General features: G+C 41.0%; 35 protein-coding genes, 2 long non-coding RNA genes and 1 other non-coding gene across 59 annotated transcripts; 12 read left to right on the top strand and 26 right to left on the bottom strand.

Moving 5' to 3' along the window:
• Positions 1 to 9,923: 9,923 nt before the first annotated feature.
• Positions 9,924 to 10,978, bottom strand: LOC115734251 (NDR1/HIN1-like protein 12). The gene has a single exon (XM_030664922.2). It carries the CDS (start codon positions 10,747 to 10,749, stop codon positions 10,063 to 10,065), a length of 687 nt encoding a protein of 228 aa, XP_030520782.2. The 5' UTR covers positions 10,750 to 10,978; the 3' UTR covers positions 9,924 to 10,062.
• A 1,014-nt stretch (positions 10,979 to 11,992) lies between these two features.
• Positions 11,993 to 18,581, bottom strand: LOC115734250 (serine/threonine-protein kinase Nek5). 2 transcript variants are annotated; one of them, XM_030664921.2, is made up of 14 exons: positions 17,745 to 18,581; positions 17,550 to 17,616; positions 17,385 to 17,450; positions 17,230 to 17,276; positions 17,086 to 17,131; positions 16,908 to 16,988; positions 16,772 to 16,814; positions 16,615 to 16,664; positions 16,331 to 16,412; positions 16,193 to 16,242; positions 15,505 to 15,578; positions 14,508 to 14,559; positions 13,801 to 14,433; positions 11,993 to 13,725 (listed from the first exon to the last, which is right to left on the bottom strand). In XM_030664921.2, exons 1-14 carry the CDS (start codon positions 17,846 to 17,848, stop codon positions 12,220 to 12,222), a joined length of 2,901 nt encoding a protein of 966 aa, XP_030520781.2. In that variant the 5' UTR covers positions 17,849 to 18,581; the 3' UTR covers positions 11,993 to 12,219. The 2 variants fall into 2 exon arrangements, with proteins under 2 accessions (XP_030520781.2, XP_048136341.1); XM_048280384.1 differs by lacking the exons at positions 17,385 to 17,450; positions 17,550 to 17,616; positions 17,745 to 18,581 and adding an exon at positions 17,365 to 17,383.
• An 8,333-nt stretch (positions 18,582 to 26,914) lies between these two features.
• LOC115734563 (NAC domain-containing protein 60-like) lies at positions 26,915 to 29,594 on the bottom strand. The gene is made up of 4 exons (XM_030665420.2): positions 29,153 to 29,594; positions 28,306 to 28,559; positions 27,914 to 28,135; positions 26,915 to 27,692 (listed from the first exon to the last, which is right to left on the bottom strand). The coding sequence occupies exons 1-4, from the start codon at positions 29,358 to 29,360 to the stop codon at positions 27,240 to 27,242; spliced, it is 1,137 nt and encodes a 378-aa protein (XP_030521280.1). The 5' UTR covers positions 29,361 to 29,594; the 3' UTR covers positions 26,915 to 27,239.
• Positions 29,595 to 33,798: 4,204 nt separating this feature from the next.
• On the bottom strand, positions 33,799 to 34,681 carry LOC115734421 (photosystem I subunit O). The gene is made up of 4 exons (XM_030665197.2): positions 34,525 to 34,681; positions 34,353 to 34,425; positions 34,066 to 34,245; positions 33,799 to 33,931 (listed from the first exon to the last, which is right to left on the bottom strand). The coding sequence occupies exons 1-4, from the start codon at positions 34,607 to 34,609 to the stop codon at positions 33,841 to 33,843; spliced, it is 429 nt and encodes a 142-aa protein (XP_030521057.1). The 5' UTR covers positions 34,610 to 34,681; the 3' UTR covers positions 33,799 to 33,840.
• Positions 34,682 to 35,580: 899 nt separating this feature from the next.
• Positions 35,581 to 37,451, bottom strand: LOC115734561 (small RNA-binding protein 11, chloroplastic-like). Its single transcript, XM_030665417.2, has 4 exons — positions 37,258 to 37,451; positions 36,143 to 36,211; positions 35,960 to 36,066; positions 35,581 to 35,885 (listed from the first exon to the last, which is right to left on the bottom strand). Exons 1-4 carry the CDS (start codon positions 37,376 to 37,378, stop codon positions 35,796 to 35,798), a joined length of 387 nt encoding a protein of 128 aa, XP_030521277.1. The 5' UTR covers positions 37,379 to 37,451; the 3' UTR covers positions 35,581 to 35,795.
• A 1,042-nt stretch (positions 37,452 to 38,493) lies between these two features.
• Positions 38,494 to 44,087, bottom strand: LOC115734428 (mRNA-decapping enzyme-like protein). The gene is made up of 8 exons (XM_030665207.2): positions 43,739 to 44,087; positions 43,531 to 43,571; positions 43,244 to 43,293; positions 42,092 to 42,236; positions 41,939 to 41,995; positions 41,003 to 41,129; positions 39,251 to 39,724; positions 38,494 to 38,716 (listed from the first exon to the last, which is right to left on the bottom strand). Exons 1-8 carry the CDS (start codon positions 43,895 to 43,897, stop codon positions 38,660 to 38,662), a joined length of 1,110 nt encoding a protein of 369 aa, XP_030521067.1. The 5' UTR covers positions 43,898 to 44,087; the 3' UTR covers positions 38,494 to 38,659.
• An 884-nt stretch (positions 44,088 to 44,971) lies between these two features.
• Positions 44,972 to 51,344, bottom strand: LOC115734495. 5 transcript variants are annotated; one of them, XR_007198896.1, is made up of 6 exons: positions 51,048 to 51,342; positions 49,559 to 49,939; positions 47,977 to 48,111; positions 45,864 to 45,947; positions 45,542 to 45,791; positions 44,972 to 45,408 (listed from the first exon to the last, which is right to left on the bottom strand). XR_007198896.1 is itself a non-coding variant. In XM_048281185.1 (6 exons), the coding sequence occupies exons 1-5, from the start codon at positions 51,084 to 51,086 to the stop codon at positions 45,675 to 45,677; spliced, it is 756 nt and encodes a 251-aa protein (XP_048137142.1). In that variant the 5' UTR covers positions 51,087 to 51,344; the 3' UTR covers positions 44,972 to 45,408; positions 45,637 to 45,674. The 5 variants fall into 5 exon arrangements, 4 of the variants coding, with proteins under 4 accessions (XP_048137142.1, XP_048137143.1, XP_030521177.1 ...); XM_048281185.1 differs by having other exon boundaries at positions 45,637 to 45,791; positions 51,048 to 51,344; XM_048281186.1 differs by having other exon boundaries at positions 45,651 to 45,791; positions 51,048 to 51,344.
• A 673-nt stretch (positions 51,345 to 52,017) lies between these two features.
• LOC115734380 (OVARIAN TUMOR DOMAIN-containing deubiquitinating enzyme 6) lies at positions 52,018 to 59,118 on the bottom strand. Of its 4 annotated transcripts, XM_048280342.1 has the most exons (10): positions 58,944 to 59,118; positions 58,597 to 58,610; positions 57,620 to 58,491; positions 57,057 to 57,218; positions 56,057 to 56,134; positions 54,198 to 54,276; positions 53,963 to 54,108; positions 53,344 to 53,409; positions 53,084 to 53,258; positions 52,018 to 52,467 (listed from the first exon to the last, which is right to left on the bottom strand). In XM_048280342.1, exons 3-10 carry the CDS (start codon positions 58,289 to 58,291, stop codon positions 52,253 to 52,255), a joined length of 1,593 nt encoding a protein of 530 aa, XP_048136299.1. In that variant the 5' UTR covers positions 58,292 to 58,491; positions 58,597 to 58,610; positions 58,944 to 59,118; the 3' UTR covers positions 52,018 to 52,252. The 4 variants fall into 4 exon arrangements, with proteins under 4 accessions (XP_048136299.1, XP_048136297.1, XP_048136300.1 ...); XM_048280340.1 differs by having other exon boundaries at positions 57,620 to 58,610; XM_048280343.1 differs by having other exon boundaries at positions 52,018 to 52,458; positions 57,620 to 58,610; positions 58,944 to 59,117.
• A 2,260-nt stretch (positions 59,119 to 61,378) lies between these two features.
• On the bottom strand, positions 61,379 to 63,245 carry LOC115734458 (casparian strip membrane protein 3-like). Its single transcript, XM_030665255.2, has 3 exons — positions 62,170 to 63,245; positions 61,826 to 61,949; positions 61,379 to 61,725 (listed from the first exon to the last, which is right to left on the bottom strand). The coding sequence occupies exons 1-3, from the start codon at positions 62,439 to 62,441 to the stop codon at positions 61,510 to 61,512; spliced, it is 612 nt and encodes a 203-aa protein (XP_030521115.1). The 5' UTR covers positions 62,442 to 63,245; the 3' UTR covers positions 61,379 to 61,509.
• On the top strand, positions 61,719 to 62,104 carry LOC125315627. Its single transcript, XR_007198887.1, has 2 exons — positions 61,719 to 61,912; positions 62,032 to 62,104. It is a non-coding gene; the product is annotated as an uncharacterized LOC125315627 (long non-coding RNA).
• Positions 63,246 to 63,386: 141 nt separating the features above from the next.
• LOC115734506 (mitochondrial fission protein ELM1) lies at positions 63,387 to 67,885 on the bottom strand. 2 transcript variants are annotated; one of them, XM_030665332.2, is made up of 10 exons: positions 67,449 to 67,885; positions 67,063 to 67,301; positions 65,722 to 65,818; positions 65,395 to 65,544; positions 65,201 to 65,327; positions 64,380 to 64,492; positions 64,241 to 64,304; positions 64,051 to 64,144; positions 63,816 to 63,924; positions 63,387 to 63,696 (listed from the first exon to the last, which is right to left on the bottom strand). In XM_030665332.2, exons 1-10 carry the CDS (start codon positions 67,629 to 67,631, stop codon positions 63,595 to 63,597), a joined length of 1,278 nt encoding a protein of 425 aa, XP_030521192.1. In that variant the 5' UTR covers positions 67,632 to 67,885; the 3' UTR covers positions 63,387 to 63,594. The 2 variants fall into 2 exon arrangements, with proteins under 2 accessions (XP_030521192.1, XP_048137100.1); XM_048281143.1 differs by having other exon boundaries at positions 65,395 to 65,463.
• Positions 67,886 to 70,362: 2,477 nt separating this feature from the next.
• Positions 70,363 to 70,435, bottom strand: TRNAK-CUU. The gene has a single exon. It is a non-coding gene; the product is annotated as a tRNA-Lys (tRNA).
• A 930-nt stretch (positions 70,436 to 71,365) lies between these two features.
• On the top strand, positions 71,366 to 73,930 carry LOC125315541 (extensin-like). The gene has a single exon (XM_048280740.1). It carries the CDS (start codon positions 71,366 to 71,368, stop codon positions 73,928 to 73,930), a length of 2,565 nt encoding a protein of 854 aa, XP_048136697.1.
• A 303-nt stretch (positions 73,931 to 74,233) lies between these two features.
• Positions 74,234 to 76,078, bottom strand: LOC115734497 (capsanthin/capsorubin synthase, chromoplastic-like). Its single transcript, XM_030665321.2, has one exon. The coding sequence runs from the start codon at positions 75,926 to 75,928 to the stop codon at positions 74,435 to 74,437; it is 1,494 nt and encodes a 497-aa protein (XP_030521181.1). The 5' UTR covers positions 75,929 to 76,078; the 3' UTR covers positions 74,234 to 74,434.
• A 1,431-nt stretch (positions 76,079 to 77,509) lies between these two features.
• Positions 77,510 to 82,171, bottom strand: LOC115734502 (vesicle-associated membrane protein 714). Its single transcript, XM_030665326.2, has 4 exons — positions 81,813 to 82,171; positions 80,224 to 80,414; positions 79,666 to 79,829; positions 77,510 to 77,973 (listed from the first exon to the last, which is right to left on the bottom strand). The coding sequence occupies exons 1-4, from the start codon at positions 82,027 to 82,029 to the stop codon at positions 77,883 to 77,885; spliced, it is 663 nt and encodes a 220-aa protein (XP_030521186.1). The 5' UTR covers positions 82,030 to 82,171; the 3' UTR covers positions 77,510 to 77,882.
• Positions 82,172 to 84,283: 2,112 nt separating this feature from the next.
• Positions 84,284 to 103,842, bottom strand: LOC115734503 (NAC domain-containing protein 90-like). 3 transcript variants are annotated; one of them, XM_030665329.2, is made up of 4 exons: positions 103,808 to 103,842; positions 85,491 to 85,664; positions 85,071 to 85,363; positions 84,284 to 84,746 (listed from the first exon to the last, which is right to left on the bottom strand). In XM_030665329.2, the coding sequence occupies exons 2-4, from the start codon at positions 85,642 to 85,644 to the stop codon at positions 84,534 to 84,536; spliced, it is 660 nt and encodes a 219-aa protein (XP_030521189.1). In that variant the 5' UTR covers positions 85,645 to 85,664; positions 103,808 to 103,842; the 3' UTR covers positions 84,284 to 84,533. The 3 variants fall into 3 exon arrangements, with proteins under 3 accessions (XP_030521189.1, XP_048136927.1, XP_048136926.1); XM_048280970.1 differs by having other exon boundaries at positions 84,284 to 84,747; positions 85,065 to 85,363; positions 85,491 to 85,657; positions 103,789 to 103,826; XM_048280969.1 differs by having other exon boundaries at positions 85,491 to 85,657; positions 103,789 to 103,826.
• On the bottom strand, positions 89,842 to 91,614 carry LOC115734504. Its single transcript, XM_030665330.2, has 2 exons — positions 91,389 to 91,614; positions 89,842 to 90,436 (listed from the first exon to the last, which is right to left on the bottom strand). The coding sequence occupies exons 1-2, from the start codon at positions 91,525 to 91,527 to the stop codon at positions 89,997 to 89,999; spliced, it is 579 nt and encodes a 192-aa protein (XP_030521190.1). The 5' UTR covers positions 91,528 to 91,614; the 3' UTR covers positions 89,842 to 89,996.
• Positions 97,737 to 98,492, bottom strand: LOC115734501. The gene has a single exon (XM_030665324.2). The coding sequence runs from the start codon at positions 98,490 to 98,492 to the stop codon at positions 97,737 to 97,739; it is 756 nt and encodes a 251-aa protein (XP_030521184.2).
• Positions 98,990 to 101,757, bottom strand: LOC115734329 (peroxidase 60). The gene is given in 8 exon segments (XM_048280739.1): positions 98,990 to 99,028; positions 99,030 to 99,400; positions 99,530 to 99,563; positions 100,363 to 100,418; positions 100,421 to 100,471; positions 100,474 to 100,541; positions 100,669 to 100,829; positions 101,740 to 101,757. Coding segments are annotated over 8 exon segments (798 nt in total).
• An 18-nt stretch (positions 103,843 to 103,860) lies between the features above and the next one.
• Positions 103,861 to 108,995, top strand: LOC115734499 (rho GTPase-activating protein 1). Its single transcript, XM_030665322.2, has 5 exons — positions 103,861 to 104,442; positions 105,008 to 105,128; positions 105,305 to 105,424; positions 106,250 to 106,480; positions 106,846 to 108,995. The coding sequence occupies exons 1-5, from the start codon at positions 104,087 to 104,089 to the stop codon at positions 107,320 to 107,322; spliced, it is 1,305 nt and encodes a 434-aa protein (XP_030521182.1). The 5' UTR covers positions 103,861 to 104,086; the 3' UTR covers positions 107,323 to 108,995.
• Positions 108,996 to 109,069: 74 nt separating this feature from the next.
• LOC115734500 lies at positions 109,070 to 110,440 on the top strand. Its single transcript, XM_030665323.2, has one exon. The coding sequence runs from the start codon at positions 109,204 to 109,206 to the stop codon at positions 110,140 to 110,142; it is 939 nt and encodes a 312-aa protein (XP_030521183.2). The 5' UTR covers positions 109,070 to 109,203; the 3' UTR covers positions 110,143 to 110,440.
• A 2,601-nt stretch (positions 110,441 to 113,041) lies between these two features.
• On the top strand, positions 113,042 to 114,234 carry LOC125315601. The gene is made up of 2 exons (XR_007198810.1): positions 113,042 to 113,371; positions 113,486 to 114,234. It is a non-coding gene; the product is annotated as an uncharacterized LOC125315601 (long non-coding RNA).
• Positions 114,070 to 117,071, bottom strand: LOC115734333 (uncharacterized protein At2g27730, mitochondrial). The gene is made up of 4 exons (XM_030665068.2): positions 116,906 to 117,071; positions 116,246 to 116,367; positions 115,196 to 115,234; positions 114,070 to 114,544 (listed from the first exon to the last, which is right to left on the bottom strand). The coding sequence occupies exons 2-4, from the start codon at positions 116,345 to 116,347 to the stop codon at positions 114,341 to 114,343; spliced, it is 345 nt and encodes a 114-aa protein (XP_030520928.1). The 5' UTR covers positions 116,348 to 116,367; positions 116,906 to 117,071; the 3' UTR covers positions 114,070 to 114,340.
• A 1,214-nt stretch (positions 117,072 to 118,285) lies between these two features.
• Positions 118,286 to 128,337, bottom strand: LOC115734332 (protein transport protein Sec24-like At3g07100). 2 transcript variants are annotated; one of them, XM_030665067.2, is made up of 14 exons: positions 127,935 to 128,337; positions 127,773 to 127,835; positions 125,849 to 125,902; positions 125,575 to 125,747; positions 125,287 to 125,473; positions 123,779 to 123,924; positions 123,528 to 123,682; positions 123,131 to 123,212; positions 122,930 to 123,045; positions 121,932 to 122,030; positions 121,003 to 121,126; positions 119,958 to 120,235; positions 119,108 to 119,322; positions 118,286 to 119,019 (listed from the first exon to the last, which is right to left on the bottom strand). In XM_030665067.2, exons 1-14 carry the CDS (start codon positions 128,260 to 128,262, stop codon positions 118,808 to 118,810), a joined length of 2,232 nt encoding a protein of 743 aa, XP_030520927.1. In that variant the 5' UTR covers positions 128,263 to 128,337; the 3' UTR covers positions 118,286 to 118,807. The 2 variants fall into 2 exon arrangements, with proteins under 2 accessions (XP_030520927.1, XP_048136464.1); XM_048280507.1 differs by having other exon boundaries at positions 121,932 to 122,035; positions 122,935 to 123,045.
• Positions 128,338 to 130,586: 2,249 nt separating this feature from the next.
• LOC115734544 (heterogeneous nuclear ribonucleoprotein Q) lies at positions 130,587 to 138,682 on the top strand. Of its 2 annotated transcripts, XM_030665396.2 has the most exons (10): positions 130,587 to 130,746; positions 132,282 to 132,297; positions 132,888 to 133,401; positions 133,529 to 133,645; positions 133,857 to 133,997; positions 134,154 to 134,327; positions 135,452 to 135,659; positions 135,743 to 135,918; positions 137,184 to 137,269; positions 138,352 to 138,682. In XM_030665396.2, the coding sequence occupies exons 3-10, from the start codon at positions 132,922 to 132,924 to the stop codon at positions 138,503 to 138,505; spliced, it is 1,536 nt and encodes a 511-aa protein (XP_030521256.1). In that variant the 5' UTR covers positions 130,587 to 130,746; positions 132,282 to 132,297; positions 132,888 to 132,921; the 3' UTR covers positions 138,506 to 138,682. The 2 variants fall into 2 exon arrangements, with proteins under 2 accessions (XP_030521256.1, XP_030521257.1); XM_030665397.2 differs by lacking the exon at positions 132,282 to 132,297.
• Positions 138,683 to 140,655: 1,973 nt separating this feature from the next.
• Positions 140,656 to 144,026, bottom strand: LOC115734543 (H/ACA ribonucleoprotein complex non-core subunit NAF1-like). The gene is made up of 3 exons (XM_030665394.2): positions 142,933 to 144,026; positions 142,340 to 142,417; positions 140,656 to 142,155 (listed from the first exon to the last, which is right to left on the bottom strand). Exons 1-3 carry the CDS (start codon positions 143,836 to 143,838, stop codon positions 140,980 to 140,982), a joined length of 2,160 nt encoding a protein of 719 aa, XP_030521254.1. The 5' UTR covers positions 143,839 to 144,026; the 3' UTR covers positions 140,656 to 140,979.
• A 3,165-nt stretch (positions 144,027 to 147,191) lies between these two features.
• Positions 147,192 to 149,387, bottom strand: LOC115734546 (ferredoxin, root R-B1-like). Of its 2 annotated transcripts, none has more exons than XM_048279847.1 (2): positions 149,256 to 149,387; positions 147,192 to 147,846 (listed from the first exon to the last, which is right to left on the bottom strand). In XM_048279847.1, exon 2 carries the CDS (start codon positions 147,838 to 147,840, stop codon positions 147,391 to 147,393), a length of 450 nt encoding a protein of 149 aa, XP_048135804.1. In that variant the 5' UTR covers positions 147,841 to 147,846; positions 149,256 to 149,387; the 3' UTR covers positions 147,192 to 147,390. The 2 variants fall into 2 exon arrangements, with proteins under 2 accessions (XP_048135804.1, XP_030521260.1); XM_030665400.2 differs by having other exon boundaries at positions 147,192 to 147,849; positions 149,259 to 149,385.
• Positions 149,388 to 150,950: 1,563 nt separating this feature from the next.
• LOC115734545 (60S ribosomal protein L10a) lies at positions 150,951 to 153,682 on the bottom strand. The gene is made up of 6 exons (XM_030665399.2): positions 153,614 to 153,682; positions 153,313 to 153,359; positions 152,383 to 152,602; positions 151,899 to 152,064; positions 151,359 to 151,564; positions 150,951 to 151,176 (listed from the first exon to the last, which is right to left on the bottom strand). Exons 2-6 carry the CDS (start codon positions 153,315 to 153,317, stop codon positions 151,123 to 151,125), a joined length of 651 nt encoding a protein of 216 aa, XP_030521259.1. The 5' UTR covers positions 153,318 to 153,359; positions 153,614 to 153,682; the 3' UTR covers positions 150,951 to 151,122.
• Positions 153,683 to 155,947: 2,265 nt separating this feature from the next.
• On the bottom strand, positions 155,948 to 156,785 carry LOC115734442 (protein BIC2-like). Its single transcript, XM_048280842.1, has 2 exons — positions 156,168 to 156,785; positions 155,948 to 156,133 (listed from the first exon to the last, which is right to left on the bottom strand). Exon 1 carries the CDS (start codon positions 156,733 to 156,735, stop codon positions 156,184 to 156,186), a length of 552 nt encoding a protein of 183 aa, XP_048136799.1. The 5' UTR covers positions 156,736 to 156,785; the 3' UTR covers positions 155,948 to 156,133; positions 156,168 to 156,183.
• Positions 156,786 to 158,313: 1,528 nt separating this feature from the next.
• LOC115734432 (transmembrane 9 superfamily member 5-like) lies at positions 158,314 to 162,823 on the bottom strand. Its single transcript, XM_048281117.1, has 6 exons — positions 162,587 to 162,823; positions 162,019 to 162,059; positions 161,101 to 161,689; positions 160,878 to 161,009; positions 159,417 to 159,932; positions 158,314 to 158,859 (listed from the first exon to the last, which is right to left on the bottom strand). The coding sequence occupies exons 1-6, from the start codon at positions 162,745 to 162,747 to the stop codon at positions 158,643 to 158,645; spliced, it is 1,656 nt and encodes a 551-aa protein (XP_048137074.1). The 5' UTR covers positions 162,748 to 162,823; the 3' UTR covers positions 158,314 to 158,642.
• Positions 162,824 to 163,641: 818 nt separating this feature from the next.
• LOC115734516 (F-box/LRR-repeat protein At1g67190-like) lies at positions 163,642 to 165,505 on the top strand. The gene has a single exon (XM_030665346.2). It carries the CDS (start codon positions 164,089 to 164,091, stop codon positions 165,349 to 165,351), a length of 1,263 nt encoding a protein of 420 aa, XP_030521206.1. The 5' UTR covers positions 163,642 to 164,088; the 3' UTR covers positions 165,352 to 165,505.
• A 4,027-nt stretch (positions 165,506 to 169,532) lies between these two features.
• On the top strand, positions 169,533 to 179,021 carry LOC115734392 (transcription factor TGA9-like). The gene is made up of 14 exons (XM_048281353.1): positions 169,533 to 169,705; positions 169,780 to 169,891; positions 170,178 to 170,351; positions 170,477 to 170,545; positions 174,717 to 174,742; positions 175,119 to 175,198; positions 175,466 to 175,714; positions 176,588 to 176,635; positions 176,776 to 176,835; positions 176,946 to 177,072; positions 177,171 to 177,442; positions 177,881 to 178,102; positions 178,547 to 178,689; positions 178,859 to 179,021. Exons 3-14 carry the CDS (start codon positions 170,233 to 170,235, stop codon positions 178,947 to 178,949), a joined length of 1,506 nt encoding a protein of 501 aa, XP_048137310.1. The 5' UTR covers positions 169,533 to 169,705; positions 169,780 to 169,891; positions 170,178 to 170,232; the 3' UTR covers positions 178,950 to 179,021.
• A 4,194-nt stretch (positions 179,022 to 183,215) lies between these two features.
• On the top strand, positions 183,216 to 185,547 carry LOC115734124. 3 transcript variants are annotated; one of them, XM_030664711.2, is made up of 5 exons: positions 183,216 to 183,397; positions 183,515 to 183,771; positions 184,131 to 184,342; positions 184,416 to 184,677; positions 184,897 to 185,547. In XM_030664711.2, exons 2-5 carry the CDS (start codon positions 183,523 to 183,525, stop codon positions 185,227 to 185,229), a joined length of 1,056 nt encoding a protein of 351 aa, XP_030520571.2. In that variant the 5' UTR covers positions 183,216 to 183,397; positions 183,515 to 183,522; the 3' UTR covers positions 185,230 to 185,547. The 3 variants fall into 3 exon arrangements, with proteins under 3 accessions (XP_030520571.2, XP_048137379.1, XP_048137378.1); XM_048281422.1 differs by having other exon boundaries at positions 183,507 to 183,771; positions 184,137 to 184,342; XM_048281421.1 differs by having other exon boundaries at positions 183,507 to 183,771.
• Positions 185,548 to 193,666: 8,119 nt separating this feature from the next.
• Positions 193,667 to 196,666, top strand: LOC115734330 (ABSCISIC ACID-INSENSITIVE 5-like protein 1). 2 transcript variants are annotated; one of them, XM_048281537.1, is made up of 6 exons: positions 193,667 to 193,827; positions 194,447 to 194,573; positions 195,027 to 195,989; positions 196,087 to 196,158; positions 196,239 to 196,268; positions 196,388 to 196,666. In XM_048281537.1, exons 3-6 carry the CDS (start codon positions 195,102 to 195,104, stop codon positions 196,475 to 196,477), a joined length of 1,080 nt encoding a protein of 359 aa, XP_048137494.1. In that variant the 5' UTR covers positions 193,667 to 193,827; positions 194,447 to 194,573; positions 195,027 to 195,101; the 3' UTR covers positions 196,478 to 196,666. The 2 variants fall into 2 exon arrangements, with proteins under 2 accessions (XP_048137494.1, XP_048137493.1); XM_048281536.1 differs by lacking the exon at positions 194,447 to 194,573.
• Positions 196,667 to 201,809: 5,143 nt separating this feature from the next.
• LOC115734293 (anthocyanidin 5,3-O-glucosyltransferase-like) lies at positions 201,810 to 203,604 on the top strand. The gene is made up of 2 exons (XM_030665014.2): positions 201,810 to 202,789; positions 202,933 to 203,604. The coding sequence occupies exons 1-2, from the start codon at positions 201,922 to 201,924 to the stop codon at positions 203,484 to 203,486; spliced, it is 1,422 nt and encodes a 473-aa protein (XP_030520874.2). The 5' UTR covers positions 201,810 to 201,921; the 3' UTR covers positions 203,487 to 203,604.
• A 174-nt stretch (positions 203,605 to 203,778) lies between these two features.
• LOC115734294 lies at positions 203,779 to 207,530 on the bottom strand. Of its 2 annotated transcripts, none has more exons than XM_030665017.2 (5): positions 207,245 to 207,530; positions 206,092 to 206,345; positions 205,254 to 205,465; positions 204,893 to 205,160; positions 203,779 to 204,428 (listed from the first exon to the last, which is right to left on the bottom strand). In XM_030665017.2, exons 2-5 carry the CDS (start codon positions 206,341 to 206,343, stop codon positions 204,138 to 204,140), a joined length of 1,023 nt encoding a protein of 340 aa, XP_030520877.2. In that variant the 5' UTR covers positions 206,344 to 206,345; positions 207,245 to 207,530; the 3' UTR covers positions 203,779 to 204,137. The 2 variants fall into 2 exon arrangements, with proteins under 2 accessions (XP_030520877.2, XP_030520876.2); XM_030665016.2 differs by having other exon boundaries at positions 207,225 to 207,526.
• A 3,473-nt stretch (positions 207,531 to 211,003) lies between these two features.
• On the top strand, positions 211,004 to 213,093 carry LOC115734295 (CEN-like protein 2). Its single transcript, XM_030665019.2, has 4 exons — positions 211,004 to 211,295; positions 211,403 to 211,464; positions 212,118 to 212,158; positions 212,626 to 213,093. Exons 1-4 carry the CDS (start codon positions 211,095 to 211,097, stop codon positions 212,841 to 212,843), a joined length of 522 nt encoding a protein of 173 aa, XP_030520879.1. The 5' UTR covers positions 211,004 to 211,094; the 3' UTR covers positions 212,844 to 213,093.
• Positions 213,094 to 229,840: 16,747 nt separating this feature from the next.
• Positions 229,841 to 237,080, bottom strand: LOC115734287 (probable sodium/metabolite cotransporter BASS4, chloroplastic). 4 transcript variants are annotated; one of them, XM_048280963.1, is made up of 16 exons: positions 236,850 to 237,080; positions 236,355 to 236,759; positions 235,997 to 236,317; positions 235,332 to 235,437; positions 235,019 to 235,126; positions 234,879 to 234,946; positions 234,297 to 234,375; positions 234,152 to 234,210; positions 233,925 to 233,993; positions 233,160 to 233,273; positions 231,992 to 232,013; positions 231,534 to 231,601; positions 231,073 to 231,158; positions 230,855 to 230,984; positions 230,381 to 230,482; positions 229,841 to 230,283 (listed from the first exon to the last, which is right to left on the bottom strand). In XM_048280963.1, exons 2-16 carry the CDS (start codon positions 236,454 to 236,456, stop codon positions 230,209 to 230,211), a joined length of 1,509 nt encoding a protein of 502 aa, XP_048136920.1. In that variant the 5' UTR covers positions 236,457 to 236,759; positions 236,850 to 237,080; the 3' UTR covers positions 229,841 to 230,208. The 4 variants fall into 4 exon arrangements, with proteins under 4 accessions (XP_048136920.1, XP_048136919.1, XP_048136918.1 ...); XM_048280962.1 differs by having other exon boundaries at positions 236,862 to 237,080; XM_048280961.1 differs by having other exon boundaries at positions 235,997 to 236,312; positions 236,350 to 237,080.
• Positions 237,081 to 243,793: the final 6,713 nt, after the last annotated feature.

Here is a 243,793-nt window from a genome sequence, read left to right as displayed (position 1 = left end):
TCAAGCTCCATAACTCCAACTCTCCTAACTTCCGCGAGATCGTGCGCGAGCCAAACCGGCACGTCCCTTCGGGGTGCATCCACGTTCACCTCCAGTGGGAGCGGATGCTCCTGGGGCACGCGGAAGGTGTGAAGATCCACGTCGGCCAGGTAGGCGCCCTTGTAATATACCGATACTGCGGCGCTGTCGTAGGCGAAATAACTGCCGGTCGGATACTTGTACACCAGCGAGAAATTGACGTGCCAAGTCCCGTTCAACTGAAGGGACGACGGCGAGACGCCGAAGAAAGACAGGGTCAGGCCGGACACAAAAAGTCGCGGGTATTGCTCAGCCTTCGAAAGGAGATATATTACGTAGACGCTGGCGGCGACGCCTGCTGCCAAGAACGACACCAATAACCATTCACACCATCCCCCACCGCTCTGCTCGAGTGGTGAGATGGCCCGGGGAGAGTCGGACAGATTTGAAGCCAGACTACCGTGGTTACCACAGCTCGGGGTAGGGGGGCGGTCTATGAGCACGAGCGGTGCTTCTGGGGCGGGCTGCGGCGGGTTTGCCGGGAAGCCGTAGACCAAGCAGGGATTGTCAGGGTCGGATGGAGCGGGCTTTATGGAAGTAGAGGACCTTCGCTCGAGCGACATGGTAGAGAAAATCAGAAATGGGTGCGTGGGCTGATGGAGTTTTGAAGAAATGGCGAGCTAGGAATTTTTGACTTGGATTAGAGTCTTGATACAGATTTAGTTACTTAAAGAGAAGGAAATAACAGCAAACTCGAATATCCCGCGATGTTAGAAAGATTCAAGTCTGAACATTGAACATGTAAATCAGATCTTATCCTCAGCCCGGTCAAGGCAGGTGCAACAAAACAACGACAATGAAGGGTGGGGCAAAACAAGATTTGAAGATAAACATGGAACCCTCGTTTTTTTTCCCTTTTTTTTAGTTGTTAGTCACACTGAATAATATGAGGTGGGATGTAGGAAAATGAATTAACCTTATTTAATAGTCATATTCATAATTCCTTTATTGCCAGTTGGTAAAATTGAGGACTGAAATGGTTTTCATAATTTAATATTGAATCTTTTAAGGATCGTATTTTTTTCGTATCTATTTGGAGCAAAAGCTCGTCGATCGATGGTATATAAACACAAGTGTCACTTGCTATTTGTTTTTTTAGTTGTGTTTGTATGCAAATGATATTCATAACTTTTGATCTACCAATCAAACGTATGATTGGAGGAACTTCCCTTCGACCAAATATGAACGAGTACATAGCCAATTCCCTAATTCCTAGAACGTTGAACTTTACTCAACCCTTTTCGGAACTTAAATAGACATGAATGTTAGCCTTTGGGATACGTGACTAATTAAGCAAAAGTTCGAGTTTTTCCCCTTTGAAATTCTTCAAGAGACATCACTCATAATAATGCTGGCTGATAAGACTTACTCAAGGCCAAGAGAACAGGGGCTCATGAGGGCAAGTAACTGGTCGTAACAGTTACCTTAGTACATTAGTCTATTCATCTTTTCTGCATCCTTACGTTCCCGCATCTTTCATTCTCGTACTTTAATCGTAGTTTCGGATACTTTGTCATCGATTAAATTCCGACAAAGTATTTTGTGCCTCGTCGTCAATTAAATTCCGACGAAATATATCTATTCCTTGTGATCCATTGAGCATACTTTTCGGAATCACCACAGAACCCGTCTCTTTTAATAATGAAAATAGAGCAAACGAAGTGAAAATAGAACAAACGAAGTTTGGTGGAAGATATTTCGTCGACAACCATTTTTGGCAAATCAGTTACATAATAATACCAATTGCTAATTCCTTTTAGCAATCTAACACAAAGAAAGAACAAACTCATGACCAAAGCTAACAATCTAACTCAATGCTCAAATCCTTACAAAGTTACGAGAGGCCTCCGTCAACCTCTGCCTGCTCAGCTACCTCCCAGCTCTGAACTTCACCTTCACCTTCACCTTCAAAGCTTCCCCTTCCCTAAGCACCTTCCTTTTCTTCTTGTCGTTCACCTTCTCCATGTCCAACTTGAACCTGACCCCTGAACTCCGGTAGCCATGTATCCGTACGCAGTCCGTCGGCTTCATGACCCTCCTAAGGAGTGGGATCCTTCTGTAGGAAATGAGCAGGCCAAAATGGTCGATGAAAAGAGTACTATCTTCTTGTTCGGGGTTTGTAACGACGAGTTCGAGATTGTATATGGGGGCGAACTGGGACCGTGGCGAGAGATTTGACTCTGAATACAGGAGGGCAGGGATGGGGCACGAGCCAGATGATGAGGCAACAGGACGCTGGCCAAGATGAATAGCAGCAGGACAAGTGAGGCGTTCAGGAGGAGAACTACTTGATGTATAGAACTGGCGGCGGTGGTGTGCGGGTGTATCGGACGGAAGTTGCAGAGGCATTTGAGTATCCCATGATCGACGAGACGCTTCGGCCGATGGCAAGAGCACGTTCCATGTCCATGTGGATTTTGTAGTAAGGCTACGCAAGGATGACCAGTAGAGCATGGTCATATGTAGAACGTGGCCAATCAATCAAAAAGTTAAGTTTAGGATCATAAGGTAATTTTTCTGTCTATTAATGAAATCTCGGGAAAGCGTGAAATTCATGTATTACCTGCCTGTGTCGGACCTTGTTCATAAACAATGGCACCGTGTGAGACTCTAGCCAACGAGCCCAGCTTCTTCGGCCATCACGCTTCCTAGAAAATCTTGACCTCAAATCTCACCAAGATAAGTACTGCCATTAGGTAATTTTTGTAAGCTAATTTTTGTAAGCGATACAAGCGACCATCTTAAAGAAAATATTTTCTAAAACATTCATTTTTCATGAAATAAACGTAGCCCTAAAAAAGATATTCGAAGAAAAACATGGGTCCTACAGCCACGGCTTTTTTTCAATTTGGTGGGTCAGAGTTCTATATTCATATTTCTCAATCTTTAGTAATACCGTGAAATGCGATATATGAAAATGTGTTAACTTTATTTAATAGTCGTATTTATGGTTTTCCTAATTGTTAGTAACACCAAGAATCAAATTATTTTTCGTAATCTAAGGCCCATATTTTCCTCCTTCTCTGGTCGAAGGACAAGTCATCTGATTGATGATGGCTTAGAACAATAGGCATCAACCACATCAATTTTCTGATATGTTTGTACGTGCCTTACTATTGACAACTTGCGATCCATCGATCCAAGTAGTGATTGGAGGAAATTTCCTCCGGCCACGGATGAAGGAAATTATAGTCGATTTCCTAACACAATATTTTTATAAAAAACTTTGAACTTTACCTTTTGGGATTTGTGGCTTCTATCAATACTAAGTTTTTAGCTCTCTCAAATTCTTAAAGAGGAAAATTCTAAATAAGGTCATGAAATGACTTCATTCTTTGAAAGTAGGGCCTGAAGTGGATCTTGTTTCAAATAATGGGCTCAAATTGCCTCAAATTGCTTCAAAATGGCCTCGCCTTCCACCTCCTATCGAATCTAATGCTTCGGGGGAGATGGGCAAAGGAGTGAAGCTCCATACCACCTGACAGTCGCCACGATCCAGACTTTGTAGTATGCTGAGAAAACGGCACTATCGAGCGGAAGATGTGCTTCAGCAGCAACAGATACTCCGGTACTCTTGATTCGGAAGCAATGTCATATTGTGAGCAAAAAACCCAAACACCGAGGAGATTGCGGCTAACACTAGGAGCCCAATTGCGCCAAGCATCAAACAATCCATCCACGGAAATAATGTCCACCTCCGCCAAGACCTTCTAACACCTTCTACACCACTAGGTCGGCTGGAAACCCAACAGACAGTGGTCATTGTCGAGATGGACGGTGCTTCCGGGGCAGATTTAGGCAAAGGCGCCAGGTGGCGAGGAAGGTACTATTATCATGAGGTCATGAAAAAGTTTCGAGGTGTTTTAATTGTAACATGACATTGTCCATCCAATTCGTTATTGAGCAAGGGTTATGGACTTTTTTTTTTTAATCCTCACTTGTAGACATATTTGCAGAAATAATTGGCTTGAGGGCATGGATCTTTACGTGATAGTATTGGAAAAATTGGAAACACCAAGCAAAGATCACATAGCTTAGCTAAAAGATCATCACAGCCTCAACTAATCTACGAATCAAGAATAATTTTTAACTCATTCACAACCTACAAGATGTAGGTTAACTTAGAACACCGACTTGATGCTTGTTCATCCCTGAACTAATTAAAGGAAAACATTCAACTTCATCCCCCAACTTGTCGAGAGCTATAAAAAGAGAAAATACGGTGAAATCTAGCCATCGAGAGAAACTTTTTCTCATCGATTTCTTCTAAGCGATTAACGGGCATCTTAAATGACGGTCGCCAATGAACTTAGCTTCTTCTGTGGTCGAAAACCCTAACCTCAAACCCCTGCAGACATAAGTGGCATGCTCTGTGCCAAATTTAGCGACAAACTGAACCTCGAACTCCACAACTCCAAGTCTCCTGACTTCCGCGAGATCGCTCACGAGCCAACCGGCAACGTCAGTTCGGGATGCATCTGCATTCGCCTCCAGAGGAATCGGATGCTTCGGAATGCGGAAGGCGTGAAGATACGTCCCCGCCAGGTACGTGCCTTTGTAATACACCGAGACCGCCGCGCTATCGCATGAGAAGGGGCTGCCGGTTGGGTCCTCCTTGTATCGCAGCAAGAAATCGATGTGCCAAGTCCCGTTCAATTGACGAGACGACGGCAAGAAATGGAAGGAAGAGAGGGACATGCCGGACACGAAAACTCGTGGCGTTGAGTCAGCAGTCCCAGTGGCAATAAAAAGAAGAGAAAATATGCCAAGAATGCAGCAAAGAACAACGCAATTGGCCATACACAACATGTGCCCTCCTGCTGCTCGAGTGACGATCCTGGCCCAGGCATCGTCAGGCGTTTCAAAACCGGACTGCTGCGGTTGCCACTGCTCGGGGAGCGGTCTTTGAGCTCGGACGGTGCTTCTGGGGCGGGCTGTGGTGGCGGCACCAGGAAGCCGTATGCCACGCCGGCAGGGTCTGGGCCGGATGTAGAGGATGTTTGCTCGAGTACCCTGGTAGAAAGAATCAGAAGGGTGCGTGGGCTGGTAGGGTTTAAGTAATGGGGAGCAAGGAGTTCGAATTGGATTAGGGTTTTGACCCGATTTACTTACTTAAAAGCAAATAACATAATAGATCAATATTATCGTAAGAATTAGCAGATCTGAAGTTCTGGTGTTAATATGTAAATCTAATCTTATCTTCAATCGCGTCAATACATATGCAATAAAACAATGACATGAATGCCAAAAAAAAAAAAAAAAAGAATTGAAGATAAACATGGGACCCTTATTTTTATTTTTACTTTTTGTGAGTTAGAATACGATATTCATATTTTCCTCCATCTCTGGTTGGAGGAAAAGTCGTCCGGTCAAGGGTTTAAAAACCTAGGCATCACCAAGAATTATTTTTAGTTAAGTTTGTATGTGAATGATACTCATAGCTTGCGATCGGCCGATCAAAGGTATGATCGAAGGAAATTCCCTTCGAGGACAATGTAGCTAATACCATATTCCCTAGAACTTTGAACTTTACTCGGCCCTTTTCGGAATTTAAATAGACACAAATTTTAGCCTTTGGGATATGTGACTTCAAATTCTTAAAGAGACATCATAGGTAATGTGACGTATTAACAAACAAGCTCTAGATGTTGGGATTAATTGCACACTTTCCCGAAATCTTTCCCCCTCGAAAGTCCAGACCTGGAGACATAGGTGAGATTCATGTCCCTAAGCACCTTCCTTTTCTTCCTGTCATTCAGCTTCTCCATGTCCAACTCGAACTCGACCACCGTGCTCCCGTAGCCCAGACGTAGTCCGTTGGCTCCACGACCATCCTAAGGAGTGGGATCCCTCTCTAGGAAACGAGCAGGCCAAAATGGTCGATGAAGAATACTATCTCCACGGTGAAAGAGTCGACTCCAGCCGGCAATCTGACTTCGAAAGCATAGTTATACAGCAAGCAAAATATGCGGACAAGGCGGCAATTGCAGCCAATACTAGTAGCACGGTTGTACCGAGCACGAAGCCTTCCCATTGGAAAAAATATCCACCTCCACCAAGACCACCTTGTGCCTTCCGTGCCCCTAGGTTGACCAATCACCCAATTGGTGGTCGTCAACGGCGGTCATGGTCGAAATGGCGGTGCTTCTGAGGCCGATTTAGGTAGAGGTTCCGGTGGCAGTACATACCACGATGCAAAAATGTATTGATGCACTAGAATTATTGACGAAATTATTATCATGAGGTCACGATTTTTTTTTCTTTTTCGAATTGTGGCGTGATACTAGAGGGGTCAAAAGTTTTAACCACTTTGGCCGCCGGCCTGTGCTCTCCCTTCGAACAATGGAGATTGCAGCTAAAGCTAGGAGCACAATTGTGCCGAGCACTAAGTATAGTCATCCACGGAAATAATGTCCGCCTCCGCCAAGATCTTCTAACAACTTTCGTGTCACTAGCTTGGCCGGAAGCCCAACAGACGGTGTCGTCGTCGAGATGGCGGTGCTTCAATAGGCGGAGGCGCTGGGGTAGCAACCGTATGTACTTTTTTTTTTTTTTAATCTTCCCTTATAGACATATTTGTATGAACAATCGGCTTGATTGCATGGATCTTCTCGCATTACTATTGGAAAGAATTGAAAACATCAAGCAAAAATCACATGTCTCAGCTTCAACTAGTCTACGAATCAAGAATAGTTCTGACTAAATCAGAGAAAAATAATGAACTTCATCCCCCAACCTATTGAAAGCTAGAAAAAACAAAGAAAATAGAATGAAATCTAGCCATCAAGAGAAACTTCTTTCTCATCGATTTCTTCTAAGCGATTAACAGGCATCTTACGCGACCATCCCCAATGAGCTTAGCTTCTTCGCTCGTCGAAAACCCGAGCCTCAAACCCTTGCACAAATAAGTATCACGGTACATGTCCGCTTTAGCGACGAACTGAACATCAAAATCCACGAATCCAAGTCTCCTGCCTTCCGCGAGCTCGCTCGCGATCCAACTGGGAACATCGGTTCGGGATGCGTCGAGGTTCACCTCCAGCAGAATCGGCTTTCGAGATACGCTCAAAGCGTGAAGATAAGTCCCTGCTAGGTACGCGTCTTTGTAATACACAGAGACCGCGGCGCCACCCCATGAGTAAGGGCCGTTGGCCGGGTTCTTGTATCGCAGCAAGAAATCAATGTGCCAAGTCCCGTTCAATTGACGAGACGTCGAAGGAAGAGAAAGACATGCCGGAAACGAAAACTCGCGGGTTTAAGTCGTTATTACAAACCGCGATCACCAAGTAGACCAAAACTCCCAAGATTGCAGCCCCGATGAACGGGAATGAGCATGCCTTACACGTACGCTTAACCCGCTCACTTGATGATCCTAGCCTGGGCATCGTCAGGCGTTTCCAAACCGGACAGCAGTGGCTGTTGCCGCCGCTCGGGAGCGGCCATTGAGCACGGGTGGTGCTTCGTGGGCGGGCTGCGGCGGGGGCACCGGGAAGCCGTAGAGCAAGCCGGCAGGGTCAGGGTTGGATGGAGACATTGGAGAGGATGTTTGCTTGAGTAACTCGGTAGAAAGAATCGGACGGATGCGTGGGCGGATAGAGTTAAGTAATGGGGAGCAAGGAATTTCGAATTGGATTAGAGTTTTGATACGATTTACTTATTACTTAAAAGGAAATAATATATTACATAAATATAACCGTAAAGATTCTATTATTACCGTGTAAATCAAATCTTTTGCTCAAACGCGTCAATTTAGGCGCAACAAAACAATGACAACGTATGGAAAACAAAAAAAAAAAAATTAGAAAATTTGAATACCTAGTGATCTCAGAAAGACTCTAGCATTGACATATAAATCAAATCTTGTTCTGGATAGCAACAAAACAATGGCAACGAATGGAAGAAAAAAATAATAATTTGAAGATACGCATGGGATCTTCAAATTTTTCTCCACTTCTGATTGGAGGAAAAGTCGTCCGATTGGCCTTGGAGTCGCTAAGCAAAGACGACGCCGGACGATGAAGACTCCGGCCGCCCGGTACTCTCACTTCGAAAGCATAATTATACGGCGAGCGGGACTGCGCACACCGCGGCGATTGAAGCCGCTACTAGAAGCACGATTGCACCTACCTCTTCACGGAAAAAAAAAATTCCTCCACCTCCGCCAAGACCACCTTGCGCCTTCCATCCATGCCACTAGGTTGACTGAAAACGCAGTGGTGGTCATGTCGACGGCGGCCATCGTCGAGATGGCGGTGTGCTTCCAGGGCAGATTTATTAGGAAGAGGTAGAAACGTATTGATGGACCAGAATGATTGTGCTATTATCATAAGGTCACGAAGATTTCTTTTCGGATTGTGGCATGATACTATGGAGAAACCGCAAACATCTCAGCAGAAAGATTATCGCAGCTTCAAGGTAATCTACGAATCAAGAATAGCTCGACACGTTCACAGATCTATCCAAGATGCAGGTTACGTTAGAACTTCGACTTGGTTTTAACTTATTGAAAATGATTTTAAAAGAAAACAAGAACGAGATCTATGCGTCAACAAATTTCTCTGCTTCTCGTCGATTTTCTCCAACTCCGGGGCATCTTCTGTCGCTGCCGCTGATGAGCTTAGCTTCTCCCGCCGTCGAAAATCCTAACCTCAAACCCCCGCACAGTTAAGTGCGACGTCCTTCGCCATGTTCAGCGACAAACTGAACCTCCAGCTCCACGACCCCAAGCCTCCTCGCTTCCGTGAGATTGCGCGTGGGCCAATCTGGCACGTCCCTCCGGGATGCATCGACGTTCACCTCCTGTAGAATCGGATGCTCCGGAGTCGTGAGGAAGGCGTGAAGATCCATCCACGCCAGGTACGCGCCTTTGTAGTACACCGAGGCCGCGGCCCCGCCGCAAGAGAAGTAGTAGCCGGCCGGGGCCTTGTATAGCAGTGAGAACTCGACGCGCCAAGTCCCGTTCAGCTGGAGAGACGACGGTGACACACCGAAGGAAGAGAGGGACACATTGGCCGCGAAAACTCGCGGAAATCTTTCGGCGGTCGAATCTAGAATCATCACTGAGAAAAGAAATCCGAGTATCGCCAGCAATCCTACGACTAACAACACGTGACAGCATAGTTCACAGCCGCACCGTAATTTAAACATGGGACCTTGTGATCTTCGATCAAAAGCATGATGATTGGAGCGAAATCCCCTATAACCCCGGACAAAGGAAAATGTAGCAGATTCCCTAGTACAATTTTTTTCCCAAGAGACATTGAATTTTACCCAACCCTTTTTGGAAATTGATTCCGACACGTCATGTTAGCAAATTTGTCCGTGAGATCATCGGAAGGACTAAATTGCACTAAATATAAAAAGTTCAGGACTTGATTGCATAGATTTAAACATTTAAGACTTGATTATATATATAAATGAGGCAAATGTTTAAGACTGTCAGCGCAATCCTTCCAAAAAATTTCCGCCTCCAAAGTCTAGACCAAGACCTCAAACCAACGTGATTAAAAAATGAGAAAAATTGCCAAGAAAGACATAAACTTATTGCATTTGTGTCAATTCATTCTTAAATTTTTTGATTTAGCCGAATCATTCATAAACCTCTTGATAATTTATCAATTGAGTCCTATCAAACGAAAATCGAGGACGTGGACGTGGACGTCGATTTTCCTACGTGGCACGGTCGATACTAATATGGACTGAATTGACATAAGTGCAATAGGTTTAGAATTTTTTTTTTTTTTTGGTAATTCTCCTTAAAAAAAAGAGAAGACATAGGTGAGCTCCATAGTAACAGATACTTATAAATTTATAATGAAGTCACATATTACAATTTTCTGTAGTTTCGTTTCTTAAGAGTCTGCTCCTTCCTATTAACGATCTGACACAAAGAAAGAACAAGCTGACGAAAGCTATAATCAGGCCATGAACTATACCACTTGCCATAATGGGCCTTTAGAGAAGAAATCAGAGGAACGCCTAATGTTAATCAACGGAGCAGATTCTCCCTCCATCATGGAGCTTCCCTGTTTCTTTGGCAGGCAAAAACTCGACGCTCAAATCCTTACAGGAGGCCTCCACCAACCTCTGCCTGCTCAGCCACCTCCCAGCTCTGAACGTCACCCTCATACTCGCCTTCACCTGAAAGCTCACCACCCCTCTGCTCCAATCCCCTTTGATGTCCCTAAGCACCTTCCTCTTCTTCTTGTCGCTCAGCTTCTCCATGCCCAACTCGAACTTGACCTCCGAACTCCGGTTGCCTAGTATCTGTATGTAGTTTGGCGGATCCACGACGCTCCTGAGGAGTGGGATGCCCCTGTAGGAAATGAGCAAGCCAAATTGGTCGATGGAGAAGACTATCTTCTTGTTCGGGTTCGTTACCACAAGCTCGATATCGAATCTGGGGGTGAACTGAGGGCTCGAGATGTTGAAGCCGGACACGGCGAGAGAGTTGACTCTGGATGAAGGAGGGTGGGGATGGAGCATGAGCCAGGCGATGAAGCACGCGGCGCTGGCCAAGACGAATAGCAGGATTAGCGAGGTGATCAGGCAGCGAACCACTTGATTGGCCACAGATTTGGTAGGACGATGACAGGAACGACGCATAGAACGAGATACTGACAGCCCGTGGGTGTGATGGATTGAAGTTGCAGAGGCGTTTGGGTGGTCCATGGTTGAGGAGATGCAATTTTTGGATGATTTCCAAACTCAAGAGGGGTCCTATTATAGAGAGTTTTCACAGAGAGAGAGAGAGAGAGAGAGAGAGAGGTAAACGAGAGGAAATTCCATTTCATATGGACTTTGGAGGAGGGGAAACGCGTTTGCATTGTTTGGAGTCGTGTGAAAGGAGAGGAACGTGATTTGAAGATATTGGGGCCTATGAGTTTGGAGTTAATCTCTGATTGAAAAGAGTGAAGCATCCTGACAACTTCCAAGAAATTCTCGACCGAGTTCGTGTTTCTGTTGTTTTACAGAATTCCCCCTCTTTTAATTTGTTGTTTTTCCGGGTGGTGAAAGTGTTCGACGCTTAGAAAACAAACTGCTATTTTGATTTTCGGTCCTGGTTAGTTCAAGCTTAAAGGAAGAAAGCATTGCATCATGTGGTCACAGACTGCGCGAGCATGGTCAATAGAGCACGGTCATAATCATATGTAAGCTTCCACCGGACTTCTCCTCTGTTCCATCCCAGCCTTCGCTCCCCACAAAAGGACCACCGTAAGTCTCTCTCTCTATCCGCACAAATGTTTCGCATGAATTACCCAACAAGAAAGACAAACAACATATGTAAAATCAACTTGAATCCATTGCACTATGACGTTTGCCTAATTTAGTGCATATCTTAGAATCCAATGACTACCGTACCTCAAAACTGGACTAATTCTTGCTAATATTATGGCCAACTTTTAGAAGTTCTGTCCACTGAAAACAATTGTAACAGCTATAAGACATATATGCCTTAGAGACTAGAGATACTCAGAACTGAAGTGGGAAGTCAGTGAACGCTACCCACATGTGTATCCGTGATGTCGCAAATTACAACCAGAACATAGATTTAACTCATTATGGGCCAATCACGAGCTTTCTAAGCAGGGCTGGAATACAAAACAAAACGAAAACAAGGAGGAAATGCTAGTTTACTTGATGACCTAGAGTAGAGTTTGCATCATCTCCTGCCCTAGCTCTCATACTGACAGAGCCAAAAAAAAAATAGCTACAAAGAGCACAATGGTAATGAAACAGATTCTTGGCCACTACGAAATCATTCTCAGCTAAATGGATCTTGAAGATATTAGTTCCTAATGCTTATTTTTTTCTCAATATATTATTCACAGTGCTATTATTTGCTAATGAAAGTAAACAGACTGCTTTAACAGCTCGGAATTACGTGATTTAACTCACAAAGCACGCCCAAGTATCAGGCTGGAATTCAATCTTTCTCATCTCTATTGGTCACTATGTACAAAAAGGTAATGCATCTAAGAACTGAATCGTAAAGGATGAATAAGAAAAAGGAAATAGATAAGGAGTGGTTTCTCAAATATTCAAGGGCTCTTGAATGTACAATTGCACAACAAAAATCAATGAATCACTAGGCCAACACCCATAATTACGATAGGAGCCTGCTTGCCACAATTTGATGCTTCACAAAGTTCGTCCGCCGTCCTCAATCTTCATGCCTTTTAGACTCTTGGCTAGCCATATAGCTGTTTCCCTTGGGGAAACTTTATCTTTCCCGAAAGGCTTCAACACAACTGCAAGCTCTTCTAATCTATTGTGCTGCAGCAATTCCGCAGACAATTCAAGGAGCCCTTCTAGCGCCTCAGCCCTCTGCCTGAAGGACTTAACATCCAATGTCTCCTTAGCCGGTAGTTCCTCTTCGTTCCCAATGGAGTTGGGTTTTGCTGGTGGCAATGAATCGGCTTTTGGCACAGAATCAGATACCAATCCGGCCGAAACAGTGTTTGCAACATCAATTTCTTTAACAGCAGAATGATCGGAGTCATTTGACAGATGTGACACGGCTTCGGAGCCACTAGAAGTTCTTATAGTCATGGGAGTAGCCATGTTTCTCATTTCCATGTCCTCACTGACAACATTTATCAGCTTCCCCACATTTACATTTTGGACACCCATCTCCACAGTTTCCACAACAGGCTGCTCACTGCCAACTCTGAAACTACTGTGCCTTATAACATGAATGACATCATCGTAAGCTGAATGAAGATGAGGGGCACCTGACTTTTCTATTGTTGGATGGTGCAGAATCATCCCTTTATCAGGCTGCATGTTCCTTTGGCTAGATGATGTAGGAGATGTACTAGAAGTAGTAGTTTCGGCTAGCGACGACAGAAGCTCTCGTACCATATATTTCTCATCACCACTGGAAGGAGATGTAGGAGTCGACTGGGAGACTTTATTGGGTGTGATACTAGGCCTGCATAGAGGGCCATCGCCTTTGCGAACAAATATTTCTTCACAACCAATTTGGGGAAAATTTGAATTCACTTTGTCACTACCAGCAATCATTTTATGAAGTTCAGCACCAGTTTCGGAGATTTTCCTAGAATCTGTTAGAGAACTAGAGTCGTGTCTGCAGCTTCCAGCGGCCTCCTCATCATAATTCTCACAATGTACATGAGATGCAGGTGCACTTGCGAGAGATATCGTGCTTTCAGTGTATGCATCTCTGTTATTGACAGGCTGTGACTGCTGTACATGTTCCGCCATGACAAAAGAAGAAGTCGTAGCATCATCACAAACCTCAAATCCTTGAATGGAGAAAGAAGAAGATTCAGAATTGCTACTAGCAGTTTGCATCCCTCTGGAAGCTTCTACCTTTGGAAGCTCTCCTTTGGTCTGCCTACTCAGATGGGAAACAACACCATTGTGAACTTGAGTAACCTTTTCAGGCTCATGCATCGGCTCCCTTGAACCTAACTTCACCGAATTGGCCACGGTGTTAGGAGTATTGACCCCCATTTGCCTGGCTTGCCCAGGAAATGAGGATCTTCTGACCTGATTTGAGGGAGGCGTATTCTGCCTGGCTCTTGCCATAATAGGATCATCAGTAGCCTGTCTTATGGCACCGGAAGGAGGGGCCACGTCATGCCTCGGTTTTGTCTTAGGTAAAAAATCAACTACAGGTAACTGGAATACATCACAAAGCATTAGCAACACTCTCAATCAATATAAGAAAACTAACAGCCATAGTAATCCTAATACCTGATGCTTCAGCGAAAGTGTTCTTTCAACCTTCTTCTGCAGCTCATTGTCTGCCTTTGCAGGTGTTGCAGCTGAAGCGTCTGTATTATGCTTGATAGCAGGAACAGGACTGGGTTTAGGAATCTTTGGCGATAATTCTCTATTATTTCTTTGGTTAGATGTAGATCCAGCCTTTATTCGGCTGCCTCTCGCTGGAGAACTGTTTTCTCGCACTTTCCCTTCTTTTAAAGCCATCATGATACTCTTAATAGTTCTCGGCTGCTTCAGTTCGGCACCTGATACCTGCACTTCATGTGAGGGTTTTGCTATCTCTTGCTCTTCCTTCTTGGTAATGGGTCCATTTTGTGCTTCGTTTGATAGGGACCGCTCAAAGCAATCTTCAACATCAAATGAAGCCAAATCAGTATCAGTGGCTCTGTTATTGCAGTTGAGAACATCGGATAAATTTTTCTCACTCGAAAGCAAGCTGTCTTTATCACTGCAAGAGCTGTTACTATTTTGGCTCTCAGCCATACTTCTCCGAGAACTGGGAGTTTTTGTGGGCTTTTCTGAGATATATGTGGTTGGAGTTAAGGATGGACGATACTGGTCAACATAAGGTTGCAAATAAGGATGCTTCAGGACCTCGGATGCCTGGAAAAGAAAAATTGAATGTTAGCATCAAGACTTGCTGGCTTGGAATTTGTGAAGTTGACAGAAAACATTACACTTGGTCGATGCTCGGGATTCTTTCTCAGCATTCCCTTGATAAGCGTTTTTCTGCATCACAATGCTAAGCAGATTATAGTAGGCCATGCACTATTCTTTTATCAGACATCAAGTATAAGAAAAATATGACTTCCTCAAGATCTCAGGCACAACTTATCAAGTGAAGGTAGTAAAGGGGCAACCGGGGGGAAGGGGGAGGGGAGAAGGAGAATGGCAAATGGAAGAGAGTGGATCTTTTCTTCTTTTTTTCTTTTCCTTTTCTTAGCTTTTATTGTTTTCCCCTTTTCTTTTTCTTGGCGAGAAAGAAAAATTACACGGGGTGGTGTCTCTGGGAAAGGGGAGGGCAACCCCATGAAAAGAAGCCTGTTTTAAAAGAAATAAGTACTTGATGTTTAACAAACTTGGGAAACTACCAGGCCAGGGGCCACCACTACTCTGCCAATGGTCACTACATAGAAGGTAGGATGCTGGAGAGAAAAGTAGGTTTTTTGGGAATGGTAATCATACTGGGGCAGACCAAGAAGCATCTCACAAGTGGATCATGATGCCACTAGCATCCTAATATATTAATATGAAGCCCTGAGTATCTGATGCAAATGTATCTGCTTTTCCATGTGCCATCAATTTCATCATGGCACGGGACATGAGGTGTAAGGAATTTACGGCCATGAAATTGAATAGAATAAATTGCCAAGAACTATCCCCGTGGATGATTACCTTTATCTCTGACATATCACTGTTTAATACAAGAAAGAAACAAGAAACTGAGAGTTTAAGACTCCTGATCAGGCAAGTAACGCACACTTTTAGAGTACCTTGCCTCTATTCTGCAAATATACAAACTCACACTTAAAGAAACTTAAATATTTCCTCAAAGGCATAAGATTAGGTAACATTCAGTCGAGCAACTAAGATACAAATGTCTAGCATTACAAAAAAGTACCAAAGAGTGAAGAACATGATGCTAGTGGGCAACTAAAGCTCATTAACACTTACAAAGATGGGGAATAGCATGAAGGCAAGGGACCAATAGAGGAACGGTTTATCTTGCTAATTAGACCAGCCATATCCTGAGACCAATCATATAAGGCAAGAGTTAGATATCCACATCTGCCCACTATTGAGTTGGCACATAGGAATGTACAGAAGAGCAGAACAAATCAGAAAAGCTTTGATAAAGCAAAACTATCAAACTTCTTCTAAATTGTAATTCAGTACCAAATTGCCCCTCATAATAAAAGCCGTCATGCCTAGTTAAAAGAAATATTATAAATCAAAATGGCAAGTCTAATTATCAATGTAACTAAGACAGGAGGCTATGTGGTTCTTCTTCTTCTTCTTCTTTATTTTTTGGGGGAACTGCTACAATATGAACTGAATCGAGACAATGTTTGCCACACTAATGAAAAAAGTGCAATGTCTGTCTAATAAAGAGAAGAAATGACAATAAGCACCAGCTATCCAGCTGGGGGATTACAAACAAACCATGCCTTCCCACCAACCCGGGGGGATAAATTAAATCCATACATACATGTGCAGTCACACTCGGATGGAAATAAGGCAATCCAGAATATGCAAATCACACTCACACGGAAAGAACAAAACTCAAACCAAAGAGAGATCTCACTGCGCCTGTCCAATCAGTTGAAGATATGTTCTTAGTAAAAGTACACAGAAGTCTTACAAAAGCCTTAAATGCAGGTCGATAAGCAGCCATCTCATACATGCAACAGCCTGATCAAAATGAGTAAAATCAGAAACATATTTGAAAAAAAAAAAAAAAACTGATACACCAAGACGTATGCAGAAAGTACGGATGTACCTAGAGACCATATGTCCGACTTGAAGCCATAAGGTATATCTGCAAGTAGTTCTGGGCACATGTAATTGGGAGTTCCCACAACCTACAGAGCATGACAGCCATTGTATTAATGTTCTGTTAAATATCAATAAACTTGGGCTAAAGGTTGGATGAATGCAGCACTAGAAAATCTTTGCGCATGTATGCTTAAACATGCTGAGTCTGAGATGATTGGGACGATTTCATCCGATTCTTTCTTGCTTGCCTAAACCAGCTCGTATCATTTTGTTGAGAAAAAAACTCACCGATGAAGCCAAGTCATCTGCCTTCAGGGTTTTAGCAAGCCCAAAGTCCCCTAGATTTAACCCAGGCATGTACAAACAAAATAAGATAGCAATTTAAGAGACTTGGAACCACTAGTAGTTAAAACCCCACTAAGTATCACAGCAAGTATGAACTTACCTAGGCGAACATCCTGATCTTTGGTAAGAAAGATGTTCGAACACTGCAATGAATGTAAAATGACTTCAATATTTCAAAAACTGGGCATGACAGTAAAAAGTTGCTTGTTCACTTAAATTACTTCATAGCTACTCACTTTTAGATCCCGATGGAGCACATAATTTGAGTGCAAGTACTCAACCGCGAGCAATAATTGGGCAAACCACTTGCACAGTTTCTGCAAAATATAGATTCCATGGTGAACATGATTCATTTGATCAACCTCCCGATCTGACAAGATCAATTAAGCGGACAAGTGAAAATGTAGACAATACCTCCTCCGGAAAATATACACCATTGGACTTTTTCATCAACTCAGCCCTGTGAAAGTAAACAAGAAAGACATTTTGATGAGACAAGATTATTCCCCATCCGGAAACTAAAAGACACTGGGATTCTTCCAAATCCATCAAACTCACATGTCTCCGCCTTCACAGTAACCAGTGACGATGCAAACATAGCAACCCTGCATTTCATTTACATGGCTTCTATTTCAGGAAGGAATCTAAACAAAAGATGTATTATCAGTGGACAAAGAAACTTGGCACATGTACAATTTAAGTGGGTCTCTCACTTTCTCGACCCATGCTTCCTTGAACTCCACTATGTAAGGATGCTGGATACGCGCAATTAAAGCCATCTACGAGACAAAAGAAATGCCGATTTCGTGAATAACTCCAAAGCGAGGATGGATGACAGGAATAATCAACTGATAATAGAATCGAAGGGATAGAGATACCTCTTGATGAGCAGATCTCCTGCATCGCTCTGTTTGCCGCGCGAGCCTTATCTTCTTCAACACATATCTGTCAATGCGAATTCGACCAGATATTAGCTCGACATACGAGATAAACCACACATTTATGACATCAAATGCACACGAATGAGCGACCAATCACGCGGATGAAATTTCGTGAGCACTATAGATACGCACTTCTTCTTCTCGGCCTTGTGAAGGACGAGAATAGCAGCACCAAAAGCGCCGCGACCGATCTGCTCCATGATCTCATACTGATCCATCCGAGACTCCGTCGCCATCGGCTCACCGACAACCTAACGACCTTCAGATCAATGGCTGACGCGACCACGCTCCGAACGAATCAATCCGCTTGAATCCTCCTCACACCATTGCGGCCCCAACACCGAAACGGCGCACCACTCTCCGGATCTGAGGGTATGTGTCGCCAGCATTAGCAGATGAGCTCATAGCTCGGGATTTCCCAATCTGCAGAAACACACGACTGCTCGCAGCCTCGCGAAGCGAGTCATCCACCGAGAATGGGCGGTCCCTCTCCAATGGCCGACGCGTCGAGATGCGGAGTCCAATCGCCTCTGCCTCTTCCTCTTCCTCTTCTCCCCCCCTCGACTCCTCCGCGGCTCGGCTGAATCGGATGAATCAATGCGGCTCGTGCTGGCGCCAAAAGCGAGAGAAAATCGCCTCCGAAGGCGGGCCTCGCTCTCTCTCTCTCTCTCTCTTCTAGCTCTTCACTGGACACACTCTCCCACTTGAAGCAAAAGGCAATACAATAATGCGCAAACTCTTGCTCTCTTCTCGGGAACTGCTGGGGCTGTGCCGACACTCGAGAGCTTCGAATTCCACCGGCCTGAGAAGCTCGAGAGGTGAAACGCACAAATGGAGGAAGAAGAAGGTGCACCAGAGGAAGAACACTAGTTCATCGGTAATTATGCAGGCACAGGGAGACGGCAAAGAAAAAAAAAGAAAGAAAAGAGGGTGGTTGAGCTATGAGTTCACTCCGAAAGCGACTCTCTTTTGCCAAATTAGAAGCGGAATATATTATAATATAGGAAATGGACAGATTTAAATCCGGATTTCGTACAAAGTATTAGGCCGATAGTCGTTTTGAACCGAGACGTTGGGGCCTAACCAGACCCGTCACGTCAGACGGGCGAGTCGAATTGGTTGAGCTACGAGTTCCTCCGGTCGCCCGGTGCTAAGGTACGCCGTCCAACGTCGGCCTTTTTTTTTTCCAGGGGCAAATGACGCAAATAGTGAACATAGTCTCTAGACCATAAATTTTTGTTAAATGTGATCCTTCAAATTTAATTCAATCTATAATATCATCCATAAACTTTAAATATGTTAAGTTCGTTCAACGTCATCCCCAAACTTTTAATTTGTTCAATATGATATTTTACTTTCTAGACATGTTCATTTTAGTCACTAGACTGTACGGAAATGTTTAATGCGGGACAACGTAGAACGTGTAAGGGGACTAACCTGACCATGTGCAAGTCCAAGGACTGTAATGTACGGATTAATAGTTGAGGGACAATATTTTACAATGGACTAAAGTTCGGGGACTGCATTGAACATATTTAAAATTCGTGGATTATATTGCATATGAGGACAGCTCACGGATCATTTGTATCATTATACATTTTTTAAGGCGTAAATTGTTATATTGTTTAACACCTCGGACCGCATCAAATGAAATGTAAGTCAAAATCTCAAGGAGCAACTCGAATGCGAAATCTTCTTGTGTTAAAAAAATATGGCAAATCGAATTATCTCGTGCCGTAACCCCTTAAAGGCGCGAATAAGTGCAATGCTGCTCTCATTTGCATGCGCATGCCCATACGCTCTGTTGTTGTAATATCTTTGGTCAAAAGTTAACGGCAATGTCTTCGGTTCTTGTGGGTTTGACGTGCCGATCAAAATACTCCGCACGAACTCTTTTGCGATCGCTACATGTCGCTGAGTGGGGGGTATTCAATAATTATCTTTTGAAGAAGTTTAAACCGCATCGAAATGAGCTAACAATACCCCATCGAGCGTATTTTTCCGATAGTCCTCTTCTCATCGTGCGTAAATCAAATGTTACATGTACGGCATGAAATCATGAACGGAATTGCGTGAAACATACATCCGGTTAGCAAAACACATAACAAAATGAGATCCAGATTATCACGATTTGAATTTGCGACTTGAAATTCTACCATCATGTTAAGTAAAATACCTGTTTCATGATTCAAATTATTAGACAAATGTTGCATCGACCTTAGTGCTTGGATCTTGCTTGATTCTCCGGCTCCAGTTGACAACCTTTTGTCTCTCCCATCGCTTGCACAGCATCAAATTGCCTCTCACCAACGGTGGTAACATGCGCACATGCATTCTTTCCTTCCACACAAAACGACGCCGCATATGGGGAGACGTTTCTATAATCGTTGCACGACCTCGAGGCTTGCGGGCCCCCTCCTCCACTTCTCCACGTGGGCTCCGCTTCTTGGATTTCACGTGGCTTTTCTATTACACTGGCATCTTTTCCCTAGTCAATCGAAAGACCGTCCGGCTTCTTTTATCTTGTCAATCTAGTTGGATTTGACTAAAACCCTTAAACTGCTTCGTCTAAATTCTGAAATGTAAACTTCAAGAGTATTTTCTAAAATAAAGAAAAAAATATTTTTTTCTCAATTTAAGGATGTGATGGTGGATAAGATGAATTTCACATCATCTTCGGATGACTATCGCCGAATATAATCATATAGTAGTGTTCCATGGTTGGAGCGAATCATCGGAGTTTCGACTCATGCATCGTCGACCTGTGCTTCGCACGGTGTCTTTAAACCGACTTGTCGGCGACGTACCCCTGGTTCAAAGACACCGTGCGAAACACGGATCGACGATGCAGGAGCCGAAGCTCCAAAAATTCACATTAGGGGTGGAACGCGACTATACGACCCTACCAATAATGTCCGGCTTCTTTTATCTTATCAATCCAGTTAAAGCTAGAGCGAAATTCGAGTTTGGATGCGTACCTTCTCATGTCCATCGAAGCAGAGGAAAATCATCGTCTTTATCGGAAACTTTCCCGGAACGTGAAAACTTAAAAAAGAAAGAAGAAAAAAACTAATTAAGCTGAAAAACTCTGGAATGATGATTGGGTGGGGGAGGGGAGTCTAGATTATGGAAAGTGGGAATTAAAAAGGCAATGGTTTGGTGAAGAACAGGTGATGGTTGGAAGTTTGGTAGAACATGGAGGGCCGAAAAAAAAGGGTAAAAAGCAGCTTTCCGTCTCTCATTTGTTTAATTCAATCACGGTCATTGCTTGCTACTAATGTGATTGTCGTGGTAGCGAAAGATTTTATTTGTATCCCGCGAGATCATCGGTTTGATTCACGCTGCGAACAATTCTCTAAGTTTTTCGTGTTGTGTTGCCAAGATATGGAATATTTTGTATGGTAGGATCACGACGATGGGCTTGTCAACTAGGGGTGAGCACGTTCCCGATCTAATTTGGGAACCGGCAATAACCGATCCGATCCCTATTTCCTCTTAAAGAACCATATCAGCTGGATCGCTCGGATCGGACCGATACGTCTTAGTTTCCCTTCTTTTCGGGGGCCTACTCGATGGACTTCCTTGTGTTGAAGCAGTTTTCCAAGTGTAACACTAGCTGAGAGGAATAAGAATGAGGATATAAGTTTGAAAGTCACTAAAGGCCTGTTTGGTAACAATTCTGTTTTCGAGAACAAATTTTTAACAAAAATGATTTTTTCTAATTTTTGTTCTGGAGAACAAATAAATAGATTTTTTTTCTAACATCTTGTTTATGTTTCAAATATGTTTGTTGGCCATTGATCCGTTATCAAGAAGAGAAAAATTAACCGAGTTACTAAACAGATTTATGTTATTTTTCCCTTACAGGGAACAAAATAATAGGAATCAGAGAAATAAGAGTGTTACCAAATAAACCCTAAACTAAGGGTGAGCAAAAATAACAGACAGGACAGGCCGGTTTGGTCTGTTTCCTAAGAGCGCCAGTCCAGTTTCCAGCTCCTAGGTTGGGATCACCCAAACTATACCAACAATTTTTTGTAGTTTTAATTTTATTTCTTGAAAATCTTTTTTTTTTTTTTTGTCTAATTTCTTGAAAATATTTGAAAAAACTATTTAAACTCTTAAATTATTAGGGGGACTTCTACACATTTAAAACATGGATATGTATTTCAAGCACATACGAAAGTTTCTTTGGATCACCCGGGAATCGGATTAGAAACCAATCACCCCTAAACCCGCCGGAAGAATGGAACTACCATCCCCAACGGAGTCCCCCCTATTTTAGAGAATAACACTCTAAGCTGGTGAAGAGGCAAGACGAAGAACATTATCATAAAAGAAAAAAAAAAATCTACACAGTCTTTCCTAGTTGGTCCGATTATTGAATGGATAAAGTCAGTTCCAGATCTAGGAATAGATAATCCAAAGGACCGGCCTTGTCCAGTTCACTTTTCAATTTTAGTGTGGGAACCGATCACTCCTACTGTCACTTAAATTCTCATATGGCGAATAGTGCAGAGTAGCTATATCAAAATCTACTAAGGTTTGCAAGATTTTGCATTCGAGGGTTAATCAATTAGGGATGGGAGAAAATCAAAAGATTATTTTCTCTTAACTTTCCCGTGAGTTCCACTCAAACAGCAAATTCAACAGTCTTAAGTAAACCACGAGAAGGCAAAGCGAAGGATCGGCTTCGAGATTGTGTTTTCGAGTGATGGGCCAGCGCGAATTTGGGAAAAAACATAAAAAAGGTTCGCCGGTGGATTAAAGGGGAAGAGATGCTTAACATAATCATGTGATTAACAGTACTTAAGACGCTTTCCACAACTGCTGGGCGCCACGTGTCTTTCCCTGATTTCGATGCCGAAATTTCAAATCGAAGGGCAGTCCTCCAAACAGAGGCCGTAAATAATTGCTAGGAGTTGGGGGGGCCCACCCTTTGCCCCCCTCGTATTTTAACGTTCTGTTTATTTTATAAAAAAATAAATAATTTAAATGGGGTTCGAATCCCTATCCGTCCGCGAAGTTTATATTACTTATGAAAGTAAAAAAAAAGATTAAAAAATATTTTAATTATCCGTAAAAGATATTTATACATAAATTATTATTACCTATTGATGATAAATTTTTCATTAATTAATTATTTTAAATAATACAAATAATTATTTTTAAGAAAATATTTTTTGAATTATTTATTTTTCGAGAAACAAATAAACTCTAAGATACGATGAAATAAATTAAGTGAAGAGGTCCGAGTTAAGCACTTTTTTCTTTCCTCGTGCAATTTCTTTTTGTCATTTTTCACTTCTTCTTTTCTTTTCTTTTTTTCCTTTTTTCAAATTAAGTTTTTTTTTTGGTGGAATTTTCAATTGAGCTATAAGCCGTCATTTTCTTGTGTTTTTTTTTTCCCAATCGAAAGTCGATATTAGAAGAGTCGAGCACGGCTTTGGCGTTTAGGCACTCTGCGCACTGCAAAGATCGCCTTAGGAATTTTATTTTGCGAATACCGTGTAAACATTTGCAAAAAAAAAAAAGAAGAAGAAAAGTTTATTTACCTGTACGTGCGATTCATGTTCTTTTATACTCGATAAAATTATTTATGCTTTTCTTTTCCACCTATTTATTTTGTACGAGAAGAAAACCGTGCACGCAAGTCACGACGTAAAAATCAGGATACCCTTTGGCGGGCGGCCTCCAACGAAATTAATGCGCATTGGAGTTGGACTCGTGCGGTGGTCCGTCCTTGTACCTTAGCCTATTTCTTACATCAAACTCATTAAATGCGGACAACTTAGCACTTTCTCAACCGACAGTCAACCTAAAAAGAACGCAAAAGATGTAATTTAATTTATGAATTTAATAAAGTAATATTTATATATGATATATATTTTTAATTTCCCTACATATTAAAATTTTGAAATGGTCTTTTTCCCCATTTAAAAGAAAAAAAAAAACCCTTCTTATTCAAGCAGGCTCCGCCACATTGCAATAGAAATACCGGTTACTTAAAAATTATTAAAGTTTTTCCGAATAAAGTATTGGCTCGAGGGAGGGGAGGAAGTTCATTCATCATCCTTGCGATCTTGGATCAAATCGCGGTGTTGATTCTCGATGCGGCCGATCTCGCTCCTCCGGGTACATGGCCTCGTGGAAGTCCCGCCGTACTTTGGTCACGCGGGGTACAGATAATTAACTAATCCCCAAAAAAAAAAAAAATCCACGTGACAACTAGTGCTACTTAAGAAGAGGATGGTCAAATTGGAGAAGCTTGATGCAGGCCGATTAAGAAAATAATGTCGTTATCTGACAATTTTAATGACGATCGAGCTGTCTACACATGGTGTAGTCCATGCCCATTCATTAATGTGCAATAATCCGTGGCACGGGGAGTATATTCTATTCTATGTTCGTATATTTCCATGCCAAAAAAAAAAAAAAAAGCACAAAAAAAGAAAAAAGAAGAAGAAAAACCATAATTGGGAAGTGGGTGTACACATGGCTAAACAATTGCGGACCATTAAGGAACGGGTCCTACCCGCTTAGCTGTCGGGTGTTGCTCTCCCGCTCTCGGGTAATAAGGAGTTATGGGCAGTGCCGTGCCAACATCGGAGGGTGAATATCTTACGCGTAGATTTGTTGGAAGTAATACAAGCCTTAATCAAAATTGAACCATGGAGAAACCCAATCGAGATTTTTAGGCCGTGTTTAGTCATCAAGATATAAGCCAGGATATGATAAATTCTGTGTTTGGCAGCTGTCCATGATAGGATAACAGTGAATATAAGGGATATAGCCAGGATAAAAAAATCCCAAGGGAGGAGATGAAATAGATCAAGATATAATTTCTCAAGAGAGCGGATATGAGAAGAATTAGATTTTTTTCATAATCACCGACTCTCTTTTGCGTTGGGTCGCATGTCCACTACACCGGGCCGCCTCTCTATTGGGAGGGAGGGAGGTTCTCTTTGGCGGCAGCAACCGTCAAGTGGAGCTGGCTCTTCGGTGATATTAGGATGGGTCTCAAGCCGTAGAGTTGGGCATCTCCACGGTATTGTTCTTTAATCGATTGTTTGACGTGATATGAGATCATGTTCATCATTCTTTAACCGCTTGGATCTTTCCAATATTTGAAAGTGCTCTCGACATGTTATGAAAAACTCGAGATTGATCATCGACTTTCAAAAGGAATTTCGACATTCGAAAGGGCTCTTTTGAACGACTTGTGTGAGTGCATCTTCAACTTGCGAAAAGAGACCAAATAATTAAATTGTTCAAGACCTATTTACTCACTCGACAACACAACGAGTAAGGCTAGCGGGTTATTCTCAAAGGATTTGGCTCCAAATCAAGACCTCAAATTCCACGAGATCTGCTCGATCGATGTTGTGCATGAATTCAAATGACACAAACCTCTGCTCAATAATAACCCACTCGTTCGTGAATAATTTATAAATCATATTGATATTTTAGCGAAACAGAGTCAATTTCGACTGCGCCTTGCCTCTGCTTATCCGACTTCAAATTCGTAGTTTCTCAAACAATATACAGGATATGACAAAATTATTGGATTTCTTATTTTATCCTATTTGGTCCTATCCTGACTAGAAATCTGGACAATCAAACGCAACCTTATATTATATGAACATCCGGGACCAATTTACGCTCCAATAGAACAGTGATAAGGAATTTTCATTGTGATTTGGATACATTTGTTAGAGATATATTTAGCAGATTCTGTACACTTCTCTTGATGGTCCTGATTGATTCTAATTGATAATTTCGCTCCTTTTGATGTCATCTGGCCAAACCTACCAAAGCCATCGATTCAGAGATGGGTTTCAATGCACCATGTGCCGTGTTCACCTAGGGTACGAGACCCCGTTCGCATCAATATTTAGTCCAATCCATCGTCTTCATCTTTATGGTGCATTTTTCCTTTTGTCTTTGACGAGTGACAAAGACCAGAAGCCGTGACCGGTTTTGGTGGCTTCTCTAAATAGTTATATAAGGGTCTCGCATTCGCTGAAAAAAAATATTTGTTCTAAACCATAATTGTTGTGCGCTGCCTAAAGATCCGAGATTGGTGAACCCATTACCGCAATCCCGCTAGAGTCGAGAAATCTTTGATTGGGCAATACACCAATGACTGAATATCCGAGATTGGTGAACCTGGATTGTAACCACGCCACGGCCGAGAAATCTCTTCACACGAAGTATGATGCAGTTGGATCACACCAGCACGAGCCGTTCGGTGATTCGCTCCCGCCGTGAATCGAACTCGTGATGTCGTGGAAGACAAGTCGCTCTTTTTTAGTGCTTATACGCAGAATACTCGTGTCTTCTTTCTGCATATGCCTCTGCCGGTTTTGGTTAGTTCGAACTAACATCCCGCCCGAGCATCCTCTACCTCCTGTTATTATGTATCTCATAATGTCATATAAGCTGCGTTTGGTTTAACTTTTGGGGAAACGCAAAGGCCTTTAACTTAAAGGACTTTGGGGGAACGCAAACATGATAAACCGTAATTGAAAAGTGACTTGGAAAGCAACTTTAAGAGACATAATGATTGGTAAACATATATTAGAGACGTGTTAACAAATTTAGAGGCAATCTTATTTTGATGGAAATCCGCCTGATACCCAAGCAGTACACGATGGATCACCCCTTGAAGGCTTCAACTTCAACGTGGCTAATGGGCCGGGCTGGGCTCGGGTCGAAGTATAACTTCAAGGGGCAGTTCAAGGTAGCCCGCTTACTTATGGGCTCGACATGGTCGACGTTGACTTTGGGCAGGAAGGAAAGTCAGCGCTGACCTTTGCATAAGCAAGCAAAGCCGCAGGCCTGGAGTTATCAGGTTGCGGACATATCTTTAATGTCAATGCGAATGAAGAAGAGAGGATGAGAATATGGGGCAACTTGCGCAAGACTCGGTGATAACATGCGCTCATCAATGACGTTTTCCAGAACTTGTACCATTTCTTTGGACGGGAGAAAAAAGACTTCCGGTGATCATCCTCGCACGCCTCGCTAAGCAGTGGAAGCAATATGGTGTTGATGAAGTTGGAGCTCATAATGGAACAGAAGATGGAGAGGAAAGACGGGTCGAGTGCGAAGAGGAGGAGGGCGGTGGTACAGCGAAGCTGCTAAAAACACGGAACTAATTTAGCACCATCAGTCGTTTAATGTTCTTGCTCTGTTGACTTCTGTTCGAATCTGAATCTGTCACCTGCAGATAATCAAACATTAAATTGGCTCGATCAATTTTCATCGTCGGTGATGGCCCTGGAAATTGCTGGGGAAATCGTCGATTTCCCGGACAAAAAGATCACTCTGTTTCAGAGTGGATCAGGGTTGGCATCTTTTAAAGAGAATTTTTTGAATTGAATGCGACGGTGTGGAATTTTTGCGCTACGGCAGAACAGTGTTGTGTCACGGTCTTTTAACATGAACCTTTGGCAAATTTAATGCAAAGGGTTGTTCCTGAAAAACTGCTTATATCATTCTCGAATGTCATAGGATCAGCGAATCCTGGTATAATCTTTCTTTCTTGGATTCTACCTCTGTGTCTCTCTAGGAAAAAACCAAAAGAGAATAAGGCCTGTTTCTACAAGAGCCAGCGACCAAAGTTCAGGAAGAATGTACAATCATCCTGACTCTACGGAAACCGCCAAGCAGATAAACAAAACCAAACAATAAGCTCAGGCCGATCAGGACACCGTACACGAGCCACCGACCCATGATCACACTGGTTCTTCTCTCCGAGGGCTCTGAGCTTCCTGCTTGGGGTTCCGCCTTCTCTGCAGAGTAATCACTGGCCTTCATCTCCAGCACTTTCGTACTGGAGCTCTCTAGTTTTTCCCTCCTCAGTCTGATTCTGCGATTCGCGGTGCCCTGGAGAGGAGGGATCGGGTACATGAGATCTTGCACTAGCTTTTCCGAATCTTGACACATTGGCACCGGCTCTAGATTGATTGGAACAGTGGGGAGAATGTTGCAAGTTGCAGAAACAGAAGACTCGTCTAATTTGACAATGTCATCTTTCAGTATATCTGCGTAAAAGTCTTCGTTGCCATGTGAATTCTGAATGGTATAAATGGGGAAATAGATTTTAGTTAGTACAATATTAGCTGACTATCAGGAGACCAGTTCCACCTGAAATTGCTACAACAATTTGGAAATATACTCACGACTAAAAACGGGCGTAGATGAGGGAGGAGGCGCTATTGGTGAATAAAGTAAACCACTGAGTCCACAGCAAAGTTCGGTATTACAGAATATTAACTTCTTGAAACGAAATGCACCTTTTGATGGGAGGAATTGGAGCCAGAATCAATTTCCTTGACTGAGTGTGAAATGTGACTGCCGGAGCACTTCCTCGCGTAACCTTCAGCCAATTTGTCTCCTTCAAAGACATCCGTCCGGTTAACATCAGACGTTTGCACTAGGTCGGCAGAACCTAAATCAGAGGCACTGTTCATATGGAACTTATTGCTTCTTCGCAGGCGGCAGATAACTAGAGAATCCTGCTGATTTTGAACATTTTAGTCGTTTTTTAAGGTATTGGAATCTTTTTAAGTAGAAGACAATTACGCTCTACAAAATGTACACACATTTTGATGTTGGTAACATCACAGACACTCATAGAGGGCCAGGTCGATGCATTAGATGAAGGCTCAAAATCAAATGCTATTACCTGGGACTTTGCATTCGTCGAGTACTCATGCATGATCCACTCCATCCTTTTCCCTTTTGGCGCCCGGCCCAGGTGGAAGACAAGGGTTCTCTTTGTACCGATCACGACAGAGCTGGACTTCACATTGCGCTCTTTCCCTGTGGCTTTCCAGTATCCATGTTCGGTCGCTCTCTTACTTTGGGACCCCTTAGGATACTTCCTGCCGCGAACAGAGAAGAAGAACCACTCGCTCTCCGAGGGGATGATTGATTTGGTTGATCATAAAGCAACCAACTTTAATGAAGCAAGCCTAATATGAAGGGAGAAAAGGGTACAAGTTTGCACAACAGAGCAGCGAAACCATTAGCTCAGTTAAGTTACAAAGGACCGAAATTCCCCTACAGATCAGCTCCAGAGAACTATGTTATGAATCCGATTCGGCAAATTGCGTGTGATACATGCATCCGACGTTAGAAATCAATCGAACTCCTATATCTTCTTAATCCAACCCTTATTCGACGAAACTCATAGATGCCGTCCGAAGAGTTTCCAGCTCAAAATAGTTACCAGACAGTCAACTTTCAACGCAGGAACCAGTCATGCTGTCAAGAAACACAGAACGCAAACCGCATCCTCTGCCCATCAAATTCTAAGTTCAGTAGGCAAAACCCTCTTGTCCAATAGTTTTACACATAGGACGAGGCTTACGTTAGATGCAACTTCTTCCAAAAACAGAACCATGTCCATCTACCAAGAACAGGAATCACATGCATTCCAAACTCCTTTTTCCCCTAACGCGAACTACAAAACACGCACAGGCAACAAGAACACGGAATTAGAACACAGATAAAGGGAGGGAAAGACCAACCGGGCAGGTCCCAGGGCTCATGGGCAGAGATGTCGACCTCGGGAATGAGTTGTTCGACGCTCTTGTCGAGGCCCTCGAGCTTCTTCATCAAGTAGTAAGATATGAGTTCGGCGTCGGACGGCGAGAACTTGAACCCTGGGTATTTCGACGCCGCCTCGGCCATCGATATGATCCGCCCCTCTGCTCCGTTGCTGCACACGCCTTCCATCTTCTCCCACGTTAAGCTCGAACAGGGTCGGTTGATTTCGTGGGTTTAATTGTCGAGAATGAACAGAGCAGAGAGGTTTCATTTGCAGTTCACCGCCTTTACCAGATAGAGGAGCTCTTTGGGAAGTGAAAGGTGCACCCTTTTTGCCACCAGCTTGGCGGAGTTGAGGCGGCGGGTGGCGGAACGCGACCGTCATGCGATGGCCATCCCACGTGAGACTGACTCCCTACGCACGTGAGAGTTCCTCCCTCGGCACGTCCCATCACAATCCACTTACGACCGTTTGTTGCATTGCTACCAATTTATTTCTTTAGTATTGATACCAATTTAGTCATTAAATTTTTTAATTAGACTAATTTAATACTGAACTTTTTCACATAGGTACCAATTGAATCCATCCAGCTAAGTTAGCCTAAAAATTGCTCACGTTGTGGCAAGCCGTCCTACATAGACATGTCTATATGGAACCGTGGACTCAGAACCGGCCCGTTGACCGGGCCCACGATTCCAATCCGAACCGGAATCGGCCCTCAAGGGTCGGTTCCGGTTTCTAAATTTTCGGAACCGACCCGGAACCGCCGGTTTCGGGTCGGTTCCAACCTGGCTTTTAAAAAAAAAAAAAAAAAGGAGGAGGCTTGGGGGAAAAGAGTTATTGATCCTAGGAACCGGCGGTTCCAAATTGAAACCGGCGGTTCCACCTTTTTTAGAAACCGAAATCGGCCACGTCTAGTCCTACATATCAAAATCGTAGGACGTTTAGCGCCGAAGTTGATATTTTAATATTTTTTTACATTTTTTTCATGGCTTGTGCCGATACCGGCACAGGTCATGGTTGGCGAGGGTAAGCGTCAACGAGACCGCCCTCACCAAATCTAGTGAGGCTGATTGATGCCTTCGCCTTGCCGGGGCTCGGTGAGGCCAACCCTCTCCTAGGTGACACTTGGCAAGGCCGCCTTGGCCTGGGCAAGGGTCGACGATAGCACTCGATGGTCGGCGCCAATCGTGACATGTAGAATGGGATAAAATGGTCTAAAAAGTCATAAACCTATTGTACTTTTACCAATTCGATTCTAAACATTTTTATTTAGTCAATTTAGTCCTAAATCTTTTTCATTTTACCAGTTGAATTTATCCAGCTAATTTTGGCTAGAAATCGCCATTGTGGACGCACGTTGTTCTACATAGTATGACCAACGCTAACATGGACAATCTCTAATAATATGTTAATATTTATTATGATTTTTTAAATTTTTAATTATTTTTTCTTTTTCCTTCCACCGGCCTCGGGCGAGGGGCGCCGAATCCTGGGCTAGCGAGGGTTGCCCATGCGCACCCAAGTGAGGGCAACCTTGCCAGATTCCAGCTAGGGCCACCCATGCCCACCCGGACGAGGCGGCCCTTGCTTGAGGCTGGCTACATCAACTAGCCATCAACGAGACCTAGTGGAGGGAAAAGGAAAAAACAAGATAAGGACAAAAAAGCAAAAAAGTGAAAAGGAAGACATAAGTAAAGGAAAAAAGGAGATAAGATTAAAAAAAATTGAGATAAAATATTAAAATATTATTAAAAATTATCCATGTAAGATGTCCGACGTCCACGTCGGCGATTTTTGATTAAAATTGACCGAATGAACTCAATTGGCAGAAAGTGAAAATGTTGGGGTTGCGTTTGGTGGATCGGATAAGATAATTTTATCTTATCGAGTGTTTGGAGTTGTGTGAAATTCGGATATGATCGGATATAGCTCGGATATAGTCTAGATAAAAAAATCCCACTTACGGGGTGAGATAGATCCGGATAGGATATGTGAAATATAAAAAATTAACACAAAAAAATCACGTTTATTTCCTCACAATGACTCTTCCTCTCTTTTCCTCGCACTATCGTCGTCAACTCCAATGGCCACTACTCCTCCCATCGGCAATGACCTGTTTCCCGATTTCGGTCACCATAAAAGCGGCGCCGGAGCTCGCCGGCCCTACCCTTCCTTACGTGGCTTAATTCCGTGAACGGTCTATAAAATTGAACTACATTTGAGTGGTGAGGCCCGTAAATTGGTCGTGAGTTGCTGGAGATTGAAGAACAATTGAAGTTTGTCTATCAAGCTGTTGACACCTAAATTTTGGTCATCCTTTTTAGTCATTAACCTTTGCATAAAAATTAGGGATTAACTTTAGCCCTTACAAAAAAAATAATTAAATCATCTTGCATATAATTTGCACTTAGTTCATTTTATTTTATTTTTATAGCACGCATGTAGTTGCATTCGATCGACGATGAATGAGATAAAATATATTGGACTAAGTGGGCGGAGAAAGAGGAAGTGGGCAAAGAAGTTGTTACACAAGGGGATTTGATCGGACTTGTCGGTTTGCAAATAGATCATGCGGAACCAGAATTGATATTTTTTTAAAAAAAGATCTGGAAGTTGGAACGAAAATATTTGAGCGGATCTATTCAGTTAGGTCAGAATATTTTGAAACCGAAAACATACAATCGTCATCTTGGCTTTTCTTTTAGGGTTCCCTATGCCTATAAATAGGATACCTTGGCACACGTTAAGGGGGGAGGAGCTTCGTTGAAAAAGGGGGACGAATGCAGAAAAGTTGAGGGCCCTTCACAGAGTTATAGTGCAGAAGCTTTGTTCAGAAAAGAAAAGTTGAGGGAGAGGCTTCGTCCATTGAAAAAGAGATTAGAGAGTGCAGAGAGAGGGAGCCTTCGGAGTCCTCGTGAGACAAAAGAGACGAAAAAGAAAAGGGCTAGAGAAAAAGAAGAAAAAGAAGAGAGAATAGGTCTGGTTTCACTCCCAAGCACTCAAGTCCAACGCATCCGTCCTGCAACGTTGGCCATACTCCAGATTGCCACGACGCCCACGGTCTGATCCGGAGCCATTATCATCCTTGAGGTTTGGTGATAGCATCCAGATTGTGCAATCGCATGATAACCTTTGTTAGTGACTTAGGTTAAAATCAATTAATGTTGCCCGACAAAAATTTTTCATGAAATAAAATGGTACCGAAAGGGCGTTAGAGTAATCTAGCGTAATCAAGTCCCCGGACTTAGAATCTCCGGTTCGTAAAAGTAATTTAGTTCTCCCGCTAATTTACTTAGGTTTCTAATCGACCTACCAAAAATGATTAGTGGCGACTCCAATTCAAATATCTTTGCATGTTAAGTTGCGATTTGGTATGCGATTTGGTATGGACTTGGGAGAGTCCGAGTTAGGTTAGTTGAATAATTAACCTAATAATCCATTAGCCTAGAAACCTGATTTTTAGGTCACGACACAAGCTTCGGGCGCGATGACGTTGGTTGCTATTGGCGATTGTAGGAGTTGCTTGTTGTGATTGCCAGAAGGTCGCCAGTGTTGGGCATTGGGTGGGGGCGCAAGATCACTGACGAGCTACCGGATTGCGATTGAGCAAGGTTGGGGATGCTCTCACCCATGCTGGACTACTTCACTAGGAATCTGTGATTTCGCTGCAGTTCGCTTGGTGGTGACTGTTGTAGCGGCAAGATGGTTCTGGATACTACTTATCGTCCATAGGTGCTGGAGAAGATTGTAGTCGTCTATTTCAAGGTGTCGACTCGCCTGGGAATTCGCTGAGTGACTAGGCTTAATCCGATCTGCGTGCCATCTCGGCGGAAGCTGTTGAGGCGGCCCTCAAAGTGGTATCACACTCCTCGATGGGGATGGGTTTGCCGTAGAAGAGGAAGGCGTAGAGGGCGGAACTGACAAATAACTCGAACTCGGGGGAATGTCCGGACAACCAAACGCATATGGTGAATCGATAAAATTAAAAAGGTTTAGGACTGAATCGACAAAAATGTCAATGGGTTTAAAACTTTTTGGATAATTTTTCCGGTAGTCAGTAATTCTAACCTAAGTTGGCCGCATAGACTCAACTAGTACCAAATGATTAAAAGTTTTAGAATTGAATTGATATTTATAATTTTTTTGGGTGCCTTTCCCCCTTTTAAAGATTAATGCCGATTTCTGCAGCTAAACAGCTAAAACACATGAGCTTGAAATGCGTCTACTCCTCCCGAATTGTACGCGCTTTATAATATGCTTTGCAGTTATTTCGGGCTCGATTCGTGCAACCGATTGGTCACATCATCCAATGAATCTAATTCATCTTTACGTCTACACATTCCCACTTGGAGGGCTCTCTTTTATCTCGTGCTGGGTTTGAACTGCAATGTCCGTTCATTGAGTTCGAGGTTAAGAGCAGAGCCGAACACAGCTGAAGGAAGGGGAACCCGGACGACCGGCCGCCAGCCAGAGGCGGTTCTGTCATCGGCAAGATGAAAAGGGCATGCTTTGAATATAGCTCGGAGCTAATCAAGTACGAGCAGCAGTCGTTCATCAGATAAGAAAGGGTACATTGAGTTCCGTTGTTGGGCGAAGTAAGAAGAGGACGGATTTGCTGGGGAATTTCTGGGTAATTTACAAGAAGATTACACATGACAGATGGCTTCAGAAGTAGTCCTCGGTCCTCCCCTTGAAGCCGATTTGACCGAACGTGAGGCACAAGAACAGACCCAGGTGCCATGTGACCAGCCACAACCTGTTCAACCATCAGATGAGTTTTTATCCGTCAAATGGTCCGAGTTTGGGGGATTTTAACTGATCAATCGAACAGTCGAAGCTTCGGCATTCATATGCAACGAACAGGATTTCTGTGTGTAATGATCAACTCACCAGAATGGGGAAGTGAGCGGGGGACCTGTGGGGAAGTGCGCGAGCTCGGCCCCGATGCTTTCGAAGAAGAGCCCAGTCAGGCTTTTGCCGTTGATCAGCGGGACACTGGAGGGCGCGAGCCACCCGATCAGCCCGAAACCGATCACGCTGTAGTCGGCGCGCAACCAGTCTCTCTGGAAGCTTCACAAAAACATTCATATCCAACATCGAAATCAACCAAACCCGATCACATCGACACGACCCGGGAAACAACAGATCCAGAGCTGAGTAGACATTGAAGCACTTACCACGTGAACCTTCCTCCTGAGGCACGAACCAGCTTCAATGGGTTCCTCGCAGTCACCGGAGATCTCACAAAGTCTGCGACAACCAATGATTCACGGATCGGACGAATCATCGGGAGAAAAATGAGCAGGGAATGCTAAGAAGCGAGGCGCATTTCGGGATTATCAGGTGTACCTGAGACAAGGGAGGCCTTCCTAGGCGAAGGCAAGGACGAGGAGCCGAGGCCGATAATGCTTGATGTAGCCATGCTTGCTGCCATTTTAGATCTTCTGGTTCGGGATGAGGGGCACAAAAGTGGGTGGTGGATACGGGGGATTAGGGTTTTGTCGAGGAACGCGATACAGATTTTTTGTGGAAGATGGATTGCATGGATAGCGCCGTTGATCAATGGGAACGTGCCACGTCGGACTTGCATGGATAATGGTGGGGACGTCAAAAGATATCCAGAGAGAGAGAGATAGAGAGCAAGAAATCGGCATGGGCCATATGGCTTGTAAATGGGCCACTTCGAAAGAGCCCAAGCCACCTTTTCTAAGCCCAAACGTGCATATCGACCAAAATAGCCCACATGCATTAACTACAGGGGGGAAATTTAACAGACAAAATAAAGAAATAAACAAGGAAAGAACACTATCAATTTGTCGATTTATCTGAATTACATTGATTAACCAAATACCAAAGTCCTCACTTCCTTTTTATTAGTGATAAAACGTCTGAGCATAAAGTCCAAAGATGTCAGTACCTACATTTAACTCGGAGCAAAATCCACATGACAGCAGATACGGAAAAGCTCCAATTCCCAGATTAAGCAATCCTCAAACCTTAATTCATAGTTCCGAGTTGCCGCATGAAATCAATGGGGCAATCAATACCAGGGTCCAGTTCTCAGGCCGGACCGGCACTCTAATTTTATAATTTCTAAGCTCGAGTCGAGCACTGTATTGCTTCCACAGCCATTCACATCTGCAATTAGTCTGTCTGCCACAGCAATCTTCGTTTCTAACTCCTTTTTGGGCTCCCTTTTCCCTTGACTCTTAGGAGACTCGATCAAAACCTCTACACGAATTTTTCTTGTTGATCCTATCAGTGCCATTACATCTTGACGTAATCAGATACATTACAGGTAACGAGCCATGAACAAACACAGAGGTTTTCAGACTTTTGAGCACTGATATTACCGGCACTATTGTTCTTCAACATCAAAAAGCTCTCGATGTGACAACACAAATATGACGAACAAAATCACGTGCCGTAAGCAAATGACATGCTTGTGAAGCAACAGGAAGTACATTTGCAAGCCACATTCAAATGAAAAAAGGTCAGGCAAAATAGTGAACAGTATAAGACCAAGTAACACTGAGTACATTGACTAAATGATGCCTCGGTTCTCTAACTACATTGGACATATTCACAGAGGAAGAATGGAGTCAATCATTAATGGAAGGTTAAGGAGGTGCCCTGGCTTTTGGAACGGAATCAGCAACCTTTCTTCGTGTCCTCGCCATGTCCACAAACACTACACGCCCATCTAGCAACTAGAAGCAAAGAGAGGGTCATAACTTAAAAGGTCTAGAGTGCGTAAAGTACCAAGAGATGGTATGATTCACACCTTCCCATTCATGTCAATCAAGGCTTTCCGGGCATCCTCCTCCACAGCAAAGGTCACATATCCATAACCTTTCGATCTATTTTTCACTCTATCCATGATTATTTTAGCTGGAAAGAAACGTGGCTCCATGGTAAGAGATAATAATGCTTCTTGAAGCTCCAAAGGGGAAATATTGAAGCTTACCTTCTTCAACTTGACCGAACTTTGAAAATGCTTCTACTAGCCTGTCTTGAGTGGTGGCAAAAGCTATACCTGCTCAAGAGCAATATTTTATGATAAGTTTTGCCCTGTCATATGATCATTATTAGAAAATGTCATATGATCATTATGAGAAAAGGCAGAGTTTTTGCAAAAACTGAAAACTTAGTGAGATCAACACCGATAAAAATTTCCCCTAGAAGCAACTCTGATGATACTAAAGCTGAAGATTCAGACCTTTACCACCAATCATTAGTTCAGGAAATGAACATCACAATCTTACTTGAAAAACACTTTCTTGATTTCTCCCTAAAGAGTTACGATGTCTCCAAAAACAAATATTTAAATCTGGGATTTGCTTGGCATCTCAGTCGACAAATTTTTGTTTCTAAGCTCTTACCAAGGTTTGATGGTAGCTGAAATCATGCTAGTACCAGGACTGGCATCCCTAGCCGTGTTAAACAGGATGAATGGCTGTATTCATCAGTGAAATGATAATGTGGAGTCCAAAGAGTTAGATCCAATACACAACAAGCCACTAAATTTCAGGGGAAAAAAAAAAGAGAGACTTTCAATCAAAACATGGAGTTGCAGATCAATCAATGGTTTAACCGTCACTTTCAGTCAACTAACATTATCTAGCTTAGCCTCAGAGTCGCTCTAGTCTTTAGCTGAGTCCAGTCCACCATGAATAGCCGCAAACCAGCAACAGAAAGAACAAATTCCAGTTCCTAAGGCCATAAACTGGTGAAAGAAACAACTAAATTTCGGGAAAAAAAGGAATAGACTTTCAATCAAAACAAGGAGCCCCAAATTGAGCAAAATCACAACAGGGTAAAAAATTCCCGAATACTAGAGCGCTAGCGAGGAGAAAAAAAAATCCCAAATACCAGAGTCCGCCCAACAAATCTTTGAAGGCACGATTAACCGAAGCACACTGTCGGAGGTCAGGCCGACTCCGACAAAAGCGCCCTGATTGCCATCAGGTTACTCGGAGCTGTGCCTTGTCGGAAGGCTCGTATGCGTACAGCCAAGCACACGCAAGCAAAGTACCAAGAGAAGGAAAAGGCAGAAAAGAAGTGGGGGTTTTGATTCGGTACCTTTGACGAAGAGCGTGGAAGCGAGTCCTCGATGGAAGATTAGACGAGCTGGGGAAACGACAGGATTAGGCGATGATACGAGCTTGAAGAACATATTCGAAATTCTTCTAGTAGCCGCCATGGAAGGAGAGAGAGAGAGAGAGAGAGAGGTGCAGCTGAGCTCCTTCGAGGTTACTAGTCTTGAGTCTCTTGACTGCCTGAAATGAAGAAGCGGCAGAAAAAACTGGAGGACGACGTCGTTCCGAGTTCATTTGATTCTTAAATAAACATGTCTGATTTTTTTTTTCCTGCTATATTTAATTTAACTATAAATAAATCACCCTATAAAATTGGATGGCATGAAATGAGATGTTTTCGTCATAAACAACGGACGTTGGTCGAAATACTCCAAAATCAATTTAAATCGCAGAAAATGTGACATTGCCTAAAAGAAATTTTCACGCAAAATTCAAGAGAATAATAATCCATTTTTCATTATTTGTAAAGTAATCTCGAATCGAAAAGGAAATTTCTTTTTAAATATCTGGATATACTCGAGAATTCCTTGTAACTAGCAAGATAATTCACGGTCAATGAATGGTGCCGTTATATTCGAATCTATTTCAGGTGCATCAAGGCATCCTCTGAACAACTTATCAAACCTTCAGAAAGAGACGGGCATGCAGAAATAACATCTCTCAATGGACAGGGGTGGATCGATTCGGGATGGCCGGCTCCAAACCAGGAATTTGGAAATCAATAGCTTTGGCGGATGGTTTATATTTAATCTCCTCTATCCCCCGTGTGCAAACCTACTTGGTTGCTGAGATTTCTGAACTCCCAAGCAAGTGAATTCTTTCTCGACAAGGTCCGCCTGCGTCTCTTTTTGCTGCTTACAGGCATTTCAAATGGAAACAGGCATCGTCTTCATCGAGGCACCGACAACCACAGACGAATGATCCTCTCTAGTTAGCTTGCTTTCTTAGCACAGGTTGACTAGAAAGCTTCGCGAATCGTTTGCGTCAATGTACATCTTTCTCACAGCAGTTTTTGCCAAATGAAGGACCAATGCCGAGAATATTACATGGTTCAATGGGCTACCTCTGCTAAGAATCTACATTGAATTCGAACATCAGAATGAGGGACATGGCCATGATTCAATGGGTTAGGTCTACTTGCTTTTTTTTTATATTTCCATTCTCTAGAATAGAGCCATGAACTCGGCCGAATATATTCCCAGATGATTAACGAAGACCATAACAAAAGTTACATACCTTACTAAAAGGTAATCGGACATTGGAGCAAAATGCTATACAAATGGAATCATACACACGGATTTGACTGTTCAAGATGAGAAAGGAAAATGCACAACCACCAAAACCCCAACAAAGAAGAGAAGTCAGGTCCCCCACCATCTTGCTGCTCATGAATTGTGTGCGTTTAGCAATGCTCGACATACCATGTCGATGAACTGATTGTCCTGCAAGAGCAACAAGGTTATTTGCAGTGTAGGCGGATTCTTATAAGCGATTGACAGAAATAGTTACGATGTCTTTGATAGAAAGCTAGAGCAGCTAGCACCAACAGATCTTATCGATTCAAACTCCAGAAAAATCTAGTTATGGCTCACAATGTGCAGAGCAGAAATCACGTAGTTACTACAGCATGATCAGAAAACAATTCACGGACAGTTTTGATTCAGACTTAGCATATCTTTATCAAGCATAGACTTTGTAAGGAACCAAGTAATGACCAGGAGAACCATAAGACACCTTTATAGAACAAAGCACCCCGTCTCCGTCCCTTAGAAATTTAGGAATGAAAGGAGAATCTCTGATCGTAAATCCAAAGTTCATTCTCTCAGTAAAAGCTGGATGAGTTATGATCATGACGACAGCCTTTTCAGTTACGTATTATCCTTAAACAAGTTGGAACATCAGTCACTTTACTTTATTGAATTTAACTGGTAAAACTTCCTGTAAAAGACAACAAAAGGCACTACAGGCAAACTAACCTGAACAAGCACCGATAGTGCATCTCTGACTTTGTCTCTGTTCATGACAGGTGCATAGTTGGCAGTGGGAACAGGTGTAGGCGTAAGAGATGGAGGGGGGGTTGGTGGCGGAAACGGCTGAAGAATTGGAGCACCATATGGACGTTGTAAATTCACAGGTGGATGAAGTGGAGGAGCAGTAGGCATTGACGAAGAGACAGGCGGTACAATTGCTGTGGAGGAGGACGGCGGAGGGATAAAAAATGAAGGCTTCACTAGATTAGTTGCACGATTTTTGTTGCTACCAGGATCATTAGTATCAAGCAAAGACCCTAGCGGGGTAGGTGCTGCCAAAGGAGGAGATGGCATTTGCAAGGTCGATACAGCCGGTGAGGAAGCTGAGGCAGGACAGGGAGGTGGAGCCATTGCCGAAGAAGATGGAAAAGGCTGTCCGCCAACCGCTACAGTTGTAGCACCGCCAATATTTAAAGCTGACTGCATGCCAAAGCAAAACATTAGAGGCCACAACGAAGCACGAAGTACAATTTGGCATAACATGTAGAATATGGCTCAAGAGATCTCGTGTCCTAAGCAAGATATACTGATGCTGCACAGAACTCCCATCATTCTCAAAGATGGTGAGCTAAAATGAACTTCCACCACCATAAATGCCTGGGCAATGGGGAGGAGTTCTGTAGACTCTTAACAACTTCCAACACAAACTATGCTTCACTTTCCCCGTCTTCATTACCACTTGTCATTTTTTTTTCATATTTAAACGGTAGAACCCCATTCATACTGCACCACCATTAAGAAAGATCATCTTGTGAGGATGCCAGCTGAGAGCAACAGCTCATTGTACATGAAATGATTTTTTACACCCTTTGAAATTATACGTCAACAGATGATTCGTGATTCCTGAATGACAAAGGTTTCTGCAGATATAGGGGAAACAAAGAGGGAGAAGGGACAGCAGAACATCAGTACCAAAAACACTACAAAGGCATCACTTTAAAATAACACAAATGATCCAGCTGTCGAGGAATTATAAAAATAGGAAATTAGAACCTTTCCACTCTTGATGACACAAATGCTTGCATTTTACGTAGTAGAAAGCTTGAAATGGGCAACTATTTCTCTACAAAACATGGAACCTACACATCAGAACAAACGAAGCAAGAGGAGCTAAATCGAACTTCTTATACACAATTGGCCTTAAGACCCTGCAAAAAGCAGGCCACAATCTGTCGGTGACATTTCTAAACATCCAGTTGAGTAGTTTTTTAATATAATTCGAGAGTCCTCTGCTATTTTAAAAGTCTGCTGCTATAAAAGGGGAACAAAAAAAGAGCAAAATCAGTTTAAGCAGCGCTTGTCTATCTAAACTCCATTGCTTCATTGTACTAGACAAACTTCAAAAGCACACCAGTGCAGTAACTCCTCCAACCATTGTAGAAGGACTTCACTTTTCCCCATGGAAAAGGAAAAGGAAGGTTGTCAAGGAGGACTTCTTTTTCCCCCATGGAAAAGGAAAAGGAAGGTCGTCTCATAGCACTGCCAGAACCCACATTAATCAGTATGCCTCCTGCACAAAAATATGTGCATAATGCAGGTGCAGGACATGTTACAATGCATGCTATTTTATTCGCCTGAAAAGTATGCAACACGTCACTTGTTTCTTCCGACATGCCTTTTCATCCTGCTGATGCACATTCTCCTTTGTCTCATCAAATAAATATACTTATAGAAAATCGACTCTCTATGAGTACGTACACTGAAGAAGTTCACAAACGCTGGATCATCGTGGACATCGTTTACATTGGGCGCTGTAGAGGATGAGGGCTCCAAAGGACCGTCCATCACCGCCATAGTTGGGACAGCTTCTAGTTCCTCAAACTCACTGCAGAAAGCATGAAAAATATCTGTTCTTCAGTAGCAAAGAACTACAAAATAAAACTTTGAATGAACACCATTAATTAGTTTTGGGAAAAAGACTTTATAGGAAGTCAAACAATGAAACTCAATGCAAAAGCATTTCATTTCTCGACCAGTGTTCTTTTTTCCACTTTTATCTGAACTAGAACTGAAAAATGAGTTGGAAAAGGCATTACAGTCGTTTACTGAGCAAACAGAAGATTGTCTGTTATCAATTTCCTCACTGAAAAGCACTGGTAATGCTTGAAAACTTTGGCACTTGTATGTTGAGTGCCACTACGTTGCCAAACTGATAACTTTAATATGTTATCAGTCCAAGAGAGGGTATATTATAAAAGCCAACTTTTAGGTGAAACTTGCAACAGACTACTTTAGCGGCAAAAAGAAAAAATTAAAAATTCACAGTCAAGACCGCAACGTGCCTTATCCACAACGGAGGTGAAAACCTCTCAAGCAAATAATTGCAATCACCATAGTCATAGCAGGGTATCACAAACAGGACTACAAACTCCATCATTTAAGTGCTTCTCTTTGAAACTCTAATAGTGTATGTTGCACTTCAACTGCTGAACATATTGCAGTCCAGGTACGCATAGATCATCGAGGAGAAGAAAACAAGACAAGTTTCAAGAAATCACAGGCCCAAGGCCAAGGTGAAAATAAGCAGCTCTACTGGTAAAAACAGCAGGAAAAACATCTGAGGTGAAATACTGATTCTATTCCTTCATGAACAATTTGCACATCTTGCACTAACAAAAAAAAACCACTTAGTACCTTTTAGTTGCCGGCACCTTTGACTTTTGAGGAACCTTGGAGTATGCATTAAGTATCCTAAAATGCAAAAAGCAGAAATTACTCTTACAAAAGAATCGAAGCACAAATAATCATATAATATATGTGGAACCTGGATTCCAATTGTCCTAATACCTGTTAAAAAGACTTGCCACCTCCTCACATTCCCGTGCATTGTAAAACCAAATACCATTTACTTCCTGAGCAGCATTCCGGTATAATAAATATGGGACCTGGACTTCAAACTCAAAATCTTCCAAGAGGTTCTCTACCAGATTATCTGCATAAAACATAGCTCTCTTAAAAATGCAGACTGTGATAAATATTGAGCTGTCCAATCACCTACAAATCGAAGCAGTAAGATTCTGATAGTAATGCTGCAAATAATTTGATCGACGACCATCTAATAGACTTTAAAAATTACAATAGCTTACTATACAGCACTTCTCAGTTAGTAAATAAGATATGGAGAAACAAAGTGTACACCAGAGCTTGTAGTTGAAGTTAGCGAACCAACAAAATTGGGTGAAGTCGTACTAAATTTCAGTTCCCGAAGTACTCAAAACAATAAAAAATGGTTCCCTTCTCAACTCAACTATTAGAAAGGCACAGGTGCAGTTACTGCGCTTTTCCATCTTCATTAAGGCGAGCACTTGTACCGTTTGCAATCATATTTGGGAAGTATGTCTCTGGGTTCAGACCTGAGTAAGCTTGGGAAGATCAAAATATATTAGACTACGCACAGGTACTGATGCTCATCTCAATTGGGCATTGTGTTGTATCTGAATTCTTAATTTATGTGGACAGCCAAAAAATTGTCTCCAAATTCACATTGGGTAGAACTTCCCCAGGTCGTGTGGGCCAAAAAGGAGGATGATATATGTGGAAATCTAGATGTAAACAGTTGATTCTTAATATAAAAACAAACCAAACCTTGAATATCTAATGCCCAACATAACAGCAAAAGTACGGATCAGAGCAGACTGAAAAAAAAAGAAAAAAAAAAAGAGGGATTACTTCGAAAGCTTCACTCTACACTTTAGCGGAACATAAAATTATCCTAATAGCCCTCAGCACGAATTCCCTAGACATGAAACCCTTAGTTCCCACATTTTGCATGGAACAAGCTATGAGTATATAAACCGCAGAGAATATTCCAACAGAACTATCGTCAACTGAAACCGGCATAAATTTTCTTTCTTATCCGCTGCACAAAAAGACTGACTAGATATGAAACAGAATTTTCCGAAATAAACCAGCAAATGAGCAATAATAAAGTCCACCAACCAGTGTTCCGGCGATTCATCACGATGAACTGAAACCGAGGCTGAGTGTTCCTGAAACAAAAATTTTAGAAGCGAATGATCAAGCTGCCAAAACCGCCAGTCAAGCATACTCAAACACAAAATCTGAAGTTGAGTCCAGATAACAGTCCACAACGACACCCTCACCTTGGAATATCAATTCCACGATAAATCCGACAAAGAACATGACAAAAAAAACAAAACAAGAAACTCACTAGCTACCACACCACTAATACCCCAGGCATGCCCGTAAATCAGGTCAGCACTTACCTCTTGACAACAAACAGAGACCCTTCCACATCCTTCCGACTCTGCAAAACAAGTGGAGAAACATGTTCATTACCTACACGAGATTACAGCTAAAGAAACCCAAAATGATCGAATCCCGGTGACTCCTCAGCATCTTCAATAGCTCAAACGCGTCCACAGGCACAGAAACCGGAACAAAACAACGAAGGGAAAAACAGGGAGAGAGTACCCATTGGCTGGAATCGATGTTGAATTCATAGAAGGTGACGTGAGCGGCGGTGATAAGAATCTCCTCCACAAAAGGATCGAGCCGCTGGAGGACGGTGAGGTTGAGGAGCTTCGTGCTGTGGTGATCCAGATTCGGCATCAGCTTCCCGCTCTGCGACATTGGGCTTAGCCTTCTCTTTTCCCCCTTGCAATCGACTGCTGAAGCTTTGCTGTTCCTATGGAATTCGTTGGATTGGAACCTAAAAACCCTAGATTTTCTGCTTTCGATATTTTGTAGAAGCCTCTCAGAGTTGTTTTCTTCTGGAGAGAGAGAGAGAGAGAGAGAGAGAGTGGCAAGATATAGCTACGTCGATGGAAGGAAGGAGGAAAGAGGAGGAGGACGGTCTCGCATTTCGGGCGGATCATTCGGGCGGGTCGGGCTCGTCGAGAGATATTAGCTTGCACTTTTGCAAAGACCCGCCGCCCGCTGGTGGTTAACGCTTTTTCATTTCTTCTTTTTGCCTTTTTAGGATCCGTTTGTTCCTTGCAAAATAGTCGATTTAAAAAAACATTTTCAAAAAAAATATTTGTTATATCTGTTGCAATAATTAATCGACAATTTACAACAATTTATGCCTCAACACTTTCATGAACGATGAAACACTTTTTGTCCAAGCGACACAAACGATTATTTTTAGGAAAATATTTTTCAAATCATAAATTTTTCGTGAAACAAGCGGACTCTTAATGATTGAAATTTGAAAGTCAGGGTAAGCCTCACCAATTATCTTGATTCTTGATGCTGTCACACAAGTGTTCGATATGAATCATAGCAACTATTATGGGAATGTTTATCCCCCAAAAGCCTGCCATTTGGATTTTGGTTAATGCATAATCTTCTTTTGAAAAAGTTCATTCTAAGTCGATTTGAAACCGGATGGTTCTATCTTTGGGACTTGAAACTAAACTTAACAATTCGTGTCATATCATATCGTGTCTAAACGGGACAAATATTTCAATGGTTATGTAATACTTTCAAATATTATAAAAATGGAAAAACTCAGCGAATTTCCTATGCTGATTATCTAGAATAGGGATCACAAAAAGACTTTATCCATCCTCAAATTGATCACTTTTAGGATCATTTTGCTTCTCAGTTGCAGAAGATATCCCTGCTTTTGTTAATTTATATAGTTTAACAAAATTAGTTTGACATAAATCGTTGTTAATATTTTTCTAAATAATAAGAACGATCAAAATAAAAATCTCTTTCAATGATTTATATACCATGAAACGAAAAATATATAACGTCCATTCCGCATGAAGATCATCACGTGATTCCGGAACATGGAGAAGTAGAAAATACAGATATATCTTTGGCCATCTATTCCAATCAACCATTTAGCAATGTTAAGGATCTCACTCAATGCTGCGAAACCGATAGGTAATGCACTGTCTGATAATCTTCGGATGTCCCTCGACTTCTGTTTAGTTTTCTTCGATCTCATGTTGTCGGATCACTGTGCATGTTCATCACATCTGTACTTTCTTTCGTTCTATCCCGTTGATTCATGACCCGGCCTCTGCTTTCCAGAGAGCCGTCGAAAGGCAGAACAAGAAGATCGGTGCTGCTGGAAACTGCATACTACTCCTGTGCATCAAAGAGGGTCCATGCCCGGGACTGATACAACACTGGAAGAAATTGTTACATGTTCTAATAGACGGCGACAAAAATGCCGGTGTCTCAATGATATTGAAACTGCAGACTATAAATTTAAGAAAATTCGACAGACATTACAACCACAGTATGAAAGCAATGGCTAACATTATGGTACAGTTTGAATGTTGGGGAGCGTCGCAATCTCTAATTTAGAAGTCTAGGCGCAAGTTGAAATGCAAAGGCCAGATATACAAGCGAACCATTTAGTGCTCACGCTGTGGTGGGGCAGATGTTCCATTTATCTTCCCTTTTGAAAGTGCGCTAGAGCTGCCATTGTAGCTGCTGGAAATACTCGTCTATCGCGTTCAAAATCCTCCCTAAGTTTCGAGACTTGGGTTTCCAGTCGCACAAATTCCTGCAAGCAACTCAGAACTATGAGGGGATAGAAGCCGAGTTCGAGTCCATAAGCAGATTTGAGGAGAATTACCTCTCTGGTAACTGTTTTATGTCTCTCTTCTTGAAGCCTTGAGCATTCTTCCTTCAGCTTAGTATTTTCTTCCATTAAGCGAGCCTAAAAGACATGCCGAACATTACTTCTCCAGATAAAATACCATCATCCATTGGACAACATTCAACAACACCATAATCCCACATCATCAAGAGATTCTACGACCTGACAAATAAGTAGACACTCGCCCCGAAGCCTAAAATCTTTTTGAGAGTTTGGCCCACTTTAACTGACCCAAGTTGTTTGAAATGGATAACTACGTAATTACATGTGCACTCACTTTACCACAATTCTACTTAAAACAAGTCCTAAGTTTTCTCCCACCCAAGTTACATTTCAGAGGTAAAGATCTCCTAATGAGTGTTCATCAATACAGGGAGGGAGGCTTTTAAGTTTTGCATTGTGCGAGTCTCAAGGACATTAGCTCAAAGAAGGAAGAGTATAATCAGCACGTTATCCATCTAATCTCCTCCGGTTTCCATTTTTGTCTAGGGAACATCCATCCATCCATATGATCTCATCTTGTTCAAATAATTTGTAAATACTCTACATTCTTCAAGAGAGAGAGAGATAGAGAAAATACTCAAAGTTTACATCTTTACTTAATGACTTAATGGAACAGTAATGGACCTATATATAAAGCATTAGAGGCACTGACCACCAACTAACTACCGACTAATATCCATAAATATACTTCAACCCTCTCCCTCAAGCTAGAGCATCCAGTTTGCATATGACAGGTGCAACTTTCTTTCAAAGTCTGACCAAAACACTGTGTAAGCCGAACCTTCCACTAGACAAGGGATATGGATAATCCGAAACCAGATTCAAAACAATGACAATTGTGTACGCTACCGGACCTTACATGATAAATTGAATGTAATCCACATCATCACTGAAATTGACAAGCACTAAAGAAACACATGATCCAAAATTTGATACCTCCTTTTCAAGCAACCTTGATAAAACCCTATGGAAACTCAATTTGAATTGTGGCAAACTACACTGCAGGCCCTACGAGAAGGCATGCTCGACTCTGGCGCTCACAATTGCCTGGACGCTCTCAATTGAAAGAGACTCCCACAACGAATAATGTCAAATGTAGGAGTTGTCGAGTGTGGACCAAAATTGGGAAGTTTTTGAAGAGGAGATGTTGTAGATTGGAGCATTAACGGCTTTGTAGCAAGCTCTTTTTTTTCTTTTCTTCTTTTGGAATAGAAAAGAACAAAAGAAAAGGAAAAGAAAAATGAAGACTAAAAAAAGACAAAAGCTAACAAGGATGCTAGCTTGATTTTGACGGAAGAAGCATAATTAATGACCATGATCGAAAAAGATAGATGACAGAATGAAGCTAGAGAATAGAAAGGTTCGACTTGTGGTAGACTTCACCAGCACAAGGATGTCAGCGACAAGACAGACAAGGCCGCAGCAAACGACAACTCTTGTCCTGACAACCAAAGAGAGACCAGCTTCTCAATGAGATATTGTTGCTCTTAGAGAGAACATGAGCATATATGAGACCATGACAAGCAGACGATGATGATGCAGCTCTTAAAGACTATTAATTGTGGTTGCTCTCGAGGATAAAGATTGGTGGTCGAAAAACAGACTTGACAGTGGTGGGCTTAGTGTCAGAGTAGAAATGATTATGACAGAAACGAATCTTTTCCTTTTAAGACTGACCACAAGAAAAAAGATAAACCTTGGCTCTAATACCATGTGACTATTGAAGGATCTTCAAGAGAGGAAGGGAGAGAGAAAAGGCTACATCTTTACTCAATAACTTAACGAAAGAGTACATAAGATAGCTTTATACATAGAACAAGACAGACACTAACATGACCCTAATTTCCTTATTCATGACCTCCTACTAACAACTAGCTAATATCCATAGATACACTTCAACATAATTGACGATGATAATGATCCAGAAGAGGTTATTCCTTTGCCCTGCTCTTGTCTAGTAAGATTTGCGTTTGTAACTCTTCCATAGGTATTCCATACATCGATAATGAAAAGCGATGAAGAATCATGTTGAAGAGCGTGCACGTCACTCTGTGAGGCTTAGGATAGTGGGAAGTGAAAATATTACCGTTTCAGATGCCATAGTTACTATTAGTTGCTCAAGGTTTGTCTTTTGGGCTGCCAAATCATCTCTTTCATGTAGAAGCTTTGTATTCTCTTCCTTCAGTTGCACTAGTTCTGATGCAAAATTTTCGGCAACTTCCTGAAGAGAGCAAACAATGACTAAATTATACTACACCTGTAGCAAAAGCTTTCAGGCTATTACTTGAAGTTCATCTGTGTACACAACGAAATATGTGCAAAAACAATTTTCAGTAAAGAACATTAAAGAACGACTATGTGGCCCGCGACACTAAGCTAGACCAAATTCTTGGTGATCTCACCATATCGTGCCTAGGAAACAGCCCAACCTCTGGTCAGCACATCCGATACATAGAGCACGTATCATTCCTAGTATGGGCTTATTCTTGGGTGGCCTAACAAAATGCAATTGACTTTGCCCTGGGCTATTAATATTGAATTGACCTCAGAGTTTATACACGACCCTCAGGCTTTATATATATATCTATCTCTTCAACAACACAATAATGGAAAGCATATACTGCAACAAAAGAACGTATAGAAAAACTGGTAAACATAAATTTAGGCATGTTATAAACCTCTATCAAGAGGTAAATTTGCAGAAAGTAAAACAGAGTGTACTTATAGAGTCTAGGGATGTGCACGGCGTGGGGTGGGGATCATGTTCCCCTGGCATTAACCCGCCACGCCACTTCCCCATGCCTTGTGAGGGGCAACACGGTTTTGCCTTTCGGGGAACTGCAAATCACACTTGATGCAACATTTTTTACTAAAAAAAGAACTCAATAGCCTTTTTTTGTTAATAAAGTCAAACAAACTCCAACCTTCATGACATCGACATGGGACAATGTGAAGATGAAAACACCAAAAGCAATTGTCCCATTAGCTTACCTAGAGAACTTCTTAAATAATTGTCCCATAAGTTGATTTTATATAGTCAAACAAACTCCAACCTTCATGAAGTTGACATGGGACAATTCGAAGATGAAAACATAAAAAAAAATTGTCCCATTAACTACCAAGAGAACTTTCCAAATTTGTATCTCTTACAAAAGTAAGTCCATATTTTCATAAGAAGAAAAAGTTATTCTTAGGTTTCTTTTTCATATTGTTATTGCAAATACAGAAATAATATAAACATAAATATATTTATCTATAATATATAAACTGGTCCGGTTTGAGGGGTGGAGCATTTTTTTGCGTGGAAAATTCGTGCAGCTCAGGTAATTCCCCACAGGGCAGGCAATCCCCCCCACCCTTCCCCCCGCGCACCTTGTGCCTCCTCCCTAATAGAGTTATTAGCATGCACAGCATCTGTGCTTATAGAAACGCTAAACATAAGTTATTGTAAGCACGCCCTTAAGGCCCATGTCCTGTAAGCATAGTTCTGAACTTGATCACATATGCAGCACTACAACATCCTACTTTAATCTCAGTAGACACAAGACAAGATTGCTTCTTGAATGACGGCTCGTATTGCCAAACGCAAAGCAGCAGGAACAAAACTTCTACACATTTAATATACGCCGAACAATGTCCAATGCGATGCAGCAATAAAAAAGATTTACCTGTTCAGAGAAATTCCTCGTACTATCCTCTGTGTTAACTCTCAAAGGTGTTATATTGTTGTCGTCATCTAAATCATCTTTTGGATAACTAGTAAGATTTTGCATCTCGCTTAGAGCCGGCTTGTATTTGGGACATCCCCCCTCGAATATATGGCGATTTAGATGGGTTGTACCAGACTTGCTCGAACACACATATAGATTACCACAATAATTGCACCTGCATTCCTCTCGCTCACCTGGCCTCTTTTCAAGCTTGCTGAAGTGTTGCCACACTCTCGACCTTACTCTCCCTCCTTCTCTTTTTCTCTTTTCGCCTGTAGATATTTCAAAAGGGCTAGCATCTACAGGGACTATTATTATTTCCTTAGTAGTCTCCACTGTCTGCACAAAGATTTATCGACATAATTACAAGCACACGACTAAATAGGAATGTGGCATGTGGCATGTGGCAGGTAAACAGCAGCATAAGAATGAAAAATTATGCCCTTTCAAACTAGTGGCTGTTATGGTACATCACGCTATACATATGATGCTTTACCTGTCCTTTCTGATTCCATGAAATGAAGCTACCCCACGCTTCAAGTCACAGTGCAGCACGCCCTCGTGAATCACCTCAAAGATACAAATTTTCACAATTGTCCAAAATTCACAATTGCACTACAACATATTAGGATGCCTAGACATGGTTTCAAGTTTGCTCTACCGCAAGCAAGTTAAAGAAGTCAGTTCAAATCACGTTTTGGGTCTGAATGATATACGAGAAATTTTTTCCAGTGGCTGGAAGATGCATTTGATGATCTACCTTTTTCTAAGTTTCCAGCTATCTCTAACAACTTTACCCTATTATATTCTTGATGAGTGATAAAGCATGCCAGCAAAACAAAATGCACTAATCTTTTCAACCACAAAACCCAATATAATCTCACCCACAAAGGTGTACCAAGCCAAAAACGACACGCGCATAAGTCATTGCTTGGCTTTTTACCAGTGTAGGAATAATTGCACCGATTTTGATTTATGTAGACTAAGGTAATCTCACACATACAAGCATATATGGCTGATGCTACCGCGTTTCATTGAACTGCGCCCGAAGCAATACACCAAGGATATACTAAAGAACAAGAGAAAAACTAAAAAGCTGAAGAAGAGTTTCCACAGAAATTATTGAGTTCCACATTTTGGTTTTGGATCTCAGAGACATACTTCCACAACAGAGAAAGTGACAGGTTGGAAAAACAAGTTCTTATCTTTTTGTTTCTTTGTGTGTGTGTGTGTGTGTGTGTGTGGAGGGATAAAAATACATCAATTTAAGGGAGATGATGCCCAAAACAACCTAAACATATGCTGCTGTCGGGTTTCGACTTGTTCCCCGTAAAAAGATACGAACATTACTCAGAAGACCAAATGGGACTCTGATGAGCATTGGAAAAAATCTAAAGAAACCAAAATCTTCAACTGCGGCAATGGAAGATAGAAGAAATCAACAAACCTCAAGTGATGGAGCCAATAGATCCAACGAGGAACTCATGAATTGCAACCAATCGCGTCCCCGGCTCACGATTTTTTAAATCCGGAGGACAATCGGGATCCCCGAAGTCCCGTCGAACAGTCGAACTCATAGCCCGAAGGCGAATCTTCGAGCGGTTCTCGGGCCGCGCGCTGCTCCGATTCAGCCAGTCTCCTCAATATTTCCGGGCCGGGCGGGCCGAAGAAGGCCCGAGTTCGTCGGAACTGAGAGTCGGGCTTGGAGCTCTTCCGGCTCTCCCATTCGCGGTTGTCGTCTTCGGAGAGTTGGTTAGTAGGGCTTCGGGGCTGGTCCAATTTAACACGGGAGAGGGGGGTTTTTTTTGGTTTTTTCTCTTTTAGAAGGAAATTTTCATTTCATTTAGAAGATAAGTACGTAACTTCTATATAAAATTAATTACGAAACGCTACAATTCAGCGCGAATTTGAAAAATAGATTAACTTGATATAACCTACAATAACTCCCTCTTTCTACAAGAAAAGATTTGGCATAGCATCATATTCATAGCACAATCGGCGGCCGATCGCTGAAACTCGTATTATCATCGGTGATGAGCACACGTCAAAATCTTCATTACTACAATTTTACCCAAAAGCCATGCGCGCTCAAATTTAGCACCCCGCACTATTACCGTACAGAGATAACAACCCAATAGATTGAAAGGGCATAAATAATGTCATTTGAGCACTACTCAGAACATGCAAGTAAAAAGAGTCCAACTTCATGTGCCAGTCAGTCATTGCAAACAGATGGCGCCTCGCCAAGAGTTGCGACGCTTGCACAAGTCTCCGTCGAACCATTCACTTCGCCAAGTTTTGCCCACTTACGTCGGCATTAGCCACGAGGTGGATTGAGGTTTCCATGATAGGGGTACAGCCCAAGTATTTCATAGGAACCATGATCATGCCAAAAAAAAAAAAAAAAAGAGTGACTAACCCGAATATCATTTTTGAATAATTCTTATTTTCAAATGCTTCAGCAGTAACGAGAGCAAAATGCTCGGAATCGAAGTCTGCATTCGACGAAGAGAACATTTATTTAAGAAACTAAGATAAACTAAGACAAAGTGTCGGCAGGTTTCTGCTCAATAAGAACAAAAGCTTTTCCGCACCAATCGGAGCACGAACCTAAGCAATGATGAACCTTATGGATACTCCCAGCATTCCAGCTCATTCCGTTGCCTTGCCTTTGCGCCTACTGCTACTAGTCTCCAAGAGATAGCATACCATGGAGTCCACATCATCGCCGAATATACTGTACGCCTTGATCACCTGGAGATAACTGAATCCCATGGACAGCACGACCTGCATACTGCTGCTCAGAACATTATCCTGTGAACCATGTTCTCTTCCACTCCCCATCCTCATCTCACTACCTGATGTTGCTGTTCCCAAATGCATATCAGTAAGTTTGTACATGTCGAACTTATAAAAGAATTTGTGGCAGCAGACAAATATTGAACACATCCTCCATGTAAGGCTATGCCAATAAGTTCACTTCAAATGGAGACGTTAAAAAAAGCTTTTTGACTCGGACTTGTTTTAAGGGACACAAATTGTTATGGAATTTTCTTGGAAACAAGCGTCTTTTTTAGGTGATTCGACATTTCCAATGGGTTACTTTCATCTGTTCCAAAGATTTAATGAGCTCACGAAAGAACAATTGCTATAAGATGTGGCTAAAATGTTGAACAGAAATCGACAGACACCATTAGCTACTGATATAAACATCAAAGTGCAATCTCCCAATTAAACTTTTCTCTTTCCTTCAACTAACTCGGGATTGACAGACAACATTAATCATTGATGGCAACATCAAAATGCAGTCTCCAAATTATACTTTTCTTTTCCTTCAACCAACTCAGGATTCCTTTTGTTTTAGACACACTTCCAAAAGGTACTTGCCAATGACCGCTGGAATGTATTGTTAGTCATCCAACTGAGCAAATGAAAAATACCTTGTCCCACAGAGATAAAAAGAGAGAAAGACGGAATTCTTACTTCCCCCAGAAGATGATGGTTCCGCACTAGAAGTAGAAGAGTCTCGAATACCAGGTTGTTTCCTGAGTTTGTCACTTGCGAGATACTCAGCCCGAGAAGCTTCCATAACCATGCGCTCGATTTCCTTCTCAGTCAACTCGAGGTCAGACCAAAAGCGACCCTCTGCCAACAGAGCCTGCCAGTAGACATAATTAGGGAAACGCATGATATCATGAACTATAATCTCACACATCACCCTACGAAGAGACCACGAAACTAACATTATCAATCTGTTGATCTTGCTGGGCTTTGATGGCTGCCTTTACTTGATCTTTGTCGACATTTGTCTGCAAAGAATTCCCAAGTAAGATAGGGACAAAAGTGTTCCAATATCAACATGAGATTCAGAAACAACCAACTGCTACTGTGAACAGAAGGAAAATTTTGCGTTTTACCACCTTCAAGGAAGTCAGAAAAACCCAATGGAACTTCTGATCACAGCATGGTTCCACTCACTATGCAATGTGCTTAATAATTGCAGAACTACTGAAATACGGTCTAGTTAACTATTAGATAGATTGGCACCAGCAACAACCACAGCTGAGGGACGTCAGAGAGTTGAAAATCCAACTGCTTCTCGACGACATAAAGACTTCAGTCCAATGCATCAGCTAAATGCAAATGGAGGAAAACTATAACTATTCATCTATTCACTTCATTAGGCGATTAGAAAGCTATTTCCATTGTGAGAAAACGAATAATCAGAACAATAATCAAGCGTTTCTCGTAAAGAGGAGATTTCAAGACATCAAAGCGAACCAGTGGATTAGGATCAATGCAAAAGATACCAGGTCTACTCTAGCATAGTTTGTGAGCAAAACAAATAAACATGACACACACCCCGCGAAAAGAGCTGAACCCAAGTCCTGCACCAATTGCCAAACGACGTGGATCCACCAGAGAATTATAATGATTCCCATGATGGTAGCTAAGCCGTATGGGTGGCGTGTCGGTATTGTAGCTTCCCTGGAAAATATTGATAGGCTCTGCATTAAGAAGTACCAGTTAAAAGAACAAGCCTTTAAGTACAAAATTATGCGTCAAATCAAAGCCAGTAGCTGTACAAGAGCAGCACCTGTGCTGTAGGAATATATATGTATCGGTCGGTTATAAATCTCACATAATGCTTGGATCTCCACATTGTTCCCATATACCTAACAGTGAAAAGAGCATTTAAGAAAAACAGATGAGTCTCCATGTTCAAGTCAAAAAGAAGGCAAAAGTAGACGCACAACATAATAATCACGATCGATATGAACAAGTAATTCAGTAATAGCCAAACAAAAGGTTGACCAAATATGTGAACAGAAACAGTAAAAAAAAAAGCAATTAATTATGAGAGGAAGATAGTCAAATACAAAGTTCATTTTAAGCATATGATTAAGGCACACGAATTCAATGAATGGCACAGAAAATGCCACCAAAACTTCCACTGATGACTATTACTTTAAATCTTCCATCGAGCTCGTAAAAAATCCAAATTGTTTGGAGATCAACCTACGAGATTTGGCAACTACTTATACACTTCTAGCATATTGTCTGGCCAACTGCATCATATGACATAACACTAGGATTGGCAATTCAAACCACTGTGTCAAATTGCATTTTCAACTCTTGTCAATCAGGGTAAGCATTTAAGCACCTCAGCTATTAAGAGTTAAGCATATCATATCATTTCATATTCAGGTCTTCTGCATTTCAATTGTAACATTCGTTATTGACATTTTTAATTAGCTAACGGTGCAGCTGCACATTCAATCTGTCAAACTGGTCGAACAGTGAAACCGCCACTTGAATACACAGTTTTACTTGTACCAGGTCGCTTATAATTGCTTTCGTGTCCAACAAATCGACCTAAAACTTCAACAATCTCATGTTTGATCCCATCCCAAGGAGAACAGTTCAATAGTATTGTGAGCTGGTAGATGAGAATTGTCATACATGGCCCGTTCCATCACAACTTATCTAACCACAAGTTGCCGCGGTACCTATGGAGCTAATCCACACTAAGTTCCCATTTTTGAGTTAATGGTGTTAAAAGCCTATAACCAACAAAAGTGAATAATTTCTACACTTACGTCTCTTACAAGAAGCGTGGCCCACTACTGCCACATATTCTTAAGCACAAAACCCTTTGTTAAAGAAAAGTTTAAGCTGCATAAACAAAGCCGAATTGGACTAAAAAATGGGGGGTAAACCAAATGCTGCCCAATATGGTAGCATTAGATGTCAACTTTGCTGGAAATAAACAACATGATGACTCGAATACATCTCCTAATCAATAAAACATGCTCGACTGGTGCAACAACGCACTAGAAAAATAGTTGCTTTTCAAAATCAATATGCTTCAGAAAAAATTTCACAAGGATGAGCATCTTTCGCATTTAAATTCAAAGAAAGTCGAGGGAAAGCTGGTTGGGGCCTAATTCACGATGAATTAGCATAAGGTTGTCTAAGGTGGTTTCCAAACATGCAACGACAACCTTTACTTCTCCGCGAGAAGATGGAGCTCTAAGATAGAGACGCATGTTGATGCAGATTAAGATACAAACACACCTAAAAGGATGAGGAATAAGACTAAGGAAATTTATTTAAAATCTGGAGCTTACCAAAATTTTACACATAAGTCAGAGCACCACATATAGACAACACCACTTGATGTGAAAAAGCTTACTTGTCACTGTCATATTCACATTAAGTCTCCCAACCCTACACTTGCACCTACTGACCTGTCTCCAGATTTTAGCTCACACAAACATTACATTCCTTGGATTATGTGGCAGTAAAAATCCTTTAGAACATGGTCCCCGTGGCCAGGAAAGTAGAGTCAGTGAATTGTCCTAAATTTACATCCTAGAAGCACAGCCATGTCCAACACTACTCAATCTGGCTAATCAAAAAGAAAAGTACGATGGTCACTGAAAATTCACATACCTTGTCTCTTCTCTTTCTTCGGCAGTATTGGGTGAAATTTTCAGTGACAAACTGAGAGAAGTGATCTCTTTCCCGCTCCTAAAGAAGGACCAAAAAGGCAAGCAGAGACAAGTATTATGATAAAGCATAAGGTTCACTAATTGCTGAAAGCAGAAGCGTGACATATATACACAACATGAGAATCTAAAAATGTAACAGAAGATCAAATAAAAGGAAGAGCCTAAACCAAGGGAAATGAAATAACACACGAAAGAACAAAAACAGGGATGGTGTCAGGTTGGTTCATGCATAAATCCCTACCACTCATCCGTAAGATGTTGGTAGACAAATAGTCCAAGACAATAGCAACAATATTCGCAGTCCAACATAATTAACAAATTAAAAAAGAAAATAAATAGCAGTTGCGAAAAAGAACTGACACACTTTCTAGCACTTATCAGCCTCTTGAAGATGCGCAATGAACTCACCTCGAACCATATCAATAAGAAAATCACATGTCATCACATGTTAGATAACAATGGCTATGATGATAAGAAATATTTTTCTTCTATTCATGATTAGTTTCAAGAGATTCCTTTTTCAGCTTCTTTTGCACTGAAAGATAGATGCCTTCATCCTTTATCGCTTGAAACACCAAATTCATTTCATTACTTTCTTTTCCCTTCATTCCCTGTTCAATTTAGACTATTTTGTTGCACCATCACGCCCAAAACAAAATACTGGGGAACAAATTACTACAATTGTACCTGATTAAGCATCCATCAATAACTACATGACGAAATTATCTACCAGGAAAGAAAGACATGAGGAACATGATATCTTGTTGAAAGACTGTCTGTATCGGACGACTACAATAATCTCATACTCCTATTCATTGAAGTGGATAATGACCAACTGACAATTAACCATCTAAGATGGCATGTGACCACAGCACACTATACTCCCTCAGTATAGGAAAACATTTTAAACAAGACCAGAGCATGTAAGGAGATAAACATACCATATAGTCTATACACATTTGCCTGACAAGATCATGCTCATCAGAGTCCCCATAAACTTGATCCGCAACAGCACGAAAGAGACAATTCCCATCCTCCAACATTCTTTTGACTTCCAAACCCTTTATCCTCCTAATTTCAATCTCGAACTGACGTTCTCTTTCCTAATAAAAATTTAAAGTACCAGCAAATCAGATAAATAGTTTCATACATCAAATAGCTTCCATTATAAAATAAAGCCCAATGCTCAAGCCCCAAAAAAACCTATGAAGGCCTTATTATATAAGTTACATGTGTTATGTACTTCAATTAGGTGGCCAAAAACAAGGGACAAATTCAAGAAGCATTAAATAAGTTACACGTGTTATGTACTTCAATTAGGTGGCCAAAAACAAGGGACAAATTCAAGAAGCATCATCAGCCCAAAAACATTAACGTAGAACAACAGCTACATAGACGCAAAGAAAAGGTTATTCTGGTACTAAAGACAACGAGGATAAGTTTGAATGCTCGAAACCTCTTGAAAGGTCATAACATGCATTCCCTTAAGAACAAAAATACTCACCAAATCATCATAAGATACGAAGCATGGTCCTTGCTCATCCGCACTGTTATAACCCTCATTTTCACAGTGAGATCTTGGAGAAGAAGGCCGTGACCCAGTAGGTGAAGTTCGAGCTGAAACAACAGGCCAGGCAACTGATCTTCTGGAAGAACCAAGCCGTGCAGAATTTGAGCTTCCCAGCGGCGCTCTCCTTAAGTTTGAGTTTGCAACCAATGGCCTTGGTGGGGCTGGAGGAGGTGGCGGATGCAGACTCCCGACAGCACTTTGCATGTTGCTTGTGCCCTCATTCTCTATTAGATCAACAGGCTTCGGCCCGCCTAATCCTTTCAACACTTCCTCTGAACTAGGAGGGTCATCACTAACCAAAGGCTCACCATCAAGAGTCTCATTACCCGAGTTCTCATCTTGATCACCATGATATCCTTCCAAATGCTCATCGCTTTTCACTGTCGTATTGTCACCACCACAATAACATTCTGACAGCTCATCCACAATCACTTGTTCTAATACTTCCTCTTCACTTTCCTCATCTTTTGCAGCAGAAGCAGCTGGAGAAGTAGCAGAGGGCTGCGGCTCTGTTCTAGCTGAGGAAGAAGGCCCAGGCAAGGAAGAAGAACGGCTTGGATTCGATGAGGAACCACCCGAGCCTCTCTGAACCAAGATCCGAGTCATCTTGCAGATGTTTTATCGTTAATTTCGCCAGCCGAAAAAAAACCTTCTTGCCCCCACTGAACTCGCTCTCTTTAGAGAGCCAACACCATATTGAGAGGTTTGTCACGTGCTCTGGCCTTAGGCGTGGTCACGCCAATACCCCGGCTGAAGGATTTCTTCCAGCCTAACAGCGTCTTCTTCTCTGCCGCGCAAATCAGTCTCTGCATTCCCCTATCAATTCTCATGAGACCGTGACCTCCCAATTCGTTAAAAGGAAACACTCTCTCTAAGTAACTGAACAATCCCCAAAAGCCCAAAGAACTGACCTTGAAAGCCGAAGCTGCAATTCCAATGACCGATTCAACACATGAGCAATACAGAAAAAGAACAGAAAAAGACCATCTACATCCAAGATTATCCCCCGATCACCATATGCTTCTTAGCAAAAGATGGACGATCGAGTACGTCAATTTCAAGGACGCCCAGAAAATGAAAAAAAAAAGAAACAAGAAAAAAGAAGAAGAAGAACAGAAAGAAAATCCTAAGCGCACGCCAAACCTAGAGACCTTGAAGCGGAAGGAAGAAGAACCCTAATCTCCACGCGGACCCAATCGTCGCGGCCGAGAGATCACAATATAAACCCTAGAGTTGACTCGAGGGAAAGTAGACTCACCTCCGCGAGTGGAAATCTGGTAGCTAGCGGAGAGATTACTGGAGCCGATAAAATGAAGAAGAAGGAGGAGGAGGAGGAGGAGGAGAAGACGGATTAGAGAGAAATGGCTGGTGACTTGGAAGAGAAGGATGAAGAAGAAAGACTGCTCAGAGCGAGTCTCTCTCTTCTTTTTTAACTTTTGTCTTCTTCTTTTTTTTCCCTTCTTGGAGATCAAAGAAGAGTGCAGAGAGAGAAAGTGAACGGGGGAGAGAGAGAATGGGAGGCTGCCTTTTAATGGTGGCGAGGGCGAGGGCGAGGGTCGTGTGACGTGGAAAGTTCTGACGCCGGCGACGTCACCCGCCGAGTTGATTCCGCACGTGCAGGAGCCGTCCCAAAAGTTCAACGCGTGCGCGACTCGTTGGTTTAAAAATTGAGAAAATCCTAAATAAAGAAATGAAGTGTTATTATTATTTTTGAAGTAAGAATCTGAAGTGCCCGTCACTTCAAATGAGTCAATCTCAAATGACAATTTCTAATAAGGCCTCCCTCCTCAACCAGCTAAATATTCTCCGACCAAAAAAAAAAAAAAAACCAGCTAAATATTCCGACCGATCAAGAGCATTTTCATCGAAGGCAAGTTTCATTTTTATTTTTTATTTCTTTTTGCGATTATTGAAGGCTGGTGAACCCTCATGGCCATTGGGTAAGGGCATAGCAATCCTCGCCGGGTGCGAGCAAGGGTCGTGGCCCTTGCCTAGGCCCTCATCGCCCACGCCCGGGCAAGATGACCCACGCTCAAATCCGATGAGGGTCGGCCTCACTTGTGGTTTAGAGGGCAGCCTCACCTAGGGCGAGGGTCACCTCACTCAAGCGAGGTTGTCCAATGAGTGGCCCTCGCTCAACCCTTTCCAGGCATCGCTGGTGAACGGCCATAAAACAAAAAGGAAAAAATTAAAAAATTATAGGACGAAAATGCCCTTGTCGGTCGGAAGGTTGGGCCCTTATTTTAGAATTTTATGGCCACTTCAAGCTTTTCTTTGAAAAAAAAAAAAGCATTTCATGTTCTTATTTAAAATGTTTCCTTTAAAATTCTAAAAAAAATAGAAAATATGATCATTTTCCAGTATTTACAATCAATTTCATTAAATCCAATAATCTATCAATGGATCTAATCAAAGATTTTACCATTAATTCCGTCCAATTTAGCAGTATGATTGCTCGTCAAGACTAGACGATGGTTGACGGTCGCTTGCAAGGCCTCGGCTAGGATCTTTTATCATTTATCTTGCAAAGTGTAACAAGACTTTGGAGAATTCCTTTGCACTTTAAGGCTTCACTCGCTTTGCGAAAAATGAATGATTTGAAAAATATTTTACAAAAAAGATCGTTTGTATCACTTAAAAAAATGAATGAATGAATGAACGAACGAAAAATATCTTCATCATTTACGAAAATATTTATACATGAATTATTGTCGACAATGAAAACATCCTTGGAAAACGCCAATGACGGTTGCCTTATTGGCTCATTATTTTAAATGATACAAATAATCTTTTTTAGAAAAATATTTTTCAAATCGTTTATTTTCACGAATCTAACAGAGCTTAAGAATTAGATGGCGGGGTCTTTGTTCAGCTCCCTCCTAATGAAGTTTCCAAGACGAGAACGATGCGCCCCTATCAAAGCATTCAATTAGCTTCTCTTTGCTAGCACAAAGGGACGCGATTGGCGGCGAGAATCATGACCACTCGCGAGGCCAATACCGGCGAGGGTCGACAGCCCTCGCGAGCAGGGTGGGGAGGCGGCGGTCCCCTTTCCAAGTTTAAACACCTCCTCCCTTCTCGTCTTTGTTCAAGTTCTCATTTTCTTTTTCTTTTTTCCCTTTTTAAGTTTTTGGTTGTGTCTGTTTCTAGTGTTTTTATTATTATGTTGTTTATCCCCTATATTATTACGGGACAGAATTTCGTATGAATTGTCTTGAGTGATCTTTGCTTTTTCAGACAAAAGCTCGTTTGGCTTTTGTTTTCATTCCTTAGCTACGAAGTTAAGTTGCTCTAGGTCGGTGCTCACATTTTGAAGACTAGCAATTAAAAAAAAAAAGGGTAAACTACCGGATCCAAATTTATTATACGGATATCAATTCAATTATAATATTTTTTAATTTTTTTCAATTTACTCCCAAACATTGCGGGAAATTTCAATAAAGTCCTTCAGACTAATTTTCGTTGAAAATCGCCGACGTGGCAATGTGCCACATGAGATTGCTGGCGATAACTTCTCGTAGAAGTTTAGGATTGAATCGACATGTGATTGAATCATTTCTTCTACGAAAAGGAACGTGTTCACGTCAACGCCCATTGCAAAAGGCCGTGGTAACTTTGTCGAGTCGAATGCACTATGCCAGGCAAAAGAGTGCACACTGCTTTCTTTTTTGTCAATTAAAATCACTGCTTCAGTACACTTCGCATGGCAATTCCCAACTGGACAACAACCCAATGAGAGCGCAATAGCGTCGTCGTCGTCGTCATCATCCAACTTCTTTCAGAGTTCAGAGGCCGATGATATGAGAGACGAAACAACTTTCGATTCAGTTCCTTTTGAGACAGATGGTGGACAAATCTACCAGGAATATGAAGGTCAAGGCGGCCACGAAGGAGGCCACCACGGCGCCGCTGACTTGCTGGCAGAAATGGTTGAATTGCTGGCAAATGGCGAGCCAGTTCGCGTTCGCGTTGCCGTTGTGAGCCAAGTAAACGATGGCGGCCGCCGAAGAGGCGGCAGCCGTCGTGAGCGCCACGAATATCTGCGACGGTTTGGGAGATTAATTATGTTAGGAACAGAACACACGGCTCTTGTTTCATGATGATAATGAGCAGGTTCTCTCATGAGAAAGATTAGATTACGGTGTCGAAGACAAGGAGGAGGAGCCTTGGACCGATGGCCTGGGGCCGGACTATGCACACGATCGAGAAGGGCAAGGAGAGGACGAGGTATGCGCTCGCGCCTGCATTCGCGATCACGAAAAATCTGCATTTCACGTCGGACAAATTAAATTTGACAACATTAAGCACAAAAAATAAAGTAGCGTGAACAGAATTAACATGACGAGGTATGCGCTCGCGCCTGCATTCGCGATCACGAAAAATCTGCATTTCATGTCGGACAAATTAAATTTGACAACATTAAGCACAAAAAATAAAGTAGCGTGAACAGAATTAACATGACCCGAGAAATCATGTTTACGTACGTGAATACCGGGAGATCGTCGTAGCTGGCCTGGAACTGGAAGAACTGCGTGAAGAACGGGAGCGTCTGATCGGTGGTTCCCATGGTCGTTGCGGCTGCTAAAGCAGCACCAGTTGCCAGTAGCCTGAGAAGGAAGTCAAACACGGCGACCCCTTTCTTCCATCCTCCTCTTCCCACTCTAGCGGCAGCCACCGGAGGAGGCACCGCACCAGCAGCCGCTTTTCCTTTGGCTCTGGCCTCTGATTCTGGCGTACCATTCTTCGACGAGTCCATGGAACTTGCAGGAACGTGAAGACTGATGCCTTTTCGTCTGCGCAATGCGTTAGATGAGCTTCTAGGCTACGAGATACCATGTTGAAGCAGCCCAATATATAGAGGAACTTGGATTAGAGCCAGAATTTAGTAGATGAATGGGGTGGTTTGACTCCCTCTTTTGTCTGTTTTTTGATTCGTCTAGGAAGTTCACGAACGTCCGTACAGACTTGAAGGGAGAGGATAGGTTGTTCCTGCTCCACCTTCTCACCTGAAAAAACCTGGTGTTAATGCTAGTTTAATATAAGAACACCCTGCACTGTGTAGTTGGATATGCAACTTATCTCCAATCGGAGAGAAAACCGCTGGCATTAAGATCGGCATTTCAAACCATACAACGAGAAATCGCCTAAGCAACACATGCTTCGTGGCCAGCCAATCAGCCAGCTTCACTGCGTTAGCCAGATAAAAACTTCCGGTGGGGTCGATACTCCAAGAGACATAGTGTAAAAGCTCTCCAAAAGGGTAATGCTGATTTCAGAAAAGCTCAAGGCTCAAGCAACAACGATAAGAGAACTGACGTGAGAATGAGCACTCATTCCTGAAAAACTAGAAATGACCCGATCGAGTCATTACGATAAAACCAGCTACCAACACCACAACTAAACTTCATCCCATCAAGTATCAGGGAAATCGAGAAGATGGGTCAGCAACTACCAGGATATCATTTCATTCTGGTCAATCCCAATCCAACCAGCAGCATGGTTTCACACTACCAGATCGCCAGGGCCAAAAGACAGTCGAGGATTCTTGATTGCATCAAGTTGAATCATCCACAGTAATACAATTAGTTAACTATGGTTTAAATTGAAACAAGTGCCCTTTTGTTCAAAACCAAATTGCATTGCGTTACATGAACGTATAGAGAACTCTCAAGGAACAAAATATGCATGCATCTTTCCTTTCGACACACTACAAACTCCTAATGCTAGTCCTTTATTCTATTCGTATCAAAATCCACAAGGGACAACAATATTAATGCAGAAACTGTTCAGTGATTTCAAGTAGCTTCCTGGCATGTTGTATTGAACAATGCAGTGTTGAGAGGAATTCCTCTTCTGAAATCAACAAAAATAAAATAATATGCATACACAATCAGTCATCAACATGTCTCTTATGTACGTAGCCTCCATCCCCGCTCAGCAAGTGCTTCACGCACCCGACTAGCAGCCTCAGCAGTGTCATTAAGGGGAGGATAGCTCCAACTTTCCAAAATCTGTAAAAGAAGATGGGGAATTTTAAGAGATCATACTGAAAGGAGAACCAACACAAAGTGGGACTATGTCGTGGTCTGTACTTTGACATTCTTGCGAATGCTAGCTCAAATATACTTACATCCTCAGAGCCCAAGAATGGCCGAACTACACCTCGCTCCCTCAGACACTTGTGAAAGTCTGCATACTTCCAGGTACATCGCTCAGCTCCCATTACATACACAGGCTTCCTGGAGGTGTAAACACAGTAAAAATTAGTATGGGAATTAACAGAATAAAATTCGAAGACTTAAAACTGTCAATAGATAAATTATCCAATAGAGATTTCTATGATAGCCACTGTTTCTCAAGCTTACCCAGTGCTGCAGGCTTCACTGATTATACTGATTGAATCTGCTGTGACAACAAAGGCATCAGCCCATGCTAGATGCCCCATATGTGGATTAGGCTCTAAGCAGAAGAACATTTAGCATATGTCAGAAAAAACTTCTGTAGGTCATTATCTAAGCTCAAACAATGAACCGTATGAAAAGCAACCATAGTTACCTTGACCATCCCATATGAAAACTTTTGGATTATCGCCAAGTTGTTTCACTATAATACTGGATACCTAAGGGGCATATGGTATATCAATCAAAACAAGAGACCTGAAAAAGTTTTAGAAGATATTCAACTCCCGTCTCACCTTATCAGGTGTTCTACTAGAAAAAGAAATTCTGACGGTCCCACAGCTTGCGAGCACACTCAATAAATTAGATATCAACTTCTTTGCAAGATCTGCTCCATATCGACATTGACCTGTGATAGTGAATTGCACCATTATACGGAGTTAGATAGGAATTAACTCAAAGTTCGAATCATCTACAGACAGAGGAGCAGTCGACTTCTTTAATCACAGTATCACCGAGACTTATACATACATCGAAAGAAGCTTTTCTACAATGATTATCTCAAAATAAGACATTACCGAAGCCTAATCAACACAGTTAGCCTATCTCACAGTCGTGCCAAGTGCTGCTGATGGTAGTGGATCTCATACACTACGTGCCCAGAAGACTCACAAAAGATTGATTATGTGCCCCTAAACTATACTGGTGAGATTTATCAGACTCCAATCAGTTATAATTTCCAACAGAAAATCTAAAGCTACTCTCTCAAAAATCAAATGCCTTGTGTGACTGATTAAACAGTCTCATGCATCGCATCACCCAAAAAGTGAGTCAACCAACCTAGTGCAGGATGGTCCTCAACTGTACATCTGTTCGTCCTAAAGGGAATGAAGAACCGCATTCACCAATTACTTCCCACAAATACTAACCTTTCTAAGCATGTTTGAAGTATTGTCCCAGTTCTCTTCTGCTCTATTAAAATTGATCTTAACAGACAGGTGTTACCATGTATCTTCTTAAAAACCAAAATGGCAGACAATGAATTGAGATACTAATTTGAAATAATTCACAGTAAGCAGAACTTCTATGGAATCATTGAAGAGATTCAAATACTTACTTGTAGGTCCTCCTATATTAACTACAAGTAAAGGTTTTGGCAATGGTGCAAATTCATCATTCCAAGCACTGGCTGCATTCCGCAGTGCAGCAGAATCAATTTGGTGCAAAGCTCCAACGGTGAGGACCTGAGACCAAGAACTCTTAGCATAGATTCAACTTATGTAAGATATGTGCGGAATTCCCGATAAGTACCACATGCTCATCAGGAGGTTCTTGTGGAGTTAACCATCGCTTTAAGAATCGAGGAACCTGCTCCTGTGCCTGGGGGGTCAGAGGATAGTAGTCATGTTGAGGGGTGATCACCAAATCAAACCTATTTAATTTCACCCTTGGATGTTGTATCTGCAACAGAAAAAACCAAGAAGAAACCAATACCCCGTTACACACACTAAAAAAGCACAGGTGGACTAACACAAATTTGCACAGAGTAATGACTAGAACTAACCAAAAATAAAGAAAGCATTCCTACATAGGTCACCAGTTCAGTGCATAGATGAGCACAGATAAGTATAAACCTACCTGAACAACAAAAACATTCTCTGATGCTAACCGCTTTATGGAACTTGCAACAGATATTGTATCTCTGCCAGATGCAACGACTAATAGAGGTCCATCCCTGCTTTAGCAGGACCAAATTAGTTGATAAAAACCTCAAAGTATTAAATAGCATATGTGAACACCGAGAAAAAAGCAAAGCAACCTCATTTGTCAAAGGGAAGCATAATCGACACAGATGAAGCTGGACAGAGAACTTTGAGGGGTTAAATGCACAACAGACAAGAGTCTGCCCCGGTAGCTGATAAACTGTTGTTTATATCTATTTTAAGCTGGATAGGTCCAAAAATGTTGCTAACACGACCCATAATATCCATTGCACAAGTGACAAGAGATCTGTCTGTATTAAAAGTTCGCCTATCATGGGACCAATAGGACAAACAGAATGAGGGGGAGCATAGTAAAAGAATGAAAAGTTCATAATATAAACTAGCAAATTCATGGTATCAAAAGGATCAAACAAAGTAACTCAAAATCCCATTAACCTACAAGGCTACAACTACTCTGCAGGCAGGAAACAGCTTGTACTATCATAAGCAGAACTAACATAGACATCATATGAGGTTAGCATGGTAATTATTTAGGACAAATAAAGATATGCCATTAGCAAAGCACCTAACTTATAATACAAAATAACATTAAAACTTTTTACATCCATCGGTAGAGTCAACTACACATGAACGTCGTTGTGCTTTCTTTAGTAAGAGATAATACTCAAAACCCTCCCTTAAATTTTCATCTTTTTCTTCTTCAACGTTCCTTTGTTCTTTGCTCTGATACCCAACCATTAGTCACATCCTCCCATTGGAACACCTAAAAGTCATCATTCTAACTGTCTACTAGAATCATTTTAAATGAGCTTCTCTCAATTTGTCCCTAATTGAGGTTACCTGATCTGAAGGCTATCATTTCAAGTGTCTAAATCATTTTAAAGAACCCTCTATCATCTTATCCTCGATCAAGGTTGCAGGAATTCTTCTTGAACATGCCTATCATCTTATCCTCAATTTAGAATACTCCTTCTATATGCCTATTTCTGACTCCAAAAATCATGAGAAAATCCATTACCCTACATATCCCTGTACCCGTGTCCAACTCCTTAAATATGCGTTTTTCAAATTACAAATGGCACTTGAAACCAAGATGCTTCCTTCAATTGCACAACATACTTTCTCTTCTATTCAATTCTGGTAATGAAGTGAGCCAGAGCCAAGGCCTAAACTCATATCCAGATCAGAGTATATGGGCAATAAAACAGCCAACGATGTCAATAATCAATAAAAACACGTGCAAAGAAAGACTTACTTTTCGTAGGTCTCACGAGCCATTTTCACAATCTGCTTCGCATCAGCCTCTAATATAGAAGACAGTCCAACATTGCCACCATTTTCTGGATGTACAGGCACGTGCTTTCTCCCTCGGGCCGTCAACAAGAGCTGGGTGTACCCAAAAATGCGTCTCAGGACAAAATACAGCTTCTTGTGAACAGACACAGGAAGCCAGTGCAGCCACTCATTGACGCCTCCCTTTGGTCTCGTAACTCTCTGCACATAACATCAATATGGAAACTTGAGCAAACGCCAAAAACATATACTCATGAATTTCTCAAACCACAGAGATATAAACAGGGGAAACTGCACAAATCGTCCATAAACACTCCGACGAACGAAATCAGGCGACTGGGGACTCACATACAGGACATGCTTGTCGGACAATCCGAGGGCGCGAACCAGGCCGATGCTCTGGTTCTCGGACCACGTCGAGCCGTTCCCAATCACGACGGCGCGCCTGACGACGCTGTACGTGCCGCCTTCGAAGATCTCCGGCACGCCTGGAGTAGGGCTGGGAGGTTCAGGGAGCCTTATTGGCTTCATCGACTCTGAATGGCGCGGGGACAGCGATCGGAACCCTAATTGACGATTGGCTCGATTCAGACGGAGACTCGAGCGCGACTCAATCGCACGGAGACGCAAGGAAGGCTCGCCGAAGAGGCTCAGAGGATTCACCAGCAATTCTGCCACGTAATTTCGCAGTGAAGATGCAGAGAAAGAAGAAGAAGAAGAAGAAGGGAGTAGAAGTTCTTCAAAGGTTTTCTTTTGGCCAGTTCATGTTGTGGGAGTTTCTTTTCTGTTTTTTCTTTTTTTCGTCAGAAAATGTTGGAGGAGTTCAAGTACAACTTTTCCAATATGAGAAAAATATTTCGACCAAAAAAAAATACGCGAAAAATATTTATACTTAACCTAAAAAAATCTTTATAACCCATGGAAAATATTGAAGGAAGTTGAATAAGGACACGAATAAGAATACTAAAGCTCTTTCGAGTAAGATAATTAGCGGAAAATGATGCAAAACGTTCTTAAACTTTGGTTCGATACATAATGCCTTTTTTTAACTTTTAATTTGTGCGGTGTGATCTTGAACTGTTGCTCAACGTGCAATGCCGCCCCTAAATTAATAATTTGTCTAATGCGGGCCCAAACTTTTGATACGTCAATGACCGCAATTGACTTGAGATGGAAAGTATAATTTTGTTTTGTTGGAATTCTATCGATGGTAAAAACAACACGGGTTTTGTAGCGATTTCGAATAGGAGTCGTCGGTGAAACACGGAGAGCAGACATATTTCAATTGAATTTAATCAACGATGAAGTCTAACGACGTAAAAAGCTTTGTTGGAATTTGATCGACAACAAAGTACGATGAGATAAAGGTATAACGCTAGAATTCAATGGATGGATTTGAAAACTACACTACAACTAAGATGTACCTCGGTATTTAATCGATGGTGAGATAGTATGAGATTTGAAAAATAACTCGATGATAACATTTTTTTTTTTTTTGTTGATTGCTTGAAGTTTACAAAGAGCATGATGTTGCTGTTTAAACCTACAAACAATGGATGCAATGTTACAAACGGAACTTACAAATGATTACTACATTCAAATAGTCATATAACTCGTGGTTACAAGAAGTTACTCCATCTAAAATAATTCAAATATCTGAAAATATCCTACTACTAGGCAGCTACACGTCAATGTTAATACTTCATCCCGAGTGTAACTTCTTTAGTTGTCGATTCTTCAAATTGCCAACGTTTATTTAAAAGAGCTTACATATCCAAAAATACATCCACTAGGCGGCTACACGTCGATGTGAATGACTTCGTCCCTAGACAATTGATGTCTACTATCGATAACTTCCATAGTTGTCGATGTTCTTTTCATATATGAATTTTGATGTGCAAAAATAGTCCAAAAAAGTTTTTTTAAATTTTGTCAAAGAGTCTCAAATATTTTCACGTTTTGCCAACTAAGTCCATCAGATCAATTTTGAACGAAAATCACTTACGCGGATGCCAACCGTCCTATATGGCATGGCTAGTATTGACATGAACAATTCTTAATAATATTTTTCATATTTTTAATTTTTATTTATTTCCTTTTCTTTTTTATTTTTACTAGGCAGATGGGAAAAGGGAAAAACAAAAGGAAAAAAAATAAAAAAAAAGTACAGAAGAAACGGTGAAGAAAAAAAGGAAGAACAAATAAAAATTTCAAAATAATACCGAATATTACTAGAAATTGTCCACGTCGGCGTCGGCCGTGCCACATAGGACGGCCTACATTGACATTAGTGATTTCCAATCAAAATTAGTTGGATGTACTCAATTGGCAAAATATGAAAATATTTGAAAATTAATAAAATTAAAAAGTTCAGAACTAAATTGACAAAAATATAATAAGTTTCGGGCAAATTTCCCCTTTTGTTGTTAGCTAAATTCTGATATCGACAAGATGGCGAAGTCTTTCACTTATCAATAATAATAATAAATTGGTCTTTTTTTTGTGTAAAAAAAACCACCGTTAAAAGTGACAACAGACATAACATCAATAATAAATAATCGATACTGAATTTAGGACAAGAAAAGCGTCGACTTCTTTTGAAATAACAATGGTCATGACAAACTTTTCTCTAGTTGTGTTAAACAATCACATAAAGTAATATCGCCAAGGCAATCGAAAACCATTTCTCGTGAATCTCTAGCTAAAATTGGCTACATAAACTCAATTAACAAAACATGAAAATATTTGAAAATTTGACGAAATCAAAAGATTTAGGACCAAATTGATATAAGTACAATAGGTTTAAGACTTTTTCCGACAAATTTCCCTTTTTGTTATTAACTAAACTCTGACATCATCGATTAAGTCTATCACTTATCAATAATAATCAAAAGTTAAGTCTTTTTTTTTTTGTGTAAACAAAATCACCGATAAAAGTGACAACTGACATAACATCACCGATCAATAATTGGTATCGAACTTACGACGAGAAAAATATCTACTTCAGTTGAAACAACAATCGCCACGACCAACTTTCCTCTAATTACGTTAGACAATCACAGAAGGCAATTTAGCCACTGATGGGCTAAAAAGTTATCGCCAAGACACTCGCAAGTCGCAACCATTCTTCGTCTGGCCTCCAAAAGATTATACCTTTTTTTTTAAAAATTTTTCCTTGTCGGGTTTTCCTAACAAATAAATGTTTTAAGACGAATCCTTCGAAAAAAGAAAAAACAAATAGAAAACAAAAAACAAGACCAATCGCCCACCGTGGGGCTCGAACCCACGACCACAAGGTTAAGAGCCTTGCGCTCTACCGACTGAGCTAGACGGGCTGCATGCGCTGGGTGTCCTTCAAATGTATTGTAAAGAATATATTACATGAGAATTCCAACCGCAAATATTATTCCGTTTGGATTTTACTGTTTATCATGTTTATTTCTGTCCTGGTTCTTTCTGTAGTACTCCTAATTCTTCCAACGCGAGCAACCTGCTGTTTTCCGTCACTGAAAATCGAGGTCTGTTGCTTCATTTTCACAGCATCAACTCAAAGACTGCTCTCTGAGAAAAAGCATGGCTGCCACAAGAGAATCAAAGCCACACCACCACCTCAGAAATGAAGGGGGGCTGGCACTGGCATAATTCTATCAGCCAAAGATAGCCAAACAAGCAAACGAAGCAAGTAATCGGGAACATATGGAAAATTTGACCAAAACGGTCAGCAGATTAATGAGCATGCCAGAGGCAGAGTGATTTTACATCATAAATTAATCATGTTGCCATTTCAGCTAATTGTCACCTAATGCCGAACTTCCATGTATAACATGGGGCTGTCGAGCCAGGAAAAAGATTCAACAGACTTTTCCCCTGTCGAAGACCACCGGCGGTTACAGACGAGGTCCAACATAAGAAGCAGCTGGACTGCATTATGACTGGGAAAACCCCCCGTGTTTCAATCGACGAGGCCGAGAGATCAGACGGCATCGTGGAGCATTTTAAGAGGTCGGTTCTACCATTTGTCTTCCAGAGACGGAAATACTTGACACGAGTTGCAAGAAGAAGCAGGAGATTTGCAACGCGTCCGGACTGGTATCGACACGGATCGTAACCGCTGTGCCGAAAGCTGCCGGCATCTCCTCCTTAAAACCAGTCCAGATCTTGAAGATGGTCCCTGTCGTTGCGTTCATCCCGTCCTTTGATTATGGCTGCCTCAGTTGCGTACAAAAGCTCAGCCATTTCACCTGCATTTTAGCTTCCTGCCCAGAATGAGAGTGAGTACGAGTGTTTCACTGTTGAAGGAAGGCATTCCAGTGTACATCCTAATCATCTTGTTCAGTGCTGTAGCCAGTGGTCAGCAAAACAATGGACTTGCCCTCAACTCCTCCAAATCCTCCACCAGTTTATCCTTTGCATCGTATTACGGCGGCCATCCACCACCTCCGCCGGTCCTCATGGCTGGTCCGCCTCCAACAGCAGCACCCGAATCCCCACTACCGCCAATATTTAGAACGCCTTATCCGGGTTATGGATCACCTCCTGTCTTACGTTCACCGCCATCAGCTCCACCCGGGCATGGTGCGCCACCGCATAGGGGCCAACCAGCTTCAAGACCTCCACCGCCGCCAACATATGGATCTCCTCCACGTCCATCACCACAACCTCCGCGAGCTGCTCCACCAACTCCACCAGCTTATCAACCCCCTACGCCGTCACCTCCTCCATCTCCCCGGAGAGCAGTTCACCCAGCACCGCCGGGAGGTCGACATGCTCCACCAGTTCACAGCCGACATGTAAGTCCACCACCTCCATATAGGCGTCCAAGCACACCTCACGTGCACAGGCCTTCAGCCCCAACTCATCGTCCTCCAGTGTCTCAACCACCGCGTAGAAGACCAGTTCGCAGTGCACCTACACCTCCTACTTATCAACCTCCCCCAGCTCCAATTTACCACCCTCCAGCTTCTCCACCACCTGCGTATCCAACACCAAGTCCACCTCCTACATATCAACCCCCCTCTCCTCCAACTTTATCACCACCTCCATCTTCTCCCCCTCCCCCTCCTATTTATCCATCACCACCACCACCCCCTTCATATCCACCACCAACTTCACCACCGCCACCTCCTAGCTGTCAACCTCCACCTTCTCCTCCACCTGCCTATTTATTTCCACCACCACCACCTTCTACTTATCAGCCTCCACATTCTCCACGACCAAGGTCTCCGCCACCTTCACCTCCTACATATCAACCTCCATCTTCACCACCTCCGACTTATCCAACACCCGTGCCTCCAACATATCAACCTCCACCTTCTCCATCATCATCCCCTCCTCCACCTCCGACTTATCGACCTCCACCTTCTCCACCACCTTCATATCCTTCACCACCTCCACCGCTTATTTATCAACCTCCACCTTCTCCACCACCACCACCTCAACCTCCTACATATCAACCTCCACCTTCTCCAGCAGTATCACCCCCTCCACCTCCAACTTATCATCCTCCGGCTTCTCCACCACCTTCATATCCTTCACCACCACCTCCTATTTACCAACCTCCACCTTCTCCATCATCGTTAACCCCTCCCCCTCCTACTTATCATCCTCCACCTTCATATCCTTCACCACCACCTCCTATTTACCAACCTCCACCTCCAACTTATCATCCTCCGGCTTCTCCACCACCTTCATATCCTTCACAGCCATCTCCTATCTACCAACCTCCACCTTCTCTGTCACCATCACCCCCTTCCCCTCCTACTTATCAACCTCCACCTTCTCCACCACCCCTATATCCTTCACCTCCTCCTCCCCCTCCTGCTTATTCACCCCCACATTCTCCACCACCTATATATTCCCCCCCTCCTGTATCACCACCACCTCCAAGTTATGAACCTCCGCCATCTCCACCACCTGCTTATCTATCACCACCTCCTTCTCCACCATCAGTGCCACCTCCACCTCCTTCTTATCAACCCCCACCTTCTCCACCACCTATATATCCTTCGCCACCTCCCCCGCCTATTTATCAACCCCCAACTCCTTCACCACCATCGCCGCCCCCACCTATTCCACCACAAACATCTCCACGTCCCGTATCATCACCACCTCCTCCTACTTATCAACCTCCACCTTCTCCACCGCCTGTATATCCTTCAGTGCCGCCTCCACCTCTGCCTCCACCTCTTTATCAACCCCCACCTCCTTCACTACCTCCGCCTTCTCCACCATCATCACCACCTCCTCCGCCTCCAATATATCCGCCTCCATCTTCACCACCCCCACCTCCGACCTATCAACCTCTGCCTTCTCCACCACCAACATATCCATCACCACCGCCTCCTACTTATCAACCCCCATCTTCTCCAACACCTACATATCCACCCCCACCCCCCCCCCCACCCCCATCACCTACATATCGACCTCCACTTTTGCCACCGCCAACATATCCAACGCCGACCTCCCCACCCTTGCAAAGGCCACCAACGCCCACACATCAACCTTCCCCGTCATCTCCTCCCACTCACACACCTCCAAGAAGGCCTCCTCCTCAACACCGACCACCGGTGCATAGACCATCACATCCAAAACACAGGCATCCAGTGTCTCCACAAAGACACGTACACCCATCCCCCCATACACCTATAAGGACTCCACCATCTCGAAGACCACCACCAACTTACCAATCACCGCCACCAATAGAGAAGCCTCCAACATATCCAGTGCCAGCTACACCAACTTATCCACAGCCACCATTACTTCCTACTCCAACTTATGGACCTGTGTACCCATCACCACCAATGGCCTCCATCCAGTTCCTCCGCCCATAACAGAGAGGCGTTCCAGCCTGCATGTGCTTTCTTATGCTGTGTATATCATCAGAATGAAGCTTGTTGTACCAACTGCTGTCCTAGTAATAAAGTCCACCTGCTTGGGGTAATTAGCATGACTAAGTATATGATCCTCTAGTGCGCAAATTAACTTACAGTAAGCAGGTGCTTAATCTAATGAGACCAACCCAAATTGAGGTTGTTATGTGATTGATTTGGTCAGAAGAGTCTCTCTCTAATATTCTCTGGCCTGCGGTATCTTTAATTTCTCGAATTCATGGTTAAAAGAGAGTATTGGCACTAAACAAACATTAACTCCAATTTCAAAGCTTGACATGTAACGTGTAACTAACAAGGACAATATTAAAACTGATCTTAATCTTATCGAGCAGTAAATACAAAAACAAGAAGATTATCTGATGCGATACTTGGCACAAAGTCTAGATAAGCCCATTGCCTCACCTCCAACAAGAAGTTTCATAAATTTGCGTCGATCCTCTGTCCTTATATTGTTTCAAGAGCTAGATTACCCACCATTTTAACCAAAGGAGCAGGACACTTCGTTATGATGTCAAACCTGGATGGGCTGGAGGCATGTCCAAACAGGGATAAACTCAACATGGCAAGCTCCCCAAAGGACAACCTTGAGGAGAGAAAACCTTGCCAGTAATACGGGTTCAAATCAAAGAATGCATCAAAGAACCTCCGAGTCCCGTCTAAGTCGAGCTTCAACAAAGTCTCCATTCCAAAGTTGTAAAACTCTCTAGCGCACCTTCTGTCAACTGGCCACAGGCCATTCCACGCTCTTTGGTGAAGTGGCCTTCCTCTGATCATCCGGGTTGAGCCAAGACACTCTGCAATTGTCTCAGCAAGAACCGGCGCTAAAGCTAGTGTCCGAGCCACCTGGTACCCAGTTGACGGGTGGACGATCCCGGACGTACCGCCAATAGCCATCACGCTCTGTGGGATTCGCGGGAGAGGACCTCCCATGGGGATCAAGCATTTCTCATCCTCTAACACTCTTCTGACCCGAATCCCCAAATACCTTAACCTCGCCACCATTCTTAGCTTGACCTCAGAGTAGGCTAGCACCGGTCTGCTCACTAATGAAGTCTCTTCCAGAAATATTAAGTTCGAATCGAAGGGCATCACGTATAAGAAAGTAGGGAGTCTTGAGTTGTTGGCTCTCAAGTAAGGCTCATTCCCGAGATGGGAATCTCTCCAATCCATAAGCATCATCTTGTCTAAATCAAAAGGGTGTTCATCTACTTCGGCCAAAATCCCATGAGCAATCTGATACCCGTGGTTCCTCGGCTTATCATACTCGATGAAAGGACTCCCAAAGCCGCTCGCATCGACGATCAAGCTCGCTTTCAGCTCGATGCCATCACTGCAGACAACAGATGATCGGAACTCCTCGTGCTCCACTTTCCACACCTTGGCCTTGTGGAATCTAGCCCCAGCGGAGACACACCCTTCAATCAGCCTCGTCTTCAATTTCTCCCGACTGACGCGACCATAAGGCCGGTCCAAATACTTGGTCTTCCCGTCATTAATGACGACACAAGCCATGGGCCACGTCTTGTCCAAGCAATCCACGAGCCCCAACCCCTCGAACTCGTCAACCCAGACCCCATAATTGTTAGGCCACACGGAAAGAGGGGAAGGATCAACGCAACATACCCGGATTCCGAATCGAGCGACTTGCTCCGCAAGCCGCAGCCCCGCCGGGCCGGCACCGATGACGATCACGTCGAAGCGACGCCGGTCGCCGGAGGCCAGCCATGGGAGGTCGGAATCGAACCCTTCCAAAAGTTGGGGGGTCGATTCGGGTTTCAGCTCGAGGAAGCTACCGAACTTGCTGACTCGGGTCGCTTGATTGAGCTTCCGGGAAGAAGCATGGAGGGTCTTGGGAGGAGAGACGAAAGGGGCGGGCGAGGAGGGGAAATAGTTGGTTCTTGCCGATGGCAGTGGAGCTAGTCTCAGTACCGTTGCCATGAGAGAGAGAGAGAGAGAAGATTGCAGCTATGGAGGAGGGAGAGAGAAAGAGAGGAGGGTTGAAGTACAGAAGGCGAGAGGAATCTCGAGGAGTGAGCAGAAAAGGATGCCGCCATGGTCGGTTTTTGGCGCTAGTTTTGAACGACTCCTCCTTGTTCCCGTCAAGTAAAAATATTGGGAAAGTGGGTCGAGCACTTGCCGAAAGAAAAGAGACGATCGTGTCGTACTGAAATCACGAAAATGACTAGTGGGAAATGGCTGACAGACAGATTGGTGTTGTTGGCCCGACGCTAGACAAGAACGTGCCGCTGGGACCCACTACTCAACCCAAACTCCTGACCAGGCTGACCTGTCCAAACGCTGGCTCCCCAGATTTTCACCGGGATCCGACCAAATTTAACAATTTAAATGGACAGTCCACCAGAATTCTATACTCTCTCTCTCTCTCTTTTTTTTTTTTTTTTGTGTGTTTTTGTTTGCTGAAAGGGGGAGATTTCTAATTTACAACTAAGGGCGAGCACCGTTCGATTTGGTGAAATTTCGACGTCAAACTCAAATCAAACGGCTCGAACAAAATGTACTAAACCGAACCAATTGTAGTGTGAAACATCTTTTGCGATTTTTCTCCTTTTGTCTTTTACACTTTAGTTTCTTGCATTTTCGCAGGCTAAAAATCCACTAAAAAGTAGCTTAGAAGGAGTATTGATTTCATAGTCATGACAATTCAAGAGTTCATACAAAATGGGAATCTAATCCACTCCTCACCTAAAAGGAAAGGATGATCAACATAACTAAAGTTAGTAGCTAACACAGTATGATTTCACAGTTTGGTTTGGTTTGGTTATAATCAAACTAGGCACGGTTCAGAAGCCTTCTCTTGTTTTGAAAAAGTACGATTAACCAAACCAAACAGCCAAAAAAGGATAGGCTCGGTTTGATTTGATTCGCAGTTTGCACTTTGCACGGTATTTTTTGCCCAACCGCATATACAAACACGAGGGGAATGTCGTGCAGAACACAAACTTCAGCTAATTTCGTATCGTTGACGTGATGAAGGGGGTCGCCGTGCACTTTTGCCTTGCTTTTGCTGCCCTTCTTCTCCTCCTCGTCCTTGTCATCGTCCAGTTTTTTGTTCGTATCTACACGCTAATGCATGCATCCAACTCTCCAAATGATCAGAGCCCAGGCTTAGTTCAATGGCCTCGCACCTTTTTTTCTCGTGCAAGTCCCGTAAAACACCCACGAGCTGTAACTTCACAGTGGACACAACACAAAGGTTTTGCAATCATCGCCATCTATGAAAAAGCAAGCCCTTTTGGGAAGCCATCACGGCCTGCATTGAGTCCTCTCCCATCTTCGTATCGTTCCTTATCGATGCGCATAGGTTGTCTCCAGTATGAAGATGGTCGACGATGATAAGTGAGCACGAACGGAGACAGAGTTTGCATGATTAGGCTGGCCACCCGTTAGGAGAACCTATAGAGCAAGATGCTAGATCAAATAGAGCCGGGAGACCAGCTCATCCGATGAAATCGCCAGCTTGACTTGAGTGAAAACCAGCCAATTCCAGTATATGAAAGATGAAAAAACGAAGAAAACTTATTCTTCATAGAACTTGTTTTGCACAATCCATCTCATATCATAAGAATGCAAAAGGCAAAAGCTTGACTGTCGGCTATAAACAAGTACATTATTTACATTAATGTAGAGATGCCCCGTGAAAATACATCATATAACTCATCAGAACTTAATGGAAGCGATGAACCCCCATCAGATTCCCCAAAAAACCAGAACAATTCCTCCCGCCAAGGTGACATTTATCAGAGACAGTTGTACATTGTAATTCTTTTTTAGCACTCCTCAAGTTACAAGCAGGACCAGCAGATACGATCCAAATATCACCCATGGCATGGCATGTATACTTACCGGTGATCAACACCAGCAACTATAGAGGTTAAGATCTGCAGTTGGGTAGAGTGATGCCTCCACAACAAGCAGCAATAATAATGTATAGCAGAACAAGAATCAAGCATGTTAGTAATGCCCTGCCACAAAGAGAAGCATAAATTTAATGTCGATACAAGCAGTCCAGGACATAGATCTAAAGCGCTATATTACAACCACAACCACTACCACTAGTCCCGTGTTCCCATTTGGAAATAGGGAGGTGTGGTTGTGGCTTTTGCCTCTAGAATGTTGGTGCAGATGCTGATGAATGAGAGCATTTATATCATTTGAAAGCAAACCTATTCAACCTACGTCTCATCTAGCTTAGGAACCTAGTCCAGCATAACTATTAACTGAGAATACGGTCAGTGCAGCAATTGATAAATTGAGTTGGATTTGCATTTTCAATTTCATGCAACCTTAAAGATGAAAACTTTTTTCTTCTGTAACAAACAGGGTTCATAAATTTCAACAGTTTAGAGTTGGACAACCATCTGTGGAAATCTAGGACGCCAAATGAATATGGACATTCCTTCTGCTAAGATCCCCCACCATAACTTAAACATTGAAAGTGAAAGTTCCCAGAGTCTTTACTTGGACAGCAACCAGAGAGGAAAATACTCTCAAATGCACAACAAAGTAGTTATCATCCGACATATGAAGCACAGCCAATACCTGATGGCATTTTCTGGACTCTTACTTGGTTCGTATTGATGCAACACAATTACAGAGACGATCCAGACTTACGTCAACTTCAGCACAGACTCCTTATGTTCGGATAGAGACAATAGAAGGTAGGGGTAGAGGTAGAGGTGATTCATACTGAATGCGCCAAGCCCGAGACTGAAACTTGGAACCAACCCCCATAGGTCCCAGTTACGAAAAATTGGAACCACTACCCAAACCAGTTGGGTCCAGGCTAGTTCCCAGTTCTACTTGAAAACCGGATTTGGTTTGTAAAAATCAAATAATGATAATATGTACTTTTTTTTTTTTAGCCCTTAACAAGTGAAGTATTGTTAATTTAGCGCTACACATACATCAAACACAAGGTCAGGCGATTCCATTCTTCCTGGTTGTGCCTTACTATTTATTTTAATAAGGCACGTATGATGTTCTACACTGGTTCAACTGTGGAACCAGCCAGGCTGGTCGGATCAAAGGTCGAATCAGTGATTCTGGCATAAGAGCCGAAAGCCAAACCTGATAAAGGCTGGTTTCAGGATTTTGGAACTGAGAGCTGGACCGATTCTTCCTAGATTTGGCCTGGAAAGGAACCAACTGGGCCATTCCCAACCAGTTCCTGAGTTTAACCGCACCCTGTGCACACCACTAAGTAGAGGAGCTCAAACGGTACAAGGACACAAACAACCTATCACCCTGCGGTCAGCACAATACAAACCAAAAAAAAAAATGCCCTTCTTTAATAAATTAAGACAGATTCCCACTAGGCAACCTAACGGACATCTACTTATCTAGCCATATGCATCCTGTAAACTATCCAATATGTTTTGCGAAAGTGATTCTAGATGCTTAAGAGTATTTCCCACCAACTACACTACAAAACATGGTTTATTTCAAGAATCATCTCCCAATTGTTAGAAAGAGAAACACCCCCGACCCCAAATATGGGTTCTTTTACTTATTTTTTCCCTTCGATCCTTTCTCTATTTCTCATCTTGATACGCGCTGCATAAAGTTTCTGTCAGCTTCCAGAAAATTTTATATCCAGAGCGACAGGACACTAAACGAGTGTCAAAGCTTTATAAGCAGGAACACGATTTACTTACAAAAGCTTCGCGTTTTTCATCCATAGAGCTCGACGAAGACGCTTGGACTGTTTCTTGAAGTGAAATGCACCATCTTGCATTGTAGCAGTCTTGTCAACAAGTAGCTCAATTCGGTCACCTCTTTCCAGTATCTTCTCAACATTTTCCACCATTATAGTGCGAATCTGAATGCAAAATTGCAGGAACATATTAAAACCAAGACAATCCACCCACTGACCCATATGCTAGCCCCAACAGCTACCAGGGGACTTGATAAGCACACAAAAGAAACAGCCCCAACCAACCCCCCCCTTTCCTTTTCCCCCGGGAGGCCCCCTTAAAAAAAAAAGCCTATGGCGTGGGCAACGCCGACAGTCATGGGCACGCACTGGCCCACATATTTTGACCAATTAACATCAATTGATGGGACATGAGGAATACAGCTTACGTACTGTACAGTCAAATTATGCTACCTGCTACACAAGCGGACTCCCACTCTAATACAAACAAGAGTTACAGAGAACCATTTTGACTAGAAATTTTATTATAAGTTTGTTAGTAGGGATGAATAGTACTTGCCTCATTTACTTCACCTCGGACCCGATTCAGAGTGTCTGCACTGGGGTTACTGGAGAAGAATTCCATTTGCTGATGTAAAACCCTTGAAAACTCATCATTCATTGCATAAGCAGGAGCATAGTGTGCAACTCTGCCATAATTTTTCATGAATCTCATGTGAATATCTTCCAAGTACGAAAAAGGAATCCTCCCTGAATCAACAACAAGTGCAAGCATAAGAAATTCATGCATATGAATGAATGAGCGAATAATGCAAACTGATAATACCTTAAAGAAATGACAGTGCATCTATAAGTAAATCTGAAACTTGGACTTGCATTATGCAAGCGAGGAGAATACTGCTGTTTGCAGCAGCTCAGAAGATGGAAAAGAGATAATGGCCATGTAATCAGGAGTAAAGACAAGTAATCAGTTGCTTCGACTTACTATGTGCAACTTTGCAATTACAATTTCAACAGTGCCCCTTCAAGTCTTTAACCCAGAAAAAAGAAAGCCACTGCAACCTAAACTTGGACAAAAGTAAGTACAGAATTGCAAATACACATTGTTCCTTACAACATTGTTCCTTACGCGTGCGACAGCCCACAATGCTAAGACTATCCATTATGTGGTTGCCAGCTCGACAAAGCCGCATTAATACCACATCCTACCAGCTGAAGAGGAAGAGCCTTTTCTTATACTGACTTAGAGATTATTGATGAATGATCTTAAGTTAGAGGCTTAGATATCCCGAGATCAGTTGAAATAGGTAGATAGAACAAGTCCTTAAGTAGGTTAAGGTTAAGTGGTACGAGGCACCAGACTGAAATCGCAGAGGGAATATTTGATCATGGGACATATTTCAGGCACAAACAACATAGACAAAGGTATTTCCTCTTAAAGTTCAGATTTAAGGGAAAAACCTAAATCTCAAAACCTGTGATATCCTAATAGTAGCCTCTAAATGAAGGTGATTGTTTCTCTTTGGAGTTTGTTCAGCAACAGTGGACTGATCAAGCTTGACATGAGTAACATGAAAGCTACAACTCATTAGTCACCGTATCTCCTAACCATGGCATATTTCAAGTCGCCTTGAATGATCATTGTTCCAGATGTTTAACATGCTAAATTTTCCCCCACGAGGAGAAGTAGCAAGACTAAAATGAATATCTTGGTAATCACTTGATAAACGGAGCCTCAAATTTCACAGGAGCCATAAGGACTGAAAAGTTCTTTCTCCAGCAAATCATCATAAAACCGCATTTTCATAAAAACCTGCTGCATAACATCTTGATACTTCTCCTGCTTCTCAAACATCAATAAGCCAAAATCCTTCTCCATTTCCAGTTCAGACGACTGGCAACGCGATAAAATTCCCGATTCGGACTCTCTGCGCTAACCTCAACGAGTTCGAAATCGATTAAAGGCACAATTCACGAGTAGGTCAACGAAACGTGCCAAATCACCGTGCGCGAAATCGAGAATCCTGTATGTCTATCTAAGACCAAAGCGAAATCGAGAATCCTGTATGTCTATCTAAGACCAAAGACCAAGTGCACAAAAGCGAATCAAACGAGGAGAAAAATGAAATCGGATCACGGAGAACGCACTTCCGAAGGTGTCGTTGGCCATGCACAGGAAGGTGAGGCCGTCCGATCTCAGTATGTGGAAGATGTAGCGGTCCTGCGAGAAGCATAGCCTGGAGTCCGCCTCCGAGGGGAGCTTCTCGAGGATCCGACGCGCCACTGCGCCAGTGTTGCCGGTGACGGCGCTGAACTCCGCCAGGACGACAGTCCCCCTGGCGACCACCGCGTACAGAATCGCCATCGCCAGACCGCTCAGCTGGATCTCGGAGGAAATCGCATGTACGATCGAGGGAGACTAATCCGGTGTTGGTCGCTTCGGTGGTCGGTGAACATGGAAAGAGAACGACGAGGAGGGAGAGTCGTTTCGTCACCGGCGAGCGAGTCCACGGTTGTGGTTTATGAGGAAAGGGTGGGGGGGGGGACCTGGTACGCGTGAGAAGCACGTGCTTCTTATTTTTACATAATTTCTAGAGAAATTGGAAACAAAATAATTAATTTGCTTTTAGATATACTTATATTCATTTAAGTTGTGAACTTTTTTATAGCATCTTGATATTCATAGGAGAATTATTTTAACTATATACAAAATAATTAATCTATCTTATTCACGAGAATTATATCATTTAATTTCACGTGATTTCAAGTCGCTTTAAGAAAATCAATTCTAATAATGCATATAAATGCGTAGCATAACTTGTATATCCAACGATTTTTAGCATCCAAAAGGCAACAAATTACAATTTACAACAACACACTAAATCGTATGATTAGCGACTCAAAAATCAAACTTCAGTGATTGATTATCGTGAATTTGGGAAACAGATTACAATTTCACGCTAGGTCACGTAGGACGGCCGGCGGCTAAGTCTTAGATTTATAATCAAATCGGACTGAATTGACATATAAATATAAAAGATTTATGGCTCAATTGGCCAAAAAAAAATTAAAACTGAATTAATAGATCTACGACTTTTTTTAGTAATTCTCCATCATATATGGTGAAGAGACTTACATGAAAAAAAATCATTTCGATCCGACTTTGTCGGAGCATGATTAAGAAAGTAGGTTGAGATTTCTAGTAAAAAACGGACTCAAAGAACGAGATTGGGATACGATATTATTCTATTCATTCATTTGAGATGATAAAATTGCAGTCATTTAATATAACAGGAGGCAAATTGGATCTTCCCATCGACAAGATCTCCATGGATTGAAGAAAAAAGCATCAAAAGCAAGGGACAAAGCAGAGGCAAACAAGAGGAGGAAGTTAAACCCTGAATGGGAATAGCACAAACCGAGCAAACAAACACGAGAGCAATCCAGCAGAAAAACAGGACAGACTTTATTGCAAGAAGTTTCAAAAAGGGTTCCTTTCTTCCCTTCACGAACCTCCGGACTGTTTCCTGCTATGACCCCCTCTTTCTATCTTTAGCCCCACCGTGGGCTCCTCGTGAATTCTCGTTGTTTGAACTTTTCTTCGGCTCTCGACCCTGCAAATTTTGCCGCGTGAAGTCGAAAGACAGGAAGAATTCCGGGTTTTAACCTGCCTCATTGGGTGAGGTGTGTAGCAGTCTTGGTAATGGCGGATGGGTTATCTTTCTTTATGGATTTTAAGAAGGTGATCTCGAATTTAGCCACTACGCGCAGCTGGTCTGGAGTGTCTTGTCCTTGGTGATTAGGATTGGTTTAATATGTCGAACTTATTGTCGGTTTGTCGATAAGTAGATAGGATTGCACAAGAGAAGTCCTGGTTTATGCAGACTCCCAGCAGAAGATATGCATGTTAAACTCTAAATTTCGCTACGACTTTCTAGCTCGGCTTTGTCACTGACAGCATTAGCCGCCGTCTCCCGTGATATCTCCCCGATCCTTGCGTTGGCTATACCATCGAGGCTGTCGGTCGGCGAGTCCACTCCACGCATCGATGGACCCCAGAAGGCCCTGCACCTCCGATGAACTGATGGGGGGTTCCGTCACGGGGGTCGAAAGACGGCATTGATCTTGTTGGCCCTCGTTCGGTGTCCAGATGGACAGCAGGATTTTTGAGTACTTGCACTTTGAATTTCCTAAAACAGGTCGAATCCAGGGAGCGGCAAAAGCACCCAACAGCATTTGCTAAGGGACAAAGAAGCACGACTTGGGAGGGGGTTCTGCTCTCCTCTTGTCAAGATTCGGTCAAATTGACCTCTTCTGGTGGCGTCTCGGATAGAAGTTGACTCGGAGGTTAACGGGATCTCCAAGTGCCCCCACTTACTTTATCGTTTGAAAGAAGTTTCGGGTCCATGTCAAACTCAACGCGGAGTGTCGGAATCGAACCGAACCGGAATCCGAACCAAAGAACGTGATTCGAATTGTGCTTTGTATACTGTTTCGGTTTTCTTGATTTAAATCAACTGACAGGCGGAAGAGAAGAGAGAAGACTCGTTCCTCTGTTCGAGATGAACGAAGTAAGTCCCCAAGTGCTGCTAAGATCCTCAGCGAAACACGGTTGGTTCGAAAATCCAGTCATTGGTACAAAGAATTTCTACATCTTTCGAGTCAAAACAAAAAACATGTCCTACATCTTTCAGCTTCTGTTATTATTTGCTATCTACCCGCCGAGGAGGAAGGCGGAAAAAATTAGTCTTGCTATGCTATGCTGGTTGAAGTTGAACTACGATTTGCCTGCTTATCGTGCCCTCTCGTCAGGACTCGAAGCCGAGTTTCTAGCAGCCGGGCTGCCCCCGCCTTGCGGCGACTTTTTGCTCATGGCCAGGTCAGCTGCTCCAATTCCAACACCGGCTGCTGTATTCCGCTTCCGGGTCCCGTGCGTTCGTCAAGTTGGGCCTGAACCTCGTCTGGCAAATATCTGTGGCTAGGCTCTGCAGACCTTTCCACCGTCTCGAGCGGGCGGCGATCGAATGCACGGAAGCTTCCCGATATCACGTACACTCGGCATAAGGTGAACTCGTGCCGCAACTGTGGACGGAAAGAAACAGGGAAGCGGTGAGTTGCTGGGAGCTAAATCTTGCCAGGAAGATGTTACTTAGAGACCCTACTCTGTTTTTCAAGTGAAAACAAGAAAGCAATCCTCTGAAAGATTGTTATCTATTCTCTAATCTGTTTCGGCTTTCGTTTTGTCTGATATTTGAGGAAAGCGATCCAATAACAAAAGCAACTCTGCCTTAAAAGAAAAAAACCGAGAATTGCTTACGCATTCAGTCTCAAAGTCAGCTTTTTTTTAGGAAAGGCAATTCAAGAACACTTGGCATCTTTGAGAGGACAGAGCACAAATGAACAGACCTGAGGAATGGCGATGTTTGAAGGGTTGGCTTCTTCTTGAATGGCCCTATACTCATTCATCTTCCATTTCGTTTTCCTCCCCGTGGGAGCTTTCCCATTGTAGAACACCATGGTCTTCTTCACCCCGATCACCCTGTTGTCCGACGAATAGACGTACGCGGGCGACCCCGTGGCCTTCCAGTACCCGGAGGCCGTGGTCCGGTTCGGCCTCCCTCCGCGCGCCTCCCTCTCCTGCCTCGGCACGAAGAAGAACCACTGCTCGGTGTCTCCGCAGCACAGCCGCCCCGCGAGCCCTGCAAATCATCATCATCACAACAAAACAAAACCAAATGAACACCCACCCACAAAAAAAAAAAAAAAAAAGTCCCGCCATTCCTACATAGAACCACAGATCAAAACACCGAAGCGGGTCGCGCATACTCGGGAGCTGGCACGGGTCAATGCCATAGACGTCGACCACGGGCACAGCGCGGTGCATGTCCTGCCTCCGCCCGCCGAGCTGGTTGCGCAGGTAGAAGGACACGAGCTCTTCCTCCGTGGGGTAGAAGCGGTAGCCCGGCGGGAGCTCCTCCATGTCAGGGTTTTAGTCTCTCTGTCTTGGCTAGATGCTACTTGATGTTCTTGCGAGTATCAGCGAGAGAGAGAACTGCGTGATTATATAGAGGGACAAGAATTTGCGCTGGGAGATAGCAACTTTGGGAAGGCGTTCCGGGATTGGTGGGAGCTTCCACGCGGTTTATGTGGAGAAAAAAAGAGCTTCCTTCTTGTCCAGTAGGCCCATCATCGTTCATCATCGCTTCGTCCTGTTCGTTTTATTTGTCTACCTAGGCTGAGGCCGAAGTGTCGAGGAGGGCCCATCATGTCTCGCACGCTCGCACGATGGGCCCCCTTTTGAACTGGTCAGCTTCGTCCTGCCACGGCTCTGTTTTTTTTTTGTTTTTTTTTGTTAGGTCGATCGAACGAACAGGGGAGCTCGACGAGCGCGCTCGGGCCCCGAGGGAATCCGCTAAGACCTGCGGATTCTCTTGTTTTGTTTTGTTTTGTTTTGAACAACGATGACGCGGTTGATTTAGCTTTTCCATGGAATCCGTGCCGTGCTCTAGTAGTATGCTTGGCAATGCCGCACCGAAATTGGGCACGCGTGTACAAGGAGACCATGCCTGATAGTACCGTTGTGAACGGTACAATCTCAATCATAAATCTATACACCATGTGTGGTTAGAAATAATTAACGATATCGTCGGATCGTCGGGATATTAACTCTCATCCTAATATTGCTCTAGTATGTATAATTTGCAAATTAGTAGTGTCTACAGGACTTAATCCTCTCCTTTGGAATTATCTTTATCATCTGCTGCTGAAAGCTCTATTGAACTCGAGAGAAAAGAGTATTATTCCCGACCACGCGATTTTCCAATCAAAGAGTAATTTATACAAAATACGCGGGGATGGTGTGTGTGTAGATTTATCGAGATTATACTTTTATCTCCTTTGACAATGCATATTGTTTATTGGATTATATTTTTTTATTATGTTTATCTTATGACCTAAAATACTATTTTTTAAATAAAAACCCATAATTAAGCTCATGTAATATTTATCGATATTATCGAAATACACATGATTTTTTGGTCCTCGTGTTTTATCCGTGTGGAGTTTTTTTTTTATTCCTTTTCTTTTTTTATTATTTTTTTTCTTTTTGGTACGATATTCTCTCCACTTTAAGGTGATTTCTTCCTAAAGCGACATCAATTGAAATGGTAATTTACAAATGTAACTTGCTCTCGACGCATTTTCTTGAAAAAGAAATTTCTATCTCTTTCATGAAAATGCCTTAAAAAAACCCGATTCAAAAGATAATAAATCGGTAGATGAAGAAACGTATGTATACGAAGATCATATAAATTCTGTCGACGGGTCGCCCCGTGCCGAAATTAATTTGGACTGTATTTATACAGAGTACATAAACCGTATAACTAAGCGATCAAGGGTGTGCATCCTTACGCGGAATCGGAGCTGAACTCGCTTTATTTATTCGTTTAGTTTTCTTGTGGGGGCCGTACAGATGAGGCAAAAAAGTCAGAGCACGTGCAAAGTGTAATGGCTTTTGTGGAATATGCAATCCCCTTTTTGCCCCCAACTTCTTTCCTTATTTACGCACGTATCGCCAGCGAAGGGGTGGGAGAATCTGGATTGGATGTGTTCGTGATCATAACGAAGGCGGAAGGAGAGAATCTTGAACAAGTCCAACTCACAAGTGGTGGCGTCGGGATACGGTACGCCACGTGGACTCGCGAAGCCAATGTTTTCGTTCTCGATTTGGGAAAACATTTTCTCAAAAATAAAGCAAATTGAAAACGGCGTCATCAGCCAACCGAGCTGAGGGCGGCCCTCGCCGGTGGCCGGCTAGCCACCGGTGAGGAGGGAAATAAAAAAGAAGTAAGAGAAAAACAAAGAGGAAAGAAAGAAAGAAAGAAAGAGAAAAATAAAAAATAAAAAGCACATGACGATAATGTCATTGATCTGACACTTTTTTGAAATAATTAGGGCATTTGCATGTCCTTATTTGGAACAAGCTCCGTTTCATACCCTTATTTGAAAAAAATGATAATACTTCGAACTCTTATTTGTAATTTTTCCAATATTTTATGCCGTCAATTGCCCCAATTTTTTGTGTCTCCAAAAACCGTAAATTTTCCCGTCGTGACACGGATACATGGTATATTTATCGCATCGTATAAGTTCGGAATTTCTTTATGACACGTAAAAAAAATATTTTGGATATTCGCGTCACGGTGAGAAAGTCTAAAGTATTTGGGTTGCCCCCAAAAAAAAAAAAAAAATCAGGGCATTCATGTCATAATAGGCATAATTTGAAAAGAAACTTCAGTAAAATTATACGGACGTGGACCGGATTGTCCTGGGCCGTGCCTTCCTCTCTTTCGGACAGCTGGAGGGAATCCTTACTCGTTCCTAAATAGTGTTTTTGTTATCCTAATAGTGTTTTTACTCGTTCCTAAATAGTGTTTTTGTTATCCTAATAGCGTTTTTACTCGTTCCTGCCCGCGTTTTGCTTCGCTTTCAGACAGTGGGAGGGAATCTTTTTCTCAATTTATGTATTAGTTTTTGATTGACTTGTTTTTAATCTCATTTTTTTTTTTTTACAAGTTGTTGACGCTTGACGTCACGAGGGCGTCGAGGGGTTGTTATAATAACCCAACAAATCCATATTTTGGATATGGCTTTTTTTATTTTGGTATTTGAATGGAGTAAGATTTAAAAAAAAAAATATCGGAATCTCGTGCAAAGAAAAACCTAAGAAAAATAAACAGGTCCGTTCATACGTGACCGATTTTGTCCGGTGCCCTCTTGTCGATATGTATAATTATGATGGATAAACGTAGTAACAGAGTGGGAGATTCTTCTATAGCTTTGTATTTTGGTTTTGAATTCCTCAATAAATCGGCATTTTTCTTCCGATTTTTAAGGAAGACGAGCTTCGGTTCTTTCCCCTTACTCTCGCGAGATTATCAACCGAACTTCTCATTGAGTGTCGTCTCGCCGTGATTTAGAATTAGGGGCTGCTGCCAATCATAAACTAGAAAGCTACGAGTTAAAGCCGCATGCGTCCTCGGATACTAATAACTTTCAACCCCATGACTTCGAACCGTTTATTTATTTATTTATTTGGCGTTTTTGGTTTTATCTATTGGATTTGAAGCCATCAAAATCTTTTTCTTTGATTTCGTTAAGTTTGACCCAAAGTATACACTAAAGGATAATTATGTGGGTACACACGTTTTGTCAATGACCATTATACTGCACAATCCCTTTCAAAGGTGGCTCGACATGAAATGACTTGGAAATCATGCCGTTGAATTCTGGAAACGAACCGAGTCAATCTTGACCCTCAACGTCATGACATAGCTGGATCCAGAGCGGATTCGTGCGGGTACTAAGCGTTGATTCTCTGCCCTTCTCTTGACCGTGGAGACTAAATCTAGGAAAGAATATTCTGAAAAATCCTAGACTTGTTACATTTTTGTCAATTCAGTCACAAAATTTTCAATTTTACCAATTGAATCAATTCGGCCAATTTTAGCCGGAAATTGCCGATGTGGACACCGGTCGTCTTACGTGACACAATTGATGCCAACGCAAATAGTATTTAGCAATATTTTAGTTTTTTGGGATTTTATTTTATTTTATTTTATCCTTTTTTTTCCTTTCTTCTTTATTTTACTAGTGACGCCTTTGGTGTTGCGTAGGATGACCAGCATCCACTCCAACAAATTTCTGCTAAAATTGACGAATGGACTCAACTGGTAAAATGTGAAAATGTTTAGAACTCAAGTAGCAAAATCAAAAAGTTTAGGACTGAATTGACAAACGTTCAATACGTTTAGGACTTATTAGACCATTCTCCTCCAAATACAGCCTTAGGACACTCTTTTCCCTTACTTTTTTTTTTTTCTTCTTCCCTCAGGACACCGGGCGAGACTTGCCTAGATTGAAACCCGGCCCATCGCAGCCGTCGATCGTGCTCCGCGCAAGCGGGGCTTGGATAAGATGGAACCAATTCCTCGAGAAAGAGACAAGTTCTCGAGCATATCGTGCTCCGTCGGAATCACATGTACGGAGGAACATCACGGGGCCTCGGAGGCTCGGAGGTACTTAGTTCGCACGAGTTTAGCATGTATGAATACCGCCTAAGCGAGAAGTAACTATAGAAATCGCAATCAATTTCTAAAAAAAATTAAGGCACGAGGCAAAAGCTTAATAGTTACTACATTTCATCACATGGGTCTAGATGCTGTCATACAAACACTTGTACATACACAAAAACTTATTTATGGAGACACATAACAAGATATATATGAGGGCTATTGTAGATTATGTAGGTGGTTTAGTAGAATTGGCCCTAACTTAAGGAATGCCAATGATGGGGAAGAAGGGGACATAGTAGCTGGATGGTGCTAGGCCCCACTCTTTAGGGAGGGGGACATCAATGGTCTTGGACGACCCCACCGTGTCGTGGGCCCCACACTCCATGCTCGCAGGGCAGGCAGTGGACACGGCCAGAGGGGCGGAGAGGGCGTAGGAGGCGGCGGCGGCGGAGGCGGAGGCGGCGGTTCCATCATGGCCCTTCACCTTCACGACCTTGGCGACCATTTGATCTCTCGAGGCGTATAGCTGGTCGGGCCCTCCAAGAACCTTCGCCAGGCAGTCCAGCGGAGCAGCGGTGGTCGTGCCGGCGGCGGCTGCCTCCTCCGCGAAGGGAAGCTCCACCTCCAAGGAGCCATCGTCCTTTGTGGTGGCCGTGGATGCTTTCTTCACTTCCTTACACTTCACCATGACCTCGATGCCTGAACACATTGCATTAAAAAGAAAAAAAAAATTGTTGGTTCAGATCAAGCGCATGGCATGAGTTTTGACTCCTCCCGTCGTTCATCTGTTCATTTCAAATTAATTCGAGTCATCTGTTCATATTTGACTCGCGTTCTACTTAGTTCATAAGATTGGTCGTCAAAGAAAAAGTTGAGGAAATCTTTTGGTGGTTGTAGCTAGGGTCGGCAAAATGGGTCCAGAACCCATATTTGACCCATGTTTCATGGTGATGTGTCATAAATAAGTTCCTTAAATTTAAAAGTAGATCATAAATGGATTACTCAGAAATTTCATAGATCCTATAAAAAAAAATAGCAATATATAGATCTTTAAAAATTTATAAAAAATAATTCTCTCTAAACTGGATTTAGATATTGAAGTGTTTTAACAATACATGTCGAATCGGGTAGGGATCGGACCGGTTATGGGTCACTAAGACTCGGCCCACACGATTGACACCTCTAGTTGTAGCCAAAACCACTTGCAAGCAAAGTAGAGCCTCTTTCACATGATCACTTTCTAAAGTTTCATTCTGTTTGCGGAAGCAAATTGTAACCCCTTGGAAAGCGACGGTGCTGCATGGATCTTCATGTCGTGCATTGGGTAGCGGATCTAGTCATAATTTGCTCGCGCAAGGGTTGTTTTCGACTAACGACATGCGTGACGTGACTCGGCAGGGTGCTGCGGTTAAGTGATATCTCGAGTCGCCGCTCGCATATAACCGAGCCTCTTCGCTACCCATGACCCGACTTATGAATGTTATGGTTCTCGAGGCACAAAAACGAAATGTGCATCGAATGTCACGTCGTGCAGCGTACACGCAGACATTTCTAGTTCGAGAACTTCCCCGTTCATGTTGATACGACGCGGGCAAAGAATAATTATGTTAAGAAGGCATGAGAAAATAAGGTGGAAAAAGAGTATGGAGACCTGATAAGTCATGGCCTTGCTTGCAGTCAAGGCAGGACACTTTTCCCTTCACAACGTGGCAGACGGAGACGTCAAGGCTTGCCAGAGCAAACGCAACGAAGAAGAAGACTGCTGTTACCAGCTGGAGCCGGAGAGCCATGGACGACGATGACTTCGTATCGATCCTATAAGACGAGAGAGAGAGAGAGAGAGGTGGTGGAAGCAAGTTGGCATGGCAGGGAGAGCACAGCATATATATCAAGGAGGAGGAGGAGGAAGAATGCGAAAATTTCTCCGCCGCTATTAATGGCGGAGGGTCCCTCGTTTCAGTTGGTGGTTGAATAGCCGTGAAAGAGGCAGTAAATTGTGTCTCAGCAGGGCTTTGAATGAGAACACCCGATACAGATTTTTTTATTTTTCCTTTTCAGTAGATGACGTACAGTCCATTGGCCATCGGGAATTCCGCTGACATGAAAGAGCAACCTGCCTTCGTAGGATGAATTTATTTATGTGTTCATGTATGTTGCTGTCTTCGTAGGATGAACTTAGGTACATTTTAAATTCATGAATGCTACCTATTGTCGTGAGAAGATAGGGTGATTCCTGATCAATGCCTCCATCATAGGACGTCACGAAGAATGTCTCGGGACGTTCATGGGGGTGAGCATGGTTCTTAATTATAGATGTACATGGGTGGTCAAAAATTGAAGAGCCAATTCCAACGAATAGGTTACGTGCCCCTAAACCTAAAACTTCAAACAAGTCTTTGTGTTTCTACGGTATTCCCAAATGTTCGATAATGAATGTGCAATTCGAAAAAACTAGTCTAAACTTACATTTCCAATCATATCCATAACCAAAACTTTAACAAAGTTCATATTTTTTATGTCTAAATATGAGTCGTGATTGATGAATTATAGCGAGAAATAGTGGTCATCAAATGTGATGATTCAATGCAATCTTTCAATAAGAAGACGGATATAACCTGAATAGACCCTAAAACTTGTGACATGATAGATTCTAGATTGCAAGGTATACAAGATAGGATCCAAATTCCAAAATGTGGAGAACAGATTCTTACAGATAGATTTCATGTGAATTGACCTTGAAGCCGCTCACCCCTTAGATGTTCGTATGTTGCATCTACAGTGGCGAGCACGGACTTTACGTCAGTTAAGGTACTAAATTGTTCTAATTATAGTGTCACCATGGGAGAAACTTTCCTATACACACTCCAATCGAGCATGGCCACTGCCTTTTCCGCGGTCAATGCACCTACTGAAAAACCCTTGTAGGGCTCATCTGACCGCACCGGAAGGTGCTCTACAAATCATCGCTGGGATCGGTCTTCTCCTCCCAATACCAGTTCCATTCCAGGATAGGAGAAAAGATCAATGACCCCATTGAGGACAAAGCAAATGCAGGGAACATTGCGAAGTCATTCTGTTACACGTTATGCGTAGCAGAAGGATAACGTACCAAAAGCGATCCACCAGTCAAAACATTTCGGCGGATCATGACGACCAACCGTTTGCATAGCATAGAGACAAACATTTCGGGTATAATTGCAAAGCACTTGGGAATAGTACAGGATACAGCAAGTTGAGCAAGACCACTTATTACCCAGTCAGATAGTAGGTGATGGACCTGCTGCTGGGGCACTAGAGCCGCTAGATATTTAAGAAGATACAATGAAAGCTCAGATTCATTTGTTTCCCCACAAGTTTGAAAGGCATTATCCTGCATATATTTGAAAAAATAATGGAAATTGATGCAAGCTAGAAGAATACACTTCGTAGAAGAAATAGTTCAAATCTGGATCAATGCGCCGCGTTACCGGAAGTCCACGACACTTGTTATGTACGATAAAGGTTTAATTTTCAATGTATTTGATCACGCATAACACACATAAAAATCGACTGTTGCTGACAAAATCATTAGCAAAAACACAAATAATTCAGAGAAAGTGAATCAATGTGAGTGACAAAGAAAGTGAAGATGAGTGGTCGATGGAACAACCATCTGGCCAAGCTCGAACCAAGGAACGACATTTGCCAGCTCCCTCAGCACCTGCGTGTAGGGTCTGACTGAAAAAAAGTGTCGCGATAACACAGCATGCTTGTTGTCTGCCATTCCCAAGTGCCCAGATTCTCTCTCCCCTGCACATAATCGTGAATCCTTGTCCTCTAAGAATCCGAGTAACAATTGCATCACATCTATTTTGGCTATAGGCAATGAAAAACTTCAGAACAAAATGAATCAGTTTCATCTTCTCTACTTCTCTCTTATTCTCTCTGTTATCTTAATGTCGAGACCATATAGTATTAACTAATCGATTCACATGCAAATTTCTGGAGTTTCCCCTGCCAAGGAAATTCTCGGTTTTAATTTGCATATGTTCAGGATCAATCCAATAATACAATGGCAGAGGTGAAACCAACAGATAATAATTGCAGAGTAGTCATATCTCAGAGTAGTCATATCTCATACAGGATCCCTGTCTATGCTGGTATTAAATGCACATGCATTCGTCCATGTGACCATTGGGACAAAAGGATATCGAAGCTCTCGATTTGAAATTTATATTCAAGATGGCACTTAATCGCAAGTCTTGTGGAAAAAAGACAAGGCAAGGACATACAAAAGGATCTGGTAAAGACCACCGGAGATAAACATTCATTAAAGCCGCCAAAATAGAGGAGGAATTTATTCAAGAATGCATGCCCACCTTCTTCCTACGGCTCAGTTAATCAAGGAGTCACATTCCTGGCTGGTTATCCAATCCGCTTTTCGAATCAAGTGCTTCACTCTCACCAACAAATGGCCTGCAAGGAGACAATCGAAAGGGCACACATCGCAACAGAAATTTATATGTACCCCTATAAGCCTGCATGTCACGACCACAAGTATACCGTGTAAGCTTAAACACCAAGCAATTGGGTCTGGTCCTCGTTCTCGATGAGTTCAAAATAGGACATGCGTGCAATATGATTTTTCCACAAGGAACAAAACATCATCTCTGTCCAGCTCAAGTGGAGGATCGGGTCTAGATATTGGAAATCAAGTAGTGAGTTGACACACAACTCAATTCGGTCGGTCCAATCAGACACCTAATAGCTTCTAGTCCAAAAACCTCCATCAAGGATCCTGTAGAATCACTAAATGGAAGGTTTGAGCAATATCATCAAATGGCTCATAAAGCTCAACAATCTCATGTTTCGCTTATGTCATTTACTTGTACATAAGACTGTTGTTAACTGCTCGTTGCAGAACTCAGTTGAACTGAGGACTAGGACAGACCATGTTTGATGATAATGTTATGGCCGATGCTGACCTTCGTTTAAAAAAATCTCTCTTAACACAGCATTGATGAGCAAGAATATGGAAAGATCTGCCTGAAAAAGCAGATCGAACCAGCAAAACTTTTCCTAGTGACTGAGAGTGGCAACCTTCACATTATCATCTAAACTTGAAAGTTACATAACAGCTTCCCAACCCGGGCGAAGTAACACCCATCAAGCGACATGTACATTTAGGCATGGCTAGTGGGATGCCAATATGCAGGGAAAATATCCACCTAATCGATGGAAATTCGAGTACCCCAGTGTTCAAGGTCAGATAAATAAGAACCGTGCATGATCTGCAATGAGATGGCAAATTCCTTCCTTTCACAAGAGATTTGCATCATGCTAGATAATGAGAAAAGATAGGAAAAAGTGAAGCACAACATACCTTGTTCAGTGCAACCAAAGAGTTAAACCATCACCTACCATAAGGATAACAAGTGAGGGAAATTTTCTAAGAAAGTATGCTAAAATCTGGACAAGAACTCTAAGACACCAAACAAAAGAGACAAGATAGATGAATGGACATAATCATACTAGGGTTTCAACGCATCACCCTATAAAACCATACAACCATACATAGACGAGAAAATAAATTGGATATGCATCAGGCCCCAACAAAAAATTGAAAGTAATCCTTCATCTAACTTAGTCAGGCCTTTGAAATCGTCCCGACTACATCATTCAATGTATTATCTAGTACACTCAGGGAGACATGCATTAAGAATTAATTTTTCTGCTTACAGCTTTATTTTCTTGTGTGTCTAAAACTAAAAGTAGAGCCGATGATTGTTGTACCTATGAATTTCCCAACAAACCGAGCTTGCTTATATACCGATATCCACATTTTTCTTGCAAAGGAACAAAATCTGCTATATGATGACCCAGGCATTTAAGTCAACTTCCAGTGGCGCAACCTCATGAGATAGCCAGATTCAGTCGAGCATGGAAGCATGACGACCGATATCACGAATGGATGATAGAAGTTTAAGATATAACTTGACCTTATAAAAGATATCAAAACCGAATGAATTCGGATCAAAACGGAATTACCACATAAGATGAAAGGGTGCTGACAAAACAGCAAATATGACTTCAAAGACACTCAGTACCACTCTCATTCGATGTATGTCTTTTATCCCTCTGAGATAGTGACAAGTCATGTTGAAGATGGAAATTTATGTTGTATGGTGTAAAGTGTCACGTTGAATATGGAAATTTATGTTGTATGGTGTAAATACTAAATTAGCACAAGATATCTAGAAGAAGAGGGAAACGAAACAGAGATATAGAAGATGGAGGAAGGAAGTAGAAATTTTGAGCAGAGGGAGCTTGAAATTCTCTTTACTATGATGCATTCAGATCACAGAACTATTTTACACACTTGAGTTCACTAGAATGATCAGTGGATGAAAAAGTAAAACAGTTCATAAGCCAGATGCTCTACCTCTCTACTAAGCAATGACTTCCTAACACACCTTGCGCACTTCATTTATCCCAGGTCAGATATCTCGCTCAAGGCCAGCGTATACCGCAATAACTCCCCATGAGTTCCTAAAAGAAATATCCTCGACAGACTGCAACGAATCTTCCCTGCGTTTTAAGGGTGTCAAAATTTTGCGATGTGCTTGAGCAAACTGGAGTGATAGCAATGAATGTAAGGATAAAGAAATCTAGTTCCGCTTCTTGAACAAGCCTTTGTTCTGTCATGCTTGCAGTTGTCGGGATCAACCCACAAAATATTAATGTGCATAAACTCACTTGAGCTCTCTTCCTCAACACGAATAGATCAGAATCCAGAAAACATAGAAGGAAACTGAAATTTAGGCCCAAAATGAAGCTCCTCACAGCCCATGATATTCAAGATCCTATCAATCTTGACAAACAGTCCGCAAGACAATTGATTAGGTTGAAATACAGTGAACATAACATACATTTTTTTTGACTAACAAAAGGATGTTTCCACTGTATTGTGCGACATTAACTTCTGCTGCAGTGGATTCCATTTACCTAGTAACAGCCCCTAGAAAACCAAAGAGCTCTGCTACATAGCCAAAACTTGACAGCCGTAAGGCATCATCGAACCAGAAAAAATTGAATGGAATTAGATGATCATAAGGTCAATGTATGTAACAAGATTTAATGAAGTGGGAAATAGATTGGCGTACGACTTGTCTTAGGAATGGAGTGGAGAAAACTATTAGCATTGTGGAGGAATAGAATTCCTATGTTTCAGACTGTCCTTTTTAGTCCTTTTTCCATATACATATTTATCTATTTTTATTTTTATTTTTATTTTTATATATTTATATTTATTTTTATATAATTATTTCTTTTCCCTCAATCGGTATTGCTTTTATTTTATTATTTTTGGTTCATCGACCGCCGACTCCAACTAGTTTGGGATAAAGGTGATGTTGATATTGGCGAAGGTCAATGTATGTACTAATCACGAACAAACTAAAGCCCACCATCTCACTCATAGTCACGATCTTGTCCTCTGGTTAGTGCCGCTTCTGTTAACCACAAAGTCAGCATACCGTATCTCAGACTTATGGCCCATAAGGAAGAAGCTTATTAGCTCAATTATGCACCTGGTAATGAAAGTGAAGTTCAGTGGCTATAAATTTTAGTTGAAGCGAAGTAGTCAGTAGGGATACTTCCTCCTTGATCGTACAGATTGAGAAGAACCTCAAGTTGGCTTATCCAACCATATAATCAAAGACCGGATCATACATATTCTAGCATGCCAGTTCCATAATGCTAAGTCAACCAGACTTCTAAATCTCTTAGCTGCAGAGCTCGTTATAGTTTTCAAAAATCACAACTTTATAATAATCAGCGAACCAGTGCAAATTATCACAGCAGTTGGAATAGAGAAATAAAAGAGCCAGAACGGTGACAATTTCAACATAATAATAATTGAATGCGTCCCTATTACTAACCCAAAATCACAAATTATGAATGCCAAATTCTAATATACCACACATCACAATATTCCCTCAGCTCAGTTACAGAAGCGTTCTCAATCTAGAAAACCTGTTTGCCGCAACACCGCATCGCGGACCCGATGCAGATCCCTCCCCTTGAGGGTCCGCCCAGCTCCTTCGAGCACCGAGCAAGCGACGCTCTGAGAACGGGACAATCGCCTCGCCACTATCTCGTGCGGCGGCAACATCTCTTCCCCATCAAAATCCTTCTCATCATCATCGTCCCGATTCTCGTCCCCAACTTCGACAAACTCGCGGTGCCTCCTCGCCATCAACACAGGCACGTTCACCGGCGCCGATTGGTGGTACTTCTTCGCTAAGGAAAAAGAAGCCAGTGGAAATCTGTCCTGCGGGGGGCGTGGAATCGCAGGGATCACCCGCGAGGACGAAAGGGGCGCCGCCGCCGAGAGAGGCGAAGAAGGAGAAACGGAGACGTTGCGGCCGAAGACGGAGCTAGTCTCGCGCTCGGGGAGCGCGGCGAGTATGCCGAAGCCATCCGGCGGGCCCAAGGCGGAGTTCCTGTGCCGGCCGAGGTGGTGATTGCGAAGGCAAGGAGACAAGGCGGCGGCGGCGGCCGGAACCTGGCTGCTGAGGTTGTTGCCGCGATGTCGATGGTGGTGGTCGGCGGCGTCGGAGAAGTCGACGGCGGAGAAGATGTCGTCCTCGCTGAGGTCGTCGTCGGCGGCGTTGCTGGAGGAGGGGCTAGGGTTTTGAGGGGAGAAGCTGCCGACGAAGCGATGCGTGGAAGAGGAGTCGGAGCTGCGGAACCGGATCGGTCCTCTGATGTCCATATCGAACCGGTCGAATCCGATTGGAATTCTCCTTTTCACGTACCTTCTTTAATGATCAGGAAGCGCGCACGAGAGAGAGAGAGTTCGTGACACTGATGGAAGAAGCAAGTGGTCGAATGGGAGTCGCTTCACTGAAGAAAACCGGAGAGAGAGAGAGAGAGAGAGAGAGAGAGAGAGGAAGAAGGAGAGAGCATCGACGGTGGAGATGACGGTGGGCCGCTGCAACGGACGGTCAGGATCGGTTCTTCATTCAAAGCAGAAAATGCACGTGTAAATGGAAAATTGATAATTCAATTTTATTGGCCAGATGCCACGTGGCACAAAAAAATGAAAATCTCAAATGAAATACGAGAAACACCAAAGCCGAGCAGACAAGAGTACAAAATCAAACGTAATCAGAGAAAAACATAGTGCGACCACAGCAAGTCTTGAATTCAAGTCCGACGATCCCCGCCACGCCTATGGTCGAAGGTGTTCTGCCCGTCTTCGGAAGGGGGTTAGCTTTGGCGAGCCTTTGTTGATTCCCTTATCTTACCCCGGAGAGCCATTGTGGAGTGCGCCCAACTTAACCATGGCCTGGCCAAACTTAGCCGAGAAATCGAGCCCGCCGGCTATTGTTCCCACAATGTCCTTGGTCCGCCTGTCCAGCGCGACCTCCTGATCGATCTGCAGTATCCCTCTATGGGCGAGTATCTGCTTGTAGTAGGAGTTGTCCATGATTGACGAGCTGAGAGGGCCCCGGTCGAGGCTGACGATGTTGTCTGCTTTAGTCTTCCCGTTAGGGCACGTCGACCTCAGGGCGGAAGCCAAGGACAGGTCCATGGTCGCGTTGGGCTTCCCGGTGTTCTGGAAGTTGTAAAGCCGGTCTTGGAAGAGCGAGCAGTGAGCAACGCTGATCGTGCGGCCGCCTAGGACAACATAATATAGCAGTTACTTCCACGAACAGACCCTAAGCACGCTACAACTTCCATTTTGTCTACTTGGATCTAATCCTTTTAAATTGATAGGCGATGACGACAATGGCGCAGGTACCCTACCTAGGAGAAGGACCATGTTGGAGACGGTGAGTCCCTGTTGTAACAAAAGCGAAAGCAAACAGATCTACGTTCACGGGCGAGCAAAATAAATTCCACTATGCCTAAAGAGATGGAGATGGTTTTTTTTAAAAAAAAACCCCGGTTTACTAATCTCTCACATAAGGAAAAATCTTCAACTGCCAATACAAAAGAAACCCTAGAAATAGACAAAATTGAGGCGTTGCCCCCGAACCCCCCATACCAATCTATTCGCACCACAATGGAGATTTGTTCGCTTGCTCCAAGTTGAGTTTATCAGCCTAACTTTCCCCGTCACAAACTAAATCTCAATTTTTTATTCACTTTTGGGCCGCACAAAAATATGTCCGGTTGGGTTATGAATCGCATAAAATCAAGACATGTAACGCCGAGATCACGTTGGACACCTAGCAGCCCTCTTTTCACCCGTTCTACCATCTACAAGATTTGAGCGCATGTCTCCCACGGACGTCGTGAATTTTACTAAGCTAATAATGTGTGTGTAAGTATAGCATGCGAGGAGCAAAATGTCACTCGATTGAGACACTTAGGCGCCTATTTGATTCACGAAAAATGGATAATTTGGGATACATTTTCCTAAAAAGGATAGTGTGCATTGCTTGAAATAATTAGCCAATTAAAAATATTTTCATCACTGACAACAATTAATGTCTAAACATTCGATTAGACAATGAAAATATTTTTCGTCCACTCGTTTTTGTAAACGATATAAGCAAATGTCCACACTCATTTTTTGCGAAGCAAACATAGCCATAGTGCACACATCTTTATTATGCATTATGCGATTTTATTACCACGGACACGGCGTCTCTAGTGGCCATGACAATGATATCGGCGCAGGAAACAACCTAGGGCATATGGCCTCCACGGTGGCCTTCGCGGCGTCAATGAGATCGTAGCCTCGATGCTCAAATTCGGTGGCACAGTCTTCTTACTCGAATTTACGTCGAGAAGAATGGAGGCGTCGCATCCCTAATTTTCGTTATATCAAAAAACAAAATCCAGGGATATCTGTTTAGTTATCGAGACATTTCAACATACAAAAACGAGCCGGCATTAGGAAGTAATTTAGGTTAGGTATCGTAGGTTAACAGCTTCTAGTGACAAAGCAATCGTGAAACCGCATGTGGAGGAGAGCGGGGGTGATGGCGGGTTCCTTCCTAAACTAGGCCGCCGTGACGCCGCCTACGATGGCCTCGACATCCGTGACCTCGCATCTTCTAAAGAAGAATAGAATTTCTACTTCAAAAGTGCTTTTGAACTAAAAATCCGCTTAGCAATGCAGCTTCGGAGTAGAAACCCGTTAAGTTACTATTATTTTACTTCTAGAGCATTTTTTTGCTGTAAAATTAGTTTTGAAACTACTTGAAAAAGTAAAAAAATTGATTTCTAGATTATAAATATTGACACCCGCGCCTTAAGAAAAGTTTTTTTTTTTTTCGGTCAACCTAAGAAATAGTTGTACCCTGAATCATTCTCATGATCTTAAATGGCGCAGCAGCAACCGCTTAGGATAAAGCGGTTGGTCAACGTTTGATTGGTCAAATAAATCCGTCAGACAGTCAAACTTATGTGTTTTTGCCTTTGCGGTTGGATTTCATGTATTACCAAACACCTCGACCGTTCGAATGTTGATTCAAAGTCATTTGAAATATCAAAAATCCTTTTCACAATTTTACAAAAGAAAAATTACACAAATAATCACTAAACTTTGGCTAAATGTACAATACCGTCCTTGAACTTTTAATTTATTTAATGTGCATCGCGAACCTTTGATACATTTTCGATTAGATCATGGACTAAATGTAAATGTTCAATGTTATCCCTGAATTTGAATTGATAAAAGAATGACATGAGATATACTTTACTATAGATTAGGGATTATATTGAACGTTTAATAAAAGTTCATGGATCACATTGAATAAACTAAAAGTTTATTAATAACATTGCATATTAGATTAAAGTTCAAAAACTATATTAAATAAATTAAAATTTCATAAATCACATTGGTTCAATAACCATTTGTGTAATTATATTGTTTTTTATTTATAAATATCGTTTTTATTTTCATGCCATAATCGATATGACAATCGACTCAACATCTCATTTTTTGGGCTCATATGTGAGGTGCAAAACAAAGCAAAATCCAACACCACATGGTGGGAACGAACTTGAGCCCACTCTGCCATGTTCGCAATCTTAATTGGTTCATAATTCAATGATTTGAAACTTTTTTTTAAAGTGGTCCGATGTGGTGTATTTATAAATGCTCAAGTTTTTTGATTCTTAAGGCATAGTACCTCTAATAGTCAAGGATCATTAGAAAATTGAGCAATTATAACATACATCGATGGCACAAAAAAAGAAGTTTTACACATTAACTGTTAACTAGAATGTAAATGAGACTGCATGCGTAAAGCTCTCTTCTCGTTATTAGTAGATATTGTATTTCCTTCAAGCCTATTAAACAGGAGAAAAGTATCACGAAAATTTTAAATATAATACAATTATATCGATTTAGTCTTAAACTTTTTAATTGTACCAAATAAGTCATTTTGGCCAATTTTGATCGGAAATTGCCGAGATGGATATATGTTATCTTATATGGTATGGCCAGCACTAACATCGACAATATGATATTGGAATTTTTTTTTATTTTTTCTTTCTTCATAGATTTAGGTGAGGGCCACCTTGCCGAGGGCCTTCGTCGCCGTAGGCCACGGGCAAGGCAACCCTCGGCTAGATCCGGCAAAGGCTTGGGCAAGAGCCGCAACTCTTGCTAGCAACCGAAGAAGTAGAGGTGAGAAATTTCAAGATCACTTCACACCCGAAACCTACCCTTCGAAAGTAATTTTTGAAATCTGGAATTTACCCCGTACACCCTATAACTTAGAGCCTACCCTTTCACATGTTTCGGGGTCTACCTAGATTTTATCTATTTTCTTAATTGAAATATTGTGATGAATCACCGCCTCTAATGACTACCATTTACTATTATAATCCATATGATTTTAGTCATGGATATCACCGAAAATGGAAGTTTAGATTAGTGGTTCTAGATTACACACTCATCATCGGATGCCATAGAATACTTCAGGATCATCAAAGACATAAAATAAGAAAAACACAAATACTTGTTCCGCATTCCAAGTTTCACTTGCAACTTGGAACTGCCCGTTGAAATCTATTTCCCAAATTTTTGAACATTGGACCTACCTTGCATACTCTATAATTTGGAATTGGACCCATGTAAACCGATTTGGTTCTCTAGCTCCCAATTCTATCATGAAAGTATGCTCACTCCTCCAAAGAGCGCTTGTTGGCTCATGCCAGCCACAGTAAAAGGGAAAATGGAAAAAATGAAAAAAAATAATTAAAAAATAAACAAACAAAATGAAAATGCAAAAATATATAAAATTACTAAAAAATTATCCACGTTAACGCCGGCCATGTCACGTAAGATATACATAGTCTACATCGACGATTTCCGATCAAAATTGATCAAGATAGACTACATTAATAAATCGTCAAAAGGTATATAACTAAATTAGCGCAATTGAAAGATTTATGATTAAATTGACACAAATGCAATAAGTTTAAGACTTTTGAATTCTTTCCCTTGTCAAACAAACCGTACATGTTCACTTTCACTTTCATTTCAGATGTGTTTATTTTGGGGAAAATTTCATGGCAAATAATTACTTTATGGGGAACCAATTTCAAGAAAATGTTTCCCCTTTTCTGTTTAAGGAATTGATTATTCTATTTTTAAGTATGCATATTGTCTTTGACCGTGTATAGTTTTTCATTAACTAATCATTTTCAGTATGCAATAAGTTTAAGACTTTTGATACTTTCCCCCGTCAAACCGTACATGTTCACTTTCAATTTCATTTCAGATGTGTTTATTTTGGGGAAAATTTCATCGCAAGTAATTACTTTACGGGGAATCGATTTCAAGAAAATGTTTTTCCCCTTTTCCGTTTAAAGAATTGATTTTTTATTTCATTTTTAAGTATGCATATTGTCTTTGATCGTACATAGTTTTTCGTTAACTAACCATTTTCAGTAGACAAGTTCGAAAAATTAGTTCTCCAAAAGTAGGTGCTCTTAAATGTCCTACCAAACAAACACTACATTAACAATCAATAATTAATCTAGCGAAAGCAGCAAATTTCTTAACCGAACGTACATCAATTTCCCACCAAAACGTCTGTCGTCCTCTCTCTCTCTCTCTCTCTCTCTCTCTCGCTCTCCACTACTTTGCTTCTTCATCCCTCGAGAGCCAAAACGCGAAAAGAAGAACTTGGTTCATAATGGTCCTCAGGTCCCTCGCAGACCTTTACTTCAACCCAACTCAACGTAAAGGTCGAACCTTTCTTCCCCAAAACACAATCTTTCCGCTCATCATGTTACTCTGAAACACGTGAAAGTCGCGCAACACGCTCTCGCTTGGCGCTTTCCAATTGCCCATTTTGTAATTCCCCGAAAGAGGAGAGGCCCTTTTCATTGCCAGCCATGACGGAGGTCCTCCACTTCGCTTCGCCTCCAAGCACAGACCCATCAGCTTCATTATCCCGCCCACCACCTGCGAATGATGAAGAGGAAGAAGAGTCGTCGGTGGAGGAGGATATCGAGAGCGCCGAGAGAGGGAACAGAGAGCAGCAGTTGCCTGTGTTGGCACTGTTGGTGGCGGTTCTCAGGAAGTCTCTGGTTGCTTGCAAGAGCGACAGGAGCGAGCTCTGCGGCATGGAGATTGGTTGGCCCACTGACGTCCGCCACGTCGCGCACGTTACATTCGACAGGTTCGATGGGTTCTTGGGCTTGCCCGTGGAGTTTGAACCTGAAGTGCCCAGGAGAGCCCCCAGTGCTAGGTACATTGCTGTTTTTGGCACCCTTGATTGTCTTTGGTTGGAGATGTTAGGTTTGGCTTGTGTTTGTGCTAATGTTTCAGGCTCCAGACATTTTGGGGCTTGTATTTTGTGAGGTTGAGTTCCTGATAGTGTGATTTGATTTCTTGTGCTCATTCCTGATTGAAGAGAATGAGGCTTTGTAGAATCTTGTATTGGTTTGGGTCAGAGTGTCATGTGACTGAAATGGAATTGTATGGGTTGTAATTGTGATCTTGCAGCAATGTCATCGAAGTGTTGTGTCAACTGAAGTTCTGACGTGGCAAATCTGTGCAAATGAAACAAATTTCTGTGTTCTTGTAGTGATATTTATTTAAGTCGTGCGATATTTCAGTTTGTGAAAAACATCCGAATCCCAGTAGTTGAGTAGTGTGTGGCCAATCACATGACAAAAAGCGGCATCTTGTGCTCATCAGATTATGTCTCATTACTGGAAATGCAATGCTAGTTAAACTGTTCCTATGGCACGACAATTGAAGCTCTTGTCCTTGTAGCATACAATGATAACTCAATATCATTGCCTATGCAGTACTCATGTTTTTGGAGTCTCAACAGAGTCCATGCAGCTATCACATGACTCCAGAGGTAACAGCATTCCCACCATACTCTTGCTCATGCAAAGACGCTTGTATGCACAAGGAGGATTACAGGTATGTTATTATTTTGATTCTTGGTTGACTTTGGAAAAGATGTAAGGAATATGAGTAGAGGCCTTTTCATGATCGCTCGTGACTTCGGCTTTGAAGAAGCATGATGCTCTTCTGGCGACTAACCAATCTAGTGGACTTCTGTACCAGAGTTGTTTGACTTCTTTATTTTCACGCAGGCAGAGGGGATATTCAGAATTAATGCTGAAAATAGTCAAGGAGAGTTTGTGAGGGACCATTTAAACAGGGGAATTATACCAGAGGGTATTGATGTGCATTGCTTGGCTGGATTAATCAAGGTACTATGTCAAGCTTGGTTGATCATCTGTGTTTAGGTCTCCGGTCGACTGTATGTTACCTAATGTTCTCTTTGAGGCTACAACACTGCTAAGCCATGCTGTAATGAACTCCTTTGAGGTCCAGGATAGATTGCATGAGTTAATAACAGAGAGGCTGAAAGGATGTGGAGCTTATTTTGGATTCCAACACCTATAAAAGCAACAGCATGAACCCTGATGTTACGAGCAGCACCCGCAATTAAGTTAGCTGTCGAAATCAACATCATAATGCAGTTCAATTTTCAAGGAGTAATATCGTGTTGATAGATTGTTGGATGGCACTACCAGCTGGACCAGCTGCTTTTCGAATGTTTCTGATGGAATCTACTCAGGCTAATCATAAGCTCTGGAACATAGTGTGGCGTGTGCACATAGAGAAACTTAAAGCCCTGGTCTCAATGAGTCATGGCTGCTCGAGAGTGACATATATATCTCTCATACAACATGACCTTTAAGCTATTTGTATCGAAAAGTAGAATCTGTCCATTTTTCGGGGTCTCAAAAGCGCGTGAAAACACATAAGAACTCTTGAATGGAAATGGAAAAGAAATCTTTTGTTACTTAAATACCATGTGTGTGTTCTATTCAAGCTTGTGTTCTATCAACTTTTGGTTTATTAGGGGGAGGTACTCTTCTTGGAGGAAGCAAGATGACAATTCTAATATGAACTAGGATATCATTGCTTCCGTTTTTGACTGGATCTCCCCATCAGATTCTTGCTCTCTTTCCCTTTCAAGATGAAAGAGTTGTTGAGTATTCATTCATTTTTGTTAAAATCTTTCTTAGGCATGGTTTAGAGAACTCCCACGAGGTGTTCTGGATTCGCTGTCACCTGAGCAAGTGATGCTGTGCCAGACTGAAGAAGACTGTGCTGAGCTTGTGAGGCTTCTACCACCAACAGAAGCTGCTCTATTAGACTGGGCAATTAACCTGATGTGCGATGTTGCCCAGATGGAACATCAAAACAAAATGAATGCACGCAACATTGCCATGGTTTTTGCTCCAAATATGACTCAGGTTAGGCTTGAATAATACATCTGAAGATATTTCATAGACTCTCATTTAGGAAGATGAACCACGTTGAGCCCTTATTTTGCCATGGATATATCCTGCTAATGTTATTTCATGTTAGGAGCCTTCAAATAAACGAATGTCAGGTTTTTTTCCAGCAGAAGATGCTCCTGAAAGAACGGTTTAAACAGAATGCCATAGCTTTTCCCTTTTTTTTTTTTTTTCTTTTGGCCAGAATGCCATTATTCAGTTGCTAGTATTGTTGTTCACTTTTTCTCCATTTACAGATCTTCTCAACTCTAGCCATGTAAAAGCTCTATTCATGTAGATATAGTGTGCAAGGACCTTTTCAATATTCCAAATCATTGCAGATGGGAGATCCTTTGACTGCATTAATGTATGCAGTCCAAGTAATGAACTTCCTTAAAACACTTATCGCGAGGATGCTGCGAGAAAGAGAGGATGCAATATTCAAGTCACCTCCAACTTCCCACACAGAGCCTCCTGATGATAATGGACACCAGAGTCCACAGATTTGCGTCGAATTTACTCCGCAGGCAAATAAAGTTTCTGTCAGCTCTCACAAGAATGGCGACACAATAGGAGAAGGAAGTCGAAGTTGCGAAATCAAAGCTAATAATTTCGATGGTCTTAAGGCTGGAGCTCAACTAAGCAAAGGGAAATTCCGACTTGGCCAAACCAGCATATCAAATATTAAAAGCTTTCATAGAAAAATATATGTGCGGGAACCTGCCGTTCAGGTATCAGGCCCTGTTGAGAAGACTGGAGGAATCAGCACTTTTAGCAGGATAGATTCAAGGATAGAGTGGATAGAAGCCTGGCGATGATGGAGGGTACGAAGTGGCCGAGCCTCCAGAGATTTAACAACTGACAACTACATTATTTTTTTAAGTCCATGTTTGCTGAGGTTGGTTTTCCTTATGAGTCATGTCTATCTTTTCATGATGGGTGTTTGCCTGCTAATGTTCATTAGAATATGCTACTATTGGATCCTGCATAACAACTCGTTTGTACGCTCTTCTTTTTTTTTTTCCCCTTTTGCTAATCTGGGATGATGGTTTTGGATGCTATGAGTAGCTTGTGTTTGGATTCGCCTAACACGGTTTTCTTCTGTTTCTTGTTCTATCTGCGCATAATATCGTATTCTACACCGGCATTGAACTCATTGGATCATGGTTATAATTGCGACTTAGGTGTCACTGTTTTCTGCTCCAGTTTTCTCCTATCCTTTGTCCTTCGAAAGATGCGAGAATCATTCACATTGCCTGCACAAGGGATCTCTTCTTCGAACACGTCAAAAATATGCTAGTTGCCAGGCATGTTATCAAGTTAAACCTGCACTTCCTAAAAATGTGATGCACAAGACTTTGGCCAGAAGGGTATTTGGCATATCTCTCCCTTGTGTCCCTGGCGATGACAAGTATAACACACCAAAGGCACATGATGGGGTGCTTGGCTGTGAATCTCTCTGTTATCGGATCCTCACAACCATATATCAGATAAAACAGCAAAGCGTTTTAAAAAAAAAAAATGGACATTGCTGAGAAAAAATCACTCAGCATATGCAGATTCCAGTATAATTCTAGGGATCTTCCTTTCTCCTTTTGTTGTGGATGGTGAGATTAGTCTGCAATCTAGGCGTGGATCTGAATAATGACAGTTCAGACCCTGATCCCAGAATCCTTTTTGGGTGAGGTGGGTGAGATTATGGATTAATGAGATGACAATGTTGTCACTGAAGGTCAATTTTTGTGGCATCTGGAAAAGTGTTGTCCTAGATCAGGGAGTGCATGAGGAGGTGCAGCAACTGGAGAAGATAATGAGAGGGAGGGAGTGAGTCTTTGGTGGCCATTGGTTTTCCCAACATAATCACACGTGAATGGTCCAGGAAGCACCATGGCACGAAGCCCACGTGGCTAGTTGTCCCCTGGAAACAAGTGAAATTCCAGTTGGACAAAGACGAAAAGGAAAATCCCAGCTTCCTCACATTTCAACCTTGAGTAGACAAAAGAAGAGAACCCCTGATCACAGAACTGGTTGGGCAATCTATCCTTTCATCAGCTGAAAATACTTCTTTGGGATATCTGAACCCCTGGAGCTGGAAAACAGAGTCAATCATATTGACTCTGGATTTAATCATATCGAAACCGGCAATACCATCTTGAAATTAGTTAGAATTATCCTTCAATCTGGTCCATCCAGGAGAAAGGGCCAGGATGAGACGGCATAAGACCAACTGACGACTATCCTCCTATTCGACCGGTATCCCGGGCCACGACTTTCGATGGTTCGTTTGACCAAGCCAGAGCATCTATCCAGGAAATTAGGATGACCAAACAATCCTGGAACGTGAAAGAACTCCAAAAGCAGAGAGAGAGAGAGGCCCAAAGCTGGAGTTGATTCACAGCCACAACCACCCATCCTTATTCCACTGCTCAAAATCAGCACCTCTATTAATAACTCCACACCCGTCCTTTGATTTTTTCAACCCCCTCACCCACACACACAAAAAAAAAAAAAAAAAAAAAAAAAATATCAAATATCACAACCCGTGCAGCTCCAACCCCCTTCTCTTTCCACCATACAACAACCCAAAAAAAAATTTCCCTTTCTTTTCTCTCACTGTGAAACTGACGGGGAGAGAGAGTAACAGAAAGGCCGAGACTTTCAGGGCTAAATAAGGAGCAGCTTCTCTACACAGCCAAGCCATGGCTGCCTGTGGGAGCCTCCAACCCATCTTCGACAGCGCATTACCCGATAACCCGTCTATTCTTGAATCTCTTTCCTCATGGAAGGACCTCCACCACCACCACCACCGTCGTCAAATCATGCCCTGCCACGGCAACGATGACAGCGGCGAGCATAACCCCGTTGATTGCCAAGCCTCCTCCTTCACCGAGATATTCGGGGAACTCCACTTCAAGGAGCGGGATCCCGAACCATCATCGCTGCTGCCACCGCCGTCGACGATGGAGTTGGAGACCAACAGCGACGGCGATGGCGAGGAGAACGCGAAGAGCCCTTCTTCAATGAGCTCTCAGGGCGGCGGCGGCGGACACGGACACCACAGGAGCAGCGAGAGCTTCTCGTCGATGAACTCGGAGAGCCTGCAGCTGTGCACGGAGGGGCTAGGGTTCGAGAGCTTCGGGGACGTGGAGGACTACAAGCTGGCTGAGGCGTGGCAGGGCAAGGAAGAGAAAGAAAGCGCGGCCACCTGTACGGCCAGGAGGAACTTTTACTCCTCGTCATCGTCGTTCAAGCATCGTCCTCAGTATTATCCTCATAATCATCACCATCACCACCTCCACGAGTTTCGGAGATCGAGGTCGATAGGGAGCGCATTCCGAGGGTTCCCGCCCCCAATATCGAGCTTGAGCATGAGCGGGAAGCCGTGGGTGTGCTTCAAGTCGTATCGCAACGACGGGCGGTTCGTGCTGAAGGAGATTAGGTTCCCGACGCAGGAGTTCCTTCACGCGTCGAGGGAAGGCGGGCGTCTGACGTTGCAGTTCGTCCATCCGAGCGACGAGATCGAGGAAGATGAAGGGATTCTTGAAGACGACAGCGATGAAGAAGACGACGAAGATGGAAAGAGAGAAGGCGGAGGGCGCAGCGAGAACGGCCACGGTGGCAACGTCGAACACGGGTAGGAGGAGAAGCGTGGAGGAAGCATGCAGAGTGGACGTGGGTGTCGGTGGCGATTCATGATAAATCAGTGAAAATGTCTTCTTTAGCCTCTCTCTTCTTCTCTTTCCTTTCTTGGGTTCGGTTGTAGTTCACGTCTTGAAGATTTCCATCTGGGAAAACGAAAACGGAAAGCGAGGGAAAATGCTAAACTCTGGCCTCTGCAAATTCCTGCCGAAGTTTTGAATAACCCCGCTATCTGATTTTCTCTGTGAATTCTCTCGCTCTTCCTCTCTGTTGATCAATCTTGCTCATGTGGAAGTCTTTGATTGGCGAAACGTTACTTAACAAAATCATGGTTAGCGCCTCCATTGATGGAGAAGAAGAAGAAGAAGAAACACCGAGAGAGATTCGATGACTCAACCCAATAATTCACAGAGGAATTCCAGAACACTCTGCTTTCACCGCTGTTCACGTCGAGAGACCTATTTTAGAAGTGCGTGCGACCAATCGGCCGTTACGATTCCGGGAATGCGCTGAGAAACCTCGTGGGGAAATTTTCTCCATGCAAGTCACTAGTGAAAGCTAATCAACGTCCAATCCGAAAGGGAATTACTCTGAATCAGTGCACTAAAGTTTGCCTAGAATGAGATTGCAGAACCCACTGGCCCTGCTTATACATTGAGGCAATGTTTCCGAATCAAATGGAAAACACATCCCCATCAAGATTGGGATACTCTGTTTTTTTTTTAATTCTATCTTTCGGGGGAGATCCATCTGCTTGTCTTGACTAGACATGGAAGAACTCCAAAGCCTAGACAAGTGGCAATTCAATCCAGATTCCAAACTGGATTAGAATAGAAAAAGCAAAGGCAGCAAGGAAATTCTACAGAAGCGCCCCATCATGAACTGTGCTTCTTTTTGCTCACGTCCTGCGATTGGTGGAACCTTTTGCGGGGGCAGCACCAAATTTTTCTACGCCCCTCTCTCTGTTTCTGGTCCACAGTGGAAGAAAACGAACACACAGTATTTTGCATGACATGAAAGCAGAAATTTGTCGGCATGAATTTTTCTGGATCTTTTGAAAAGGGAGAGTGAATCTTTTTTCTGGGGAAAAATTTCCAGGCTCTGGTGACATCTTATCTAGCATAGACAAGAGGATGGAGAATAACCTTCTTCCACGAATAAAGCAGGAGTTCATCATGTCAAGTCATTTATCATTACAATAGCCATGAATCCATGCTTAGTAGCAAAATTTTATTGTTTCATTCCCAAAAAAAAAAACTAAGGTAATTTTTAAGTAAATTTCAATAAGTGTAAGTAAGTACAACAAAATGCCACCCTTAACGTTTTTTTTTTTCTAATTAAGTCGTTGGCAACTTACTAATACTTTTCAAGAAAAATTGAAGTTTTTTTCGGAAAATTTCAATAAAGGCCTGAAGTGTTCTCATTTTCTCAAATAAGGGCTTATAGTTGATTTTGTTTTAAATAAGAACTTGAAGTAACATCATTTTCTTAAATAAGGGCTTTAAGTGGATTTTATTTTAAATAAGGGTATGAATTTACCATGTTAGTCTCAAAGAAAGGTTTTACCTCACCGGATGATCGAGGAGATTTTCGTCCTTTAATTTTTGAATTTTTATCTTTTTTTTTTGTTTTTCTTCTTTCTTTTTTTTCCTTTCCTTTTCGCCAATGGTTGGTTTCAAGTGGTGGCCAGCCACTGGCAATGCCTGGAGAGAGCTAGGCGAGGGTGGCCCTTGTCGGATGATTAAGGATATTTTCATCCTTTAATTTTTGAATTTTTTTTCTTGCCTTTTTGCCAATGACTAGTTTTGAGCAATGGCTAACCACTACCAATGCCTGGAGAGAGCTGGGCGAGGGTGGCCCTTATCGGATCTAGTGAGGGCCACCCTCACCGGTCATTGGCAAGGACCTAATGAGGCAACCTTCGCCAGCAAGCGGCGAAAATTGTGGGCCCTCATCGGCCGCAGCAAAGGAGAAAAAAAGAAATGAGAAAACATGAAAACATTAGATTGAAAAAAATATTAAAATTTAAATGTTTTTTAAAAAAAGGAAATAGAAGGGAAAGTGGCAAGGGCCATGCAGGTACTCGCCGCCATCCCCTTACCATAGCCAAGCTAGGAAGGGCCGATGATGATGGAGGATGGCCAGCAACCTTCACCACTTGGCTTCCTTCTTTTTTTTTTTTTTTTTTAAACTTAATTTATCTTTAAATAACTTATATAATATTTAAATTTCAAAATATATGTGGACAAAAATTTCCTTGCCCAACCGGAATATTTAGCCTGTTGACGATGTCAGAACCTTATTTGAAACTGTCATGCCACTTCAAACCCTTATTTAAAATAAAGTCTACTTTAAGCTTTTATTTAAGAAAATGAGTTAAACCCTTGTTTGGAATTTTGCCAAGTTTTTTTTTTTTTTTAAAGTCTGCAAGTTAGCAATTTCAGCAATAATTTATAAACTTTTATTAATATAACTAACTAGCCCTTCGATTTTACTAGCTTTTATATAACTAACTAGCTATTTATCTTGGTAAGCATAATCTTTCATCTGCAAACTTGATTACCAACATCACTTAGCATTTTGACCCAAAAAAAAAAAAAATCTCTGAGCATGATTCGCCAAGTTGTCTTTCATTAAACTATCATTTACTAATTTACCATCAGTATTGTCTTTCGAGCTACCCGGTTGATGTTCACTTTTTTCTTTAAATTGCTAACTTTTGTTATCATTTACAAACATTTATCTGAATTTCTTAGTAACGCATCAATTTTACCAACTCTTTTTAAAAATTGTCAAGCTTTTAAGTAACGCGTTCCTTTTCTTCGAATTATTAATCTCTCTTTTCCTCTGTAATGGAGTACAGAGCAAATTCTCCTAATGTCAACGTCACAACTTGAGTCCCGGCATGCTCACCTTCGAAGCTGGACACGTAGTCGCCACGTGTCGACTCAGCAGCATTGCCAGGTGATGACGATCCCACTTCCTCGAATCATCACGCGCCTTCTCTCCTGCTCATTCCTTTCTTTGCTCGCTCTCGTCTGTTCTTGAGCTTTCTGGCGATTCGATCGAACCCGTCTCGGAGAAAACGCGCGCGAACCCATGTCAAGCGCCGAGGACATCGACTCGACCTACGAGCGCCTCGGCGAGGCGTTTCCGGCGCCGGAAGCCGACGAAGTGGCGGGACCGGTCTTGGAGCCGCCGGAGTACGTCACGTCTAAGCAGCTCAAGGTAAGGCCATTGCAATGGAGCCCCATCGTCATCCTCAATTTTTTAGCTGGTTTTTCCCTTTTTGGTTTGATAAATTCCGGCGACGAGCTCTAAATTAACTAGTGGCGACACGAGCAGGAAGAAGGGGATGAAAAGTGGAAGGAAGCGGGGAAGGAGGAGAGCAAAGGGAGGAGGTGTAGAGACTCGGCGCCAGAGAGCTTGAGATCAACGATCGTATTCTCCGTGGCGGTCGTGGCGGTGGTCGGAGCAATAATCGCCATCGCTAAGAAGCTGAGAGAGAATTGAGATTGCGGTGCGGAACTCAGTAGTTCGTCGGTTCACACTGTCGCTCTTTTTCTTTTTTGGCTAAGCATCATTGCGTGACTCAGCGCAATGTTGATTACACTTGACATGTTTGAGCGGTCTAAAATAATTGAAGTTCCGTATGTACTGGGATAGATTGGTGGTCCTTAATCACGATTGAATTGGAAACAAAAGGACGGTGGTTTTCCAATCCTTAGGATCAAAGATGGATACGGCGTGGAAGAGAGCGCAACACGATATAGTCGCTAACCCTTCAAAGGGCCGCCGCATTCTACTCCTCGAATCGAGGCGGCTCAACCCTCGAAAGAGCCGATCGCGACAAGACTATTATGTACTAGGTATGAAATCACATCGGAACCAGAATCACCTCATTAACACCGCCCGATCACCAGATCGCCAGTTGCCGATAAAATTTCAGTCAGCCAAACGATACTCGAACACGAACCCACCAAATGTTGTTCATCAGCCTCGTGATTGTATGCACATACAGGGAAAAGAGTCGAGTCAGCTAGAAAGCTATAGCCAGACCTGAGATGAGAGGAAAATGGGATCTGTGCGAAGAAAAATGGAAACTTCTTTCTAGTATTTATTATAACTGCCCCAGTCCGGCGGTTGGGGGTTGCACAGCGAATGTCGACCCCACCGATGGCAGGTGGGAGTCATGGTTCAGTCTTGGACTTCTTCCGGCTTCTTGGAACGGCCTTTGAGATACCACCCCAGTGCGGCGAGGGCTGTTACGGTACCAGCTAAGACTGCATAGTTCCTGTCCTTGTCGGTTGACGCTTTCTCGGACGAGGAACCAGATGCCGAGGAAGCGCTTGCTTTGGCATCGGTAACTGATCCCCCAGACGTTTCTTCCGGTTTTGGGCCCTAAGCACAAGAGTTGATCATGGTTGAAGTAGAACGAGAGAATGGGGGGGTGACGTTAAGTTTGTGCTTTAAATGGCAAAACAAGAATACATGTGCAAATTAAGGCAACAAGAATACGCTCAAAGTAAGGTAACAAGAATAAAAACATTTTTCCATCATGCGATAGGAGCTATCATTTTTAGGAAATTTTTTTCAAATTATTCATTTTTCGAAAAACAAACCTAAAAAAGATCATTGCTATCCAAATGGGTGATATGACCAATGTGTATGATAGTACGGCAAATCTACTCAGATGGAAGAACATAGCAGAACTGCTCGGAGCCACTCCTGAATGAACCTCACAAGTTCCCTAATAGCAAGAGCACACAAGCAAAGGCATAATCACCCCTTACCGACCTCCACCAAGTACAGAACAACGATGATAAGTACTCGAGTGCTAGAATCTGTGCTTGAATCTGGGCGCTCTGATAAATGCATCTCTAAGTATTGTCAACTTACCCAAAGAAAGCACCGATAGAAAGCACCGATCGGATTAAATATGATTATCCATCGGCTAAGATGAACACAAAAGAAAAGCAAATCTACACGGTAGAACTCTTTGATTACCAAGGAAAGTTGCACATTTGAAACTCAAAAGTCAAAATCCAATACCTTGCGTGCAGCCTTCTCTAGCTTCTCTTGCTCCATTTTCTGCGGAGACAATTTCACAAAAGAATTCAGTACATTAGAGGTTTAGCAAAAGAGACAGCAATGAAAATCAAGACGGGAAGATGGAGAGGACATGGTATCCAATTCAAAACTAGATGCTGGAAACACTAGAGGTCAGTGGAGGAAGCGAATCAGCATCAGTTTGCGTGACAAAACGCTGGTCAAACATAAACCAATGTGGATTCTATTTAAGCTCTTGCTCTACCGACTCCAAAGGGAATAAAGAACACAAGGGAAACTCGCATTTACTAATGTATCCAGAACCGAACTGAGAAAGATAATTCTCTGTTCACTCTGACAAGCCGATTCAGAAATTCAAAATGTAAACAAGGGGGTCACAGCTTCACTCACCTCATCGACGGTGGTCAACTTATGGAATCTGAGCACCTCATAAGAACAAGGGCAACAAGTTCTGCTCAGAACCCATAAACCATGCTACCTAGGGCCCGACACTAGCATAAAAGGGCAATTCTCTAAGAGCCAGTGCTTGGAGAGAAATGGTTTGCACGAAGAACGATTTCCCTCAGGAAGCATCAAGTGTAAGAGTTCCACAAACTTCTTTTTTCCTCTTTCATTTCAAATCACTACACGCATATTTGGTTGGGGCAAGTCCATGTATATGAGAACCATGCAAGCATGATACTACACGAAAGCTGTTTATAATCCTCTCTCTCTCTCTCTTCCAAAAAAAAAAAAAAAAAAAAACAAAAACAAAATGACAAAAGAACTAGAAGATCAGTCCAGATGTACTAAGTACTCCACCAAGATAACCAGCCAAAAACAAAAGGCACCTACCAAAACTACACCACTCGCATGGGCACAGATGATGTAAATCACAAAATAATTAGAGTTACACATGCAACTACAGATAATGTCAGACACCATGATTAGGCATTCCAATTTCAGCTTACTATCGAATATCTAAGTTATGATATTCCTCTTCTACATTCCATGTATAACATGACAAACACAACATAGGGCCTCTATAGTTACCTTGATGTAGACATTTTCCGCAGCTTTTTCCTCCTCGCTGAGGATCTTGCCGCTGCTCGACAGCCTACGAGAAACGTATCTTGCAGCAATCCTCGTTGCCATCAGGATGAAGGAACAAGTTCCTAACGAATGTGATTGTCAAAATCCAAGAAAAATCCGACGGAACAAAGAGAGCACATCATTTTGGCATTGCCAGGAAGGGATAACAAAAACAGATTGGAAACAACTCGTTGGAGAAATCGAGAAACATTTACGAAGCAGATGCTCGGTCAAACAAAAACATAGCGGATTTCTCGACCTGCACAGTCTAATGAAAAATCTGAGCGAACTTAAACACGATTCATCAACCAAGACCAAGCTCTATGCGAACACGCCACAATCCCGACCACGTCAATCGATTTGAAACATCTATTTCGCGGATATTCAGCTGACATAGCTCATGCAAAGCCACCGAAACCCTAGAAAAACCCCATGCATTGGACAGAACTCCGCACAGAAGCCGACAGGCTAATTCCGGGGCGCACAGAACGCCGACATCCAAAACTCCACCGTTGTAAAACTCTACCGAACGGGACACAGAAGAAACCACTCCGAGATCGTAAATACACGAGACGCGCGCCACCGCATAGCGCTTTACGTACAAATCGGACCGTGGCTTACCGGGAAGATGCGGGAGCGTCCAGAAGGCTGCTTGTGCTCTTTCTGCGACCGAGGGAGAACCGAGAGACGAGACGAGAGGCGTCGGAAGCGAACTCTGTGGAGGCCGGAGAGCGGAGACTCTCTGTAATCGCCGTGGCTGGGCTTGGGGAGAGTTGGATTGGGCCGATCAGTTGGGAGGAAAAGTGGAAGAAGGCCCTCCCTCGGCGTCCGACCGAAGCAAAGGACTTATTCCGCGCCTTTTCTTTTTCATTTGTTAAATTACTTTTCCTTTTTTTTTTGGAAGGATTTATTCCTTGCTTAATTCCTAAACACGCTATTTCGCGAGACAATATTATTATTTTATTATTATTATTATTATTATTATTCCAAGCCTTGGAAGATTTCCAATTCAAATTGGGCGGGGGCTCTTTTCATGTGGCGATGGATTGTCTCGATTGGAAGATATCATAATATACATTCTAGCTTGGCCGAAAGAAATCGGTAGAGAAATTTTGTGTTATATACCAGCCACCAATCAAGCCAATGCACCATCCCTATCCCTTATTGACGAAGCTTCCTTCGATTTGAATGAATGAGGAACGAAGGTGTAAAATATTTTGTTGCCAGTGAATAAGAAATTGAGGAATTGTCTATATGTAAAATCATAATTATTGGTACGAGTCTTTCCACATAAAAATGGAGTCTTTCTCAATCCGGAATTCAATTGATTAGAAAAATTATGGTAAAATCCGATGTCTAAGGACACTAACTAATAGATTGTTGTATCAAAGTAGTTGGATCATAATCTCCTACTATGAACCTTCAAAAAATCTACTCTATACTCGAGTTAACAGTGAAGATCAAGCAACATTTCACTGATTCATTTTTATTTTCATTTTATTTACATTTTTTAAATTCTTTGTTCAATTTTTTTTCCTGATAAAATTTAATTCCAAAGTTCGATTGAAAATTGACTATGATCTTGTCTTTATCACCAAGTCTTAAAAGCACCGCATGATGTCACATCAGCAATTATTCTATGTGAAGTTAAATTTCTTTATTCCGACAAAAAAAATCAAATTTCTTAATTTTTAAGATTCTATTTATTTTACGAAAAATAAATTATTTAAGAAAATTATTTAAAAATGATCGCTTTTATCGTCACATGAAAATAAATGAAGGAAAAAAATTATCATAGTCTAGAAAAATATTTAAATATAAATTATTATCGTAATGAGCATTTTTTTCATTAACTAATTATTTCAAATAAGAAAAATATTTCCATGTCATTCACTCTCCGTTAAACAAACGCACCCTATGCAAAATCCACGTCGAGGCGCAGCCACCAAAAAAGGCGGATGCCTCGTTCCAAACACAATGTAGAGCCATCGCATTCAATAAAAGATCAAAGTTCACAATCTTGATTGATCAATTCTTATTTTATCGCGGTTAAAGACAGTTTAAAATGCCATGAATAAACACCACCAGACTCTTCTCTGTGAATAAATGATACTGCGTCCCTGTAATTATCTCCCTAACTCTTAGTTCAAATCAATGAGATCTCACGGGCACGAGCGTTCTAAAAAACCTTCAACTCAAATGGATGACCGACTTGTGACTATTCCCTTGTGATGAGAAAACGAGCAGCTAGTATCCCAAAACTGCGTTTCTGAAAACCGCCGAGATTCCTCTCCTACTTGGTGTTACTGCACAAAGAGCACCGTCTGAAGAAACAGTCGAGCACACCCCGATGTGACTAATCGACTCTCTCGATGGTGATCTGTATCACGTCTCAAAGCCCCTTTAGCCAGAATTTTGAATTCTCGTTTGCTGTCCGATCTATGGCCGCTTGTTTGGAGAAAAAGATACACATCAGCATTCTGTAGTTGCAAAACTCTGGAGGTCCCTCGACTGCTGCATTTTTTACTTCAGGTACTCTAACACGCCCTGAGTGATGTCCTCGAGGAAGGAAACAAAACCCATGTTGCTAGTGAGCCCACTTCCATCAACGTCCTGCTCCTCAATGAGATAGTTCTCGAAAGCCGACGCATCTTCCTGCCCTCCCCTGATAAAGATGAGTTTGGGAGTTATGCTTCTGTCTTGCTTCAATTTGTTGATTGTAGTCCGTAATAAGCCTGAGGCGAAAAGTTTAAGCAGCAAACGAAATCAGACAAATTATTGGTCTACTATGATCACGAAAGAAAATGAAAGGAAGAAACTCACAATCATGCGGTGGAGGAAAAGGAAGTGAAGGATCTGCCGTCGAAGAATAGAACACGATAAGAGTAGTAAATGCGTCAAGGAAAAATATTGGACTGCCGCTGGTAATTAGGGCCGCGCGACTCAATGAGTGGCGCGGATATGCTTGCTTGTCCGGCGTAGAATAGGATATTAGTCTAGGATAGACAGCACGGTGAAGGGAACTTGGCTCCAGAGCACTGTAACACAAAATCAAAAGATATCGACTTCATTAGTTTCTGATGACTGTACAGCAAAATATCGTAACTTCTGCATACTAAGTATCATTGTATTTGATAAAAAAATATACATATATAAAGGAGCAAGTATAGGAGATTTGAAGCGGTCTGCAAGGAAGATAATCCTCCAAGATCTAAGTGCAAATAATAATTTTTCTGAACAACTTACATAGAAAGTCGATAAAGAGCAGCAGACAATTTGGTCTATCCCACTGAGGAACTAACAGTGACATATTCATCTTGTTTTATCAACTGACAAGCATCCCACTTGGCGCATCCAATTAAATTAGGATCGATGCAGGTTAACTACTTTCAGAAACCCAGACATGATACACATAATTTAACACCCACAGCACAGTGCCATTTCTATGAAAGTACAAGCCAAAACCAAAATAGCTCATAATCTTCCATATTAAAATGAAAGCACTACTATGCTAGTTTAAATTCAATATCTGTGCATAAGTTTCTACACTGGATAAAACGGCCTACGCGCGTTACTTAAATGGCCTTCACACGTGCTACTCTTCATAGTCTTCAACATAAGTGGTTTGCAAATTTTTTTAGACGATTTTTATCAGTATCAAAGCACCAATTACCTGAAGAGGCATTGCAAATAGATCCGGTAGTCCGGGTGGACACCTTCCTCGTGGAAGCGGAGAAGAGGATTCCGAAGCAGAGCAAAAATGAGATGCGGTAACGTTTGCAATTGTGGGCATTGTGAGAATGCGACGTCAACCTGAGCGTTTACCGAACTCCCATTCTTGGGCTGAATGAGCCTGTAAGCATCATTATACTGAGCTGTGAGGATCACGAGCCAATCATGAAGAAGCATCCTTCCCTCCCGAACTCCTTGCTCCAAAGATGCTATTATAACCTGCGATTTGATTGTATTTGTAAGTAGTGACTAACATTAAAACTGTAAAGTTTTAGGAAGCTGATAATCAGCTTCCTACAAATATAAATATAATATTTGTGTCTTTCAACAAGTTCAAACATCAACAAAGTTAGAGTGGAAAAAGGCAAAAGGGAGACTCCTTGTCAAGCATGGCATACACAACAAACGACTAACACAGTTTCAACGTCGGGAATTAAGGCTTTCTAAATCAGTCCCCAATGTTCTTAGAATCTCAGTCAAATTTATCATCCATAGTCAGCGAATAACTCGTGCAGGAAAAAATGGAAGTTCATGTAATGGCATCTCCACATGAGGAAACCCCTACATTCTCATCACTAATGACCGGATGCAACCCTTGAGATGGGTTGAAGAAAATGCTAAAATCCTACCAAGACATTATTTAGATGATAATATGTCAAAAAACAAGAAAGCCATTATTTAATGGAGAATAGGTCTTATTGGAGCATCTCCGGTTTCACATTTTGAGTGCAAGGGGAAAAGGAAAATTCATCACGAAATTCTCTGGTTGACAACTTGAAGGCCTTAACTTTTTCAATTAATGTGTAAAATAACCTAGACCAATGTCTCTCTGACTAACTGCAATCATTCTGAAGGACGGTCCTACAATATAAGGGCTAGAATGGTAATGCATTAAAAAACACTTAGATATCTCTGTCCAAGAGGTCATTTGTTTCATTTGAACCACACAAACATGCAACATCCTTCAATAGAGAGATGGCAATCACCTTGTGAACAAGTAAAGATAGAACCACTTCAGGATCAACACTGTCATAGACTTCATTCATATTCTGAGCAGCAGTGTATTGCAAAGTTCGTATTCTTAGGCGACGTTTGAGGGAGTAACTGGACCTGTAGATAAACGAGTGGAATGAAATGTCAAGAACATTTGCAGTCCCATGAAATAGGTCACAGTTAGAAGGTAATGAAAGTTCTAGAAGGGTTTCACGACCAATGCAAACTATACTTCATTAACTTAAAAATATGTTCAAAGCAACAGAATATTCATGACTCAAGGAAAACAGTCAAGAAATATGGCAATACCAATGAGCCCCCCAACTTCTCTCTCTGAAAAGTCCTACATCTACGTCTTTCTGTACATAATTACTCTTGCAACTGACAATATAATGTCAAAAGAAAATCTCAATTACAACAAAAACACGTGTTTCATGGAGTATTCTGGCAGGGCTCACATGTGAAAGAATGTATTCTTCTACTTCAGAGAACAGCGTTGGGATGGAAAAAGAGATTAACCTAGAAAGAAAGAAAAAAAACCACAAATTCCATAGAGGATATGTTTCTAGCAGACTATGGTATGCAAACCAAACTGGGGAATGCAAAGTTATCATCAAACCATCAAGAGATCTCTCACAAAATTGGTACCATGAAAATGTAGGACGCCCATAGATACAGAACACTAAATTCACAGTAGCAGTCTCTAAATAAACTCCATAAGAAGAATTGCTCAATGTGGCTAACTACCACTTATATATATGCTCCCGAGGGCACAATTAAACAGTACACAAGTAGATGTTCCACGTCAACAATAAAGTTGCTTCTCGAAAGGTGATGAGACTTTAAAGGCGATGTTGTTCCTCTTAGCTTTGTCAAATTTAATGAACCTTAAAAGTGAACAATCGCAAAGGATTGGCCATACCTATTACCTGAACCCTTCGATGAATCTGCGAGCTCCTGTGGTGGTACTACGACAGTGTAACGAAAAGCAATCTGTAAGACCGGAGGCTCAGATGTATGTCTGGATTTGATAATGCCATTCAATTAGACAATCTCCATATCAACAAAATAGCAGGGATTCGTTATAAATAACAATGGATACTGGAAGGAAACCACTCAAATTAGAAAAAATCATTCCACCATAAAGGAGAATTATTCTAACAAGCATAAAATTAGGAGAAACATAAAAGACAAAAAAAAAAAAAGACCAGAATCTACTGAAGAAGAAAGCTGAAGAAAGTGAATAAACTGGAGGAGCAGGTTTGAACTTTTCTAAACGAAAAGCTCATAAAAGCTCCATGCATCTACCATATTTTGATTAGTGGCACTTATTACTCAATTAGACATACAAAGTAATTCCTGGAAATTCACTGGCATATAACGCCTTTTACTAGTAAAACAAAGAACTGTCTGACAAAAATGACAACATCATGTCTCACAGACTGAACCACTTCAAAGGAACTATGAGTGACCCCATGTTTGTATAATATTTCTTTTCCGGTAAAGAAGAGGTTCCTTTTTCTTTTGTTAGATCCATATTCCTTATGATAATCATCAAAGTAGTTCATGATAAGTAAAATACTGTTCCAGTTGAAAGACCAAGACCTGAACAGCTAAAATCACACTCTCAATTAATAACACAATAGCTTAGCAAGCTAAAATAAAAACAACTATACAGTTCAGACACGTGATAGCGCATCTGAAGAAAACGAACAAACAAAGTGAAGTCTGGAAGATGTCCAAAGTAGATTTATGCATATGTCAAGTTAACGAGTTCTAGAGGAATATTATATTAGAGGTCTATTTTGGCACACATTCATCTCTGCATTAGTAAGAAAAACAAATAAAAGGGTAAAGAAAGGATGATTTCCATCAGAAACTAAAGAGAGATGACAACCCCAATATGGAGATTAGACAAACCTGGAAAAGCCAACAGTATTTGCAAATTCAAAGTCATAAGCAAATGTGGCATAGGAATCACAACAAATTATGCGCTGCACGTTTTCATATTGCGGATCCAGAGAGAAATGACCATACTGCCACATAATATGGCACCCATTGTAAGGAGACAGCAAAAAATTCGAATTAAATTTTTTCAGACAGCATAATACAATCACTCACTGAGTGGCCTTGTCTAAATTCTGAAGATGTTCTCAATCGCATTATACAACCAAAAGCATATGGCCTGATCAACATCCGGTACCTGATAAAGGATTGGTTTATCAAAAACTACTGTGTAGCAGAAAATAAATTGGGATTCAGCTCCCATGAAGGCCACGACACACGAGTGATAAACTTAAGTGTCTGCATTCTACATTAGCTCTCAGGAAAAGGTAAGATCAGGTCACTAAACCAATTTTACCGGCAATTGACATGAAAGAGTTTAATCAAGGAAGAAACTTAAGTACGAATTTTTAGGTGTTCAGTTTCAGGGCATTTAATTCTATTACAAGGTTAATCTTACCCCGCCACAATGAAGTTTATAAATCAGAAATACTTTCCAACATCTGATACTCACATGTCCTGAGGAAGAGTTGAATCCTCTGTACTTGTATACAAGAACAATGAGCCCCCACTTTCAATACTAAGAAACTTTAGGGATGCCAGATCCGTATATTCGTTGGTCACAGCAAATATGTCAACACAAACACCTGCTTGAACAGCGACAGCTGCCTATAGAAGTAATGTTAAAGCTCATACTGTTTCGATAAACATGAAGACAAGAGAAATGATTGAACGAGAAAAAATGAGAGAGCACAAAAAATTTACCAGTTCCTTATAAAATGGGGTCTGCTCAGGTAATAAAGCCCGATCAGCATCCTCTCCTCTGCTGGCGTATTGCTCCCCATACCTCCTCGTATCCAGCTGCCCAGCTCCATAATCAGGAGGACCAGATAGAAAGGCAAATACCCTCGCTGCAGTTTTGAGAGAGAGAAAGAGATCATTCTAAGAAGCAAAGGGAAGTCGGAACATGTGCTTAAAGATGGTTATGCAGTTCCCCTCATCAAAGACATTAAAGCGACAATCCCCCACTTTATCAAGTGAATCCTAAATAGAGATTTTAATAAACATATCATTGAATAAGAGGGAAAGATGAAAGCACGTCATTAGTTAATCACATGGGTACCCTTGAGATAAATTTCTGCACTCATGGAGTCACAAAAATAAACCAAGATAGATGCTCACAAATGCTGATAAGAAAGATAAGAGCTATTTTGGAGAAAAGGGGTGGTATATAGGGGTGGCATGTCGGCGTCGGTCCGGTGATAGAAGAAAACTATTAAAATCTAGTCAACTTAATAAACTATGCCAGGTAAAAACAACTCGCTATGATTTTATGATAAACTTGACCAAAATGTTAATTCAATAACAAATCCAGCCATTACATATAAAACAAAAAGAGAAAAGATACCAAAAACAAGATGGAAAATAAGACTAAAAGAGAGTCTTGAGGAGGAGAGTGCGGCCGGCAAGGTTGGAAAAAATGCTGGACTTTATATGTTTTGTTTTCAATTTTTTCAATTGTATATATTTATATATAAATAATTATATATTATTGGCGGTCCGGCCGGGCGGCCCGTCCCAATACAAGAAACCCGAGGACCGGACCGCCGGCACCGTCCCATTTATTGGGACCGGGACCGGACCATCCACCTCAAGGACCGGACCAACCGCCGGCGGCGTCCGGGTTGGTCCGGGCCGGTCCGGTCAGTTCACACCCCTAGTGGTATATAAATTTCCATTTGTCTGTGATTTTAAGGAGCTGTGAACGCAGTGTATGAGTTGTCAATGGGATTATCTATTGCCCCATGAAGTACTCTTGATCTTATTGGCATAAGAGTATATGTCTTATAACCTGAGGGAATTCCCGAAAATGATTACAACAAAGATAAATTTGGACAGTTGTAAGCATTAGAGTGGAATAGGGATATTTTGCATTTGTCTGGGAGATAAGGAGCTCAGACTTTGTATGCAATCAGTCACTCAGTTATTCATTGCCCATGAAGATGCCATTGTCTTACTGGCATTAGAATGCATGTCTTACTGTTGAGGAAGATGATTGGAGCTGGAACATAGAATGGCAAAGGCCTCTCTCAGCATGCAGATGGCATAAAGATACAGTTTGCAACTCATTCTCTAACCCCTCCACTAATGTCAGCCTCACATATTCATTTTTCTTCCTTCGTTACATTTTGATCGAGTCTCTCTGATGAGGATTTAGGTATTCGAGTTCCTCTACCACCCCTAGCCTCAAGCGATGGAGATATAGCACATACCTAAGGCAAAGGTACTTCCATATTCTGACCCTAGGTAGTTGAAAAGAGATTCCATTGCCACCCCAAATCCTCTTCCACCCATCAAAACACCATCAAGTCCTTGACCGGCTGCTGTACTCCTTTCCCATGAAGTAGTTGGTCTGAGTGTTTCAAGAGCAGATGCAATACGATCCTTACAGGTTTCCACCTATAACCACAAGACTTGCATCACTGTAAATTTGACCTAGTCATCACTTAACAATGCTAAGAAACCAAAGGAAGAAATCTCTAATTTCACAAGTGGCATACAGGTGCTAGAAACTGTAGCAATGGCATGACATCTTCAAGCTCCAAGGGGAGTCTGTCTTCAGAATCAGGAGGAATGAAAACATTTTTCACAACTGGTACAGGCCCTTGGACATCATACAATCCGATCTTATGGCTGAACGTAGCAAGCCCAAACAACGAACCTGGCCCAAGAGCTGCAGCAGACAATGAAAAATTAGTTTCCCCACAATGACAACTTTGGCAGGATAAGGAAGTTTTCAAAATCAAGATTTATTTTGGACCAGGCACACACTACCTTCCAGGGCTGCTAGTAGTGCGCTCTTTGTAAGTTCCAAAAATTCTTCCGAGGCTGCAAACCAAAAAGAGTGAGACAAAAATTAGCACTTCCTTTTAACAATGATATATCCAAAAACAAGTAGCTCCAAGTAGAAGTAATGATCTTTTAAAGCCAAACTACCTATTTGTTTTTCTCTGAAGATTTAAAGGGAGAGAGAAGCAGCACACCTATAAACTAAAAAAGGTTGATAAAGGGGCTTGTCACAAGTAGTGACTAATTCTGACAGAAACCTGGCTTCAGCCAAAACACAGCAGATAAAATCAAATGTATCATTACCTACCTCTGAGCACAAAGTGTCCTAAATTATGTCAACAACAAAAGCTAAAGCTTCTCAGATGCATACTCGTCCATAACAAAGAATCCTCCTTTAAATTTTAGTAAACTTCAAGTGCTAAGTTACTGCAGCCCGAAAGCAGTGGCTACTGTCATCCACAGCTTCTAAGACTACATTATATTTATTACTAAGCTTGTGCTTCCAAGATACGCCAGCCAAGGTCAGATTTGGCACCTAGTATATTTTGCATCAGTAAGTGGTGAGCTCCATGTACTTTACTAATGTGTTTATCACCAGCATTCTATTGAACAAAACCAAAGATGTGAATGACTTTTTTTTTTTTTTTTTTGCGCAATGTAAGGGTCTTTCCGGCAAGTGGTAGTTAACAAGTCTTTTAGAAATAGCGCCTGAGTTGAGGAACTCAAATAGATGTTCGCGTAGAAGGCTCATGGCATTTCTCCTTAAACAGAACAAATTTGTTTTTCTCATGTAGGTGGTGAAGACTCTGGCAAGATGATATATTATTGTTGTCAAACACATAAATCCATCCAAGCTTTTGAATCGTCAGATTAATTGTGAAAAAACCCAGATAGCAGCTACAGGCCTTGATCAACACCTGGACCCATTTGAGCTATTCTTCGACGAATTCCTCAAGCACAGACTAGTTCGAGACAGGAACTTGAACCTGTTCCTTCTTCCCTTACAAAATCATCTGTGATGGTACTTTCTCGCTGCTTGTTGGAAATTTTCAAACGGAAAAAAAAAAAGAATGTTCTCATTAATTATAATTCTCTTTTTATGACTATATTACAGAAAACATGTGAAAGAAATTGAGTGTTGGGCATTTTGACATATGACTCTCTTAATTATCACAAGACAAAGATTCTTCATAATTACTCCGTTTAAACTAAAAAATTCTCAGGTTACACCATGCCAAATCTCTATTCAAAATACATTAGTATTTCCTCTCCGGACCAGAGACATTTTTAAAACAAGTTTCTCAGAACATTTCCCTCAGCCTCCATGTTAAACTTTGACCATCAAAACCACCAGATAACACCAGAGGAGCAGACAAACTCTGCAGCTGAACACATCTCCTAAACAAATTCATTCCCATCCATAACAAGATCCCACGTCATCCTCACTTCTTGCGCCTGGCTCATGTTCATCACTTAAGTTGAGGTTAGTAGTTGGAATCATTCATGATGCTGACAAGAACTCTCCCACAACAACCAGGCTTTGAAGGAGCAAACACATTTCACTTAAGCACGTAACCAAGAAAGGCCAGATTAAAGGAAGGAGTTTGCCACAACCAGTTCCATCTAGATGGCTCTTCCGAGACCTCCAGCAGCAGAAATTAACAAACTCTACTGTCTTCACTTTGGTAATTATTCTTTTCTAGTAAATATAAAGAACTCTAAACTTGGCATTTTGGTTCGAACTCTCACTCCCTCAGTGAAGCAAGTTAAACGTCAACATTTGCAGCAGTCTGCGGCTGCAGTTGCGGCAATTTTCCACATCTCAACCACTTAACGCAGAATTGAGCAATTCAGAATGGAGCACAGGACATTCACAAAACACATTTCCTTAAGACAAAGTAAAACTCACACGACAAATCAACAGCAGCGACATAGACGGGCCGCGCTTCCGTAGGCTCCTCCGATCCTTCCACTGCAACAATAACACCAAAACTAACAACAATCAACACTTCAATCAGAGAAACTCACCACACAGAGCAGGGAACCTCAAACTCTACTAGCTGAGTCTCACCAGGGAGTTCGAGATCTATGAACGAAGACGCCATCTCCGGACAGGATTGCGAGCGCGAGTACTTCTCGATGCACTCCGAGGAGAGGCCGTTGAGAGTGCCGCAGAGCGAGCAGGTCCACGCCCACTGGTCGAGCTCGCAGTAGGTGTTGAAGTACGCCCAGCAATTCTCGCACCGGGGAAGCAGGTGGCCGTCCGATCCGTACGCCGGCGGTTTGCCGTTCTCGTCCTTGGAAGCGAAGGGAGTGACCGTGATCCCCCATGGCAAGCCGGAGTCTTCCTGCACGTCTGGATCGATCGGAAATCTCGAGACGGCGGCTCTCACTGCCATCGCTTTCTTTGCTTTTTCCTTCGCGTCTGTGAGCGTCTGCTTCTCGAGAAAATTGGAATGAGAAAATTGGGATCGCCGGAGGGACGAGGGAGACTCGGCGCAGGTTAGCAGTCTTCGTCCGAGTGGGCATTCCACATAGGGCTAACCCGTGATGTGATGCCACGTCATCTATTGATGACGTGGCATTTCCACCTCAGCTGGAGCCTGTTTCTCCTGTCGGGAACATCGGGCGGTCACCAAAATTGTGCGACGCGCCGTCCAGACTGGGAAAGTTTCCCCTCTTCTCGAATTTTTCATTTTTTCGAAATCAATATCATTTTTTTTACCACAAAAAAAAAAAAGAAATCAATATCATTTCCAAATGCGAGTACTGCATTTAGATAAATTATCAGATGAAATGACCACACAAACGACAATGCAATAAATTAAACAAAAAAGAAGAGCAATTGCATTAATTTGTTAGTGTGATTTCAAATTGAATCCCTTAAAATATTTCTTAACAAAGCTCAGAAATAGACAATTACTCGCTTTCAATTCACGTGTGTGGTTCAACCGAAATTAGACCATTATCTAATACAAATATGTATTAGGAGATGAAATAAGTGGATATTTTTATCTAGATGAATATACACGGTTTTCTTATTCTTGAGCAAATTTATTTGGGGTCATTTTGTAATTTCTTGTCGTATACAGTTTTTCGAGTTTGTTTTCTTGGATACTTTTTTAAAGCTCGAGCTACATTTCTTCGTAACCTAGGCTTTGCACAATTATAAAAACCCGAATCTTAAAGATCATGATTGCAATGAATTATTGATAAATCACAATGCTGGAATAAAAGCTCTTGCAATTAATTATTTCACTAAGAAAATTTGAAGTGAATTTCGAGTAAAAAGCAAGCCGAAAAAAACTATTTGAAGGTTCCAAACACTATACCAAAGATTTACTAGAAAGAAGGCATGACATGCTACATTTTTTAACGTGTTCATTTTCATATTGTTATGTGAAAAAGCAGAGATCTTTTGTAAAAATGTTGTGGATTGAATCAATCATCGAGGCCGTAATCTTGGATGGGAAAGTAAATAGTTTGAAACATACAACAATTGAAAGCACGAATACTAAGAAATGAAAGGTTGCAAGAGCATGAATATGTTAAAATAATATAAAATTGATCGTTGAAGATTCGAGCATGAAGGATGTAAGGTTCTAGATTTGGTTGTTAATATTTTTCAAATGATAGTCTTGATTTACAATGGATGTCAAGAAGATGGAAGATAAAAGCAAATCGATGCGATTTACTATGGACTATCTTTGGGTATCCTATTTATCATTCAATAGGGAGTAAACTCTTTCGCAGAGAAAAGAGAAGCTCTCGTCGCGAAGTTTCATTTACGTTATCAAACAAGTTTATCATTTTCTGTTATAGAAAATAGAGTCAAAGAATTAGGATCGTTACCAAACAAGCCCTTAATGGCTATTGGCTCATTCAATGGGGGCAATTAGAAAAATTTACTCTCCATTGAATGCCGAGCTTGTCTCGTAAAAAAAAATAGCCGTAAGATATAATATTTTGTGGAATAGTAAAACTTTAGTTACTATTAGAATACTCGCGAAGCACTGTAAGCAAGCCATAAAAGCGAGTGAGCTTCGGATGGAGAGCTACAGCATGAGCATCTGCATATTCCAATAAAAAGGTTTTCTATCCCGGTCTTTATTTGTGCGTTTATTTCAAGCTTTCAAAGTACGAGGTTGCTGGAATTCTATATCACTTTGGGAAAATAGAGATAAAATTGCATAAACACTCGTGCAGTCAATTAATTGCGCATGCACAAGTTAATTACAAACTGAGATTTTTTTTTTTTTTTTTACGAACATCTCTTCGTGCTCCCTTGGCACGCAGATTAATTACAAAAGCATTTATTACAAACACCTTTAACTGGAAAAATCAAACTCACAACTCACTCATGAACTTGTCAAGAAAAAATAGTACTCACGTGCGTCTTCTTTATGAAAATTTTATAATTAAAAAAATAAATTTCCAAGAACGATGGGTTATATATCATTCAGAAAAAATTAATTCGATGAAAAATATTTTTATCATTGATAGCATTTATGTCGACTTATTTTTTGCCAAGGATGGAAATATTTTTTTATTTTTTTTTTTTAGGCTATACAATTTATTTATTTTATTTTTGGAAAGTATTATCCAAATTTTGAGATTTTCCTGAAGTACGCACACCATTTAACGTTAAAGATACGAAAGGATAAAAAGCACCGTCTGAAATAGTAGGCATCATTTCGACCGAAAAAATAAAAATCGCAGTCATAATCTCCATCTATTTGGGACGGAAAACGAGAGAGAGAGAGAGAGAGAGAGAGAGGAGTCGATGCTCGTTGTCTCGAACTTGAAGAGGGTCAGGGTCGAACTTCAGCTTCCACTCGCGTTCGCCTACCCCGAACCCTAATCTCCCTCAGCTTGCCTCTACGGTACGTACTCTCTCTCTCTCTCTCTCCCCCCCGCAAGATGTTGTCAAGTCTGAATCGCATGCATAAGATGGCGTTGTTTTCTCCGTGAGTGGGCGCTCGTGGTTCGCTTTGCGATTCGTGGATCAGGAAAATGCAACTCGGCGGCGCGAAAAAACTGAAGTTGATTTCGCGTGTGAGTCGGAGTATTGGGGATTTCTCTGTGCGGATTTGTTGGAATCATGCTTGGCCCTAACTGTTAGGTCTTGGAAGAGGATCGTTTTATGGTGGAAAAACTCGTTTCCCTCGACAGTGGCGTTTGGTCGGTTTAATTTGAGGTTTTATCATCAGGGAAATGTGAGGTCTTTTTTTTTTTCAATTTTTTTTTTTTTGTCACGATAGATCCCCTGAGCATCTTTGCCCCTACAAGGAAACCAAATGCTTGATGTTTGATGACAATAAACACCGTAATCTCGGCCGTGCGACAAAAAGCTAACCACTGGGTTAAGTAGGTCATTTATCATCACAAAGAGAAACAGAAACTACTCATCCCATCGCATCCAGCGGTGCATGTCTTTCAATGGTTCATCAATTGGAATCCTTTATATGAATACCTCCAATACATCGAAACTCATTGCCCATGGATCAAGAATGGAGACCTTATAGATTACCTAAAGCAAAAAAGTTGGATAAGTTACTCCAAGCTCACTTCTCTTCCTCATTTTCATTCCATTGGATTGCTGTGGGTCTGTCTGAACGTGGATAATTTGTTTCTTCACTTGCAATATGTAAATTTTTGCACATTGTATGTTGGGTATCATCGATAAAAGTGGGTTGGCGAGGCCACTGGTCACTTATCTCGGGGAGCTTGTGCGCAATCTAGGTTCTTCTTCTTTTGGAAACCTTGCATAGTTCTTCTTTCTCATGGTTTCACTTAATTGTTGAATTGTTAAGATTCTATTAGAAATCGACCATTCTACAAGAGTGAAGAAAAGTGATGCCAAATTTATGAGTTTTATGCATGTCCATTATCTTATATTTCCACTCTCGTGGACTTGTTAAAACACGAGAATCTGGCAGATAGTCCTGCTGTATTTTTGTAATTAGCTGAACTTGCATAACAAGGCTATATTTACGAAATTGGCTTCCAAAGAAATCATGATTTGCATTTGGGGCTGTATGGTTTTACATTTATTGGTTTGGTTATTAATCATACCACCAGGTAGGACCAATTGTATGATGAGACTCCTGCCTTTCCAATGCCAAGGACTGGATTGTCATTTATCTTCAGGGTTTTGTTCTTAGATTATAGCACTCGATGGCCAATTTCAGGAATTGCCTAAACTCTAATATTTGAATCTCTGCTTGAAATCATGTGGCCTTTGTATGCAATTACTGTGATTATTTTCCTTTCCCCATCCCGCAATAATGTCGCGAACAAGAAGTACTGATATCTCGAAGAATATGATAGGTCTTTTTTCAAACATTGAAATTCTATCTAATAGTAACTTTGGCATATTGTATACACACCCATCTTAGTCCTTATCAATTTATTGCAGGAAGGTGCTCAGATTGGTACGTTTATTTTGGAACTGGTATTATTTGTGTGAGATTGGACAGTTGTTCTGGCTTGAATCTCCTAGTTGTTGGAACAGTCACTTCCTTTTATCTGAGTGGCTCGAAATAGAATCATGGACAGATTATCTCATTAACATTATCTCATAATCTTTTATTACCTTCAAGCACCATGGCTGTCTCCTTACAAACTTCTGAACTCGTCTGAATCTTTGATTCTTAGTTTTGTTATGGGGTTTATGCTTGCCCCTCGAATGAGTATGATGGGAACACCTAAACTTGTCATCACCTTTTCTTGCAGCATTCTCGTTCTGTTCAAGATTCATTTCTTGAAATTGCACCAACCTTTACTATCCATTTTGTCATTCAAACATCAGTTTTGTCTGACTCTACTGAGTCCTACTTATGTTAGCATGATCTCCAATAATAACTCTTTCACATGGCAACACTCCCTCTCATATCTCATAACACTGGCTCAATTGAGTTTGATGCTCTTCTGATCTTCCTTATCACCTTTATTGCTTTTCCTCTTTTCGTTATTTATATTCTTCTTCCCATGGATTCTTCTGGCCCCTTTGCCTTCTCCACAGTTTCCTTGCAAGCTTTTCTAGTTAGATACCTACTATGCCAAGGGCAAAGGCAAATGCATCATCAGCTACTAAGCCAATTGAGCCGGAAAAGCCCATTGAATCTGATGAGAGGGTTGACCTTGAAGAAGAGAATGATCCCGAGGAGGAAATGGATGAAGAGGTTGAGTATGAGGAAGTAGAAGAAGAGGAGGAAGTGGAAGAGATAGAAGAAGAGGCAGAAGAGGAGGAGGTGGAAGTGGAAGAAGAAGAAGAGGAGGAGGAGGAGGAGGAGGAGGAGGAGGAGGAGGAGGAGGAGGTTGAGGAGGATAATGATGATAATGCCGACGGGACTGATGTCCATAAAACACTTGAGGGCAATGATACAATGGTTGTGGATCAGGAAGAGAAGAAAAAACATGCTGAACTTCTTGCCCTTCCTCCTCATGGTTCTGAAGTGTACATCGGCGGCATACCTCATGATGCTTCAGAGGAGGATCTGAGATCTTTCTGCGAGTCCATTGGAGAAGTTATTGAGGTAAACCTCACTGGTTTTTTTTTTCCCTCTGTTGAATAGGACATGAACGCCATGGCTATTTACAACATATCCTCTCTCCTTCCTCTTTGAGGACGATGGAGACTTACACCTTTGTCTGTGGCTGTAGGTCCGGATTATGAAAGCCAAAGATTCTGCAGAAAACAAGGGATTTGCTTTCGTTACTTTTAGAAATGTGGAATTGGCATCCAAAGCCATTGAGGAGCTGAATGAGTCTGATTTTAAGGTACTAAGACAATATGGCCATGTTATATAATCCCTATCTTGTCAAAAGCAAACAGTAGGGATAATTCCGAAAACCAAATTGCCTGACAAGGAAATTGAAATGAATAGTTATGAAATAGTATGGTAAACTCTTCTTTTCATTCCTTTTCCTTGTTCTCATTGCAAGAACGTTCAAGACCACTCAAATACAACTTTGTTCATATTTTACTCAGGGTAAGAAAATAAAATGTTCGACGTCGCAAGCAAAGCATCGATTATTTATCGGTAACGTTCCTAGGAGCTGGGGAGATGATGATCTGAGGAAAGTTGTGACCCAGATTGGACCTGGTGTGACTGGTATAGAGTTGGTGAAGGTTAGTGAGATCTGGTTTTTCAGTATGACGTCATAGAATTTAGTGCCTCCCAAGTTCTGCTTGTACCACATTTGCTGCATGTGGAATTTTATCCCCCTCGTCCTATATGGAACTTTACAATCTAGTTTTAATTTCATGTGCTTTTCTCCTTGGCAGGATTTGAAGAATACTAGCAATAATCGTGGCTTTGCTTTTATTGATTATTACAACCATGCGTGCGCTGAATATTCTAGACTGAAGATGATGAATCCAAAGTTTAAGCTGGACAAAAATGCTCCTACTGTTAGCTGGGCAGATCCTAAAAATTCTGATTCTTCTGCTTCTTCTCAGGTTTGCTGGGATACCGATCTAATCCATCTAGTTTCTGATTATGTCGAGATCGAGACATTTGATGCTTGTTTTTTAATTTTTTAGTACTTTTAGAGTGTCCTACACGCATCACTGTTTTATACCAGCTGGGAAAGAAAGATCGTCAGCTGCTGCTCAAGTAAATGAGAAAGAGAGAGAGATAGGGAGGGAGGGAGGGAGGGAGGGAGGTGACTTTCTTTTCTTTTGTTTTTTTCGGTGGGGGTTGGATACATAGCTGTCCAGGTAAATTTGATCATATTGCCTTGATCTTCTTGAGCTCTGGGACTACCTAGTGACTCGTGAGTCACGTGTTTTTGTTACTTCAGTAGGCATGTATTGGTGGAGCTAGTAAGACCAAATGAAAATGAGTTTTAGCAATGAATGAGACCGGATCTGAACAGTCAATTGCCCACCGTCATGTGGATAGATTTGATAATTGAAGCCTAAGTTGCTTTTGTTATTTATGTGGATCACAGTGCTGACTTGTCTACGAGTTGTGCATCCCCACTATCTGCCTATTTCTCCATATGTCATTCATATTGTCGATTTGCTCTTGAAGGGTGAGTGCCTCGTACATAGAATGGGAGAGGGAGAGTGAGAGAAATGATAAACTTTGGCTCCAGTTGATGCCAATAGCACTTCTGACCTTATGGCATCTCATCATTCCCCTGATTATTAGTCTTGATGAGATGCATGGTCACGCTGAGCAACTTTTTCGGTCTTATTGGCTACAAGGTAAAGAGAACATAGCAAAGAATCAATTACTTAGTACTGAGGGTTTGCTTATTGGAAACTATCGATGGATGACTAGGGGATGAGTTGGAGGTCTTTTGTTTTAAAGTCTAAGAATAGATAATTTGGACACACTATGGTAAAGGATTGGCACTCCCTTTAGAAAAAAAGCGTTAGAGGTATTATTTCTTTGGCATTGGGGTTGCAACTAAGCTAGTATTTACCTGCTTCTGGTGCTTGACGGTCAAAGAGCTATCATCTGAAATGAGACAATTAAAAGTACATCATGTTCCATTCGTGCTGGACATTATTGGTTTAGTATTGCTGGCGGAATATTCGATTTGAAGTTTAATTTTAAAGTTCATTTCTTGCAGGTGAAGGCAGTATATGTAAAGAACCTTCCCAAGAATGTGACACAAGATCAATTAAAGAAGCTATTTGAGCACCATGGAAAGATAACCAAAATAGTTCTGCCACCAGCAAAACCTGGACAAGAGAAAAATAGGATTGGCTTTGTGCACTTTGCAGAGCGGTCAAGTGCCATGAAAGCGCTGAAGAACACAGAAAAATATGAACTTGATGGTAACTTTTGCTTCCTTGTGCATACCCTTTGAGATTTTGTTGGCTAAATGACTAGTTAGCATTTGCTTTCATACTTAATCTAGGACAAGTTTTGGAGTGTTCTCTTGCAAAGCCACAAGTAGATCAGAAGTCTGCTGCAGGGTCATCTTCACAGAAGTCAGGCCTTCTTCCAAGTTATCCGCTCCGTGTTGGATATGGTCTACCTGGGGGTGCCTATGGTGCTCTAGGAGCAGGCTTTGGTGCAGCAGGCTTTGCACAAGTGAGAAATCTTCTAGTTTGGTTGAGCTGTTTAATTAAGTCTCTTTGAAGTAGATGGTTATTACTGGCTTTTTTTCCATACTATGTTATTACAAAGCACTTGCGTTATCTTCTGCTGGTCATGATGGGATGGTAGTACACAGCTTTAACACTTGTACGTTCATAGTGACATTGCTGTTGCTTGGAAGTAATTATTACATCTGCTGTTCGTTAGAGAGGTGCCTATGGCCAGTTTGTTTTACCAGTCGCTTCTTTGTTGTTCTTATTGTTTTTTCTCAGTTTCATGGTTTTCTGCTTTCTCCATTTATTTGTCTTTATCGTTCTCAAAATTGAATGCCTGGCAGTTTTCCAGATTATTATTTTGTGTATAATCAAATTAAATTTTGCTTGCTGTCGAGTGATGTCTAAGTACCTCTTGCAAAACAGCCCACCTGTGCAATCTCTCACAAAAATTCAAGTGCGAGAGAGTCTACCAGCAGTAGCTGAATAGATTCCCATATTATTTTGGAGTTTTGAAATCCTAACTTGCATGTTTTCTAATTTTGATCGGAAGAACTTTATTTTCGTCCCTGAACTTTTAAGCTTTTTCTAACCAAGTCCCTATACTTTTAATTTGTCCACTCTAGTCCTTTTACTTCCACAAGTTTTTTGACCAAGTTCCTTTGACGCTAAAGCTGATCAAATTCAGCTAAAGTGGCTGTCAAATGATGCGGTGAAACAGTGGATGCCCACATGGACATGTGTGGACGAATTTGGCCAGTTAAGACGCTGTCAGAGTCTGATGTGGATAAAAGTCAACCAATGTGGATGCCCACTCCACATTGGAAAAGTAATTTTTACATTGTACTATGACGTCATCTGCCATTACATCAGTGGGATTCGGTCATCCTTGGTGTAGGAGGGACTTGATTAAAACTTTGTAAAAGTAGGACTTAATTAGACAAATTGAATGTACATGGACTTGATTAGAAAAAAAACATGAAAGTATAGGTACGAAAAAGAGAAATTTTCCTTTTTCCTTGTGAGTAATCATACGTGCATATTTCTTGCTGGTCATCCATCCTCTTCAATTTACTTATCATGAGCCACAGGCTGTAATTTGTTTCTGTGGGCATCAGGCGTGCATGTCATGATCTTGAGTGATGTATGGTAATATAGGAATCGGCGAATGAAAGGCTCATGCAGTTTTAGAATACCCTCTTGCCTCCTCCGACGACTATGTGTTTTAATCTCATTGATGTTGAAATTCTACTTGTTGCAATACAGCCCATGATATATGGAAGAGGACCAAGTCCTGCTGGCATGGCAATGATGCCAATGTTTTTGCCTGATGGAAGGGTTGGATATGTCTTGTAAGCTCATCTACACTTTTCTACTTATTGGAGGTGCTGGCTTTTAGATGTTTGTGTCTGTGGCTCCTCCTTTCATTTTTTGAGACTGATATATATTGCAGCCGATAAGCTGATAAATTGCTTACAGGTTGTTTTTTGAGGAGGAGGGACTTTAATGCCTGTCTTTTATTCACCTCTTCTCTGTATTTTATTGTGGGGTTTATATCAAAGAAAAACTAAAGGCTGTTGTTTCTAATGCATCAGTAGTGTCAGTCAGCTGCGTGAATCCCTTCTGAGTATTGTTTGACATGTTTACCTTGTGGGGAGGACCCTTTAACCTGAACATTTTGTCCGCTGTGGAGATTCTTAAGTGAACGTGGGACTGAGATATTATGCATCTGTGTAATATCTTTCATTTGATCATTGGGTTTTGAGAAGCTTATTTGCTAAAGCGATTTGATCGTTGGAGTTTGAGAAACTTAGTTGCTGAAGATTTGTCCAGCAATTATGAGTTTGAGATATAATGCAGTTCTGTAATCGCTTTCATTTGATCGTTGGAGTTTAAGAAACTTATTTGCTGAAGGTTAGTCCAGCAATTATGATGATGTGAATTTGTTGCTGAATTAAAGCTGTGAGGTTTCTGAACATGAACTTCCACGTGAAAAAAGGAGAAAACATTTGACGTAGTGTACCCTTAAGTTTTTGAGTGGAAGACAGTTTAGACTATAGATGAAGTGTGGATACTTAACTGAAATTTTAGAGGATGATGGAGAAGTATTACTAACATTGAGAGCCTTTCAAATGATTAAGTCTTATTTTCTCCATTTGGCCAAATGAGGAAAGTAATAATTCTCCATGACTTGTCTTCGGAATGCAGCAAATGTTTGGTCAAAGTGTTTTTGTTATTTGTTTGTTCATTTCATGATTCTCTACGTAATTAAGGAGCGCCTGCATAATTTCCGTCATTCATAATAAGTTACATGCTGCAACTAAACGATTGCCTCGTGTTATTCTTATTCTTAATAGGCATTTTTGTTGGGTTGTATTGCTCTGACCTTTTTTAGTATGCGTACTGAGTTTGATTTGGACATGGACATATTCAGGCAGCAGCCTGGAGCACAGCCTCTTACTCCACCTTCGCATCAAAGAAGTAGCAACAGGCCCGGTGGCGGGAGTGGCAGCAAGAGTGGCGGCAGTTCAAGCCGGGGAAAGCATAATAATGATAGTGGCCAAGGGCGAAGGTACCGCCCTTACTAGCAATGGAGGGAGTATCTTGCGTCAAGTTCCTTTAGTGTTAGATGCCTTGAAAGTTGTTTGTTTATTAATTTGTAACACCTATTTCATGTTTCTCTCTATTTCTTTGGCGCCTTTTCCCCGGACCCTTCTGTTTTCCTGAAGGTGATCATATCCATTCCAACGTGTTCACTCTGCCAATTAGAATTGCTGCATAAATATTATGGGTGCTCTAGGAACTCCGTGAAATGCGAAAGCTATGCTTTGCGAATGTTTTGAAAACCAGAAAGGTTTTGGTTTTTTTTTTTCCGGCCCCCTACTTTGTTACTATGCATGAGAGAGGCAGTTATTATTGTATGGACTTGAACACTTTCCCAGGAACCCATATAGAGGACATACATTATGACTGCTCTCCGCGCATCTGATGGCACATCTCTCAGGGAAAATGTCGCCACTCAGTGTCTCTACATTCTCTCGAAATTCAGAATGTGTTTTTTTTTTTTTTTGGCCTTTTCCCTCATCCTAGTCCGTTCCTTTGCTTTTTGAAAAGTGACTGCGGTCATATTTTGCCGATGTCCTTGGAATTGTCCGTGCGTCAATAGTTGATTTGAGCGTGTGCACGTGATTTGGTTGATGAGGCTTTTCAAATTCATGTAAGCCAAGAACCATGATCGATCACCAAGGTTCGATTATTCAGATTTGGGGCTGCAAAGGCCGTGAACAAGGTGAGTGGTGGTCACTTATGGGGGCGGTCTTTCCACCAGCAACTCTCTCTTCCTTCTCTGTCCTCATGTTCATGGCCGCCCGACCTGAAGCTTGCAGCTATGGCTGCTAAATCCAACGTCTCTCTGCCATTGCCAGTGTTGTCCACAGCCCCAGGGCTGTGGTTTTCGTTCATATATAATTTGAGTAGAAGGTTATATGAGAATTTGAGTAGAAGGTTATATTTTTTTTTATGAGTGTTTTTATGTTATTTTGTACTATAAAATTCCGTTGTTTGTGGGATCATTTTCTCATGAGAGTTAATGAAAAGAATTATAGAGTGGATTTCTCTCTATGCTTAAATCGAGGATGAATGGAAATTTTATTTATAAGACCTTTTCAATTGCAGCCAATATCTTGTTACGAATAATTCCGACAATTTCAAGAGAAAATGAGACTATGAAGATGGTGCGATTTGATTATTATTATTTTTACAATTTCAAGAGAAAATGAGACTATGAAGATGGCGCGATTTGATTATTATTATTTTTAAGTATCTTTTTCTATTTTATTTATCGCTTTTTTTTTTTCAGTCGTATTCAATCTTATTTCTTAATTGAAAATGGAATTCAATTTTTCCCATTATTTTCGTATCCGTAATAGTGCGAAATATATATATTCTGTTTGCCCCAGCACTTATGCACCCTTTTTCTTTGTTTTAGTTTCTATAAATCGTTTCTACTTGTATCCACGTCGAATTTCCGGTTCCCAGCTCAGATTCCTGACGGTCCACATCCAACAACAATAGGTGAAAAAATCACTAAAAGATTACTTGAAGAACAAACAGTGTCCCCCATTAAAGAGTGCAAGGACGGTTTTGAGCCTTCTCTATGTATAAAAATGGCGCTTCCATTGACCCCTCGACTGTAATTTTGCTTTACTGTTAGCTGCCAATTGAGATGTCGGTAATTGATGATCGCATCATACTAATCAAAGTCAGAGAAATGCAACCACAACAAAAAAAAAAAAAATCATAAAACAGCAGTTTTAATCACTCAGAATCGCGGGACCGCACATCAATCCATGAGGTCTTCCTTCCCAACATACACTTTTTGACACAACACCAGAAAAAGAAGAAACCGCAGACCATGTCCTCTCATGGCAAAGATTACACTCCAGTGTCTCATGCTCCATCAACTTTTTTCCCTCCATTCCTGACAATTTCCAGGAAAGTTTTGAGGAAGGCTACCGTATAAACGATGTCTTGCATTAACAGCAGTTAGCCGACATGTACATCGCCAGTAGAAACTCTTAAATACAAAGAGAACAGCATGCGGTGTGTCGCAAAACGAAGAAATCGCTAGAGACCATGTCGGATAAGATGACGAGGAAGAGTCTCTCGTATTGAACCGCAAACTGTGAGTTAGCTCTTCTTCGGCACATTAAACATTCCTTTTTAAGTCTACTTTCTCCAGCAAATAATCATGAAGATCTCTCATCTTTGAAGCATATGCATTAAAACTATGTCTTGCATCAATACAGCGGAGAGCCAACAGGAAAATTGCATATAGCAACTCTAAATACAAAGAGAACATGTGATGCCCACAAAACAAAAATTCACGACAGTCGACTTGCATAAGGGAGTGGAATTTCTCATAATGAACCAATAAATTATAATTACCACTTTCCCTGCACCATCACATTATACTTTCTTTCTTGCTAGAAGGCTCGAGGCATGATTGCTGCAGCCTGCAATTAAACCACCGCATAGACACTATGAACAGCCGCCACAACTGTCAGTGAGGACGCTGCTGGCTTCTACCACCTGAAAATCGACTGCCTCTTCCACGATACGGTTTCTTCCCACGGCCGAAGGACGGACCACGCTGCTTGAATGGTCCCAGAGCATCAGTTGGACAGGGAGCTGCAGCACGTGGCTGTGTGTAACTGCTCTGATCAACTAGGGTTCCATTGAACTGAAATCCTTGTCCTCTGGCATTGAAAATTGGATGACTACTTTGGCCAAATGCACCAACCCCAACTGTCATTTGGTTGCAGTTGTTTTGACCCATGGGATTGGGCCAAGGTACCAAACCAGGCCCTAATGTATTCGACTGCCCCATCGGTAGGACCATGTTGGGAAGCAATGTCTGGCTCAGGTCAAACTGCTGCTGAAATGGCATTTGGTTCGGAAGAGGCATTTGAAATGGAAATTGACTCCCACGTGGAGGCCATGGCATTCCAATCGGAATTCCATTAGAAGAAATGGCACCCATTGGTTGTTGCAAAGGCAAGCTGTTCACCCAAGAGTCATGTAGCGGTAGAATAGAGCCACTGTTCGGCTGCATGAGCGGAAATGGTGAATTTGTGCCAATTCCACCCATATTACCCGGTTGAATGGCAGAGGATGTTGTGAAATTGCCATAATCCAGGGGTGCAGCTGTAGGTGAGATTTGATGCTGAGTTTGATTTAATACGTGCTGACCCACTCTCGCTGGCAGTTGCTGTGGCGAAGGTTTGCCATTTTTCCAGTTCGATTCCCTACTTCTAACCTTCTTTTTGTTGTTTTTCCTGTTTTCAGCTCTTTGGTCATCCATGTTGGTGCCCCTCTTTGCCATTCTCTGCATTCTCCTGTACTCGGCCTCTTTCTCATCATCTGAAAACTCTGCCTCCTCTGACAGCTCTTCGTCATTCTCACCTGAGGCATCATATCCTTTCTTGTACAGATTTTTCTCATTAAGCACCAAACTGGCAAATTCTGGAATAGAAGAGATCGAAGTGCCTTGGTGGATGCTGGCAGGGACTTCAGCTTCCGAATTGTATCTTACAATATAGTAAGGGTTTTTGACGGGTCCAAAAATTTCATCCACCAGCCCCAATGGGGTTCTGGTCTCAGTGATCCAAAGAATAGAACCCTCATTAAGGGGACTGTGCTTCTCCACCCCTTCAACAACAACTTGGGCTCCTAAAATCTGTAAATTATAGAGTACCATTACTAAACAATCTTGCCCAAAAAAATCAAAAAGAACGGCAAAATGGTCCTGAATGTAGATTACTTCTAACTGTACCAACATTATAGACTCCTAAGAGTAGTTGATTATGCATATCATGAGATAGCTTCAAAGAGTAAATAAAGTTTATGGAATTGGCCTATACCGATAGAACAACTCCAACTGGTGACATCTGATGATGCGGCTGCAGTGTTGCATTTACAGGAGGAACTGGAGGGAGAAACTGCAATTCCAAAAGATAGAAAATGTCAAAAAACCGTTTGTAGCGACATAATTTGCATTATCACCACTGACAAATCGCAAAACTTCCGAAATAACGTTGTACAGAAGCCTGAAAATAAGCTGGTCAGGTGGAAAAAGGTTTGCCTGACGAACTTGTGAATGTAAATGAAGAACACAAGAAATAGCTATAGTCGCATCATATCCAGTAATGATTTGAATTTACGCTGATCAGTCCCTACCACTTGATCTAAACAACCAAAGCTATGGACACCAGATTATGCAGACAATGACAGCAAATTCACAGACTGCAAATATCCACATATGAATACAGTAACACCGAACAAATTGAGTACCTCTCCATCAATTGGAATGTCAATATGGTCTCTAATACCACCATTGCGCTAGTTTACTTGACTAAATCTAGCATTCATCACGATTCACAAAGTTGAAAATACAAGAAGAAAAGAGTCAGCACCAAGAAACAAACCGATATTAGCTATAAGAATCGAGATTTACCTTGACCTCATTTTTTGACCTGATGGGTTCGCCTTTAGCACCAGTGCCGGCAACACCATCATCTTCATCTTCAGCATCACTCCAACTAAACATATCCTCTATGACCTGACCTTCTTCATCACTGTCTTTATTGTTCGTCTCCTCACCCGATTCATCTCCTCCATCAACTTCCCGTATTTCACCTTCTTCCATTTCACCCGTTTCATCCACATTTCCTTTTATGTCCACCCTCTCCCTCTCTTCCTCCCTGCCATCATCGCCGTCATCGGTGTCAGCATCGCCGTCACTACTAGTGGAGGACAACAACGAAGTTGAACTAGAGCCTTCATGATCATCGCCAAACATCTGTTCCCCCTTCACTGCATTTACCGTGTCATCACTCTCGAAACCACTAGCAGGCACTAAAATACTATCATACCCGCCATCATCACTTCCCACTTCAGTCTTTACAGAGATACCATCAGCAACCACCGGAACCCCAGAACCACAGGCCAAACTGACCCTCCCCAAGTTTTCCTCAATAGAACCGCCTAAAGGCCCCAACTTTTCCCAATCCTCCTCCTCAACCTTCACCGCAGAACTGAAAACTCCAGTCACCGCCTCGCAAGCGCCGGACTTTAGCTCAGACCCAGGTTTCAACACCTCCTCCGCACCTTCACGACCGCAGGGCCCTTCCTCAACTTTCACACCATCCAAGTTCCCAGGCAGCGCGGCCGCCGGCTCCATCGGAATGTCCTCGAACCAGCTCTGAATGGACTCGAAATCCAGGAACGAGTCGGCGAAAGACAAGTCGCTAATCTTCTGATCGAGGAGGGCGAGCGGATTGCCGATTCCTTTCGGGTCGGAAGTCTGATTGGAGCCGTCTTGCTCTTCATCAACGGCAGCTCCGGTAACAAAACCAACCATTTCCGATGAAGGGGAGACTAGGGTTTTGCAGGAGGATGGAACTGGAGCGGAATATCATGATGAGGAAGAAGAAGAAGAAGATGAAGAAGAATGGGCAAGTATTTGTAGTTTGGGAGCGCGAGATGGGCCTTCTTTCCCTTCCTCCCGCGAACAGGTTGACGCTAAAACCCTAGTGAGAGAGAGAGAGAGAGAGGAGGGGGTTTTAAGCAAAGCCGACCGCTCTTGTTTATTTTGGGTTTTTTTTTTTCTTTTATTTGTGTTTATCGACCTCCAAAAGTTGGTACGCAAAACCCAAAAAAAACAACAAATAATTTCTACAGCAATTTCTATTTATCAGGAAGAAACTAATTAATTCATATAAAAATTTTTCGAAAAGTTGCTTTCTTTAATTTAATGGCAAAACATAAAGAAAATGTTTAACTCTACCCAGACAGCGTTGGCTTGAGCCTTTGACCTTAAGGTAGTTGGTTGAAGATTCAAAACCCTCCCAACGTGTTTCTCGGACTTAAGTGGGGGTCCTTATTAATTTATGGCAAACAGTAAGAAAATAAAAAAAAAAAAAAAAAAAAAAGAAAATGTTCAACTTAATGCTCCGTCTGCTCTCGACTTTACATTTACCCTCCATGTGAAACTAGTCATGTTTCTCTGATGTTGTGTCTTGTCTGTTTTCTCTGTTGGAACAACAATGGATTCTGTCATCTGGCGAAAACTCTGGCCCTGTTTCTTATCGCAGAATCCACAAGCAAAAGCCGCGAATGCCTCGGCTTCTTCTCGACGGGCGTGGACAAGCTTCATCCATCCCTACATTCATTCTGGTTCAAAATTCTCGTCTTTTGGCCGGTATGCCGGTTAAAGTTCTAATCGAATCACAAAACCGTCTGAATTTGGACACTTGCATGAGCAGAATATTTGGCTTACCGGGAAATTTAGTGTCGTTGCTTTTGAAAAGCCGATTACTTGAGTTACATCGGGGATTTTCCTTGCTTGAGAATCCATCGGCACTAATGTATCCCCCCGCCTGACAAAGCCGAATGCCGGCAACATCCATATCCCGATGAACTGCGAAAGACGAAGACGCTGTGTCCGAGGGGCGGAGTCTCCATATACAAGAATCCATGAAGTGAATAGATCAAATTTAGACAGGAAGGAACTTGCCTGCCTTGTTTTTATCTGCTTTAGTTGCAGCTTCTGAAGCCAAAAGAGGAATGATACTTACTTCGCCAGTTTCTTGTCCAGCTTCTTCTTGTTGCTGACCTTCTTCCATCAAGGCCTATCTTCTCTGCCTGAAATGAATTTCTCCATTATCACATCAAAAGGCCTGAAATCTCTTGATGTCACAGTGGAAACCAATACAATCAAGAAAAGGTCGAGGAGAGTTGCGAACTCGGCGATCGACCGAGGCACGATATCTGCGTAAAGCACTGGTTTTAAACCCCGTGAACAAGCAGAGCAGCTGAGAAAAAAGAAAGGAGAGTCGAGCAAGCATCAAACCACATTGGGCTCACGCTTTAAGCTGATGATAACAGGCATCATATGCCTACTAGTCAAGGAAACTAAGAGACCGACAGCAGCCATGAAGATCACCTCTTCTTCTACATGCTGTGCATACCTTCTTCATCTTCCGATGGGGAATGCGCGGCGACTTAACAGAACCAACCAGAACGCTCGTCTTTCTGCAGATCGTAACTCTTCAAACCAATCTGGAAGTTCAATGGTCTCGGCAAACTTCCGCTTCCTCTCGTCGGAATCGCTAAAAAAATGCTCTTAGAAGCTATAGCCAGAAAATCACCCGTTCTTTGGAGGGAAAATACTTCAAAACACGGGGGCACTTTCGACTAATTCAGCATTTATTTGGCTAGCCACCGGAAATCGAATTTTTAGCGGCTTTTGATTATTTCACGAAAAATGAATGATTTAGATAATATTTTTTAAATAAATTGATCGGTTGTATCTCTTGGAATAATTAGTAAGTAAAAAATATTTTCTTTATTGACGAAAAATTTAGGCCTAGACATTTTCTCCCAGACAATGGAAATATTTTGAGTCCAATCATTTTTGTGGTGCTATAAACGATCCTTTTTTGAAAAATAATTTTCAAATCATTCATTTTTCTACTAAACAAATGGAGTTTGATGAACAAAATGTCTTCTCTTAGTAAAGTCAGACTTTGCCGCTAAACACCAATCTTCCTTACATGTAAGTGGCAACCATATACTTGATTATTTCACCGCTAGCGGTGATGTTCGAGATAATGACACAAAATTTTAACCTAATGTATAATATGGTCTAAAGAACTTTTAAATTATTCAATGTCGTCTCTGGAATTTTGGTATATATTTAATTTAGTTTCTGAACTATATGAAAAATATTTAATGTCATACTTCCACTAATTTAAGTTTAGGGAAAACATTGAACATTTGCATATGAGTCAATGACTAAATTGACAATGTATCAAAAGTTCGGGAACCACATTGCCAATTGATCTATAGTCCATGAACCACATTGAACTAACTTAAAAGTTCAAAATCACATTGTACATTGAACCAAAGTTCAAGAATCATTTGTTATTTTTCCATTTTTATCTTCCCACCCTTTTTAATACCTATACACACAATAAAACAGAAGCACGAGTTTACGGTACTGCCTATTCTTCCAATTTTCTTTCTCATATCAATAAGCATTAGTAATATTTCATATATAAGTCCACTATCGTCGAAGTCCAATGATTCTAAGACTCCGTTTATTTCACGAAAAATATATTATTTAAAAATATTTTCGTAAAAATAATAATTTATATCGCTTGAAATGATTAATCAATAAAAAATATTTTCATGATCGACAATAACTATGTTTACACATTCCCACGGACGGTAAAAATATTTCCGTTCACTTATTTTTCATAAACCATAATCGATCGGTTTTAGAAAAGTACTTTTCAAATCATTAATTCACCATTCACAAAACAAAGGAAACATAAAAGTCGATAATTATTGATCAGTTTTCCAACATTGTGGAACTTACTATTAAGCCAAGCACCAAGAATTGTTAATAACGCTAGTAACCAAAGAGCTCTCCGTATCAAACTACATTTAAGATTTTACTTTCGCTTTTGATCGGAGGAGAGAAAGTAAATATGAACATCGGACCATGAGAAGACTTGTGTTCCTTTGGATTCATACTTGATCTAATCGAGATGCGCTTTTCTAAACGAAAAAAATTCCAACTTCGGCTAAATCTTCACCTCAACTTAGACAAGATTACAACACACTTTGTCTTCCTCTTCCTTAGATTCTCCGGCAAACATCCTTGAAAGAAGTTTATCCTAGGCATAAAACGATTAGACAGGAGAGCCCGTGCAAAGTCTCCCATCATCTTCAGGGCAGGTTATTAAGTATGCGACACTATCTCCAACAGAAGAACATCATAAGAACATATACCAGGAAGCTACGCACGACAATGAAGAGTTCCTCAGAGCCATTAATGATCATCCTTCGCTGCCAAAAGCTACAAACGACATAAGCAAGCCCTACTTCAATCCGAAAGCGAGAACATTCAGTACAGTTCACCTTCCTTGTGGGTGTGAATCACACAATCAGAAGTCGGGTACGATACACAGGTTAGTAGATAACCCTCTTTCATTTGGTTCTCGTCGAGGAACGAGCCATCGCTCTGATCCACCATACCGCTCACCATCTTCCCTGCACAAGTAGAGCAAGCTCCAGCCCTGCATGAGTAGGGCAGCTCAACCCCTGCGTTTTCAGCGGAGTCGAGAATGTACGTGTCATCAGGCGCATCAAACTCATTCTCTTGGCCGTCTGGTCCGATGAGCTTAATCTTGTACACAGCCATAGATGCTCTAAAACCAGGGGACGACTTCAAGCGGAACGACTTTGAGACGCTATTCACAGATCCAAGCGAAGATGGGTTCTTGATGATGGCACTATTGATCCTCGGTGGTGCAACTCTGACCATGCAGGGGGAAGACAGAGACACCGCCGACATCTTTAGCAGCTGTACACAGAGTAATACAACAGGTCAAGCAGGAGTGCATTCATAGCCCAATCAGAAAAGCAACAGAAAAGGAGAAGACATTACGCAAGACTTGATGTTTTACAATAATATGCTAAAATGATCATACATTAACATGTGGAAATAGGACGTTCGATCGCTTCTGCAACTAGCTCTAATATCTGGGAGTACATTCAAGCAAAGCAAGGATACATATTGCATACTCCTTGCGCTCATAAATAAGAAAAGAGGGATGGCCATTCCTTTTCACAGAAGAATCGAATGATTAGCTCCTTTCATCAACAATCAAACTTATCCATCTCTTTCCTAACGAAAAAAAAGGAGGGTAAAAACCGACTTTTCACAAGCAACAGAATTTCACGAGGAAACCATCCATCAAGCGATCCGAATGAGAGAGAGTAAGTGTCAGCCTCGTGCAAATTCATGAGGGAATGGAGCCGAAAAGCTTCCCAATCCCATGCTAAACAAGGCAAAATTGATCTACGGAGCATTATGAGAAGACACGAGCTCAAAGGCTCCCCAGTCCTCACTTGACGCTCCACACAAAATAACTAGTGCAGGCATTCGAGTTCAACCGTCAACAGCAAATCGCTAGACGCAGTGGCGACCCTCAAACTCACATCACGAGGGTTGGTGCGAGATCTTTCCTCTGAAAAAAGGAAAAATCACACTACCGCAGCTCAAGTGGGGGAAACATTAAAAGTTTGAAAAGGAATTCCATAGCTAAGAGCACATATATCTGCCAAAAATTTGCAATGATAATCGTTGGCCGTATCCTCATCAATTAGATGGATTAACCAACTACAATTATCGAACTCTATGATCCGAAAGAATAGATTTTTCAACTTGATATGCTAACTTCTGCAGGCACGGACACCTCATCATTTCTCTCAGGCAAAAACTAGAAGCCAGGAAAGCACGACTCACCACTCTCTTTTGCCTCTCCCGCCCACAATCTATATCTAACCCAGCTCAAAAAGAGCGGAAGTCGGGGCAAAAGAGAACCCCCAAGGCTCGTGAATTCGGCAGTCCCGCGTCTCAAAAGAGAGAGGAGGGGATTCTCTCTCGAAAAAAAAAAAAAACAGACAATCGGGGCAAATCAAACCAACGCAGAGAAAACGCCCCTTCCACCAACCAAAACGACAACCAGTCGCGTGTTCTGAAGCATAGGGGGGAAGATCAAAACCAAAGAAGGACCACGAGATCAGACGGCGGAGAGCTCCAGAAAAAAAAAAACAGCCGACGGCGCGGCTACAGATTGAACAACGCAGGCAGCGCAGGCAGCGCAGGCAGATCAAAGGCTATGCAGATACAGCAACCAACATGCAGGAGAGATCAAAGCCACAGATGCACATGCACGACCTCACGAGAGAGAGAGAGAGAGAGAGTACCGAGAGGGAGCGAGGAAGAGCGCCGGAGGAGTTTGGTAGGGTTTTCTTCTGGATGGGGGAAGCGCTGAATAACAAGAACAAAGGGGAAAAAAGTTTCTGAAGCGGAGGAGGGCAGCGGTGTGCTATGCCGTGCGCGCGTGCCCCCCCTCGTTTTATAGGCGGCGTCTGCGGGCCGGACCCCCTACTCCTACGCCCGTCATTATCGGGTTTGAAATCGGGTTCTGTCCGATCTATTTCCCGATTTTCTTTCTTTCTTTCTTTTTTTTTTTGCACGTGGTATTTTGACGTCGAAATCGTCCCGCCCGCTCCTCCACGTGGAAAAAGACCGAGAGTGGGGTGCGATGGCGACCCCGAAACAAAAGAACGGCTCTTGGCATCTGGCCAAAGCTTCGGGTCCGAAAGATGCCCCTCCCCCCGCTCCGAAAAGAGCCAAAACCTAACCTAACCTCGCATAACCCCCCCATTCTCATTTCACCAAGTCCTCCTCCCTTCGACTTTTTCCCCGCTATATCTCTGATTCATTATGTGTATCATCGTCTCCCTAAGATACGCAATTCTACATGGGATTTACAATTTTACATCTACATAGATTAGATTCAAGTTTAGCTAGGCAGCGTCACGCACAAAACCACATTATAAGTTCCTTTTTGAGCGGACACATTGGAAAGATTCCGGGATCCCATTTCGTCAAAATTGAGGATTGAGGAAATGAGCAACAAAAATTATAATAAACCAAAAGTCTTTCAAATATTATCCGTTTTCCTTAATGGGTTGGGGCTTCAATCTTTGTTAAACCCATTAAAAAAAAACTAAACACATACGCAACTAGCACCAGAATCCCAACACCAGCAAAAACCAAAATCATGACTTTTTTCTTTTTTTTAAGTAACTAAAAAAAAAACCCGAAGTGACTTTTCCCCTATTTGGTCTTTTATTTCTGTTTTCCTTATGGGTTGGGGCTAATCTGTTAAACATTAAGCCTGCCCGCAGCAGCCCTGACTTTTGGACACAACCCAAGTGACTGGTCTTTTCAGTAGACATTGGACCATTGTTGTTTCCACGTGCTCAAGGAATCAAAGGGAGCACCAACCAACTTAATCTTGATACGACATAAGGACTAATGGAGCACCAACCAACTTAATCTGTAGATCCTAATTTAGCCCCTCTTGACGGGGAGACCAACTCAACCAACAGTCAGTTCTTGCTTTGCAAGAGATTGAAAATCCATACGTAAAACTCACACCCCACGAGTGTTTTCGGCCGCCTTTCCACACACACCTAACGCAATCACGAAAGAGGCCATCACGAAACAGAAACGTTCATCGAAGAAGTGCGCGCCACACGGTAAATGCGCTAAAAGAAACATATAGGAGCTGTCCAACAGCTTTTCTATTTCGTACACCCATATACAACTTCAATTTCCTGTTCGGACTACATCTTATCGACTCTTGAATCAATTTCATGTTTACTAAGTTCAGATTAACGCTACCGCCATACAAATATACTGTGCCGTTGGCCTGTGATCGTTCCTATGCAAGGATGACGTCCCATGCCACGGACCATCCATTTCATTACTTCGTTACACGCTTTGCTCAGGTTTAGCTCTCCTCGAGAGAGGACCGACAGAATAAGCATTCAGTCTATTATGAGCATTCCTACATAGGTATATCATTGATGGAACGGCCCAAACCCAAAAAAAAATCAATGTCTTTGAAATACAAATTTTACGAAAATTTAGATGTATTGAATAGCATAATCTTTGAGGAAAAAACAAACCAAAAGAGAGAACCATCCCAACCAGCCACCACCGGAATCCGGCTAATTCTCTGCCTACAAAACTCTTCAAATGATTGAGCAAAATGGCTTAGAAAACGCGATATGGCTTTCCCATTGTGCTTTTCAAGTGCAGACACTTGACCTGGTTCCAGAAAAAAAAAACACATGATTTATATCAGTACTGAGAGAGAGAGAGAGAGAGAGAGAGAGAGAGAGAGAGAGAGACGGATCAAAAAGGAAAAGGTTATAAAGGTAGTTGGGGTTTTTGTGAGACATTTGATGCCAATATGAATTCAAATAGCTGAGAAAAGTAAATTGACTCACATTCTGCCAGTTTTTCTTCAGCAAGGAAACAAGGAAATTCACGCCCAGCTGAACATTTTGGAAAACCTGTTTTTCTTCCATGCTGACGTTGCCGATGGCAACACCCATGCAAAGGACCTTCTTTAGTTGGAACTTCACCATGGCCTTTGTCTCATTGACCTTAGATTCCAGAGATTCCTGATGGGTAACCAGCGTTGGGAACTTCCCTGTGATTGCGAATCAGAGAATGGTGGGTCAGGACCGAATCATTATTGGGCAACTCTTCCAAATGCAAAATGAAAGGTCATTCATGTACCAGCAAATAAAGCAGGTCCTGCTTATCCCACAACACCCAACACCCCCCACCACCCCCCCAAAAGAAAAAATAATAATAAAGCAGGCCCAGAAGAAACCCTATGTGCACTGACAACAGTAAAAATGTCAACAACAGCCATATCCCGATGAACTGCAAAAGATGACAGCACTGCATTTGAGTGGAGAGTCTCCATCTATAAAAACCCATTAAGTAAATGAATCAAATTCAGACACAAAGGAACTTGCCTGCCTTGTTTAGACCAGGGCCTAGAAGACGGGGGATCTGCTTAATTACAGCTTCTGAAGCCAAAAAGGCATGGTACTTCTTTGCCAGTTTCTTGACCAGTTTCTTATTCTTGTTAAGCTTCTTCAACGCTTCCACATCCATATAATCCAGGCCTATCTTCTCTGCCTGAAATGAACGACTCCGGATGACGTCAAAAGGCCTAAAATCTCTCGATGCTATATTAAAACCAATAACATCAAGTAATCGTAAAGGAGTAGTGAATTCAATGATCAGCCAAGGCGCAATATCCGCTTACAGCATCGGATTTAACCTCATAAACAAGCAGAGCAGCTGAGAAAAAGAAAGAACAGTGGAACAAGCATTTAACCACATTGGGCTCACACTTTAAGCTTATAGTTGTTATACAACAAAACATCCAAAGGATTATTTAACAACATTATATGCTTAATAATCAAGGAACTAAGAGACCAAGAGAAAAGATACCTCTTCCACATGCTGTGCATCACCAAGCATGCAGACCTTCATCTTCGGACGAGGAATGTGTGGCAACTTAACAGAACCACTGAAACGCTTGTCTTTCTGGGGATCATAATTCTTCAACCCAATTTGGAGTTCAATGGTCTCAGTGAAATTCCGTTTTTTCTCATTGCAATCACTATAGATCCCCGAGATAGCTTCTCTAAGAGCTTCACTCTGAAGCTTACTGCAGGAGAAAAAATGTGCTCTTACAAGGTATAACCAGAGAATCACATACTAATTAGAGGGAAAACACTTCAAAATAGGCTAGAACTTTCAACTTATTCAGCATATATTTGGTTAGCCCCGGAAAATCAATTTTTTTAATGCCAGCTTAGCCGTTACCCTACAAAATAACCAATGACTTCATACCAAAGAAACTATTCTCTCATGGCCATTAGCAGGGAACTCCTAGTCAAGAGAAGCTCCAATAAGTCATTGCTCATGAGGGCACGCATCAAGTAAAATGCAAGGAGCTCTGGTGAAACCTTCCACCTGGGTAGCTTCTCCACATTACCAAATATGACTCACTGACCTTCTTGCAATAGATAAGAAATATAGGCACTCAATCAAAACTATCTCCTACACCCAACTTCCCAATCAAACAATGTTAAAGTCTAATTCATGCACCGGTGAAGGCATGCAGAACTAAAAAAGAATGTCAAGGAAATAACTCAATGACACCCGCCACTTAGAACAATTCGACAGACAGCACGCACATCGGATCAAGTACTGGTGAACCACCATAAGGTCCTGCTTACTTGGCCATTTTGGCAGACACAACACGGGCAACTATAGCCACCCATGAACCCACACAAATCAACATGCTTATCACAACGTTAGCAATCAGGCGGGACCATACGAACGTCCCAGCTTCAAGACTATATCGACACGTACCTCATATTCAGGAAACTCTACCGACCGAATGCGAAAAAGTTGCTCTCCTGGGAACATAAACCAAAGTGTCAGGAAGAAATGCCGAAGCTATCACAATGAAAGACTTGCATAGAAGCGACGCATGAGCTACATCACCCAATCTCACTCGATTTTCAAGTTGAATCGGAACCCAGAATTTCCCTAATTCTTACACGCTACAGATGAACAACATAGGATGCTACAGATCCGAACCACCGATGCAACGACACAGATTCTGATTAACTAAGGAGCAGTCGATGAAGATGCAGAGAAGAGAGAGTACCCGAGAGAAGATGATGGTGCCGGTCAGGTTTCTTCAACTTCTGATGGAGCAAACATAAATATGCGGCGCCGTGAACCCTAGCAGAAACAAACTGCTTGCTGGGCCCAATTCTCTGTGGGCCTAATAACAAAAGAAGCCCTAACAGAAACAACCTGCTTTTTGGGCCCAATTATATGGGCCTGAAGTTAAAAGAAGCCCTGATCCATGTTGAGAGCTTCCTTGCGACGCCCTAGGTCAATCAAACCGGGGGAGATCACGACGAGTCGAAAATGGTCGAGCCCATGTTGGCCATTTCTGTGCAATACGATTTCGGCGGCTTATAGTCGGCCCAACCTGAACCCAATCATGTTCCGACCTATAACATAGGCTCCAATTTTCAAGATTTCTTCTTCTAAAATTATTGCCTTTGAAGAATGAGCGAGTCCATGAACTAAGGGCACACATGATAACCATTCTATTTCCGGACAGAAATTGATTTTCCTATTTCTAGTTTCCGGATGAGTTTTTGAGCAAAAAAATATATTTGATAACGATATAAAAGTTCCGTTCCTAGAACAGAAACTCGTTTAATAACGATTGAAAATTTGTACTTCTAGAATATTATTACCACAAAATCTTCTACAAAAATTTTTTACTTCATTTTTATATTTTTAAATCTTTCAAAAAATATTATTATTATAAAATATTGTTTGTTGTTTAAAAATAAAAAAATTATTTATTTTTTACTCCGTCGGCGGCAACGATTGCGGCGACCAAAGATGTTGGGTGGCGGTGGGCGATTGACGGTGGCCGGCGATGGGCGCCGGTGATCGGTAATTGACAGCGGTGGGGTCGATAGTGATTGGCGATGGTCATGACTCACGATGGTTGGCGTCGAAGGGCGGTGGTTGGTAGCGAGGGGCGGTGGACGATGGATGTCGACGATGGTTGCGACGGTGGTGGTTACTGCGACGGTGGTTGCGCCTTGGGGGGGGTAGGGGTCGATGACAGCTGGCGGTGGTTGGGGGCGATCGACGAAGGTCAATGAGGGGTAGCGGTGGGTGGTGACCGACAAAGGAAGGACAACAAAGAGAGTGTGACGAAGACTTGAAAAAAAAAAAACGAAGGTCTTTTCTCATTTTTGTTTTTGGAATAGAGAAGCTAAAATTTTTAACTTCTCATTTCTTTTTCAAATCTTTTTATGGAACAAAATTTTATTTTGAAAACAAAAAAATAGAATTGCAACCAAACAAATTTTTGTTCCAAACTTGTTTTGGAAACAGGTTTGAAAAAAAATAGAGAAATAAAATAGTCATCGTGCGCGTCCTAACCCGCTAAGGTGGTGAGGGAACTCGAGTGCTTGATTGGGTTGTGAGCTAGGATTTCTCGTGGAACACAAGCAACGTGGACAAGTAGGTGAGAGTCGTGCTGACATGAGCGGGAAGGTGGCCGTGAGGTAAGAGGTGATGGATTTTGCCCAAGCGACAAAATAAATTTTTGTTTTCGAAAATTATTTCTGATCAGAAATAAAATTTTCTGGTTCTATTTCCTAAACGAGTTTTTGAGTAGAGAAATGCGTTTGACAACAACACTGAATTTCTGTTTCCGAAACAGAACTCCGTTTGATAATAGCATAACATTTTTTTCTATTGTTGGCGGTTGAAAACCGGCTATCAACAGACGGTGGCGGAAGATCGGCAAAATGCGATTGGCGGACGGCGGCTGGAGATCGGGGAACCGATGGCCGCAGGCTAGAAATCGGTGGCCAAAGATCGACGGACTGTGACGGGTGGATGACAATTAGTCGGGGTAACCGGAGATCGGGGAGCCAACGGTCAAAGAACACCAAACGGCAGCCAACGACGGGGACTTGAGAGAGCGGAGAGTGAACAATAAGAAAAATTCTTATTTCTATTTCCGTTCCACAAAGAAAAAAGTAGAATTTTCACTTCTCATTTCTATTCCAAACCTATTTTTTGACTAAAATTTATTCCAAACATAGGAAAATAAAATTATGGCATCAAACGAATTTACGTTCCAAACTCGTTCTCTAGAATAAAAAATTAGAAAAATAGAGTGGTGAAATGGTTATCATGCATCCCTTAATTTATAGGGCGCGCAGTATAAATTTCCAAAACAATACGCTAGCAATTTCATTAATCTCAAAAGTTATTTTGATTGTGGGATTTTAACTTTTGATATGTCGTCCCCGTATTAATTTTGATATGGTTCGTATCTATATTTCTATCATGATTGGACATGTAGAGTGACACCGATTTACTAAATATTGATAAGACATTTATCGACGGTTATCCTTTAATTTCTCTTTTCCCCGATAAAACGAATAAAAAAAACAAGATGAAAGAAATTAATTCTGCTTACAATTTCGATTCTTAATATCTCGAACGTTACGATTGCACAAGGACAAGCAAGGAAACAGCCTGATCGAATGAATTAAATCGCCGGGAACCACAGCGTTCATTACAATAGAAAAGAAGTGAAAATCCGCAGTTCACTGAAGTTTTAACGCAGGCCTGATTTCCACGGAGATCCATGGGAAGAAGCTTTATGAACGATAGGGTCCCTCATCATCAACACCTGCCCTCTATTTTCAGCCTCTGATTCGAAGTCGCCTGCCGCCGCCGCCCCTCGGCCATCAGCACCTCGCGGGCTGAGGCGACCCCCTTCGGTGCCAAAAACGCGTCGAACGCTGAGTAGTCCATCCAGTCCTTCAAGAAGATCTCTTGACCCCACAAGTCGGGTATCGGGACCCGGCCCGCAACCTCGCCCCGATGCCTCTTCAGCCTCTCCCGCCCGCTGCACGCGTTGTCTGGCTGAGGCCGTGCCAAGCCGTCTTTGGCCTCACCGATATGAGCATTATGCTCAAACGGCGGCTGCGGTTGTCGATGCTCTGGTAATCTTGGAGATGGGGGAGGAGACTCCTCGCGCGGCTCGCCGGCCGATGCCGCGGTTTTGCTCGCCGGACGCGCGCATGCAGGGTCGTGGCGACGGGGATCGTTCTCGTCGCCGATCTGGGTCTTCGTCTCCTTTGAATCTTCTCTAGTAGCGAACGAGAAATCGGCGTTCTTCATTTTCTTGTCTGGGCCACAACAATCGTGTAGAGCTGGAGGGAGAGATAGCATCGATTTAAATGGTTCAAATCTGCTAGATATTGTCAAAGGAGCATGTCGAGGGAAATGGGTGGGGAGACGATGTACACGTCATGAGTTTATGTTTTCTATGGTTCGTGCGATTCCTACGTTGGTTTGTGTTTTTCTCTTGGACTAGGGTTGTGCGTGCGTTTGTGGTTTTGTGGCCATGCAGTGAGATTTTCAGAGCGGTTTTTGCCAGCATAGCAAAACATTTTTTGACGGACTGTGAGAACAGCGGTACTTTGCGAGCCACAATATTTAAAGAAGTGAACCTCATAATAATTTTTAATTATTTTTTTGTGATCTTGAATAAGTTGTGAATTTAACAGTCTTTCAAAAAACATAATTAATTCTCATTTTCGTATCGATCTTTTTTATTTCTTTTCTGGGTTTTCTTTTTTTTGTTTTATTGGAAATTGTTGGGACTTTTGGAAGGTGGCCATGCAACTTGGGGGGTGGGGAAGAAAACAGTGGGTAAAATTGATGGTGGACCGTATGGGTTCAATGGGAGTTCGGTGGGTAGTTGATGGAGCCTGGAGGTGGAATGAGTGAGCACACAGAAATTGATTTCCTCTCTCGGGGTGCGGCCATAGATGTGGACCTCGCGTAGATATTGTCTTCGATCCATCGAGCATCAAACACAGCCACCAATTTTCCCAAAATTTCGATGGTCATCCTCGTTCAGCTTTAGATGGACCTACTGGCTGAGCAGACACAAGAGAGTGAATTTAGATCCACTCCAAGAACTGGTTGAATAGTCGAACCCTCGAATTCGAGGGGGCCAGACTTGTGCTTAAATTGGGGGTGATTGGTTCCCAGGTGAATCGATTCCTAGTATAGAATTGAGAACCAATCCTATGACTCCCAATTCCAAGATATTGGAACCGCGAACCAAACCGATTGGTTCCGGTTCGGTAAGTGGTTCAATTCTCCATGTGCGTGCAAGTGCTTTTGTTTTTTTTCCTTCCTTTCCCTAAAAGCCCAATTCCAAACTGGTCGGTTTCTGGGTTGAACCGGACCTAGTGCTCACCTCTAGCTCGAATCATGACGTTTCTCATTTAAAGTAAACCGGCGATTCATGAGATACAAACAAGTTTGCACGTATCCAAGAGAAATAGTGAAATTAAAGTTCCAATAACCTCTGCTACAAAAAAAATCAGCACAACCTAAATTGAGTTTGATAGATTTCCAGTGACATTCAAAAGGAGTGGAACTTTCTAGCAGCCTTCTCTTTGCTTGTCCTTCTTTAGTTCATATGGTCATAGAGTCACGTTTCACACGAGTCTGTCGACATCAAAGGTTCAGTCACAGACACACCATCTAAGGCATTTTTCTGCGAGTGTTTTAGCCCAAAATTGGTAATTAGAATTTAGATCAATAGACAAATCAGAAAAGAACATCAACGAAGAAACAAGAACGAGTCCGGCCGATGTGGAGAAGAAGTGGGTGCGTCCATTTTTCTGTGTCTCGGGTGGCTTAATAGACCATTTTTCACCAGCATTTCAGTCGTCTTCTAACATTTTTGCTGTGCTACATGGAAGAATCAGGTGAAAAACACCACTTGATTACCAACAAAGAAAGCATGATATTAACCAATTTTTTTGCCAGAAAAGGCTGAGTAAATTGCTCCAACATACACCGTTCCGCCTACAATGCATCTATGCTCTTCATCATCTTGATTTTCTTATGCTAAGAGCTACTGCACTGTTTTTACCTGACATTCATCTGTGACAACACTCAGATGGGCGACATCAACTACCCTTTTGGTCAATCATACATGGAGGAAGGATGGAAGAAATGCCTTCTCTGTGTAGCTTCCAGTATTCTGGCTTTGCTTCGCGATCTCAGTAGTTTACAAGACGCAAGGCAACTCACATTGAACACACCGAAGCAATGATTCATTCACTCTTCACAGCTTCATAATTACGGCAGACAAACATTAGCGAAGTAATGAAACTGACTGTACCGAGTATGAGAAAAAATGCATAGCACATTAAAGCACTATAGCCCAAGAAAATCGATAGCTGCAAGAAGCCACTCATGTTTGACCTTGTGTAGAAGTACATGCAATAGGCAAACATAAATATGGCTGCTGAGCCCCCACGAAATACGCACCTGCATTGTAGAAGCAGAAGTTATGAACATAATCACGCATACAGATGGAGAAGCATGAACACTTTACAGTTCACCAAGTAGATTTTGTGTCTATTTTATTTACCCCTTTTCTATTTCCAAAAAGTTAACTATCAAAATTACTTAATCCAAACACTAATCGAACAGCCTGTCGTAATAATCCTTTAATATGCCCTTCTAGCATGCAGTGGAATGAAACAGAATTAAAAAACAAAATTTTAGTCTGGCAACTCCAGATTTTCTATGCCTTCTGGGAGGGACAGAGGCTCACTGACAGTGAGCCAGCAACCGAGAGAATGCACTGTGAGCTGAATACACATGCAACATTGCAACTTTCAACCCTTATCACTCCTTCGATATGCACCTGATAAGTCTTATCCACTACCAGCTGACTACTTTTATCTAAGATCTTGTAATACTACTGAACAGGAAGAATAATCTCAATATAAAACGTTCCGTTTCGCACTAGAATATTCTTCCCCTGAAGAACACCAGATGACGGGTATTTTCATCTTTGGCACTTGGGCAAAAGAACATACCTCCACCACCAATCATGGTCTTCGGATGAAAGCTGGATGTATGTCAGAACAACACTAAGGACAGCTGTCACTACGATGAGGATGACAAATGTCACAAACAAAGTGCCTGGAAGAACACTGATCTTGAAACCCCAAAGGGTGTTATGCAGCTCGTATAACTCCAGAACAACAGAACTAAATGATACAAGACCTCCGAGAATCATTTCACATGGCAAATTCCTGTACCAAGCTAGTGGTGGAATCTCTCTCAAACTTTTCCTCGTGACATAAGGTGCACGAACTTCTGTCCTGAAGAAGCGTTGTATGACCCCTCCCAAGGAAAGCAGCAGCATGGTAATTGGCATAAAAATGAAGGTGATTATGAAAATGGTGCCAACTGGAAGTGCAGCTGTGGCTCCATAAGCCATGGAAATTGCATTAAGGACAAAAGCTATCACAAGTACTGGGCCCAGGTAAACTATGCCAGTAAGGAGAACAGTCCACCCCTGAAAGTTCAAATTCATTTGTATCGGATAACTGAGCAATGAAAAAATAACCAGCATCACATAATCTGTTTGACCTATACAAAAAAATTAGATTCAGTACCAATCCAGTTTCAGGTAATTGACTTTGAAAAGAAGTCGCAGTAAATCCACCAACCACAGATGTGAGAATATAACTCAGAACCAAAGCAGTGCATAGGGATCCACGGCTGTATGGATAGAGGACACCGAGGAATGCTAGGAGAGATAAAAAAAAACCCTGAGCAAAAGTTTATAACTGTTAGGTAGATGCTTCAGAGGACAATCTGTCTGTGTCAGCAAGATATATGCAAACCAAAAGTTCCAGGAAAAGCGCAGAATCGGTCCTCAACACTTTGACCATTGGTCAACTGAGCCCTTAACTTCTTATTTTGGTCACTTAAGTCATTAAGAGTTTGAAAAAATGTCTAATCAAGTTCTAGGCAGGCCATCAGTGGTTTCCCGACACCGAAATTATACGTGTCTCTTACGTGGCCTTTTCTCAATGCCATGCGGCCGAGGACCTGAGGACCACGCAGGACTTCCAGTGTCGAAAATCCACTGATGGAGGATTTGATGGCACTTTATTAAAAACATTGAGGACTTAATTGACCAAAATAACACGATAAGGACTCAATTGACCAATGACCATAACTTCAAGGACTAACTCTGCACTTATCCTGAAAAGTTCCCTACAACCACTGCAGTGTGAATTAGTCTTAGGAAATAAATCTCCAGAACACAAAATTTGCAAATTTACAGGAGAGATTTGCATATTGCTGAATACTGTTTCTCTTGTAGTAAATCTAGCTGACATTTAATAGTTAAATTCAGAAAATTCAAAGATGCATGACAAACATTATTCTCACAGCCAATTGAGGCAGCATACGACAAAAGATGCTGAAAGTTGGTGGCAAGCGACAAATGCACTTGGTCATATATGATGCTTAAAGGAGCTTACATAGTGAATAACTGCATTCCTGAGCCCAAGACTGCGCAAAACAGGGGAAAATGGGATGGAGGTCTGAATAATTCGCCACAAACATATTTCCTGGCAACATCATTTTCTTCTTCGTCGTCTCCAGCAGAGTATCTGTAGCACATACATCCAGATGTATGTCAGAAGGAACAAACTGTCATTATTGACAGTAGAGTTAGAAGAAATATCAGTGAAAGAGCATTACTGTCTTAGGTCATTTCTCATGCGCCTCATGAAAAGAAGTGTCAACAAACCCATCAAAAGAATCAAGATGACTGTAGAGTTGATGAGTGAGAACCAGTGTATCCGTCGGTGGATTGGCAGTAATGAAGCCCTTGAAAATTTGCTCGTTCTTTCCTCGAAACCAATTGAGGTTGCATTCCAGAAAGTTGAATAAGTAAACTTTACATTAACCTCAATATCATCGGTTATATCGACAACATGATTTGGGTCACTGAAAGCATGTATATCTACTATTTGGTCACCATTGTAAAAGGCATCAAATTGCACATGTTTGAACAAATAATACCTAGGTCCCTTTATGCCAGGACTCCAGCTACTATTTTCCACTTTCCCAATGAACCCCCACATTGGAAGATCATCATAGTACATCTGGAAGTAAAAATCTTCATTTACAGCACTCCTTAATCTCGCAACATCACTAATTTCGAGTTTTTTCTCGCAGAGAATCTCCCCATCCTTAACATCCCGAAATTTCAAATCGTACAAGGAATTGGTCAAGCGATCACCATTCAAAACTTCCCCAAGAGATCCCCTCTTCCAGATAAGTGGGTCTGCAAAGGATATAGCTAAAGATCAATAACACGAAGCACAAGCCTCTATTGTTAGATTTACTGGATAATGAATAAGTAGCATTGATGCATGGGCTAAAATCATGAGTGACGTTCCATCAGGCAAAGGTACCAACAGAACACCAGGAAATAATGTGTCAGTAAGAGGCTCATTAAACAATCTTTCAAATACACAACTGCAGCTCCTGATCAGATTAATACAATAGGACAAAACTACAATAAAATTATAATGTGCCTCATGTAGGTGCAGATTTAACTTGTTTAGTGGTTGATCCTTGCCATTGCAAACATGAGTAAATCAAAAAGCTAACCTGGGCGGCAAAATGGCAAGTCATAGTATTGGTAGGTCTCACTGCAGCACAAGAACACATTGGCTCAAAAGCTGTTGGAAAAAAGGGACGAAAAAAAGAAAGAAAGAAAGAAAGGCCTCGTACTAACATTCTGCAAATTCCTCAAATTTGAGTGTTGCAAGGAACAACCAAGCAGAAACAGCAACGAAATTAGGCAATTGTAGACATGACACTCGCATGCGACACAGTATTACTAAGAGAAACCCCAACTACAACCCGACATGATACAACACGAGTATGGCTGACTTCGAAATTGGCTAACTTGTAATTATATTGACATTCCACTAGCAACACGGGATGACAAGAAGCACCGATACTATCATTGATGACAAGACAAGTAAGGATCAGCTCTAAACTAAATCCACCTCGCTCAATTGAATCCTCGCAACTTCAAAGAGCGACAGCAGCTAAATCATTGGTCGCGTCACTACCTAACTCGTGCGATCCAGAAACAATTCGCAACTAATTCAGGAACAACGGAATGGCTGTTCATACGCAGAACATCGAGCGCGAGCTCGCGCGAAGATACCTGGGGTTGTGGAGCGGACCCACTTTGTTGGCGAACAGAGGGACGGGATCTCCTACATTGTAGCGATGATCCTCTGGAGACGCCGTGGCGAACCGATTCCCCGGCGAGATGATCGCGAACAGCGCGAGGAGGAGATTCAGACGGAGGGTCTCCAACGCCATGGATGGAGAAAGCGCGAGAGAGTGAAAAACCAGACGGATGCAACGGGAACAATGTCAACGCGCAATTTTGGGAGCTCAGCTGCTCGAGTGCTTGGCCCGACCCGACTTGACGGGGGAGTTAAAGAAGAAGATTTAAACACCGGACGTGATCCGTTTTTGGTCTGGTCTGATCCTATCTTGAAATGGGGAGCCGGATTAGAAGAAGTCCGATTTCCGGTTTCAAGGATCGGGAATTAACCCAGACCGATCCGATTCTCAGCCGGGCCAATCATTAGATAGGTAGCTTTTTTTTTTCTTTGATTTGGCATTTTATTCGTTAATGATATATTCAACGAACCATATTGCATTATAGCTAAATTTAAAATACATATTTTAAGTTTAGGCTTAGATTTAGCTTTACATTTAACTAACCGTAAATGATTCCAATAATCGATTGATTCATTTCTAATTGATTCATTACGCTCAACCATATTAAACAGATGACAAGCCAACAAGAATTAATAAACATTTAATTAAGTTGAAAAAATTAAGAAACTATTATTTTTTTCGTATCAATAGAATTTGGAGCTTGCATAATTTGCCTTCGATAAAAGAGATAAAATTTTTCTCTCACCTTATATTATATAACGCAAATTATATTGAAGTGTGCGCGCGATACATGGTAATTTAATCTTTTTTAATAATGCAAAACTACAGCATGAATTTTACCTTATTTATTATTAACATGCAAATTATTTTTCCTGATAATTATTTGCTAAAATACAGACATAGAAATCGCAAAAAAAAAAAAAAATCAAAATAAGAGGCGCGAACGCGCTCGGAAGTTTTACGACCCGACCCGCCCGACCCACCCCCCACGAGTGAATTGCTTCCCCGTGACATGAATATGAATCGATCCTTCGTCTCTCTCTCTCTCTCTCTCTCTCCCTCCGACGAAACATCCTCTGCATCGACATCGTCGAACGCCCTGACGGGACGATCTTCACTGCCCCGTGAGTCCTTCTTGGAAAGCCGAATCGTTCTTCTTGCGAGGTCCCATTCGCCTCGAACCGTGGCACGATTCATTGGTTAGTCGAGTGATGCAAGTTTTAAATTTCGTTGCGATCCTCTAGTGCGCAGAATAGCATCTATTCGATGATCCGACGGATTTGATGGTCATCGTCGTCTTCGTCTCACTGTTTGCGCACTGTTTGGACTTGGTATGAGCGCATTCGGGTTCGGGAATTATGTTCGTTGTTTGATCCGTTGAGGATTTTAGGTTCTGCGTGCTCGAATGTGTTTGTGGAGTAATCAGTTTAATTGGTGGTAGGACTAGAAATATTTGGTGACTACGCGTTTATCATGGAGAGCCTGCCAATTGAGGTTATCGGGAACATACTGTCGCGACTTGCCGCGGCCAGGGATGTGGTTGTGGCTTCTGCGACGTGCCGGAAGTGGCTAGAAGCCCGCCGTAAGCATCTCCGTAGTCTCTCGTTTAGTGTGAACGATTGGTCTGGTTATCGTGATTATGGTAGCAATCAAGCAGGAATTTGGATAACCCAAACCATATTCGAGACCGCCAAATTGCAGAGTCTCTCGCTTCAATTGGATGATGTAGATGAAGAGTTTTCGGCTTCTGCGGTGGTGGCTTGGCTCTTGTACACTAGGGAGACATTGCGCAGCCTGCATTATGATGTCCGGGTGACCGGAGATGTAAACATCCTCGAAATTTGCGGGAGGCAGAAGCTTGAGGTTTTGGTCTTGTCACATAGTTCTGTCTCGGGGGTCGAACCAAATTATTGCAGGTTTCCTGGCTTGAAGTCCCTCTCTTTGAGTTATGTCAGAATCTCAGCATTGGATTTGAGTCTTTTAGTCAGCACGTGTCCGAAGCTTGAGAAATTGGATCTCATTAGTCCAGACATTGCAATGTCAGATGCACAAGTCACAGTTGAGGTCAGTAGTGTTACGTTGAGGTGCTTTTACATTGAGGCGACAAGTTTGGACAAATTCGTTTTGGAAGCAGATAACATTGAATGTTTGCACCTAAAAAGGTGCTTCCTTGAGCTTTTCGAACTCATTGGAAAGGGGACTTTGAAGCATTTCATTATTGACGACGTAGGCGTTCTACATCTTGATATCGGTGACACTGTCGATAATCTTGAGATAGTGGATGTTAGGGACTTATCAATTACATCCTCAAAGTTCTTGCAGATGATTTCAAAATCAGCAAAGTTGAGGAGGCTGCGACTTTGGGATGTAATGTTTGATGATGAGGATGAGATCGTGGGAATGGAAACCATTGCTCTTCGTTTTCCACAGCTTACCCATCTGTCGTTGAATTGCGACTTGAGAGATGGAATGCTTCAATATGGTTTTCATGGATCTTGTCATTTTGAAAATGTGGTCGTTTTGGAGCTTGGATGGACTTTTCTGAATGATCTCTTTTCAGACTGGGTCGAATTAATGCTAAAACGTTGCCCGAACCTCAAGAAGTTGGTTATTCATGGAGTAGTCTCAGACCTCATAACCTGTAAAGAATATCAGTTGCTGGGTAGTTTCACCTCAGCTATTGTATGTGTCATGCGGGAATATGTCGACTTAGAAGTAATGTTTGAGTATAAGTAGAATGTCTTCGAAAGGCCGTGTGCAGAATTCCAATTTTGTGTCACATATATGTGAACAAAGTCCATTTTTTCGTCACATGTACAAATTAACAAACTACAAGTGATTGCTGTTATACTTTTGTTTTCATTAATGTGATACTAGAAAACTTGTTGATTGAGAGTCCTGATTATAAAATATAGCTTCCATCAGTCAGCAACAAGTCAAATTTAGGTCCTTACCAAAAAAAAAAAAAAAAAACAAGTCAAATTTAGGTTTCACTCATGTTGCTTGCCAAGCCACGATAGCAATCCTGGGATGATATGTGCTGCAAGATTCTTACCAGCGACTTGGTCTACTGAAATAATTTTCCATAAATTGCTGGGCTCTAATTCTTTATTTAAATTTGTAGATTTTCCTTATATATGAACAACCAATCAAGTGCGAGACAAGATGCTTACGAGTGGTTAGATCTATCAAAATTATTATCCACCATGTGTTGGCTTTAAGCCCTGCAACTTTTGAATTTTTTGGCATGTGTGCTTAATCAATTGTGGGATTGTAATGATAATTCTTTGTCTTAAGGCTTCTTTGAAGAAATCAATAAGCAGACTTCTTAGAGTGCAATGATACAGTGAATCCTATAGTCAGCAATCAGCAATATGATTTTATTTACCTGCATCATTTTTCTTGATATTCTATTTCCTACTTGGTTTTATTCTGTTGGTTCAAACTCTTTATTCTTCACGTTCATTTTTTTTTATTGAACTCTTTTTCACCATAACTGCAGCCAGGTTTCATATGCCTAATTGATTTCAGGTGCAAGTCAGATTTGGTATCTAAATTATGCATCACCTTTTTCCTCGTTTATATGAATCTGCAGCGACCTGGAAATTTGGTTTAGTTTATCTCATCGTTTTAGTTTCCTCTCCTTTTTATGATGACTTTGTCATCATTATCCAATATGAGGAACTATTGTACTTCTATTTGTTTACTGTTAAGTCAACTCAGTTAGCTGAGCTACCTTTTCTTAACACGTAGCCTTGTAAGGCTACTTCGAGTGCTGGGACAGATCACGCTAGAAAGCTATGACAGCATGATCTATATGTACAGCTATACTCCAAACTTGGCCTGTTAGTTGCTTGAGAAATGTGCGGAAGGTGAAGATGTGGAAACTTAATGTCAATAGCGAGACCTGGAGAAGATTGATGATATGAGGGAATTAGTTTAGGTCATTATGGTTCTCTTTGTTCTTATTTGCTGGATCTGGATATTCCACTTATCTGGCTGCCGAGCTAAGTATCACAACATCAGCGGGGTAATATCATTAATATTCAGTACTGCAGATAATTCTCTTTCAAACTCAAAATTTACGGGTTTAAATTCAATTTAGACATTTTATTCTAAAAGCTTAAGCCTGTTTTCAGACTGGAATATGATTATCTAGGCAAGTAGGAAGTACGGTCTTTGTTTTTCCTTTTCTTATCTTTCCTGAATAGACCTGGAAAGGTGTATTATATTGAGGCATAATTTTTGCTTCCCATTAGATCTATGCACGGAAGAATTATTATTCACAGTGACTTAACACAACATCATTGTCGACAGTCTAAGCAGGAGTGAAGGTGTCATGCAAGCACTGGGTTAAGTTCAGAAACGAAGGGACCTTTGGTACTAAATTTCTTCAATCTAGTTTTAGATTTCCTCTGTGATTTATATTGTTGCGTAATGATGCACCATGGTCTCATCTAAGGTTGTGCAAGCATAACCGTCTCTGGCTCTGTCATGTCTTCCCTCTCAGAGAAGCTTTGCTTTATGCCTAGGAGGTCAATTTTACTTTTTACCAGTGACTTTTATTTCATAGTATGTGATCATCTTTGCTTAACATGAAGGCAAAGGGAGACTCTCTGCACTCTCAATGGATGGCCAAAAGTTGTAGATTCAGTACCAGGTGGGTTGCTTCTGTTGTGCTGTAATCTGGATTTGTGCGGTGAACTGGTGACGCAGTAAGAGTGTCACTCAGATATTTCAATCTTGCATTCCAATCTGTTTTATGTCAAGACATGTGCAATGCGGTGCCCTGGCAGATGTCTTTAGCACATGTTTGGTTATCAGTCATAGTGCTAAAACTGAAGTGAAGAATTCCTGGAACTATTTCGAACCTGCAAAGTTCCACTTGTTGTTGAGCAACAGATTGTTCTCTGCAGGATTGTGGCATACTGGTAAAGCAACAATTCCAACCGAAATCATCGTCCAGGATTTATGTCGTCAATATATGTATAAACATACAATTTTTCCAGGTAGAACCTAAGAATCTTTTTGTGGGATTGAAGTTTAGTATTTGCTTGGAAGGATGAAGTCTTGTGCTATTTGGGGTGAGTGTGTGGCATTGTAGGTCAGAACAATGCCAATTTGATCACATTGATATGGTCTTCCAAAACTTCCCAAATTATCAATTGTTAGATAAGTGGTGCTTCTTAATTTTCAGAATGATAAAATCCTGTTCGAGAGGTTGGGGATTTGTGAGCTGCAAAAGATTCTGCTTTTCATGTTTGACTCTGATAGGCTGCAGGTATATTGACTACACCATCATGGTTATGAATCCCAAATGGAGAACTGATCTCTCCATTCTTGTCCATATGACGGACCGCATTTTCTCTATAGTGACTTCTGAGTTTGAAGAGGTTAAAATAAATCAATCATTTTGGCCAAAGATGGTCTTACAATTGGCAGCAGGCAAAGGTGGACTCGAGGGGTGCGATAGCTCACCCCGGCTGTTAGGTACTTGGTGCAATTTTCATGAAGTATGTATCGTATCTCATGTAGTTTCTTGTAAAATTCCTTAATCCCATCCCCACCACTCCGGAATTCTACGAATAATCTTATTAATTTGTCTCCTCTAGTCTAAAACTCTCGGTTCGCCATCTGTGGCAGGTCAAGGAAGGAATGGCTCTCATCAGTTATCAGCTTCTTCAAGGCACCTGTCTGCAATTTGCCATTGTTGGTTGAGCGCCAAAGCCACTGCTTCTTCAAGTGACTGGGTCGCGGGGGCTTTTTTTTTTTCCGAAACTCCCAAGATTAAAGTAGCAACACGTCCAGTAGAAGTAATATCCGAAGTTGCCTGCAATTAGAATGTAGGCCCATTCCACTCATGTTTCACCATTAGAAGATCCCGAGGGAACGATCTTGAACGATATCATCACCTATACATGTGCAAGAAACACCAAGTCGATGAGACCTTCCAATGAAATGGCTGTGCTAAATGCCAATCACTAAAAGATCCTCGGAGTCTATGATTCAGACTGGCCTCTCCCAATGTTGGACAAGACAAATAGGTTAGGATTGGGAATTAGGGAGGTCCCATATAAAGCATGTGTTTTGACCTAATGTGCGAACCACGCCTCAAGGCAGGGCAAACCCTTCGTGTAGGTATGCTACCCACAATGGTAGTAGATGCACAACTATTCTTATTTTTTATCAAATGGGAAGTTGCATCCACCTCTTTATGAAAAGATCTCATGGACCCATTGACCTAAAAGTCTCCGTCCAAAATAAGGGAGACCAAGCCCTTTTATAGATATATCTTCAATAATGCCAGTCATTGACATAAACAATCTCTCTCTCATAATATTTTGTAAATTCTTTGCGTTAGGATACTTCCTACAAGAACAGGATATGTCAAGGGTCAGGCTCAGGGATTGTTTACATTAGCCTCGTACTCGACGGCCTCAATGTAAACAAGTGAGGGACTCTCGACCTCAACTACGGAAGAATTCATATCATTGCCTGGAGCATCCAGCCGAAGACCTCAGGAAAAAAGAAGAAGAAGGAAGAAAGATAATAAATTTCTATTATTGGAAAGGAATCTCAATGTGGCATGATTTTAGGTGATGACAGGGAAAGGATGTTGACGCATTAACAAAAGGAGATAATACCAAACAAATCCATCTCATTGAGCAGGGGTTCTTTAATTATGCAAGTGGGCACCTTTGCCTGTGCTTTGATTATTGTAATGATGTGGTTGAAATGGCATTGGATCAGGAATTTTGTGGACGCTCGTTCTCTCTCTAAGGCTCTTGTGTTAGGCTTCAGAGTTAAACCAATCCCCTTTGAGAAAAGGTTTATGAGCAGAGCCCTTTAAGTTGAGGATATTGATGAGTTTCCCCCCTTTTACCTTCTTCTGAGAAAAAGATGTCTCTCATTTTTATGTACAACAGGTACTTGCGTGCTCATGACAAATGAGCCAATTGAAAAACACCGGCGGTTGCATAGAGAGAGAGAGAGAGAGAGAGAGAAGGAAGGACCAATGGAAAGACACAGGCGGTTGCAGAGAGAGAGAGAGAGAGAGAGAGAGAGAGTGGAGTAGGAGTCAGTGACTCTAGTGGGTTCCTTCTAGAGACCCCACCTCTTAATTTAAATTTCTTTCCTTTTTAAATGTTTCATTTTGTATTGTAGGAGCATATAAATAATTCTCCAAAGGGTGGCCTGTGAAAGGTCTGCAAGGACAAGATTTTCTGGACCTATGGGCCAAGTCTCAAAAACCTGCTGAAGTTGTTCACGGCAGAGGGTAAGAGCAGAACCAAAAACCCAAAGAAGGGAACCTGTAATAAAAGTTTCTTCACATGAAGAAGCTAGAGAGAGAGAGAGAGAGAGAGAGAGAGAATGGGCATTGGCCCCTCAAGTTTCGATCTTCTTGTTTGCATGTACTCATCTGAAAAGAAAGTTTCGATCTTCTTGTGTTACTTCTGAACCTCTCAGCTCCATGTCCTGCTCACCACCTACTGAATCAGAATCTCTCAGTTCTTCAAACTCTTTATGATCTAATATGTTTCTTGGTTTCCAGTGTTTTTTCAGTTGCTTGTGAGGAGAGAGAGATGAGCACGGTTTGAGCTTCCGAAAGTTGTTGGCATGGCGAGTCAGAGACTTGGAGAAACTGGTTTATCAGAAGCAGGACCTTCAAGTCGTCATCACCATCACCATGTTCCTTATCCAGTTCTTGGAATTAATGCTTCTTCCTCCAGTTTCAGGTACTAAAAAAAAAAAAAATCACAACTTTTCTTCGTTTTCTGATTTTTGGTCAAATGGGCTTTTTTGTTTCGTCTTCTGACATGCGCGGTTCCCTGTTGGATCCTTTTTCCTTTTGCCGGTTCAGCAATCAAGAAGGAGCAGCTTTTGATTTCGGAGAGCTAGAACAAGCAATGGTTCTGCAAGAAGTCAATATTAGAAATTGTTATTTTGTGTCTCGTGTTTAATTTTAGGAGATGAAAAAATATGCAAATTTATATACTCTATAAAAAGATATTTATTTTGATATCCTCATCTATAATAAAAAAATAAAAATTTTTTTAACCAAAAATTACATATATATATATGTTATCTTAAACATTAAGAAAATAGTAAAGGTTTTCTTTTTGCTACTATTTTAAAGCCATAAAGGAAAAAAGTACGGGCAAAGAAGACAAGGAATCTTGATTTGTTGTGGAAGTGCTTAAAAACATTAATTTCTTTATTTTATTTTGTATATCATTAGTTTTTATTTAAACACTAGGGTTTGGTATAATAGGTTAAAACAGATTAAATTAAATTCTATTATAGTTTTTTGTGTGAATATTGGACCGAAACCCCGGTGTCATTTATGTTCGTTATTTGGTGCTTCATTGATTTATTTGCAAGATTGTTAGTTTCCCCGTTATATATATTTCAACAATTGGTATCGAGCACAGGTTCGATATTCTAGATTGTATTTGGGGCTTTGCTTTATTATTATTAGATATTTGTTATTCAATTATGTAAGCTAAATGAAAGTTTAATGGAGGAACAACTTGGGTTATGAGTCTCAAATGCGTATTGACAACTCAGGTTAGACATTAGGCAAGGAGTGAAAAGGATGTGGTAATGAGAAAGCTAGAGTTTGATCTGAATTTATCGGATGAAGTTTAATAGAGTTGGTAGAAAGGATACCGCAAGGGGCAAACGCTCAAAAGTTTGAACAATCGCTATATATGTTGAAAGATGTCGAAAGGCGTCGAATAACTTGAAGAGCGGGGCATGATGTTGTTGGCTTCCCTACCGAGTCATGGGAGCACTTTAGTGTCCAGATTACCGGAAGAGGTAAAGTCCTTATTTTCTAAAGAGTGGCGAAAAGTTGGAGATGAAGCGCAGGATGTAGAGGACTAGTGATTGGGAGAGAGAACAACGAGGTCAGTGCAAGGTAAGCGATCTAAGTCAGCCACAAAGTCAAGGGACGCGGAAGTGCTGAGTGTCACGAGGAGGACATCGGAAGATTGTCCTAAGTTGAGAAATAGAGGTGATACAAAGCCACAACGGTGTGGCGAACGTTGAAGAAGCACTAGTGATGCGAGTTCTTGTGTGTTGCGGGTTCGTCGGAGATGAATGGGTGCTAGATTCGGGTGTTCTTATCATAGACCCTATAAGACGGTTTACTACTCGGGGTGGTGGTAGAGTTTAAGGAATAACGCAAAGGTTGTGGGGATAGGGAGATTCGGATTCATGCACGATGCGTGGTGCGCACATTGAGACGAAGGCATGTCGAGCTCAAGAAGAACCTTATTTCTTGGGACACTGATGATATCGGGTGTAAATACAGGAGGAAGATCTCGAGGGACAAAGACTTTTCATCGAGTCGATCTAACTCGTTTATGGCATATGCGTCTAGGGCACATGAGTGAGCGGCTTGAGTGATAGAGGGTTGTTAAAGGGTGAAGACAAGTAAGTTAGACTTATGTGAGCACCGCATCTTTGGGAAGCAGATTAAGTTTGCTACGGGTATTCATTCGACCAAGCAACGTAGAATATATTCATTCGGATGTTCTTCCTTCGAAAGGAGTGCCCGTTATATGCCATTTATCGATGACTATTCCGGGAAGGTATGGGTATACTTTCTAAAGCACAAATCAGAAATTTAAAGCATTGATTGAGAAGCGATATACGATCAAGTGCGAGAACCGATAACGGCATGTCGTGTAAAGATTTAGAGTTAAAAAGGATATCGTGGGGGGGGAGGGGGGGGGGGGGGGAGGGGGGCTTTAGCATCTTTGGAATAGGCAAGGAATTTTGGGCCGAAGAACATGGCTACGATTAATCGATCTCCATCATCCGCTTCAGTGGAAGACTCCGGAGGAAGTATGGTGGGAAAACTCAAATTCGGATGTCGCGTATGCTCACGCGAGTGATGGTAAGCTTGAGCCGAGGTCAAAGAAGTGCATATTCGGGTTATGCACATGGGGTGAAAGGCAGGGCGATCTTCGAGAGCAGGAGCGAGACAAACCAAGTGTTAGTAGTGAGGTGGAGCTTAGGAGACCCGGAGGTAACGGTTGAGAGACTGAGATGAGGCCGCAATTCCGAAATAGGTGATAATGAACAACAGACGCCGCAGCGTAGTATAGCCGCAGAGAGAGAAGACAAATTAAACCACCGTACGTTATGCTTATAGATTTTGCTTATCTTAGAGGTGACGGAGCGATAACCCGTGGCTAGGATGAGCGAAGAGATGGAATCACTCCATCGAAATCCATGGGAGCTAGTTAAAGTACCCAAGAGCGAAGATTGTCGGAAGTAAATGGGTCTACAAACGGAAGAGGGCATTCTAGAGAGATATAAGGCGAGGCTTGTTGCGAAGGTATACCAGCAAAGGCATTGACTACGAGGTGTTTTCTCCGTGGTAAGGCATACTTCTATTCGTGTTTTACTTGCCTTAGTTGCCGCAGATCTCGAGTTGGAGCATTGATGTGAAACAGCGTTTCTTCACGGTGAGTTGGAGGAGCAGTTTACATGAGGCAGCGGAGGGATTTGCTATTCGGGTAAGGAAGATCATGTTTGCTTATTAAAAAATCTTTATATGGTGAAACAATCTCAGACATGGTATAAGCGGTTTGAGCTTTCATGGCTAGTCGAGACTATTCAAAAGTCGATGGATAGCGTGTTTATTTGGATTGGAGGATGGATTTTGATATATTCGCTATTATATGTTGATGATATGTTGATAGCAATTTCATATTGATGTGCTAAAGAAGCGTTGAGTCTTGAGTTTGAGATGAAAGATTTAGGTCTCAAGAAAATTTGGGTATGGAGATTTTGCGTGACAGTCATTATTACGTTTGTCTCAAAAGAAATATATTGAAAAATTGTTGCACGTTTTAATATGCGATCACGAAGTCTGAGTACACCATTAGCAAAGCACTTTAAACTTTCATAAGTTATCACCCAACGAGGAGGAAGAGGAACATATGTCTCGTGTTCCTTATTCTAGTGCCGTGTAGTATTATGTATCTATGGTATCACTAGGCCGATATTTCAAGTCAGTGTGGTTAGTCGTTATATAAGCGTCCGGTAAAACTCATTGGGAAGGCTGAAATGGATCCTGATATTGAAGGGGACAACAGACGTTGGTATAGTATCCGGAGGGACAGAATTTTTTTTCGATCATGCGGGTGACTTGGATGAGTGCGGGTCTTTAGCCGGGTGTGTTTACGCCTGCGGGTGGGCGTGCACGCATGGCACCGACCTTTGTAGCGAAAGAGGCGATATGGTTGCAAGGTTTGCTCATGGACTTTGGGTTAAACAGAAAAGTGTTGATATACCTTAACCAAGGTTTTTTCCATATAATCCGATTTATCACGAGCCGAAGCATATCAATATTAGGTACCACTTCATCCGAGATGTCTTAGCGAAGGGTAAGGTTGTTGTGAAAAAGATTGCTACAAAAACCCCATGATGACTAAGCCTTCTTTGGCAAGCTCCTTGGCGTCTATAGAGGATCGCCCATTAGGGCGACAGAGAGCAACATGGATAATAAGCACTATGACTTTGATTTCAAACATCGAGTCAAGGTGGAGAATTGTTATTTTGTTCTCGTGTTTTGAATTTCTACGAATAAAAAATCTTGAATCAAGATTTGATCTTAGTACTCACCAATAAAGAAGTCACATGAATATTCTATTTTTGGAGTATATCTTGTCCTCCATCTTATAATAAAAACAAATAAAAAGAATTTTTTCTTTATCACACTTAGGCGACAAAGAGGGTTACATATATATTATATGTTATTGAGACCCATTGAAGAAAAGATATAAAGGTTTTGCTTTTTGGCTCTGACTCATCCTATTAAAGCCATATGAAGGAAAGAAAGTAGCGGGCACAAGGAAGGAGCAATGCTTACGCGGTTCTCGTTTCGTTGGCGTGCGAACGTGCTTCAACAAAACGATTGAATTGTCTTTGTGAGTTTTATTTTCGTATATCCGATTGAGTTGTTGTATTTGTAAACACTTAGGGTTTGGGTATAATCTAGGTGTGGAAACACGAGAGTTATTGAGCGATTGTACTGATTTGATTATGTTCTTCTTGCTCTCCGTGATGTGGTATATAAAAGTAACCCGAAATCATGAAGATCATAAAGCCAGTATGCCATGCTCTTTGAAACCTGCAGTGTTTCTTTATTTTGTTTCTAATTCATTTGGTGACGCCTTATAAGCAAAATAAATTATTTTCTAGAGAGAGAGAGAGAGAGAGAAATTGTCTGAAAATGTCTGGAGCAGAGAGAATTTCCATTTCCATTACAGCAATCATTTTCAACACAGAGAAGACTCGAATGGCGTGAAGCCACAACAATATAGAAACGAAAAGCCCCACCATTTTTTTTTTTTGCTTGGTGAAACCATAGGTTTGAAGAAAAAGATTGACATTGGTTGCAAAAGATTAAGAATATTTGGAGGGCGGTCTTTAATGTTTGGGTGATTCTCTGAGATTTTTTTTTTTGCTTTGGTGATATCCTGCAGCTTTTCACTCATCAGGCAGGCCTTCAGCTACTCTGGAAATGTTCCCTGCATGGCCAATGAGATTCCAGCAGACCCCAAGAGTAGTTTTCAATCCCCTCCTCCTCCATTGTTCGACATGCCCTTTACCATTTTCTCTTCTTTACTGTTTCTTTTGGCGAATGCTTTAAATGCAAAGCACGACATCAGCCTAAAATCACAGCCTTCCATAAAATTTCCCAGCACGTTCGTGTATATCTCTTCGGCGGTTTTTACTAAGCATTTCTTTTTGGGTTGACGGGTTGCTTTTCCAAAAGACGAGTCCTTTTTCTCACCTTCTGGTTCATCGTTGGTGTCCATTTGGCGTGCAGGGAAGTTCAAGGTCAGGAGAAGGAGAGAGCAGCGGCGACTCAGAATGGTCGGGTGCGAACAACCTCGGCCCGACACCGCTTACTTCGAGCAAAACTGAGGCGCAGCTTGAACTAGAGTCGCCCATCAGTAACAAGGCTTCTTCTTCTTCTTCCTCAGCTCATCAGCAAAGGCCACAGCAGCAAGAAATGGCGAGTGTCGTCTCCCAAGATCCACCTGCTGCTTCGCGATCGCCCCAAGACAATAGCAAGGTTCTTCTTTTCTTCTTCTCGTTTAATGCTTTTCCGGCTGGGATGAAAACCATTTCTTGCATTTTCGACTCTACAGACCTTTCCTTTCTTTGGGCATTCCGAAGCTACTTGTCTCATGAAAACTCTTTATCTCACAAAAAAAAAAAAAACCTCGTTTTCTTCATATTTTAGGTGTCTCGGATATCGGTGTGATTCTGTCTCTCTAGCTTTCTCGCCCTATGTGAGAGGATCTTGTCTTTGTTTAAATGCTTTGCACAGATCCCAACTACTCCCTGAAAACCAAACAACGTCCTGGCAAGAAAGACATTGAGAGGTGAAAAACGAAGCTGTTTTCTGTTCCTATGATGCGACACCTTAAAAGAATTTGCAGCAAACTCCGGAGGAAAAGCAAAATCTCACTGAGGTGGTTATTGCCCCCTGTTCATCATATTCCTAACGACCAACTCCCACCAGCTCAATGGAAACTCTACATTAAGAACATGATCCCAGAAAGGCAAAATTGAAATGTAAGAAAGAGAGAGAGAGAGAGAGAGAGAGAGAGAGAGAGAGAGAGAGAGAGAACCATTTGCATGACAGCAAATTTGTGTGTGATTTGAGTCATGATAGTATTTGTTGCCCACCTGGCCATTTTGTACTGTACAATTTCTCTTTGTCAAAGCTCCATTTCACACTTTGTTTGGATAGAAGAGAATCACAAAAGAGAGGGCCTTTTTTTTATTGAATCTCTTAGTTACTGACCCAACTGAAACAAGCATCATTATACAAGGAGGAAATATATCATGCTTCATAAGTCTTTTTCTAGCTATTGGGGTTTCTCTATTCTATTGTTGATTCTTCTCATTTCGGTGACATAATATCGGTTCGATTTTGCAGAAGAAAGGATCAGCTGGTCCGACCTCCGAGAAAAATCTGGATGCCAAGGTCCGTAAATCACTAATTTACTATTGTATACTAAATAATGTTCCTTTGAAGGACAGACAGCTTATATGTGTCTGTAGATTGTATAGAGTGTATACTTGTTGGGGTTGAAAGAACGGCATTTTTTGGTTAATTGATTGCAGACATTGAGACGTTTAGCTCAAAATAGGGAAGCAGCAAGGAAAAGTCGTCTGAGGAAAAAGGTACATTCGTGCACATTTTCTAGCATCAAATTCTCGATTTCTGTCTTGTATTCTGACATGTATCCTTCTTTAATAAACTTTGATTGAGGAATTTTTTTTCTTCCAAACAGGCTTATGTACAGCAGCTTGAATCAAGCAGGATTAAGCTTACTCAATTAGAGCAAGAGGTTCAGCGCACACGATCGCACGGCTTGCTTTTGGGCGCTTATGGCGGCGCTGGCGGAGACGTCAGCTCTGGTGAGTTTAAAGCAGCAGTATGCTTTTGGCCATCTTAGTTGAAAGCCTTCATTTTTCATCTTTATGATCGGACTAAACACCGAGCTTTTTATCGATAGGGGCTGCGGCATTCGATTTGGAATATGCAAGGTGGTTGGACAATGATCACCGGCACATGTCGGAGCTCCGGACCGCATTGAATGCGCATTTGTCGGACAGCGATCTGAGGATGATCGTGGATGGTTACATTTCCCACTACGACGAGATTTTCAGGCTCAAGGGGGTCGCCGCCCGAACCGATGTCTTCCACCTCCTCACCGGCATGTGGAGTTCTTCCGCCGAGCGCTGCTTCTTCTGGATGGGTGGGTTCCGGCCCTCCGATCTCATCAAGGTCGGTAATAGAATTTCACGTTCATTTCTTATTATTTTGCTATATTCTCATGACTATTTATCTTGAGAAGCAATCGTTTTAAGATCATAATTTGAACAAGCTGCAAAAAAATAAGGATTTGAAGAAAGTAAATTTCACCCATCGTTATCCTATGATTTGGACGATTCAGCCGACAGCCGTTGACCGTATTCCTCTAAAATCTAGTTTAGCGTTAATTATTGTCCGAATGAGATGAGGTACAAAGGTATTTACGGCTAAAGTCCATGGGCCAAATGACGATGCTACCCCCAGAAAATCCAGAATTCGTCTACAGCCTCTTCTGCATGATAATACAAAACTCCAATCTATCTCTATCAAAGAAAATAAAAATGGAAAAAAAAAAAGACTTCAATCTAAAATCTTAGCTGGTTGCTAATCGATTCAAGTAGCTTGTTTCAGATGTTGAGACCCCATTTAGACCCATTGACGGAACAACAGCTGATGGGGATCTACGGCCTCCAGCAATCGTCGCAACAGGCGGAGGAGGCGCTCTCGCAAGGCCTCGAGCAGCTCCAACATTCGCTTGTCGACACCGTGGCCGGCGGGCCCCTTGTCGAGAGCATGCAACTGATGGTTGTCGCCCTTGGCAAGCTCTCCAACCTCGAAAGCTTCGTTCTCCAGGTACCTACAAGCACTCGACACGCCATTAAAAATTTGATTAAAAATTTGAGGTTTTTGCGAGCGCGTTCGGGAGAATGAGTTCGACGGGTATGAGTATAAAGAGACTAACAAAATATAATTATGATCCCATGAACATGACTATATCTTGAAAGCTAGTACTTTCTGAAATGACATTACATTAGATAAGCAGATTAGCTGATGGGTGATGTCCAGACTTTGAAGAAGGTCATAAGGTGGCAAGTGCAAGTCTATATCAAGTGATGTTCTTGAAAAGATACTCTCAAAGGAGATTCCACTTTCAAAGTGCTTTCTCAGCAAGAAAAGATTAGTGTTGTATAAAGAATAACTTCCATCCTTGTGACCGAAATTTCGGTGACAATTTTGTTCAAGATTTATATTTTGGTAAGTTCAAAAGGATGATGTTGAAGATGGTTAACACTGCAGGCTGACAACTTGAGGCAGCAAACCCTTCATCAGTTGTGGCGGATATTGACGGTAAGGCAGGCGACCCGTTGTTTCTTGATGATCGGAGAGTACTACGGCCGGTTACGAGCCTTAAGTTCGCTATGGGCGTCTCGTCCACGAGAGTAAGATCAAATCTATCGTCACTATTTCATGCAATCTCTCAGGATATTCGTAAAAGCTGAGAATTCCGACTACTTACAGCTTCTGGTTGTTCTGGCTCACCTATGCATAGAGCAAATAATTTTTAACGGATTGTTCTTGCGATGAACTTAGATACTTCTTCATGCTCAGGAACTCGATCAATGACGACGGGTCGTGCCAAACGACGACGGATCTGCAAGTGTTTCAATCTGCTCAAAATCACTTCCCTCCTTTTGGATAGCCTACAGCTTATTAGGAGGAAAACAATATGGTGGTTCTTCCTTATTTATTTTCTTTTGAAGTTCTTTTTTTTTTTTTCTTCTTCTGGTCGAACTTTTAAAGTTCTTTCATTAGTGGAGAAAATGCTTTAATCGTCTTGTAAATGTGAAGTGCTCTGTGCAAATTAAGTAGTTGATACCTGATTTAAAAAATGAGACAGTCCTATAAGAAATATTGTCCGTGTCAAAATAAATTTTAAATATAATGAAGTGGAATTCTCGTAAATCGTGAAATTGTACACGTGTCGGTGCCACAACCCTGTTCGTGTAACGATTTTTTCCGCTACATTACCGGTGCACGGAATAAAAGTTCGAGGAAACTCGAGCTCATTTTTGTCTAATCCAGTCCTCTTTTATCACTCGGTGTAGTTAAAGCCGGCTTGTTAGTAGCGGTCGAAGACTGCTGAATGATCCAGAACGGAGTTTCGAATATCAAATTGTTCGTGCATGATCGCATGGGGAAGCGGAATCTTATCTCGGGCGCGCCCGGTCCGCGCTCGCCCTATTCGTTCCCCGATTACTAAGTTGATTCGTTTTCCTAATAACAATCCCGTTCAATTCGTCATTGTCAGCGTGCCTTTTGGCCTCAGCATATACAATTGCATATAAGAAGATGACCTTGTCTAACTCCTTTTTCTAATCTACTTGCGCACGTCCCTTATCAAGATTAGGTCCCTGGTTTAATAAAAGCTTAGAAAAAAAATTAAGGGGTTTAATGCTTCTTTTGCTTTCCACGGCATCACTTAGCCGTATTTGCAAATTAAAAACCGCGCGAAGGTGGAAAGATTGAGTGATTATTTTATTTTATTTTTTTGACCTTTCATTTAAAAAAAAAACATCGTCGAGAAAGTTGGTGACTTAACACTAATTAGCTCATTTAAACAGCAAATTCTCGAATCACATCCTCTATGGAGCTTAGGAGCAACAACGGAGACCGGCTCGGACTTGATTCTTACCAAACGGCTTCCTAAAATTCGATTTGGGATCGGGAGTTCACAAAATTAGTTTTATTTGTTCGATGGCATGACTTGCCAACAAACGCCGGAGATAACTTCATTTTGTGTCGAGTTCGTCTCATGCTAGTTGGAGTCATTTTCGAATCGCAGATTTTTAAACCACCGTAATAACGAATCACGGATCGATTATCTGATAAGAAGAAGGAAATGAGAAGATTGGAATGAACCACCAGAACATGTCCTGTCCCGAGTCACGTCCGGACATGTCGATCATCAACGCCTCTTTGCCGTTCACTGCAGAAAGTCACGACCGGCCCCAACCTTTCTTGCGATTCTGGTCCAGCCCTTCCACGGAGGGTGTTCACGAGCTGACGACTTCCAGTTCCTGGCCCATCGTTCGACTCCATGTCCCGCCATTTTCACTCGGTTCACCGACAAGATTGGCGCTGTAATTAGTAGCTATCTCGATACATGCGCACGTTGCTCCGTCAGTGGCTGTGAAAATCGCTCCATCTCAAGTACCCGAGGCTCGATTTGTCTCCCCACTTCGAGGCAAAACGGGGTCCATCTTCCGCGTACGCTTCTGGGTTTGTACGAGGAGGAGATCAGGGTCTTTGGCTGCTGGGTGGGAGACACCAGACATCATCTGCCACTCACGGTACGTAATCCTCTCGTTTTCTCGGGATTAGTGCAGCGTTAAGCTCCAAGTCAAATGATTTTCCATTTGGGGGTGTAACTTGTGATGAGACTCTTGGTTCGATATGTAGAACTACACTGAGGATCGGTGGTCTTGGAGTTAGAGCCCATATAGTAACCATTCCGATTTTTTGATGATCCTATTCTACAAAATAAAAAAAAGATGAGAATTTTAGTACCGTAACTTATTCTTATTCTATTCTCGAAAACAGTTTTGGAGTAAAAACAAGAATAAAAAATAAATTGATTTTGAAAAAAAAAGAATTACTGTTAAGAATCACAAAACAGAATGAAATCCCACATTTCTAACTTTTCTCTTTCGGTTTTCTCGTCATTTTTTCCTTGACCTAAAATAGAATGAGGTTTCATTTTTAAAGAAAAATATACAAGGTAATAAAAAAAATAAGAAATAAAAAAAATGGAAAAATTGGAAAAATTCTAAAAAAATCAAAAAAATTTCAGAAAATCACTAAAAATAGAAGAAGCTTAGATTATGCCGGATTGACCTCATTTTTTGTAAATTTGGGCCTATATTTCCTATATTTGATAGATTTTTTTTTTAAGGAAAATCATAAACAACCCGAACCACATTTCTTTATGCCCTTAGCGCTTGGTTAGGATTTTATGATGCAATTTATCAATGTCATGATTCCTTGATTGCGAACTTGATTTTATTGATTGTGATTTGCCTAGGTTTATGTACTTTAGACATAGTCTAGTTTTAGAAAATTGTGGAGAAAGACAAAAATAACTAATGTGAACACTTAGCAAGTTTTCATTCTTAAGTTTTGGATGAATTAAGATTGAGATTTGATTTTCTAGAATCAAAAACGTATAGCAATGCGGGGCAATGCATTGTATTTTCCTTGCGTAAACGAGAGTGTCACTCGTATCGGTTGTCCGTTCGCTCAAAAGAGTTGGATGAAACCTCACAAAGAAAATGACTCATGATGATTCTTGATATTTATTTTTATATTTTGATATGCAATATGTTATATAAGAGAATCACTATGAATTAATATTCTGTTAATTCGAAATGTAGGATGAAATTTCACAGAGTAACTACGCAATTATTTAGCTTAAATGACAAAAATTGAGAAGATCAATTATTTTTGAAAATAGAAATTATGTGCATTTACCAAACGCGTTTCTGCTTTCAGAAACAAAAATTTTATTCAATTACCAAACACATTCTGATTTTCTAAAATCCATCTAAGGAACAGGATCAGAAAAAGTAATTTTAGTCGGAGTTATTTTTTCGAATAAGAATGGTTACAATATGAACACAAGTACACCATTCACATCGAAGCGAAGCAAGTGGAAGTCCTGCAAGATTCCAGCAATAGTGCCTTTTTGGGTTTCTGAGGGGACTGAGTCGTCCTCACCGTTTTGCCCTTCTCCAGATTTGTCGCTCCTCTTTGCACGACGAAGAGGAGTAGCTAGACCTACTAGTCATAGAAAGAGAGAGGCGGAGAGAGAGAGAGAGAGAGAGAGTCCAAAAGCACCAGCTTCTGCTGATGGTTTCTCTTCAGAAACTACTGTAATGTCACATTAAACTTCATTTGTTTTTCCTTAGGTAGCTTGATGAATCGGATGGACGTGGCGGCGGCGGAAATTCCAGCAAGTCGGCTGCTTGAGCACTTTTCTCCAAATGATGGAAAAACCACTTCAGCAGCATAAGCCAAAGCGTGCTTCTAAAGGCGCGCATGGTAACACTTTCATTTCAGAAATAAACTTTTGATTAAAAGTTTATTTTTGTACTTCTACTTAGAAGTAAAAGTTGATTTTTACACTTTTGCTCATGAAGTTGATTTCTAATTAGAGAAATTCGTTTGTTAACGGTTAAAATATCTTTCTTCTTGAACATTATTAACATAAAATCTTCTACGATGAATTATTGTCGGTGGCTGAAAATTTTTGACTTCATTTTCAAATTTTTTAAAATTTCTTTAAAAATTAATTTTTATTATTAAAAAATATTTTTTACTTTTTAAAAATAAAAAAATATTATTTATTTTTTATTCCGGCGGCCGAAGATGGCAACTCGGTGGCGATGGCGGTGAGAGGTAGCTCTCGGCGAGGGCCTCCTATGAGCGGTGGAAGCAATGGCCGGTGGAGGTCGGAGGTGTGCAATAGTCGGCGGTGGTTGGCGGTGGTTGATGATAGAGGCGGGAGGTGGTCGGCGGTGGCCGGCGAAGGTTAGAGGAGGTTGTGGGTGACGGTGGTTGGCGGTGGTAGTCGGTGGTGGTTGGCGGAGGTTGATGGAGGTCGGCGACGTTGGAAGGCATGGTTGGGCAAGAGAGGCATAATTAAAGGAAGATGAATGGATAATGAAAAGAGGGTGAGGCGAAAAGTACTTTTTTAGTTGATAAGTAATTTTTTTTAACTTATCAAATTAGGAAAAAAACAATTTCAGAAGTGAAAATTAACTTCGAAAGTAGAAATTTCTTTTAGAAATACAAATTTTTACCCAACAAATTTCTATTTCAGAAGTTGTATTACTAAATGGATTTCTGCTCCAGAAATACTTCTGAAGCAGAAATCTATTTCTAGAAGTGTTATAATGCGCATCCTAAATATCCACTCAGAAACGACTTTATGAGGCAACTCATTCAGACGCGATCTAGTCAAATTCTTCAGGCTGCCTGCCTCGGATCAACAATGGCTCAAATAATGCATCTCTCATAGAAGAAGTCAATCTGGACTTCCGAATACCCCCGAAAGACTGGAACTTTACTTACCATCTGTAGTTGCTTCAGGTAAGATGGATTCTTGCCTTTTCTTTCTTCTCCTCCTCCTCCTCCTCCTCCTCCTTCCTTCCTCTGAGGTGCTTCTCTCTCTTGGGTTGTAGCTAACTCTTTCTTGTAGACCACTAGTTTCAGGAATGATTATGAGAGCGGTGGCGGTTTTGCTGATGGGTCTGATGGTGCTTTACAAGGCCGCGCAGCTTCCTCCTCCCCGGGATGCTGTACTCCCTGCAGAAACTGTGACTACCTGTACAAGAATCAGGCTCCGCGACGGAAGGTATCTGGCTTACAGGGAGAGAGGCGTCGCTAGAGAAAGGTCGAACTACAAGGTCATTGTAGTGCACGGCTTTGGGAGCTCCAAGGAGATGAGTTTTCAGGCACCCCAAGTACGAGCACGAATCCCCCTTGCATTGCATCTGATGTGATTAGACTGTAGGAGAGATAATGTTGAATGTCGCCGAAACAGAGAGCGTAACAAGGAACAAAAGTACACATAGAAGCACATCTAGAACCACTCTCCGTAACTTCTTCCCAAATATTTAGCGTATACGAGAATGCAATAACCTGATGATGAGTTCGTCTGTGCCATGATATTGTTAAACTTTGTTATCTTTGCAATGGAATGTACAGCCCAGTTAATGGTAACACTATTTTTCGGCCCGAAAAAATCATAGTAAGACTACGCAAACAAGAAAGCCATCAGGTTTATCCTAGAACAGAGGATATTCAAGTTTTAAGCTTGCAGGAACAGATAGAGAAGTTGGGTATATACTTTCTGCAATTTGATCGAGCTGGCTACGGAGACAGTGATCCTAACTTGAAGCGCTCGACAAAGAGTGAAGCTTACGACATTGAGGAACTTGCAGATCAATTAAAACTGGGGCCCAAGTTTTATGTGATCGGGGTTTCGATGGGATCCTACCCTGCCTGGAGTTGCCTAAAGCACATACCACATAGGCAAGTGTTATAACTTTCAAATCACTTGCAGCCCCCTCCTGGAAACAAACTCTTACAGTGCACGGTGGTGCAGACTTAAAGGCATGGCTTTAGTAGTTCCAGTCATCAACTATTCCTGGAAATCTCTTCCTGAGAATTTGACTAGGCTGGACTACAGGAGAAAGCTCATTCAGTGGACCCTCTGGCTAGCGAATTACGCCCCCGAATTGCTCTACTGGTGGGTGACCCGAGAATGGCTCCCTTCAACTACTTTCTTGGAGAAGAACCCGACTTTTTTTAATGATCGAGATGTCGATGTCCTCAAGAAGACGCCTGGATTCCCAATGCTCACCAAGGTACTTTGTCTTTCCAATGTGCATGTGAAGGTTTGCCTGAATGGCCCATGTTCTGTCTATTCGCGCACGCAAGGATGAATTCTATCAGCTAAGAGCAGAGTTTAAGAAAAAAAAGGGTGGCGTCCTTTGAGTCCATGGCCAATCCTTGCTGTGGCTGTTGTGATCATCTCTTCCCATTCTCAAGGTTTCTTTCTGACCAGAGAAGGCCGTTGTGAACAGGATAAACTACGGAGAAGGCAGGTGTTCGACACGCTCCTAAATGACTTTATGGTCAGTTTTGGCAACTGGGAATTTGATCCGCTGGATTTAAGCAATCCGTTCCCACGGAATGAAAGCTTTGTTCATATCTGGCAAGGCTATGAAGACAAGGTAGTGCCTTTTCGACTTCAGCGGTATGTTGCGGGAAAGCTACCCTGGATCAGGTATCACGAAATTCCCGATGGCGGACATCTGATTGTGCATTACAAGGGGGTATGCGAGGCGATTCTCTGGGCTCTTCTGAACAGAGAACACCTTCTGGACAAACCGGCAACGGCCATGGCTGTACACTAATTGCAACTCGCGTAGCTTCTGCAGCTCTTGTAGTCAATGATAATGTGCAAGTGTACTGATCTCACCCTGATACTTTTACCACTGGAAAATTTTGGGGGCCCTTGAATGAATTCTTCTTCTCTCCATCTGTTAGGCTCAAGGGGGAAGTGATTCCTCACTAGGCCACTCGGCTACCGAATCTTACCTACATTTCAGGAAATCTACAATCAGTTCTGACTGAAATATTAACTATTGTTGCCCTTTCGGATTTGATGTATGAACGGAATTGCGGTACTCCAGCAAAGCAATGGCATCGAAACAACTCCCACAGATTGATAATTCGGCTGATCAACTCCCAACATTTTTCCACCAAGAAATAGGTAAGCACAAAAATGTGGCATTGATATCAGGAAAACTATATCTAGAGCTCATGCATAACATGATTAGGACATATCAGGAGAATAAAGCCTGAAAACTTTGCACTTTCACCTTATCTAGGAATAACTTTCTAAGTTTTCTAGGTTGGGGGGAGAAAAAAAAGAAAAGGAGCAGTCCACAGTTCAGCTGGGCCTTTCAACAGACAAGTTCAAGCTCACACGAAGCTCTGGACTTTGAAAACTTAACAGCACTGCCTAAAAAACGCCAAAAGACATGTACTTTAAGCTGGTTGCACACCCAACTGAACAAATATCTGAAGCAGTAACGAGAGCAACCAAAGAAAGGGAAAAAAATTCGCAAAAGCATCGACATCAGACGAGCGAAGTTTCCTCTTCAGCAAGTACCAATTCACTTATGACCCAAAAAAAAAAAAAAAAAAAAAGGTAAGAACTCCAAACTAGGCGAGGTCGCTGTCGCCCAGCCACGGAGAGACTTGACCTCGTCCAGCGACGGCCAGGCCCCGCTGACCTTGGCAAGGCCTCACTTGCTGTCGGCGGGGTCGCTGGCCACTACACAGGGGCGGCGCGAGGGCTGCACAAGCCCTCACCTCTCAAACCTACCCTTTTCTTTTGCCTTTTTTTTTAGTTCATTTTTTTATTTTATTAACTTTTATTTTTTTAGGATTAATATCACAAAAGTTCAAAACCGGTACACACATATGATAAATTTATTCAAAACTATTTTTTAATCATAAAAATTTTAAAATGATACATCTGTGATAAATTTATCCAAAACTATTTTTTTGACCACCAAAATCCCCACACTGGTACACATGTGATAAATTTACCCTAAACCGATACACTTGTGATAAATTTACACTGTTAGTTTTTCGTTAAATTATACCATCAAATTGTCGAGTTGGATGACGCGTAACAGTTGACGGGTGTACTAATTTGTGATTTTTACTTTCTGTTTGTTTACGATATATTAGTTTGGGGTTTTTCATGATGTTAACGCGAATTTAACGAAAACTAAAGGCTAAGTTTATCACATGTATACTAGTTTGAGATTTTTTGTGGTCAAAAAATTTAGTTTAGGGTAAATTTGTCACAATTGTACCAATTTGAGGGTTTTGGTGGCCAAAAAAAATAGTTTGGGATAAGTTTCTCACATGTATACTTGTTTAGGATTTTTTGTGTTAAAAAAAATGGTTTTGGGCATTTTTCATAAGTGTACTAGTTTGAAATTTTTGTAACATTAACCCTATTTTCTTATTACTGAATGGGATCCTTTGATGAGCCAATTAGGATTAAGTTATTAATAAAAAAAAATACCACATAAGATTTCCGGTAGAGATAATTATTTTTCAAAAAATTTGGTCCTTAATTTAAAAAAAAATAGCATCAAAGTGAGCGTCGTACACAAACTTTGACACTTTTGGTGTTCTTCTGCCTATGTTTAAGTATCACACTTCACATTTAGATTATAGAAATTTGGCGTGAAGGTCGATGAATAACTTTTTGCACTTAAAATAAGCTGAAAAAAAAAACCCGACGGATTTATTATACAAATTGAACCAGATTGCTCTCAGAAATTGAATAATCCACATGAATTTGGGCGTATTCATTATACTGATGAACTTATATATGTGAATCGAATGGCTATCATAAATAAAATAGTCCAGTGTAAATTTCGTCATGTTCAACCTATTGATGGATTTTTCAAAAATTGAGCGATTATCACTGCTAAGAGGATATCTCAACAAATAAATCATACAGTTTTATTAAGGCTTGCGATATTTTTACTCTTCGAATGATTTTAGATGCACCATAAAATATAGGTCCAAAGTAGCTCTCATTGGGACTTCATTACTAGTCCACGTGAATTTGGGCCCATTCATAAATTTGATTTTTTAATTAATGCAAACTACTTAAAAATTTCCGAAATATTTCCTTGCATGTTCGAGCATCAGATTGGCAATTAGATCATAAAAGTTTGGCTGAAAATCCATGAATAACTTTTTTCCATTAATATAAGTCAAAACAAACAACTCTGACTGATTTATTACACTAATCGGATCGAACTGCTCTTATAAATTGAATAGTCCACGTAAAATTTGGGGCCACGTTGCTATAAAAAAATGACCAGTCCAAGAAATTTTGGGCGCATTCATTTTATTGACAGATTTGTCAACAATTTGAGCGATTATAATGCTAACTGGGTATCTCAATAAATGAACACACTCCTTTGTTAAGGCTTGCACTATTTTCACTCTACAAATACTTTTAGATACACCATAAAATTTAAAGGGACGAAAATAGCTCTCATTGAGACTTCATTAATAGTCCATATGACTTTGGGCGCATTCATTAATTTGATTTTTTAAGTAATACGAAGTACTTAAAAATTTTCAAAATATTGCCTTGCATGTTTATATATTAGATTTCGCAATTAGATCATAGAAGTTTGACTTGAAGGTTGATGAATAAATTTTTTCCCTTAAAATAAGCCCAAACAAACAAACCTCATGTCCGACCCCCAAAAAAAAAAAAAAAACCTTATGGATTTATTATATTAATTGGATCGGATTGCTCTCATAAATTTAATAGCCCATTTTAAGTGGGCACATTCATTCAATTGATGGACTTATATCTGGGAATCTGATTGCTGTCATAAATTGAGCAATCCCCGTAAGTTTGGGTGCATTTATTTTATTGACGGATTTGTCAAATATTTGAGCAATTATAGTGGATAAATAAACTTACGCTTTTGCTAAGGGTCGCGTTATTTCACTCTTCAAATAATTTTAGATATACAATAAAAATTAATTGGTCCAAAATAGCTCTCGTTGGGACTTCGTTAAAACTCCATGTGTAATTTGATTTTTCAAGTGATACGAAATACTTAAAGCCTTTTAAAATATTTCATTGCATGTTTATATATTACGTTCCACAATTAGATCCTACGAGTTTAACTTGAAGGTGGATGAGTGACTTTTTTTCAATTTTACCCTAATGGATTTATTATATGAATCGAATCAGATTGCTATGATAAACTAAATAATCCACGTAAAATTTGGGCGCATTCATTCTATTGAAGGAATTATATATGTGAATCGGATCACCATCATAAATTGACCAGTCCACGCAAATTTGGATGCATTCATTTTATTGACGGATTTGTCAAAAATTTGAGCAATTAAAATGGTAAGTGGATATCTCGATAAATAAACATACTGTTTTACTAAGGCTTGCACTATTTCCACTTTTCAAATAATTTTAGATACACCAAAGTTTTGATTTTGGTCAAAAGATACACCATAAAATCTAAACGGTCCAAAATAGATCTTATTGGGACTTCGTTAATCGTCCACGTGTAATTTGCTTTTTTAACTAATACGAAAAACTTAAAACTTTTCAAAATATTTCCTTCCATGTTTATATATTAGATTTCTTAATTAGATCATAGAAGTTTGACTTGAAGGTCAATGAATAACTTTTTCCCCTTAAAATAAGCCAAAACAAACAACTGTGATAGATTAATTATATGAATCGGATTGGATTACTCTGATAACTTGAATAGTCCACCTAAAACTTGGGCACATTCATTCTATTGATGGACTTATATTTGTGAACCAAATTGCTATCATAAATTGAGCAGCTAAGTGGATATCTCAATAAATAGACATACTCTTTTGTGAAGGCTCGCTCTCTTTCCACTCTTTAAATAATTTTAGATACACCATAAAATTAAATGGTCCAGAATAGCTCTCATTGGGACTTCATTAGTAGTCCATGTGTAATTTGATTTTTCTAAGTAACATGAAATACTTAAAACTTATCATTATTAAATTAAATGGTCCAAAATAGCTCTCATTGGGACTTCATTAGATGTGTAATTTGATTTTGCAAGTAGATCATAGAAGTTTGACTTGAAGGTTGATGAATAACTTTTTCCCTTTAGCCAAACAAACAACCCCGACAAATTTATTATATGTATCGGATCGGATTGCTCTCATAAATTAAATAGTCCACGTAAATTTGTGTACATTTATTCCATTGATGGACTTATATATGTGAATTGGATTGCTATCATAAATTGAGCAGTCCACGTAAATTTGGGGGATTTTATTGACGGATTTGTAAAAAATTTGAGTGATTATATTGCTAAGTGGATATCTCAATAAATAAACATAATCTTCGTTAAGGTTCGAGCTATATTCACTCGCCAAATACTTTTATATACACCATATAATTTAAATGGTGCAAAATAGCTCTCATTGGGACTTCATTAATAATCCATGTATAATTTGATTTTTCAAATAATACGAAATACTTAAAACTTTTCAAAATATTTCCTTGCATATTTATAAATTAGATTTCGCAACTAGATCATAGCAGTTTGACTTGAAAGGTCCCTGAATAACTTTTTCTCTTAGAATAAACCAAAACAAACAACCTCAGCGGATTTATTATATGAATTAGATCGGATTGCTCTCATAAATTGAATAGTCCACGTAAAATTTGAGTGCATTCGTTGTATTGATGGGCTTATCATATGTGAATCGGATCACTATCATAAATTGAGCGGTCCAAGTTTGGGCGCATTCAATTTATTGATGAATTTGTAAAAAATTTGAGCAATTATAATGCTGGGTGGATTTCTCAATAAATAAAAATGTTCTTTTGTTAAGACTCGTGTTATTTCCACTCTTCAAATAATTTTAGATACACCATAAAATTAAGTGATCCGAAATAGCTCTCATCAAAACTTCATTAATAGTCCATGTGCAATTTGATTTTCTAAGTAATACAAAATACTTAAAACTTTTCAAAATTTTCTTTGTATATTTATCTATTAGATTTCGCAATTAGATCATACAAGTTTGACTTAAAGGTCGATGAATAACTTTTTTTCTAAAAATAAGCAGAAACAAACAACCATAGCAGATTTATTATATGAATCGGATTGGATTGCTTTCATAAATTGAATAGTTCACGTAAAATTTGGGCACATTCATTTTATCGATGGGTTTATATATGTGAATCGGATCGCTATCATAAATTAAGTAGTCGCACGTAAACTTTGGGCGCATTCATTTTATTGACGAATTTGTCAAACAATTTGAGTAATTATAATGTTAAGTGAATATCTCAATAAATAAACATACTCATTTGTCAAAGGTTGTGCTATTGGGTTAATACACGTAAAATCCCAAACCGATATACTTGTGACAAATTTATTTCGAACTATTTTTTACCATAAAAAATCCTAAACTGGTACATATGTGGTAAATTTACCTCAAACTATTTTTTGCCCACCAAAAATCCTAAACTAGTATGCTTATGATAAATTTACCATAAACGATTACACTTATGATAAGTTTACCCTTCGTTAGTTTCTATTAAATTTTACCGTTAAATTGTTAAGTTAGATGGCACATGATAGTTAACGGGTGTAGCTATTTGACCATTTATTTATCACATGTATATCAATTTGGGATTTTTCATTGTATTAACTCAATAAAAACTAACGGAGGGTAAATTTGTTATAAGTGTGCCAGTTTGGGATTAATTTGTCACAGGTATATCAATTTAGGATTTTTGGTGGTAAAAAAAAATAATTTTGGGTAAATTTGTCACAAGTATACCAGTTTGGGATTTTACATAGTCAAAAAAATAATGTGAGGTAAATTTATCACAAACATACCAATTTAGAATTTTTCGTGGTCAGAAAAATAATTTAGGCTAAATTTGTCACAATTGTACTAGTTTGGAGTTTTTTTTTTTCTGATATTAACCCTACGCTATTTCCTCTCTTCATATAATTTTAAATACACCATAACATTTAAAAATAGCTCTCATTGAGACTTCATTAATAGTCCATGTGTAATTTATTTTTTCAAGTAGTATGAAATAGTTAAAAATTTTCAAACTGTTTTCTTGCATATATATATATATATATATTATATTTCGCAATTAGATCATACAATTTTGACTTGAAAGTCGATAAATAACTTTCTCCCTTAAAATTAGCCAAAACAAACAACCCTGGCGGATTTATTGTATGAATCAAATCGGATTGTTCTGGTAAATTGAATAGTCCACGTAAAATGTGGGTGCATTCATTGTATTGATGGTCTTATATATGTGAATCGGATCGCTATCCACTTAAATTTGGGCGCATTCATTTTATTGATGAATTTTTCAAAAAAATTGAGTAATTATAACGTTAAGTGGATATCTCAATGAATAAACCATATTCTTTTGTCAAGGCTCGTGCTATTTCTACCTTCAAATAATTTTAGATACACCATAAAATTTAAATGGTTAAAAATAGCTCTCATTGAGATTTCAGTAATAGTTCGTGTGTAATTTGATTTTGTTAAGTAATACAAAAAACTTAAAGCTTTTCAAAATATTCCCTTGCATATTTATATATTTGATTTCGCAATTAGATCATACAAGTTTTACTTGAAGGTCGATGAATAACTTTCTCCCTTAAAATAAGCCGAAACAAACAACCCCGACGGATTTATTATATGAATCGAATCGGATTGCTCTAATAAATTGAATAGTCCACATAAAATTTGAGCTCATTCATCCTATTGATGGGCTTATATATATGAATGGGATCACTATCAGATATTGAGCAGTACAAGTAAATTTGGGTTCTTTTTAAGCAAAAGAAATCTTCTTCATAGAAAGATTTGGGTGCATTCATTTTAATGAATGATTTTTCAAAAAAAATTGAGCGATTATAATCCTAAGTGAATATCTCAATAAATAAACATACTATTTTGTCAAGGTTCGCGCTATTTCTACCCTTCAAATAATTTTAGACACACCATAGAATTTAAATGGTCCGACGTAGCTCTCATCAGGACTTCATTAATAGTGCACGTGTAAGATGAATTTTTAAGTAATATGAAATACTTAAAAGTTTTCAAAATATTTCCTTGCATATTTATATATTAGATTTGACAATTAGACCATAGAAGTTTGACTTGAATGTCGTTGCATAACCTTTTTCCCTTAAAACAAGCCAAAACAAATGACGAATTAATTATATGAATCGAATCGGATTGGTCTCATAAATTGAATAGTCCACGTGAAATTTGGGCACATTTATTGTATTGATGGACTTATATAGGTAAATCGGATCGCTGTCATAAATTGAGCAGTTAACGTAAATCTGGGTGCATTAATCCTATTGACAGATTTGTCCAAAATTTGAGTGATTATAATGCTAAGTAGTTATCTGAATATATAACTATGTTTTGTTATTAATGCTATTGCTATTTCTACTCGTCAAATAGTTTTAGATACAAACATAAAATTTAAATGGTCCAAAATAACCATTTTTCGAGCTTTATTAATGGTACAATTGATGAAAGAGGGTAAAATTACCTTCAATGTAGATAAATTTAATCTAGATCCATCAATGTAATGCATTTTATCAATCTTAAGGTAATGGAGCAAAAACATCATCGTTTTGATTGATAGGGACAGTCTCGTACTTTCACGACAATATGCGGTTATTGCATTTTCAATAAAATAGCATATTCCATCATTTTCTGCCGTAATTTTGCTTATTCGAATCTTTCGAGGTTATTTTCATCAACTCAATAAGTTAAGGAACGTTACAGCCATATTCGAAAACGGGGCGAATATTTAGTCCCTGATCGGGTTTTTCCTCTTATTAGGCACACAAATTAATAAACTAATTTCGGACATCCATATTTTGGTCCCTCTCTTAAAATTGAATTATTATTATTATTATTATTTTTTTTTTTTGGGCAGGCCAGACCAGACCAGACCAGACAACGTAGGCTTTCTTCAGTGTTTGTTTACTTATGGGCAGGGGAGGACCGGCACGTGTCGCAAACGTGTCAAAACCGAGCATACCGGGGGGGCCCACTGTGTACCCGGTGGGAAGGGGCATTAGGTTTGCATGGTGCATGGGCTAGTGCAGTTACAGAAGAACCCACCCAGTCTCCCTCTCTACAAAGCCCAACTGCACCTCCTCTCTCTCTCTCTCTCTCTCTCTCTCTCTCTACTCCACTTTCTCTCTCTTCAGTGCTTCATAATCTCTCTCTCTCTCTCTCTATAAGATCGTTTCTCAGTCCTTTCAGAAAATGCAGGTTACGAGAAACCTTTGAAGAGAGAGAGAGAGAGAGACGGAGGGGACTTGGCTTTCTTGTTCAAGATTTCTCATGCAGCTGAGATCTTCGATGGTCAGGTACGTGTTCTTCGCATGCAAGAATCTCCTGAAACGATCTCTGTGTTTTCCTTTTCTCTCCTGCTTTCTCCGTTCGGTTCTTGATCGTCGAGCAATGTGGAGTGGGAGGAAGTGCGTGCGATCTGCATGCATGTCGCTTCTTTGCCCTCGATCATGGAATGGGTCGTCGTTAAACGCCTCAAGAACTGAAGGCAGAGCATGAAACCCCGAGCGCGGATTTCTTGATTTCCCGACAGTCCGCGACGATTAATGGGTAAAAAAAAATTTCGATCAGAGAGAGAGAGAGAGAGAAACTTGCATCAGCTTTCCCTGTCAAGTCGTCGCCATTGATCTGCTCTTGGGTCAGGAGCTGTCGCCCTTAAGCAAGGAGCTTTCAACTTGCAGGAACCTTTCGGCCCATTTCCTTCGGTTGGTTTTTGGGGCTTTTTTGATATACTGGTTGGTCCGCTAGAGAGAGATTGGACTCGGGTCTTGCAATCAATTTTAGTGTTGCTGTCCCACAAAACTTTTCGAAATTATAAATTTGTAATAATTATCTTTTCTTGTTCTTTTTTAATGCGACATTGACAATTTGACATGCATCACAGTATGAGCTGTAACCTTTTTTTTTCTCATGGAGATTCAAGCATTTTCGATTTGGGTAAGGTTGTCTCACATGTATATAATGCACGATCAGGTGACAATTTGGGGTACAAGCTAGCAAGCTAGTAACCATACTATTTGCAAATAAAAAGAAATGGCATCAGGTATGATCTGATTTTTTCTGACAGAACTGTTACTCCCCGTAAATAACGGTATAATATTGGCCACTCATTTTAGTTGTGGCCGATGTATAGAAGTTACTAATAAAAAAAAAAGAATCATGAAAAAATTTTGTGGCTTGCATAGCACGGTCGCACTGTCATCGCAAGCGTTTCCCTATTTTGAATCAAACCTCTTTGTCCCGGTACTAACATTTAGTTCACTCTTCAATCTCTAGTGATTCTTAGTCAAAACATAAATTTAAAAAATCTCTTGTAATTCAATCTATAAAGTAATTTATAGTGGAAATTGACTGTTGCTATAGCTAAAGTGCCCTTTTTGACATATTTGAGAATGAAGTGCTATGATTTGGTGAAATGATTTCATGGGAGGACCAACCAATTTGTTTGTTCTTTCAAATGATTCTGTTGCTTATATCTACCTTTTCTTCCATGCAGATGCTGGAAATAGCCCATGTAATTAACATCACTCTCCATTGAATTTAAATTTTTTTTTTGAGCAATTGATTTAAAATGGAAGTTGCCGGAGTGGAAAATGTCGGTTGCGACGACCTCAAATTAGAACCGCCGTTCACGGGGCAACTGCCAACGGGGGGACCGCTCACGGAGCAGCCGTCGTCGTCATCTCTCCGCAAACAAAACTCGATCCTGTCGCTCACCCTTGATGAGATCCAGTACAGAAGCGGCAAGACCTTCGGCTCGATGAACATGGACGAGTTCCTAGCGAGCATTTGGAATGTCGACGAAAACCAGTCGTTGCCGTGCCAGAATGAGGCTCCTCGCGCTAACACAAATGCGGCTGGCCAATCGTCTCTGGCGAGACAAGGGTCATTCTCGATCCCGACCCCGCTTTGCAACAAGACTGTGGACGAGGTGTGGGACGAGATACACAAGGGCCAGGGCCGCACCCTGAGTAACGAAAACAACACCATCCTCAACGACCATGAACCGCCTAGGCGGCAACAAACCTTCGGCGAGATGACCTTGGAGGACTTCCTGGTCAAAGCCGGGGTTGTGCAAGAGTCTCCCCTGCCTAAGGCGACTCCACCACCGCAGCCGCCTGTTCACAAGAGGAACTTGATGGACCCTTCTCCATCTTTGGACGCAGGACTCGGGATGAGAAGTGCGAGCGGGTATGGATACCCCAACACGCCTCAAGGCGGCGGGAACAACTTCCCGGGCAATGGATACCCCGGGTTCCAAATGTACCCGCCCACCGCCAGGTACATGGGGGAATGTGCGAGTAGTGTCATGAACGAGCGATGCCAGAGCTTGGCGGAGGCGGTGGGGCTGAAGAGCCGGAGGATAATCGACGGTCCACCAGAAGTAGTGATTGAGCGAAGGCAGCGACGGATGATCAAAAACCGGGAATCGGCTGCGAGATCTCGAGCCAGGAAACAGGTGACCTTGTCGTATTTCCAAAATCACCCCACATCGAACCTACATAATGCGAAATTGACAACATTGTGTCATTGATAAATCAATGCGTTTCGTGCAGGCATACACAGTTGAGTTGGAAGTAGAACTCAATCAACTTAAAGAAGAGAATGAGAAGCTCAAAAAGATTTTGGTAAAAAAGATTTGATCCTTTGCATTCATTTACTTCACTACACAATCTCACTATCCTATACTTTTCGCCTTTCCGCGCAGACGGAGAGCGAGCATAAACGCAGGAAGGAGGTAAAAATTTTGTCTGAACATTTCCCTATAGGCATGAACTTGCATCAATTCAGACACGACCACTGCAAGTCCTTTTTATGTGAACATTCCGAGAGCTAAAAATGTTGCGACGGTGACAGATGATGATGAAATGGAAACTGCCGACCAAGGCAGAGAAGGCTGCCGAGAAGTTCAAGTCAATGAGGAGGACAGCGAGCAGTGCCTGGTGAAGGAACGCCATATTTAAAGAAGATGAGGTCAAAGTTGTAGCGGTTCTGGATTGGGAATAAGTTGATTGTCAAAAATACATAAATATCTATATGAATAAATATATTTCACATATACAGTAGATATCATGATGACAGCGAGTTCTGTGTAATGCTGTTGCGATTTGCATGCATGCACAAGCAGATAAAAAATCAAGCGGGCGACAATAATATGGATGTTAATAAGGTCAGCTTTCATATGTCTTATGTTTTATGCATAGCAGACAGATAACTTGCACTTTTTTTTTTTTCCTTCGTGTCCTGATTATTTTCAGTCTTCTTTTTTTTTTTTGTTGCTGTTTTTGGTTTTGGGGGGGGCATTTGGACTGTTTGATTTAAATGAGTGACTTGAAGAAAAATACACTAAGAAGTGTTATAACTTTTGTACGGTGCTTCACTTGAATGTTGTAACTTTTTTAAAAATGTTCACTTGAGTGCTATAACTTTTAAAAATCATTCACTTAAATACCAACGCTTATGTGGACGCATGTGCTCCAGTGACATGGCACCAACTAACCAATTTTTTGAATATTTTAATGTATATATGGAAATTTTCATTAGTTTTTATTTTTGTACAGATTTTATTTTTTGGATTTTTAATTATTGAATATTTTCAAAAAAAAAAAAAGGTAAAACCCTTGCTTTCTCGGTGGTGGTCAACGAGGGTCACCACCGGCCCAAATGCCGGGGTCGGTTTGCCTTCGGCTAACGAGGCCGCGACGGCCATGGGTAACGGCCGTCGCAGCTTCGGCTGCCGCGGCTCCCCCTAGGCCGGTGAGGCCGCAACGATCGGCTGCCGAGGGGGGCCTTTGGGCGAAAAGGGCGCGAAGCCCTCGCCTAGATCCGGTAAGAGCTTTGCGTAGACCTGGCCAAATGGGCTCGGGGGCTCGGAACCAGCCCGTTGAGCCAGCCAACGGTGTTAACGGTCCGCCCTAAGAACTAATCAAGGTTGATGCTCTAACATTAGTTGTGGATTGGGTTGTGTCGAAAAACCACCTTTACTATACTTAGGTATTCATAATGTGTTGCTAGAGACCGTTTGTGACTTGTGGGCCAAAAAGAGTTTTGAGCACACCGCTAATGTTTAGTGAACTTAAGGATCGCAAACAAAAGCGAACCGAATTCATATTTTCTCCGCGTCTTGATTTACTTAAGAAGTAGATTTTAATTTATTCTCATATTCTAAATATCTACGCGATCGTGCAAGTTATAAGATAACGATTGAACGCACGATTGGAGATAGACGGTTTAGTGGGTCCGAATCACCCGACCTCACTTCTTTATTATGCGTAAATATTGAGGCTATATATATATATATATAAACAAGGGAAAAAACCCCTAGATACGCCAATTGGAATAAATAGAGTCTTATTCCAAAGGAGAATAGAGGGGGAAACACAGAAAATTGTTCTCTGTTCTCAGATCTTTGTGAGAGTCTCGAAGATCAAAGGCAATATAGCAAGAGAAGCTCCAAGATCTATAAGCTAGCACTTGGATCGTTGGAGACTTCAGTTCGTGTGTGTGGATACCGGTAGAGGCGCAACGTAAAAGGCACTAATCTAGACACAACCGATCGTCAATTTATTAGTATCTGCAAAGGGTATGTCTTGAACTCCTATAGATTTCAATATACGCATGGATCTTGTCTAGGGTTTGGGTTTAGAATTATATTCCGTTGCGTTTTTGACAATCCCGAAACCCTATCACACTGTTCAAACTGAAACCGGCTTTCAATTAGAGATTTAATTTTTTTTTTATATAAAAAAGGGTGAGGCACGGGGAAAGAGCTGTTAGGCTCGGAACCGACGATTCTTCGAACCGGAAACGGAACCAGACCCGAAAATTACTGGTTCTACCTTTTGTGGAACGCGGTTGGGCCCGAACCGGCCATATCTAGCTTTGTGCCCTCGCCACGGAACAGCGACGCGATGACGTCAGTAATGATGGGACAGGCGATGGCTTATCGCGGCCTCCAATTTTTTTGGGTAGTGAGCCATGACGGTCTCGATGGGCCATGAAATACCTACCACCGTAGAAACCAGGGTTTTTTCTTTTTTTTTTTGAAATATTAAATAAGTAAAATAAAAATAAAAACATTAAAATGAATAAAAAATTAAAGAAATTTTTATAAAATATTAAAAAAATGTAAAGAAAATCCACGTAGTACCGATAAATTAATAAATAATAGTGAAAATGTCCACGTCAGCTTTTCCGGCAAAAATAGCACTCAAGTGAATGTTTTTGCTCCGATACGACACTCAAGTGAACGTTTTGAAAGTTATGTCACTCAAGTGAACGCCATACAAAAGTTATGGCATTTCTAATGTACTTTTCCCAGTGACTTGTAACTTAAATCCTTCCTTCGATATCTAGAAATGTCAAATTTGAGACGATTTCAATGAGAAAATACTAAAGAACTCCCAAATAGAATTTGGTATGATGCTTTTCTAATCATAGAAGCATTTGTGAAAACAGAAACTTAGGACCCCTCTTGGAGTGAACTTGTCCAGTTCGTGACCATTAATTTCGTGTCCCCAAAATAAGAAAATAATAATTGTCATACACATTTGCTTGCATTTTGTTTTGTCTCTTCCATTGAAATGGAAGGATCTAAAAGTGCAACTTTGTTAATTGATTGAGGTAGATTATCTTTTATTTCATGTGAAATTAACATTTCACTCATTTCTGAAAAAGGAATAACAAGAAAGAAATAGCAGATAAATTTCATACAATTTCAAAACAAAATAAACTCTAGATAATAAGATAAACCACCGAAACAAAGATAGAAGTCATATACTCAAAGAGCAAATCTATGATTTCTTCAAATCAAAATCGTGGCCGATCACTAAATCTGTCTTCGGTAATGAACGCACGTCGAGATCTTCATTTGTTGCTACGGTCTTGCCTTTCGGAGGCACGCGCCAAGATTCGGCGTCTTTAACAACAACTCCATGTAGAATAAAAAGTTGAATAAGAGCCAAACCTTCACGAAATTTCTTTGATCTCCTTTGAAATTGAAAACTTCTACACTAATGAAATTCGAAGGAAGCGATACACCGTACACACACGCAAAGAACCCCAAATATAGATTAGCTCAGGATAACAATCTCCTCGAGATGGGAAAGAGAAGCTTCTAGATCCATACTAGATTGAAAGAAAAAGGCTCCACATACAGAAGGCAAGTAAGGAAAAAAAAAAAAAAAACAGAGAACTGAATCAGTCAACGAAGAGGGGAGGGAAAGGAGAGATCTAACTGAAACCCCTCCCTAGAGAAGGCCGGCGGCTAGATTTGTGATGGAGGTAGATTGAATCATTGAGATTTGTCGTCACATAATTCTTTTGTTTTGTGGCAAAGGATATGAGCGTAAAAAAAAATCGTTGGTGAAATATCAAATTTTTTTATACAAAAATTAGTAATGTTTGTATAAACTTATCAATTCTTATTTGCATCATGCTTGGAATTTATTAAACCTAATGTGAAATTACCAACCTAAATTAGAGTGACTTAATAACTTTTAGTAGGTTAAGTTACCCACTAGTTTTGGCCTACCAACTCTTATTTAAGTATTCACTAACGTTTGACCTCTTTTTTATTTATTTCTTAAATTTCCCATTGAGTTACCAATTTTTGTTTGCCTTGATTTACAATCCCTTACATCTGTTGACCCTATCACCAACCTAGAATAGTACAATTCACCAATTTTTCTTCGATTAAATTATCACTAAATATTAAATTAGTAACTCACGTACGGGCTTTTTTTACCAACATTTATTTGTTTTATTTTTAAGTTTCGAACTTTTCTTATGGTTTATAAAGTTCATGGACCATATTAATTAAATTAAAATTCAGGAACTACATTGCACATTGAAAATTCAATGACTATTTGTATCATTATCCCTTTTAAATTTATCAACTCTTTTCAAAATTTATCAACCTTAATTTAAATGACTTTTCAATTTTTATCCAATAAAGGGTATGTTTATTTTGGCAAAAATTTCACGATAAGAAAAACACCTTCCATGAAAATCTTTTTCAAATAAATATTTTTCTCTTTTCAGATTAGAGAATTCATTTTTCTTCTTATACACATGAATGTTTTTTCTTACCGTAAATGAAAGAAAATCAGTTCGCTGAAATTTTTGTCATTCAAACAAGCACACCCTAAAATTACTTTCTCGAGTTACTTGCCAACACATTCTTATAAGTATTAATTTTATATTTATAGTTCTTCACCATGTATTAAATTCATTGACTCTGGTGACGTCAGCCATGATGGGACACGCGGTAGCTTGCGTTCTTTATCCTCCAACTTTTTATTTTTATTTTTTTGGTTGTATGGGATGACGTGAGCAATGACGGTTTCAACGGACCGAAGAAAATATATCTTATCATTATGTTCAGACCAAGTCATGGGCACGCAAAGTCGGCCCAATGGTCGTAAAACTCCACATAATGTTGAATATATTAAGGATGCTACCGAATCAATTGGAAAAATAAAAACGAAGGACAGTCAAGTACCGAAAAAAAAATCCGTTGTAATAATATTTTTGGTAAAGTAATTTCAAGTGTTTCTTTCTTATATATAACCATAATTTTTTGCATAGGTTATGATCTTCTCTCTTTTGTCAGAGAGCTCGAAATTTCTGATTTATGCTGTGAGCAACTAAGCACCACATAAATAGGAGATTGTTTTTCAGTATTCTCTTATAGTCAATACCTTTAGGAATATTACAATCTTAATAGTAGATCCACATATCATTATTGCGTGTTTTGAATAAAACACTCATTGATTAATAGATTGTGTGGCTAGAAATAACCGAAAGTACTGTCAGACTATCATTTTCCTTTTTTTATATATTAACCGTATTTACTACTTAGACAGATTGGTGTCATTCATCATTACTAGAAAATTCAAAGAAACCTCGGAAATGGAAGAAAGATGGGGAAGCGAGGAAAAAACAAATATAGACATATCAAAAACTTTCGAAACGAATAGGATTGAACAGGAAGAAGAGGGATTCACTGAAAAAGACCATTCATCTTCCTTTTTTTTGAAAGCAAAGGAGGATCTGGACAAAATCGATAAAAAGGAAAAGATCCGAATGAATGGGTGCCTGTTGAAGAATCAACTTCTTTAACGTCGGGAAAGGAAGAAAGAAAGAAAGAAAGAAAGATCTTAATATTAAAAAGAAAGTAACCGGAGAGATATCATTTCATCGGAGATTTGGACAATTTATTAGAGTACGAAATTAAAAGAAGCCGCAAAGGATGAAGTAATTGAACCCGGTCGGCCAGATTGTTTTGTCTATATAAACTGTGTTTCGACGTTCATGCGTAGGCAGGCATACGGTAATAGAAAGAGCAGTGGAAAAACGAAAAACAGCCTTAAGGTACCACGCACGAAAACATGGGGGAGACCATAGTCCTCTATCCGTCGCCGTTGAGGGGTCACATAGTCGCCATGTTCGAGCTCGGACGCCTCATTCACAAACACCACCCTCGCCTCTCCATCATTATAATCCTCTCCTCTGCCTCGAACGCCGCGGCCGCCCCAGCAGCGGCCGCCAACTCCGCTTCCATCACTGTCCTCCACCTTCCATCCGCCGCCACCGAGCACGATGAGACGCCCTTCGATTTCGCCCGCCGTGACACCTCCAACCTCCGCCTCGCCCTCGTCGCCATCACCGCCGCCGCGGACCTCCGAGCCCTCGTCGTCGACGTCTTCTCAGACGCCGCCTTCCCTGTGGCGGCCGCCCTCGGCATCCCGACCTACTACTTCTTCACCTCGGGCGCCGTTGCCCTCGCCGTCTTCCTCCATTTTCCGACCCTCCATGGGAGCACCACCAAGGGCTTCAAGGAACTTGGAGACGAGATCGTGAAAATACCTGGGTTGCCGCCGATCAAGGCCTTGGAAATGCCAACCGGCATGCTTAACCGGGGCGGGAGATTCTACGGCTACTTCTTGGATGCTTGCAGGAACATGATCTCGTCGTCCGGCATCATTGTTAACACGTGCGAGTCGCTTGAGACTCGGATCATCCGTACCATCAAAGAAGGATCATGCGTGCCGGACTTCCCGACTCCCCCTATTTTTACCGTGGGGCCTTTGGTTGAGTCAAAGGTCGACGGCGACGACAAAGACGGTGGTGACGAGAGAGAAAGAAGGCACGAGTGCTTGAGCTGGCTCGACTCGCAACCGAGCCTAAGCATCGTGTTCTTGTGTTTCGGCAGCGAGGGAAGGTTCTCCGCCGCACAGCTGAAGGAGATGGCCTCAGGTAAGCTTTGGTAATAACAAGTATGTGATGCAAAAATCACATCACGCGATTCAAATTCAATCGTCTTGTTTATGAGAAGCGAGTGATTGACTACACTTTTTGGTTACGAGAATGGAGTTGACCATAGAACACTTTGTGTCCAGGTTTGGAGAGAAGCGGGGTGAGATTCTTGTGGGTCGTGCGGCCTCCGCCGCAGGATGAGTCCGCAAAATCAACATCGGCGTGGAAAGACGATGACGACACGAGCTTAGAGAAGTTCTTGCCGGAGGGATTTTTGGAGAGGACAAGAGAGAGGGGGATGGTGGTGAATTCATGGGCGCCACAGATACAGGTGCTGAGTCACGGCTCGGTGGGCGGGTTCGTCACCCACTGTGGCTGGAACTCGACCATCGAAGCCGTGCGCGCTGGGGTGCCAATGGTGGCCTGGCCTCTCTACGCGGAGCAGAAGGTGAACAGGAACTTTCTCGTGGAGGAGGCCGCCCTGGCGCTCCCTCTGAGCATGTCGGGCGAGGACAGGTTCGTGAGCGCGGACGAGTTGGCCAAGCGGGTCACCGACTTGATGACGGGCTCGGGAGAAGGAAAAGCGGTCAGAGAGCGGGTCTTGGCAGCGAGAGACGGCGTGCTGGAGGCCTTGAGTGACGGCGGATCTTCTCGGGTTTCATTGGCTGCGGTGGTGGCGTTATGGAAACGTGGCTGAGACCTAGTCCTCTCACTGTCAATTGAATAATGGACCTCAACAGGGAAGAGCTACAACGACCGAATTAGAGTACAAGATCAGAACTGTTTCCCATGAAGCACACCAGAAATAAACAAAAACATGGAGCTAGTGTCTTAGTTTGTTAGATTTGTAACCAAATGGTCTTCGAAGAAACCAGTTTTTCCAATTGGAAGTTCTAATGGTCACCTTCTGAAGGTGAAGGAGACGCATGTTTTCAAGATATACCGAAACCCACGTCGAGTTCAAACAAAGAGGGACATGTTTTAACATGTTCAACGAATGTATATCGATCGATTCTGTTCAGCGGATTGCTGCGTCCGAAACAGCAAGCATAGCGAGCAAGTGATAGGATTAGGAAGAAAAGTTGGAACAAGTAAGAAAGCAGAACTTAGGATGAGGAAGAGACCAATCATCAAGCATATTCATACCCAGCACCTAGAGATCTCAAGCATCTTAAAGTCGGAGGCGACTCCGGCACACTCACTGATGGTAAAATTGTTAGAGAAGCTAGTTCCCTCGCCTACGCCAGGTGCACTGGCCCATACACAAGCCAACCCTCTCCTGGAGCGTCACCGGTTACACGGAAATTGCTCAGGGCGAGGTGGGGTAGGTTCCCCAACACAAGCAAGCTTATCCCAGTAAAAGTGCCCTTATCACAGCAACGCAAAGTTCGGTCTCCAAGATGCACAAGTGTCCGCCGTTGGGTACCTCGTGGTAACGAATCCATGGAAGTTTCTCTGCAATGTACTGGTTAATCTCATAAGGAATTATGCGGTCTTCCAACCCTTGCCAAATGTGAACCGAGCCCTGACTGTCGGGACAAGGGTTTTCCAGTTCCAGGGGATCAAATTCCCAGCTTGCATAACCCGCTATTAAATCCCGGTGTAGAGATTCATGAACACCTTGCTGCCGTATCTTTTCCTGAATTTGAAAAAATTGCAGTTACACAAAATGTTTCTAAATTTTCCATGCCCTGACTTTGATGACCCAAAAAATGATTGCGCTTTCCTAACTAGATTGCAGATAAGAAATGGCTGATCGATTTGTTTTCAAACACTACCCAGCAAACAAAATCAAGTAAAACCAGGAGATGGTCAACACATATATGCAGATCTGAATAAGAAAAATCTCGATGAGGGGAGTCGTCTCTGTTGAAACAGAGGATAGTAGCATCTGTGTCGACATGTTCTGAAAAAATTGTTTTCCATTAATATATTCTGCCAACGAAGGCCTCCAGCCTTTAGTGCATCTGAGCATGAAACAGCTTCGCATTTGCAGCACAAGCTTTTAAAGTGAAACATCTCTCAGCAAGGAAATACTTCGGTTTGCATTGACATAACAAAAGGCATACTACTCTTATTAATGCATAAGAGAATACAAGTTACCTGACAAAGGTTAATTTTGTCCCCACAGCTCTTGATAATTTCCAAATCTCCCGGGCTGAAAATCCTCATGTCTCCAGCCATCATGCTTAGCGAGGTAAACCATTTTTGGGTTATCCACCAGTAAAGTAACCAAGGGGCATGATGAGCGACTCGGAATGTCCACTGATCAGGCGCTAGCAATTTTCCAAAGGCCTCCCTTAGTAGCCTGGAAGGAAATGAATGCCACCAGTAGTGCACGAAAGGGACAACTAAGGAAGCTCCCGATAACCTACATGTGAGGACGGGTCAATAAACGGGAAAAGTTCAAAACATCTACTGAAGCAGGCAATCGAAATCGAAAAGCTAATGGCTAGAACAATGCCTGTGGGGTATATATCTGAGGCAACCCCAAGCCGGGTAGGCGCCCATTGAGATCCCAATCACGTAAAATCTGGACCCAATCTGTAACTGGTCAGCCAGTTCTTGAATATCTAATGCCTCGCTTTTCACGGAGCGAGATGGATTTGGATCACTTTCCCCATAACCTGCTCTGTCGTAGAAGAGAAAGTATATTTTTAGCTCCTCTATAAGTTCCTGTAGAAGAAAATAGAATCATGAATGTACCATGTTCCACAAGACTTTTACCACATTTGATTGAGATGCAGAAATGCCGGCAATCAATCCCCACTGGAAAAGGACTACATGCATCAGATTGGGAAATCAAAAGGCATTACTGCAGAGGGCGAAATGAAAATCCATGATGTGAATACGGATAAGTACGAAATTTTAAGAGTTTTTTTCTTCACTTTTAAAAAGATTTTGGTTTTGTCCTTTCATACCCAGGTTGGGTTCTCTCTGTAATAATCTAAAAAAAACAGTGGAGATGTGAAAGCTTAAGAAGGCAATGCCACTAACAGTTTCTATCTTTCTTCACCCAAAACTAACTCAGTTCAACATCCTCGCATTGTATCCAAAGCTGTTATGCAATAGTGCAATAACATTCTTATGGTGAATTCGCCACCTTTAACTTCGCCAGTATGGCTAATTTTTTTTCATTCAACAGTAAGTTTTCCCCCATAAAGTATGTATCAGGAAATAAACATATACGAAAAAATGCAGTAATTTGATGCCATGCTCACGACATGAGAAATAGGTGACAATTATGGGTCACTCAAACTGTACGATCTACATCAGTAAATAGTAGCAGAGACGTTCATTACTTGAGGAATTGGCAAATTGAGATCCTTGGAAGTGTCGAACCCATGGATTACAATGACTCTGTACTTAGCCTCTTCCTTCAGGGTGCCGATCTCCCTGTAAGCTAAATACCTCCCATCACTGAGTTTGACTCTGGGGGACGTGACTGGAGGACCATTTCTCGAGCCACATATCTTTGGGGGCCGGGGCTTCAACGCCTGATATGCCCATCCAAGAACGCCTACCACCACTGCCACCGCAATAGGTCCCAACATCGCTGGGAAAGAAAAGAGTGCCCATTGAGTAATCTTCCAGCTTAGAAGGAGACAATGTTAACATGCCCTACAAGCCACAGATAGATATGCATATGGAAAACAACCTAGAGTATGACAGCAACCGGCACTCCCCCACCAGGATCAAAATGATGTTTCGGTCCTTGTTAAATTGAAAAAATTTCTGATAGTTCTGTAAAATTGCTTGTTTCTCCTTTCCTCTTCCATTTATTTAACAATCTAGTCACAGCAAATTAAACATTCAATCAAGCTCAGTCGCTGATCAACCCCATAGCCTGTCAAAGTTAGACCAAATTAATGCACGAATCATACTTAAATTGCCAGACACAAGGAGCAAAGCAGAACAGGCCGTGACCAAACGACTCGGACGGGCAGAGCGAGACTCGTAGGATGCCTGTGATTGCAACCAAGTAGAAAAGTAGAGGCAACATAACATAGCTTGCGATACGCAGTAAAGACGGTCAGAGAGCTATATGCGAATCATATCGAAGCATCAGGTATGCATTCACGTCGACCCAATTCACTTAATCAACAACTGACTTGCCATGAATTGGACTCGAACCTAAACTTTTCGATCTTTAAAATTCCAGAAGCAGCCACCCTCTTCGGAGCTTGCACTGCTAAGCAAGTACTCAGAAAACCATTTTTCTAATGTTCTTCTTCTAATCTTCTTCTACTAAGTAAGTTCTGTTACCCAAACTGAGAATGATCCCTAACACAAAAGCGTTTCGTTCATGATCATGCCCTAAACTCAAAAGCGTTTCGTTCATCATCACAGCGAAAATGCGAACTTTCCCAATTATACCAACACCCACTGGAGCACAGAATTCTCTGTAAGCCATAAAGGAGAGTGAGACCAGAACCTCGAGTTGAATCGACTTCCTTCCGGATTGAAGTTCCACACCGCCGAATCAGAGCAAACCCGAAGCGTTAGGATCTCTCGCCAATGGGTTTTAGTAGAGCTTAGTCACTGCACTAGATAAGCAAAACTGAAAGAGACCCATATGAGAGAACGGTAGCCGTAGAGCTGTCTCGAAAGAGACAAACGATGTTTTCACGTCTCGGACGAATGTCTAGTGCTTGAGACGAAACGACAAGGGGACAAAGAACTAGTGGGTGCGTAGTGGAGAGCCTTGTCGCAATGAACGGTTGTTGAGCGTCACCTTCATTGCTTGATCGATCGATGGCAAGAATAATTTTCTGCACTTTGCGTCTCCTACTGACCCATTTCAAAATAGGATAATGATGCAATAGATTTATGAACTTCGACCAAATATATGATGCAGTATGATTTTTGAACTTTAAATTAATGTGTAATATGATCTCTAAATTTTTAATTCAATCAATATAATCACAAAACTTTTGAAATATGTCCAACATAATCCCCGAACTCTAGAAAGATATTTAATATAATTATTCTATTGATTAAAGTTCAGATATTAAATTGAATATATTTCAAAAGTTCAAAGACCATATTGACCAAGTTAAAAGTTCAAGAATCACATTGCACATTGAGTTAAGTTCATGGGCTATATTGCATATTGAATCAAAATTTTTGACACAATTTATGTCATTTTGCCTTTCAAAATCACTAACCCAATAATTGAGCTCAACCACTCGGCTGACATCGATTGATAATTGTCTAGTCAACTAAAAAAAGTTTCTTTTGTCAAAATTACTTAGAAAAATTGGAAAAACTACAAACCGGTTATGTACAATTCGACGACTTATTTATAGTCCATGTCATATATAAGATTGAGCGGTTCTAATGTCGGTTCAAATTTAAGATTGCCCGACCCAAAATCTAACCTACCTACGCCGAGACCTAGAACCAAGCTCAAGATTGATTTTAAGGTTTGTCCGGGTTCCATTTGTATTCTCGCTTGAATAATTACAAAGAACTATCATCTTTAATAATCATCATTTGCTTTTATAATTCACCGATCACAATTTATTTTGAGACACACACAAAGAATATGAAATATTAATAAAATAAAAGTCTCAGCACTAGTGATTTAAAATTACACACTTATCACCGCATGATCACATAAAGACATAGAGTAAGAACAATACAAAAATGTGGAATATGCCCTGCGTAACCTAAAAGGCAAAAACCTAAAACCCGGTTCTCCGATTTTTTTTTTTTTATGTTCTACTATGTGACTATGTTCACCCCTAATCACACCTGACCAAAGCCATTATCATGACAGGAGGCCTTGAAATCGCCTTAACTGATCATCAGTTCATCACGCTCCTTCGAATTGCAATTTGAATCCGATGAGGTCGAAAGAGTCGAATCGAGCGGCTAGAATTAGGGCTGTGCCTGACGGGAGCCAACGTCGGGCCACCTCCACTTGCCCGCTCAGACCCAAAGCCTGCCTTCGTTAATGACTCGTTCAGGCCCATTTGGCCGGTGCTCTACTGAGCCCTGAGATTAGAGCGCACAAAAGGTCTCAACTGATCCTTACCCTTGTATCCGACCCAAAAAAAAATTCCTTACCCTTTTCCATCCGCACACTCTGTTATTGATCTAGCCAAGAAATGGATTCAATTCAAGCTTTCAATGCACACTTGTGGGAGCGCCTAGTCGTGGACCGATCATCCCGGTACATTGCGAGCCTAACTTGACCGAACAACCACCATTTCGCTCTTTTGAATTGGTAGTGTGTGAGATCGATTCAGGCGATCCCTATTATTGGTTTTCCGTCGAGGTGCATGTCCTTGAATTGAGTTGAACGCAAGGTCCAGCGCTAATACATCAGGCGCGTGACATAGGTTCCATTTCGTCCTCGCTATCAATTGCAAATAATTTTCATGCATCCAATCTAGTTTGTTACCCGTTCAATAAGATAACTAGGATATCTCATCGACCCGCGATTTATCTTTCAAAGTAGGTTTAATTGGAGAAAGTGTCCTTAAATAGAAAAGGAGAAAGCGTCCTTTTTCTTAATATGGGCATGTGATTTCTTGCGATGGGGGCTAAAACAACTGAAGGATTGGCTGGACACAAGGAAAAGAAGTCACAGAATCCGGGAAGCATTAAATAATGTTATCAAGGGGAATAATGTTAGAAAAAGAGTGACTCAATTCTTTCTTCCAATTATGGCAATCCACTCCCCCCCATCACCAATTTAGGCATGCCTATGTAGATTCTACTTTACTGCAAAATGTGCCTAACACCACGAACCTTTGCCTCTGATCATGGCAATTTTCTAATGGTGGAGTTTCTTGAACTTAACTTATATTCAAGCATGTTCTTCTCTTTCATCGTCTGTCAACAAATGACTAATTTACTGATATGTTATGGACAGATGTCCTGATGGCAACGATCACAAGAGAACATCTCCTTTTTTTTTACCCGATGTACAAAAGGGCCTTGAGACTCTCCCAGTTAGAGAATGTCTAATGCAGGATCTGCCAAAATACTTCCTGTCTTTCCTGTGTTTTTCTTTTTCTTTTTTGCTATTTATTCTTGTGAAAAGAAGCAAAGTTGAGGATGAACTTAGAGGACTGACTTTGGTGGACACCCAATGCTTTAAAAAGCTTAAACCTTTTTCACGTTTTCTTACACAGTTAAAAGTACACTTTGATACTGTCCAAAAAGAAAAGCACACTTTGGTCTGTAAAACAATATCGCTTCGGGTCAAGCGAGGTGAGAAAAGAGAACTAAAGCCCCACCGTGTCTACTAAAAAATTGCTGTACAACATGACCATGATAAGAAGATGGCTGTAACTTTTATCTTGTGAACTCAAGTCAATCACAGTTTAAAAGATGGCTCGATTTGGAGGACTTACATAGCACATGATGAGCAGTAACTATAATTGCTGCAATTTGGATAGAATCACGATGCGATATTTCCGAAAAGTGAATGCACACTTTGATAGAAGACGCGATCGAGCTCGAGGTCGACGGAAACAAGGGTCGGTGTACCACGAGCTTCGGCGGAGTCAAGGCCTCTTCAATTGGCAGCTCTGGATCAAACTCTTCCACCAACGACTTGGTTGCAAACAGTGCCAATGAAGTCCGAGGCGAGACAAGCGGTGGGATGACTCATGGCTCGTGCGTGTAACGAGAGAAGTGGAGACTGGATAGTGGAGAGGTAAGAAAAAAGGTCTACGGCGCTGCACTAAAGTGAAGCAAAGAAACCCTAAAGGACCTAAACCTAAACAAAAAGTAAACATTAGGTTTGTTTTTTAACAAAAAATTAAAATAAAAAAAGCGATCAGTCCGGTCCGGTCCTGGGCCTTGGAATCGAGAACGGGACCGCCCGGTCACCGATTCCAATTTTAGAAACCAGGAACCGGACCGGATCCCCCTAAAATCGAGAACCGAACCATCGGTCCCGGTCCAGGCTGGTCTTTTTTGCTCACCCTTAATCCAAGCAACAAATCATTATCCTTTATGGATGGAGCTGTTTTCTTATTGTATTCTTCCCTTTTTTTTTCACCGTGTTTCTGAAACTGTACTTTGCTTTTCCTCTTTTGTTTGTTACGCTTCCTCTGCTTTAGTTCCCTTTCTGGAATTATGTGCGACGCACATGCTATAGATAGAGGGAGAGAGAGTTTTATTCTTGATCTAAACACTATAAAAAGGGGGTACTTCCTCATCAGTACCCAATGAGATGCCTCCAAAGGACACAAGCAGCTAATTATCCAATCCACAAGCACCTTGCCTGCCTCTCTCTCTCTCTCTCTCTCTCTTTTTTTTGGTTGTGTCCTATATTAATTTCTTCATGGCAAGAATGTCTGATCCACTTGTGGTTGGCCGAGTGGTTGGGGATGTGATTGACTGTTTTGCAACCAGTGTCAAAATGACAGTCACCTACAACTCCAGCAAGCATGTCTTCAATGGCCACGAGCTCTTCCCTTCCTTTGTTACCGCTAAGCCTAGGGTTGAGGTTCATGGTGGTGACATGAGGTCCTTCTTCACCCTGGTAATAATTCCAAGATCGCACCTCTCAGGGTTGGTTGCTTCTTTTTTCCTTTTTTGTCCTTGCCATTTTGGGCTTAAAAGTGTGCTAATTCTAGTGCATGTGTGCAGGTAATGACAGACCCAGATGTTCCCGGTCCTAGTGATCCATATCTGAGGGAGCACTTGCACTGGTAATCACTAATAATTACCGTTCTCCAAAGCTCAGATCAAGATGAAAATCTTCCTATTACTTATATAAACATCACCACCACAATAGAATGTGCAAAGGGTCTATGTTTCGGCATGGCCACCCAGATCTTGTCTCACGTTTCGTTTGGTCTTTCATGTTAATCGGCAGGGTACTCCATGACCCAGTTTAAATTCTAACTAGACTTCCATTATTTCTTTTTTAGGGCTAGACCATAGTTCATGATACATTTGTAAAAACCTAATGTTCCTGTTAGTCTTGAGTGTGAGTCCCATCTGTTTTTAGGCTATTAATTGTTGGTATAAAGTCTAGTAAGATAAATATGGCTGGTATAGCATAATGAAGGATATAAAAGTCCCCTTCTAATGACACCAGCCAGTCTGGTCCTCCAATACTAAACCATGGTCATCCGAGGATTACTTGCTCATGACTAGCGAACTTCAACGAGACATGAAAGCAGTTCACACCCAAGTTTAAAGCATTTACATGTTGGCTGTGACTTTACGGTAATCAGTGAATACAAAAGGAAAGAAGAAGAAGAAGAAGAAGAAGCACAGACATAAATATCACTTAAGAAAATCGGCCTGGCATCAATTGTTTAAATATGTACTAATGATCCGATCGTATTGTTTACAGGATGGTTACGGACATCCCGGGTACAACAGATGCCACATTTGGTAAGTCTCTCTTGTCTCTTAGAGAAGGTATTACCTATGCATCCGACGCACGTGAGGCCATCTCCCATGCACTCTTGAATCGTGTGAGCCCAACATGGATCCAGCCGATTCATGAAACTCGGGTTCATATGATTCAGGTGCAGTTGTGATTCATGAAACTTGGTTTTTCTTTTGAAGCATAATAGGGTTCAAACCTAGCGATACGGATGTACATAAAATGTCAAACGTTCGAACCACGCACAGTCAACCTGCTACCTGGTCAGTATTTCGGGGTCAACAATATGAATATAACAGAGGAATATGCAGAAGCTGCTTTATAGGAAATGGACATGTAATGTTGGATTACTGTAATACATTGTCAACTGACCACTTACCGTCAGCGGAACAAAGACCATAATCAATCCCGACCCTTTTTTCTAACTTTGTTTCGGGTGTGGTGTGCATCATCACAACGTCGGACGACGCAGGAAAGGAGGTGGTGGAGTACGAGATGCCGAGGCCCAACATAGGAATCCACAGGTTCGCCTTCATCCTGTTCAGGCAGAAGCGGCGGGATGCAGTGAGAGGCCCTCCGTCGAGAGACCACTTCAACACCCGGCGATTCGCGGAAGACAACGAGCTCGGCCTCCCCGTCGCGGCGGTCTACTTCAACGCTCAGAGAGAAACGGCCGCCAGAAGGCGCTGAAGGACGAAGGCCGCGGCAGCAATGTGGATGGAACTGGAACCCTAGATTATTACGATGCGATTTAGCTTTAAGAGAAAAGCTTTCTATAACTCGTAACGTGTGTCAGGAGTCTCTGCTGGTCGTCGGAATAAGGATACTAATGTCAAAGGTGAGTGTCGTTTCCGAAATGGACCTTTGATGTAACGCTGTAGCGCGTGTTTCGTCTTGTATTTTGCGACTTGCAATAATAAATCGGGTTGGGATGCAAAAATATTTGCCCGGCAAGATGACCCGAAGAGCAATCATTCGCTTTAATAGATGAATCCGCTTTGTCTCCGTAGGCGGAGATTTTTCGAAGCTCGAAACAAGGGGCAAGAGCCGACACTGGCGTCACCTCTCAGTCTCTCTCGTGCATGTCTAGTCCCACGACTCCGGCACATGTAGTCAGCTTGAATGGACGTGAAAAATGCTCACGGAATTCCGGACCTTCTTCAAAGAGGAACGATTGCAATAGATAAATGCAAGCCGGGTGTTTGCGTCTTCTTTCTCTTTTTGCCTGAATCTGGACATTCGGATCGAGTGGAAATGGCAAAAAAATTTGATCATCGATACGAATCAGATGGAATGCGATGCTTAATTAGTAGATGATGAATTGATGATAACCGGCTTTTAGTGTGGCATTGAAGAACATTTTTTGCTCGATCTGATGGTTCTATATATGGCAATGTTAGTACTTGACAGAATATTTGCTTTGTTGAAGTTGGCCGTAGGGTTTGTAGTACCTCACTGTTGGTACGGTTGCGAGCACCATTTATAGCTACCTTTCTTTTTCCTACGTACATTAATTATCTATAGGGAAAAAGGTTTTAGCAAAAAAGTATTTCAATACCATTATTTCTCTAAACGCTGAATGTATTTGTTGCAATCTTATATCATCAAATGTTAAACAAATACCACTTTGTTATAAATGATGTGGATGTATCACCTTCCATCCTTCTCTCTTCCAATGCATGTTACAAATCTCTTCCAATTATATGGTATAATCTCTTCCAATGTATATTACAAATACATTGATTGCATTGAATGATATGAATGTATCACCTTCCACATTCCACGGACAGTTTTATACATTCTCTCTCCAATATAATGTACTATTTTAGCCTATAAATAGAGACTTTTGTAAACTTGTTGGAGTATGAAAAAGAGCTAACTTTTGCTCCCACTTCTCTCTTATCTTCTTCACTCATATTATGTTTCAAGTTGATTTTATTTTTCTGAGTTGATTACAAAGATCACCGTTTACCCTTACAACACGTTATTAGCACGAGCCGCTTATAATCTTCGATATCACTCAAGGTAACATACTTTTTCCTCTCCATTATTTAATATCTCTACAATTTCTTTTTAAGTATGTCAAACATTACCGAGAAAGAGTTTGCAGCGTTAGATACTACCGGAAGTAATTATCTAAAATGGGTTTTTGATGTCAATAGATACATAACATCATTAGATCTCAATTGATCTATTCCTCCAGAATCTAATTATACTCCAGCCCAGAAGGTTAAGGCTCTTATATTCATCCACCACCATTTACATGAAGATTTAAAGGCTGATTATCCGACTAAGGAGGACCCTGCAGTTCTATGGCAATCCCCGAAGGATCGTTTTGATCATCAACAAGAAGTGGCCCTTCCTCATGCCAGGTTTCAATGGATCAACTTACGCTTTCAGGATTTTAAGTCCGCAGCAGATTATAATTCTGTTATTCACCGGATTGTATCACAATTAAGACTCTGTGGCCGCCAGATCACAGAGACTGAAATATTGGAAAAAACATTATCCACCTTTCATGCCAATAACCTTGTACTACTCTAGCAGTAGTATAGGGCAAAGAATCACTTCAAGCATTCAAAGTTAATTTATGTACTACTTGTATCCGAAAAGCACAACCAGTTGTTGATGCAAAACCATAATTTGTGTCCTACTGGATCCGCACCTGTGCCTGAAGCACATGTCGCACGTCATAAAAACAAGAGCCATGGGCATTGGAAGAGTAAATGGCGTAACTTGAAAAATCAGCCTTATAATAGCCGAGATAGAGGTTTACAAGGACCTAAATGTGGTCCACAAAGAAAAGAAGGTCCAGAAGTACCTAACCAGGTTGGTGCCAATATTTTTCATAGATGTGGTTCTACAGGCCATTTGTCTCGTACTTGTCGCACCCCAAAGCACCTAATTGACCTCTATCAAAGAGAACAAGATGAGAGAAAAAGGGAAGCCAATGTTACAACCAAGTCCTCAATAAAAAATAAAGAATCATCTCTTGACAATACATCTCTTGATATTGATTTTTTTTTTATTTAGATTAAGCAATATATATTTATGTTAATGTTTATTTACATGTTCTCTTAGTTTTGAATAATATTCATGTTTAATATTATAATTTCATTTCTTATTCTTTTTATGTTAGTCATCAATGATGGTAAGCAATCATCTCGAGAAGAACAATTGTATTCTTTGTCTTGTAGACAATGGTACTACACACACTATCCTCAAGCAGATGAAGTTCTTTGAGACATTGAAAAAATGCAAAGGGAATATTTTCACTATTTCAAGCAATAGTAACATAATTACAGGCTCCGGAAGACCTCGTGTAATACTACCAATGGGCACATAAATTTTCATTAATGATACTTTATTTTGCCCACGGTCTAAAAGGAACCTACTTAGCTTTAAAGATATTCGTTCCAATGGGTTTCACGTTGAAATCGAGACTAAAGGTAGTAAAGAATGCTTGTATCTAACTCAAATGAGTGGATACAGAAAATAAATTATGAAAAAATTACCATCATTCTCCTTCGGGTTATACTATACTTACGTACATGTGAATAATAAACATGTTACGATGAACCTGAAGTTCACAAACCCATAAGGTTTTCAACTATGGCATGACTGTTTGGGTGATCCAACATCAAATATGATGCGTCGAATGTTAACACATTCAGTTTGATGTTCATTAACAAATCGTGAGCTCCCTTCACCCACTAATTATATATACAATGCGTGCACTAAGGGTAAATTAATTGTACGGCCGTCTCATACTAAAGTAAGGGAAGAATCTCCTATATTTTTTCATAGAATTCAAGGAGATATCTGTGGGTCTATCTACCTTGCATGTGGACTTTTCGGGTACTTCATGGTCCCGATTGATGCTCCAATGCGATAGGCATATGTTGACATGTTATCAACACGTAATATAGCCTTTGCAAAATTACTCACTCAGCTAATTAAATTACATGCACAGTTCCCTAATTACCCGATCTAGAAGATCCGATTAGATAATGCTGGTGAGTTTACGTCTAAGGCTTTTGATGACTATTGTATGGCCATTATGATAGACATGGAGCATTCCATGCCATATACTCACACATAGAATAACCTACCATAATCTTTAATTAAACGCCTAAAAATGATTGATAGACCGTTGCTGTTGAGGGCTAAATTACCTTTTAGTTTATGGGGACATGCGATATTACACACTACAGCACCGATTAGAATTCGACCCACTGCATATCATGAATATTCTCCGATTTAACTTGTACATGGATGTGAACCTAATGTTTCCCATTTGTGAATATTTAGTTGTGTCGTATATATTCATATACCACCTCCACAGCGTTTCAAAATGGGGCTTCAATGTCGACTTGGCATTTATGTGGGATATGAGTCTCCATCTATTATAAAATACTTGGAGCCTCATATGCGCGACTTATTTACTGCCTAGTTCGTTGATTGTATATTTGATGAGACACATTTCCCAGCATTAGGGGAGAAAGCCTAAAGCTTAAAGAAAACTGTGAAATTTCCTAAAAGGAAGATCAATTGAATTACCTTGATCCATGTACAAGCATGAATGAACTTGACGTTCAAAAGATTATTAACTTGCAACATTTAAAAAATAAATTTTCAAATGCATTTACTGATCATAAAGGGGTGACTAAGTCCCATATACCTGTAGAAAACGCAACACCTAAAGTGGAGATCCCCTTGGAACCAAAAATATCTAATGAGCCTAGTCAACGCCAAAAGCGTGGACGACCCACAGGGGCTAAAGACATAAATTCGCGAAATAGAAAAAACAATCAATCATTCAATGCGCCTCCCGTAGAGAAAAGCAATCCCAATTAAATTAGTGCAGTTGCCCCAAATAATAGTCCCGGGAATACGGAACGGCCAAATCCTATTGATATGGAAAACAATGAGGATTTGGTTGATATTAACATAGAAGTTGCATTAAATTATATGAATACGGGAGTAAGATATGATAGGATTACAACCGTCGTCGATGACTCCTTTGCCTCCTCGTAGCACTCACCTGTCTCAAAAGATAATCTGGATCCATAACCAAAATCCATTCTTAAATGCCAGAAGCGTACATATTGAAATAAATGGAAGGAGGCAATCAAGGCAAAACTAGACTTGCTTAATAAACGTTGTGTTTTTGGATATGTTGTCCGAACACCTAAAGATGTTATCCTTGTTGGATATGTAAGCAAATACAATGAAAAAAATGAGATGGTAAGATATAAAGCGAGACTAGTTGCCTAAAGGTTTTCCCAGAGACTCGATATAGACTTTGATATTACTTATTCTTCCATAATGGATAATATTACGCTTCGTTATTTGATCAGTATGGCAGTAAATATGAATCTAGATATGCACTTAATGGATGTTGCAATTGCATATTTATATGGGTCACTTGACACCTATATATATTTATATATAAAAGTTCATGAAGGATTTCCAATTTCCCAAATGGGAAAGAATGAAAATCACAACATGTATAGTATTAAATTTGCAAAGATCATTATATGGTTTGAAATAATCCGGTCGCATGTGGTACATTCGGTTAAGTGATTACTTCTTGAAGCAAGGATATGTAAATAAGGTAATATGTCCCTATATGTTCACAAAAAGGTCACCAAATGACTTTGCCATCATATCTATATATGTTGATGACCTGAATATAATTGGAACTCCAAAAGATTTTGAAGAAACTCGTTCCTGCCCGAAAAAGGAATTTGAAATGAAAGACTTGGGTCAAACTAAGTATTGTCTCGGCTTGCAGATCAAGCACCTCCCAGAAGGAGTTTTATTGCACCAGTCTAATTATACAAAAAGGATATTGGAGACATTTTACATGAATAAATCTCATCCTCTCAGCACACTAATAGTGGTTTGTTCACTTGAAGTGGATAAAGACTTATTTAGACCTAAAGAGGAAAACGACAATAGGTTAGGACCCGAAGTTCCTTATCTTAGAGCCATAGGAGCACCGTTATAGCTTGCAAATTGCACTAGGCCTAATATTGCATTTGCAGTAAATGTTCTAGCTAGACATAGTGCTAATCCAACTCGAAGACATTGGAATAACGTTAAACATATCCTACGTTACCTTCAATGAACTATTGATCTTGGTTTATTTTACCAAAGAAACAAAGATTTAACATTGGTGGGATATTCAGATATCGGCTATATGTCCGATCCTCATAATGCCAAGTCACAGACTAATTATGTGTTCTTTTGCGCAGACACAACAGTTTCATGGAAGTCAGTAAAACAAAGTGTAGTTACTACTTCCTCAAATTATTTAGAGATTATTGCATTATTTGAAACTGCTAAAAAATGTGTTTGGTTAAGAACTTTGATACACCACATTCAATATTCATAGGGCTTATCATCAATACATGATGCCACCACTATACTTTTTGAGGATAATGCGGCTTGCATTGCATAAATGCGTGATGAATTTGTCAAAAGTGATAGAACTAAACATATTTCACCTAAGTTATTTTACCCGCATGAACTCCAAGAAAAGGGTGAAATAGATATCCATCAAATTTGCTCTAGTAACAATCTTGCAGATTTGTTCGCTAAATCCCTACCTACTTCCACATTTGAAAAACTTGTATATGGAATAAGAATGCGTCGCCTTGGGCAACTACTTCAATCAGGGGGAGCAAATTAACCTTCCCCAAATGATGGAACTCATAAGGTTTATGGCTGTATTGTTTTCTCCTTTGTAAGTTTTTTTTTCCCACATGGTTTTTACTTGCCAAAAGTTTTTAATGAGGCAGCCTATGTGCAATGACTATTAAAATGAGAGGGAGTATTATGCACATTGTACTCTTTTTCCCTTCGCCAAGTTTTTGTCCCACTGGGTTTTTCTTGGCAAGGTTTTAAATGAGGTAGTTTAAACAACGTTTAATAAAAGGTGAATATCCAAGGGGAAGTGTTATAAATGATGTGGATGTATCACCTTCCACCCTTCCCTCTTCCAATGTATGTTACAAATATATTGATTGCATTGAATGATATGAATGTATCACCCCTCATTCTAAATGTTGAATGTATTTGTTGCAATCTTATATCATCAAAGGTTAAACAAATACCACTTGTCCTTTCATATCATTTATTTGGGGTAATGACACAAATAATCTCTGAATTTTGACACAATGTGCAATGTAATCCCCAAACTTTTAATTTGATTAATATGGTCTTTGAATTTTAGCCAAACGTGCAATATGATTCCTAAATTTTTAATTTGACTAACATGGTCCTGAACTTTTGGAATATGTTCAGTTTAGTCCCTTAACTATAGGAAGATGTTTAATATAGTCCTTCCACTAATTCAAGTTCAAGGACGACATTGGCTATTTTCTTATAGTTCATGTACTAAGTTGAATATATTTCAAAAGTTCGGGGACCACATTAAACAAATTGAAAGTTCATAGACCACATTGCACATTAGACTAAAATTTAGTGATTATATTGAGCAAATTAATAGTTCGTAGACAACATTGCACATTAGGCCAAAGTTGAGGGACCATTTGTGTCATTTTTCCTATTTATTCTAGTGCGATTGTAAGTCAAAGTCTCCCACTGAATGATAAATTTGTCTAGTGTAAGAGATAAATTAGAACTTTTTCGAGCCACTTGATGATAAGATCGAAGTACTTTTGTTAATAATTATACTTACATTCCATGCATTGGATGTGATAACAAAAATACAATGATTTTCCTAGTGTCTTATTTAAGTACAATGAAAGACTGATGGAAACAAAGAAAATTAAATTCGAAAAGATATATCATATGGAAAGACTTTTCTCGTGATATAAACGAACCGATTTGGTACGTAATCTAATTTTTATCAACAAATTAATTCATCATTTTGTTGACACTCATTTATCGGAGGGTTAATACCATGAAAAATCTCAAATTGGTACACTTGTGACATATTTATCCCAAATTATTTTTTTAACCACGAAAAACCTCAAACCGGTACATTTGTAATAAATTTACCCCAAATTATTTTTTTGACCACGAAAAGTCTTAAATTGGTACATCTATGACAAATTTACCATAAACTAAGTGTTTTTACCACGAAAAATCTCAAACTCGTACGCCCGTGACAAATGTATCCTTTGTTAAATTGAGTTAATATCACGAAAAATCTCAAATTCATACACATGTGATAAATAGAGCGTAAAAATCTCAAACTAGTACACTTGTGAACTGCCATGTACCATCAAACTCAACAATTTGATGGTTAGATTTAACGAAAACTAAGGAAGAGTAAAATTGTCACAGGTGTACTAGTTTGGGTTAAATTTATCATAAATGTATCAATTTATATTTTTTATGGTAAAAAAAATAGTTTATGGTAAATTTATCACATGTAAACCAGTTTGGGGTTTTTCATGGTATTAACCATTTATCAGATTAATTTTTGTTAACTTTAGTTGGACTAAAATTTGATAAGAAAAACCTCACTTCACAAGCTAAGTGTTATGAAAAAAAAATTGACACATGGCATAGTGCGTTCATATAAGGTCCATGTTCATCTCTAGTGGCATCAAAATCGAGATTCTCGAACGAGAAAAAGGACCCAATGACTTCGAAAAAATTGAACGAGAAGTATCACACACTAGAGTGGCAATAAAGATGACATATCTGTCAACTTTTGGATCATATTTAAATAAAATTTTGGGGATAAGGAATAGACAAACTCTTTCTTAAATCCAAACTCCAAACGACTCTTTTCGTGTGCAAACTTTATAATTCCTACAGCGAATCATTCCAATAAGTAATCATTTCTTTAATTTATAGGAAGAACATAATTCTAAATTAGTTTGAATTTTATAAACTGCATAAATATGTCAATTTGTTTATTTTGATGATTAGAATTTTTTATTTTCCAGAATGAAAAATAAGATTCTAATCCGATTATTCTATATTCTATTTAGTGTTTCCAGTTCGTTGGATTCTATTCATTCTATTTCGCCCGTGATTTTCCATCACGACGACTTGCTCTCTTTTGCTTTCTCTGTGGCATTGCCTTTTTGTTCTATGATTGGGGCCAATTTCTTGCTTGGGCTGTTGCCTGTTTGCCGATTTCCAGGGATTCTCCCCGGCCGAATCGCGTCCTTGATTTTCTTTTAAGTGCTACTCTCGATCGCTGCTGGCTAAGATTAGACAGTTTCTGAGCTTGAAGGGGAATCTTGGGCTGTTCTCGGTCGCTGTTTTGATCTCTCACTTGCTTTAATTATATGAACACCGTCGTCAACGAAATGCTCACCACATGTTTGACGAAATGCTCGCTCCTATGAGGTACATGTTGCATCTCAAACGGTAACATAATCCTAAAATATAACAACACAGAACGTAACATAACAAAACCAAACATATATCTTCCGATCGTTCACACATTTAAGTACGAAAATTTTTGTTTAAAAAAAGGAAAAAAATTCGTAAGTAGTTGGCGCACGTGTATTCACTCAAAAATAGTAGACGAGGTAGTATGTAGCTTTTACGTGGGACTCAGGTTGAGTGCAGGTGTCGTGATCTACCTCACGACTTCAAATACCTGTCCTGAGACATTGCACGTGTCGTAGATTCTCTTACTTACGAACCCTAGTGCAGGCCATCATTTCGTGGATGGCGGGCAGGGCCCATAGATCACAAAAGTATCCACCAGGTGGCACGTCGCCTCCCGGTTTTCCCTCTCTGTCGGAAGAACCCTTGTTTGGTTTTTTCTGCAGGTTCCTGCTCGGCCTTTTTTGCAGGTCAGGATTTGACTGCTTTGCTTCCCTGGAATGGGAGTTTCTTCCACGTGATGTATGCAATACACCCCAGTTTTAGGGGGGGATCAAACTGAAGCGGGCGACCCCCACAGCAGCAAAGCGAAAGCCACTGCAACTTGGCGCATCCAGACATGATCGTCCCCGCAAGTTGAAAGTCGAGAACAGGCGACATGATTTGGGGGGTGGAGAATATCTGCAGGAGCCGTGCATGACAGCCCGTGAGGAAGTAGGGTTTCACGCGAAGGATCATGAGCCATGCAGTTTTTCTTGCACCCGCAATTTGAATGTGTCGTTTGCGCTTCTTTTTTTTTTTTTTTTTGCCTGCAGACTCTCTCGCCCTTTTCCCCTTTGACTTGATTTCTTGTTGGGTATAGCATGTTACTTCAGTCAAAGAGATGATGATAGGGCCCGTTGGTTGTTTTCTTTTTTTTGGTTCATATGCTAGCGCGTATGGATGGGTGTGGGAAAGGAGTGGGCAAAGAAACTAGGAGTCAGGGTAGAAGTTGAAATCGGACCAGTGTGGTACCTAATCCGGTTTTAGGTTTTAAACTATGAGAGGTAGGTTTTTTATTTCAAAAATTGAGCAATTGTTCTTACGAACAGGTTTCAGATTTTAGGTAAATGTCTAATGAAACCTGAAATTTTAGATTTGTTAATATAGTGTCTGAATATAAATTATAGTCAATAAATTGTAATAACGAGTAATAATAATTAAATATTATGATTCACTATAATCATTAAATATGTTTTAATATATAAATTTCAGATAAAATATGTACCGAATTTGAAGTCGCTCGTCCTAAAAAAATATATAATATATATATGATCAAGTGAACAAATACCAAAACCTTTTTCTGACCAAAAAAAAAAAAACCCGAAGACTTTTCATTATTTTGTTGGTACTACAAAAGGAAGAGGGAGAGAGCTAAGTTTGCTGATCTAGTTCGGCCAAGATTGGACGTCCACCAAGCCCTAATTATAGGCGTTCTACATGCCTCTCTGCACCAGAAATCTTTGCATGTCAGAGAGATCTTTCCCTTTTTTGGCTGTGATCCTCATCCACGCAATACTAGAGGCTTCAATCACTGCTCTTGGAAATTTCTCATTGCATGCCGGTAGACGTGGCCATTCGAAATCGGGAGCCCGCAACCGGCCCATTGACTAGGCCCACGGTTTCAAACTGAAATCGGAACAAGCCCTCAAGGGTCGGTTCCGATTTCACAATTGTCGGAACCGACTCAGAACCACCGGTTCCGGATCCGTTCCGACCCGTAAAAAAAAAATTAAATAAAGGAGCAGCTCTTTCCCCCTCCCCCCCCCCCAAACGGCTCTTCAGCCTGTTGCAATTGCAACGGCCAAATTTAACTCCCCCAATTTTTTGTTAAGTTAAATAACTCTCCCCTTTTCTATAAATATCCATCCTCCTCCTTTCATTTTTCTCACAAATCTTCTCAACAATTCTCTCAAATTCTCTCCATCCGCTCAATTCTCTCAATCCCACATTTATTCTCTCAATCGGATTTCCGATCAATTCTCTCAAAAATGGCAAGTGAAAGCAGAAATACTGGAAGAGCCAAGATGGTGATGAGAGATTCCGAGTATCTTATTCATGGATATAATTCTCGTAAGTATACATATTAGGAAGACAACAACGATAATATCAACGTTGTTCCCATTCCGAACGAGCACGTCCGAACACAATAAAGTCTTCATCCTCCTACTGGTATCAAAGAAACGTCGATGGCAAATGAGCCGGAACGGAAGAGGCCAAGAGAGTACATCCAACTTGTGGCTATACTTCGACAAGATATATGATGAAAGCAAATGTAAGTATAATATAAATTGTAAAAATTGTTCGTAAACATAAAAATTTACCAAAGAAGACGGTTACGGAACATTTCATTGGCATCCGACGAAAAAACATCCAATGCAAGCGGGGATCGACACTAAGCAACAACAAATTTTCGGATACGCCAATCCTAATACTCAGCCTTCATTCCATTACACTAATGCACTTTATAAACAAACATTAGCTGAATATGTTACCCTTGATCATGCTCCGTTTACTACTGGAGAAAATTTTAATTTGAAATATTTGACAAATACTGTGTTGGTTCTACAAACACCAACTATTCCGAAAACTACTCTTAAATGCAAACTTTTGCATCTTTATAAAAAAAAAAAAAAAATATTTGGCAAAATTTTTTGCAGAATTCAATGGACGTGTGCATTTAGGTAGCGATATTTGGAGTGATCCTTAGCAAATTCATTCTTATATATGTGTCACATGTCATTACATAGGTGACGACTGGACCATTCAAAAAAGGTTTATTGCATTTCGAGTTTTTGATGAAAAGCATTCGACTCATAATATTTATAAAATAATTAGACAAGTTTTAAAAAAATATAATTTGATAAATAAAGTATTTTCAATTGGTTTTGATAATGCCGCCGCAAATACCGCTTCCATTCCCGATTTGGAAAATATTTGTAAATCCTCTTTTGGCGGATAATTTTTTTACATTAGATGTGATTGCCATATTTTAAATTTATGTGTATAAGATGGTTTACGAACTCTTAAGACTTCTCTCGCTCCAATAAAGGGTGCAATTAAATTTTTATGGAATCATATCCATTTTACAAAAGCATGGGGAAAATTTTGTAAACAACATGGAAGAAGGGCAAAAAGGCTTCCAAAAGATATTCCGACTCGTTGGAATTCTATCTACGAGTTGCTTCATCAAATTTTTGATTAGAAAGATTTATTATGTATGTTTATTTCGTAAAATATTCCCGAAATTACTTTACTTCCGCAATATTGTGACGTTTGCAAAAAAAAAAAAATTAGAATTTTTGAAAACTTTTAATGATGCTACTAATACTTTATCTTGCATTTGTTATCCTACTACGCATTTATTTTTAATAGAGTGTGTTAATATTGGTGGTGTTTTTAGTGAATATGAAAAAGATACTGAATTAGCTAGGACTATTTTAGTAATACGAGAAAAATGGTTACATTATTATCTCAAAATTCTTCTGGTCTATTTAGTTGGTATTGTTTTTTATTCCCGTATTAAATTAGATGGTTTACTAGCTTATCCGAATGTGTATTATTATGATTGTTTACATTTGGAAGATGCAATAGATATTTCAAATATACAATGAGAGGTTAAAGAATATATAGTAGTATTATATGGAGAATTTTGTAGTAGATATGGTTTAAGTGATTGTGGATATTTACAATATACTAGCCCACGAAGCAAAGCTGGTAGTTCACTTGGTAGAGGGTACAATATGTTCAAGAGTAGACAAAAAAAATAAAAAAGTGCAACATGTAGTATTTCTGAATTAGAAAAATATTTAACCACTCAATTTGAGTTTCGTGATGCCGAACACAGTACATATTTCCCAATTCTTGAATGGTGGAAGAGTCACTCAATCGATTACCTAGTTCTCGCCCTCATCGCTCGCGAGATATTAGCAATCCCTTTTTCAACAGTTATAGTTGAACAAGCATTTAGCGCTGGAGGAGTAGTTTTGGACTCTCGCAGTTCAAGATTAAGTCCGGAGTCTGTGGAAACTCAAGCTCGTGTCAACGATTGGACAAAAGCTAAATTTCGACACCAAGAGCTGGATTAAAAACACGAATTCTTTAGTGAGGATTGTGGAGATACCACCGATACGGGTACCACAACGGATAGCGACGATTGACGATAAGGTAATTTGGGGTTATCAAAGGTAAAAGAATTATATTAGTTTTGATTCTTCTATTCTCAAAAAAATATGTAGGCGTTTAATGATAATTCATTAAATTCAAGTCAATTCCTCATCTCTCTTTTTTTTTCCCAAAATTTTATTATAATGTAAAATTTGATTATAATTTATAATTTATTATGTTTATTTCATTATTTATTATTTTAAAAATTAAATTTAAAAAACGGAACCGGAACCGGCCCGGAACCTTCGGTTCCACCTTTTGTAGGAACCGGCGATTCCGAGGAACCGGCCACGTCTACACGCCGGGCTCTTCCGGACATATCCTGTGCTTCTTAGACTGTTGTAGAAATCGTATCAATCGTTTTTAACAAGGCCAAAACCCTATGTAATGGATTTTGGCGAAGCTGGCTTCTTCTTTCTTGACCCGTTCATGGGGCGAGTACCATCAAGTGTTATTCTTTCTGGATGAAACTTTGTTGCTAATTTGGGAGCGTCCCCACCCTCAATCTTTTCACTAGAGGGGCAACATTGTTAGAAAACAAATCAAATTCATAAATATCATCGATATCGAGACTATCGATCAACTTCTGAGTTGTGGATTAAATGAAGAAGTTGTCTATTCAATGAACGAGTTGTCGATCGGTTGCCCATGTCCGTTCGACTTATCAAGACGGATGCACCAACTAAGTTTAGTATTTATTATATGCGTTGCTTTTAAGAGTCTTTATTGTAGAGTCATAATTAGGTGAGTTTATCAAGAGCTGGTTCATGTACCGATACTATGTATGTGCATCACGTCTGTTCATGTTACTAGAGTAGATCAAAAGTCATGGATCAAGCCTATAAATAGCTATGTCTTGTAACCATTTTGATATGAGTGAATTAAGGTAAAAAGAAAAGCATAGAAAAGACATTTTTATCCCCGCCTCCTTCGTGAGTTATTTTGTGAGTGTTTGTTTCTCACCTTTGCCCATCAAATTGGTATCAAAACTTACGGTTTGTGATCATGGCTTCAACAAATACTTGGCTTCCTCTTGAGTATCCTCGTCTTACCAAAGAAAATTTTAGTAATTGGGAAAGTCATGCTTGGCGCCCATGGTATATGGGAAATGGTCAACACTGGCTATGATGAGCCAGACAATGAAGCCACCTTGAATCAAAATCAAAAGAATGCCCCGGAGAAGTTAAGGGCAAGAGATGAATATGCTCTGCCAATCATCTACCAATGCTTAGATGATTCTATGTTGGAGAAAGTTTTGAAGGCCACCACTTCAAAGGAGACATGGGAGATCCTTCACGAGATACACCAAGGAGTACAAAAGGCAAAAGAGCCTCAAGCCAAAAGAGCCTCGGACCAGATAAGGCCAAAAGAGGCCTCAAGCCACCATAGCAAAGATGAGCTTCAAGGAGCGAAGCAAGGCTCGTTTAGAGACAATTCCAAAATTCTTGTTGAAGGAAAAAGTACTAAATTATGTCCTGATTTTGCTTTCCTTGGAAACGCATATTCATCGCTAGATTGGAACAATTGGTTCTCATTTGAATATCTTGAGAGCCTTTGTGAAGCTTCTCCTGATCCTTTGTGTTCACAAAATTTTGATTCTGAGCACAATCATCGTGATGCTATTCAAGAAGATCTTGATATTCAAAATGATTCTGCAAATGAGACTGACATTCGAGGAGACGGGTGCTCAGAACAAGCCCAAGAAAATTGTTTTGCTACTCCATAACTGCGACGAAGAAAATGGGCACAATGAAGTGGGTGTTGGTGACAACATACGTCCACAAGACAAGAATGATAGCGAAGGCAATAGCAAATTGATATCGACGAAGCAAATATCGCAACACTTTTACATGCAGATAACTCATGCAACAAAGGAGCTCAACGTCGAGATGACCCTCATGAAGAACGGTCTAGACTTGGGCATCCATATCTGTCGATGGCCCCACTGAAAGTAGAGGAGCCTTCAAACTCTCATAAAGAATGTCCAGGAAATGAGAGGAGATCAAAGAACGAAGAGCAGCTCAGAAACGTGAATTTGCTTGAGCTAGAGAAAAAGTTAATGGAGAAATTTCCTGATATCCAGCTAGAGGATAAGAGAAATAGGCTAATGTAATCTTGTTTCAAAGCAAACTACGAGAAGAGAAAGAGAATTTTATTTAAGGAGGAGTGTTAGAAAATAAACCAAATTCATAAATGCTGTCAATGTCAAGACTATCGATCCACTATCGAGTTGTCAATTAAATGTAGAAGTTGTCGATTCAATGAATGAGTTGTCGATTGGTTGCCCATGTCTGATTGACTTCCCAAGATGGATGCACGACCCAAGTTTAGTATTTATTGTGGACGTTGCATTTAAGAGTCTTTTTTGTAGAGTCATAAATAGGTGAATTTATGAAAAGTCGGTTCATGTAACGATACTATATATGTAAATCGCGTATGTTCATATTACTAGAGTAGATCAAGAGTCATGCATCAAGCCTATAAATAGCCAGTCTTGTAACCATTTTAAAATGGGTGAATCAATGTGAATATAGAAGTATAGAAAAGCCATCTTCGTCCCCTCCTCCTTCGTGAGTATTTCAATAAATTATGAGTGTTTGTTGTTTCTCACCTTCAATTTATCTCATCATGCATGTGACACAGACCGATTGTTTCGTGTCCCCGTCCGCACAATGTACGATGCGGCGGATCGGAAGACTCGTGTCCCCTTGTCCTCCCACATTCATATAACCTTAAAGTGGAGTTTGTTGGTGTCATCATAGTGGGTGAGCAATGCAGAGGAGAAGAAGCAATTGGGTCCGTGGGAGTGGTGTTTTATCAAAATGATTCGAACTGTTTCAAAGACCCAACATGCCTTTTTTTTGCATTGGGCTCTTTCTTTAACTAATCGAAATATCTGTTAGTCCGCCATCTTTTTACTTGCCAATAAGGAGACGGCTCCACGTGCTCTGATTCATTATTTTGGTATCGACTTGGGAGTACTACCAAAGTGTTTTAAAGAAGGGTTATCTTGATGTAGGTATGCTTCTTGCCGAGATTAACCTAAGTTAAATGGAGTCTCTATGCGGTTTGTGCCAGAAGTTCTAGGATAAAAGGAATATTACCTTAGGAGCGTTGCAGGTGGGGTTGATCCCCCATGTACAAACTGGTTGGGAGCTGATGCCGCTCTTCCGATAAAGTCATGGTAGGCCGAAACCAATTGTGGTGCCTAAAGTAATATGCTCTCGCTCGATATAACAAATGCTCAAGCTAAGCTGAGAATGGTATGATCTAATACAGGAATTTATTCGCCAAACTGTTCTATGGAACAATACAAGAAACAAGGCTGGCCTGACATAAACGACTCGCTAGGCGCCGTACAGGCTATTCTGCATCCATGAAAGTGCCAACCCCTGATACATGCCTATTGGTTAAAATGGAAACTTACATGGCAGTAAAATGGGAAAATAGAACGAATTGGTTATGGATTGTAGAGAATCTTTCTTTCTTTCTTTCTTTCTTTCTTTTCCGAAAACATGGTATCCGAGTGATCAATAATTGTTCAACAAAAGGTCATGCATCAAAGATGATGAGAGAAACATTTATCTTTCATCTGTAATAAGAAAATTGTTTTTCCGTTATATTCAATGAAGAAAACACATCTTGATTAGATCATACCGAGGAATTTATCAATTTATCTCGTGTGTTTTTGGGAGCTTAAAGAAACAAGTCACTTAGATGAGAAAAAATGGACTATTGATGGTCAAGTTTCTCTCCAAGTAGTACTTTATGTTACTAGAGGCAATGGAAATATACCATAGTTTTTACTGAAAAAGCGAACAAAAATCGCAAATATTTTTTATTCGATGACGAAAATGTTTTTATTTCTTCGCGAATCGCTGGCCAATTACTAATACACAATGAAACTGTCGGCTGCCAGAACAAGCTTGAAGCCTCTGGTGAAGAGATGACGGTGGTAATTCTGCAACTTGCATTTTCATGTCCTTAAGAAAAAATTGAAGGTGCTCGATGATTTGGTCTGTCCCAGCTGCCTATCGCTTCGGGGTGTATTTAGTTTCCGAAGCGAAATCCGTCAACTGTCTCGCCGACCCGAAACTTCAGGGCGTACTACAGCTCCTCTAGATCTTGGCCTGCTAGAAATCTCAAGGGCTTCAAAGGCAAAAGAGAGGAAGCTCAAGGGCTTGAGAAGAATTATTCATCAAAACTTGCCAGTTTAATAGCCTCTTTGGTAAAGTTGTGTCTGGACTATGCCATTAGCGGCAGCCAAGAGATGCAACATGACCTCTTCTTGAGCATATAATGTAGGTGAAGATAAGAGTCATAGCTCCACTTTTTAGGAGCATATTTGGCTAGCAGAATATGTAAGATTGCAAACTGTCGTCCTTAAGAGCCTGTTCAGCATTACGAAGAACACGCTATTTCCATCCGAAGTTGTTAGGATGAAACGTTCTCCAGTAGCATTGGCGCCATATTCTTTAAGGGCGCAGAAGATGCAGATACCCAGCAAATGCCGAGAAGACAAACTTCATGCTGTCTTGACTTTCTCATGTGCTCGATCTCTTTGAAGCCAAGAGTTAACTACCAGTGAGTCGATGATGATCTACAGCCACAAAACACACGACCGACGACAGATAGGTTGCCAATGAAAACATAATCACCAATAATGGTTTGTAAAAAGGAAAGAGGAACCGAGATACCTGGGTTATGTGTGCTGCTACACAAGGGAGCACTAGCAGCCCGGGCTCGCCCAGTGCACCGTTCAGCTGCTCTACCACTGCTACTACAATCAGCAGGGCCTTCTGTTAAATTAGGAAGATTCATGAGCTCATTCCCTTAATTGCGCCGTTTGAACAACAAAAAGTAATCCTACGACTGAAAGAATCCCCTATTAACAGATAAAATAGAAAAAGAGCTAATACGAGAGGGCGACGAAACAGAGTAATGGATGTTGCTAATGGACGAGAGTACTTATTATTCTTCTTTTTTTCTGGATATTCACAAAATTCTGAATGTATGAAGATAAATTGTAATATATTTTGCTTTAGCATGGTTATTCCTCACATTGAACAAAAATAACCGGCATGATAATTCGTTACTCACCTTCCAATACAAAACAACAAGAATCCATTAATGATTTGAGTACACTATGAATTCTACCATTGCAAACACACCTGACTACAAACTATCATAAGCGCACGAGCATTCTTTTTGTTCACTAGAGAAGACATCCTCGAACCAGAGGCAGCTGAGAAAATCTTCAAGGTGACGGCGTTGAAACCTAAAAAGAGAAGGTGCACCACTCTGCAAGTTATCGGATACATCAGTTGGAACAAGATCGAAATTTAGGAAAACCCCAAATACTGAAATTCCGGTGGAACCATGAACTCACATTCCTAGCCCAATAGCTTTTAGAAAAACTAGTGGCTTCACCATTAAGAGCAATTCTCTGGATTTACTCACTTGCATCCATGGCGTCTAAAGCAAGAAAGAAGCAATTTAATTTAAGTAACAAGGAAGAAGAAGCCATCAAGAGCATCTCACAGGCAAAAGCTCGATGCATCGTGTCATGTAACTTTTCAGATGAAGATTTGGTTCCTTGCGCATATCTATGCGTGAGAAGGCACTTAAAAACAACCAGTTAGATAACATTCTCTTCGCAAATGATAGAAGCATACATTATCAGCCTAATTACATCAGATCGAATAAATCAGTAAGCAGCAAGCACTCATCTCATTTTCAGTCTGTTTCAGCATTTTTGGCATTTTAGAGAGTAAGGAAAACATTATATAGTCAGTGAGATAAATTTGGCTGAAATAATCTGAATAGCAATCGAAAGATTCTAATGCTCACAAGGCTTAGAAGGATTGTAGAGGTCATTGTCAGAACCCTTTTATTCTGATCAGCATAGGTTGCCAGACCTGCAAACTAGAGATAAGCTGTCTCATAGTGAAAGTAGATGACGGAAATATATGACACCCAGGGACATACAAAATGTAAGTACAAATGGCCATTCATTTTTCATTTCTGAAAGAACAATGGAGGTCAATCTTTCACAAAATCTGATGCATGATATAGTCTCTGGAGAGGAACAAGAAGCGGCACAGGTGGTAAAGTTCAAGAATGGATGTTGCAGCAGTTTCAATTTATGTCCAGTGCTATTGAAGCACAGTCTAGAGATATTCAGCTGAAGTATAGGTTAGCTTTATCCACGCGCTTTATTGCATTGACGAGAGAAAATTTGACGTGGGTTTGGCTCAGTCATGTGATTAAACCTGATCCAAACAGTAAGAAGAAGTCAAGAAACTTACCTCGGAAGGAATAACGCACTACCTGTTAATAAAAAGTCCCATCAAAATTATGAAGTAGAGAAGATGCACAAGCACACGCCTGAAGAGGCAGAAAAGATCTCATATTGTGCTAGAGAGTTAGTAGAAGCAAATCCCCCGAAAGAAGTTCAATAAAAGCTGTATGAAAAGTATTGCAACCGTAATAAGAACAATAAGAAACAAGAAGCCTTATTCCACTCAGTGGGATCGCCTATATGTACTCTACTGTGCCATTGCACTAGATCCTGTATTTGATCCTCTACAAGCTCTAAATGCTCTTAAGTACCACAACTATACTTGGCAACATTAGACTCCATGTACCTGGCACAGATACCTTGTCCACGTAGCTGGCAGAAATGGTAACACTGCACGTTCAAGTATTCATGCAGTTGAAAGGCATTTCTTATGTAGGAATTTATGTCAGAGACATGACCTAAGTTCAGAAAAATGAGATGCGTCTATCCAGCAAAAGCAGAAGATCCTTGAAAGTTCCTAACTTAAATTACCTTCATGAGACCAAGACCTAAGTTCTGTCCACCAGGTTGTTTGTATTCCTTAGAGTTTGAAGCACCACGAGACACCACCACAACTTCTTTTAGAACGAATTTCATTTTATATAAAAGCTAAGTGAACTGGTCAGCAGCATACAACAATCTGCTCTAGAAAAGTAACTGACGATTGAACTGATTTCATGGATAACAAGCATCCAACAGAAAAAAATTTGATGGAGTTCTTGAGAACCAAAACTAGAGAAGCAGTATAATAGGAAATTAGGGGATAGAGTAAGCCGACAGTTAGATTGTACATTCTATTTGAATTGTCTCACTGCGTGAAACTTGTAGTTACAGATTGTGAAGATAATGATCAAAGTCGACTGCTCTGTCTTATTCTATTAATTTTATCTGTATACTGGAAATAAATTTAACAATTCTCACTTGCTCAGCATCTCAACACAGGACACCTATTTCAAATCAAGACTTTAGACCTGAGAATCTACTGGAGTGTGGCAGATAAATGTCAGCAATTTCGGTGAGACACCATGTCCAGGTTTTTACATAGTTTTAGTCAAAAGGCATTTAATTTCACAAGGCTGATAGCAGTAACTAATCCACAAAGTTGGGGACTGAAATCTTTCAGATAGGAAATGAACCTTTCCCAAAACCAAAGGGGCAAGAAGTGTATACATAAGGCTCCAAAAAAGCTTCTCCGTAGGGATGGATACACCAAAACCATCGGCAAAGAACTTTGATACCCAAAATGGCACCTAGAAGATGAGAACTGATAAGCATAGGATTGTATTCCTTGAATAATGAAAAACAGAGTCCAAGCCGGCTTCATGAAAAATACTTCTGTATTTTGATAAGACTTGGCACATAAGAATTGCGAAGCACCGTGGCAGGTTCAGAAGGCATGCAGCCCAGTCGCTTCTTGCAGAATCTCTACGTGCAATTTTATTCACAAACAAGTTATATAGATTGTTTATCAACAAAGCTTGATCTAGCTTATTCATTTAAATAAAACTGAGCCTGCCACTGAAATATAACTTGTCAATAGGTTCAGATGAGAAAATGCACAGTATTGATGAGAGAAAGATGGAAGCTCATGAGTATTAGTACGCTTGCATAACTTTTAATACTGTGAATAGTGGAAAGATGAGAGTTTAAAGGCTAATTAAAATAACATAAACAATAAGAATAATGCAAAAGCATATGTATTAGGTTTTTTTCAGCCTTGGTTCCAAAGAGAATGATAGCAGCATTTATGCAGCAAATCCCCAAAAGACATCAGGTCCAACAATAGGATGACAAACAGACAATCAACCTGCTCAAGCCATGATGCTGCTGTTTATGTCCACTGTTTATATTTCCTAAAGGAAGCAAGGAAGGCAAAAATAGCTTAGGAACTCAAGACTTACAGCAACAGTGCCCAATAAATTAGACATTACAGTCAATACAAGTGCCAGAGTAGAATTTCCACCAGCAAGCTGCAATTATGCAATTTATTAAGTCAAATAATGAAAATTCGAGGAACCTCTACCCAAACCCAGAGAGAGAGAGAGAGAGAGACAGAAGCAAAAAGATTCTTGAGAAACATTGTAGCAAAGATGCAGAACCAATTTATAAAATCATAGAAAGAACATACCTGAGTTAGAGCAACTCCACTAGATAGAGTTGTTGGCATACAAGTAAAAATGGCTAACCCTGTTCCAACAACTTTCAAATTAGAGAAGTAACTTTTGCAGAGAAAAGAAGACAAAATTGACCATGTTTAACGTTGAGCCACTAGCCTGTTACAAATTCCTGAGGTGTGAGCTGAAATTGCAAGATTAGTTTGGACAAGAAGGGACTGATCAGCAGTATAGAAGCCTGAATAAAGAAAAATAACATTAGATGTAAACAATCCCAGCAAATTTTGGCAGCACATTTCCTTTAAAGCAGAGAACCCAAATAGACACAATACAAACCTCTTTTAAGAACTATTAGTGGGTGACCTCTTCAGAAAGCAAAACTCAGAGGATTCACTCTCAGCAAAATAGAAAACATAAACTGATCTCTAAAACAGGTGCACGTTATTCATGCGTTTCAAGGTTTTAAGAAAAGTGCATAAGAAATCGGGCATCACATTCGTCAGTGCAGAAGCCAACATGTCATTTTTGCATTTAATAAGAGTCAGAAGAGAATAAAAGACTTAATCTACAAAACAAATTGAAAAATCAACCTAAGTATATTCAACTTAAAAGGCTTTTGCTTTCAGATCTAAGTTCAAGTAATGTTGGGCCAGAAGTGAAGCATACATGAACCGATGAGATAGAATAGAGAAAGGAAGTTTCACCATATAGTTGAAACATAAAAAAAAGTGGAGGTCATACTAGCCCATATAATCCTAAAGGCCATGCTTGTGCGGAAGCTCCTATTTCCCTGTCCTGCAACTTCAGACCTGCAAACTCAAACAGATATAATTGTTGACAACAAAAGCCTGTAGACAATGTGAATGGGACCAAAGTCTCACCTGATATAAAGAATATTCCTGAAGTTGCAAATTGTGTCAATGAATGTTTGTGTGCGAGGCAACCGAGAGTAGGATCTGCAAATCCCAAAGCTACTCCACTGAGAAGAGCTGCAAATTCAACACGTCTAGTTACAGTGTTTGTCACGTATTCTGCAAAATTAAGCTAATAGGATCTGCAGGATGCTGCTTGTTAATCAAAAGATAACAAGACAAGCATCTGAAGTCACGACAATGCAGTAAGAGTCAAGTAATCAAATTAGAGAAACCTACTGGGTGCATTATGAACTGATGCCAGCAAGTACTGGAGCTTTACCTATTGGGAGAAAGTTAGTCAGTGCAAAATTTGTTATTGTTTTCATCAACTGAAATGACTCCTGTATAATTGGTATCTCGTTTTCGTGACTCCAGTCAGCTCTTCCCTGCAAGCAAGCAATCCAAGAAATCTTAAGCAAGTTCTAAAAGCTCATCATTCGATTGAAACAGCGGGAGCTAGTCAAGGTATGAAAGAATGCGAAGAGCAGTTTCCAACAGAAGAAAGGGTTGGAAAAACAGAAATAAAGATGCCGTCTTAATCTTGCTAAGCCTGCGTTCAATCATGCAGCTTAGGACAGATACAAACAGCAAGCAACAGTCTTTTTTCCGCTTAATTGTGTCAACCACGATGATTCTCTTATACCGTTGGATTTTCCAAATCGCTGTTCGCTCCATAACAGCTAAAACTCAAGATCCTAAGTCCTTGAACATGATCTCTTTCGGCAAGGTCACATCTTTCCAGCATAAGACACATGCATATACTCTAAATTCACTCGAGAAAGCGCTTTAAATCCGTGCTTGCTTCATCATCAAGAAATCCCAACGGTACATATACGTCTTGCCCCCAATACCGTCATTCAGCTGAAAAATTATCTCTCGTTCATGAAAAATTGTCAACTTGTTACAGGGAACCCTTCAAGCGAAGTTAAGGAAATCCTCAGCTACCTGGTCGGATTTTTCCTTGGCCCAACAAGTAGTCGGTGAAAATGTCCTCAAATGGAGCGTGGAGACAAGAGATACACCAGAAAACAGAGCATTGCTGGAGGCTGAGAGAAGCTGGGGGCGACCCGAAGCCGCCCGAGGAGAAGGTCTGATACGTGGAGAGCAGACAGTTCTTGCCTCCATGATCGAACCAGCAACGCCCATGCAAGAAAAAAGAAGAAGAAGTTCGACCCGGAAGCAACTACAGAAACAACGGACGACCGAAATGCCCAAACGGGTAGGAGAAAAACGATAGCTTTCAAGAATCAAGCACTTCGTTGGCGCTTACTATTATCTCTTTCGAGACATATGATTCAAGAGCAAGAATCAGGAGGAACCAAAGGCTTTGGAGATTGGGACGGGTTTGGCTTGGCGTGGAGGTGGTGAAGGGACTTGTGTGGCGAGCACTAAGTGATGGTCCCATACGTCGCCCATCCCAACAAGTCGCTGTACCATCATCATCGATTGTGCCCTCCAAATTATTTGGGGCCGTTCTTGAACGGAGACCAACCAATTTCCTTCACATTCATCTAATTTTACAGATTTTTCGTTTGGGTCATCCACGGTTTCCATAGTTGAATCTCCTACTTTCACCCATTGTGATGATCAGCATCGAATCTGTCGTCTCCTTGGAGGAAGAATCCACACCCCATCTGGGCTATTCAAGCTCTATCAGAGACTGGCCGCTCTATATTTGATTGAAGTTCTTGAACAGCAGCAGGAAGTCCTAAACAAGTCAAAACAGATTCGTAAGACGTCATCTGTTTGACGTTGCTATGACAAGCTTCAAACAATTCAAAACAGATTAAGCTTCAACCATAGAAATTACTCGTGAAAGTTCTCTGACCAGAATCCAGTTGATTGATGCCTCTCTATTCATAGGTATTCCTACAAGTGAGTTCCTCATCATTTTGGGGACACATACCGGGCCGGGGTCTCTTAGGAAACATAGGACAAAATTCGGGATTGCTGAGATTGACATCAAAATCACATGAACAGATTCCTTTGAGGATAACAGCGCTAACAGTGTCAGGACTTTCGCACACTGCTCATCATTATAACTTTTTGGGATATCTTTGCTGAAACTGAAAGTCCTAAAAATTAGCACGAAAATACAATTGAGTCTTAAAACTTTCAGAAAATGCAATCAAGTCCTAAAACTGATTAAATTGATGAAATCGAGTTCTTCCATTAACTCCATCCAATTCGACTAACGGAATATATTGATGTGGCATTTTTATTACTTTCTCTCTACCACGTGACTTTGGCGTGGCTAAAACAAGAATAATAAGTCCAAAACGACGTCATTTTAGTTCAAATCTAATTTTTAATATATATTTAAAGTACAAAATGAAATAAAATTATAAATAACAACAAAAAAGCATCGAGAGTCGCGGCCCTCCCCTAGATCGGGTCAAGGGCCACCGCTAACTAAGGGGGTGGGCGACATCCCATTCGGGTCCACCGCCGACTAAGGGAGGTGGGTGACGTCCCAGTCAGGCCACCCAACCACTAGCAACCCTCGGCTCGATCTAAGGGAGGGCCTCGACCCTTGTCTACAATCAATTAGGGTCGCCGATGACTCCGATCAGCCGTCACCCCACCATCGCCAACCCTTCCAGCTATGTGGGGTCAACAATGTCCGTAGGGCCCTTGTTGGTTTTTTTTAATTTAGTTTTTAAATTTAATTTAATTAATAATGTTAAAAATTAAATTTGGGCCAAAACAACATCATTTTAGACTTGTCTTTCTTGTTTTAGCCATGTGAGCACCACTTAGGAGAGAGGAAGTAATAAGAAAAAAAATGTTACGTCAACATTTTTCGTCAGCCAAATTGGACAAAACTAACGGAAGGACTCGGTTGCACCAATTTGACAAAATTTAGGACTTGATTGCACTTTCTGAAAGTTTTAAAACTTTATCGAATTTTCATGACAAATTTTATGACTTCTAATACACGTATCTCTAACTTTTTAAATGATTATTTAAATGCTTTTTAAAAGACCACCACTTAAGTGACATTGGCAATTTTCTTGCCGGAAAATCTACACTCCAGCAAGCCGCGTTCCACGATTTATCAAATAAGTGCCCCGTGAGACTTTCAAGCAAGGAAAATTGCAGATGCACTTAAATGATCGGTTTCCTAAAGTTATGCCACTTAAATGCTCGCTTGGAAAAAAGAGCATCGAATCATCGCACCGATATTTGTTGGTAAGGATTCCCTAATGGTCGCACAATTTAATGTCACAAACTATTCTGGTGATGACACGAATTGATACGAATAATTTCACCTGTATCGTATGGCAACACTAGACGCGAACAGTCAATGCGAAAATGCTTTTAGTACTGTACTGCTGGGTTGGATTGGATTCATTCCTAAGTCAATTTTTTGGCCCACTATGATTCCAACTGGCCCAATTTCCTTGAGTCTCAAACCCATCATCCAAATGGGCCGAGTTTGCCGGGACATGCACACAGTCTATAACTACTAAAAATGAAAAAAAAAAAAACAAAAACAAAATTTATTGTTCGGTAACAAATGAAAATAAAATGGTAGTTTTCTTACCAATCATTGAATTTTAAAATATTTTATTCCTCCCTGCTACATTTTATTGTTTAAGCAATTAAGTAAGTCGTGCTCACTTATCACATTGAGTGATTTCTTCTTCTTTTTTGGTTAATTAAACCAATCAACAAAGTTCTGTATAGTCAGTGATTACCAAACGCACTTAACGTGATTATCAAACACGGCTTTAAGCAATCTAAGGCGCAGCACCATATGCCAAGTATAAAGAGAATGATGTTGCCGAGATAATCACGGCGTACAAAGAGGAGTATATCTTTCTAGAAGAAAGTTGCGAGATGTGTGCATTACTATTACCCACCATAAAAAATATTATACTAGTGCTGAAAGTGCTTCATACTTATAAATACAAAGAACTTAGAAATCACGTCAATACTCATTAGGTGTGATTTTTTTCTTCCTTGGAACAAAAAAAAGTGACTTTAATTGGCGATAGGCTTCTAGAATTTAATAATGTTTCTGTGAAGACAAAACATGAGACGCATCTCTTTATTCACCTCGTATTATATGGTGCAAAGTGAAGGCCGGTCTCTGCACAACAAAGTTGACTGCCCCACTACAAGATTTTAAACCTCGAATGAATAGTGAATTAGGAATTAAAGGGTAAAAGTTCTAATTGTACAAGATATGTGCCCTTCGTTTGCACACAACTCATAGCCATCACTACCGATTTGAGTAGTCCGTCGGCTTTTCGAATTTACAACTGTCCAATTAACGGCGATGAAGACGGGTTGCGTAAATAAAATGAAATAAAAAGCACGCAATTTGCGCGCCGTATAAAAGCTCGGTGTTAGATTAGGACAAGATATGACGGTCGTAACTATCATGGAATATAAACGAATATGTCATTTTATCTTTAATCTACAAGGATCTTAGTTCCGGAAAAGAAATGCCACGAAAAGAGTGTCTATTTCATTTATGAGCGATATGGGTAAATGGTATATAACTTGAATCGGTCCTTACTACATCAAACTCACTTTTTTTGATTCTGTCAAAGACGATACGTCCTTGTCTAAATCGAGAAAAAGGAAAAAAACTCGCGAAAAATATTTGAAAGCGCAACTTGACATTTCACTTAGGTGACATGTAAAAATGTGAAGCTGTAAAATCACTTGGATGAACTCTCGGATGAGACTTGACCGAGTCACACACAGGTTTGGATCCTTTGTCCACGTAAAAGCTTTATGTAGTGCGTTGGAACTTCTTGGGATGGATTACCACGTTTCAAGTTCCATGTTCCAAGTCTTCGTTTGGGTCAAATCACTTATTCGCATGACATATTGTACTAAGGGGGGTTGATTGGGCCTTGATGCACCCTTATGTGGTCCATTTGATTTAGTGGTCGAATTCTCCATCTCTCGGTTTAAAATTAGGTTGGGATAGAGGCTTGCAAAGAAAGGAAAGTTAGATAATTTTCATGACTCGTAAACGCACGACTAGACCCGTCAAACGGGAGGATTGAATTGGATTGAAGATAGACCGATCCAAATTGATTTCGTTTAACACGTTTTGATCCATTTTCATACAATACAAATCTAGTGACCGACTCATATTGTTAAATCACTTCCATATTTAACCTAATCTGAAAAAATCATATTCAAATTGAGGTGAGAGATCAAAGTAGCGAGAGTGAGAGAGAGAGAGAGAGAGTAAAGAGACAGTTGATAAAGATGGATTGTATATAAGTAAGTCGTTAACCCATTTGATACTCATATTATTTTTTATTTTATTATTTTAAACTCATTTTGACTTATTTACTGAATATAACTAACTCATATAATAACTCAACCTATCAAATTTGAGTTAAGAAAGGGGTATATAATCCAATTCGACGGATCTACACACGACCATACCTAAGGTGAATGGATAGTCATTTTCGATTTTTCGTAAGCATGATTTCTCATCAATGGTAGGTTTTAAAATGTCTTTATACCGCAAGACAAAACCAATGTGTCCAAATTACTTTCTTTTAAATGAATCTCCATGCAAAAGTAGACAAATAACCAAACAAAAACCAATCAACTCCTCTCACTAGGTAAAGCCATCGGCGAGCTGGCAAGACCGGTAATAGCAGGACTCTGGAAACATGCACGCTTGCAAACCCCTTCAAGAAAAAAATGTGATTAATTATGTTCATCTCATTGCTCATAGCTATACGTTTCCCTCAATTTCCTTTAGGTTTCGAAAAAAGAAAGACAAAAAAAAGTTGCAATCCCCTTTCCTTGATGAAGTAGGGCTCGAGTGTAGCAAAGGCTCGGTTATCTAAAGGTCCGAAGAACCATCCCGTAAGTTTCATTAACCGGTTAAATCCTAACCATTTGACATGTGTAGGTGAACCTGATTTGCACGCCGCCTATGCCATCAAATTCGCCTCTCCCTATCGGGGGTCCGTCGGTCCTAACCTCCCCAACCCCCGAACCGTTTACTTGGAAAACGCATTGCCGCCCAATTCAAGTCACAATCTAATGCAACTGATTTCAACGAGGGACTCTCCTCCGTGACCGATTCGTACAGCAAAGAGAAACGACCAGAAATCTTCAGAAAAGAAAAAACCACAAGACTCCCCGAGTTCGGACCTGTGCACTTGTGCAATGGTTTGGTCGTCTTCCACCGATCGAAAACCTGTCAACCGCTCAAACCGCCATTAGAGAGAGAGAGAGAGAGAGAGAGGGGGGACGACTCGAGTCAACGTCAACCGATGCTGCTGCAGCAGAAGGAGAAACGAGTCAGCCTCGTGGGAAGTGATGTTCACCGAGCGGCTTGACCCAGATTGTGCCCGCCCCTCGCACCATACTGTGGAAATTTCATCGTGTTTTTACCTAAATTAACCTACCCCTGCCAATCCAAATTAACCACATCACTCCCCCCCCGCCAATCAAGACGTAAATGGCACCGTGACGTCGGCGTGACGGCTTGCTGAGTTGTGGCTAGACTGATCTCCATCGGCTGACAATGAGATCAATGTGAAAGCGCTCTACTGATGCTTGAAGGGTAACATAGGTCAAACTCGCCAAGTCAGACAAGAAGGCGCTCCACTCAAATCTCGCCACGTGCGCTGATGGGTCCCGCTAATTTCAAAGTTTCCGCGGGATGGGACTGTGAGTATCTTCTTATTGACTTGATAAATCTAGCTTACGCAATATTTTCTCGAGCTTTACACACAATGAATCTTTTTGTCCATGTAGATTAATAGTAAAATACACTTCTGGATATGTTAAATGTATCGTGTTTAATCAAATGAGTCCTTGCCATGGGAGATTAAGGAGGTTTTTTTTTTTTTTGTTTAAAATCTCAATGTATATGCAAATATTAATCATACTACTTTTGCATGAAACGTGATAAAATTGACAATGCACAATAGTTATGGAGAAGAGAGAGATATTTTTAGATGCAACTATATCCTCATTATTGTGCACATAATAAAATTGGTTCGATTAGAGAACTAGCTACATACACGAGTATCACATTTATTTTTTATTTTTTGGTCAAACACGAGTATCACTTATCCAACGATGACAGTGGGAGGATTTTTCCCAATATTGACGGTGGACCGGATAGTAGTCCTTGTCATAATTATAGAATTAGAACGTGTCAAAGCTTAGTATGAGTTCTTTGTGAACTAACTCATAAAATAGAAATTTTTAGATACACAACCCTTGCAAAAAAATGGGCAAAAGCATTGGTTTACACACGTTGTTAACTATTGGCATTATGTACTTTCTTTGCAAATACTAAGATCATATCATATCGCTTCAAAGGACGAACCGCTCAAATTGTTTGAGTTCTCATGTATATTTTCGATAGGGAAAATACGAAGAAAATTTTGATTTGAGACTACAGTAGATAGGGTTGTGCACGAAATCCCCTATTGATTAAGTTAGTGGACGTGATTGAACAACACGATATATTTCGTGTGGAGAAAAAAAAGAGAGAGAGAGAGGTTGATGAACATGTCATGATCATTTCTTGTTGCATTAGTTGTAGAAGATGACCAAACAAAAGTCCAACAACACCAAGAAAAACGAAGACACTTGCCTGCGGGAGTGCAATTTTGAATCGACCCTCTTAATAACTTTTTGTGGATTTGCTATCGATTCACCATTGATTTAGACTTGTTGTTTGCCTTTTAAACTTGACCGCTATAGGTATAATCATTTGAGCAGGTGGATTCTTTTCGAGGGGTTGGTTGGCAAGAGAAAATTAAGATGTGGTCAAGGGCCTTTTTCTAGGTTTGACCAAAAAAAAAAGGGCCTTTTTCTAGGTAGTTTTAATAAATTTTAGAGATGAAGGTGCTCAGGATCACCGGATGTGATGACAAAAATAAACCCAAAAATTTATTAAATTGCCAGATCTTAAAATTGCCAAAAAAAAAAAAGAAAATCATATATTCAAAAGTTGGTTGTTGTGTAATTAGAGAAAATCATTCAAAAAGTCAAAAATCTATTGTACGATGGTCAATTCAATCTTAAATCACTTAATTATATCAATTTAATCCTAAACATTTTAGCAATTTTCCAATTTTGTCCTAAATCTTTTGAAATTTTGCTAATTTAGCCCTAAACCTTTTGAAATTTTTCCAATTTAGTCCTAAACCTATTGAAATTTGTCAATTTAGTCAAAAATCTATATTGGTAGAAATGATTGCATTGACAAATTATCAAAATATTTAGGACTAAATCGGCAAATCTTGAATTGGAACAATTTAAAGGTTTATGACTAAATTAACATGACTATATTGGTACAATTGAAAGATTTAGGACTGAATTAACCGCCATATAATAGGTCTAAGATTTTGTGGATACTTATCCCTATGTAATTGGCATGTGTGCCTCTTGTTCTGGATTTGCATCTTCTCTTTTTCGTCTTCCATTTGGTTGCAATGGTACATTGTCTTGCACACCATTCCCTCAATCAAATTACTCCCTAGAACAATGAGAAATAGTTCACGTCCCGATCATTCGTCTATTTTCTATTCAACATTTTATGACCTTGTGCGACTAAATCGATAGGGTCTTGCTGAACAGTCTTGTGCGAAAACATCTTAGAGGCATATGGTGTTCTAAAAAAGATTCGACAACTATTTTATTGTCTTTTAATAATGGAGCATGTGAGACTCTTAGAGAACTTAACCGATTCTCGTTATAATTATGATGACACCTTTGGGTATACAACAGATG

The sequence above is a fragment of the Rhodamnia argentea genome, chromosome 6, assembly GCF_020921035.1.
Source record: "Rhodamnia argentea isolate NSW1041297 chromosome 6, ASM2092103v1, whole genome shotgun sequence".
Taxonomy (NCBI): domain Eukaryota; kingdom Viridiplantae; phylum Streptophyta; class Magnoliopsida; order Myrtales; family Myrtaceae; genus Rhodamnia; species Rhodamnia argentea.
This window is presented reverse-complemented; position numbering and strand designations above follow the sequence as displayed.

Coding starts and splice junctions, on each gene's coding strand:
- LOC115734432 (XM_048281117.1), bottom strand. CDS start 162,747: ATGGCGTTGGAGACCCTCCGTCTGAATCTCCTCCTCGCGCTGTTCGCG. Junction 159,933..160,877: donor GGAATGCAGTTATTCACTAT/GTAAGCTCCTTT, acceptor TTCATTGCTCAG/TTATCCGATACAAATGAATT. Junction 158,860..159,416: donor GACCATGATTGGTGGTGGAG/GTATGTTCTTTT, acceptor TCTACAATGCAG/GTGCGTATTTCGTGGGGGCT.
- LOC115734495 (XM_048281185.1), bottom strand. CDS start 51,086: ATGAGTTCCTCGTTGGATCTATTGGCTCCATCACTTGAG. Junction 49,940..51,047: donor TATTGGCTCCATCACTTGAG/GTTTGTTGATTT, acceptor ATCTTTGTGCAG/ACAGTGGAGACTACTAAGGA. Junction 45,792..45,863: donor ATAAAACAGTTACCAGAGAG/GTAATTCTCCTC, acceptor AGTTGCTTGCAG/GAATTTGTGCGACTGGAAAC.
- LOC115734516 (XM_030665346.2), top strand. CDS start 164,089: ATGGAGAGCCTGCCAATTGAGGTTATCGGGAACATACTGTCGCGACTT.
- LOC115734442 (XM_048280842.1), bottom strand. CDS start 156,735: ATGCTATCTCTCCCTCCAGCTCTACACGATTGTTGTGGCCCAGACAAG.
- LOC115734506 (XM_030665332.2), bottom strand. CDS start 67,631: ATGAAGCCAATAAGGCTCCCTGAACCTCCCAGCCCTACTCCAGGCGTG. Junction 65,545..65,721: donor AGAATGTTTTTGTTGTTCAG/GTAGGTTTATAC, acceptor TTTCTGTTGCAG/ATACAACATCCAAGGGTGAA. Junction 64,145..64,240: donor TTTCATATGGGATGGTCAAG/GTAACTATGGTT, acceptor TCTTCTGCTTAG/AGCCTAATCCACATATGGGG.
- LOC115734503 (XM_030665329.2), bottom strand. CDS start 85,644: ATGGAGGAGCTCCCGCCGGGCTACCGCTTCTACCCCACGGAGGAAGAG. Junction 85,364..85,490: donor TGACCCGTGCCAGCTCCCGA/GTATGCGCGACC, acceptor GATGATTTGCAG/GGCTCGCGGGGCGGCTGTGC. Junction 84,747..85,070: donor CAAACATCGCCATTCCTCAG/GTCTGTTCATTT, acceptor TTCCGTCCACAG/TTGCGGCACGAGTTCACCTT.
- LOC115734124 (XM_030664711.2), top strand. CDS start 183,523: ATGATTATGAGAGCGGTGGCGGTTTTGCTGATGGGTCTGATGGTGCTT. Junction 184,343..184,415: donor CTAAAGCACATACCACATAG/GCAAGTGTTATA, acceptor ACGGTGGTGCAG/ACTTAAAGGCATGGCTTTAG. Junction 184,678..184,896: donor GATTCCCAATGCTCACCAAG/GTACTTTGTCTT, acceptor CGTTGTGAACAG/GATAAACTACGGAGAAGGCA.
- LOC115734250 (XM_030664921.2), bottom strand. CDS start 17,848: ATGGCGACGGAGTCTCGGATGGATCAGTATGAGATCATGGAGCAGATC. Junction 17,132..17,229: donor TACTGTGAAGGCGGAGACAT/GTGAGTTTGATG, acceptor TTACTTTCACAG/GGCTGAGTTGATGAAAAAGT. Junction 15,579..16,192: donor GACCTGCATTTAAGGCTTTT/GTAAGACTTCTG, acceptor GATTGGTCTCAG/GATATGGCTGGTCTAATTAG.
- LOC115734392 (XM_048281353.1), top strand. CDS start 170,233: ATGGCGAGTCAGAGACTTGGAGAAACTGGTTTATCAGAAGCAGGACCT. Junction 170,352..170,476: donor GCTTCTTCCTCCAGTTTCAG/GTACTAAAAAAA, acceptor TTGCCGGTTCAG/CAATCAAGAAGGAGCAGCTT. Junction 170,546..174,716: donor GTTCTGCAAGAAGTCAATAT/TAGAAATTGTTA, acceptor TATAAAAGTAAC/CCGAAATCATGAAGATCATA.
- LOC115734561 (XM_030665417.2), bottom strand. CDS start 37,378: ATGGCGGCTACTAGAAGAATTTCGAATATGTTCTTCAAGCTCGTATCA. Junction 36,212..37,257: donor TTCCACGCTCTTCGTCAAAG/GTACCGAATCAA, acceptor GCTCTTGAGCAG/GTATAGCTTTTGCCACCACT. Junction 36,067..36,142: donor GTTCGGTCAAGTTGAAGAAG/GTAAGCTTCAAT, acceptor GTTTCTTTCCAG/CTAAAATAATCATGGATAGA.
- LOC115734330 (XM_048281536.1), top strand. CDS start 195,102: ATGGAAGTTGCCGGAGTGGAAAATGTCGGTTGCGACGACCTCAAATTA. Junction 196,159..196,238: donor AGAAGCTCAAAAAGATTTTG/GTAAAAAAGATT, acceptor CTTTCCGCGCAG/ACGGAGAGCGAGCATAAACG. Junction 196,269..196,387: donor AGCATAAACGCAGGAAGGAG/GTAAAAATTTTG, acceptor CGACGGTGACAG/ATGATGATGAAATGGAAACT.
- LOC115734332 (XM_030665067.2), bottom strand. CDS start 128,262: ATGGCAGTGAGAGCCGCCGTCTCGAGATTTCCGATCGATCCAGACGTG. Junction 123,213..123,527: donor TCAACTCTTCCTCAGGACAT/GTGAGTATCAGA, acceptor ATCCTTTATCAG/GTACCGGATGTTGATCAGGC. Junction 122,031..122,929: donor AATACTGTTGGCTTTTCCAG/GTTTGTCTAATC, acceptor TATCAAATCCAG/ACATACATCTGAGCCTCCGG.
- LOC125315541 (XM_048280740.1), top strand. CDS start 71,366: ATGAGAGTGAGTACGAGTGTTTCACTGTTGAAGGAAGGCATTCCAGTG.
- LOC115734380 (XM_048280340.1), bottom strand. CDS start 58,291: ATGACTCGGATCTTGGTTCAGAGAGGCTCGGGTGGTTCCTCATCGAAT. Junction 56,135..57,056: donor AAATGTGTATAGACTATATG/GTATGTTTATCT, acceptor GTCCTTCTTTAG/GAGCGGGAAAGAGATCACTT. Junction 53,259..53,343: donor AAGATCAACAGATTGATAAT/GTTAGTTTCGTG, acceptor GTCTACTGGCAG/GCTCTGTTGGCAGAGGGTCG.
- LOC115734504 (XM_030665330.2), bottom strand. CDS start 91,527: ATGGCTCTCCGGCTCCAGCTGGTAACAGCAGTCTTCTTCTTCGTTGCG. Junction 90,437..91,388: donor GCAAGGCCATGACTTATCAG/GTCTCCATACTC, acceptor CAATGTGTTCAG/GCATCGAGGTCATGGTGAAG.
- LOC115734502 (XM_030665326.2), bottom strand. CDS start 82,029: ATGGCGATTCTGTACGCGGTGGTCGCCAGGGGGACTGTCGTCCTGGCG. Junction 79,830..80,223: donor TCCGAGGTGAAGTAAATGAG/GCAAGTACTATT, acceptor TTTTGCATTCAG/ATTCGCACTATAATGGTGGA. Junction 77,974..79,665: donor ATGAAAAACGCGAAGCTTTT/GTAAGTAAATCG, acceptor TCTTTGTGGCAG/GGCATTACTAACATGCTTGA.
- LOC115734421 (XM_030665197.2), bottom strand. CDS start 34,609: ATGGCAGCAAGCATGGCTACATCAAGCATTATCGGCCTCGGCTCCTCG. Junction 34,426..34,524: donor GAAGGCCTCCCTTGTCTCAG/GTACACCTGATA, acceptor TGGTTGTCGCAG/ACTTTGTGAGATCTCCGGTG. Junction 34,246..34,352: donor TCAGGAGGAAGGTTCACGTG/GTAAGTGCTTCA, acceptor GTTTTTGTGAAG/CTTCCAGAGAGACTGGTTGC.
- LOC115734563 (XM_030665420.2), bottom strand. CDS start 29,360: ATGGAAGGCGTGTGCAGCAACGGAGCAGAGGGGCGGATCATATCGATG. Junction 28,136..28,305: donor CGACGAATGCAAAGTCCCAG/GTAATAGCATTT, acceptor CAAAATCAGCAG/GATTCTCTAGTTATCTGCCG. Junction 27,693..27,913: donor CCAATTCCTCCCATCAAAAG/GTGCATTTCGTT, acceptor TATACCATTCAG/AATTCACATGGCAACGAAGA.
- LOC115734428 (XM_030665207.2), bottom strand. CDS start 43,897: ATGTCGCAGAGCGGGAAGCTGATGCCGAATCTGGATCACCACAGCACG. Junction 41,130..41,938: donor AAGGTGCCGGCAACTAAAAG/GTACTAAGTGGT, acceptor TGCTTTCTGCAG/TGAGTTTGAGGAACTAGAAG. Junction 38,717..39,250: donor CACTATCGGTGCTTGTTCAG/GTTAGTTTGCCT, acceptor TTGCTCTTGCAG/GACAATCAGTTCATCGACAT.
- LOC115734458 (XM_030665255.2), bottom strand. CDS start 62,441: ATGGACTCGTCGAAGAATGGTACGCCAGAATCAGAGGCCAGAGCCAAA. Junction 61,950..62,169: donor GACGATCTCCCGGTATTCAC/GTACGTAAACAT, acceptor CGTGAAATGCAG/ATTTTTCGTGATCGCGAATG. Junction 61,726..61,825: donor TCCTCCTTGTCTTCGACACC/GTAATCTAATCT, acceptor AAACCGTCGCAG/ATATTCGTGGCGCTCACGAC.
- LOC115734543 (XM_030665394.2), bottom strand. CDS start 143,838: ATGGTTGGTTTTGTTACCGGAGCTGCCGTTGATGAAGAGCAAGACGGC. Junction 142,418..142,932: donor GGTCAAAAAATGAGGTCAAG/GTAAATCTCGAT, acceptor TTGGAATTGCAG/TTTCTCCCTCCAGTTCCTCC. Junction 142,156..142,339: donor CAGTTGGAGTTGTTCTATCG/GTATAGGCCAAT, acceptor TATAATTTACAG/ATTTTAGGAGCCCAAGTTGT.
- LOC115734544 (XM_030665397.2), top strand. CDS start 132,922: ATGCCAAGGGCAAAGGCAAATGCATCATCAGCTACTAAGCCAATTGAG. Junction 133,646..133,856: donor TGAATGAGTCTGATTTTAAG/GTACTAAGACAA, acceptor TATTTTACTCAG/GGTAAGAAAATAAAATGTTC. Junction 137,270..138,351: donor GGAAGGGTTGGATATGTCTT/GTAAGCTCATCT, acceptor GGACATATTCAG/GCAGCAGCCTGGAGCACAGC.
- LOC115734333 (XM_030665068.2), bottom strand. CDS start 116,347: ATGGCAACGAGGATTGCTGCAAGATACGTTTCTCGTAGGCTGTCGAGC. Junction 115,235..116,245: donor CGGAAAATGTCTACATCAAG/GTAACTATAGAG, acceptor TTGTCTCCGCAG/AAAATGGAGCAAGAGAAGCT. Junction 114,545..115,195: donor TAGAGAAGGCTGCACGCAAG/GTATTGGATTTT, acceptor TCTTGTGCTTAG/GGCCCAAAACCGGAAGAAAC.
- LOC115734293 (XM_030665014.2), top strand. CDS start 201,922: ATGGGGGAGACCATAGTCCTCTATCCGTCGCCGTTGAGGGGTCACATA. Junction 202,790..202,932: donor GCTGAAGGAGATGGCCTCAG/GTAAGCTTTGGT, acceptor CTTTGTGTCCAG/GTTTGGAGAGAAGCGGGGTG.
- LOC115734497 (XM_030665321.2), bottom strand. CDS start 75,928: ATGGCAACGGTACTGAGACTAGCTCCACTGCCATCGGCAAGAACCAAC.
- LOC115734294 (XM_030665017.2), bottom strand. CDS start 206,343: ATGTTGGGACCTATTGCGGTGGCAGTGGTGGTAGGCGTTCTTGGATGG. Junction 205,466..206,091: donor TCAATTTGCCAATTCCTCAA/GTAATGAACGTC, acceptor TTTCTTCTACAG/GAACTTATAGAGGAGCTAAA. Junction 205,161..205,253: donor CTCAGATATATACCCCACAG/GCATTGTTCTAG, acceptor CCTCACATGTAG/GTTATCGGGAGCTTCCTTAG.
- LOC115734545 (XM_030665399.2), bottom strand. Junction 152,065..152,382: donor ATGCACAGCATGTGGAAGAG/GTATCTTTTCTC, acceptor CGTTCATTTCAG/GCAGAGAAGATAGGCCTGGA. Junction 151,177..151,358: donor TGAAGAAAAACTGGCAGAAT/GTGAGTCAATTT, acceptor TTCTGGAACCAG/GTCAAGTGTCTGCACTTGAA.
- LOC115734287 (XM_048280961.1), bottom strand. CDS start 236,456: ATGGGACCATCACTTAGTGCTCGCCACACAAGTCCCTTCACCACCTCC. Junction 234,947..235,018: donor AGGAATATTCTTTATATCAG/GTGAGACTTTGG, acceptor TTGAGTTTGCAG/GTCTGAAGTTGCAGGACAGG. Junction 234,376..234,878: donor CTTTAGGATTATATGGGCTA/GTATGACCTCCA, acceptor TTCTTTATTCAG/GCTTCTATACTGCTGATCAG.
- LOC115734501 (XM_030665324.2), bottom strand. CDS start 98,492: ATGGACATCAGAGGACCGATCCGGTTCCGCAGCTCCGACTCCTCTTCC.
- LOC115734499 (XM_030665322.2), top strand. CDS start 104,087: ATGACGGAGGTCCTCCACTTCGCTTCGCCTCCAAGCACAGACCCATCA. Junction 105,425..106,249: donor GCTTGGCTGGATTAATCAAG/GTACTATGTCAA, acceptor AATCTTTCTTAG/GCATGGTTTAGAGAACTCCC. Junction 106,481..106,845: donor TTGCTCCAAATATGACTCAG/GTTAGGCTTGAA, acceptor AAATCATTGCAG/ATGGGAGATCCTTTGACTGC.
- LOC115734546 (XM_048279847.1), bottom strand. CDS start 147,840: ATGTCGGCGGTGTCTCTGTCTTCCCCCTGCATGGTCAGAGTTGCACCA.
- LOC115734500 (XM_030665323.2), top strand. CDS start 109,204: ATGGCTGCCTGTGGGAGCCTCCAACCCATCTTCGACAGCGCATTACCC.
- LOC115734251 (XM_030664922.2), bottom strand. CDS start 10,749: ATGGACCACCCAAACGCCTCTGCAACTTCAATCCATCACACCCACGGG.
- LOC115734295 (XM_030665019.2), top strand. CDS start 211,095: ATGGCAAGAATGTCTGATCCACTTGTGGTTGGCCGAGTGGTTGGGGAT. Junction 211,465..212,117: donor CTGAGGGAGCACTTGCACTG/GTAATCACTAAT, acceptor TATTGTTTACAG/GATGGTTACGGACATCCCGG. Junction 212,159..212,625: donor TACAACAGATGCCACATTTG/GTAAGTCTCTCT, acceptor CGGACGACGCAG/GAAAGGAGGTGGTGGAGTAC.